This window comes from Solanum verrucosum, unplaced genomic scaffold (assembly GCF_900185275.1).
Source record: "Solanum verrucosum unplaced genomic scaffold, falcon-dt-bn FXZP01000108.1, whole genome shotgun sequence".
Classification (NCBI taxonomy): Eukaryota; Viridiplantae; Streptophyta; class Magnoliopsida; order Solanales; family Solanaceae; genus Solanum; species Solanum verrucosum.
Genome location: NW_026020274.1, coordinates 3,070,924 through 3,343,982, shown reverse-complemented (window position 1 = coordinate 3,343,982; position 273,059 = coordinate 3,070,924). Strand labels below are relative to the sequence as shown.

General features: G+C 33.7%; 13 protein-coding genes, 11 non-coding genes and 3 pseudogenes across 27 annotated transcripts; 21 read left to right on the top strand and 6 right to left on the bottom strand.

The window, feature by feature from the left end:
- Positions 1 to 7,804: 7,804 nt before the first annotated feature.
- LOC125833913 (uncharacterized protein At2g24330-like) lies at positions 7,805 to 15,526 on the top strand. Its single transcript, XM_049513072.1, has 6 exons — positions 7,805 to 7,915; positions 8,860 to 9,138; positions 10,611 to 10,755; positions 14,198 to 14,307; positions 14,544 to 14,961; positions 15,062 to 15,526. The coding sequence occupies exons 2-6, from the start codon at positions 8,863 to 8,865 to the stop codon at positions 15,328 to 15,330; spliced, it is 1,218 nt and encodes a 405-aa protein (XP_049369029.1). The 5' UTR covers positions 7,805 to 7,915; positions 8,860 to 8,862; the 3' UTR covers positions 15,331 to 15,526.
- Positions 15,527 to 18,281: 2,755 nt separating this feature from the next.
- LOC125833904 (vacuolar protein sorting-associated protein 45 homolog) lies at positions 18,282 to 40,879 on the top strand. The gene is made up of 13 exons (XM_049513057.1): positions 18,282 to 18,532; positions 24,331 to 24,532; positions 24,679 to 24,758; positions 25,341 to 25,568; positions 25,750 to 25,875; positions 26,002 to 26,082; positions 26,172 to 26,313; positions 26,426 to 26,604; positions 28,017 to 28,172; positions 28,755 to 28,862; positions 29,756 to 29,877; positions 40,288 to 40,419; positions 40,725 to 40,879. Exons 1-13 carry the CDS (start codon positions 18,443 to 18,445, stop codon positions 40,783 to 40,785), a joined length of 1,707 nt encoding a protein of 568 aa, XP_049369014.1. The 5' UTR covers positions 18,282 to 18,442; the 3' UTR covers positions 40,786 to 40,879.
- Positions 40,880 to 47,652: 6,773 nt separating this feature from the next.
- Positions 47,653 to 49,821, top strand: LOC125834143 (B3 domain-containing protein REM9-like). Its single transcript, XM_049513334.1, has 4 exons — positions 47,653 to 47,772; positions 47,936 to 48,257; positions 48,820 to 48,929; positions 49,060 to 49,821. Exons 1-4 carry the CDS (start codon positions 47,695 to 47,697, stop codon positions 49,315 to 49,317), a joined length of 768 nt encoding a protein of 255 aa, XP_049369291.1. The 5' UTR covers positions 47,653 to 47,694; the 3' UTR covers positions 49,318 to 49,821.
- Positions 49,822 to 50,032: 211 nt separating this feature from the next.
- Positions 50,033 to 56,944, top strand: LOC125833868 (receptor-like protein 53). Its single transcript, XM_049513024.1, has 6 exons — positions 50,033 to 50,094; positions 50,537 to 50,615; positions 54,111 to 54,632; positions 54,808 to 55,153; positions 56,101 to 56,365; positions 56,461 to 56,944. The coding sequence occupies exons 1-6, from the start codon at positions 50,033 to 50,035 to the stop codon at positions 56,942 to 56,944; spliced, it is 1,758 nt and encodes a 585-aa protein (XP_049368981.1).
- A 12,990-nt stretch (positions 56,945 to 69,934) lies between these two features.
- LOC125834141 (protein LAZ1 homolog 1) lies at positions 69,935 to 83,482 on the top strand. Its single transcript, XM_049513332.1, has 8 exons — positions 69,935 to 70,436; positions 70,657 to 70,713; positions 71,614 to 71,722; positions 72,036 to 72,220; positions 72,307 to 72,395; positions 72,579 to 72,834; positions 82,553 to 82,798; positions 82,899 to 83,482. The coding sequence occupies exons 1-8, from the start codon at positions 70,221 to 70,223 to the stop codon at positions 83,181 to 83,183; spliced, it is 1,443 nt and encodes a 480-aa protein (XP_049369289.1). The 5' UTR covers positions 69,935 to 70,220; the 3' UTR covers positions 83,184 to 83,482.
- A 9,948-nt stretch (positions 83,483 to 93,430) lies between these two features.
- LOC125833867 (NAC domain-containing protein 90-like) lies at positions 93,431 to 94,987 on the top strand (annotated as a pseudogene).
- Positions 94,988 to 96,797: 1,810 nt separating this feature from the next.
- LOC125834177 (small nucleolar RNA Z221/R21b) lies at positions 96,798 to 96,884 on the top strand. The gene has a single exon (XR_007443335.1). It is a non-coding gene; the product is annotated as a small nucleolar RNA Z221/R21b (small nucleolar RNA).
- Positions 96,885 to 97,635: 751 nt separating this feature from the next.
- Positions 97,636 to 97,758, top strand: LOC125834184 (small nucleolar RNA SNORD14). The gene has a single exon (XR_007443340.1). It is a non-coding gene; the product is annotated as a small nucleolar RNA SNORD14 (small nucleolar RNA).
- Positions 97,759 to 97,993: 235 nt separating this feature from the next.
- LOC125834182 (small nucleolar RNA snoR99) lies at positions 97,994 to 98,094 on the top strand. Its single transcript, XR_007443338.1, has one exon. It is a non-coding gene; the product is annotated as a small nucleolar RNA snoR99 (small nucleolar RNA).
- Positions 98,095 to 98,141: 47 nt separating this feature from the next.
- LOC125834172 (small nucleolar RNA SNORD14) lies at positions 98,142 to 98,265 on the top strand. The gene has a single exon (XR_007443330.1). It is a non-coding gene; the product is annotated as a small nucleolar RNA SNORD14 (small nucleolar RNA).
- Positions 98,266 to 98,388: 123 nt separating this feature from the next.
- On the top strand, positions 98,389 to 98,512 carry LOC125834170 (small nucleolar RNA SNORD14). The gene has a single exon (XR_007443328.1). It is a non-coding gene; the product is annotated as a small nucleolar RNA SNORD14 (small nucleolar RNA).
- Positions 98,513 to 103,067: 4,555 nt separating this feature from the next.
- On the bottom strand, positions 103,068 to 103,883 carry LOC125834163 (agamous-like MADS-box protein AGL62). Its single transcript, XM_049513361.1, has one exon. The coding sequence runs from the start codon at positions 103,881 to 103,883 to the stop codon at positions 103,197 to 103,199; it is 687 nt and encodes a 228-aa protein (XP_049369318.1). The 3' UTR covers positions 103,068 to 103,196.
- Positions 103,884 to 112,542: 8,659 nt separating this feature from the next.
- Positions 112,543 to 145,117, top strand: LOC125834166 (pathogen-related protein-like). The gene is made up of 4 exons (XM_049513363.1): positions 112,543 to 112,677; positions 143,935 to 144,067; positions 144,406 to 144,707; positions 144,794 to 145,117. Exons 1-4 carry the CDS (start codon positions 112,543 to 112,545, stop codon positions 144,941 to 144,943), a joined length of 720 nt encoding a protein of 239 aa, XP_049369320.1. The 3' UTR covers positions 144,944 to 145,117.
- Positions 125,553 to 125,644, top strand: LOC125834178 (small nucleolar RNA Z221/R21b). The gene has a single exon (XR_007443336.1). It is a non-coding gene; the product is annotated as a small nucleolar RNA Z221/R21b (small nucleolar RNA).
- On the top strand, positions 125,874 to 125,996 carry LOC125834183 (small nucleolar RNA SNORD14). The gene has a single exon (XR_007443339.1). It is a non-coding gene; the product is annotated as a small nucleolar RNA SNORD14 (small nucleolar RNA).
- Positions 126,232 to 126,332, top strand: LOC125834180 (small nucleolar RNA snoR99). The gene has a single exon (XR_007443337.1). It is a non-coding gene; the product is annotated as a small nucleolar RNA snoR99 (small nucleolar RNA).
- LOC125834171 (small nucleolar RNA SNORD14) lies at positions 126,380 to 126,503 on the top strand. The gene has a single exon (XR_007443329.1). It is a non-coding gene; the product is annotated as a small nucleolar RNA SNORD14 (small nucleolar RNA).
- Positions 126,627 to 126,750, top strand: LOC125834185 (small nucleolar RNA SNORD14). The gene has a single exon (XR_007443341.1). It is a non-coding gene; the product is annotated as a small nucleolar RNA SNORD14 (small nucleolar RNA).
- On the bottom strand, positions 131,306 to 132,121 carry LOC125834164 (agamous-like MADS-box protein AGL62). The gene has a single exon (XM_049513362.1). It carries the CDS (start codon positions 132,119 to 132,121, stop codon positions 131,435 to 131,437), a length of 687 nt encoding a protein of 228 aa, XP_049369319.1. The 3' UTR covers positions 131,306 to 131,434.
- Positions 144,188 to 144,291, bottom strand: LOC125834176 (U6 spliceosomal RNA). The gene has a single exon (XR_007443334.1). It is a non-coding gene; the product is annotated as a U6 spliceosomal RNA (small nuclear RNA).
- Positions 145,118 to 151,972: 6,855 nt separating the features above from the next.
- LOC125834162 (pathogen-related protein-like) lies at positions 151,973 to 154,121 on the top strand. The gene is made up of 4 exons (XM_049513360.1): positions 151,973 to 152,211; positions 152,522 to 152,654; positions 153,455 to 153,756; positions 153,858 to 154,121. Exons 1-4 carry the CDS (start codon positions 152,074 to 152,076, stop codon positions 153,975 to 153,977), a joined length of 693 nt encoding a protein of 230 aa, XP_049369317.1. The 5' UTR covers positions 151,973 to 152,073; the 3' UTR covers positions 153,978 to 154,121.
- A 1,401-nt stretch (positions 154,122 to 155,522) lies between these two features.
- On the top strand, positions 155,523 to 157,075 carry LOC125834167 (endoglucanase 9-like; annotated as a pseudogene).
- Positions 157,076 to 158,518: 1,443 nt separating this feature from the next.
- Positions 158,519 to 163,224, bottom strand: LOC125833866 (glycolipid transfer protein 3-like; annotated as a pseudogene).
- A 9,227-nt stretch (positions 163,225 to 172,451) lies between these two features.
- LOC125833865 (pathogen-related protein-like) lies at positions 172,452 to 268,289 on the top strand. Its single transcript, XM_049513023.1, has 5 exons — positions 172,452 to 172,542; positions 173,322 to 173,623; positions 173,723 to 173,812; positions 255,223 to 255,226; positions 267,982 to 268,289. The coding sequence occupies exons 1-5, from the start codon at positions 172,455 to 172,457 to the stop codon at positions 268,287 to 268,289; spliced, it is 792 nt and encodes a 263-aa protein (XP_049368980.1). The 5' UTR covers positions 172,452 to 172,454.
- LOC125834161 (glycolipid transfer protein 3-like) lies at positions 186,583 to 189,785 on the bottom strand. The gene is made up of 6 exons (XM_049513359.1): positions 189,509 to 189,785; positions 189,332 to 189,387; positions 188,121 to 188,257; positions 187,299 to 187,434; positions 186,751 to 186,894; positions 186,583 to 186,629 (listed from the first exon to the last, which is right to left on the bottom strand). Exons 1-6 carry the CDS (start codon positions 189,726 to 189,728, stop codon positions 186,594 to 186,596), a joined length of 729 nt encoding a protein of 242 aa, XP_049369316.1. The 5' UTR covers positions 189,729 to 189,785; the 3' UTR covers positions 186,583 to 186,593.
- LOC125834160 (uncharacterized) lies at positions 214,969 to 224,322 on the top strand. Of its 4 annotated transcripts, none has more exons than XR_007443327.1 (9): positions 214,969 to 215,257; positions 215,346 to 215,411; positions 221,337 to 221,417; positions 221,544 to 221,597; positions 221,681 to 221,749; positions 222,584 to 222,690; positions 223,359 to 223,441; positions 223,527 to 223,592; positions 223,703 to 224,322. XR_007443327.1 is itself a non-coding variant. In XM_049513356.1 (9 exons), the coding sequence occupies exons 1-9, from the start codon at positions 215,018 to 215,020 to the stop codon at positions 223,743 to 223,745; spliced, it is 765 nt and encodes a 254-aa protein (XP_049369313.1). In that variant the 5' UTR covers positions 214,969 to 215,017; the 3' UTR covers positions 223,746 to 224,322. The 4 variants fall into 4 exon arrangements, 3 of the variants coding, with proteins under 3 accessions (XP_049369313.1, XP_049369314.1, XP_049369315.1); XM_049513356.1 differs by having other exon boundaries at positions 222,628 to 222,690; XM_049513357.1 differs by having other exon boundaries at positions 222,628 to 222,690; positions 223,527 to 223,615.
- On the bottom strand, positions 227,885 to 231,574 carry LOC125834159 (LRR receptor-like serine/threonine-protein kinase RGI1). Its single transcript, XM_049513355.1, is given in 3 exon segments — positions 227,885 to 228,470; positions 228,697 to 230,262; positions 230,265 to 231,574. Coding segments are annotated over 3 exon segments (3,261 nt in total). The 5' UTR covers positions 231,520 to 231,574; the 3' UTR covers positions 227,885 to 228,030.
- Positions 268,290 to 273,059: the final 4,770 nt, after the last annotated feature.

Genomic DNA, 273,059 nt, shown 5'->3' with positions numbered 1-273,059 from the left:
ATTACTTGTCCACCTTTGAATTAGCACACCTATTAAGAAAATAATAATTGACATAGCGAATTTATCAGTTTACCCCTATTAAGTATGAAGTAGATGAATTAAAAACTTAAGACTTTCAAGAAGTTCTACCCTTTTCAAAGTAATTAATTGAAGGTATAATAGGTAGAAAAAATTGTTCTTTCTTAATTTGTCAAAATGAACAAGTAATTAGAGACAACTAAAAAAATATGGACAAGTAATTAGGGACAGAGGGAGTAATAAAATTTCAAACTAAACAATTAAACTAAAAGAACAATGCCAAAACATTAACTACAGATCTAGAATAGAGGTACAACTTTTTTTTAAAATGGTATACAATTGGAAAATGGTTTTAAAAAACAGTACCTCTTAGTTCTTATTATACAGAATACTTTAGTTCTTAATCAAGGTTAGAGTGATTAGGAATATTTTATAATATGATGGAATGAAGATCCGAGTGATGATAGTGAAATGAGATTCGGACCACTTTCATAATTTTGTATGAAAGATCAACTCTTAGACTAGTTTTATTTGTCATGGTAATGGATGAATTGACACGATATATTTAAAAGGATATATCATGATGTATGTTATTCACAGATAACATATATAGTATTGATTAACAAGACATACAACAAAGTTAGTGATAAATTGGAAATATGAAGACAAATTCTATAGTCGAAAGACTTTGAGTTGACCAGATTAAATTAAAATATATGGAGTGCAAGTTCAGCGTCACATCACATGAAATGAAGTGAGAAGTGATACACAAGTCATTCACAAGAGAAGAAACTTTAAGTATCTTGGGTATATATCCAAGGTAATGGTGACATCAACAAGGATGTTTTGATAATGCAAGTATCTTCTTAAATTGACTATGTTGTATGGGTGAAGTTGATCAGTCAAGAAATTTGCATGTTCAGAAGATAAAGATGGTAAAAATGAATATACTTTGATAAACGTGTGGACATATTAGAAGAGATAACACTACTAAAAATGCATTAAATTGACCTCACGAGGTCAGTTTTAGCAAAAATTGATCAAAAACTGACCTGGGAATGTTCTTTTTTGAAAAAAAAAATTGCAAAATAATAAAATGCATCATTTGGGTTCAACCCTCAATATTTTATGTGGTAGCTTGGTAGGATACATTTCTACGACTAGACAATTAATGCTTATTGATTAAAGATTATGTTGTTTTTCATTTATACTTTTTAAATTTATATTATCGTGAAAATGAATCAATCTCGGAGGGATTTTTTTCTAAGAAAAAGTTTTAAAAAATAAATAAAAATCGACCTCCCAATTATGTTTTATCTTATGCTTTGATTTCATTACTAAGTAATCTTATTTCTTTTCTTTTGATTATCCTCAATATTTGTATTGCTGTACTTTTTGTTCTTCAACATTTTTATCATAGTCTTTTTTTTTTTGCGTTTCTTTTAAAGTATTTTCTTGAATCGATATTAAAAACTGTCTTTTTATCTCATAAATATAAAAATAAACTATGTGTACAATCCAACATTTCTATACTTAAATATAAATAATGAATATGTCGTTATGATTATAAAGTATGTTAGACCTTATAATGTATGTTGGACCTTTCATATACACCCTTTAGCAAATTGTATCTTATTTATTCCATCACTAGGTATTAGGTGAAGATAATTACATTCTAATAGCCAAGTTTAATTTTAGTGTGTTAATTTGCTAGCAGAGACATAATCCATTTTAGAAAAATATTCAAATATAATATGATAGAGTTATTAATTAGGATCGTCTCTATTTGGCATCAAGATGAATCCTTGAAGATATATTACAAATAATTCTAACAAAATGTGCCCAAATTAATATATTCTTTCCTTAAATGGTTTGTCAGGTATGACAATAACTATTCCATTCTCATTATCCGTTGAACTTTCCTTGAACAATTCTCTTTTTGTCATATTATTATCGATGTAATCATAAAAAAATAATTCTTCCAATGATATAGAGACATGCTTCCTCAAAATATTTTCAATTCTTCCCTTAACTTTCTTTGAGAAAACTCAATTGACATATTTAGTTTGAAGAAAATAAAAAGCAGAAAATACACTAACAAATCATTGAGAACATATACAAAACCAAACTGTCTCTAGGTTTTAACTTTTAATTAAGGTCTAATTTTGAATTAATCAATCAATGATCCTAAATTCTTTTTGTATATATATAGACTCCACATTGTTTCAATTGATGCATTACTTACATGTCATTGTCTCTTAGAAAGTTTGGTTTGATCAGCCACCTAAATCATGGACTTGTTATGCAGGGTCCATTCTATTTTGGGTACTAGAATTGTTTTTTGTTTTCATAGAAACAATAAAGTTTCTTATAAAAAAAAAGAATCGTAAAGCGCTGAACAATCATTTCTCTCAATTGTTTGGTTAATAATATACACAGGGCAACATTAATCATGACTTTTATAGTCACATAAATGTATGATCGACATTTAGAATCACGAGTATCAAAAGTCTTATAACTATATATAATATGACATGTTTGAAACATAAATTTTAAAAATTCTATGAAATATTTTAAAATTTTGAATGCAAAGTCTATGAACTCGAATCTCCTCTAATTTAAATTTTGAATTGTTGAATTCTATTATTGAAACTATTGTATTTCATATTCATTGATGATTCTTGATTGATGGTTCTTGACTATCATGTGGACCTTTCAAAGCTAAAGTTATTTGAAAATCTTGTCATAGTATTTCATATGCATTATTTTTATCAGTAAAGTATATCACAATTTGTCAAGAAAGTATTTATTTTTTTTAGCTTCAAGTACACTATTTCAAGAAATAGTCCAAAAAAGTATATTTAGCTTCAAGTACATTATTTCAAGAAAAGATTAAAGAAAATTCTTTAGCTTCAAGTGCATTATTTTCGAAAGAAAAAAAAGTCATGTTTAAAGAAAGCATGTTCGATCAACTCTATAAAAAGCATATTTCAGTTTTAAGAAAGTATAGTTAGATTTTTAGAAAAATATAGTGGGTTTGTTCTAAAGAACTATCTGAAGCAAAGAAAGAGATTTTTCGATTTTCTTCTAAAGTGGGACATCTTTAAGACTATTAAGCATCAGTGCATGTTTTGAGAATGACATTGAACATTAAGTTAGATAATGATTAAAATAACTCAAATCTCACAACTACATCGCCAATGTATAATAGAATTGCGTTGTTGATTCGGACAACTCCTTAGAAAACCTCTAATGAGGGTTCAATGATTGAATCTATTAATTAGTTAAGTTCGTTCTTTACCTAACAAGGTATATGATGACTCTGCAACGTGGGCAAGCCGTTGTGTTATCATGAGCCTAATGTAATGGTTATTAGTTTGAGAAACTCACTAAGAAAAGTAAAGTTTTATTATTTTAATATTGAGAAAAGACATAAAGTCACTACTGAAGTTGTTTCAAATTTTCAAAAAGACACATTAATTTTGTGGGTGTTCTATTACCCACGAAACCATCTAAATCCACAATAAATATACCCTTTTGACAAATTTTAACACCACCCGTGTTGTCACGAAATATTGGTGCGTGAAGGACTTTTCACACAACTTTAGACCAACGTAAAATTGCCATGTGGCACTCCCAATTTGACTTATTTTGAATTTTTTTTAAGCTTTATTAGGAAAATCTTTTTTCTCATCTTCCCTACCATCATTAGCTTATCCATATTTCTTGGGCATCTATGTCTTCCTTCAAATATTTTTTTTCTTTTGCTCTTTTTCCTTTATGGTCATTATTTTTTTTTAAAACTAATGTTATTGTGTTCATTCTTATTCTCTTTTTTTTTGAAAAGCAAATTAGTTTAGTGATTTTATTCCTCCTACAAATCAAGTTTGAGATTTGGGAATAGTGAAACTATTGGAAACTCGATTTGGGAGTAAGAAGTTAGAGAAGGAGGTGATTTAAATGTCAGATTTTGACTTGGTGATATTTTGAGTATTTAGATTTTGATTATTTGACAATATTTATTTTCATAAATAAATTAATTGGTGGTAGTTTGACAAATAATTGATAGTGTTGTCGGGAAATTTCATCCCGCCACAGCGGGTTTGGTGACTGTTCATCACCATGAAAGGAATGGCAGAAGAACAGAGGTTGAGGTGAAGAAGAAAGAGAAAAGAAAAGAAAAGAAAAGCATAGAAATCAAATAAAAATAAATAAAAATTACTTTTAACACTTGTCAAGTGACTATTTGTGCGTGACTTACAAATATTTTTGTATAAGTGTATTGGGTGAAAAATGGGGTATACATACTATTGTAAAATTGTTCAATGGGGTAGTAGGACACCCGCAAAGTTAATGTGTCTTTTTGAAAATTCGAAACAATTTCAGTGATGACTTTATGTTTTTTCTCTTCAATATTTTCTATTGGTTCATATTTTTCAGTTGTAAAGTTCTATTATTAAAGTACGCACACATGCTTTGCTATACAGTTGACTTTGTATCAGTTAGGGGTGACAGAATGAGTAATTAATATGGGTACACACTCATATTTACCCATTTTAAATGGGTTTGGATATCCAACTCATTTTAAAATGGGTAAAAACGAATAATACTCATATTACCCATTTAAAAGTGGACAGTTAAATGGATAAAAGATATACAGTCACACAAAAAAAAAGTGATAAAGGGTGGGGTAGTAAGAAAGTTTTTTTTTTTAAAAAAAGAAAAAAATCTATAAAAAAAATGAAACTTTTTTTTACATTTTTTTTGGGATAGGGGGTGGGGGGCTGATAGGGGGTGGGTTGGTAAATTTTTTTTATTTTTTATTTTAAAAAAAAATTATTGAATTTTTTTTTAAATTTTGTTAATTTTTTTTTGATGGGGTGTGGAAGGGGGGGCTGGTAGGGGGTAGGGGTGTGGGGGTTGGTAGGAGGTGGGGTGGTAATTTATTTTTTTTAAAAAAATATTAATGCAAAAATTTTAATTTTGTTAATTTTTTTTTGGATGGGGTATGGAGGGAGGGGGTGGGGTGGTAATTTTTTTAAAAAAATAAATTAAAAAATTTAATGAAAAATTTTAAAATTTTGTTAATTTTTTTTTTGGGATGGGGTGTAGGGGGGTGGTAGGGGTAAGGGGTGGGGGGGGGGGCTGATAGGGGTGGGATGGTAATTTTTTAAATTTATTTTTTACATTTTTTTGGGATAGGGTAGTAGGGGGGATGGTAGGGGATAGAGCGAAGTGATAAAAAAAACTTTAATATTTTTTTGTTTTTAAAGCTTTTAACAAAATTTCTATTATAATATGGGTAAATATGGTTACCCATATTATTCATTGGGTAACTTGTTTTTACCCATTCAAAATGTGAGTCGAGTCGAGTAACTTATCCATTTTTATTTAACTCGTTTTTTGATCGTCTCGCTCGTTTGCCACTCCTAGTATCAGTCTACCTTCAAAATTATTCATTCAACTTCGTATTTTCAGTCTTTAGCCTATTGTTTCATTTAACTATTTTGCATATCGTACATTTCAATTTCAATGTATTGACGTTATTGTATATCGCTGCATTGTTGTATGATGCAGACTCAAATATTTAAAATTAAAAGTAATTTGTATTACTATGATCTAAATTTCATTTTGTTCTGGTGAAACCTCCATACTTTCAGAGGAGTACTCTAGTTTATTTAGAGTATTAACATTTATTAGATGTTATTAATATAATATTTAGATACTCTTTTGTCTTAGTGACCTATCTTCAGTACATTAGAACCTCATAAACGCGTCACATGTCAATTTAATTATAATTTTTAGCATTGTTTTACATACATGTATATATTATTAAGATTTTTAGATAAAGTTATTGAGCTTGTTTTTAAAATTTATCGTATGCTCGTTTTTTTTTTTAAAAAAAGCTTATGCACCTTCAATATGGTAGTAAGTCAGACCAATGATTCGTCTGTGACAAGCACCAATTTCGAATGTCGGTCACGTCCAGAATATAACTTCGAGATGTGATATCTATCTATTGGATAACTTATCACAATATTATAGTGTTATTTTTACCATATTAAGAATACTAAAATAACTAATTTTAAAATAATTAATCCCGAGATAAATTATTAATAAACTAGACGAAGCCTAAGTACATATTGTGAGACAAAGAGTACATAATTTCTTTTTGGGAAAAATGACAAATATACTCCCGAACTATAGTAATTGGTATGCATATACCCTCCGTTATACTTTTGGGACATTGGTGCCCCTGTCATAAAAAAACTAGAGCATATATGTCCTTCACTTTAACGGAAGACTAAATAGGGACACGTGGCGCAATCTTATCCGTGGATCTGATATTTAGTAAATGTTGGGTCATTGGATAAGATTATGATACGTGTATGTCCATTAATATAAAGGGTATATATGCTCTAGATTTTGAACGACAGGGGCACTAATGTTCCAAAAGTATGACGGATGATATTTGCATACCATTTACGGTAGTTCGGGGGTATATTTGTTCTTTTTCCCTTTCTTTTTTCAAATTTCTACTAGGGAAAAAGGACAAATATACCCCAAAACTATCGTAAATGGTATGCAGATATCCTCTATCATACTTTTGGGACATTGATGCCTCTGCCGTTCAAAAACTAAAGCATAATGCCCTTCACTCTAACAAAAGACTGAATAGGGACACGTGGCACAATCTTATCCGTCGATTCGATATTTAGTAAATGTCGGGTCGGTGGATAAGATTATGACATGTGTATGTTCGTTAGTATATATAAAGGGTATATATGCTCTAGTTTTTGGACGACAGGGACACCAATGTCCCAAAAGTATGACGGAAGGTATCTGCATATACCATTTACGGTAGTTCGGGGGTATATTTGTTCTTTTTCCCTTTCTTTTTTCAAATTTCTACTAGGGAAAATGGACAAATATACCCCAAAACTATCGTAAATGGTATGTAGATACCCTCCGTCATACTTTTGGGACATTGATGCCCCTGCTGTCCAAAACTAGAGCATATATGTCATTCACTCTAACGAAAGACTAAATAGGGACATGTGGCGCAATCTTATCCATTGATCTGATATTTAGTAAATGTCGGGTCGGTGGATAAGATTATGACACGTGTATGTCCGTTAGTATAAAGGGTATATATGCTCTAGTTTATAGACGACAGGGACACCAATGCCCCAAAAATATGGCGGAGGGTATCTGTAGTGGCAGAGCCACCTTACAATTAGGGGCTTCATCCAAACCCCTTCGGCGGAAAATTATATGATTTATACATGGTTAAATTTTTTTTTTAGGTATATATAGTAGATGTCAAACCTCCTTCGGCTACTTCGTGTGTTTATTTTTTCATATTTTGAACCCCTTGTTGAAAATCTTGGCTCTGCTACTAGGTATCTGCATACCATTTACGATAGTTCTGACATATATTTGTCATTTTTCCCTTTCTACTATCATGAAATGAAGGAAGTGTAGTATTATATGTTTTGGTCCGGAAATGGGTATGAAAATGTGCTAATTTCCATAATCATGAACCCTAGGTCCCTAACACACACCGCGTTGGAGACGTACAGGATCTCACGTCTTAAAATATAGGGAAAGGGGCCACCAGCTAAGCCATTATGGCCATCATTGATTTATTTCAATCCCAAACCACCCCCCTTAAATTCAATTCTTCCTTATTTCCATAAAAACAAATACAGGAAGTAGTACTATTTATTCTTACCTTCTTCTCGGGGACTCCCGATCTACTGTTTCTTTGCTTTCGGAAGCCTCCTCCTCTCATCATTTCACCTCTTTTTTTGAATTCCAATATTTCTACAAACCTCTATCTCATCGCCAATCGATCTGCTTTGGAGCATTCAGCAATCGATCGGCTCTAATCCAGGTATAAACTCCTACGTTGAATTTGGTTATTGATCGTTCGACTGATAATTTTTGTTGATTTTCGCTTGGAAATGATAAATTTGATCTTTTGAATTGAATTATTGATATTTATTTTGTTTTCCTGATTCATTTATTGTTCATCAAATTTGTTTGATGATTTTGGAATACGGAACTTCTAGTTGATCTTTGGAGTAGTTACATAGTATTGTTGGAACTAAAGTGATAGTCTCCTTATTGCTTCTGAAGTTGTTGAATTGGGTTTGGGATAGTGTTGTTTTGGAAATTTAGGCATTATATTGAGTCTTGAACTGTACGAAGAAGCGTAATTTTTAGGTATATTACTGTATTCAATGTTGTACTCCCTCTATTCCATATTAACTGAATTTCTGAGGCTTTTTTCATTATTCAAAAAAATTGAATTGTTCAAAGTTCAAGATGTATGTTTGAATTTTTTTTCATGCTTGCCCTTTCATTTATTGCAGTTTTATATTTTCTAGGAGATAAATTACCCTACTTACAAAGTTATATTTATGATTTCATGAAAGGCAATAGTGGAAATTATGCTTTAAATTATGTCCTTGAATGTTTTTCTGAATATGTGTGCATTGCCTCACAAATTCAGTTAATATGGCATAAAGGGAGTACCAAATAATAGAAGTCATTTTATGGCCGCAGAAAAAGTTTCAAATGAAGGAAGAGAGAACAAAGGTGTTATGGGATGATGCTTAAAAAGGCATTCTTTTATCTGTAAAGTCAAGTAGAAAGTGTATAGTAATGATAAATGCATAATTTGAATTTTACTGATGGTGTTTAATGTGAATAGTATGGATTTTAAATGGGCATTGTATTTGTATCATTAACTTCGATTACAGGGCTATTGCTTTTTCTCTCATTCGTTGCCTTTCTCCTTCAATCATTTGAATATATATGCGCTTTAACTTGTAGGAAATGGCTGCTGAGCCTACAAAAGAACATGTTGATGTTGCTGACACTGAACCTGTGGCATCATCTACTGATAATGAAGAAAAGACAAAAAAGAAGAAAAAGAAGGGAGTTTTTTCAATGATATGGAATAGTTTATTTAGGTCCAAAAAGGATGATTTTGAGAAGAGATTGCAGCATATTTCCAAGGAGGAGGCTGCTGTTATTGCCAGAATCAATAAGCGATCCCAAAATTGGAGAAGGATGACAAGGCATCTCATTGTACTTTCTGTACTTTTTGAGGTAATGTACTGGTTTCTAGTGTATGTTGTGATGTAGAAAATTAGAGCACAAATCTTTTATCCTTAAACAGATTTATCTTTTCTAAGCTTTTGAATTGGTTGTTTTTATCTGTATGTTCATGGTCATCTGGCTTTCGACATATTAAGTTTGTTCTGAATGCACTTCACCAAATAGTGAAGTGATTGAGTGGAGAGCCATGACAATTCTAAGTAGTTTGTGTGTGTTAAAAACTACAACATTTTTCTTCTAGTATTATTGCCAGAACATGGTCACACTATTTTTGTCTACTCCTTCTGCCTTATTACTTACCTTCTCAAATAGAAAAAATGTTTATTCCTACTAGCCTAGTATGTTATTAATCTCTTTATTTTTTTCTGCCTTCTGCCTTATGATGTTGCTGGATTCTTAATGGCAGTCGTGAAGAAATAGAATACATTCTAACTTCTAAATGCGCAAATCTAGTTGATGGTCTTTCCTGAATCTATTTAATTTTTTCCTAATTATATTGAGCATAGGTGAAAAACAATTTAGTTATCTGATGAGTTGTTTGATTATCATGTATAACACGATTATACAGTAACTACATCTGATAAAACATGAGAAAGACGCCAATCCAGTGCATTTGAGTGTTCTTCAACTTTTTTTAACTATTTGATGTGTAGCTGAAAGCTGTAAATGGTTACTGGATTTTACTATGCTTTTTTGAGCTAGAAATTTCTTTTATGTAGTTAAAGCACACTGTGAAGACAGGGCAGATCTAGTTGAAAGCACCCTTCTCCTCCAACCTTGAGGGAGATTTCAGTCAAAGGAGAAAAAAGTGGGGAAGTGTCATTTTTGACTTCGGGGGAAGGAGAGGTTTGGGGGGATGGTGAAAAACTATAGATCTAGGTTTTGTATAAATTGAAATGAGTATCAGCAAACATCTTTTTAGTTGAACGGGATTATTTCCTTTTGAATATCATTAGATGAATCTGACATGATACAAATACATCTTTTTACTTTGTTAGGCTACTTCCTCTTTGAATTTCAACAGTGAATTGACAACAATGTAACACTGACTATATCATTTATTCCATTTCAATTGTGAACAATGACAATTGCGTTAGGAACTAATAAACTCATATTTTAACCAATTTGAGATGTTAACCTCATATCAATATTGAGAAGACCAGATAATGTCATGGAAGATTCAAAAAATATTCATATGAAATTGTAATTTTTTAAATGGAACTGTTGCGAATACTATCTACAGATTTCATTTTTTCGGGCATCCTGGTGGTTTAAATTATATTAAGCCTGCACTTGTTGCAGATGTTACTTATGCAGGTTATTATGTAGCTAATTGATAATCAGTGTGTATCATTTATGTAATATGGAAATCTGACTGCTTGAGTTGCTTATTATATCATCACATGTACATTATATGCTTACTTATCTTATGGGTGTCGTATTGCGGCTATTTCAATTTTCAGGTTATTGCAGTGGGTTATGCTATCATGACAACACGATCCCTTGACCTGAACTGGAAAATGAGGGCATTGCGAGTTTTACCAATGTTTCTGTTGCCTGGCTTATCCTTCATTACATATTCAGCGATTGGAAGTTTTACAAGGATGTGTAAGTAATTAATGGTTTGTTAGCTAACCAAAGTTGTCATACTACTCATTTACCCCTTTTCCTTACTGTCTCTGCTTTTTGATGCTGAATGTGTTTAGGACTTTGATTTTTATGGCAAAATGGTAATTGCCTGAGAGATGACCAGGTTATTTGTGGGTGCTTTAACTTGGTTAAATAAATGTGGTATACATGATAGAGCCAGTGTCGTTCAAGTAACAAATTAAGCATGGATGATTAATTCCCTGTTGCTAACATGTCAATGCCTTGATTAAGTAACATAATTCGGGGGAGGGTGGGGTGTATGTAACATAAGTAGCGTGTGATAACAAAAAAGTAAGTCCAAGTCCGTATATCTTTTTCATTTACAACAACAATGTACCAGTGTGGTCCAACAAGTGGGGTTTGGGGAGGGTGGGGTGTATGTAAACCTTACCCCTACTTTTGTGGGGTTAGAGGTTGTTTCCAATAGACCTTCGGCTCAAGAAAAATCATTTTTCAGAATAGGTTTGAAATGATGCAAGACTAAATAAACTATGGTGGAATTATTGAAGAAAAAAAAGTACTACAACAACATACCCAGTATGATTCCACAGGTGGGGGTCTGGGGAAGAAAGAAAAATACTGACAACAAAAATAGTAAAAATAAATAATGCTAGCATAATAATGAAAATAATACTGGGTAAGAGAGCTGATTGCTTCTTTTCCAATTACTAAAATGGGACAAGGAGGTCAGCAGACATCAGTCTCTAGTGATGAACCAGGATATCTTTAAGAGTGGTAGTCACATCTTTCAACATCTGACAAGTTAGTCCATTATATCTGCAAAAGTTCAGATTGCTCATCATAAAGCAAGCCTATCACTTGATGAAAAGGGAGGAAGATCATGTATATAAACTGCAAACTAGCCAAGTCCTTTCAAGTTAAAGACTCCCGTACAGACTGGATGTGTTTCCTCCCATAAGAAAGAAAAGATTACTAAGAATTTCCTTTTATATTTTCCTTTTCTTACATTTTCTTTCTTGCATTCTCTCTTCTTTTTCTTCCTTTCCCATGCTACTATCTTCTCCACCAGCACCACCACCTTCCCTATTAATGCTAACCTTCCGTTAGCGCCACCAATTTCAAACCCTATTTATGATCAAAACTAAACCAATGAAGCAACCATTTTTAGTTTGGGAACGGAGGAGAGGAACTGGCTGGCGACCTCCATGGGATGGAGACAAGAAATTGCTGGTTAATTGTCAGGTTTCATTCAAGTATGTGGGGTTATTTTTCATTGGGAGTTCACACTAATTATTGTATTTGCTGGCTTGGAAGTTTTCTAGTAAAACAAGTTGGAAAAGTCTGTTGTTCATCTAATTTTGTTCAAGTTTTTCGTCCTTCTTATTGCTTGTGACTCTCTGTACAACTGAGCTTTGAGGTTAGTAAGTATCAAAGATTTTGTCAATTCTCAAAAAAAAAATAAAAAAAATTCTCGAATAAGTATCAAAGATTTTGTTGGTTCTACTCCCAAGTTTGTTTATTTCGCTTAACCAATTATTTAAATGATTGTTTCTGTTATCTACACATGCTACTGATGGGTATTCCAGTGGTGAAGTGGTGGTTAGGGTGGTAGAGAGTTGGAGGAAGAAAATGTAGGAAAGAAAGAAAGAACTGAAAAAAAGGGAGAAGAAGACTGATAGAAGGGCATAAGGTGAATAACGAGCCACAGAGAGAGGCTGCTAACAGCGGAAGAAAGAGGGAGGTTGCTGACAGCAGAAGTAAGGGAAAAAAAATAAAAAGAGAAAAAAATATAAACTAATAAAAACATAAACAAGAGGAAAAATGGAAATAGAAGGTTATGAAGTTGGCATGTGGAAAGCAAGGATTGGCATGAAAATCACTTGCTTTCTTAATACTGGGATTGGCCCAAAAATAGGGTAATATACCAGTTTGAAGTTGTTCCGGGGGCCATAGCTCCCCACAAAGTCAAGTGTCTTTTTGGACATCAGGGATTAGCTTAGAAAAGCTTTTTGTATTTTCCAAAAAAAAAAAAAAAGTGAGAGGGAAGGAGAACGAAGCAAACAATACACTAGAAGGAAAAGAAAGGAAAAGGGGATGAAAATTGAAAACAACAAGCAGACGCTAGAGTACATTTTTCAAAGCTGCTGTCGGGTTTGACTTATGGCTGATCTTTTTAAAGAAGTATAAAGTGGTCCAAGGCTAGTGCAAACCAAGAAAATACACCGATTGAATCAACTTTGTTTAGAGCAAGTGTATTTTCTTATTTGGGCCACAAATCAATTTATTTTTGCAACAAACATGGCTTATCTTTTAGTTTAACAAAGCAAAGAAAAATTCAATAAATTGGACTAACCTTGACCACTTAACACAAACTTAAAAGAAACAAGTTTATATTGAAAACACTTGAAGTAATTAAATTGATAGATACTAGCCACATCTAGCAAAAAATATTTAACTAATTCTAAGTATGTATGTGTATTTAACATTATGCAGCACACCTTCCTTTTATCCATATTCTTTTTCTCCACAACATATTGATATCTCCAAATCAGAAAATTTATGAGATGACGCATCCGACCTCTAGAACCATAGCCATATCGAATACTTTCACCTGTGCCCATGGCTCCATGCAATATAGGTCTCATGAATTCATTCGCTGTGATCCTTGTAGAATGCATGCTGTCATTTCCTTTTTTGCTTATGCTTGTGTGGTATTGGATTTTGCAGTTGTGTGCTAACCCTTCTTTCTAGCCTACAGAAAATTCTCTGATTGGACATTTATTTTTTTTGGGGGGGGGGGGGGTATGGACTACTATAGTTGAAGCAGACATTGTTGTGGGGGAAATTATGACGATGAAAAGGAACCATTAAGATACTGAATTGATTGGTAAATGGACTGTAGCAGAAAGCTAGTGGCAGTAGAAGCAGAGGAAACTCTGCTTTTTAAAGTTACTTCCAACCAAAAGAAAAGCTCATGTAAAATTCAAATGGAAACCTGATTATTTTGATGAAGCTATAATGACATATCGGAGCTCATAGTTTATCTTATGCTCTTTTGATCTCGAGTACTTTTTGATTTGCACATATTCAAATGGTTGAGAGTATATTTGATTTTGCTTTCTGATTAATGTCAGGCTCTCAAACAACATGAAATTGTCCATGACCTGCATTTTAAGATCACCTTGTATGATGTTATTGAAAAATACAACAACTTACCCAATCCAACAAGTGGGAAAAGGGCAGCCTGGTGCACAAAGCATCCAGCGTTAGCTGAGATGTTATTGAAAATATTGTACAAAAATTTTGATCTTACTTCATTCCATGGAAGTTTCCTTTTGGCTTTCACTGAATTTGACAGGTTGTCCTTGGTCATGAAGGCCTTAGAAGAATAGTGTTTCTTGTCTCACTTGTACCTTATCCTTTATGTGTGTTCGTGCAGGTGAACGCAAGGACCAGAAAACTCTAGAAAAACTACGAGCTGAAAGGCAAGCCAAGATTGAGGAACTCAAAGAGAAGACAAATTACTATATAACGCAACAGCTCATTCAGGTGATAGCCCATATGCAAGGTTTTGGGCTTATACAAGTTTCACATGTTATTAACCATGAATACTGTGATCAAAGAGTTTTTCTTGTGTTAAGAAATAAAAAACCATGAAATTGCACTCTGAGAGACTTATTTAGTATTACATTTCTCACTCTTTTGTCCTTGCCTCTATCATTGTGATTTTCCAAAAAACCTTTTTTTGACAAATTCCAAGCATCATTGTTGAATCTTTTGTGCAGAGATATGACCCCGACCCAGCAGCTAAGGCAGCTGCAGCCACTGTGCTTGCATCCAAGCTTGGTACAGATACTGGCTTGAAAGTGTATGTGGGAGATGACACTAAGAATAATGTCCCTACTGGGAAGAGCAACGATGTTGAAGTTGTGCAATCTACTGGGCTGAGAAATAGGAAGCAGGCAAGGTCTAGTAGTCCAGAGAGTGCTGTAATAGATCATCCTGGTGCGGAAATGCGTCAACAGGCACAGCTTGAAGGTTCTGATATGATGCAGCATCAGCAAACGGTTGTTGAGCATTACAATCCGACAGGTTCCAGCACACAAGATGGAGGATGGATTGCACGAATTGCAGCGTTGCTTGTGGGAGAGGATCCAACCCAGTCTTATGCACTCATCTGTGGCAATTGCCATATGCACAATGGTAAGAACTAAAGAATTCAATGATAATAAAACCCAATTAGTGGAGCAGATTCACTTAAAGAATGGTGAATAAGTAATGGCATTACTATCATCATTTGCAGGGTTGGCCAGGAAAGAGGACTTCCCCTACATAACCTACTATTGCCCTCATTGCCATGCCCTGAATAGGTCTAAGCAACTCGATGATCGTGTCTCTGGTACCAGTACCCCTAACCTTGGTTCCACAACTTCTTTGGCTGATGTTGATTCGGTCAAACAAGTCGGTGGATCTACTCCGGATAAGATACCCACATCAGCAAGTGGCAGTCCTGTAGCAGCTCCAGTGGAAACAGAAGGTGATAACATAGTGTCCAGTGCTTCTAACAGCTAGTAGATGGCGAGTTTTGAATAGAGTCGTGCAGGCGAGTGCTTTTTCTCCCTATATATGTGTAGCGGGGTTTTCTTTTTTTCTTTTTTCTGGGTAATGTGTAACTCTCTGTTGTATACATAGTAGAAAACACATTCAATGATTCATACGGTAGCTTCCCTGGAAACTTTTCTACAGGCGCAATATACCTCAATTTCCTCCAATTTGTTTTCTTTTGTTTGAGAAATATTAGGCCATCAGCAGAGCTTTGTGAGATTTTCTGACTGCAGTGTTTGCAGTTCCTCTCACCTTCTTGAATCATTTGTCATGTACATTCTCCTACATGTTTGAGTTTGTATATTATCCAAGTGAGCTTTCCTACTTCCTTTGTCACTTGCTTGGTTATTTGTTTTTGCCTCTTTTTTCTTATTGTTGTGAATAATCATTGCCCTTCCATCTGCCCGAAGACATCACACGAGCGAAACAAAATTGTCAAGAGCTACATTTCAGGTACGTGTATATGGCGCCATGATTGTTAAGGTGGTTTGACATTTGTGCAATGACACCAACGTATCCAGCGTAGTCCCACAAAATCGTCAAAAATTAAAGAGTCGGTCTTTTTGGAAACGCATCATGAAGTGTGCTGGTTGAAGTGAGATTGTCTCACCGGATTGTTTCGAACATAATGAATGAGTGTGTATTTGAATAAATTCAATTCATCAAGACTCTCATCAGATCTCGTTGGCATGCCTCACCAAATGAAAAGAAGTCGTAGGAGCAACCCCTTCGGGGTGGCCTAGTGGTTTGGGCGTTGGAGGTCTCAAGTTCGAAACCCCTTGCCAGTGAAAGCAAGGGGTTTGCCTTCTGGGTCAAGCTCGTCGCATCGGACTTGCCTAGTGCAGGTTACCTATTGCATAGGAGCGGGGGGTTTTACCCTGTGCTCACCCAAAGGATAGCGGCTGCAGATTTCCCTTGTCATAAAAAAAAAGTCGTAGGAGCAAGTTAAGAGTTAGCATTCTCTGACTTCATTCTTAGGCTATATATTAAAATGACTTAATATTTTCAGCTTTATTTAAAATTTGAGTTCTTTTTTTTTCATGAATATACATGTTCATGGAATTACATCAACTATTTAGAATAGTCCTTTTGCAACTCTATGAATTCAAGTTTTCTTAAGAAGTGATTGAGTTAATTTGCATTATACTAGAGTTTTATTAGATCAAAAGGAGTTAACCTTTCTTAAACAGTGATTTTTATGTGAAAAACAAGTCCTTTTCTATTTTGTTTCAAGTGAAAAATTGGAAACTGTTAAGAAATTTAAAGAAAAAGTGAATAAAATGCTCAGTTGGATTAAAGAAAGAAAAAAAAAGATACTCTCTCCGTCCCTATTTAGTTGTTCATATTTCCTCTTTTAGTTGTCCATTTTGACAAATCAAGAAAGGATAACAATTTTTTTCCTATTATACCCTTATTTAATAAGGTTGTCATAAATAAAGTAAATAAACTTATGAACTTTCTAGCATTAATTAGTTATCTTGAGTGAATTTATTTTGGAATTGTAAATTGTACTATAAGGGTAAAATTGTAACTTCACGATGCTAATTATTGTTGTCTTAATCTATGTGTCATTTCTAAAGTGAACAACTAAATAGGGACGGAGGGAGTACTATTATAGTGCAAAATGGAATATTGTTTCCAATATCATAAAAGTTCTCTATCAAGTTAATTATTTTTTTATTTTCCATCAATTGTCTGGTATCCATATTAAAGCTTGATTAGCCCACATTGGAGGGTAAAGTGCTTCCTAACAAAGACGACTCCGTACCCATGAGAATTCAAATCCGAGACCTTTATTAAGGATGAAAGAGTATTTACCACTCTATTACAACTTTTGTTGGTTTCTATCAAGTTAATTCACCAAATGAGTTTGTTAAATGAAAGAGTATTTACCACTCTATCATAACTCTTGTCGATTATTCTTATAAAATATCAGTCTCATATTATTTGAAATGATACCATATTTAATTGCTTCTTGACTAACCTTTCACGATTTCAAATACACCATCAAATTCATTGTTCATATGTATAGACTAGATCCATTAAATCAACGTTTCTAACAAAAACTTTTTCATAAAATAAAATAAATAATGAAAGGAGTATATTATAACAATAACAAAGATTGAAAATTATAATGAATCATGTAGGATTTTTTTCTCATAACTGAATGATTTTTTTTCTCACAATTGCATAATTAATATGGGTCACCAATATTCAACCGCCTATCCGCTTATTTGTCACTCATATATATAAAATAATTTTTTTTATATATATAAAACTCCACATAATTAACACACATAACTTATATAAATATATGCATTGTTTTATACATGATAAATTATGTAGAAGAATTATACATGTATTAACAATACTAAATTAAGCTAATTTTTTTATGTAGGTATTATAATTTCCATTTCATTCCCCATATAATCAATGTGACCACATATAAATATAACCTCTCCATAACTTGTCAATAAAATCAAACTATATCTTATTTCCTCTATCAATTTATATAGTAACATTTTATTATTTGAGAAGTAATCATCCTTATTTTGAGCAAGTTCTTTTGAAATATTTTCTAGTTAATCTCATTTTTTAGTTTTTTTTTTCCGTCATTTTTTAATGGACAAATTATACTTCATGAAAAAGTTAATACCAACATAAAAAAATCACACAAAAATATCATTTAGAGTCTATTGTCCCTTCAATTAATTGAAGTTCTCACCAGAATGTGGTGCGGATGCTGAATGGATCTGCCTTTCCCTTTACTCAAAAATCTCGATGTTGATTTAAATATAAAAATATTTTTTTAGATAGAAAATACTTTCATTGAATTAATTCGATTCAAATGAGGATATGATATCTAATGAAATTGGAATTTTTTCAATAGAAAACTTAACTGGGTCAGTTTACGACCAATCTTTCTTTTTTATCTTCCTCAAAACTCCCCAACGTTCTTTAATTCCCTACAAAGATTAGCTGAGATCTGAAACAATTTTTTCCACTGAATTCACCAGATCAATCCTCTGCATATTTTTGTATTGTGATTGCTGAAATCATACAAGGATTTAAAAAAAAAATGGTACTTGTAGCAGCGGTGAGGGACTATATCAATCGCATGTTGCAAGACATTTCTGGGATGAAAGTCCTCATTCTTGATTCCTCTACGGTTTGTTCTTTCTTTCCACAATTTAAAGAAACCCTTTTGTCTGCTTCTTTGTTTGTGCATATGTCTTGTAAATTATTGATTTTTGTGAAGATAGTTGAGGTTGATGAGGGTTGTTGTCTGATCTGACAATGGGTAAGTGTAGGTGATAATTCAAGTTCAGTGCAATAACTTCTTTAATGTCGCATTTTTGAGTAGTAAATCCTGTGATCTGATGCTTTTCTTGTTTGAGTTAATATGTAATTACCAAACAACAACAACAACAACAACAGACCTAGTAAAATTCCACTAAGTGGGTTTGGGGGTAGAGTGTATGTAGGCCTTACCACTAGCTTGAGGAGGCAGAAAGACTGTTTTTGAAAGACCCTCGGCTCAAGTGCATCAAACCCAATATGTAGTTACCAAAGAAAGAAAAAAAAGACTCTTGAGCTTCAATCAGTATATCAACCAGTCAACTACTTTTATATTAGTTGGGTTAGCTATGTGAATCATTTGTACCCATTCTGTATCTGTTGAGGTTTATTTCATTTTAATACTAAATATTTTGCTTTAATCCAACTTAGGAGTTCCTTAAAAACCAGAATTCTCTGAATAGTATCCCTACAAAGATATACAGGTCTAACCAAGAATTGTTAGCAGTGCGGTCAATGAAACACTAAAGGAATATGGAAGTGCTCATTGCTGAGGCTACATTAAGAATTTGATCATTGAGGATATGGGGGTAGATTTTGAGATGCAGACATGGCATTAATAATTCCTAACTTATCAGATATTTGCTTAATACATCTGAAAAAGGAGAAGAAAGCATGAAAGGTGTTATCATTAGTTGTGGTAGTGATGGAGTTGTCATGGAAGTGATTGTAGTAAAGCAAAGATGCGAAACCCTTTCTTGTTGGTGAAGTTATGTGGTTGGATGAGGTGACTAGACTCTAGGCAATGTTTGCACACTTTACCGTGCTAGTTTGTGTTTGATAAGCTGTTATTTATAAATTTGATATTGGAGCAGCCATTATACTTTCAAAGAGATGTAAGCTGCTGTTTATGAATTCTGAAGATAGAGGATCAAAATTTTGTTTCTTGCTGGAGTAGATTCAGGCATGATTTGGAACTTGGAAGATCTGAATGATGCCTAAGGCAGCATGAGACTCTATATAGCTGGAAGACATATCAGGAGCTTATCAAAACAGTCACAATTTTGCATTTTGGGAAGGGTGGATGGAGAAATGATAGATGTTTTACATGAAGAATGAATGAAGAAGAGAAACCTTTCAGTGTTTGAAGTCCGAATGCTTATCGTTTTTGGTTTTAGGTGTAATCTAGTTGTAAAATGATTTACATATTGTAATGATTTTGTTATTTCTCTACATAGGTTGGGGTGAGTAGATGTTTGGACTTTCTACAGATTTAGCTCCCATTTGGTGCTACTTACTTATGCGTTTGAGTGTGTATTCGATGAGCATTGTTTCAAGTGACATGACCATGATTGAAATATCACTGCACAACTAGTACAATTTAGAAGTTTTATGATTCACTAGTCGTGAATGCTCTCTACAACAACAAGCAAAATATGAGGCAGCAAGGGACTTGTCACACCCTAGGCAAATCCTGCATCAGGCAAACACATGCTGCGTATGTAAGGAAATAAGCATTAGACCCTACTGACACGCTTTGAAGCCGTGTGGTTTAGATCCAAAATGGACAATATCACCAGTGGGCTGGGCTAGTTGCCTAATAGATGAAAACCCTATAAATTCCTTCCCAATAGGGTTTCTTCTCAGTTCAAAAGCTTTGTCTCATATGTGTTGCCTACCATGTTGGCTTCTTGTCTAGCAAAAGCTGCCTGTTCCAGAAGATTTTATGCAACCAACTTATTAATGGCCTTAGTCTGTAAGAAGATGAATAGAATATGCTTTATTAGATAGGTTATGGAGACTAAACGAAGAAAAAAAGGAGACTTAAAAGGATATGATAAATGCTAAATATGGACAAGAGATAGGTGATTTTTGGTTGGCGGGTAATTATGGTGTATTTTTACCTTACCTTCTTAGGAAAAAAGTAATAGTAGTGCATTCTCTGTGCAAGTTGCTACAAAAGCAAGCTGAAAATTGGAAAGCTGAGTGGCCATGGGAAGTGATTTGGAAAACAAAAGCTCTTCCAAAGAGGCTTGTTTTTGGTTGGGTGGCTACAAAGAATGCTTGCCTAACGTTGGACACTTTACAAAGGAGTGGAATTTCATCGTGTAGCAAATGCTTTGTTTGTGAAATAGCATGGGAAACCACTGATTTTTCTACTGCATTTTGACTCAATCCGACAAGTTTGGACATTATTTCTGTATATTTTTTGGGTGTAGTACGTGATGCCAAAGGATGTCAAGAATCTAATGTCAAGCTGGCAGGAACAGAGCATCGGGAACAATCTCAAACGAATTTGTTGGACTTACCCATTATGTATCACGTGGAATATTTGGCTAGAAAGAGATAAGAGATGTTTTGAAGAGAAGAAGCTACATTTATCTCTAGTTGAATCTGAATGTATTCATAGTTTGTTCCTCTGGTGCATCGACACAGGATGGGGAACCTGGAACCAGATGTGGACCCACATGGAAGGGTGATGGATCATGGGACCCTGTTAACTTCGGAAAAGATCTTGTATATGTGTGTTATACCTTGATAAAGGATCATTTATCTTGTTAGGCACCCTGAGACACAAATGTTGATCAGGTGACTGGTCCAACTTGTTGCTTAGTCCCTCTGCACAAGTGTGATCACCAGTATTCAAATCTTCGTCGTTGCATTCTTCTTGCGAAGAGGACCTTAATATGTAAAGTGGGTTCACATCCATCAAACTGCACAATGAGCCACTGTTTTATTTTTTCTTGTTTAATATTTATCAATCTAAGTACATCAGGTTTTGTGTGTGTAAAATAAAATTTTCGACGAGGGGTGTTGCATGACACTGCTTCGACTAATATGCATCCGCCTCTGGTGGTGCCCCCGCCATGTTCAAATCCTGGGTCTGCCTGATCATCTTTTTGGTTTTTGATGGCAAAGATATAATGAAGTCATTGTGATTGTCTTTTTTGAACACTTTTGCAATATTTTCTTGGTACTAGCTTAAATAAAATCATCTTTACATTATTAATAAAAAAGAGTATATGTGTTGCATGTGCAACAACTTTGTTGGTGGAAGTTAGAGATCTACTGTAAGGGTGTATTAGGTGTGGATTCTGGATTCTGCAGGATGGTTTGCTTTATAATTCGAGCTCTTTCCTCTTCTAGTTAGATTTTGTCAATTGGATACATCAGTTGGTGTGGGATGGTTTTATGGAGGATAGTCTTCTTTGACATTTAAGCCTTTTTTTTTTTTGAAAACTCATTTCAGCCTTTTCTTTTTCTACCTATATGTACACTCTTTTTAGATAGGTTAAGTGTTAACCTTATTGAAATACCTGCATAAAGTGAATGCCAGGAGAGATTACAACCAAAAGGATGAGCTATTACAAGTTATTTAATGCACTTAGAAGTCAACAATGGCCAAGGTATCATTTACATCTGAAAGGGCCATGTTGTACTAAAGCCTAAGCAAAATATACAATTGCGCTAAGAATATAATCTTCATTTCTTCAAAAAAATTTGTGGTTGCTGAAGAATTGTGCACCAGAAAGGATAGGAGCACCACCTTATACCTAGAATGTTGAAGACCATATCCCAAAACTGAGAATTATACTTGCGGTGAAGAAAGAAGTGGTTAATGTTCTCTTCCTTTTTCTTGCAAAGACAACATCTGTTGCTCAACTGAAAATTGTTAGGAGTAAGATAAGCCTCTTTAATATCATCGAAATGATATTTCACTTTGTATGAAGCTTTACTCCACCAAATGGTTTTCCAGGGCCACAGAGGAATAGGTGCTGGTTTTTCCAACAGAGTGTAGCAGCTTCTAACGGTGAAGGCATCTTTGGGGGGTTCCTTTCCATTTGAGATGGTCCATGGTTGCATTAAGCTAAGGAGAGATGTCATGTTGTTACAATAGGCCAAGATAGCTATCAAGTTCCCAGTCATTGAGGTTCCTTCTAAAAAGGATATTCCAACCATGACCATCTCGAAAATTTGCAACAGTTGCCATTTGATTTGAGGAGAGACTAAACAGTATTGGCAAGGGTTCCTTGAGTCGAGAATGGCTGAGCCAAGTCCAGCCAAAATCTTATAGTTGCCCATTTCTTTCTGTGTTTGCCCCAAAAATTCCCACACATTCCGAATTTATTTCCAGACACCCAGCGTCATGGGGAAAGTGACGCCCAAGGATGCAGCATACCATATTATAGAAACAATAACATTCCTCCAGAGATCATTATGTTCATAATTAAACCTCTAAAGCCATTTACATAACTAACTTCTATTGTGGCTTTTTAAATCTTGAACACCTCACCCCTAGCTTCTTATCCATTGTTGCAGATCCACTTGGCCAAGTTGGAAGCACTTTTTTCCTTGTTGCGTTGTCATAAGAAAGCTCTCCGGTTTTCTTCAACCCTTTGGGCACCGCTACCTGCATTAAATAGTGACATAGTGTATCTAGACAATGGGTCTAGTACACTGTTAGAACCAGTCTTCCGTCCAAGAGAAAGATTTTACCTTTTCCAATCCGATGGTTTCTCTTCACGCCCTTTTTTTTTGGTAGTATTTCTTCCCAAATGGAAATAAAATTAGCTTTAGCCCCAAGAGGAAGTCCAAAATATATGGTCGTCAAATAATCAATATTACATCCGAAAGTTTCTTCTAGAAGGTTAATATTCTGAATCACATTCTCAGGAAAACGACTACTTTTGGAGTAGTCAATTGCTTATTGGTACATTCTTTTGGTAGTTAAGTTGGTAAAATATGTGTCAGGGTCAGGCAAGCTCTCCTAGTTACCAGAATTACATCATTTGTGGCCATATTTTACCAACTTTTGTCAGGGTCAGGCAAGCTCTCCTAGTTACCAGAATTACATCATTTGTGGCCATATTTTACCAACTTTTGTCACCTGACACATGATAAACTTCAAAAGAGGGGAAGAATTATTGCCTCAAGATGTTATCTTTGTAAAGAGACTCTAGAAACCAACAATCATCTGTTCCTCCACTGCAAAGTAACAACACAAGTATGGGCTCTATTCACCAATTTAGCTAGCCTAAATTGGATTATGCCAGAACATATAGCAGACCTACTAAGTTGTTGGGTCAGAAGGGGAGGTAGTAAGAGCCAGAGGAGGTGGTGGAGAACAGTACCTGCTTGTATCTGGTGGATCATTTGGAAGGAGAGAAATCAGAGAATTTTTGTAGGGAAAGAATGCACTATAGAGAAGATTAACTGGAAAGTAATTACCACTTTAGGTTTTTGGTGTAAGGAAATGAACATAGAAGAAGAAATTCAACTAGTGGATTTCATAGGAGCTTTGTAAGTAGTCCTGCTTTCTTTTTTTGTTGTTATTTCTATGTAACTAACACTTTTGGAGGTGGCCAGCTTAGCCCTTAATGCTGAGGAATTCAAAATTACCAGTTTCAAAAAAAAAAAAAAAAAGCTTTACCAGAATAATAATTAATTTTGTTGGATTCTTAAGATGTTAAGTGCTAGTTAAGTTTTAGTTGATTATATCTGCAAAATGTCTTACCGTGTTAATGCTATCCATTCATAAATCGTTGTTGCCAAATCAGGTGTAAAACTTAATAAACCTGAGGTCAATTATGGTATTGTTGAGTCTCACATCTCATAAATTCTGAGAAGTGCAATACAGAGTGGTGTTTACTTTTCACTCTTGATGAGCAGGTTAGTTCTGTTAGTGTTGTGTACTCTCAGTCAGAGCTTCTGAAGAAGGAGGTGTTCCTGGTGGAGCTGGTAGATTCTATTGCCATGTCCAAGGAATCCATGTCACATCTTAAAGCAGTTTATTTTTTGAGGCCAACATCAGAGAATATCCAGCATATGCGTCGTCAACTAGCTAAGCCACGATTTGGAGAATATCACCTTTGTAAGTATGTCCTCTTTAATTGGATGACATGAAAAATCTGCTAATATACGTCTGTGAACTGGTACTTTTCAGAAGAACTTAGTTTTGATGCTGTTGTCAGTGTTTCTCAAGAATGACACATTTCATATATCCTTTTTATTGCACAGTTTTCTCCAATATTTTGAAAGATACTCAACTTCATATGCTAGCCGATTCAGATGAGCATGAAGTTGTCCAGCAGTTGCAGGTATGGTTAGATTTATCATTTTCTGCTATTTTACTGGTTTTAGTTTCCTTGTAAAAAGAGCAAGGATTGTAGTTTGTTTTTTGTGTAAACATCTTTTGGTTTCCAGCACAATCTTTGTGCTGAAGATTCATATAGTATACCAATATGTTACCTTCTAAAAAAGGGGAAATCATTCGCAATCAAAAAGAATATTGTATAGTATTGAAAAATTTAAGAAATTATAGCTCTATCCACTATCCAGAAACTGAAGATGAAGTGCCTTGCCCTTTTCTATTGTTGGCATATAAACATGAATATATAGAAGACATAGAATCTTCTATTGATGTTCTAAGATCTCTGTAAGATGGTGATAGCTTAGTACATCTTCCTATATTCCCCTGTAAGTATGGACACGTGCAGTTTTTATGCAGCAAATAGTCATACAAAAAATGTTACCCTCTCAAAAAAATAATGATTAACAAATTGTTGCTGATACATATTTCTATTAGAGCTCTAAAAATTTGTTGTAGCCTGTAACTTGTTTAAATTTGTAATTGAAACTAGAAATTCGCTATGTTACATGATTATTGACGTGATTTGCAGGAATTTTATGCAGATTTTGTTGCATTGGACGCTTACCATTTCACGTTAAATATTGCCGCAAACCACATGTATATGCTCCCAGCAGTTGTAGATCCATCAGGATTGCAGCAGTTCTGTGATCGAATTGTTGATGGAATTTCTGCAGTTTTCCTGGCGTTAAAGCGAAGGCCTATTATTCGATATTCAAGGACATCTGATATTGCGAAAAGAATAGCACATGAAGCTTCTGTAAGCATGCCTGCCGTTTCTTTCTTTCCCCTCAACTTTAATTGTTCACGCTTTGTAGCCTAACAAGTTCTATTATTAGGTTTATTTCATTTACCCTGCTTAGGGTCGAAGGTATAGTTGGTTTTGGATATTTGAGATAGGAAAAGGAAAAAGTTGAACATGTGTTTCATTCATATTGCAGAAGCTGATGTACCAGCAGGAGAGTGGCCTTTTTGATTTCAGAAGAACAGAAGTGTCTCCATTGTTGCTAATAATTGATAGGAGGGATGACCCCGTGACTGCACTGCTTAATCAGTGGACTTATCAGGTATGGGTAGTCAGTAAGTTCTCCACGTTTGTTATTTCTAACAAATTGTGCCTCCCCCTCTTTTTCTTCTTCAAGTCACCTCGGAGTGTCACATAATGCTTCTCGTTTGTTTATGTACTTCTACAGGCAATGGTTCATGAGTTGATAGGTATTCAAGATAATAAGGTCAACCTGAAAAACGTTGGCAAGTTGCCAAAAGATCAACAGGTCAAAAAGCTCTTTCCTCTTGTATCTAAATACTACCTTGTTGTCTTTTCCACAGTGATTCATTTGCTGTTGATTTTTTATGCTTTTAGGAGGTTGTACTGTCATCTGAGCAAGATGCATTTTTCAAAGCAAATATGTATGAGAACTTCGGAGATATTGGAATGAATATTAAGAAAATGGTGGACGACTTCCAACAAGTGGCAAAAAGTAACCAGAATATCCAGACGATAGGTTTGTATTGTAGCTTGGGTTGTACAACTAGTGTTTCTGTTGCAACTCACTCAAACATGGTATTTTTCTACTATAAAAGAAGCTTCTGTTTATAATACTTGCATCTTTGCAGAGGACATGGCTAAATTTGTAGACAACTACCCAGAATACCGAAAAATGCAAGGGAATGTTTCTAAGCATGTGACACTGGTTACGGAAATGAGCAAAATAGTTGAAGAGCGAAAACTCATGTTGGTTTCACAGACAGAACAAGAATTGGCTTGCAATGGTGGACAAGGGGCAGCATTCGAGGTAGGTTGTTCCTCCAGGATTGAAGCATAATATTGTTATTGTTTATGGAATATGTGGAGAACTTGAGTAGAGAAATAAGGAAAATTTTGGTTTAGTCTTTTCTCTGTTTTCTACTTGTGGTGGTTATTTGAACCAAGTTTGATATGCTTAATTCCTTTTCTTTCTGATAAACTAGTTACTTGAGCCGAGGGTCCACCGGAAACAGCCTCTCTACCTCCACGAGGTAGTGGTAAGGTTGGCGTACACTTTACCCTCCCCAGACCCCACTTTGTGGGATTTCACTGGGTATGTTGTTGTTGTTGTCTGATAAACTAGTTCACATTCTAAGTTTCCTTTGATCACATTGAAGATGTAACTAAACCAAGGTAACTCTGCTCTTAAGCAACACTGATTTTCTTTAACTTCTACTTTGGAACTGTATTTGAAATTATTGTTTTAACGAACAATTACTTCTTATGTAAACTGAAAGTAAATGAGTTGTTTATGAGAGGGGAGGAGGGAGGAGGGGATGAAAGACTTAGGGCCTGTTTGGATGGGCTTATAAAATGTAACATATGAAATTATTAATATGTCAATGAGTTTACCCCCAAGGCCTAGCTCGAGTGGCAAAAGGTGGAGGATTTGTGGTTAGGTCACAGGTTCAAGCCCCACATCATGCAAAGCGAAGCCCAGCATTTAAGTGGAGAAGGGTAGAGGGGGGGGGGGCATTATCCACCGAGTTTCGAAGGCTGTGATTGGTCCATAGGGCGGGTCGCAGACGGATTTCTTGGTTATCAAAATAAAATAAAATATGTCAACGAGTTCGCAGGCCCTGAGCAATATTGTTGATTCTATAAATGATACAAGTTTTGCATCTCCTAAAAGAAAAGAAGAGGTGACAAATTTAGTTCAATCAAATACTAAGTTTTTTTTGATAAAAAAAAATTCTGCCTTTCTGTACTAAAATAATTCACCTTACATCATTGATATGTTTGACGCTATTGTTTTCTGATAATTTCATTGCAGTGGTAAATTAACTCTTTTTTTCCGGTGAGTTCTTAGCTTAAATCATGACTTGAGATTTATTGCAAAGTAGTCTGTTGCCATTACTATATATATGTTATTGGTACCCTGGTTGTAGAAACTCTTTAAACGCAAATTTCAAATCTTTGAAACATGTTACTCGTGTTCAGAATTCAGATATCTGCCAAGTGAACCTATACAGTGGAACGGCGACTCTGAAACTGAACCAATTCTCAAGTCAGATGCTCACAATGTTAAACTGAACCAACATGTATTGAGCGAATTTTTTTAATTAATATGCCATTGTTCCATTTGAGTTGTCTTTTACTTAAAACTAGTGACTTTAATTAATATGCTATTGTGCAGATCTTTTTGGGTATAATTTCTTTTCTATTCTGCTATGTCTACAGGCTGTGACAAATCTATTGAATAATGATAATATCTCTGATGTTGACCGCCTGCGCCTTGTCATGCTGTACGCCTTGCGCTATGAGAAGGAGAGTCCTGTTCAACTCATGCAGCTATTCAACAAATTAGCATCTCGGTCGCCCAAGTATAAGCCTGGGGTAAGGAGGAGTACTATGATTGTTGCCCCTTTTCAGTTTTTTTTTTGTGTTAGTCCTGCTATCTTGGTTCTGTTTTCTTTTATTACCTGTATCTTACAAGTTATTCTGCCTCTGCCCAATGTCTCTCCTTGTGAAAGAGTAAAAGAAGATAATTAGGACCTCACTCAGTGCCTTCTGTAAAGGCCATTTTTCTTTTAGCTAACAGTTAATGTGCTTTATTCGTTTTGTTGATTGATCTGATCTGTTTGTGGGTGCTAAAAAGTGATTGCTTTTGATGGTCTTCAAAGATATTTTGATGGCCTGGCCTTAAAGATTCTACTTTTCTGTTTATGCTATGAAGTTTGTACAAAAAGGGATAAAAAGAGGAATAAATATTCCATTCTCTGAAAGCTTGGTTGTTATGTTTAATTTAAGTAGGTGCAAAGTCAGTGGTCTTGTTTAGTCCATGCTGGTTGTTGGTTATAGTTTATATGTAGGTATTGGTATCAAAGTAGGTTTTCTTCTATTGTTAATCTGCACTTGATGTTACATTGGCAATTTTATCTGACAAATGAAATCATTTTTATTGGTTATGGTTTGAAGCTAGTGCAATTCCTTCTAAAGCAAGCAGGAGTTGATAAGAGAACTGGGGATCTGTACGGGAACAGAGATCTTCTGAACATTGCACGTAACATGGCTCGTGGGCTCAAGGTGTGTCTAGAACTAGAATACTTTCTTTCTGTCTCTGTAATATTAACAGAAACCAGAAGTTTAATGTAATATAGGATGGTAGAAACATCTCCTCAAGCACTTGTACTTGAGAAAAGAAAATGTCACATTATAGACAATTTATTGATCCCTTCGGCCATGGCTGTATTTTTTAGTTTAATGCATGTGCGATGCTTGCAGAGAACTTAAAAAGGTCAGTGATAGACCTATTTTTGTGTAACCAGAAGTATTTTTTAAGGTTACACCAAGTAGGGTTTTGGTACATTACATCCATATGTATTACAAGCACACGTTAAGCGTTCGAGCAATATACACAATCTTTTATACAAACAGGAATTTCCTGGTTATACAATGATATAACATAGACATAAGGCTTTTTTTTAATGAAGGTGACAAAATGCTGCTAATTTCCATAATATGCTTCTGTTTGTTTCTAATTCTTGTTTTGTCCACCAGCTTATTGACATGTCTGCCACACTTTTTGGGATAACCCATTGTATTTTCAAAACAGAAAACACCAATTTAACTCTTAAGGCAAGCGACAATGTAACAGCAGGTGATCAGTAACCTCTTCCCATTGTTTGCTGATACAGCAACTACTAATGATAATAAATCTTCTATTCCTTAAACCATTTCCCGTCAGAACAACATCACACACTGCACACCATGTAATAGAATCCACCTTTCTCGAAATGCTAGAACTCCAAATGGTTTGAGCAGAAGCATCTCACAGATGACTCTATTGAGTTAAAATATCCTCCTCCCTGCTGTGCAACTTATGGAAGATTATCGTCCTCCCTGAAATGATTCTTACTATACTTTCCAACACCTTCTAGATGTAGATATTAGTAGTTTACAGTTGTCTTTTGTCACAGGGGGTTGAGAATGTGTATACCCAGCATCAACCGCTTCTATTCCAAACTATGGAGAACATCACCAGGGGTCGATTGAGAGATGTGGACTACCCTTATGTAGGAAATCACTTTCAGCAAGCAAGGTCAGTCAGTTGAGCTGCAATGATATTTCAAATTTTACTATTTCCATACAGTTTTCAGCCTTTTCTCTAGTTTTAGTGCTCCAAGAGAATGAGTAAGTAGAACTCTAGCCAGTTGACTTGTTTTTATTTACAAGACTTTAGCAGTTTGACGCAGAAGTGCAACTACTTTCATAAATAATTTTGGCATTCATGAAATCTTTCTCATAGTAAGTATGTATCTCCGATACTAAAGCCACAATCTTTGTTGTGATTGAAATTTATAACCTAGCTATTGGAGCAATCAACAGCTTCTCAGGTGCTACTATCTTGATTTTATACGTCTTAAATAGGGGTCAATAGATTTCTTTTGTGGTTATGCTAATGCGTTGAATAATGTTGACTTTGTAAACCAACATCTAGTACCATTCTCTTTCTTATCACAAGTCAATCAATAGATTTCTTTTGTGGTTATGCTAATGCGTTGAATAATGTTAATTTTGTAAACCAACATCTAGTACCATTCTCTTTCTTATCACTAGTCAATTTCCCTTGTTAACACGGGTTGGGTAGAAGCTGTGAAAAGAAAACAGAGGCATCATTTGTTAACAGGGACTTCCTTTAGGATCTCTATGAAGCCAAACACAAAACACATGGCTCTTGATCTCTCTCTGATAGAGTTCCAGTGTATCATGTTAGACTTGCCTTCTATTATCTGGCAACTATTTATGAATTCTTGGTTGATTTAAAGTCAAGCAATCATCAAGTTAAGCAGATGTATGATTATACTATTATATAAGTGTATTAAGGAAAGGCAGTCCACGAATGGAGCCATTTATTATGGAAATTGGACAGAGATAGAGGATATTTTATAGTTATTCTTTTTCTTTTTCCTTTTGATAAGCAAGATTTTATCAATTAATGTTACGACCCAACCCACTAGGCCATGTGGGCACCTACTCTAACACTTGGATAGGAGAATCCTTCCACCCAATTTAAATTAGGCCATGCAGAAATAATCAAAATTAAACTAAACAACCTATTTATATATTGAAATACTCACAATTTGTCAAATGAAAATACCTTTGTAAAGAAAATACACCGATCCCTCCCCTCAAGGAACTAATCTAAATAGGTACAAGAGCTTCTAAAGAGTACAATCTATAAAAGAAATAAGACAACTCCCACCTTAAGGAAAGAAGAGAAGAATCTGTCGGAGATCACTTCGTCTTTGCTTATGAAACGTCACTGAATTCTACAACCAGACTATGCCAAGTGGCATAGCAGGAGTAGTATTAGTACAAACAACATGTACCTGTAGACATCATCGGCCAACCCAAATTCACCAAATAACATCATGTAATTAATCAGAAGAGACATGCAACTAGAAGCCAAATTAGAACCCCAACCCTTCAATCACCACTCTGATCACAAGCAGTATTCCTTGGAACCCATACGCTCTATCTTAAGTCACTCCAACTCCATCTGCTGCCAACTCCACCATCTAGGTCATTCCACACTTATATAAGATCATAACCTAACCCTTCTATTACATACAGGTCCCTCAAAAACCAGACTATTACTACTCTGTAACCAACCTACTAATCTCCCTGAAGTTCTCATGCCAACACCTTGGCCTTTGACCCATTGTAGTAAACCATATGCAAGACTCTTACTAAACCACCTTGACTCAAATCCCCCTTATCAAATATGTTCTAAACACAACCATAACCAGTCCCAACATTTAAACTATGCAACAAACCCCTGATCATCAATCTAACCTAGTAACCACAACTTAGCAAAACAAATAACATACAAGTATAATCACAAGTATGACATAGCCCGAACCCTCAGTCCTCACCTTGAGTTGATATGCACAATAAACATGAACAACCTCAACATAACAAGCCATACCTGATTCATTGCAACTTTCAATTAACTCGAACCATCAAAGATCCCTAAACATCATCCACAGTGCTTAACATGCAAACCTGCACTACCCAAGAACCATTTCAACATTTAAACACAAGCCCGACCACTCATGGACCAACATGTAACCATCCAGTTACAAGGAAGTAAACCCGGTTCTCTCATGGAACCCACATACAAACTGTTAGTGTACCGGTGTGGTACCCTAGCCAACCATTGTTAGTGTACCGACATGGTACCCGAGCCAACCATATAATATCCCGTATCAGGCGTGATACTCGAGCCAACCGTTAGTAATCCTGTACTGGCATGGTACCTGAGCCAACTAGCAATCACAAACAACATGCACAGTCAGAATCACAATGAACAACCACACGTGAAACGACATGTAAATTAAACAGGCACATTGCATGAGATTATCAAATTGAAGTCATTTCACATTCACCTTTTATTTCCTGAACATGCATTACACAAGCATTTCACATGGAAACGTCAACATGAACACACACACACATATATATCAATAGCCCAATATTGAACCCCTTTTTGAGTACACGTTCGTTCTTGGGAATTACCTCCATAATCCCATGAATTAATACTCGTCCCGCTTATTCTGTTCCCCTTGATAACCATAAGTCCCAGAAATGGCTATAATTCAACTGTTTAAGTGTGATCAGCTCATCTAAAAGCCTAAGCTGTTAGAGAGAACACACTTTTATTATTTTATTATATTCTCAAAACACCCCTAACGTACGGGCATGATTTTTTTTTCATGAGCCAAGAACGTGAAAAATCTTTTTGATTTGAGTGACGGTGAGATTTGATCTCAGAACCTTTGTCTTCTCTGATACCATGTGCGAAATATTGGAGAAGAATATTATTGAATTGTGTTGTGTCTACATTATTACACAAAGACCCTATTTATAGACACTATAATACAATATTTTACCAAGTAGGATACTAATCATATTCCTATTGCTATTCCTAAACTTATTCCTATCCAGAGTAGGATTGAATATACCTATTCCTATTCTAACAACCATGGGAGAACTATTGAAGAAGAATATTACTGAATTGTGTTGTGTCTACATTATTACACAAAAACTCTATTTATATACACTATAATACAATTCTTTACCAAGTAAGATATTATTCCTAATCCTATTCCTATTCCTATTTCTATTCCTATTCGAAGTAGGATTGTATATATCTATTTCTATTCTAACACTCCCCCTCAAGCTAGTGCATACAAATCATATGTACCTAGCTTGTTACAATGTAATTAATACGAAGACCGATGATGGGCTTGGTGAGATATCTGTAAGTTAATCACTCTACTTCACAAAATTGACAGTCAATTTCAATGTGCTTAGTCTTCTCATGAAGTATTGGATTTGATGCATAATGTCAGTCAATCTCAATGTACTTGATCTTCTCATGAAATACTAAATTTGATGCATAATGCCGATAAAACAGAGAGCGATAAAATTACAGTGTTGAATTTCCCAAACCAAGCTTGGAAAGACTGTTTCATACCATAAAATGACTTATGTAATCAACATACAAAGCTACTAAACTCCCCTTGAGCAACAAAATTAGGTGGTTGCTCCATATAGACTTCTTCACAATGTGGCGATAGGCGGAAATTGCTCAAAATCTAGTATAAAGTATATGGATCATCTTTGGAATCAATAGATGAGTTGATATTAAACAAGAAAGTCACTGAAAAACTGGACGGAACATGCTTATGCATGACCCTATTGTAAAAGAGAAATTATATAAGTAGGGTCGGAATGATGGCATGGCCCTACACAAATAAGAAAGTAGTCACCTAAAAGAAAGGGGCTATGTAAATTAGATATGAAGTAGTCACCAGAAAGCTGGCATGGTGCTACACAAATCGGATATGAGAAAGTAGTCATAGGAATGATGCACGTGCTACATAAATTAAATATGAAAAAAGTAGTCACCAAAAAGATGACACAGTGCTACACAAATTAAATATGACAAAGTAGTCATCAAAAAGATGACACGGTGCTACACAAATTAGATATGCAAAAGTAGTCATCGGAAAGATGACACAATGCTACACAAATTAGATATAAGAAAGTAGTTACTGTAATGATGACACGGTGCTACACAAATCTAATCAAATATGAGAAAGTAGTCATTGGAAAGAAGTCATGGTACTACATAAATTAAATATAAGAAAGTAGTCACCGGAATAATGGCACGATGCTACACAAACACTGAGGGATAAAAGGTTGACACAAAACAGCCCTAGAAAGTCGCCAGAAATTGATGCATGATGACCTCTTTGACTAAGTTTTCTTCCCTTAAATATGGGGTTCATGCATATATCATTGGTCCTACTTTTGTTAATGTAACCAATGGCCAGACGGACGACATATATAGGTCATAGCCGCCTGCCGGCAGTGCCAACTTTTTTTTTTCTACCAAGATCGTAGAAGCTATGATACCATGTTCAAGTCTGTGACCATCTCATCTAAAAGCTTAAGTTGTTAGAGGGACCACCCTTTTATTATTCAATTATATTTTGAACACCATTAATTTCATAACACGTAACCTTACAATTACTATCAAACCACTCCAACTAGAAAACTCTAGGTTAACAATCAAGAACTAAAAAATCCAACCCTTGGTCATTATCTTTTGCTACCTTAACAACAATAAACAACAGTGCACTCCAACAAGAAAACTCTAGGTTAACAATCAAGAACTAAAAAATCCAACCCTTAGTCATTATCTTTTCCTGCCTTAACAACAATAAACAACAACCTTTAGCCAACAAGACTTCGTGCCCAAAGGCCTATGCATGAAATCTTTTGTCCATCTACAAGGATATTATAAAATAAAATCTAGGTCTAACTATTCAGTTAAGAAAACCTAGCCTACCTGGGTGCTAAACAACTATTGTAGAATTCTAATCGTCAATGTTGACTCATTTTGTGAAACTTTAGCTTATTCTTGGTCTAAAATAACTACACAAGTACAAAATACATCACAATAGGCCTAAATATTCTCGGATTATATCCAAATCCCAAACCCTAGGCCACCCTCATATGATTATTCCACCCAAACTAGGAATTTTCCACCATTAATTCACCTAAAACTACCAATTTCATGGTTACATTAGTGAATTACGATAAATAAATCAAGAATAACCTTTCTTAAGAATAGCTCAAGGTTTTATGATTCTTCCCACATTAGGATGAATTCAAATTCTTCCTTGAGGCAACAATTATCTTCTCTAAGGCCTAGGAATCAAACTACAAAAGTAGGATATCAGATCACCTTTACGAAGAGATTCCTGTCGAAGAATTGCTGAAATTTACTCTAGGTCGCCCTTTCTCTTCTCCAGTCTTGGGATTTTTCCCACCTTAGATGAATCCAAACCCTCCCCTAGGGCCACAATCACCTTCTCTAAGGCCTAGGAATCAAACTACAAAAATAGGAGATCAGATTACTCACATTTTCGAAGATTCCTAATAAAGAACCGTTGAAATTTGTCCTAGGTCGACCATGAATACAAACCTTCTCCTATGCCACAACTACCTTCTCTAAGGCCTAGGAATCGAACTACAAAAGTAGGAGATATGATTGCTCACTTTTACGAAGATTCGTGATAAAGAACTTTCTCTAAGGCCTAGGAATCGAACGGATTGCTCACCTTTACGAAGATTCCTGATAAAAAACTTAGCGGATTGCTCACCTTTATAGGTGCTAGGGAATCAAGAATAGGTTTGACTTTGACACCATATTAAGAAAATTGACCATGGGCCTAACTCAACCCGAAAGAGTTGACTCATGAGGTAAGGATTGCCCAAAACCATATAAGAAGACCACAACACATTCCTTCAATCAATGTGGGACACTCTAAGAAGATCCGTGTAGCAACCTCGGATCCTATTTTGATCTCCTCTAAGTCTTGCACAATGTTTCCTTTTGGCAACCATCCTTTCTATGTGATTACATTTTCAATGTACACTGGCAATGTGGAAAACCTTATTGTCATGACTCAAATATGGCACTTAGGCCGCGACAGGGCATTTGGAGCTTTTACTACCCATTAGGTGAACTCTAAGCTAAACGTGTAGAAAAATAAAGGAAAAAGAAAGAATATACTAATAGTCTCAACATATGAAGATAAGTGCGAAAATGGAATCCAACTACTGAGTATGGCCAAAAATCCCATAAATGACTGAGTCATGAAGCTACTACTTTGAATACAAAATATGAGAAGTACTAAGTTTGCTTAAGAAGAAGAGGGCACCATGATCTAATGGTGCACACCTCGACTGAACTGGACTGAAGAAAGCTGAAATAATTTAGGTACCTGCTATGTGGTTGCCATCTGTAGCTCATGCACACGCCCAAACATCAAAAGCGTGAGTCTAAAGACCCTACAAGATCATCGGCACACCCTCTTAGCTTACCTGTGGGGCAAGTCTTAGATATCTCTTCTAATACAGAAAAACACATAAAACAGTACAAGTATAAGAATAATAATACGGATACTGAGCTAAGTGTCACGTCCCGCCACATCACAGTTAAATTTGGCGTCCGGATAGGGGCGGAAGGGCCTAGAGTTGTGGAGAGGTTTCCGGAAGACTCTAGAACCCTCTAGATTATTCAAGAAGGCTAGAGAATTCCCTAGAATTCTCTAGAATGACTTAGAAGGCAATGGAAGGTCTTAGAGTGTGTAGAAAGTTCTAGAGCTAGGACCAAAGTGTAAATAAGTTTAGGGACTTAGAAAGTAATTTAAAATTGTACTTTAGTCCCTAGGAGTTAGTATAAATAGGAGGTGCCCCTCATTTGCAAGGCACCATCCAACCAACCAAGACTCCAAGCAAGCAAGCAAGCAAGTTGTAAAGCATTCTCCAAGCAATATAAGCCTTCTTCCAAAATTCTCTAAGTCTTCCTTTTCATTCTCTTAGCGATCTTAGTCGTAAAGGCTTACTTGAGCTTACAAGATCGTGAAAGATTCGTGAGTAAGTTGTCAAGTGCCGCGCGGAGCTTTAGTAAGACTCTAAGTCCGTGACAAAGTGGTATCAGAGCGAAGGTTTGCACTAAGGGAATGGCAACCGAAGGGGACGTAAACGCCGCTAGCACCACCAACGTCCGTCCGGATGGTGGAAAAAAGGCCTGAAAGGGAAAGAAGCACCAAAAGAGTCATGAGGAAATGCTGCTGGATCCCACACCAAGCGAGGCGCTAACATCTCATCCACCTTCGACCACCGAAGCAAGTGACGATGAACGTGGCGAGGAGCCTATTGACGTCACCGCTGGAGAAGAATGGGTCGCAAGGGTTGAAGTGGCAAGGCAAGCCGTGGAGATATTAGGCCGGCGTTTGAACATGGCTGATGGCAAGTTCAAGACTCTTGAGGACTTCACCCTTGAAGAGACCGAAAACATCCGTAAGGAGTTGGAGGGACGTCAGCGGGCCGAGTTTGAGATGAAGGAGGCTATCACTTCCTTGGAGTGTCGGCTCATGGAGGCATTGAGCACGATTGAGACCATGAAGGCCGAGATGAAAGCACTCAAGGAAGGTGTGGCAGTTGGAGGATCATCATCGCTTGACCGAGATAGGGAGGTCAGGGTCGAGGCTCCCAAGCCACATATGTTCAAAGGCATCCGTGACGCGCAAGAGGTGGAGAATTTCCTTTGGCATTTGGAGAATTACTTCAAGTGCAACGGGCTGAAGAGCGACGAGAGTAAGATCAACACCGCTGTGTTGTATCTTTCGGAGATGGCCATGCTATGGTGGAGGCGCAAGGATGCCGAGATAGGGAAGGGGACGTGCACCATCAACACATGGGAGCAATTTCGGGAGGAGTTCAAGAAAGCCTTCTTCCCTAACAACGTCATCTATGAGGCGAAGCGCAAATTTAGGGAGCTGAAGCAAACGGGCAGCATCCGCGCATATGTGCAGGAGTTCACTACCCTCACACTTCAAATTCCTAACCTCACGGATGATGATATGTTGTTCCACTTCATGGATGGGCTGCAAAATTGGGCCAGGACGGAGTTGGAACGTCGGCAAGTCAGGACCATAGATGAAGCCATCACGCAGGCCGAAGCTTTAACAGACTTCAGGCAGGAGAAGCCCGACAGAGCCATAGGAGAAGAGATGAGAGGTAGTCATGACCATGGTGGGGGAGATCGTGGCAAAGGCGAGGAGCAGCGGCCACATCCCAAGAAGCATGACACCTATAAGTCCGATGGCAAGAAGTCTGGACATCATGGCAACACAGAGAGGAAGCTAGAGGTTGCCAACAAAGGTGGCTGCTACATATGCGGTGGGCCGCATGGTTATGCAAGGTGCCCTGAACTGAAGAGCCTTGGTGCTATCCTGCGAGAGCGGAAGGAGAAAGACGCACAGGAGCAAGGACAAGGCGCAGAGACGACGCAGTTGGGCTTGATAGGACTATGCGGAGCCATCACGAAGCAGCCAGAGAAGCCAAGAGGATACGGCGCGCAGTATGTCGACCTTAAGATCAATGGAAACCCCGCTTGTGCTTTGGTCGACACGGGTGCAGAGGTCAATCTTATGACCAAAAAGGCAGCAACGAGGTTGGGGTTGAGTTACAGTTCAAGCAACGCCCAACTCAGGACGGTCAATGCATCCCCGACTCCCGTGTGTGGAGTCGCGCATGGAGTGAGCATCACGCTAGGCGAGTGGCAAGGTAAGGCCAACTTCACTGTCGCTCCTTTAGATCTCTTTGACATAATTCTTGGGCAGGAGTTCTTCCAGCAGTGCCACGCGGTGATCGATCCCTACCTCCAACGACTTCTAGTCATGGAGCAAGGAGGATCATGTATGGTGCCCTTAGTCAAGGTGCCGAAGACGGAAGGACAAGTCCGCCTAACGGCTATGCAGCTCGAGAAAAACCCTAAGAAGAAGGAGTCGATGTCTAGAGCCACCATTGCAAGTTCGAAGAAGGACAATGGTGCAAGAAGGTCCTTGCCACCGTGCATGAAGAAGGTGCCAAAAGAGAACAATGCCGTGATGCCAAAGAAGCTGCCGAGGCGCGCACATCCTAAGAAGGAGATGAGCCATAAGTCCGAGTTAAGAGGGCTATGGAAGATGTTGAAGGAGTTGCGCAAGGGCCTTAATCGAGTTAATGGACTATTGGTCGCGCACGCACAAGGCTCGGATGACGATGTAGCGGCAATGCGACGCGGTCGTCGCATTAATAGGTGGGGGAGAGTGCCACGTCCCGCCACATCACAGTTAAATTTGGCGTCCGGATAGGGGCGGAAGGGCCTAGAGTTGTGGAGAGGTTTCCGGAAGACTCTAGAACCCTCTAGATTATTCAAGAAGGCTAGAGAATTCCCTAGAATTCTCTAGAATGACTTAGAAGGCAATGGAAGGTCCTAGAGTGTGTAGAAAGTTCTAGAGCTAGGACCAAAGTGTAAATAAGTTTAGGGACTTAGAAAGTAATTTAAAATTGTACTTTAGTCCCTAGGAGTTAGTATAAATAGGAGGTGCCCCTCATTTGCAAGGCACCATCCAACCAACCAAGACTCCAAGCAAGCAAGCAAGCAAGTTGTAAAGCATTCTCCAAGCAATATAAGCCTTCTTCCAAAATTCTCTAAGTCTTCCTTTTCATTCTCTTAGCGATCTTAGTCGTAAAGGCTTACTTGAGCTTACAAGATCGTGAAAGATTCGTGAGTAAGTTGTCAAGTGCCGCGCGGAGCTTTAGTAAGACTCTAAGTCTGTGACAAAAGTCTGAAATCATGTATACATACACGTAATGCACCCCTTCAAGCAGTGGTGTACACAGAATCTTTTGTAAGTGGTGTCAACATTTGAAGTAGTGAAACAAATTACTATATCAACATGAGAGATGCTAAAATAACTTCCTGTTAGTTGAATTATATTTTTATCACTCTGATTTTAAAGAAAAAGCGTTTTGGCACCTTGGTTAAATCCAATAAAATTTGCAAAAAAAAAATGCGCATGGAGCTAATTTCAAACACCCAGTGCGCTTCTGCAATTTCAAGCGTAAGACCATCAGACCACGCGGCATTGTCTGTCAAGCGGTGTCATTCAATATTTATATATCCGTATTTTCACATTGTTTATAGGTATATTCAGTTTAAAATATTCGATGAAGCGGTTTAGAATGACACTGCTTCGACTAACGTGCGTCTGTTCCTGCCTTCAAGATCTGTTTGATACAGATGCATGTTGTGTTCCTCCTCCATCCAAGGCAAAAGAAAAGCTTCTTTCCAGCGGCAGGTTATTCAACTTCGGAATGGTCGGAACCTTTAAAATATATACCAACTCCAGCTCCTGCTTCATCAGACCTTTAAAACTTTTTTCTCTTCTCTTTGTATTTATCCAAACTTTGTATTTGAAATGAGTTCAACTAAACTTCTTCACGTTTTTAGGGTTCAAGATGAGGTGGAACATGGACAAAACTATTATGGTGCTTAAACTATTCATGTGGCTAAAACAAAATTGTTCATCACATACAGGCCACAGGAAGTGGTGATTTTCGTTGTTGGTGGGACAACATATGAAGAGTCACGTTCGGTTGCTCTGCAGAATTCTACGAACTCTGGGATTCGTTTTATACTTGGTGGTTCTTCCCTTCTAAATTCTAAAAGGTATGCTCTCCCTTGTACGCCAACCATCATTTTAATCTGGTAGTTATGACTAACGTACAATAAAGACAGTGCATTTCATGTACTGCTTCCTTGATTTAGCTCCAAAAAAATCTATATTCGACGTTATTGGCTTAACTTTCACATATTGGGGTCCTGAAGCTTATTTCCATCAACTTCAGAACATGTTTTTTGATTGTTATTCCTCGTCGTATCCCAGTTACATTGAACTCTTCAGAAGGTTTATTTAGTTCTTAGCATTCAGTTAACTGAAATCTTTTTGTGTAATGTATCTGGTGGACCTGTAGATTCTTGAAGGACCTTGAAGAAGCTCAGAGAATCGCTCGTATAAGCACCAATATGCTTTGAATTTTGGACTCTACGGTACCTTGTGAAAATCTGAAAAATAGAATCACAGGTAAAATCTACATTCAGCTTGCTATCACTGTAATCATTGTACAACCCTTTCAGCAGCAGTGATATGATGACAATATCTTTCATTTTTAGTCTAAAGGGGGATACTTGGATTCTGCAGAAGTACATAAAGAGCTGAGTTTGCTGATGAAATTCCCATAAATACATTGTGTAGCCACTGTAATCATCTTCTTTCATAGCTTCCGCGTCCTGCCCAAGTGAGACGGTTTTGAGACCTCCTCATCTGTGTGCCACTTTTCATGTCTAGATTTGTTATGTACATGTAGTGTTCTCATATTCCTGATAGACTTCTCTGGACTTGTAGTCTTGTAGCATATCTGGGATCATGCCCTGACTGTTATTTGAAATCACAGAAAGCTTACATATGGTACAGTACATCTTACAGTAGTTTCTGTGAAGATAGTTATTAACTTTATGTTTTGTTTATTTTCCCCCTTTGATATATTCTAAGTAGGCGATTGAACATGCTATTTCATCTTGTGATTTGAAATCAAGAGATGAAATCTATGTTTGGACGTATGTAATTTCATCTTGTGAATAATTTCAAATTCTCCAAAAGCTTGATTTGGGAATTTTATATCACGATTTCACATTTTTCAAATACAAAAAATTGATCCACAAGTTCATATTTTGTAAAAAAAAAAAAAACCATCATTTATATCTACATAATTTTTTGCGAGAATATTAAAGGAGTGAGGAAATATTCATGGAGTATAAACATAATCATGTAGTTACTAATGATGTTGGCGAAACAAATTACTCAATAAATATGGTACACTATAACTCAGGTTCATGTTTACTTTTTTATTGGACCAAAGTTTAATCAATGAATGTTGTATTTTTCTCCTTAGAATAGCTTTTTTGATAGTATATTATACTTATGTTATGAATTTTTATTTATTTGGTAATATAAAGAAGAGTAAATTTTAGGTTTAGCAAACATAAAAATTATATATGTATGCTTTAGTTATAGTTTGTATAATTGCGCTTCATAGCAAACTTTATGTTTGCTATGGAACATCAGATTTATATAAATCGTTGGCAGCCTCTCATTTGTATAAATTGCTGGCAGCCTCTCGTTTGTATAAATCGTTGGCAGCCTCTCAATTCAATTGTATATATGTAATTACTATGTATATGTACCAATGATTGTGTTTGTATATCAGCATAAAATTTGAATTTATATACAATTGAATCGAAATAAAACATTTGTCTATCAAATCTCTCTCTCGCACGCGCTTTATACAACACAAATTATACATTGTAATTTGTATAATTTGTGTTTGTATAAAGCGAGAAAGAGAGAAAATGTAAAAGAGAACTGGTAGGGGAAGATCTGTATAATTATAAGTGTATATGACGAAAATATATGTATTTTAAAAAAACAGACTTGGGGAGAGATTTTAGGAGAAATTGAAAGAAACTGGAGAGAAAAGATAGCGAAGGGATTAGTATAAAAATAAATCTTCCGTTTTTTGAAGTGTGTGGGTCCCAATTGATTAAAAAAACGAAAATATATGTGTTTAAAAAAAACAGACTTGGGGAGAGATTTTAGGAGAAATTGAAAGAAACTAGAGAGAAAATATAGCGAAGGGATTAATATAAAAATAAATCTTCCGTTTTTTGAAATGTGTGGGTCCCAATTGATTAAAATAAAACTTATTTGGGGAGAGATTTTAGGAAATTGAAAGAAAATGGGAGAGAGAAATAGTGAAGGAATTTGTATAAAATAGATCTTCCGTTTTTTTAAAAATTTGTGGGTCCCAACTGAATGGCAAAAATGGTGTAACATTAGCTGTGAAATGCAAATATATGAAACAGTAGATATAAGATTTATTTTGATTTAAATGTTTGCTATTATGTATCATTTTCCCTGTAAAGAATTGGGGTAATTTTGATAGTTTCCCTGATCAAATAATTTTTTAGTTAATCTGAGGTTTACTTTTTACCTTCCAACATATTTTGATAACACTTTTTTTCTCTCCTGAACGTATTACTTATATATAAGTGTGGATAACCACACAGGTGGAGGTCAACATGCCTGCTTCACTTGTGTGGTTCCACACTTACATATATATTTGCTTACTTTTTTCTCCGTTTTAATTTGTTTGTCTTATTTTTTTAATTTTTAATATATTTAAAAATCGCATGAAAAATACTATAAAGTATGATAATTGACAACTAAAATTAATATATCCGTGTCACATAATCTACTACTTTTATATAAGTGTGGATAACACACAGGTGGAGGTCAACATGCTTGCTTCAGCTGTGTGGTTTCTTATTTTTTTAATTTTTAATATATTTAAAAATCGCATAAAAAATACTATAAATTATGATAATTGACAACTAAAATCAATATATATGTGTCACATAAAATGGGATAAAAGAAGTAACATGTATTATTTAGTTTGAAAACTACGTAAAAAGAATTGTAAATCTCAATAATTAACGACATATTGACTCTTGAAATTCTATTTGTGCTACATATATTAGGACAAGAAAAGTAACATATATTATTTAAAAATTACGTAAAAATTACAATAATTAACAATTTAAAATATTTATAAATCATATCAAAATTTAATTGACTCTTTAAATTTTATCTATGTCACATAAAGCGAGACAAAAAAATCTACTGCTTATATATAAGTGTGGATAACCACACATGTGGCGGTCTGCCTGCTTCACCTGTGTGGTTCCACACTTACATATATATTTGCCTACTTTTTTCTCCGTTTTAATTTTTTTGTCTTATTTTTTATTTTTTTTATATATTTAAAAATTGCATAAAAAATACTATAAATCATGATAATTGATAACTAAAATTAATATATTCGTGTCACATAAAATGGGACAAGAGAAGTAACATGTATTATTTAATTTGAAAACTACGTAAAAAATATTATAAATCTCAATAATTAACAACATATTGACTCTTGAAATTTTATTTGTGCTACATATATTGGGACAATGAAAGTAATATATATTATTTCAAAATTACAATAATTAACAACTTAGAATATTTAAAAATCATATCAAAATTTAATTGACTCTTTCAATTTTATTTATGTCACATAAAATAAGATAAAAAAATAACATATTGGGCGCATGTTAGCACGTACACTTATATCTAGTTTATGTATAAATGTCCAATTGAGTATGTGTAGGTTTGTTTCACTTGTACTAATCATATATTACTATAAGTGGGAACAAAAAAGTTAAAAGTTGATTTACGATTTTACCCCTACTATAAATTAGAAGAATATTAGGAAAAAGATAGATTACCATTTTACCTCTACATTAAATTAAAATGTTATAAGCTATTAATAAATTAAATATTAAATAATAATTATATCATACTATTATATTATTATACTAATGCTAATCAGTATATACCTGCTTGTTAATTTTATCAATTTTTGGCTTTTGATTTTCTTGCTAATCTAGATTACTCTCCCAATACCTATGAACATTCACTTATTGCTATAATAATTATATTAAAGAAGGTGAATGAAGAGTTGCACATTATTAATTATGAGAAATGTTCACTTATTGCTCCAACAATAATAATGATGAATAAGGAAAATGAAGACTTGGGGTAATTTCTATCCAAGTCAATATTATATTTGTGTAGCAAAGAGGTTTCCCAATGGTTATATAGCAAAAATGCATGATTGTGAAATAAACTTTTCATTTCACTCTAAATTCATTAGTTGATCACTCATCCCTTTCATTATATTCTTTTATTTTTTTACAGGAGAAAAATGTATGTGTACATTCTAAAACTTCATACGGAGCTTGCAATGTGATGGGAACGGATGTTTAAAATCTTGGCATAATACATATATTGGACCCTAAACTTGGCTTCAAATTTTAACTTTGACCTCCAACTTTCATAGTGCACAAACATACACTTTAATTATTCAACTTTTAAATAAATAAACATGCGATTTTTGCAGCCAAAGAGCGTGAAATGCAAACGCTCCAATGTGTATTAGTGAGCCACTCAATGGCTGCCAACTAATAAAATATTTTACATGTCGATTTTAGAAAAAAAAATTAATTTTAATTTATATACAAGAATCAAAATTAATTCCTCCTAATGATTTTTAGAGCTTGGAGCTCATTGTTTGACGGAGCTTATAGGTTTGTTGATGGCTGGCATCTTGGTTTAGGTGTTTGTGGTTGTTGGGTCTGTTTTCATGGGGTTTGGGGGGTCATTTGGTTGTTGTTTTGTGTCTGGTTCTCGCAGGAGATGGCGAATCTGATGGGTTTGGGGTCGGGTATTTGATGGGTTTGGCGAGCTTGAAGCTCATTTGCTTCATGGGTTGTGCTCTGGTGTGGAGGAAGAAGGAGAACGGTTGGGTTGGAGGTGTTTGGAGTTGGGAGCTGCTGGTTGTTTGAGGTTGAAGCCGGCTCGCTTGTGGTGGCGTGAGCGGAGGGAAGAAGAAGAAAATGAATGGAGGTTTTGGGTGGTTTCAAGTGGTGTTTGCTGGCCGGAAAAGGGAGGAGTAATGGATGTGTTTGTTCACTTGTTTGGGGGTCATTTGGTGGTGGCATTTTGCTTGAAAAAGAAGAAAATGAATGGGGTTTTGGGTTGCCGGAGATTGGCCGGAATCCGGGGTGGTAGAGTTGTCAAATTACTCCTAACTCGCGCAGAATACGTGCACATCACGCGTTTTGCCAAATAGGACTCGCGTGTTTATTTATTAAAAGGTTGAATAGTTAAAGTGCTTGTTTGTGCACTATGAAAGTTGGAGATCAAAGTTAAAATTTGAAGCCAAGTTTAGGGTCCAATATATGTATTATGCCTAAAATCTTTGTGGAGGTTGAAATTCATCTTTTTATAAAGATGGCCTTCTAACAAGCATAGTAAGTCACTACTATATTTTCATGTTTTGAAAACTTCTCTTTTAATATTTAATTTTTAGGCAATTATTGAAGGAATTCAGCAAGTTTTCACTGATTTACATACTTTGGGTAAGTGAGATGGAAACTCTCTTCTTCCTTTCTTTGTCATTTCACTTCATTATGTTATGTAAGTTGATCATCGAAAAGGTGCTACATTTATCATTCTTTCATTAAATTTATTCCCCTTATTTTATTAGTGCTTAGTTTTTCCTGTTTCATATCATACCAAGCTAGCTACAATCTTTGGAAGAAAATTATTATAGATAATAATGATGGTCATATCTAAGTATGTTGATTACCTAATTTTTTATTGCATCCATGTTAGTAATGTTTAGGTGCACTTCTTAAATTTAGAGCAAGAGTTCCTTGATATGTCATATATCATCATATGCTATATTATTTTAATTAGTTTTACATAATTCAACACATCTTATTTTCCAAAACAAATAACTAAAAGTTAAATGAAAAGAGTTAGTTGTCACCCTTGTATTTGCATAGAGAAACATATATTTAGATATTTTAGTCTAGAAGATTATATTTGAAATCCTTCTTTTCATTTATTTTTGGATGCAAAAGTAAGCTTTATATAGAAACATATTAATCAATACAAGATTTATCATATTTATAAAAATATAATGTGATAAATATTTATATCGACATGATATTAGACTTATATAAATTTTAGATCATAATAGAAGACAAACGTGCAGCGCACGTTTCTAGAACTAGTTCTTAAAATTTGATGATGATATTTATAATAGTAGTATATATAAAATTCAATGGGACATAATTGATAATTTTATGGCTGAAATATGTATCATAACTCTACCGTGATATAACCCCTAGTTAACATTATGAAAACAGTTCATGTATATTCCTCTAAAATAAACTATTTTCATAATGTTGACGAGGGATTATATCACTGTCTTTTCCTCTAAAACAATATCGATTAAGGGTGTATTTTGATTGGTTCGGTTCGATTTCATCTATTATCGATTTGATTTATCAATTTTTAAATATGCTAAATCAATATTCAACTAATGAAATATTTTTTTCAATTTTCAATTTATCAATTATTGGACATTAACAGTTTGATTTTCGATTTAATAAAAAAAAATCTCATAAAATAAATATATAACTTCTCCAACAATTAGGCGCAACATGACAATAATGTAACCTTATATAATGCTCATAAAATAGACGCAGTAGTGACTAACAGGAAAAAAACTATACAAGTACAATATAATAAAAGACCTTTAACAATAATGTGAATTAAAGGCTAAATGACAAAGATAATACTCTTTATGTCTCTAATTATTTGTCCACTTTTCCTTTTTTACTTGTCTATTTTGACAAATCGAGAAAGGATAATTTTTTTATCTATTATACCCTCAATTAATTACTTTGAAAAATGTAGAACTTTTAAAAAAATTTAAAATTTTAATTCATTCACTTTATAGTTAATAGAAGTAAAATAGTTTTTTTAATAATGTGTCAATTCAAAAGTGGACAAGTAATTAGAGATAAAGAGAGTAACTAATAAGATACCGATATTAAAATTTTGATATTTATATAAATGTATTACTCCAATCTTAATGAGTTATCAATATAACTACTAAGATACCAATATAAAAATTTAATAATATTTATATAGATGTACTATAATCTTAATGTGTTATCAGTTTAGTCGGTAATCTAATATACATGTTAACCCAAATATCAATAACTTAACAATAATAAATCAATTTTAAAAATCTCGATTTGATTTATTAGTCAATTCGATTTTTTTCACACCCCTAATTCCAACGGAACCCTTGCTATATTACGACTTTCCCCTCAAATAAATTCCGACGGAACTTGGCAAAATCTCTAATATAAAAGAAACAAACAAACTGTTTTGAGTATAGCAATACTCCGACGAATTTAACAATGCAATCTTCTTCGCCGGAACTTCCGATTAGCAGACGTTTCTTCAAGGTCATGGTGCCTGGTTTTCACTCTAAGCTTGTAAGATACTACTGCCATTTCTTTCTATTTTTTCCTAATTTTTTTTGGGTAGTATCAATTTTCTATATGAACGGAAGAGGAACTTCCAGAATTAATGGTGTTTTTGGTAGTATCAATTTTATTTTATTTTTCCAATTTTTGTTCAATTCACCTGGTATTGCAGACAATTCCACCAGCTTTTTTTCCGAAGCTAAAAGGGGATAAATCAGAAAAGGGGACAATAATAAAGGGCAAGGATACATGGAATGTTGAAATTAATCGATCCGAGAAGGGCATTATCTCATTTGATAAGGGTTGGGAAGAATTTGTGCAAAAGCATGACCTAAGAGTTGGAGATTTTGCTGTGTTTGAGCACTTGGGTAACATGAGTTTCAGTGTTACCCTTCTTGATTCAACTGGCTGTGATAAGAAGTTGTTGGAAAAGAGCGAAGTAGTACCTTCCCAGGAGAAAAAGAAAAAGGTGAAATCTGGTCAGTCCGGAATAGGTAATTTCCCTAAAATTGTTATTTTTCCTCTATTGGATGTATAAAGCTTACTAGTCATATTGATTCATTTATAGTAAGAAATTATATTCCAGCCTAAGATCAAGCTGACACCAACCAAACACCTTACCTTTTAAAGAAACACTCCAGATTCTTTTGTTTCACTTCCCTACAGTTGAATCTAATATTCCTAAGCTGAATTTAGATATAGACAAAGATTAAATTGTCGATTTTAATTTTAAAATGTGTATTATGAACAGATACGTTGTCTGATTTAGGGACATATCTGTTAAGGAAAACATGCTTGTAGTTGTACTATTGCGTATACTTTAACTTGGTATAATTGTTTTAGTACTATTATGGCAATCAATCTTGTCAAAAAAAGGAAGGTACTGTTATGGCAATCAATAAATTGATATGGAATAAGAAAAGTTTCATCTTTTGTAACATTGTTAAAGCCATGTCTATGATGAGTATTTCAGTGAAGTGGAAAGGAGGGTAATCTAGAGGAGTGGTCCAATGTACATTTCATTTGGGTTTGATGCTCTATTTCTTACTTCTGTAGAGAAAAGGAAACTTGAGGGAGATCAACCTCACTACCAATGCATGAAAGGAAGTTCTGAGTTTACGGCAAGAATAAAAGAATATAACGTGAGAAAACGTTCTCCTTATATGGTGAGCTTTTAACTCTTATTTTCTTTTATCCAAACCTTTGACAACACAGACAATGAACTTTTTATTGTAGTGCCTAAAAATATCCAATATGATCTTTTTCCTAAATTTCTTTAATGTGCTCTTATGACAGCATATACCCACAGAATTTTGTCAGTCGAATGCACTCTTTCAGAATACAACCATGACGTTAACAGGCCCGTCGGGTAAATCATGTCCTGTGAGTCTGAGAATTTGCAATGGTGGGAAGACTCTATATGCTTGTATTACAAGAGGCTGGCATGATTTCTTTTCAAGCAACAAGCTAAAAGTAGGAGATGTTTGCATCTTCCAACTTGATCGCTCAAAAAGCGACTCAAATTCCATTGCCATCGATGTTCGTGTTTTGTAGGCTGCAAACTGTTCTTTTATCTTTATTCTTTTGATTTTTTACTAGTTAGTGTTACCTTGTAAACTTATTTCACTAGGTATAGGTTCTTTTTATATACTTGATTGGCTGATCAACAAGAAGTTGTACTCTAGCTGCTGCAGAGTAATTAGGCAGTGTGTTATTTGTTGAGCAGCAAAAATGCTGATGAATAAGTTGCATCAAGAAAATAATCTTAGAGGCAACTCAAGCTAGAAGGAGAGATCGAAGCTCATTCCAACCTCTATTTAGTGGACAATATGGGGAATAAAGGAACAAAAGATGCTTTGACGATAAATCAAGTCATATCCAGAAGATGAAGTTGAAGTGTTTGGTATTTTTGTATTTTTGGTGTAAAGGAACATGTGTAGAAGATCTTGATTCAATTTTTGATGTTTTAAACTCCTAGATGATAGTGGAGCTGTAGGTTTGGTCTCTTTACAGTCCTGTAATTATGGATGATTATACAGTCTTTGTATAATCTTACTATTTGTACAAGATATGTTAGCTGTTTTAAAATAAATAAATTATGAGTACCATATTCTAACAACATATTCGTTTGCAAGCAGTTATTTAGTAAATGATGATGGTAGTTCAAAGCTATCCATAGTGTCTAGCTATCATCAATTTTCCTGCCCAATAATATCTTTTTGTCAATAGCTTTTTTCAAATTTGGAAAGATGACATTCAGCTGATCTTCATGCCTGAAGCAGTTCTTGCTGGAGTTCAAACTCTTACAGTGGTTGTTGACTCGTTATGCCTGTAAGTTCCAGACAGATTTAACACATGGCACCCTATCCTAACTGTTTGCTGTTTTATGAAGTCCGACTTAGATCTTGCTCTGATTCAATATGCTAATCTCTGAAGCGCATGTTGAGGTCAGTATTGTTTTACTTTTTCATGGAAACTTTCATTTAGTCTTCTTAATTTTGTTAAAAATATCCTGCATATTTTCCTAATTAGATCTTGTACTTCTCCTATTGGGTACCTGCAACTTACTGTAAAATATTTTGTCAAGACAGCCCGCAAGGCTTTGGGTTAGTAGAGCCGCTAGGGGAGTGGCTCTGGTATAGATAGGGTTAAATTTGCAGGGGTCATGCAAATACATAGGCCCCTTCTCTTTGGGATAAATGGGGTAGTTTAGAAGGCGCTTTCTGATCTACTTTTTTCTTACGTCGCTGTCATGTCTTGCCCCCCAATATAGTGACTGCTTCCATGTTTTCCCTGAATTTCATCAGTTCCAGGTTCAAGTGCCTGTTCATCCATCTTCATTCCAAACTAAGGTGAGCATCTCCAGTGAATGTAACTGCTATGCCGCGAGCTGGTTAGATGCGTGGAACAGAGGGCTTGTAGTACCTGCTAGCGCGGCTATGCAGTGGAAGGGAACGAGCCTAAATTGACCCCCTTCTTTTTTTCAAGTGTAGTGTGTGATATGTTGATTAGGTGCATATCATGAGTTTGGACATTGTTGTGGACGAAATTCTTGTATTTATGTGGAGAAAGGTAGAATGGCAGGCCCATTATCCACCATGTTTTGAACTATGTGGTAGCTTGCCTTCGGGGATTTCTCAGTTATAAAAAGAAATTGTCAAGACATTTGGAAATCGAGACATCTTTTTTTCACATAAAAACTTGCAACATTTTTGCCCAAGGTTTTTATTTCTTATATATTCTTGATGATTCTGAGAGTCGAATGTTGATATATATCAACTTGCAAGTCAGCACGCCATGACAGGTTTTTGACTTATGTTCCTTTTGTGATTTGTCTTTTCAGCAGGATTGTTGATCCTCTTGTATTTCTATACTTCCTTTTCTTGTTTAACTTGTCTTTATGTCAACCCAACCAAATAACAAATTCAAACACAACATTGGTGTTTAGGGGTAAATAATCAGAAACATCTTCTAATCCTTTATGGAATGTGCAAATCTTTGCTTCTATCACCTTACCGTTTGAGATAAATGTTTGTATTCGATGGGTGTTTTCTTGTTGTATTCTTTGAGTTGTTGAATCAGTAGGCTCTATAATAAGAGAGTGATGCTTCAATTGGTTGAGACAAGGTTGACCTTGGTTGGCGGCAGTTAAATGTTTTACGTGTTTGAATATCGATCAAATATGAAACCAATTTCTTTCCCCTATAAATGGAAGAATTATACTATGTAATGCTGGGAAAGCACTTGAAAGGTTTAGTGATATATTTGCTTTAGCAAGGTTTTCCACACTCCCGTGTATAGTTAATCTGGCTGTTGTAGACACAGCTTATTCCTAGTGTATCACTTACTCTTTCCATCAGTTTCTAGGGATTATCCATGGCATAATTTCTTAGTATCTTTCTTACTGTGTTTCTTAGCTATGGGTGTCCTAGTATATTATCTGCTCTCCACCTATTCTCTTGTCTTTTTACTACCAGTTGCATTCTTTTGTGTAGGTTATGAGGAAAACAACGTAGGGAGGAAAGAAAATCAGTTAGAAAGCATGTTTCTTACCTGTATCTACATGTATGGCGGTGGTAGGCATTGTTCATACACATGTATATGTGCAACTGGCGATAATAGGTAAGTATGCTTTTCCTTGCATCTTCCATTTGAAGCAACAATGCACTAAGACTTTAAAAATTGTGAAGTGTTGAGCGGATTTTAGATTTTGACTAATTTATGGGCATTAAATCATCTAGCTGGCAATGACATGTTAACTGCTATGTAACCTAAGAATAGCAGAATGAGAGCCTTGGGTCTCTATGTAATCTATATATGTGTATGATCTATTGAACCTAGAGACATGCCCGCTGCAGTGTTGTCTTGGAGAGCTGGAAGTACGTTCTCTAAGTGTCAGGACATAAGCTGAGTGGGTTCTTTCAGAAATACCTCCTTCCAGGTGACTAATGAGACTGACGCTCTAGTTCAAATTTCAGCTGATTTTAGTTCCCTAGTTGAAATACCTTCTGATAACCATGTTACATCGACTTCATAACGAGCGCGTAATTAATTGTGTACTATGGGCTGCTACCCTCAGAAACCTGGTAGTCCGTTGCTTATGGTGCTGGGCTACGGGTTAAACTTACCTACTGGTGGGGTGTATTAGGTGCCAGCATGACCTGAGAAATCGGATCATGACAGTTTATATATCTTTATGTGGATATTCTTTACCATCACTCTACTAACCATCATCAGTTGTAACCACCTATTGTCATAACCATCACTACCACAATTGTCAACCACCATTATTGTTGTCAATCGTCAACCACCACTTGAAACCACTATCACGGTCAATCACTACTATCAATCGCCACCATACTTACTATCTCCATAGTTACAATTAGCAACATCACCATTTGTCACTAACATATCATTAATCTATCACCACACAACCATCACCATTAACACAACCAATTATTAACATATATAACCAATTTTATCATCCCAACCACTTCACTATTACCGATTATGATTTGTGACTATCACATCAATCACTACAATAAAATTATCTCTACTATCATAACTATCGTCATCATCATCATTAGCCATTAACACTAATATAACTTTAAACATTTAAATATTCATTCAGATTCAAAATCTGCACAACTATCGTCATCATCATTATTAGCCATTAACACTAATATAACTTTAAATATTTAAATATTCATTCAGATTCAGAATCTTAATCTTAACAAAGATAAAATGAGGCCTAAATGTCCATGCATAGGGTAAAGATAGCATATGCATTGTGAAGCAAACCATTAATGGAAATATGCCTATGAATGAGCAAGTGAAAATGTTCAAACGCGTTTGACGAATTTTTACTGTTAGTACGAAAAACACATTTTAATCGTTTTAATTCATGTACTAGATATATTTAAAATAAAAGATATTGTTAATAATTTTTATGAGCCGATAGATTAACGGAGAATATATATAAGACAAATTTGGTCATCCAGGTGATTAAGTGCATGTATTTTAGTTTATCACAAGTTTAGTCATGTTCATTGTTGTCTTTTAGTTGTTCTAGATGGTTGATTAATTAAGTATAGTTCATACATCTAAGTCTAATAATCACTTGTGAACCTATAAATACCGCTCTTATATATAATGATTTATTAAGTAAAATTAGAATAGTTCATTATGTTATAATGTGTGAACGTGATGTAATCCATCTTTTTCATCCTTTTTGTGCATTATGATATGATAAAACCTATGTATATTTGAAATCGATATATATATTTTTTTGGTATATATCTTCTTTGATGTTTATTTGAATTCGAAGTACTCTGTTTGATTTCTTATATTAATAGTGCATTCAACTTACTATTTTATAATTTTAAGTTGTTTTTTCTGCCACAATTTAAGTACAACAAATTCTTCACATTAGCATTCTTGAATTTTTTTGAGGCTAGTGGACCATCTAGTTTTGAATGTTAAATTGATTTGGAATCATCTATAAATTAAAGTGCAATACAAATCCTAGCTCAAAGTTGAATTAGATGGAAACATCTATATAATTGCATTGGAAGAAAGCTTTTTCTATGGTTTTTAATTAGTGGCAATTTTTTAATTAAAAAGATAAACGCGTACACTTTTGAAAAAAAATAAATTGTATCAGTGGTAGTAAAGTTGTGTGACTAAATAAAGGTGGAAACTGACTTGAGTCAAAAACAATAATGCATTATTTATCACACTGTATGTATATAAAGATTGACTACAAGCTCCTAGCTAAATAAGATATGAAGTACCAACAATTGCTTATTGCTTTCTGCTTCTATTCATTTGTTATATTTTTTGTCCAGCAGTCTCAGCTCACATATGCTGGGCAACATCTCTGTGCCCGCGATGACGCTTTTTATTTGCTTCAATTTAAGAAAGGCCTCACAGTTGTTGATCAAAATATACATGACTGTGACAATGAGACCCGAGCCAAGACTTTGTCCTGGAATGTTACAGGAGATTGTTGTCAATGGGATGGTGTAACTTGCAATGGATTTACGGGTCATGTCATAGGCCTCGATCTTTCTTGCAGCATTCTTAACCAGACCATCAATGCTAACAGCAGCCTCACTAAACTTGGTCATCTCCAAAGACTCAACCTTGCCTTCAGCCAGTTTGATGACGACTTTCCACTTGGAATAAGTGAACTCAGTAGTTTGACACATCTCAATCTTTTGAATACTGGATTTAATGAAGGGGAGATACAGATTCCACCAGGATTATCCAAGTTGTCTAAGTTGGTTTCACTTGACCTCTCCTCGAATGACTTCCAAGTTGGCCGAACAACCTCCAGAAGTTTGCTTCAGAACTTAACCAATTTGGAGGTACTGTTGCTTGACAGCGTGGACGCACCATTTGAGTTACCTAAGAATTTTCCTTCTTCCCTTAGGTACTTAATTCTTCAAGACACCAACATGTGTGGGAACATAAGTGATTCTCAGCTTTTTCATCTACCAAACTTGCAAGTGCTGAGAATGGGATGAAATCCTTTATTAACAGGCACTTTGCCTAATTTCAATTGGAGTTGGTACAAGTATTTTAGAGTTGGACTTTTTCTATACTGATATTTTTGGTAAGGTACCTGATTCAATCGGCAACCTCCGTTCTCTTTGGTATTTAGATCTCTCTTTAAACCGTTTATCCGGCTTGATTCCAGTATCCATTGGCAACCTCAGCGGAATTAGAGTGTTGAGACTTTCAAGTAACAGCTTCACTGGTAATGTTCCCTCAACTATCTCAAAATTAAACAAACTCGTTGATTTAGATCTCTCTTTCAACGATTTTCAAGGCTCGATTCTAGAATCCATTGGTAACCTAACTGCAATCACAAAGTTGACACTTTCAGGTAACAACTTCACCGGAAATGTTCCCTCAACTATCAAAAAGCTGAAAACACTTAACTACTTAACTCTCTCTTTCAATAATTTTGAAAGCTCAATTCCAGACAACTTCGCCAACTTTTCAGAGCCATCTTTTTTATACTTGCAAACTAACAATTTCACTGGCCCACTTCCCTATTCGATTGCAACCTTGACTCGCCTTCAAGAATTAAACTTGCAAAACAATTTACTAACTGGTCCACTTCCCTCTAATTTAAGCAGACTTCAAGAGTTAGAAACACTTGATTTTTCCTTCAATTATTTCACTGTCACAATACCCCTTGGTTATTCCGTCTTCCATCCTTGGTTTCTTTATCTATTCAATACAATGAATTAACTGGGAAATTGCCAAATGAGCTCAAGAGCATTACGTTGGCAACGTTAGAATTGATCTTCGGAACAACAAGCTGCATGGAGAAATCCCTGATTGGATATTATCTATGAGCATGTATATCCTGGATCTCTCTCATAACTTGCTCACAGGCTTTGAAAAACAAGTATGACATTCAAAGAATTTGGTGTGGCTTAATTTGGAGAACAATTTTCTTCAAGGGACTTTGCATCAATCTATTTGTGACATGATTAACCTTGAAGTCCTCATTTTGTCTCGGAACAATTTCAGTGGTTCAATCCCAATCCCAGGATGTTTGGGTAACTCCATTCTTGTTTTAGACTTGCGTATGAACAATTTTTATGGAGAAATACCAAAATTCTTACCTATAGGGTTACAATATCTTGGTGTGTATGACAATCAGTTGGGGGGGGACAAGTCCCACGATCCTTGGTTAACTGTACAAGCTTGGAAGCTCTTGATTTGGGGAACAACAATATAAATGACACGTTCCCGTATGGCTGGACAAACTTCCAAACCTACAAGTTCTGATTCTGAAATCATATCTCTTTCACGGTTCAGTTGGTGATTTAGATTCCGAGTTTCCATTTCCTGAGTTACGGATCTTTGAGCTTTCCGTTAATGGGTTCACTGGAACTTTTCCATCTAATATTTTCAAAAGTTTCAGAGGTATGATGGATGTGGATGAAGGAAAAACAGGAATTACTCTAGCTATTAATAGGACTCACAGAGATTACCTTTACCATGTTAGTTTGGTGATAAAACTCAATGAGTTTGATATGAGAATCACGTCAATTATGACGAGTGTTGATTTATCAAGAAACAGGTTCGAAGGAGATATTCCAAATTCCATTGGAAGTCTGAGCTCACTTGTGTTACTCAACCTGTCTCGCAACAACTTCCGTGGTCATATTCCTGCAGAAATTGCAAAGTTGCAGCAGCTCGAAGCATTATAGATCTCTCGTGGAACAGACTCATTGGAGAAGTTCCTGGTCAATTGTCGAGTTTGACATTTCTTGAGGTCTTAAACCTTTCATACAATCATCTGGCTGGGCGCATTCGTATTGGGAAACAGTTCAATACATTTCCAGATGATTCATATTGTGGAAATCTTGATTTATGTGGATTTCCACTATCAAAGAAATGTGGAAACAATAATAGGCCAGATGAGTCAACACTTGAACAAGATGATGAAGATGCATTTTTTGCGAGCGGGTTCACATGGGAAGCTGTGGTAATAGGTTATGGTATGATATTTGGATTGTTGATGGGAGGCCTCATGTTCCTACTGGAAAAACCAAAATGGTTTGTCAACTTTGCTGAAGATATTTCTCAACAGATTGCTGCTAAGAAGCGAAGAAATCAAAAGAAGAGACGTCAAGGACGTGGTCTAAGAATGAATTAGCAATATACCAGGTATGCATCAAAACTTTTTGTTTTGTATCAGGAACAACACTATTTCTGTAGCTGTTCATTGTATAACTATATGTCAATTGTTTATTTTTTCCTAAATATTCAAAAACTCAGAAAAGTCATTAAGTCCTTTAATTCTCAATTTGTCTCTGCAGAAAGGTTGCTGGAGAGTTGGACACGTTTATTAACAAGTTAGTGTTGATGTTCTGGCAAAATATCAATGGATGCATCTGTTTTTCACTTTATGTAATTGGTTGTCAAATACATATGTTACAGTTGATTTCTGTAGTTTCGTGGAAAATAACTAATTAGCTTCAAAGATAGCAACCTCTATACTCTTATATGATGGTTGTGTCCTAATGTATCGTATTATTTTATATTGATGATTTTCCTTTAAATTGGGGGAATGTGATGTGCATCTCATTGGTGCACAAGCTGTACTTGTGAGCTAATAAGATTGTCTTTACTATTAACAAAAAAATGCATTACTAAGGTTTAATGATCAAAGTACAGACTTCAGTCTCTAGAGATCCCTTCACCTGACTGAAACCAAGTGTTAGGAAGCACGCTTCTGAACTTATGCAGCTAACTATGCTCATGATGCTGTCATTTCTGCTGAGGCGGAGCTTCATGGGGTTCGTGGGTTCGGACGAATTCACTAGCTTTTCTGTAGATTCTATATTTGTATTAAAAAATTAAATAAACATATATGTAAATTAGAGAAGGGTCAAAATTACCCTTGAACTATGTGAAATAGACGGCTTATACCCTCCATTATATTTTGGGTTCAAAAATACCCTACCGTTATCCCAAGAGACCACAAATACACTCAATGTTTAACTACCCAAAATTTTAGTGACATGGCAAGCCACATGGGACTAAACCCTCCACCTAAGTGTTGCCAACTAGGATTTACTTCAACAAAATTACACCTTTAGCTGCGACGACTGTTGCCACAAATTCCAAAAATATTGCCACTAAAGATTTTGAGTGATTTCAAGCGGCGACTAAGACTGCAATATCCATTCGCTAGTAAAACCTGTTATTTCAACAAGAAAATATGATAATTAATTTTCGGTTGCAACCTAATTTTCTAAAATAAATAACATGTACTATCAATATTAAAATCATCCAATATTATTACGAATATCATCAAAATTACTTCTCGACTCAAATCTCCTATTACATAATGCATTATTGTACATTTTATGCATCTACATATGACATTAATATAAAACATATGGTGTCTTCAAACTCCTCCTCGATCAATATCTTTTGTGATTTTTTAAAAATAATGAAGAAAAAAACACAAAATCATAATTTAATGCTAAAAATCAATGAAAATCTCTAGTGACGATATGTTGGGCTTTTGGCGACTATTGTCGCTGCTAAAGGTCTAAAATTTTTTTATGTAAATCCTAGTTGGCAACACTTAGGTGGAAGGATTAGTCCCACGAGGCTTGCCACACCACTAAAATTTTGGATTGTTAACTCTTGAGGGTATTTGTGGTCTCTTAAGATAACGATGGGGGTATTTTTTATCCCAAAATATAGAAAAGGATATAAGTGATCTATTTCGTATAATGCAGGAGTAATTTTCACCCTATTCCGTTTTCTTTAATTAGGGAAGTAGATTATTCTTATTCTTTAATTTTTGGAAAAAATTAAACCAATTGAACAAATGTGTAATATTATACTAGCGAATAAAATTTCATGTAATAACTCATTTGTAAGAGTATACTTCTTTTGTTCATTTTTATTTCATAATGAGTTTGCATGTCTTTAAAAAAATAATAAATGAAGTGCATATTTTACTATAACTCTAATATTAATGAAAAATAATCTTAAATTATGAGGAGTGATTTAGATAATTAATAATTAATATTAAATGTAAAATATATATTTATTTTTGTATATGCTTAAGTGAACTATTTTTAATATAATGAATAAATAAAAATGAATGAAGAAACATATAACCGTTATAAAATAGTATATTGTGGATGTCCACTACATCAAGAAGTTACTCCTTACTTTCCTCCATTATGAAGATAATCATAACCTCCATAACCTCCATATCCTCCATCTTTATAACCATTATTCTTGTAACCTTTCACTTCCATAACCTCCCCATTGTATTCATGTTAATGTCATGTTTATGACTAACCTTTTGTATGCCTCTATATTACACTATAAATAGAGGCATAAGGTTCATATTGTATACACTTGAAGATTTGGTGAACACTTGAAAGAAAGAAAGTTAGTTTATTGTTCCTCTTGTCTTATATTCTTCTTCTCTTCCTCTTTATATTGTTCTTTTGTTCTTAAGTTTTACAACACGTTATCAGCACGATTGTTCTACTATTGAAGGATTGAAGCAAAGTAAATATAAAGAAGTTTGTTTTGTGGTTATTTTAAAATGGTTAGTAAATTATGTTAATCCTTCGTAACAATATTGAGAAGGAATGTTAAAAGGTTTTAATTCATTTTAACTTGGGACTTTTACATGATTCCAACATGTTGTTCTAATTAATTGATTTGGTTCATTTTTCTTATGTTTTAAGTCAAATTCAGATTATATTTATGGTATTCAATATATTTTTTTTGGTAATGCATTTGGTTTATTAAGACATTGATTGAGGGTAAGACGGTGAATTCAAGTTTCACCGCACCAAATGGATAAGACATCGAGTAAAGTCTCGGTGTACCATGATAATAAGAAGTTGGGTTCAAGTCTCATTGATTTATGACCAAAGGCGTCTTTATATGAGTAAGACATTGGGTTTAAGTCCTAATGCACTATAGTGATGATATGATGATGACTAACATAAAGTTGTATACTTTTGACTGAAAGTCATGAAATTTGCCCAATTGATTTACTCCATTCTCTTATGTGAATGTGGTAGCAGGACATAATGTGTCTGAAAATGACCAGTGGTTAAATGTATGAATATGAGTATGGTAAAATATTGATGGTCATCATTGTGGTAATTAAAAGAAAGAACATTATGGGTTCTTAAGATGGTCCTTCAAATGTGAAGATAATTCTAATCCATCAAAGTGGTATGAAAAGTTATTGGGCCCATTTTTGTTGGTGCAACCCAAATTTGAAAAGTTTTGTAAATCCTCCATCAAAATAAAGGAATACAAAGTGTTAGTACATTTGGTACATTTAACCTCTTAAAGTGATGTTGAGGTGAGTCACATAAATTTGATAATGCCAAAGCATGACAATGAGTTTCTGATAAAAACTTATGGAGCATGTACAAATGGTTATGGTTCATTTCTTGAAGAGAATGTGACTTGTGTTCGTATGGGTAAGAACATGTTCATGTGTGGTTGGATAAATGTCATATCTCACCTCTACGGGAGGTTTGAGATATTGAAAAAAATAATATATTTTGACATAAATGGTCATTTTGATCATATACTTTGAGTACTACACAAATATTGTGGTATGTTTTATCATGAACTATTGGAGGGCAAAAGAAAGAAGTAATTCTTTTCTATAAAGGTTGTGGTCATGACCAAAATAAATATTATTGTGTGGCAACACAAATTTGTCATTGGTTATCAAGAAATAAGTCTTGCATGTAATAAATTTAACCATGACAATAATAATAATTTTCTCCTTGAATGAGATGGTCACCATAAGAATGGTGTTGTGAAATTTGTGATGGTACACAAAATTAATTGAGAGTTCTGAAAGGGCTAATTTGTTACTATCTGGAGGAATGAAATAGTTCATAATATTGGGGTTGTAGTAAGTCTCAAAAGAAACTTTTTAAGTTTCGAAGGAATTGAAATAAAATTTATTATATTGAGACTGTAAATTATTGAAAGATTAAATATCTTTAGATTACTACAATCAAAGCGGGTTATGACTATTTACATAAAAGGTTACCCGTCTTTCTCTTGTTTGTTAAGATATGGACATGATGAAGGAATCACATGCAAAAGTAAACTAGAAGTTTACTAGAATAAATATCAGTTGGCATAACCGGTTGACCATTTTGGTTCAGATGTGATGCAAAAGAAATTGAGAATTCATGTGACTATATGTTTGAAGAAATAAAAGATTCTTCAAGAATTCTCTTGTGTTTCTTGTTCTCATGATAAAATGATAATTGTATCAACTAAGGTGCGGAGGTATCCCTTGAAATTATTTGAAACATATAGAAAGTTGAATATGGGCCTGTTCACCTGCCATGTGGACCGCTTACTATTATGATTTAATAGATGCATCTATGGTATGGCCACATGTGCATTTGTATCAACTTACAAATTGATTTTTGTAAGGTTGTTTGCTCGAATTATTAAATTAAGAGCACATTTCCAAACTATAAAATTATGTTGATAATGTTGGTTGATTTAGCAGAAATTGTTTGCCTCCAATTATAGCTAGACCATTGATTATGAGAACAAATCTCTCGAATAAAATTTGATATGAGATGAGTTTGTTTAACGTGTATGCATCAAGCCAACAAGGTTCTCCCATCACAATTGGTTCAGGGTCAGGAACCAAATAATTTCCATCTAAAAATTTCATGTGTGCACATATGCTTTTATTGCTCCACCACACAAAGATGGATCCCCAAATGAGGTTGGGGGTAAATGTTAGATTCCTAACATTAGGGGAGATATGTTTAGCAGCTGAAAATTATGTGTGGGGTGAATTATCTAGATCTTCGTTAAAAAAAATATGAACTTGAAGTTCACGAGATAATTCATTTGCAAAATGTTGCAAATAATTTGCCAGATGTATTTGCTGACCCAATATTTTAATTAAGCTGCAAATGCTCCAATAAATAGTCCTTAAAGGACAGAGTCTATGGTACGCCAGAAGCGTGATAGACCAATTGATTCCAAATGTAAAACTCCTTGAGGAAGAAGAGGAGCAAATTATCAAAATGGTCATGATAATGAGGTAAGTGCTTTGAAAGAGCACTATGACATAACACTTCATAAAACCTTGGCAAAGGTTGAGGTACCTGAAAATGATGATAAATAAAGAGATCTCGATATGTTATGTCATATTGGAATCGATATCAAAATGATCGTCGATGGTATCTTTAATATGAAGTAGCACTCAATGCTATAAATGGTTACGAGGATCTTAAATTTGAATCTATCATATAGTGTTGACAGATAAATGATTGGCACTATTCAAGTATATTTTGTTTCACTTAGAAAAGTGATGTTTTTGATCTTATAGTTCATGGATCAAAATATAATGTCAATGTAGTATAAATGAATCATTGTGCGAAAGTATAACCGTAAGATATAAAGCGTGGTTTGTGACTCGGGGCATAAAGGGTTTCGCAAAAATCCTGACATTATTAAATGGAGATATATTCTTCAATGGTGGATGCAATGAGACTTGTTTCAGTCTAGCAATAGATGAAATACTTGAATATGCATAATGATTATTATGTCTAACTAGACGATGAAGTTATATGAAAATCCTTGAAGGATTTAAAATGCCTTAAAGCAATTCCATTGAGTACCCAATGGTTTTGAGTTTGCTTAACACAGAGAAAGAATCTTTTGATCTCATGAAAATGATTTAAAATGTCATGTATTAGTGCAATTGGTGCATGATAAGAGCTTATGCCTTTTGGTGTTTTGATGATCTCCTCACAAGTGCAGGGACTTGGTCCTTTGCAGAGTATGAATACTCATTCAGCTGTCAAAGTGCGGTATAGCTGTAAAAGCTGTCTGCGTCAGAAAGTTGGTGAAGCTGCAGAGTACTTCACCAATCAGAAACAAGGTGGTTGCTTGTACGTTTGGTAATAACTCTTTATGGTATATATCAAACAAGACACAACAATATTATTCATTCAAATAGAGAGTCTTTCAAGCTTCAAGAACAACAAGGGATTTGATCGATTGCTTCAAGAGCTTTTTGTACGAGCTGTTATTTTGTTTGCTTGTAATAGTTCTGATATTGTAAGATCTGTTTCACTTGTGAAAGAAACGTTTCAAACTTGTTTGAATCATTGTAAAAACTAGGTTAAGGGTAACTTAGGTTCTTACTCTAAAAAGTCTATATTAATCAGTTAGGATTAGTATAGTGAGCGGTGTTGTATCTGCTCTGGCTCATCTAAGTAATAGGAGGTATTGCTTAGAGTTGGGATTAGTAGGCTAATCTCGGTTTGTAAACTTGCTTTTGCTTTTGCTTGGAGAAGATTAGTGAAAGAAGTTTGAAAAGTCCTGGCAGGCCAGGTCATGGTTTTACTCCCTTGAGCAAGGAGGTTTCCACTTAAAGTTATTGTGCAATCTTTACTTTCAGCACTTTGTTTATTTTCTGTTATTGTAACTGTGCTGAGGACCTGGTCCCATAGAAAACGTGGACGTATACATTCCAACAGTGCACTTACAGATTGATGGTTATGCAAATGCTAGAAGATTATTTGATATACATATAAAAAGTTATGTGAGGGGATTGCCATATTATCATTCAAGTTATGCCAAGAAACTAACAAAGAAAGTGACTCAACACATAGAAGATGCGTGATTTTTTTTTTGAGAAGAAAAGACGAGCAACATATAAAATTGAAATGATCAATCTCTGAGTTAGAAATGATTTGATTATGTAGATGCAAAATATTTATTTGATCTGCATAAAGCTCAATCGCAAATGAGCTATTTGTTTACATATGGAGGCACAACGATATCTTGGCATTCAAAGAAACAAACATTGGTAACCACTTCTTCAAATCATACAGAAATAATATTGATCTATGAAGTAAGTCGGGAATGTGTATGGTTGGAATCATGATCTATCATATTCAGAAAATATGTGATTTTCCTTTGGCAAAGGATATTCTAACCACCATCTACGAAAATAATATATAGCTCAATTGAAGGGAGGATACAATCAAAGGAGGTCAGACAAAACATATTTCACCAAAAGTATTTTTCACACATGATCTTCAACAAAATGGTGAGATAGACGTTCAAAGACCCATTCAAGTGATATCTTGTAAACTTATTCACTAAGGATTGCCAACATCAATATTTGAGAAGTTGTGATATAATATTGGAATGCATCGTCTCCGAGATATCAAGTAAAGTTTTTATCAGGGGGGAGAAAAATACGTATTGTTCTCTTTTCCTTAACCATGGTTTTATCCCAATTGGGTTTTCCTGGTAAGGTTTTTAACGAGGCAACATTCAAAGCGTATTAAAAGATATGTGTACTCTTTTTCCTTCACTAGGATTTTTTTCCACGGGGTTTTTTCCTAGTAAGGTTTTAACGAGACATATTATTTATGGACATCCAAGGGGGAGTGTTATAAAATAATATATTGTGGATGCCCACTACATCAAGAAGTTACTCCATACTTTCCTCCATTATGAAGATAACCATAACCTCCATAACCTCCACATTTATAACTATTATTCTTGTAACCTTTCACTTCCATAACCTTCCCATTATATTCATGTTAATGTCATGTTTATGACTAACCTTTTGTATGCCTCTATATTACACTATAAATAGAGGCATAAGGGTTCATATTGTATACACTTGAAGGTTTGGTGAACACTTGAAAGAAAGAAAGTTAGTTTATTGTTCCTCTTGTCTTTTATTCTTCTTCTCTTCCTCTTTATATTGTTCTTTTGTTCTTAAGTTTTACAACAATAACATTTAATTGTCATAATTTGTATGAAAATAATATATTAAAACAAACACATTTGCAATATAGTTGATTAAATTAATCAATTCGCGCGGTGTAGAGGCATATTTAGAAGAAAAACGCTTTGTATCAAAGATTTTTTCATATTCAAGAGTGAAGATTCAAATTTGAGATCCCTAATTAATGAAGATGTTACTCATCAATCATCAACCACACCACATTCTTTGTTGATATGATATATTTAATTGGTTGTTCCAAAATTGAAGGTGTCCTAATTTTCTTTTTTTGTTTCTCACCCGGTGTTTGATACACACATTAAAATCTAATTAAATTCGGATTCATACCGAAAAGTCCATAAGGTCAATATCCTTAATAATTAAGTAATCAAACAAACACGTCACCTCACAATATAATCATGACGTGTAACCTTAAAAACTATCCTACGGCCATGTAATCACGCTTACGTGGACAGCTTATCGCACGTATCCCTATAAAAATTAAGCATTTGCAACGTGACTCTAAAGATACTGACCCTAGTTCACTATAAACCGTTCGATGAATCGTCCCCACAAATTGAACGGTTAGATACTTATCTGTAATACGAAAAAGTATACACCGGGCTGTCACTTTAATGTCATTGATTTCTTAAGTGTATTCTCGAATTTCAATTTTCGCCCAACCCAACTGCCGAAGCAAAGCTAAAAACGAGAAATAATATGCAAATGCAATACGCAACTCTTGAAGAACACCTGCCATTCAATTCAAAATTTCTGGAGAAAAATTGTTAGATCAATCTGTCTTTCTCCTTACGATTTCTGTTTTACAGCATTGTTTGTTGTTGTTGTTTTTCAATCTTCATTCAGGAAGAAGTTTGAAGAATTGTAAAGTATCGATTGTAACTTCCCTTTCGCGACACTCTTGCTACACTTTCTAGGGTTCGTTCTAACTTTTCCCTCTTTCTTTTTTTTTTTTGTATTTTTGCTTCATTTCTGGTTACAGTTTGCAGATGAACTGTCTTTTTTTTTGGAAAGTTTTATGTGAGAAATTCGAAGAAGGTTGTGGGATTAGCGATTACTTTGTATGGTAGTTTTGTGATTGATTAAAGCTGTTTGGTAGAAAATTAATTGGTGTTTTCTGGTGCTTTACTTGGCTATGTACCTGGAAACTCCTTTTTTGCCAATAGAAATGTTTGAATGCTCGTGTTTTGGCAATTCCACCTTTTCCTTTTAAAACTTAGTTTATATGTGATAGAAATCGAAAGAGGTGGAATTTACTTGTCTGCTGGTTTGTTAATTGTTGGAGTGGTTTCTTTTCTAGGTTTAATTTGAAGAAGGTGGGATTAGTTATTACTAATTTTGTGATTGATAAGAGCTGTTCGGTAGAAAAATTAATTGGTGTTTGTGGTGATTTACTTGGCTATGTACTTGGAAACTCCCTTTTTGCCAATAGATATGTTGGAATGCACGTGCTGTAGCAATTCCATCTTTTCCTTTTAAAACTTAGTTTATGTGAGAGAAATCGAAAGAGGTGGAATTTACTTGTCTGCTGGTTTGTTAATTGTTGGAGTGGTTTCTTTTTTAGGTTTAATTTATGTAAGAAACTTCAAAAGAGGTGGTGGGTTTTATATGTATGCTTATTTGGCTTTTTAATCTGCTGCTATTCTGGAGAAAGCCATGTTCCTTGTTTATTTTGTTTGGGTTATCTGGCAAGTATGGTCATTTGGGATAGTTTGGACTATGTTATACATTCTTTTTGATTATTTTGTTTGGGTTATCTGGCTCGTATGGTCATTTGGGATAGTTTGGACTATGTTATACATTCTTTTTGATCAGTAAAGACTATGTTTTAAACATAGTGAAGTGCATAATGAGTTCTTGAACTCATTTACTGGGAACTAAATGCATAGCTATTTAAAGGGTTTGTCTGTGACCGTCTATTATGGCTAGGGATGGCAATGGGGTGGGTGCAGGGCAAACCCGCAAAGATTTTGCCCAGCCCTGCATAGCAATGTATTTTTTTTTGCTTTTGTCCCCCCCCCCACCCCGCATAAATCCATTAAAGCACCACATATATCCCTGCACTTTGAGAAGGACACAGTAGCTGCGTGTTACTTTCTTCATATATAAAATAATTGTTTGTTAGTTTATGTACTGCACAACACAATCAATTCATTCTAAGCAGATAAAAGACTTTTTAAAAACTTTTAGTGATATAAATAGCATTTTTTTGGTGTTTTATCCCTCTTCATAATTACTTGGGATAAGATTGAATTTTGAGAATTAGTACTGTTGTATTCTTCAGCATTAGGACTGTTGGCCACTACCAAAAACATGTTACAGGGGAGTGAGATTCAAATCTGAACTTCACAAAGTACCTAGGAAATCAACCAACTCCTCTACTTCCTCTATACAGTTCTGTTTACACCAAAAAAATAAGGTTTCCAGGCACTTCTATTTCACATCATGAATGGACCTGATCTTATCTTCAAAGCACCTTCCATTTCTCTCTTTCCAAATTGTCCACCATATGCATGAGGGTATTATCCTCCACCATTTTTTCTGATTCTTGCTTCCGCCTCTTCTAATCCAACAGCTCATCAGATCAGCGGTATGCTCTGGCATTGTCCATGTTGTGTTGGGATAAGATTGAATTATGCAAGAATGTATAGAGTATTGCCTTATTTTTTGACTAGTGTGTTTATTAGCCAAACGGAATGTGAAAGTAGTTAAGTATTGCGAAATTCTTGGCTACCCTCATCCCCCCCCCCCCCCCGCAAAATATTTTTTCAAAAATATTTTGTACCCGCTCCGCAAAAGCTCTAACCCGCACTGCCATGCAAACACTATAAGCCACCCTGCCCCGCAACAGCTCTGTCCCATTGCCATCCCTAGTTATGGTTCGATATGGCTCGCTTGGTTTCCCTATAAATAAATAAAGGGAACACTATTTTCTTTTAAATTCATCGTCAGACCTGTCTTGGACTTATCATTTTCCTTTTTATCCGTTTGGGTCAGAAAGCATTTAGGTACTCAAGCACTGTTTGATTCTGGGTAATTTGTTTTTATGAAGTCCATAATATGAGAAGTCTTGAAGTTTAAATCATTGAAGATCATTGCGGTGTAGCAGTGGAGTTGTACATCTACCTGGATTTTGATTTTCATAGATCATGGACGACTCAAATAGTAAATTGTACTGTCAAGGAGAACTTCTAGAGGAGAGGAATAAGAATAATGATGTGTGTGCAGCTTAAGGAGCTTGGAATTTAAATAGAGAAAATTGGACATGATGCTCTCTGAAGCATAATAAAATCTAGTATAGCCTTGAGTATCATATACACCGTTTATATCTATTTTTCCTCTCTGTGAACTAAAGGAGACTTCTACATGTGGACAAATAATCTAATTTGTGACAAGATAGGTGAAACATTGGATTATTGATAGTTCTTGAGTGCTCATTTCACCTTGCCGATTGATGTGTGAATATTTGGTTTAACAGTGCTAGTTGGTACATTAAGTGATATCAATCGGGTTACTTGAAATAAAAACAAGAAAAATAATGCAACAAGAACAATAACAACAACATATCTAATGTAATCTCACAAGTGAGTGTGGGGTCTGGGAAGGGTAGGGTAGAGAGGTTGTTTCGAATTAGACAATAGGGAAATAATAAGGAAGCGAAAAATAAGAAAGATTAAAGACTACAAAAATAAGATAGACGAGATTCGAGAAATAAATTTCAGAATCTCCAAAGTAATGACTAAGAACACTAACTAATTGTGGTAAACCTAATTAGCGGATTAAGGATAATAATTAATATAAGGCTAAATGAAGAACACTAATTGATTGTAGTAAACCTAACTAGTAGATTTAATTCAAGAACTTAGATGAAGTGATCTAGATCCCTAATTGAATATTAAGGACAATAATTAATATAAGATTAATTACCTTCTTCAGTTAATCAAGTAAGAACCACAAATATCAAGTGAAGAAGTATCTTATCTCTTAAAAGAATCATTGTCGTATGGTTGTAAGATAAATCTTAAGTAACCAATACAGGAAGGTTTAAAGAAAAGAATACTCAATAATATTATGAATGTTGTTCCTTTATACTTTTGATGTAATTACTTCAGGAGAACACTATTGGTGTACTTCTCTTGTTTATAATACCGGTTAACCTTCTCAAAAAAATATTATGAATGTTGTTGTCTAAGAGAACAAAAGCCACCACCATATATAGGGAGGAATTGTCCAACTCTATCGCAAATAGCATGAGATTGGAATCCTACTTTTTATGGAAATAATAAGTAGTAAAACCTAACGAGAAAATTTTGAACTTGGAAACTTATAAATTAGGAAAGCATGTAAAATTAATATCATACTTTTTTCCAAAACTACCTAACAAAAAGTAAGGAAAGAAGTGCAAATTTTGCACCAAAAACTCACGCCTAGCACTCGAATTTGGGTATGAATTCCACCTTTTGGGCGTGATTCTCAGCCTACTGTGGACATCATTTTCAGCTCCCTTGGGGTCTGTGGGCCCCCAATCTTCCTCCTCTTGGGCTTGGACCATGAAATACGTGTAACACGTAGACCTCTCTTCCCCATAGTTTTCTTGGGCTCTTCTTCCACGATAAGCATCGTCTTGATCTTCCATTGAAGCTCAACAACATTGTTTTGCATCTCCTTAGCTTCTAACACTTCATCTAAGTCCTTTAATGGAGGTATGCGGTATGCCAACATGGAAGCTATAGTATGATTGGATTCTGCATGTATTTTTCGTATCTGCTTAAATAGTAACCTCAAACAAGGGATTTAGGGTTAGTCCTTTTTGTTTGTCACATCTTTATGAAGTAAAAGATTTTCCATAATCCAAATGCCTGGTCACGATCCTAGCAAGCAGAAACATGGGAAGAGCACAAGTACTGGCTTTTCTTGAACATGTCATGCTCAAAAGATATGCATTTGACTTTGCTTATTGATGTGTCAATATATGGCTAATAATGGTTGCTGTTACATTAGGGAAAATGAACTCCTGATGCATCTGTATTATCTGGTAAAATATTGACTTTAAACAGTGGATCTTGGGTTACACCTTTCTATTGGCCATGACTCTATGAGATAAGGGTATCTTCTGGAATCTGAAAGCTGATTACAATATTTAGCAAGCAGAGAAATTTAAAAATGAAGTTCCTGTCTCTCTAGTACATGTCATGCTCAAAATATTTACATTGCGATTGAGGATGTTATTCTTTCTTCTTTTCTATTATTTCCCCCATATCATCCTATTGATAATATCGGAGTAATAATGCATAAGTTTTCCGTCTTACATTCAAATGTTTGTGGCAGGGTTTGCGAAGGCAGGATATTGAGAATTTGATCCTCCTCATTCGGCATCAGTTTTTTATGGATATGAAGTATTATGTGGGATCCTTCTGATGCCCACATGTCTGGTTCATGGTTCTGTTGGAGAGAACTAATTGAAACTGAGGCAACCTGCCTTATATAAGTTCGTTTAGGAAGGAAGCTAAAGTGATTAATTCTATCTTCGGTGACATGGAAGCTTGTGCTTGAGTTTTGGATCATCCTGATTGTGGGCCATATTTCTAGAGATTCTGAGAAGCAGCATCTTGAAATGGGATGGAGGGGAATTTTAGTCTCGCTACTATGTTCCATCACTTTGGTTGAATCATCAAGCAATTCTAGAAAGATGTGGTCGCTGAACATAATTTCAGAATCATCTCCACTTTATAGTTGGGCTGTATACATTGCTGGTTTTTTTGTACTGGCGGCTGTTGTCCTGTCTATGTATCTAATTGTTGAGCATCTAGCTGCATACAAGCAGCCTGAGGTTTTTGCTTACACCTGCTCAATCTTCTTGAAGTTATTTTTTACTTGCATACATCATTTGATCCTATGGGCTGTTGATCTTTTCTTTTTGGATCAGTTTGTGGTGCTTGATTGAATACATGCTTGTATTGTTATTTTTGTACGGACACTTGGTCGTTGTGGCATTGCTTAGCTTAATTGTCTTAGAGAAACTGATAAGACTGAATTATTTTTTATCACAGGAGCAGAAGTTTTTGATTGGACTGATCTTGATGGTTCCCGTTTATGCAGTGGAATCGGTAAGAGAACCTTTAGCTTGTCTGCTAGCATTTTCTCCAGTTTATTTGGAAGTGGTCTTTAAAGTTTGTTATAAACATATTGAGACATTGACAGTTATTATTATTATTATTTGAAATAAATCTCTCTATGGACAACACCAAAAGGACCAGTTATGCTTACAAAGATGGTAAAAGAAGGGCTAAGATAAGAAAATGCAAGTCACTTTAGGTTTTTGTCAGTTCTGCATTTAGGTATTTTTTATATAAAAAAAAAAGATCAGTTGGTAACTTACTGTGACTTGGATAATGTCTCTGTATTTCATTTCCTATACTCCTACGGCGAACACTTGATATGTTTGTGGGTGAGGTTTGGATTTTGTGATGCCTCTGGAACAGAATTCATGGTTCCCTGTTTATTCTAGTGTCGGTTAATATTGTTTCTTGGTCCACAATAATTTCTGAGCAATTACCACATGATTCATTTCTCATGAAAAAAGAACTGATGAACGAAATATGTATTCTTTATTCAGCTAAATACAAATGAAAGCCTTAACAAATGGTTAAACTGCCAATTAAACAGGGGAAAACTTAGATAAAAGGAAACAGATAAAGTATATGAGGTGGTGCAGATGCTCTAGCATAGCATAAATTCCAAAAAAAAAAAATGTCATGAAAGAATGGATGAAAAGGGTTATCTGTATTTTCCTTATCATAAAAAAATTGAAGGAATGGATGTGAAGGGTAAAAATGTGGTACTTTAAGTTAAAATTGACTTGGGTGCATCTTCAACAACCTATATGTCTAATTTTACAGTATAGTCACACCCTAAATTTAAGAATATCATGTTGTCTTTCTTCATATTTATGATTCAGTAAGGGTTTTTGTTGAATGTTTGACCAGTTCTTTGCATTTACCTGACAGTTCTTATCTTTAATGGACTCAAATGCCGCATTCAACTGTGAGATCATACGCGATTGTTATGAGGCTTTTGCACTATATTGCTTCGAGAGATATCTGATAGCCTGCTTAGGTATGTCTTCAGGCGTAGGTTGTTGCCCTCTTCTCCTATTTTAAGTTGTCCCTTGGAAAAAGCCCACCTTGAAAAATTTAAGTGCTTCGGTTACCAGCTTGGAGTCTGTTAGTGTAATTATAATTGTGTTTATTATTCGCACAACCTTTTCCAAATGTTGCTCCATCCATGTTGCTTTTGCATCTTATGTCACAATGGAGTTGTATGGTTTTCTCAATTCTCAGTACTCTACTGGGATAAAATTATGCTAGCTTCTTTTCTTTTAGAAGTTTCTTTCTTTAAAGATGATTCTCATATGAGCTACATGACATAGGTGGAGAGAAAAACACCATCGAATTTATGGAAAGTCAAAGTGTTGTAAGTTCCAGCTTGCCTCTGCTGGATGATGCCTATGCATATGGAGTTGTTGAACATCCTTTCCCATTGAATTGCTTTATCAAGGAGTGGTATCTTGGTTCTGACTTCTATCAAGCAGTAAAAATTGGGATAGTGCAATATGTATGTGCCCCTCTAGTAATTTGCTGTGGATTTTGACAGTTCCGTCATGTTTCTATATACTGAATAACTAAGGATTCTCCTTCCAGATGATACTTAAGATGATATGTGCTTTACTGGCTGTGATTTTTCATCTTTTTGGCATCTATGGTGAAGGCAAATTTGAGTGGAGATATGCGTAAGTCAATCCAGGTTTTCCTTGATACTTCAAAGATATCAGTATTTTTTCTACCTATTTTGTGACTTTTCTACTGCAAATCTCTAGCCGAGCCTCTGGATTAATTGAATTTATGTCATATATTGGATATGTCATGAAAGCACAAGCTTTTCACAACGTTAATCCGAGTGTTAATTCTTGCAGCTATCCGTACTTGGCAGTTGTTCTTAATTTTAGCCAGACGTGGGCCTTATATTGCCTTGTGCAGTTTTATTCAGTCACTAAGAATAAATTAGCACCGATTAAGCCGTTGGCGAAGTTTCTGGTATTCAAGTCAATTGTATTCTTGACGTGGTGGCAAGGTATAGCTGTTGCCTTTCTCTTGTCATTTGGAACATTCAAAGGTTCTTTGGCGCAGCTGTTGAAGACACGGATCCAGGACTATATCATCTGTATTGAGGTCAGTTGTGTTTATTGAATCAGTTTCGTACACTCGTCATTGCTTGATCACTATTTCTTGTGCCAACAGAGGCTCATGATTAGAAATGTTTTATTTTGGCATGGGATATGTGCTAACTTTTGGTTTTGCATTGACGACCTGCTGGAATATTCTGGCTATGAACTTCAGTGTATTTAAGTGAAGGCATAGTGTTCTTAAATATTCTAGCTCTTTATGCCACTGCCGTTCTCGAAATTGAGTTGTTCTAGAATTAGCGAAGGGTGGGGGGAGCTGAGTGACAAAACTTAAAATTGATGACATTGAGAGCTAGATCACAAAACGTCCCTAAATATTGGACTTGTACATTTAAGTTGTTACATGGAACAGTTGTCCACATGATATATTTTGAGCTGCACTCTTAGGTGGTACTTGGCTGCTGAAGTTGACATTTAAAAGTATAACTTGTTTGTGATGCAGTACCAAAGATCTAGTGGAACAAAGATAGGAAGAAGAAAAGTTATAAAGTGAGTAAGTATCATTCAAGTTTTTAAAACTGTTTAAGATACGACACTTGGGCCTAAGTCAACTCCAAAAACTAGCATGAGGGTGGTTTGCCCAAGTCCATATAAACAGACCACCAGTCCATTTCCTAACCAATGTGGAACTCTAACTCACTCTAACATCCCCTCCATACCCAAACCAATGTGGAACTCTAACTCACTCTAACATCCCCTTCACACCAGACCCAAACTGGAGCGTGGACCGGGAGCTCAAACAGGGGTGGACTTGGCTATGATACCACGTTAAGATATGACACTTGGGCCCAACTCAACTCCAAAAGTTAGTTCATGACGGGAGGTTTTCCCCTATCTATATAAATAGGCCACCAGTCCACTCCCCAACCAATGTGGTACTCTAATCCACTTTAACATAAACATAGTACATGATGGGGATCTATGTTACATGTCAATTGATTAGAAATCGAGTTAGTCGTTAATTTTGTATTTGAGTCTGTTAAGTGGGACACATGACTGACACGTGAGTTGTAATAGTTGTAGAGGAAGTCGGTTACAAGTTGTTATAACTGATTTGTGGACAACTGTCCCTTCTTACATATACTCATTGATTTCATTGTAAAGGTATCAATTCAGATCAATAAGAAATTCTCTCTCTCTCTCAATCTCTTCTCTCTCATTTCATCTTCTTCCTTGGAAGAATCGAGTTCAATTGTTCAAGAGCAACTATCAATCTTCTTTGCTCTTTAGGCTTACTCAATTGACATTGTATCATTGGTATCAGAGCAAAGTATTCTCTGATTTGTGGCAATGGGAGATCACAACACTCAGATGCAGGAACTGCGCAAGGAGGTCGACAGTCTCAAAACACTCCATGGAAGGAGTAACCAGCTCCGTCACCGAGATTCGACAGTATGTGGATGCTAGTGTGGCTCAGGCCATGGACAAATTTCGAAGATTGTTGGCAACATCTACGAACACCCATGGTGGTGTTAGACCCCTAGCTGAAGGAATTCCTAGGGGTGAAAATAGACCTGGGAATTATCAATTACCTACTCGTAATTACCAGATAGATTTCCCTAAATTTGATGGACAGGGATTGAGGGAATGGCTTCACAGATGTGAACAATTTTTCGATTTAGACGAAACCCCAGAAGACTCAAAGGTTAAGCTGACATCTTGCAACTTCGAGGGCAAGGCACTCCAATGGCACCAATCTTATATGAAGCACAGGTTGTCAAGGGAATGGCCACGTTGGACTGAATATGTAGGAAGCCTCTATGCTAGGTTTGGGGCAGAACTATTTGACGATCCAATGGGCGACTTCAAGGACTTGAGACAGGTAAACTCTGTTCAAGACTATGTCGGTCTTTTTGATGAATTACTCACTAGGGTTGAACTATCAGAAGATTAGGTTGTTAGTTGGCTTACCTGTTAAAATGCTTGCACCAAGGTCACTAGATAAGGCAGTTAACTTAGCTAGAATATTGGAACAAACCTTAGTTATCCAGAAGCAAGTATTTTCTGGATCTTCAGTACTTTCCAACCCCAGAACTACTCCCACTTTTTCTTATGGATCCACCTACCAATCTGGTAGAAGTCATCCAAACCCTTCCAAAAATTCCACGACCTTCTAATAACCCCAAACCTAACCTGAAAAATGTCAAATTATTAACACCTGCTGAGATGGATGAAAGGAGGACAAAGGACTATGTTTTAATTGTGATGAAAAGTATGTTTATGGGCATGTTTGTAAGAAGTGACAATTATTTTCTATGGAAGTAGAGGAGGACAGTGAGGGTGTTGAGGAATTAGAGCAGGAAGTTGCAATAGACCCTGCAGAATTCTTGACTATGATAGGCCATTCCCTGGAGACTGATGATCAGGGGGCCATTCTGCCTCATGTGTCTGTTCATGCCATGCATGGACTGCATGACTTTAGGACTATGAGAGTTACATTATCTATTAAAGGCAAGGCTGTACAAGTCTTAATTGATACAGGGAGTACTCACAATTTTCTGGATTTAAACATTGCCAAAAGGTTAGGATGTGTTTTAACTGCTATCTCCCCTTTTCTTGTGTCTGTGGTTGATGGAAAGAAGATGCATTGCCAGTATATATGTAAGAAGATGGTTTGGAAAATGGAAGGGGTCTCATTCGATTCTGACATGTTAGTACTGCCTATTGGAGGGTGTAGCATGGTCCTTGGGGTCCAATGGTTAATTACCTTGGGGGATAAAATGTGGAATTTCAAACAACTTAGAATGGAGTTTAGTATCATGGGACACAAGGTGTCTCTGAGGGGTGTCAAACCTCCTGCAGCTAAGCTGGTACAACAGAGTGGCATGGATAAATTGTTAGCTAAACCAGCCGAACTATGCTTGATCTCTGTGGGTATGTATTTGGGGGAGGAGTACAGTGGGGAACCAGGTAGTTTCTTTTCTATAAACACTTGTGATGAAGTTGGTAAGGATAAAGCTGACATACAGGAGATGCTGCGAGATTTCAATGATTTGTTTGAGGTACCAACTGAATTACCACCATCAAGAGATCATGACCATAGAATCGTCTTGAAGGAAGGCACTTCTCCTATCAACATTAGACCCTACAGGTACCCTGCAATTCAGAAGGATGAGATTGAGAAGCTGGTCGATGAGATGATGGATTCAAGAGTGATAAGGCCTAGTACCAGTCCATATTCTTCACCCATAGTCATGGTTAAGAAGAAGGATGGTTCATGGCGAATGTGTGTCGATTACAGAGAACTGAATACTCGTACTATCAAGGATAAGTTTCCCATTTCATTGATTGAAGAATTGCTAGATGAACTACATGGAGCAAAGTATTTCTCTAAGTTGGATCTACGATCAGGTTATCATTAGATTAGGATGTTCGAGCCTGACATCCCAAAAATTGCTTTTCGAACCCATCAAGGTCATTATGAATTCATGGTCATGCCTTTTGGCCTAACCAATCCCCCCCTCCACATTTCAAAGCTTGATGAATCAGATTTTTCTTCCTTATCTCAGAAAATTCATTTTAGTATTCTTTGATAATATCCTTGTCTACAGCTCTACGTGGATTGATCATCTTTCTCACCTGAGGGAAACTTTCAAGATTCTTAGAGCAAATGTTTTGTATGTGAAGCAAAGTAAATGTGCATTTGGGGTTCAACAGATTGACTGTTTAGGTCATATCATCTCTCAAGAAGGGGTTGCTATGGATGGAAGCAAGTTAGATGTTGTGGTGAACTGGCCCCAACCTACAACTTTAAAAGGATTGAGAGGGTTTTTGGGACTTGCAGGGTACTACAGGAGGTTCATCCAAGGTTTTGGTATTATAGCAAGACCCTTGAATGACTTATTGAAGAAAGGAAATTTCAAATGGACTGAAGCTGCTTCTCAAGCTTTTGACAAGCTCAAATTGGCTGTTACTTCAGCACCTGTGTTAGCTTTACCAGATTTTTCCACAGAATTCATAGTGGAAACAGATGCCTCTGGAGGAGGTATTGGTGCTGTACTTGCACAAAATCACAGACCTATAACATTTTTCAGTCAAGGGTTGTCCGCAAAGAATCAAGCCCTATCAGTTTAGGAAAGGGAATTGTTAGCACTAGTGTCAGCTGTCCAGAAGTGGAGGCCGTATCTTTTGGGTCGGCAATTTGTAATTAAAACTGATCATCAACCCCTCAAATATTTGATGGAGCAAAGGATCACCACCCCTAGCCAACAAAAGTGGTTGGTCAAACTACTTGGTTATGACTACCTTATTTCATATAAAAAAGGCAAAGACAATGTTGTTGCAGATGCTCTTTCTAGAAAAGAGGAACCCATCCAGCTTTGTAGCATTTCTGGGGTTCAAACTCAACTACTTAAAGATGTTAAGAACTCGTGGTTGCAGGATCCTGTGCTACATAAACTAATCACTTCCATTCAGACTGCAGGTGTTACTAAGCCTTACTACAGTTATCATGTTGGGATCTTGAATAGAAAAGGTAAGATGATGGTAGTCTCTGTGGCTACAGTGAGAAAAGATCTGATAGCTTTATACCATAACAGTGCTAGTGGAGGTCATTCTGGTATAACAACCACCTTACAGAGGCTAAAACAGGATTTTTACTGGAAGAAAATGAAACAGGATGTCTATGCCTATGTTAGATGTTGTGATGTTTGTCAAAGGTGCAAGGGTGAAAATGTAGCATACCCTGGCCTTCTTCAACCTCTACCAATTCCAAACAAAGTGTGGCAAGATATTTCGATGGATTTTATAGAGGGTCTTCCTAAGGTCGTTGGACATGAGGTTATTTTTGTTGTAGTTGACAGATTGAGCAAAGCAGCTCACTTTATGGCACTCAAGCACCCTTATACTGCAGTGGAGGTGGCTCAGGCTTTCATGAATGGGGTATTCAAACTGCATGGAATACCAAAAACCATAGTCTCTGATAGAGATCCAGTATTTACAAGCAGGTTTTGGAAAGAATTGTTCAAATTGCAGAAGGTCACCTTGCTCACTTCCTCGGCATACCACCCTCAGACAGATGGGCAGACTGAAGTTGTTAATAGATGTCTTGAGTGTTATCTCAGGTGCATGACGTTTGAGAAACCTAGGGAATGGCCCCAATGGTTGGCCCTGGCCGAATGGTGGTACAACACTTCATTTCATTCTGCTATTAACATGACACCGTATGTTGTTGTTTATGGTCAAACACCTCCTCCGCTCCTTCCTTACATGCCTTTCGACTCCCAACTTGACATGGTCGATAGGAGTTTACAAGCCAGAGAGGCTACCTTGAGATGCCTAAAGTCTCATTTAGCTAGAGCCCAAAGTAGGATGAAGTCTCAAGCTGATAAAGGAAGGACTGATAGGTCTTATGTAGTCAGGGATTGGGTCTACATAAAGTTACATCCTTACAGACAAACATCATTGAAATCTCCTACTTTCCAAAAACTTTCAGCCAAGTTTTTTGGTCCTTTTCAAATTATAGCAAGGGTGGGTTCAGTTGCGTACACTCTCCAATTACCCCCTGCCTCTCGAATTCACCCTACTTTTCATATTTCTCAGCTCAAAAGGAAGTTAGGGTCCCATATTGTTTCGGCTACCCTCCCTGAGGTTCATGTTGACGCTGGTCACATCCTCTTAACACCAGAAGCATTGTTTCTTGATAGGAGGATTATCAAGAAGCATGGCAGACCTGCTACTCAGTTGTTAGTCAAATGGTTCAATGCGTCTGAAGATGATAGCACTTGGGAGGATTATCAGTTTTTCACCCAGCGGTTTCCACATTTTAATCCTTGAGGTCAAGGATCAGATGAAGAGGGGGAGTATTGTTACATGTCAATTGATTAGAAATCGAGTTAGTCGTTAATTTTGTATTTGAGTCTGTTAAGTGGGACGCATGACTGACACGTGAGTTGTAATAGTTGTAGAGGAAGTCGGTTACAAGTTGTTATAACTGATTTGTGGACAGCTGTCCCTTCTTACATAAACTCGTTGATTTCATTGTAAAGGTATCAATTCAGATCAATAAGAAATTCTCTTTCTCTCTCAATCTCTTCTCTCTCAATTCATCTTCTTCCTTGGAAGAATCGAGTTCAGCTGTTCAAGAACAACTATCAATCTTCTTTGCTCTTTAGACTTACTCAATTGACATTGTATCAATCTATTTGTAGAATATTAAATTCTAAACAAGTTAGCACTCTTAGAACTTCGTGAGAGTTCTTCTTGATGCCTCTCAATGATATCTCTATTCATTAAAAAAACTCTTAAAGGTTAAAACTAATAGAATTTCATCTGCAAGACTCCAACTACAGGATAAAACAAAGTTAAAACTGTTATTTCTGACAAAAAGATAATATTATGTCTAATAAGTAAACCCTTTATCTAACTGAAAGAAAACAGGATTTATACTTGATTTTTTAACTCCGGGATAAGATAAATAAAAATTAGGGATAATTACACTTTTGATCCCTCAGGTATTAGTAAATTCTGATTTTTTTCCCCTCATGTTATGCTATATCACTAAGCCTATATAGCCTTGAATTAATTAAACTGTGAGCTTTTGGTCCCCTAACATTGGAAATATGTATATTTAATTATCTTTAAAACTCTTATCAGCCTGAATGTAAAATAATGTTACAAATTTCAATATATAACACACGTGCAATAATATGATTTTAACAGTCAATAAATTTATTAAATTTGTGAAGACACATGCAGAAGGATAAAAGATGCACATTTCAATTAGCGAAGGTTAAATGTGCTCAAAACAGAGTCGCTAGGACCATAATGTGATCTGTTTTAATATTTCAGGGACTTAAATTACCAATATTTCAGGGACTAAAATTACTAATATCCCTAAAGATTAAGATGTTGATATAGCAATTTCTTGTGGAAACTGGAAACACGGGATAGAGTTACACTAATGGCAAATCAAATAGCTAACTCTTGTGATTGGGATTATGTAAGGAACTTGTTGTTTGTTGGGAAGGAAATCCTTGACAACTGATCAGAAAAATTGTCTTGATATACATGGATAGAAATAAGAAGAAACTTCAACGGTTGTACCAGTACTAGCTGCAACATTTTGCGATGGATCACAAGCATCATGTGTCTAGTCTCAGAAGGAAGGGGAAGAATCTGCATATGGATGAAACAAGAGCAACTTTTATGATTATTATGTTGCAACAATCTTTGTATTTTTAGTAAGAGAAAGAGCCAGACAATTTTCCAGGAGATTTACTTAACTGAGGTTGGTTGGAGTTAGCCAGGAAGATATAATTCCAGAATGAAGATAGAGATTAATCAACCAACATTGAATTTAAAGATTCCATTGATGTCAAATGAGAACAAACCTAGGGAAGAGTACTGCAAATATGTTTGCTGGCTTGGGTAGACATCAAAGAAGAGAGCAGAAGTAAGAAGATGGGTGCAGAGAATGTGGAGGGTTGCTTCTGGAAAAAAGAGATAATCACTAGCTATTACTTCAAAAGTCGTAGCTTAAGAAATTATCATGGGTGATATGTATCAGAATAATCATTAAGTGTCTCTAAGCTGGTGGTTGCGAACTTTTACAATTCACCAGTAAGATGAACACCCAAAACTTGTTGCAACACCCAAGCATGTTTAGATAAGGTTGGTAGACTTCACAATTCACCTTTGATCATAAAACATGTTTAGAGTAATTGGTGATAGATGCTGGGAATTTCTGCAGATTGATGCCATTACAAGACTTAAGAGTGCACCCTTTTCTTCTCAATACTTAATAGTGCACCTATAGTGGGATTGTATTAGTGTGTGGTGGTCTCTAAGTCTATCCATCAGATTGAAGCTGAGAGAGTAAGATTTACTATTCCAACCACAGTGGTGGAGATACCTTTCTTTAAAAAAAAAAAAAAAAAAGCTTTTGTAATCCTAGTTGAGGTTAGTGGAAAAGGTGGATCTGAATCATGTAGTAGAGACTTTTTATTGAATTAATTAATCCCTTCGGACTGAGGATCAATTGTAGCAAAGAATTGATATAAAGAATTTCAAAGACCAAAGTTCTTGCCCAAGATGTCATGACTTGTGTCAAAAAATGCCATATATCAAAATTTAAATTGCAGAAGAGACATCGGTCGCACGAGTAATTGGACGGAGATTTTTGGAAGATTTAATAGGTGGAAAAGAATTATTGAAGTCTCGGGTAAAGATTGCCAAAACATGGTGTTATTACTTGACCCCAAAATTATCGACAGTCCAGAACATTGGCCGAGAGAAGTCAATTTGGCGAGGCATCTAAACCCTAGGCGTAGGACTTCTGAAGTCCCCATGAATCAGAAGTGGTTACATGAAAATAAATGCAGTCCTGCATTAGACACATGCTTATGCACTGATGTATGGATTATGCGAGAGCTCTCTAGAGTCTAGACTGTTAAATCTGAAATTTTGAATTCCTAATTCCTCTTGAGAAGACTAGCCAAACTTAGGCAGCTAATATAGTAGCCACCTGGGCGGCAACAACTTTGAGTAAATGGAGACTAATAAAAGTGTAATTATGCCCAGAGATACTCTTCTTGGCTGAATAGTGCTTCCGCATTGGTAAGGAAGATACCCTTAGATTGGGTAGACAATGGGGTGCCCAATTTGAGATCTTCTATCAGGCACTTGTACTATGTGCGAAGGTCAAGCCAGGAGATTGGAGAGGAAAAATGAGATGTTGCTGAAGTACTTCAACTTTTAGACGGGAAGTGTTGAGGAGCTGAGAAAGCTAGAGTTAAATGAATGAGAGTAATGGGGAAGAAGAAAACAAAGATAGGAAACACCAATGCAGTGAAGATGAAGATATGTATAAATAGTTGGAATGTAAGGGACTGAGCAGCAGGGTAAACTTGTAAGCTTACAACATTGAAATGCCTTTTGAAAGGCTAGCTAAAAAGTAATTTATGATCTTGTGAAGCATAAAATTGGAAATTGTCTGCCCATAGTAATGGTTAGTGCATTTGTGCCTTTGTTCTTGCCAGTTGTCATCACTTGATGTGCTGGTAAGTGTAGGTTTTATGATTTAACAGATGATGTAAAGGGTGACGTTGCTGTAAGTAAAAACCGGATGATGTCATGATACGGTAGAAATCAAAATTGACTCCTACATAGGGCCTTTACCATGTCGCCACACATAATATGATATGTTTTAAGCTCAAAGTGGAATTATACAACCCTTTATCTGTCTATGGTTATGCTTGCCACATTGGGATACTTCAGTTTGGATTTCTGATAGAAAATATTAATAAAAAAGAGTTCATTATTTTATAAAATTCCATCAGATTTTGCAATAATGTAAGCCCTCAAAAAGTATTGAGCCTAGGAATAATCCTTGAACCCATTGAGCGACAAATTATGCTATAAGCTGCTGCAGAAGTTCTTCTCAAAGTTTTGAGTAGAGAAGACTGGTTAGTATGCAATGTGGAGTATCACTATGGTAGGAACATACTCTTCATGAGCATCATAATTATCTACTTTTCTGATGGAAATTTACTTAGGATTTACTTGGGTGGTTGAGAAATGCAAACCTAAGAAGGTGCAAGGTTTTACCAGATTTGCTTTTTAACCTGTTATTTCAAAATAGGGGAAAACCTTTTGCTCGATAACAGTTGCTGCATATGTTCCTCTGTGTGATGTTTTGAATTGTCTGGTGAGCAGAGGTTAGGCAATTGTTTATTACAGTTATCTAATGTTTTCTTGTAAAACAGATGGGCGTTGCTGCTGTGGTGCATCTTTATGTTTTCCCAGCAAAGCCTTATAAGCGTGGGGAAAGATGTGTTAGGAATGTAGCTGTGCTGTCAGACTATGCTGCTCTGGACACCCCACCAGATCCAGAGGAAGTTCGTGACTGTGAAAGGTCTACCCGTGCACACATTTCTCGGCCTGAAGAGAGAGAGAAGCGTCTAAAATTTCACCAGAGTGTTCGTGATGTAGTTGTTGGAAGTGGTGAAATAGTAAGATTTTCATTCCTTAACGTCTTCTTTTATTGTTTTAGGTATTCTTTTTTTTCTCCCACTGTGTAACTAATGTGTTTTCTGTTATCACATCTTTCAGATAATTGATGATATGAGGTTCACAGTATCTCATGTTGCCGAACCAGTTGAAAGGGGAATTGCTAAAATAAATAAGACTTTCCATCAGATATCAGAAAACGTAAAACGGTATGAAGAGAGGAGGAGGAACTCGAAGGATGACAGTTATGTTGTTCCGCTGAACTCATGGACGAATGAGTTCTCAGAAGTACATGATGATCTTGTTGAAGGGAGTATGAGTGACAGTGGGATGCATGGCAAGAGACCACATCATCAATCCAAAGGGATGTCATCCCTACGGAGATAGTAAACCTTTAATCTGACCATAGAAAAGTTTAGATTTCATCTTCTAACCATATTGTTCATTCAGTATCCACTGTGGAAGTTTTCCACAGTGAGATAATATGGTAAGCAACCTATATTAGTAGTGCATATGATCATTGAGAAGGCACCTGTCAGGGTTGAAGTAGTGGAAAGATTTGAATAGCTGATGATTTTCATATGTAAAGTTTGGAGGAAAATTCAGATAATGACATGGTTGGAGTAAACTGATTATATAGTTTGTAGCAGGAGGTGAAAGAAAATTTTCAGCTACTAAGTTCCGACCGATCTTCGAAAAGAGTACCAACTGTTAACTGTTACTTGTGAATGAATTCCAAATGCATATTATTTCATGTTGGTGAACTTCCCTACTTAGTTCTGCATTTTGTTAAGACTTGCAAGTATCTGCGTGTTCATACAATAGACATATAGTGTTATTGTCTACTCCTTATTTTAGCTCATCTGTTTCTGGCGTAGAAGGTTTAGCACCAATAGGTCGTTTAGTTGCTAGTTAGAGTTATGACGTGTTTAGTTATTTATAGGTTAAATCCATCGGCAGCCCCTTAAAGTTGGCACAAATTTTCACTTAGACACTAGGCTTTGTTCATTTTAAATACCCCAAGTAGGGGTCCGTTGTTTCATTTGGACACTTTTTTGACAATCAACTAAAATTATAATGTGTGTGTAATATACTTGTGGATGACATGATGACTAATTAAAAGTTGACATGTGGCATTTGAGTGTAAAATAAGTAATTTTAAAATAAATTATTAAAAAGCAACTAATTTTTCAGCAAAAATAAATAAATAAAATTACCTATTTTCTACCATCCCACCCCACCTTACATCACCCCACCCCTACGCCATCTGCCTTACGTCCCTTTTGCCTCCCCAACCCTACAGCCCTTTTAAGGTTCTTCTTCCATTTTTTTTTTTAAAAATCATTAGATTTTAGGTTTTTTTTCTTTTTTTTTGTTGTGAATTTGATTTTGAAAATCATAGATGACATTCTTCTTCTACTTTTTTGAAAGAAAAAAAGGTGTCTTGTTCTAAAAAAATCTTTTCAAAATTAGTGTGATGATTTTTTTAAAAAGTTCTCTTATAAACGTTTTTAAAATTAGTGATATTTTTTAATTTTATTTTTTCATATTTTCTAAGGTTTTTTATCATTGATTTTTCATGGCGGGAGGTGGAATAAGTGGTAGGGCTAAAAAGTGAAGAAGAAGACGGAATCTTTTTTTTAAAAATCCAAAAAAAAAAAAACTCACGCGCTCAAAATGGGTGCAGCACACACACTATGTCAAGTCAACAAAAAGTGTCAAAATGACACAGTGGGACTCAACATGAGGTGTCTAAAATGAACAAAGCCTAGTTGAGGTGTCTAAGTGAAAATTGATGCCAACTTTAGGGGGTTACCGATGAGTTCAACCTTATTTATATATAGTGCTAATTCATGTACTAGTTAATATATTTTTTTATTATATGGAGAAAATTATGTGGGAGCGCTATTTCTAATTGGGCCTTGCATTGGACGATTTGGATTTAGTCGGGGCTCCAATGCGCTATTTATACCTATTTTAATTATTGGAATCAGGCGTTTTATACAGTTTAGGGCGAGGCGTATGCCCAGAGACATTGGGCGTAAGTCTCATGGATCTACAGGAAGTAGTCTCATGTACATTCAATTTTATAATTTTATTACTAATAAAATAAGCAAAGGTAAACCTTTCAATGATTTATGATTTTTATTTGAGATAAGTATTAATAATCAATAATGAAGGAAAAAAGTATTATAATTACTATTTGAGAAATATCATTACACCAATAATAAAAATATGATGTAAAGCAAAAAAGGTTAAAAAAAATAAATTAAAACGCCCAGCGTAAGTTACGCCCAGGACTTACGTTTTTATGCTTGGGGCTTACGCCTCAAATTTTAAGACTTACGCCTTATGGATCTACGTCTGTCTTTAGTTTATATATTACTAGGGAAACAAGTGTGTACACCAATTATAGAGTTGTGTAATATTAAATTGCAATTGTCCTGTGAATTGGCTACAAAATCAATCCGTTGTAAAAGCATCATTATTTATATGTAAATCTCTTGGAAGTGTGCATCATTGCAGTTTCGCGCATGTATGTTGTGGACCAATGCTAGTCCATGTTTGGCCGTACGTCAATCATTCCATTTATGAATACATTATAACGTCTGAGTGAAGTTGGTTGTCTTTAATATAAGTCCTCACCTCATTAGTAATTGTATGATTAATACTTATCTATTTGTATTTATATTAAATAGATGTCGACATGTTGGTTCTTATTATCAAGTAATTCCATCCCTAACCAAAGATGTCATTAATTATAGGTCTTCCAAATTATAGAAAATCAAGTGCAGGTACTCTACATATTGTGTTGTTTGAAAATGTGTACATATGCAGACAGTAGATCGAAATGTTCCCTATTCTATGATCAGGGGCGGACCTACAGTGGGTTAAGTGGGCGTTGAAAAATAGCACCGTATATATATATTTAATCATTTTTTTAAAATTTATATGTATATATTAACTTTTGACCCCACTAACACAAGTGTGACCCTTGGCTGAGTGGTGAAATGTTCAATTTTCCCAGCCAACCCGAGTTCGAATCCCTGTTGCCACATTTTAGTTTTATTTTTTATAACTTGAACCCACTTCGTGAAAATCCTAGGTCCGCCACTGTCTATGATAGTACATGAGTCACGTAATAGTAACCACACTGATTTGTGCCACAAGTTGTAATAGCAAACGCCACCTTTTATATATACTCGATTGATTTTCTCACGATCATTGAAATTATCATACTCATCAACAATTTTCTCAAGATCATTGGAATTATCATACTCATAAACAATTTCCTCACGATCTTTAGAATTGTCTTTTTTTTGTGGTTCCACCATACTTATAATAAGGATATATGCTTAAATTTGTCGGTGGGTAGTTATAATATTTCTCTTCTATGAAATCTCAAGTATATATAAAAGAAAAAGTAAGTCCTAGTTGATTGAATTGAATAAGTGTCAAATCAAATATACAAGAAGACTCATATTAAAACACGACTTCTTTCATAATGATGAAAAAAAACAAGGATTATATATTAAAAGTCTTTAGAAATGTTATTTGAATCTTTTGACCTTTATTAATCATAGACAAAATAGTCATTTATTATTTTTTAATATTTTAATAATTTAAAAATTTAACCAAAATCAAATTTATTAAGACTTTAATATTAATACTTTAATTAACAAATACGAATTGCAAGGAATTTTAATCCTAATCGAGTTTCAATTTTAAGTCCCAATAATTCTTGAAGTTGACAACATATTCGTTTCACGTGAACTAAAAGCATTGAACCTATAGCTTATTTGTAGTTTATTTTAACATATGTAATGTTTTCTAATATAAATAAGTACAAATTAAAAGGAAGAACTAACCTAGTAAACCACGATCTCTGCTACAACCTAGAAGTCCTTTATCCCCTTTTTATCTCCAGGTTACTTAAAAAAAAGAAAAAAAATGTTTTGGAACCCTAGGATAACCCGCAGCAGCTACAATCTCTGCTACAGCCTCCGCCCTTCGGGTGAGCACTTTGTGTGCACTGGGTAAACCCCCCACTGTGTAATAGCCTGCAAACCACACATGGGATGTAAACCGCACTAGGCAAGCCCTATGCGACAGGCTCGACTCAGAAGGCATTGAGGGGGGATCAATCCCGGGTCATCTGTGTGGATAACCACCCTCCAAACCAACTGAGCCATCCTGAAGGACTTAAAAATTATTTTTAACACATAAAATTTATCAACTATTTATGATCAGTTAATTCTAGCCGAGGATTTTGAATTATTAGAATTCCAACATGTGCATACAACTACGAAAGTATTTTTATATTTGATCAAGAAAAAAAAAATATGTAACAATTATGGAAAATGATGATCGGTTCTAGTCATCTAGATAAGCACGAATTTAATTAATGGGAAATTAATTAGCACTAATTAATCTATTATATGTGTATATGGAGACCTCATAAAAATAGAATCCTTAATCATTTTTGTATTAGGGTGGGATTCATTAAATATTTTGATGTGGTTTGTTTCAAATCTATTTATGATCAACTACTCCCTTCATTTCATATTAATTGAATTGTTGAGACATTTTTTATTTTTCAAATTAACTTAATTGTTCAATTTTTAAGACTATTTTTAGAATGTTCTTTCAATTTTACCCTTCATTAGAACGTATTGGAATTAGTTATTAATTAATGTTTAGTCATTTTAATCATAAATTTAATAATAATTAATAAGGATAAAAATGAAAAATTATGCATAATTTATGTCTTAATCTTCTTTTCTTAAAGGGTGTGAAACACATCAACAATTCAATTAATTTGAAATGGAGGGAGTAATGTCTATTTTTCTTATTACCAATAATTAGTGTTTTATTTTTGGATGTTTAATTCTTAAATACCGTGTGAGAAATACTTTTCATTATCAAAATATTGAGACATTTGTACAACGAGCTTAGTTAAGAAATCTTAGAATAAAATAGTTCATAAATCATAACTTTAGCTCGTTTTAAACGTGTTGAATCGTCAATTATTATTACATTTTACATTCCTTGTTATAAGTTCAAATTAATAAGTTAAAATGACCAGCTTATAACTTTTGATTGATTTTAACTTATAACATTTTATTATTTACCTTATTCATAAATAAGCTAAAATTACTTTAAGTAATTTGACCAACTTATAAACTTAATCAAACACTCTCTTAATTCCCCCCTTTATACATATAAAATACTTCGAAATTTTTATTGAAGAGCTTTTTTTTCTCTACGAACAAATGATTTTTAGTAATTTTATTGGGTAATTTATAATTAGGCTTACTTGGACAGATAAATCAACGATATCTATTTTAATAAAGTTGCACATATTCCATCTGATGATTTTGTTAGAAAGATGGTGTTTTAAACTTGAAAATTAATATTCCACTGAGACTTATTTGATGAATGAATCAATGCATAAGTATAGAGTATGATTAGTTGTTCTTTAATTTAGAAGACTTGAACTTATCGCTATTTTCCAGCTTGGTTAGATATTATGATTTGATTGGTTATTATAAGTTCGTGTGTGTAGATCAATCAAGATATTTAAATTTTGGGTTATAACTAAATTAATTTTAATTGAGCATAAAAAAGTATAGGGGTGTACATGACCGGGTTGGTTCGGGTTTTTCAAATATCAAATCAAACTATTTGTGTAAAAATTTTAAATTTATAAATCAAACCAAACTAATAAAATTCGGATTTTTTTTAGGTTTTTCAACCTCGGGTTGGTTAGGGTTTCTCAAATACCAAACCAAACCATTGTGTCGGATTTTTAAATTTATAAATCAAACTAAACTAATAAACCTCATATTTTTTTCCGATTTTTGGATTTTTTCGGTAAAGTTTGCACACAAACATATAATTAACGTGTGCTCCAAATATTTCTTTAGTCCAACCAAAATACAATTATCTAAGATGTTTCTTAAGAAAATAACACAAAATATGAGATGAGTACTGATGACACTAAAATATTCAATAAAAAATAATAATGAAATCATCATATAAAATAAATATTGCAAAGTCATAATGAAAATGATCATAATTTAAAAGTATTAAATCATGCTAAAATAAGTTTAATAAGTATTAGTTACATTACTAAATATTTAAGGAACATTAAAATTAGATTATGTATTTTAATTGTCTAAACCAATGTAAAACTAAAGAACAAATATTCAATATTATTGGCATTCTTAGTGTTGAATTGATTTTCTTTTTTGCATTAGTATTAATTTGATTTTGATTTAAGTTTTATTATAATTATCAACATCTATGAACTATAATCTTTATTGGATCATTCCAAATTCTAAGTTTTAAACTTGAAATAAAATATTAAAAGATAAAATCTATGAAATAGTATAAGAAATATTTTAAAATTATATCAAAGTATCTATTTTTATGTATAAAATAAAATTTTAAAATTACATATATAAAGTCGGGTTGGTTTGGTCTCGAGTTGATTTTTTAAAATTAAAACCAAACCAACCCAAATATAGTCGATTTTTTTTTTTCCAATACCAAACCAAGTCAAACCAAACCACTAGTCGGATTTTTTTCCGATTTGACTCGATTTACGATTTGATTCGATTTTTTATTTGATTTTGTATACCCCTAAAAAAGTAACTAAAGTTACGAACTCCCTACACGACAAGTTATAAAACACTCGAATTATAGAATTATAATCAAGAAAAAGTGTAAATTAAGATAATTAAACTTTTATACTTTGTTTTTCAATATGGTAAACACTTCTCATCATTCTAGCTAAATAGGATATGTTGTCAATCGATTTCATGTCATTACATGTCTAAGCTTAATATATCTTTGATATCATATACATTTTGAAATATATATATAACAGAAAAACAAAATAATATATCGAGATACATGCGAATCACCATTTATACCGTGGAACAAATTATAGGTAAATGTCTTAAACGAGTACTCTCTCTGTTTAAAAAAGAATGACAAAGTTTTTTTTTTAGTCTATTTAAAAAAGAATGGCTCGTTTCCTTTTTTTACAACTTTTCCACGTGATATGTTTAAGACCACAATATTAAAAGGTCTATTGATATATTTGACATAACTTTAATTTAAAATCACAAAAATAAAAATTCTTATTTCTTTTCTTAAATTTCATTTCAAGTCAAACTAGACCACTCAAATTTGAAACGGAAGGAGTATGATATTATGTTGTTTGGTGAATGAATAAAATAATGAAATCCCACCGACCAACTACCCCTTTAAAGTTGTGGGTGGACAAAATGGTAATTGTAATAGATTAGGGTTTCAACCCCGTGTCTTGCTCCTCCCTCTTTTTTAGCTCTATATATTTGGGCAAAACCATTACAGCAACAACACACAGATCTCAACTTGTTTCTTACAGTCAGTTTTGAAATTTCTCATAGCTTCTGAGTTGTGAGCTGGGATCCATGGAAATATTGATGGCGTTGAAAGGGATGAGAGTATTGGGAAGTTGTTGGTTGTGGGTGGGGTGGAAAGATTTGATGATCTATTTTTTTCCAAATCAAAATGGAAAAAAATGGAAAAAAGATTAGATCTTTCCTACTCCTCCCATACCCATGACTTCCACTAGCTTCTCCCTTTCATCATTTGTCATCTCCTTGCTAAATTCATTTTTTGTTGATTATTTGATTGTTTAATTAGTATACATACCAGAACTTGGATCTATCATAGATGAAAGTTGAGAACTTCTCATTTGAAAATTTTAAGATCCAGATCTCTTTATTTTTAATCCAAACTAGTTAGTGTTTTGATTAGGTTTGTTACAGTTTAGTCTGATTCAGTGAGCTCAACTGAGTTTATTGTTTGGTTTCAAAAGAATGATATAGATGTTGCCAGGATAAACTTTCATTTGATATCCTTTGCTTTTTAATTATCAATTATCAATGGCATGTTGTTCTAGATCTCTCTGCTTGAATACCAAACTTGGTTTAAAAGATGATTAAAATTTGTGACTCTAGTGCCTTGGTCATTGAATGAAAGCATTATTTTTGTGAAAAAGATAACAATTCAGGTGTTACTTGATTCTGATCTGTTTCTCGAGAACTTAATTGTCAAAATAAACCCCTAAATTCGGATTCGCACTGGGGTATATCACATTGGGGGTGGGGTAAAACGCTTTCTAACAAAGGCAAGAAAGCTTGAACTCAAAGACCTCTTGGTTAAGGATGAAAAAGTATTTACCTTTCTACCACAACCCTCATTGGTCCCTAAATGAAGTCTTGTTTCTCAGTTTCTGCTATATTTTTCATGTTTTTGTTATTAGAAGCCTTGAGAAGTTGGATTGTACTGGTTCTTGTAGTGAAGTTTAGGGTGTTTGCTTCCATAGTAGAATGAAGATTAGATGCTGTTGAACTACTTTTTAATGAAGCTGATTCTTAGAGTAACAACAGAGACTCAGCCATGATTCTTTGAGTCAAAGCTCCCAAAGTTTCTTAAAGGAAACATGATTCATTTATTGAGTAAGCTTTTTGTATGATAGATAGCTGCTAATGTCTGAAGATCACTTTCAAGTTTTTGCAAGGATTGATTGTCCCTATTTCAGGGTGGTTCTTAATTTGTCTCTCGAATCGATCATCTTTAATTTTTGTTTTATTTGCTCGTTTAATGAAAACTTTTGAGTTAAAATACTTTTAATAATGATCTTGTTTTGCAAGGCATAAATTTAATAGTACTACTTGCTCTGTTTAACAATATTTGTTCATTATACTAAAAATAGATGTTTAATACTCCCTCCGTCCACAATTGTTTGGCAGGTATACTAAAAATAGATGTCTAAAATTAATTGTCAATTTAAACAATCAAGAAATAATTAGTCATTTTTTTCCAATTCTATCCTTAATGATAGTCTAGTTCAATTGAAAGGTTATGTGGACTTTTGATATTCTTGGTATAATAGGGTTATATTAGTCAAATTACACCTTGTATTAAATTTTCTTTGAGGGGTGTGCATGACCTTACCCTGACAAACAATTGTGGACGGAGGAAGTACTTTCTTTGTCTCTAATTATTTGTCTATTTTTCTTTTCAATTGTCTTTAATTGCTCGTCTATTTTGATAAATGGACAAAAAATTTTACTAATTATTTCCTCAATTAATTATTTTGAAAAAGATATTTTTTTGAAAATTCTAAATTTTTAATTCATCTATTTCATAATTAATAGAGGTAAAATGGTTAATTTACTATATCAATAATTATTTTTTTAATAAGTGTATCGATTAAAAAATGAACAAGTAATTAGGAACAGAGAGAGTAATAGTTGTCCATTTTATGAAATTCATAGATAATTTTATACTTAATTTCTAATTAATTCTTATCATTAATTACATTCATTTCCTAATTACATTTTTTAGGCTAGATGTGTTGTATGGGTCAAGAAATCACACATCCAAAAGATGCAGGTAACACAGGAACATAGATATTGGAGATAAAGTGGGAGTAACCTCTGTGGAGGCCAAGATGAGACTGAGATGGTTTGGATATGTGAAGAGGAAATGCACATTCACAAATGACTCTTACCTAATGAGAAGGTTTATGAGATGATAAAAGTTGGTTGTAATGGGTCTTAGGAGAGGTAGAGGTAGATCGAAAAAGTACTGATGAGAGATAATTAGACATGATATGACATGCAACTTATTGAGGACATGACCATAGATAAGAGAATATAGAAGTTACGAATTAGGGTAGAAGGTTAGTAAATAGTTGATCGTGGGACTAGTTTTCCATATCAGTATTATCATTAGTACTTGCCCAGCTTGTTATTCTTCGATTTTATTATTACATGTTGTTTTCATTACTTCAGCTATTGTATTATTTGTAATTGCTAATTGTTCTTTTCTCCATTATCCTAAAGGGTTTTGTCACTATGATATTTCCTTTTACTCACTAATTTTGACATGCTTTACTTGAACCGAGCATCTATCAGAAACAACATATCGAGTATTGACCTTCACAAGGTTAAGGTCAGACTATGTATACATCACCGTCACAAGGTGTGAATTACATTTGATACGTTATTGAACCACAATTTTCTTACTCAAAATTTGAAATAAAAAAATATGACGGATAACTTAGATAGTAGTATCAATAATTGGAAAAACAAAAGTACACAATAAATATATGAAAATTGTACTATTTTAAATTTGAAAAGTGAGAGTTTGAATTTTGAAAGAATCACATTGAAGAAAACTATGATTAACTATGTTTTATTTTCTAAATGATATTTCATTTTTTTTTGTCACAAACACGGAACACCATATACTTAAACATTAGTATTTCTATATTATTAAGAAAAATAAAGTTAAAACTGGAGTTCTCAACCTTCCAAATCCTAAGTTTCTATATGCTTGGTTATAGAGAAGGTGTAAATTCTTCTCTCTTTTTTTTGGTATGAAAATTTCCATAAAATATGCTACTACAAAAATTTCCAAATACGTATGTTTTTTTTTTTTCTGTTACAGAAAACGTGTAGAAGTATTAAAAAGTTTCCATAAAAAGTTCACATACAGAAGCTGTTACTTTCTTGTAAGTTTTGTAAGTTTTGAGAAGAAAAAAAAAAAGAAGAGAAATTGAGTGTATAATGGAGAATTTGAAAGAGGGTTTCCGATTCAGTCCGAGTGATGCAGAAGCTGTTACTTTCTTGTTGAGATTCATTGCTGGAAAATTCATGAATGATTCTGGATTCATCACTACTCATGTTGTTACTGTTGGGTATGTAGCAAGAGTTAATGGGAAATGGAGGGAGGATGAAAGAAGAACTTGAAAAAGTTGAGAACTTGAAAAGTCCTCTTATGCTTTATTAAAAAGACATTTGTCCCTCATCGGTGGTAGAAAGAAAAATAGGAGACTTTTAAATATAGAAACACTCTTATTAATTGTTAAAAGGGTTGGAAAGACGGACCCCCCTCGTGCCGTCGTCGCTCCGCTCGGCTTCGGTTTCGAATTTGGAAAAATCGATCGAGAGATTATTTTTTGGACAAAGTTTGTTTTAATTATTTTAGTTAATTGATTATTTAATTATTAAATGGCCAACGTTTTAATTAGTTAATTGACCCGACCCGACTCGGATCCACACGCGACCCGTTTTATTTAAATCTTTCCCGTTTTTATTTAAATTTCCCGCCGTTGAAAGTGACTGTTCTGAAAGGTTGCAACTTTCAGAAATAGCCATGACCGTTTGAAAGGTTGCAAACTTTCATGAATGATCGAGTGGATTCTGAAAGGATTGCAACCTTTCGAAACCAGTTCCTCTTGCCTATAAATACATTGATTCCTCATACTTATTCTTTACAAATTTTCTAATTTCTTCTTCTTCTTTTGCACAAATTTTCTTCGTGTACTCTACTGTTGTTGAGTGGTTCGCTGACACCAGAATTTTGGGTATCAATACACTGGTGATTGAGATCATTCTATCTTGGGAGGACATATTCCAAATCAAACCTCGGATACTAGAGGTGAATAATTTCCTTAAGGGGACACTGTGCATTCAGTGGGCTTGATCTTTTTCCTGATTCTGTTTTTCCAGATTGTGGTATGTTTTTTTTTACAGATTTTAGATTTGTCAATTAATTTCTGTTCATCTATTCTTACTGGTTTATTAAACTTTGGTTACTTCGTGTTTCTGCAAAGTTTATTGAAATAAGTAATTCTGGTTTTAAAAGACAGGTTATTAACAGATACTTACAGTAAACAAGAACCATGGGACATTTACACTCATGGAGTACCCTGCTGTAATGACGACGACTGTAGTCAGTATCGCTTCTTCATCACAAAGCTCAAGAAGAAAAGCAAGTCGAGATGTGGGAAATAAGGGCAGTTGGAAACAACAAGACAAGAGCAAACCTGTTCGAAAGAATGGAGGACCAGTGATTGGATACAAGAAGGCATGTGTTACATGAATAAAGGCTATAAACAGGAAAATAGTCATTGGTTAATGAAGGAATACGACCTCTGGTATATTCTTGACAAATTTGACAAGGATTGCAGAGATTATGTTCTTTGTGCTATTAAGAAGAGAACCCGTATCAAAACTCGCACAATGAAGTTGATGAATGTTGTTCCTGACCAAACCTCGGCGTCTGAATCAACAAGTTATGAGGACGCATTAGAGTTGCTGAACATAAAATCAGTCTTATAATTACCTTTTAAATGCTTCAACTAACTCAACCATGCAAGTTTCTATTTATTATATTCAAAGGGTTCTATTTATAATTTTTTAAGAATGTATCAAGTCAATAGTGGACAACTATTATTGAACATAAGGTAATTCACCAGACAAATCTATTAAAAACCTGTGCCTTGAGACAATGAGCATAACTTGTGCCTTTGAGACACAAATTTAGTAGTAAAAAATTATCAAAGGCATAAAATTTTAAAACTGAACTATTGGTTGAAAGGCATAATTTGTGTTTTAGAACATAATTCGAATAATGTGGAACTTTTTAAGATGAAACATGTTAAAACTACTTGTGACATAAGTTTAGTGGTATGAATTTTACCACGAGAAAATTCGCTAGATACGTAACTAGGCATAAGTTCAGTGTATGAAATGTTCTAAAATCTAAACTTATGTCTTACGAGACATTCACATCATTAAGTCTTAAAACTCTATTCATACTTAAGGTTGATGCTTATAATTTATAAGATTGATGTGTATAATTTAAGAAAATAGACATATTTTATGTGTTAACTTAACTATCTAATAGATAAATGAGAATATATGTAGCTTTTTCAAAATTTAAAGAGTTTAATTAAAATATTTTATTAGAAAGTTAGAAGTTCAATTGAAATATAACGAATTTGAGTGTCTAAATCAAATGTTTTCTATCCTAACAGGTTGAGGAATTGACTATTTATTAAACTTTTAAATTAAGTTCATACATATTATTTAGGGATGTTCGTGGTTTGGTTTGAATCAGTTATTGGTTAAAATAAAAATAAAATCAATATAGTTTGTTTTTTTAGTTTCTAAAATCAAACCAAACCAAACGAAAAAATAACTGTCGGTTTGGTTCAGTTTTTCTAGCTTTTTCGATTTGAAAAGTAATAATTTTTTAGAGGACATACGTATCTCGATAGATACAAACACCTAGTACATTAATAATCCACATGAAAGCTACTGCTGGTTCAATTAAGCAATACTATAATTATTATTATACGAACAAAGTGATTCAATTAAGAGAATGTGTGATTATCTTATGTGAGATAAGGTACGTAAAGATTAAAGTAATGAATTTTGATGGACTTGAACTCATGATTGTAATAGTTGGGCTTGAGAAAATGGTATAGTTAAAGACTTAAGTTAATTAAAATTTAACAAAATATTTATATTTTATTTATGAATAATACATAAATAATTATAAAATTTATATATCTAATTTATCGGTTCGATTATTTTTGTGGTTGTTATTTTAGTAAAACCAAAATCAAACCAAATAGTATCGGTTTTCAAAATTATAAAACAAACCAAACCAAATATTGATTTGATTAGAATTGCGGTTCGATTTAATTATTTAACCATAACCATGAACAACCCTAATATTATTCATATACTCCATCCGGTCCACTTCATTTGTCGTTCTTATTAAAAATAAATTATTCAAAATAATTGTCTTATTAGAAAAAATAAGATATAATTAACTAGAGTATTAGTTTCCATTTTGTCCTTGCTCAAAAAATGTAAAGAGAAATTAATGTGGTGAAAAATATGATTAATATTAAATTGAGAATAACGAATAAATAGAAGTAGAATCCTATCCCAATTGTTCTCTCAATTTGTTAGGCCCATGAGTAAAAAGCCCATATTCATCTTATTAGGGTTTCGCCGTCAACACATCTCAGCTATATATTCCCCATATCCACCATTATCAAACACATCTCAGCTCCTCAACAACTACTTCTTTCTCACTTTTTTTCACACACAACACATATTTATTCATCTTTAATTTGAGCAGTGATGATATCTAGAGAAAGTCATGCACCACTCTGATATTAGTGATGTGAAATTTCTCATACCCATAATTATTTCTGAGCTCTTTCCCTTGATTATTTTCGTTTTGTGTTAATTCTTCTTTTATATATATGAGCCATGTGATGCGATCTTTGTAAAGATCAAACCATGATGCGGACCGTACATAGCCATAAGCTTTTGGGGATGAACTTTGGTTACTGATGGCTTCTTTCTGCATTTTTTTGAACCTATTTTTTGGGTTTTCGTTTATTAGAAATTATATTCGTTTTTTTTATCTTTGCTATTTTACGATTTAGTTTTGAATATTTCTGAAATTGAGGGAGAGGGAATTAGTAGTTGTCAGTGAAAGATGTATGGGAATATGGGTGAAGGAGAGGTTATTGGAGTGGGAGGAATCGAAAGATATAAGGATTTTATTTATTTTTTCAATTTGATTGGAAAAATAGAAAAAAAAAGAATTATGTCTTTCCGATGCCTCCCATTCCCATGGCTTCCGTTCACTTCTCCCATTCCTCATCTTTCATTCTGTTTGGTGAAATTCATCATATCCTCTCTGTTCTGAAGATTATATTTGTTATAATTGCTAATTTACTAGTTTTCATTGCCGTATTTCGTTGTTGTATTTTGGGTTGATCTGAGAATTTTAAGGCTTGTTTCTCAAAACATTCGCAGTTGCCGTCTAAGGGCTTGAGAGATAATGCTGCTTTTATCCTTCCTTGGATTTTTTGTTCTTTAATTTGTGTTTTATGTTTGTATCAGTTTGGAATTGTGATAATTTTTGGTTAATTGATTGATTTGAATCTTAAATTACATGGTGTCTATGATGATAATTGTTAAGGCTTGTTTCTCAAACATTCGCAGTGGCCGACTAAGAGCTTTCGCCTTCGCCAGGCTTGAGAGTTAATGCTGCTTTTATCCTTCCTTGGATGTCTGAGACACCATTATCATGTTTTGCTATTTTGCTGATGAATCTATCTGGGGTTTTTCTCCATTTTGGGTTTAGCATGTAATTTTGCTATGTTGTGGTTTGTTTTTTTGATTTTGAGCTATCATTTATGTTAGCAAATTCAGATTTTTATTGCTAAAGATCATAGCTTTTATGAAAATAATCCATTAGCTTATGAAATTAGTGGATCTTGGACTGTTAAGTCTGCCTCTCTAGCAATGAAAGAGTTGTTTTAGGGATGAACAAGTCCCTGATAAATGAACCCATTCATCACTTTGTCAGCATCACAATGTTTATGTTTTGCTGATCATTATCGGATGGTACAATTTTGAATTGTTTTAAGAAGTTGCTGTGTTTTACTCAACTGTTTTGTTATGTCAATGATGATAGATCCTAAGGCTTGTTTCTCAAAACATTCGCAGTGGCCGCCTAAGTGCTTTCGCCTTCGCCAGGCTTGAGAGTATATGCTGCTTCTATCATTCCTTGGATGTCTGAGTCTTTTTAACTAAGTTTAAGTTTAAGCTATGTTAGATTTGGTTCTTGTTTGATGATGAATATCTGTGTAATCGTCTTAGAACTAGTGTTCAATTGCTTTTCTATCCTTCATGAACTTCTTGTCTTTTGCCTATGATGATAGATCCTAAGGCTTGTTTCTCAAAGCATTCGCAGTGGCCGACTAAGTGCTTTCGCCTTCGCCAGGCTTGAGAGTATATGCTGCTTTTATCCTTCCTTGGATGTCTGAGGCCTTTTTTGCTAGTATAGTGTAGTATTTCCCCTTTGCTTCTTTTTTTGATTGTTCATATATCTTTGAATTCAAATTGTATCCTATTTAAAGTAGGTGTTAGATACTGTCTTTTATGTTACCACACTAGTAATTGTACTTGTCACTTGGTGTTGCCTTTTAATTAGTTCCACTCAATTTTATTTTCTTTGATTGGCTTTGATGTTAACCTTATACTATATCATTGTCATAGATGGTTGGAATTAAGCTTTTATGAATATTTGATTTGTGTTCCTAGTAAAGTTTGAGCTTCCTATACATCCCATCTACTCTTCCCTACTCAGGTTCCTCACATGGTTTTAGCAATGGTGTTTCTCTATCAAGTTTGAGCTGTCCTGATCAATTTATTGTCCTTTTTGTGCATTTTATTGTTTTGTATATGGTATTAGCACATCTATGACTGTGTTATTGTTTCACAAAGATATAGAGACCAATAGTATTGCACACATATATGTGCAACTCCTAATACTAGTGTTTATAGAAGCTTTTGCATTGTCCTATGAGGATAGATCCCAAGGCTTGTTTCTCAAAACATTTGCTTTAAGAGCTTTCGCCTTCGCCTTGAGAGTTTATGCTGCTTTTATCCTTCCTTGGATGTCTGAGGCTTGCCTTTCAGTATGTTGCTTTCACCCCCCACCCAATTTGTTATATTGCAGCTATTGCCTTTTTCAGTCTTCACAACATTTCGTACTCTAAAATTACATAACATACCCGGTGAAATTGCACAAGTGGAGTTTGATGATGGATTGTATGCTGACCTTAGTGAAGTTGTTTCATCGGCTCAAGTGCATACTCATATTACATTGAGCTAAAATGCTGTTTTTTGGGCTATGATTTTAAAGAGAGAGGATAGAGTGATGAATATCTCATTTTTGAATGAGATTTGGTAGATAGATTTGCATAACAAAGGGTTTCTGATATAGTTGCCCTAGATGTTGGTGGCTTTATTATTAACTCTATTGTGCATTGTTCTATTCTTTTGAACATGAGTTTTCTTCACAATGAACCTTCTATAAAATACACTTGATATGAGCCCTTTACACTACAATAAAACCAAACTGTATTTGATAGTATTTTCAGACCAAAAAAATCAAGTAAATTTATTTTGTTGTTTACATATTATAATAACCTTAATCTAACATAGTACAATATTTTTGACTTCAGAATTTGTGTTTGTATTCTGATAATAGCTACTCTTTTTCATATATCAATTCAAATTTGTATTTTATTAGTCAATTTATTTTGCTGTTTATCTATGACTATTATAGCCTATAGTACTTTTCTTTTTGAATTTAAAATTTGTGTTTGTACGTAATTAATAGGTGTTCTCATATATCAATTGAAATTTGTATATGTATATATATATATATATTTTTATATATTCATGCTATATATCTATATAAAAAATAATTAAGTTTTTGAGATTTGCAAAGTAAGGGAATTACATGTAGAACATTTGAGGTAATGATATTCTTTTTTGAAATAATTGAGTAAAATAAGTATATATTTAAATTTATAATTATTAAAATTCTAGTTTTTAGTTACACAAACAAGAATGACAGATAAGTAATAATTTTTGTAAGATGAGTATGCGTACCTTTTTTTAGATGCATAATTCAAAAGGATAAATACTTTTTTTTACCAAATATAAATTAGTTCTGATGCTTCAATTTTTTTTTTATTTTATTATTTGAAATTTTAAATAATGATCTCAAATTGCATGTTTAAAAGGTTATTTAAAATTATGAATTCATATTGTATGTTCCATTTAAATACTAATTTAATTTGGGTATTGTAATAAAATACTTTTATCAATTATTGCTTTCTATGAAACAAATAAAATTTAAAGTGGACAAATAAAAATCAGATGAAGGACACTCTTCAAAAAAATGAACTATATATGCAGTATTTTAAAGGAAAATCTTATTCATTGTCCAGAATTTAGCCATTTAAAGAAACTTAATAAAAATTATTTACTGTAAATAATTAAAGAATTGTTATATACCAGATATCTTATTGATAATGAAATTAAATGATAATGGGTAAATATATATGATTCAATAAAAAATACTATGTCATGTATATCATATTAATAACATTATATTTGAGGGAGCATTACACGAGATATTAACTTTTTATGTGACATAATTTTTTTTTGATTTACTTAAAATCAAAACAATATATTTTCAAAATAAAAATTAACACTTGTTTTTTTACAACAAATCAATTTCTGATTTACACCTGGTCAAAGGGAAAAAGAGAAATGTCCTAATTGATTAAAACGGAAAGTAAAAAGAAAAAAGAAAAAAAAATTATTATATTAATGGAAAAAACTATATAATAAAAAAAGAGAAAGAAAACAAACCATCATCATTTGAACCACATAAGCGCCATTTGGCATTATCCCTTTTTTGGCGCATTTGAACCACATAATTAGGTTTTCATATCCAAGTATGATTAGGGATTGCGTTAAATTGGATTCTTGGTTGCTCGTTTTACTAAAAAAAAAAGCATATATTCTGCCACATTATCATACAATGTATATACTTATTCCACAAGCATATTTTGATGGTTATTAGTTCCATGCAAACATATAGTTGTTACAGTGGATAAAATATAGTAATGTGATTGCTAGAAAAATAGATTATATTTGTAATTTTTAATCAGCCACAAAAGAACTGTGGCTAAGTAAGTTTTCTTCTTTTGTCGGAAAAAATGCAGATCATCATTCACGCATACCTTGTAGGAAAAAATAGAGATCATTATTCAAATATTTTCTCTCTCCCTATTCACCTCCCCACATCCTTCTTCCCCATAAATTGAAGCGGAAATAGAAAGAAAAAAAAAGCAAATTTGAAATCAAAATAAACAAAGGAAGAACAAAACTTTTAAAAAATCACTATCAATTAAAATGGGAATAAGAAAGAAGGCATAAAGAAAAATAAAAATGATGAACAAGGGTGAGTGCTAGGGAAAGAGAAGAAAGGGAGAGGTTTGGGGTGGGCTTCGGTGGTGATGGAGTGAGTGTCGTATAATTTTTAGTTGAAAGTCTTTTCTTTTTAAATTTTAGGGAAAAGGGTTTGAAAAATACTTTAACTTTGGTCAAAATTGTTGTTACGTATCAAACTTTATGGAGGAACTTTTACCCCTGCACTATTTAATAGTGTATTTTAAAGGTATATATGTGCCCACGTGGACACATTACTATTTAAAATGATGCAATATTTATGATATCCACGTAGACACATATATACCTTTAAAATACACTATTAAATAGTACATGGGGTAAAAGGTCCTTTCCAAAGTTTGGTATCGTAACAACAATTTCGGCCAAACTTGGAATATTTTTCAGACCCTTTTCCCTAAATTTTAACTTGTTTATATTCAAAATTCATTTTTCTAATTATTTTAAATTAAAATGTTACATGTCTTCATTTGGTTTGTTATTTGGCCACATCTTATTCATGTTTCATGTATATTATACACATTCTCCCTTTTGATTAATGATGGTTAGGAAAATGTTCAATATGTATTATTTTCAATTTAAGAGCCACATATGACTTAAGCTTAACCAAAATATAAAGTCATCTAAGAAATATAGTAAAGGAAGAGGTCTGTTTGATCGGCAATTTATACACGAATGTAAAATAAATTTTTTTATTATATCGTAAAAGAAATTATGGATTTTATATAATCAAATAATTATATCCGAATTAGGAAAAAAGAATCTCCATCTTAGGGAGTGAAACCAAACACTTATAATCTTCTATAAAAACATAGTACAAAATAAGCTTACATGACTTTTGAAAACATTTATAGGTATTATTTAATGTTTTTGATTCATTTATCGATCATATACGAAAAATCAGGTGAGACATGATTATTTCTCCACTTTCACCAACATATATATAATGATAAAAATTTCATCTAGCAATCTTGTGAATATAAAAAATTCAAACTTATGTACCACGCCACTGTGACAAACACTCTATAGTCCCATGCAATTCAATTATATTGACTAAAGTCACATGCATGTAATATATATACATAGATCTTAAACACAATACTTAAAAATATGTATTGATTTAATCACAAAATTATTAAGTTCCATTCAATTTGACGCTTTCAGCCACTATGGTTCGGTTTGGATAAATCCAACAACCAAAATAAATTTTTTATTCAAATTCTTATTCAAGATGATACCAAAAAAAAAAAGTATCTTAAATAAGTTCTCCACATATTTTCGTATTACCATATTTATGATTTATGAAATTTAGAAATGAACATTTACCGCAATCATGTTCAATTTCAAATAATGCACATTAATTCCATGCAAACTTGGTTAAAGGGGAGAGATTTCTATCACCCTTCACCCTCTCTTGAGGGGAACCACGTTAGACAAAATGTGAGGCACTCGTAGAAAAAATATATTTAATTTTTTATACTTTTAACAAAAAAAATTATTCTTTTTTTGGTTGATACAACTCAAAGAAATTACTTGTTCCTCAAATATAGAGATGTTAATGCAAAAATCCATACTACTCAATTTTATTACAATTTGCAACAATAAAGAAAGAAGACGACATGTTAATTGTTTGATTAATTAATAACTAATCAGTAGTTTAAACCTAAGTAGTCCAATAAATGCTTCAGAATTGGGCATTTCCTGCTGGGTAATTGAAATCAAAAGGAACAATAGAAGCACAATAATCAATAGCTTGATTCATACTTGAAGTAGACGCCGCCGCCGCCATTGAAGAAGAACCATTTATCATACTCAATTCATCACATCTCATATTTACTTTCTTCTTCAATTCCTCCAATGCACACATAAATTTCTCAAGTTCTTCAATTCCCATATCATCAGTCGATTCATTCCACCAAAATCCTCCTCCTCCATTATTACTACCACCATTCACCATCTTCGATTCATCAATAACAATCTCCTCCTTTACCTTCTTCTCCGCTTCCAATTCTCTACAGATCTGAGAATAATATTCATTGCTCTGTTGCACATAGTTCAATTGATCATCGCCGGCGGATTTCACTCCTTCTTCTTCTGATTTTCCGGTGAGGTACCAGTCAATGACGGCGTCGGCGCTGGGATGACCAAAAGTGAATAAACGCTGTCGTTTTAGCGACTGAACCATGACAGCGATTTCAGCACCGGTTAAGATGCAAAGTTCACTAGCTTTTTTGAAGAGACCTAAACGCCGTTTGCTAAAGGTAACGTGCCTACTGTTTTGATTTGTTATTGGTTTAATTGCAATTTTCCTCCGCCCTTGAGTTTTCTTAACGGCGACGGCGGCGTTGTTATTATTATTATTAATATTCATGGTGGGAGAAAAAGAAAAAGGTTAATTATTATGGCTTGGCAAAATTGGGGATTTTATATTTTATAATTTATAGAGAGTATATAACGGGTAAATAATAATAACGTGTAAATCGAAGATTTTATTTTATAGAGAATCAATCGGAGAATATTTTATTTACTCGTTTTAAATTGTAGTTTTAGGAAGGAATTGGGTTACAAATTTGGAAACTATTACTGTAGGAGTAATAATAAGGAATTGTTTTTCCTAAATAGGAAAGAAAAAGAGTTATTGGGAGGAACTTTCCTATAATTTTGGGTACTAATCGAAAACTAGAATCTCTAATAGGAAAATAAAAATAAAATAAAATATACGCCTAGGATTTTTTTTCTTACCACATGTGCATTATATTAGACACACTTTTGATATGTAATAAATATAATCATCGTAGAATATCAAGTCTGAGAATTATTTAAAAATAAAAAATTCACAAACAAAAATTATATCGAATTTGAATCTCCTTTAGTGTTATTTTACGTTTTACCGCTTCTGAAATTTGAATAAATTATATCCAATTTGGTTCACATACAAGTTTTTGTGTAGCATTCAATTAATAGGAGTATTCTATGAATTTTCCTTAACCACATCATGAGGATCTCATATTTCAAACAATGGTTTATAGAATTCAGCCTCCATCTACTATTTAGCTATGAACTCGTTATATGAGACTTGCCTATTGGGACTTACATTTTTTATATGATTTGCGAGCTATCGCATACTGAGCACTTAGCAGGTTAACACAAAGTGTTTAGAGACATTGTGACATAGATTGTGGATTGCTATGAGGATTCCAAAAAAAAAAAAAAAAAACTAGGTTTAACAAAGTGTTATTCATATACAAGGATAATACATAACTTTTAACAATGTTTGAACTTATACTTATATATTTAAGTTGAAATATGCTATTTAATTTATATATATATATTATTTCAAATGGTAATAGTAGTAATTCTATTACCACATGTGCATTGAGGTGTTAATTAGACACACATTTGATATCTAAGTAAAAAAATTGTAGACAAATTTAAGGGATTATCGATAAGATAAAGGCTTAATTAGCCTTGTCTCTACACAAAGTCTTAGCCCATGTTTTAAGCAAGAATAAATGCAGGTACTGTCAATCTATTTGTTTATGAAGTCCCTGCATATTTTAAATTTGTCCAACGTTTTAAACATATGTATGCATAGATTCTAATATTCATCATAACATCTAAAATAGGATCACTCATAATTGATTTTAATATTTGGAAGGAAAAACTATGTGCATTATTGGAGATGACTTTTTTTGAAAGCTCAAGGCCTATTTTCAATTACAATAAAACAAAAAAGAATTAACTAATCGGAAAAAAAGAAAAGAAAACCATAACTCACCTCTATAAATTCATAGGAATATATTTCTAGTTAGATATCACCAAACAAGCTGAAGGTAAGAAAAGTAAAAATAAATAAATAATGGAGAGAAGTTCAAGTGCTAAGTTGGCTTTCCTGCTTTTTCTTTTTCTTGCTGCATCTTGTAAGTTCTTAACCTTCTTTTCTTTATTATATTATATAATTTAGGGGTGTGTATTCGGTTTTTTGGTTTGGTTTTGCACTATTTAGTTTGGATTTTTCGGTTTTGGGTTTTGTAAAAGTGTAACCCAATCCGATTCAAAATAAATTTGGTTTGGTTTGGTTTTCCTCTATTCGGTTCGGCTTTTTTCGGTTTGGTTATTCGGTTATGTCAATAATTAATAACATAACCAAAGTAATAATATTTAATCTCTTAAATATACTTTCTAATATAGATGAGAAAATGCATAAGTACCCCCTCAGCCTATACCCGAAATCCCAGAGACACACCTAACCTTTACTAAGGTCCTATTACCCCCCCGAACTTATTTTATATGTAATATTCTACCCCTTTTTGGCCTACGTGGCACTATCTTTGTGGGCCCAGTGCATGTTGACATTTTTTTCAAGATAGTGCCACGTAGGCAGAAAAGGGGTAGAATATTATAGATAAATTAAGTTCGGGGGGTAATAGGACCTTAGTAAAGGTTAGGTGTGTCTCTGGAATTTCGGGCATAGGCTGGGGGGGGGTACTTATGCATTTTCCTAAGTAAAACTTAAAACACAATACTTATAAGTATACCTATTATAAATGTAATTCAAACATAAAATATAAACGTAATCATCATGAAATGCAATAACTAAAAAGGGACAAAAGTGGTTAACTCCAACTTAATTCGGTTTTCGATTTTTATTTTTTAAAATCCGAAACCAAACCAAACAAAGTATTTTATTAATTCAAAACCCATTCGAAAAATCAAAAAACCAATCCAAATAAAAATCCGGTTTGATTTGGTTTGGTTATTTGGTTTAATTCGAATAGTGTACACCCCTATTATATATGCATAAATAACATATAAAGCAAATAAATTTACCATATAGGTGTGTCAAATGAGTGAGTTTGGATTAAATTTGGGCGAGCTAAAATGACAGAGTTTATAAATTGGTAAATTATTAATCTGTTAAAAAATTACTTGATTTGAAATGATTTGAGTCAAGATAGGCTAAACAAACAAAATTTACGAGATTTGCAAGTATGGTCTAGTTAATTTGTGGAGGCATATTGCCCATGTACTTGTATTTGGGTGTAAGGGTGTAAAATGGTCAGGTTAAAAGGTTTTTTTATCTAAGTTGGACTCTTACCAAGTTTAAATTTCACTATTTTTTTCCCTATAATTTATTTAATTACCAAATAAACTTTATTTTATTTTATTGTGGTTATATTTAACAATAATTTTAAAAATATTTTGACAAGATTTTCTCATGGTTCAATATATTATTGAACCTAATCAATCCAATTTTTAGATGATCTGAATTGTATTGATTAAAATGGACTAAGTTAATAAATGAAGGCGATTAATTAATAATGGAACGGTCATGGCCCACCCAAGTTTAAGTGGATTGGATGAGTCATGTTTTTATGGACTAATTATAAATGCAGTAACCTTGTATTAAATCAGTGGTGAATCTAGGATTTTAAGATTGTGGGTGCTCCTTTAGCTATCAATTACAAAATATAAGTATACAAATTTAACGCTTGTCTTAAGAAAGACAATTATATTTAAACATGATAACGAAAAAAATGTGAATTTTTATTGTTATAGTGATTGCATGTTCAAGTGGGGAAGAGCAGGATTTGAAAGAATTGGCAATATTAGGAAGGAAGGTGAATGGAGTATGTGCTTGTGGGCCGTTTGCTGGGAAATGTGGCGATGGCTGTGGCGATCAATGTATTCCCGTAACTTTATGGATGGGAATTTGTGTTTGATACACCCTATACCTAAATAAATATAGATGCTTGGATTTATTCCTTGTATCTTGAGTATTAAAAAATATATGTACTATTTCAAATCTCTATGCTTGGTGTGTTTAACATCATATGTTTGATGTATATGTAACTCTAAATAAATTGTGCTTCAAAATTGAATGGTGTTGGGCTCAGATTATGTTTTTTTGTTTTTATTCGGATACATCTCTATCTCCCTCTCGAACACATCCATCTCCTCTCTGATACATCCCGTCCCTCTCGGATACAATCCTCCCCTCTATGATACATCTCACCCCTATGTATCCGGATGTCCTATCCCCTCTATGATACATCCCTCCCTTACGTATCTAGATGTCTGTTGATGTATTCGAAAGTCCAGTGATGTATCCGGAAGTCTAGTGATGCATCCGAAATTCATAAATTTTAAATAATTCTTGTAATTTGAAAAATAGTAGAGAAATAATGTAATTATATCTTAATAGTATGAGATGTATGTAAATTACCTTAAATTTAACCGATTGACTAAATACATAACATAACCTTTAAAAGAAGAGAAAATTATCTAGTTAGATAAACATCTCTATCATACATGTTTGATCTCTTGATACTTTTAAATAATTACATTAACTCTAAACTAATTACACAATCACCTCTTTCTTTTCTCTAACCCTCGCTCTCTTTCTCACTCTCTTTCAACTCACTCCCCCTTCTTTCTGCACGGATACACTGATGAATGTATAAATGCATCTTTGAATACTAGATACATGTATGTATGTTGGTATAGATACATATTTTTGTGCACAAATACACTAAATATTTAATATTAGATACACTAATAAAATTGATATAGGATACACTAGATGTTATTGATTTTGGATACACATATACACGAAATTTGTGAAACTAAGATACATTCTGAAATAAAGATACTTAGGGAGAGACGCGAGTGAGAGAGTGAGTGTATCCCAGATACATGCGAATCAAATTTGAATACTATATATCATAAACGAATTATACCTAATTTGACCCGCATGTATACAATATACACATATAGATTAAAAAATTATTAAGTATCATTTACTTATTCAAGAATTATGAGGGCCAACAATGTTAAAAAAATTTTTTAACACATTATTTGGGTAAGATCTATTAGACGAGCCCCGAGGGTTAGGCGTTGAGCGTTCTTAGGGTGTACAGTCGGACGCTTAGGACGTATGTCTTACAGAACTAAGCCCCACACTTGAGTCTCAGAGCGTTTTGCTAGAGGTCTTGACCCTTAGTCTACACTTTGAGATAGCTAGTTTTTGAATACAAGCAGGGGCGGCTGGTAAGTTATAAAAAAAGTCCTTCGCCTTAGGCCCCCAATAAATTGAGGGCCCCAATTTTTAGTTAATTAGGTAGGTTTAAACTAAAAAAAATAATTTAGAACTAAGACAACAAATGCAAACGGTATTAATGAAGGGATGGTATGACAATTACTTTTTCCCTTTTCAATAAAAAGTTGTGTACTTTTTTTTTTAATGTACAAGTTATCCTTTTTTTTTTTTATCTTAATCTTTTTCTAATTTTATTTTTATATATTCTATCCTCCTCTCTTCTTCTCTTCTATTTCTTCCCTCTTTCTCTTTTCTAATCTTATATCTCTCTTATTCAAAACTTAAGAATTTACTTGTTCTATTGATAGTTTATATTTTAAATTTGGAGAAAAATATATTGCAGCAGCCCAATTCATTTTCGGAAATCAAGTCTTCATCATTCTTGAATTCGGTAATATCATTCTAATTTTTAATATTATTTTTGTTTTGTGTCTTATGTTTATTATATTTTTTATTTGATATTGTAAATAGTGTTTAAAATATTTGTTAGAATTTAATATGTCAACTAGAAAATATGAATCCGGTCATTCAAAACTTAAAAGAAAAAGAAAAGTCGATAACTTGATAAAATCTCAAAAAGGTGCTCTTGATAAATTTTAGAAGTGGTTTGGCTATATTTATCGATTGAAAAAGAATTATTAGGAAGAGATTGATTACACAAAAAATATTAACAACTTTGCATCTCAAAAAGCTAGAAAAATAGATTTAAAATAAAAATGTTTTTACTTTTTTTTTTTGAAGGCCTCTAGTTTGATTTTGGCCTTGGGCCACCAACGGGTTTGAGCCGCCCCTGAATACAAGTTACAAAGAAGCGCAACAAACAATGTTGAACCACTACACCAACTTAGTTTATGTGTTATAATGTGCACATTTAATTATATGACTTAAGTCATCCCATCCACATCCACTCAAAGTTGCCCGCATATTTCACTTAGACACCTCAATCTAATCTTATACCTATTGAACACCTATACCAACTCGAATTTGAACCATTTGAACACTTTTTTGACAAATAACTAAAAGTATATATAAGAGGTGTGTAATACACTCGCGATGATGTGGCAATTTGACTAATGAATAACGTACATATGGCACTTTGAGCCAAAATATTTATTAAAAATTACAAATAAAAAAAAAAGGAAAAAAGGTCTTTGTCTTGCCCAACCGTGGACCTTTAGCCTCTTTTGATCCACCATCACTCCTCTTTGTTCAAATTTTTCCTACTCCAGATTTGATTTTAAAGAAAAAAAAATTGAAATAGCAAACTACATATCCTTCTTCGATTTCTTCATTTTTATCCTTTTTTTAATCTTCTCAGTTTCTAAAGGAAGTTGAAAGAAACCATTAATGGTGAAATTGAGATGTTTCAGTGGAGAAAATTTTCTACTCTAAAAAAGGAATTCTGAAATTGTTTTGTTTGTTTGAAATCAACGCTTCTTCAATTTCTGTATTTTCATCCCTTTGCTCGTCTTTGTTGCGGAAAGAAATTAAACCGTTAATGAAGGAATTAAGTTATTTTTAGAAGAAAAAAATACTTATTTTTGAAAAAAGAAATTTCGAAATTAAGTTGTTTGTAGCTGAACCCACTTTCATTTGCTTCTTTTTATCTCATTTGTGGGCTTGGTGCAGGAGGAAACTCAATTTCAGGTTAAAATTTTTAATTCTTGAAAATGGTAGTGGTGCTTTCCAGATGAATATGGTAGTGGTGAGGGAGAGAGTGAGGTGGTTGACGATAAGAGAGAAATGAGAAGGGTGGATGGTGGCGGCAGTAGCGGTGGAAGTAATTATGTTTAATTAAGGAAGAAAAAAGAGATTTTTTCAAAAAATAAAATAAAATGATCTCTCACGCTCTGAATGTATGTGTACTGCACTTCCCATGCCACATCAGCGAAAAATGTTTAATAGGTACTAATTTTGAATAGTATAAGTGTTCAATAGGTATAGACTCTAGTAGAGGTGTTTAAGTGAAATATGCGGAAAACTTTGAGTTGCTGTGGATGACTTAAGCCTTATATAATCCTAAAATCTTATTTTAGGGATATATGTGTGCACGTGCACCCACTACCTCAAAGGTGGGTCCGCCTCTAATGGTTGTTGGTCGATGTATATATTGTGAATGTGTATAATAGTGTCATATACATTATAATAAATAGAGAAATCACATAATTACACGACTTAAGATAACATAATCTTTAAATTCCATTTTTCCTTCTTTGTCTCTTAACATTCTGATATATCACTCCAACTCTATCAGATACATTACAATTTGTTTGTGTACAATGTATTTGGTACAAATGTTATTGTTGATACATAACCTCAATTATTTCAAACCTAAATTAGTATAAATTTGTTTTATAGTTATGTATATGATATATAACTTATGTATCGTTTGCTATGTATCGGCCGAAGGAGCAATGTATCCGTGAGTTCTGAAAAATTAAAATAATTATAATTTAAAAAACTTTCGAGATAAGCTGTAATTAAAACCCAAATTGTTGGGATTTCTGTACTTTATAGTGATTATATTGTGCTGAAATTTTAATTGTGATTGACTATTTGCACCACACGATGGATAAGCCCGTCAAATTTGACATTTGTAATAATGGCACTTCCACTCCAACAAGTCGCAATTCGCAATTAATGTGAAAGAGGGAAAAGTTGCTTCTTTACTAATTGCTAAAATCTATTTGGAGTTCCTCATCAAACACATAAAATATCTTTTATTGATCAGGATGTGGGGTTGTTTTGCCACAAATATTTTCAAATATATTTGAGAAAAAAATTAAAAAATAGTGTTTGGTCATACGATTTGTTATTATTTGACAAATATATTTGGCAAACATTTCAAGTTCAAGCATTTGAATTTTTTTTAAAATTTAAAAATTACCCCAAACTTTTATATTTTATAAAAACACCCATCATTTATCAATCTCAACTAATATCTATTTGTCAATCAATATGTGAAACGTTTGAGTATGCGATTAATGTATTGCTTTTGTCAATATTGTTATTTATGTTATAAGATTATTTTTTAACAAAACATGTTTATTATAAAATGACAATACAAATTTATGGGTATATTTTTTAAATATATATATATATATATATATATATATATATATATATATATATATATATATTTCCAAAATTTATGATTAAACACATAGTAAAAAATGACTTACTAAAAATATTTGAAAATTTATGGTGAAACGCTAGCTTCGGTTAGCTTTTTGATCATATATAACCTATCCACAAGGTTTGTTCAGTTAGCATCAAGATGGCAAATTAAACGATGGACAAGTCAATATAGAAATTTCTTTGGAGGTCCCAATTAAATCCATAAACTATCCTATATAGTTTGAACTTTAGTACGCGTTGTTTCCACGATATTTCCATAAGAAAATGACTAGATTTTTTTTTTTTTTTTTACTAGGTTGAAGCAAATTAAGACTTTGGTCCTTCGCACGAAAAGTCCATATTATTGGGTGGTTTTTTATTTTTACCTTTAAGTTTATAGTTTAAAAATTTTTGTCCACAAGAAATTAAATGAAAATATCCTTGACATTGAAAAAAATTACAAGGCACTAATGAAAGACATAACTTAGTTCTTATAGAATTTATGCGGATAGAAGCATAAGTATATACAGTTTCAAAACTCATAAAGTTATGTCACGACTTATCACTTATTCCTAAAGAACTTTTGTCATAATTAGTTTAGACAAGATATAAGTTGTCTAAATTTATGTCTTGCGAATTAGATACTGTACCGAACAAGTTATTTTTGCCCACAAATTTTCATTATATGAAAAGCATTGACAAAAATTAAAGATCATTCAAATCAGTGCAAAAACTTGATTGGGACTTATTAGTATTAGGTTAACTTTTTTATCCTATAAAACCTCATCAGAAGGTTTGTTCAGTTAAAATCAAAATGGCAAGTTTAGTAGGAGGAGGAGACAAATACAGAGACTACTTGAGAGATGAAGAACTCAAAAACACCAAATGGAGAAATGGACCTCCTAGTTATGATGTTGTTGATAAGCTCTTTGAACAAGAAAGAACTCATGTATGTTTCTTTTTTTTGGATTAAAGATTTCAAAAATCTTCTCGTTGATACATATTTATCCCCATCTCAAATACATCCCTCTCCTCTCTGATATAAACCCCTCTCCCCTATGTATTTGAATGGCTTATCCCTTCTCTGATACATCCCTTCCCTTTCGGATATATCCCTTCTCTACGTAAAAATATTTATCTAAAACTGAATTGATTTGGTTTGGTTATTTGGTTTAATCCAAATAGTGCACACCTAAGTCTTTCATTACTCTAAGTCGTGCAATATTATTATGAGTTGCAGCAACTACACCCTTGTTCACCGAATCAAGGCTTCGGTAAAAATATTGCAGCAAAATGTTGCCAGGGAAGCCATAAGTTGGGCTTGCAACACCAACTTCTTGAATCGCAGCCAGGTCTGGTGAATTGGCTCACTTTCCAAACACTTGAAGCTTTGGATGCTGTCCTGAAGAGTCATCATCTTCGAAGGAGGGAAAAATCGCACTTGAAATGCGGTGACAAGCTCTTCCCACAAAGTGATTAATTCTCGTGGCAATTCAGTCAGCCACTTACATGCTTCTCCCATTAAAGAAAATGGGAACAACTTCAACTGGACCGACTCTTGGGATATGTTCTTGAAGGAGAACGGCCCGCAAACATCAACAAAGTTTCTAATATGCTCATGGGGATCCTCATGAGCCAGCCCACCAAACAACCTTTTTAATTGCAAGAGCTGCAACATAGTACTTGTAATATGGAACATATCGTTCCCTTTAGCCGGAGGCAAGCGAATGACACCAATTCCACCCATTAGATGAGGGTCATTAACATTAGGCTCATTGACATCGTTGAGGTTGCCAATGTCATCTTGGTAGCCCACTTGGCTACAATTGCTTCTGTTCATACTCATTTCCTCTATTCAAAACAGCAATACACAAACCAAAACTAAAAATAAGTAGATTCAACTATAAATAAAAGAGCAAAATTCAACTTAACCAAAGAATCTCAACCAACACCACTCCCCGGCAGCGATGCTATTTTGATTGAATAACGCTATCAAACTCAATTAATCCAATTCTAAGCGTCAACGATCGTTAGCCAGTATATAACCCAACTAAATGCGTTGTGGTCGAATCCCACATGGTGTGGTACGTGTTCAAGATTCAATAGAAAAGTATGAATATATTCAAATCAGCCAAAGGAATAGACATTTACGAATAAAAACATAATTCAAATTAGGGGGTGACATAAATGTCAAATAACAGAGGGTTTTGATTTGAAATTATAAGCTACAACAACAACAAATAACACAATAATAACAATAATGAGACGGGTTCTTAGGATGTGATTCGATTATAGGCTAATATAGACAAATGGGTAATTGCAATTGTTTGTAAATTGATGTAAATTAGTGAATAAGCTAGACTATAGAGGAAGTAAATTTTCTCTCCAACAATTTACTCAGAATCAAGTCAATTTCTCTCGAACATTGACAATCATGCAAAATAAGAACAACCTAAACCTTAGTCCATTCACTCTCTCGAGCTGAATGTGTGGAAAAGGGTTTAGGATTCACTCTCTCGAGCTGAACCCATGACAACCCAATACCCACAGACCATCAATAAATAATCTTGGTTTTAAAACCTCTCTCTTGAGCAAGCCAAAAACACGAAGGTAGAACTGGATTTGCAACTACAATTCTTTAAGTTAAACCACAATTAATGATTGAAATCACTTCTAAACAACATTTAAATGAACAATTAGCAATACCCATAAACTAAATCAGCCCATAATCGCATAATCACACCCCAAGAATTGGGGTTTTAACTAGACATCATAAAATGATAAAAAGTGTTACCAAATTGTGTTTCCATCAATTGGGTAAGATTAGTTTCGTCTTTACAAATGTCCAAATTGAAGAATCCCAAAGACCACTTCAAATTTCTCAAAAGTGAAAAACTTCAATTCTTCAAAGCTAAGTTAAACTTGTATCAATACTCAAAGTTCAAACTGAAAATTAATTCTAAAGATTGTTTAGAATAAAACTTCTTAAAAGATAATGTTTGAAAATGTATTTATAGTCGCCAAAAATATGCTGCAAAGGGCTATTCGGCTCAGTAAGTCGAGCTCGCTAACCAACTCGGTGATCCGCCCTTTGGTCAATTCCATCACCTTTTTGCCTAGGCCTTCAGCATCCTCCAAGTCTGTAACTTTGGGCGATCTAACTCTGCATCACAGAACCACTCGGCGATCCGCCGACTGGTCCTTTCTCTCGCCAACTTGATTTTTTTCCTTCAGGGCTTGGCACACTGCAACTTTAGGTGGTCAAATGGCCACTCGGCGATTCGCCAAATGGACTTGGCGATGACCATACTCTCTTTTCTTCCTTCTTTCAGCTTGCTTCGTTCCTTTTTACAAATTAGTGTCCATGCTTTGTTTCTCAATCTATATACCTGGAAATCAAGAGTTTTTATCAGTTATTGGCACAAAATAGGCATTTGAGGACACCAAATCATTTTAAATAAAGCTCTAAATGAGTCCAAATCTAGGACTCATCAATGGGAACAAGTCGTTACACTTTCATAATTAACCAAAGGTTTCGAATTCAAGTAATAGATATGGAAAACTTTTTGGGGGTCCATTTAAATCCCTTTAGGGGACCTACCTAACATGAATTTAAAGTGATCGGACAACTGAGTTTTGAATGCTGAAAATCTAAAAAAGGAGAGAGTTAAAAACTTGAATTCTGATACTGACATTATTGAGAACTACTTTGGAACCATTGTTACTTTGCAAACAAACTATCCTAATGCCAATAGTTGCAACCTCATAATTACTTCTTATTTTCAGCATTTCAAAATTAACTGGAGTATAAGAAGAAAATATTCCTTCTTTGGCATGAAATGATAAGTAGCACCAGAATCCACAAACCATCTAGACTCATCATAAATAAGATTAATGGCAATTTTACCGCAAGAAACAAGAAGATCATTCTTAGCAACACGATTTTCATTATCGCCATCTTTCTTTTGTTGTCTCATATCTCTCTTGTACCTGTAGAAATATTTCTTGATATGACCATTCTTGTGGCAATAGTCACATGTAACATTCTTGTATTTAGACTTTGACTTGGCTCTACTTTTATCTCTATTATTTTGACATCTGAACTTTCTTATCCCCCTTGTCTTCAGTAGCCAAAACATCTAAGTTTGAAACAGAAGAAGATGAGGCTTTAGATCATCATCTCATATATTCATTCAAGACCTTTTTCTTTGCATAGTAGAGAGTTACAACAACACTAGAAGCAAAATTTGTCAAAGAAACACCGGTAAATGCATCTTCTTGACAAATAGAAGATCTTTCATCTCATATTTCCAAGTATAATTCAAGTTGGAAGTGAGGTAATCACAGCCAACTTGTTCAGCATAGCAGTATGTTTGATTCCAGTTAAAGCTTTTGTGAGAATGTCGGCCAACTGATCATAAGTATTGATATGATGAAGTGAAATTAAGCCTTCTTGGAGCTTGGATCTGACAAAATGGCAATCCACTTCAATGTGTTTGGTCCTCTCGTGGAACACGGGGTTCTTGGCAATATGGAGAGCAACCTGGCTATCACAATACACAGGGGAAGGACCAATGGGAGGAACAGTTAACTCAGTAAACAATCGATGCAGCCAAACTAGTTCGCTAACCACTTTTTTTAGTGACCTGTACTCAGCTTCTACTGATGACAATGATATAGTGTCCTGTTTCTTGGATTTCCAGCTAATAGGACTGGTGCCCAGCAAAACAATATAGCCACTAACAGACCTCCTAAAATCAGGGCAAGAAGCTCAATCAGAGTCACAAAAAGCCTGTATACCAAAATCAGGAGAAGCAGGCATAAAAATACCCAAAGTAGGGTCTTTCTGAAGATATCTTAACATATGAAATGCAGCTTTGAGGTGAGGTTCCCTTGGGTCTTGCATGCATTGACTCAAGTGTTGTACCCCATAGGTGATATCAAGTCTAGTATGAGTAAGAAAATTTAACTTTCCAACCAATTTTCTATACAAAGTGGGATCAGGCAAATGTTCTCCTTCATGAGCTTCGAGTTTAATGGTAGGATCCACGGGAGATGTTACAGGAGTGAGACCACTAACATGAAATTCTTTAAGGAGGTCCTGAACAAATTTCCTTTGGGATATGAATATTCCATCATTCTTGTACATAATTTCTAATCCTAGAAAATAGTGCAGCTTACCAAGGGCCTTGATTTTGAACTGATCATTGAGGAAACTTTTGAGACTAGTGATTTCCTCAGTATCTATTCCTGTTATAAGAATGTCATCCACATAGACCCCCAGAAAAACAGTAGAGTGCCCTTTTTTTCTAAAAAGTAAAGAGTAATCATGTAGTGAATGAGTATAACCCCTTGAGTTGAGAGCTGCAGCCAATTTCTCATACCATTGTCGACTTGCTTGTTTCAATCCATAAAGTGACTTATTGAGCTTGCAAACCAATCCTATATGTGGCACATCAAGACCTGGAGGTACATCCATATAGACTTCCTCATTTAAATCTCCATGGAGAAAAGCATTATTCACATCAAGTTGGTATATGCTCTACTGTTTCTTAGTAGCAATAGCAATCAAAGCCCGTACAGTTGTCATCTTAACAACTGGAGATAATGTTTCTGTATAATCAATGCTATGATGTTGAATGTACCCTTTTACCACTAGCCTTGCCTTATACCTTTCTACACTTCCATCAGCCTTATGCTTAACTTTATAAACCCACCTACAACCAACAGACTTCTTACCAATAGGCAGAGGCATGAGAGACCAAGTGTTATTATCATGCAGGGCAGTAAACTCTTGGGTCATAGCTGTTTGCCAAGAAGGATCAAGAGCTGCCTCTTCATAACTGGATGGCTCACAATCATTAGTGATATTTAAAGCAAAAACCTGACTGTCAGGATCTAGATCTTCAGGAGATATGTGGTGATTTAGAGAAAAACAGGCAGTTAGGGAAGAAGGATTTAATGTGGATTGTTTTGTGTTAGGTGCAGTGCAAACATAATCAGATAGGTATGAAGGCAATTTATGTGCTCTATTAGATTTTCTGGTTTCAATATTGTGTTGTTGGACTGGTTGTGGAGGTGAAAATGTGGTAGGTTGAGAAGATGTGGGAGTGTCAATGAGAGAATGGGGAGATGAACATGGAGGTTCAGGAGACATTGGAGGATTTGTGTTACATGACATGCTTTGATCACACTGGACAGGAGAATTGGATAAGGAGTAAGAAACAGGGTCAACAAAGAATGGAGATTGAATAGGAGAAGAAGGAAAAGAAGTAAGATCTGCAGATAAAGCAAAAGGGAAAATTGTTTCATGAAAGGTCACATCTCTGGAGACATACAACTTCTTAGTGGCCAGACTCATTACCTTGTATCATTTTGTGCCAAAGGGGTATCCAACAAAAACATGTGGAGATGTCCTAGGGTCGAACTTAGATCTTTGTGATTTAGGGATGGTTGGGTAACATAGGTATCCAAAACTTCTCAGGTGTGAGTAAAAAGGCTTCTGGTTATATAACAACTCATAAGGGCATTTATTTTTAAGGGGTGTTGAAAGCAGTCGATTGATGATGTATGTAGCAGCTAATATACACTCACCCCAATATTTTGTTGGTAATTTGGACTGAAAAAGAAGTGCCCTGGCAGTTTCAAGTATGTATTTGTGTTTTCTTTCCACCACACCATTTTGTTGATGTGTGTATGGACAGGATTTTTGGTGATGAATGCCTTTGGATTGGAAGAATAGAATGGACTCAGTATTGGTGAACTCAAGACCATTGTCTGATCTGATTACCTTTATGGCGGTTTTGAATTGGTTCTCAACCATATTGGTGAAGACTTTAATAACATATAGAGCATTGCTTTTGTGACTGAGTAGGTGTGTCCAAGTTGACCTACTGTAGTCATCTACAAAGGGAATAAAGAATCTGAATTTATCAAGTGTGGGTATTTGGTATAGTCCCCACAAATCAACATGCACTAATTCAAATATAGTAGAGCTTCTGTGAATACTTGGCAGAAAAAGCAGTTTGGTTTGTCTTGCCATAGGACAAATGGGGCAAAAGAAAGGTTGTTTGGGAGAGAAGTCCATAGGGATTGATAGTATACCTTTCATTTTTACAAAAGGAACATGGCCGAGTCTATAATGCCACAAGAGGTCTGTACTGTCAGCCTTTAATAAACTAGAAGCAATACTCACATCAGCAGAAACAACATTGTTCTTATTATTAGATAAGAAGTTCAATACATTTTGATGGAGTGAACAAGAATGGGAATTACATTTGCATTTGCAACACATTTTATCATGTCTATGAAGGGAAAAACAAGAAACAGGATCCTTTGTTGAGGTAGGATGACTGCTCTTTTGGAGACAGTTGGAGCACAAGAGATACAAGCCATCATGCACTTTACCAACTTCCAGAGGCCTCTTCAGTGAAGGGGCCTGCAGAAGACAAGAGGTGTTAGTGAAAAAGACAATACACTTGAGGTGCACTGTTAGAGAGTTGACTGAAATCAAGTTATATTGGAAAGAATGGATGAACAAAACATTGTACAGTGTGATCTGTGGTGTCAGTTGCACATTTCCAACTTCTGTGACCTTAACCTTGTATCCATTAGGTAGTCTAACTAATAAGGGATATGGTAGTGTAAAAACATTGGTGAGGTGATGCTTGATAAAGGTCATATGGTATGATGCCCCTGAATCTATAATCCACACATCAGATTTTGTTTTATAACATTCACATGAGAGTTTGTCAAAAGTTACAGAAGAGGTACAAGCAGTGATACCTGCAAAGTTCATTGCTGAATTAGTCATATTGCCAGAGTTCTCTGTTGTATTGAGTGTTTGAAACTGATGGAGTAGATAGGCAAGTTGATCACACTGTTCCTTAGAGATGCCAATATTTGAGCTGTCTTGATTGTTGACTTGATTTTCAGATCCATTCCCCTGTTCCATATTGAGACCACAAGATAATCCTGCAGAGTTAGCTGCCACACTTTTACCTTTGTTGTTGTACCTGTAACCATTATTTGCTTGCCCATAATTTTGTTGCCTGTGGGATTGATTGTAATCTGGTTGTCCATAGTTCTGTGGTCTTTGAGATCTATTGTTCCCATTGTAGGAATTCTGTGGGTATCCATGTAGCTTATAACATTTTTCTTTGATGTGACCTGGTCTCTTACAGTGATCGCAGAAAGGTCTGCCTCTGTGAGAAGAAGAAGAAGAGTAATTGGGTTTGAAATCCTTACTTCTTGAAGTGTCTGAAGTATTAGCAGCAAAAATGCCTCCTGACGATGTTCCTGAAGTACTAGCATGAAGAGAACTGGATTCAGCAAACAATTGATTATTTGGCATAAACTCTCGTTCTTTCTCTTCCTTAATCAATAAGGCGAAAACTTGTGTCATTGATGGAGGAGGATTCATCATTAATATGTTTCCTCTGATTATTGTGTAAACTTCGTTTAATCCCAAGAGAAATTGAATTAACCTCTTATCCTGTTCGACTTTGTGCATAAGATCCTTTGCTCCACAAGTACATGCACATTTGCAGTGACTCTTTATGCATAAACTGCTCAATTCCTCCCAAAGTTTCTTCATCCTAGTGTAGTAAGTTGTGATATCCAAAACGCCTTGAACGAGATCATTGATTTCCTTTTGAACCTGATATAACTTGACACCATTAGTCTGATCATAACGATCTTCCAAATCATTCCATAGTTCCAAAACATTGCCTACGTATTCGACACTATCATCAATATCTCTGCTTAGGGAGTTAAGGATCCAAGACGTAACCATGTCATCACATCGTTCCCATTGCCTATACTCTGGATCATTAGAAGGTGGTTTCTTAGCTTCGCCATTTATGAACCCTAGCTTATTTTTTACAGATAATTATCTAAGTATGCCTCTTCTCCAGGATCGATATCCAATCCCATCGAAAGGAACTGGCACGAGAGAAGCACCTGGACTATCAGATGGATGTAGGTACAAAACACTACCTACTTCAATCGTTTTAGTAACCCCTAGATCAGTGACTTCCACCATTGTAGCAGATCAGAATTTTTTTTTGAAGAAGGCGACGAACAACAACAAGAGAGGAAAAAAATTTTGATGCGATCGGAGGAACCTGAAACAACTGGAGCAGCGATTCTTCAACAAAGAGATGAGAAAATCAGGGATGATCGATTCCTTGCTCTGATACCATGATAAAACTCAATATTGAGCATGAAGATCCACCATTAATGGTGGATTCTAGAACATACTGTATTCAGTCAGTTAGAGAGGATCAATTGAGAAGATAGACTTTTCTCATTTCTGAATGATAAAATCAACTGTAAACTGCATACAATGTGTCACATTTATACAACTTGATGGAATCTAGAAAGTTCCTAATCAAAGCATAAACGGAAATCTAACTAACTAACAAAATCTGTTAACTAACTAACTCTGTGAAACTTTACTGTTAATTAACTAACTCTGTGAAGTTAACTGTTAACTAACTAACATAATTATTCTCAATATTTTATTTTCTAAATGATATTTCATTTTTTTTTGTCACAAACACGGAACACCATATACTTAAACATTAGTATTTCTATAATAAAGAAAAATAAAGTTAAAACTGGAGTTCTCAACCTTCCAAATCCTAAGTTTCTATATGCTTGGTTCACATGAGATATTGATTTTGATTTCTTACCTGACTTTGATTGTCTAGGAAACATTACAGATTCATTATGTAGTGTTATTAGAATTCTTGAACAAGTAATTGTATAAATCTTTTTTAATGTATCCCTTCCTTTAAGTTGCTTCTTGATTAAATTTCTCTACTTTCAGTTGTTATTCATTTCCTTTCAATATAAAGCAGAAAATTCCCTCAACAATGTTAGCGCAATTCTGCTTCGTATATGAATCCATGATAATTTGATAGAATACAATCTTGTTCCAAGAATAGGAACTCGATAGGATAGAATGCATTCATTCAGAATCAAGGAAGACAAACATGATTTTAGGATGGTATTTCGAGCCCCCATAGTGTTGTGTTTTTATTCGAAATTAAATTAATCAACTCAGAAAAATGTGACAGTAAGTTGAAATAGACAACTAAATTTGAAAGATAACTTGAAAAGTTGTACAAATTAGTAAAATGTAACCAGAGACTTGCATCTCCAGCTTCCTTCCCATGCGGATTGTGTCGTTGAACAGAATTGGTTCTTGGTTCATTTGATGCCTTAGCCATTTTGAATGCATATTTTGACCCGAAGCAAAATTATAATATCGTTGTAAGAGTGAGATCACTGTAAACTTCCCACAACCATTTTCTCCGACTACACCAACTCTCTGTATGTATGTATGTAAGCAAATGTAAATGTTCATGGTTCACCAAATACACAAGTAACTTATTTATGGGAAAATGTGTTGCACGTTTATCCTTATTATTGTTATATAAATTTTTTAAATTTAAAATTGTGTTATCTAATTGAAAATGCTTAAATCAGCAATATTACTTAATTTTTGAAAACTCCATGAATGGATGTTGAATCTCAGCTCAACTTACAGAGCAATTTGAAGAGAAAGAAGAGATTGTATTGAATTATGAACCATCTTCAATGAATCTATACATGTATGCCCTTTTATACTAGTCGATCACTAAAGACTACAAAATATCTATACAGCTTTGTAACTAACTACTGCCACCTCATCAGTCTTATAACTACCTTTTAAATGCTTCAACTAACTCAACCATACAAATTTGTATTTATTATATTAAAATGGTGATATAATAAAATTATATTTCTATTTATAATTTTTTAAGAATGTATCAAGTCAATAGTAGACAATTATTATTGGATATAAGGTAAATAACTAGAAAAATCTATTAAAAACCCGTGCCTTGAGACAATGGGCATAACTTGTGCCTTGAGACACAAATTTAGTAAGTAGTAAAAAAAATTCAAAGGTATAACATTTTAAAACTGAACTATTGGTTGAAAGGCATAATTTGTGTTTTGGAACATAATTCGAATAATGTGGAACTTTTTAAGATGAAACATGTTAAAACTACTTGTGACATAAGTTTAGTGGTATGAATTTTATGACGAAAAAATTCGCTAGATACGTAACTAGGCATAAGTTCAGTGTATGAAATATTCTAAAATCTAAACTTGTGTCTTACGAGGCATTCTCATCATTAAGTCTTAAAACTCTATTCATAGTTAAGCTTGATGCTTATAATTTATAAGGTTGATGTGTATAATTTAAGGAAATAGACATATTTTATGTGTTAACTATCTAATAGATAAATGAGAATATCTGTAGCTTTTTCAAAATTTAAAGTGTTTAATTCAAATATTTTATTAGAAAATTAGAAGTTCAATTGAAATATAACTAAATCAAATGTTTTCTACCCTAACAGGTTGAAGAATTGACTGTATATTAAACTTTTAAATTAAGTTCATACATATTATTTAGGGATGTTCGTGGTTTGGTTTGAATCGGTTATTGGTTAAAATAAAAATAAAATCAATATAGTCTATTTTTTTAGTTTCTAAAATCAAACCAAATCAAATGAAAAATATAATTATCGGTTTGGTTCAATTTTTCTAGCTTTTTCGATTTGAAAAGTAATAATTTTTTAGAGGACATACGTTTCTCGATAGATACAAACACATAGTACATTAATAATCCACATGAAAGCTACTGCTGGTTCAATTAAGCAATACTAGAATTATTATTACACGAACAAAGTGATTCAACTAAGAGAATGTGTGATTATCTTATGTGAGATAGGGTACGTAAAGACTAAAGTAATGAATTTTGATGGACTTGAACTCATGATTGTAATAGTTGGGCTTGAGAAAATGGTAAAAGTTAAAGACTTAGAGCCCGTTTGGATTGACTTAAAAAAAGTAACTTTTTAAAGTGCTGGAACTTATTTTTAAAATAAGTAGTTATGTGTTTGGATAAAAGTGCTGCAGTTGAAAAAAAAGTTGTTGATGTGTTTGACAAATAAGTGCTGGTAAACACTTTTTTTTATCAAAATGTCTGAAATACCCTTTAAGCTGTTAATGATAAAAAGTTGATTAATTTAAGGTTTTTATACTTAAAAAAAAATTAAAACAAAATTAATTTATGTTTTACATCCATAAGTAATAATATTTTTCTATCATTCACATATTTCTTTACCACCTTATAAGAGGAATATAAATTCATATTTCAGAAATAATAATAATAATAATAATAAAAATAATAATAATAGTAATAGTAATAATAATAAAATAATAATAATAGTAATAGTAATAATAATAAAATAAAATAATAATAATAATAATAAAATAATAAAATAATAAAATAATAATAGTAATCGTAATAGTAATAGTAATAATAACAATAATAATAATAATATAATAATAATATTTATAATTATAGTAATAATAATTATTATAATTATAATTATTATAATAATAATAATAAAATAGTAATAATAATAATAGTAATAGTAATAATAATAATAATAATAATAATTATTATTATTATAATAATAATAATAATAGTAATAGTAATAATAATAATAATAATAATAATAGTAATAGTAATAATAATTATTATATTAATAATACACATAATAATAATAATATAATAATAATAATAATAATTATAATAATAATTATTAGAATAATAATAAACATAATAATAATAATAATTTAATAATAATAATAATAAAAATATAATATAATAATAATAATAATAGTAATAGTAATAATAATAATAATATAATAATAATAATAATAATAATAATAATAATAATAATAATAATAATAATAATAATAATATAATAATAATAATAATAATAATAATAATAATAATAATAATAATAATAATAATAATATAATAGTAATAATAATAATATAATAATAATAATAATAATTCAATATGAGCAATTTGGAAATTGTATAAAATAATTAAGGGCAAAAAGGTAATATACTTGGTCAACATAAAAGGGCTTTTAAGCTAAAAAAAGAAGAAGCTCCCCTCCCCTAGCTTTTAGCTTTTGGCTTAAAATAAGTCATTTTTTATTTAAAATAAGTCACTTTGATAATTGCCAAACACTCTAATAAGTCAAAAACTGGCTTTTAAGCCAGTTTGACCAGCTTAAAAGCCCATCCAAACAGGCTCTTAAGTTAATTAAAATTTAACAAAATATTTATATTTTATTTATGAATAATACATAAATAATTATAAAATTTATATATCTAATTTATCGGTTTGGTTATTTTTGTGGTTGTTATTTTAGTAAAACCAAAATCAAACCAAACAGTATCAGTTTTCAAAATTATAAACCAAACCAAACCAAACCAAATATCGATTTGATTAGAATTGCGGTTCGATTTTGTTTTTTAACCATAACCATGAACAAACCTAATATTATTCATATACTCCATCCGGTCCACTTCATTTGTCGTTCTTATTAAAAATAAATTATTCAAAATAATTGTCTTATTAGAAAAAATAAGATATAATTAACTAGAGTATTAGTTTCCATTTTGTCCTTGCTCAAAAAATGTAAAGAGAAATTAATGTGGTGAAAAATATGATTAATATTAAATTGAGAATAAAGAATAAATAGACCTAGAATCCTATCCCAATTGTTCTCTCAATTTGTTAGGCCCATGAGTAAAAAGCCCATATTCATCTTATTAGGGTTTCGCCGTCTACTTAACTTTATATATTCCCCATATCCACCATTATCAAACACATCTCAGCTACTCAACAACTACTACTTTCTCACTTTTTTTCACACACAACACATATTTATTCATCTTTAATTTGAGCAGTGATGATATCTAGAGAAAGTCATGCACCACTCTGATATTAGTGATGTGAAATTTCTCATACCCATAATTATTTGTTATAATTGCTAATTTACTAGTTTTCATTGCCGTATTTCGTTGTTGTATTTTGGGTTGATCTGAGAATTTTAAGGCTTGTTTCTCAAAACATTCGCAGTTGCCGTCTAAGGGCTTGAGAGATAATGCTGCTTTTATCCTTCCTTGGATTTTTTGTTCTTTAATTTGTGTTTTATGTTTGTATCAGTTTGGAATTGTGATAATTTTTGGTTAATTGATTGATTTGAATCTTAAATTACATGGTGTCTATGATGATAATTGTTAAGGCTTGTTTCTCAAACATTCGCAGTGGCCGACTAAGAGCTTTCGCCTTCGCCAGGCTTGAGAGTTAATGCTGCTTTTATCCTTCCTTGGATGTCTGAGACACCATTATCATGTTTTGCTATTTTGCTGATGAATCTATCTGGGGTTTTTCTCCATTTTGGGTTTAGCATGTAATTTTGCTATGTTGTGGTTTGTTTTTTTGATTTTGAGCTATCATTTATGTTAGCAAATTCAGATTTTTATTGCTAAAGATCATAGCTTTTATGAAAATAATCCATTAGCTTATGAAATTAGTGGATCTTGGACTGTTAAGTCTGCCTCTCTAGCAATGAAAGAGTTGTTTTAGGGATGAACAAGTCCCTGATAAATGAACCCATTCATCACTTTGTCAGCATCACAATGTTTATGTTTTGCTGATCATTATCGGATGGTACAATTTTGAATTGTTTTAAGAAGTTGCTGTGTTTTACTCAACTGTTTTGTTATGTCAATGATGATAGATCCTAAGGCTTGTTTCTCAAAACATTCGCAGTGGCCGCCTAAGTGCTTTCGCCTTCGCCAGGCTTGAGAGTATATGCTGCTTCTATCATTCCTTGGATGTCTGAGTCTTTTTAACTAAGTTTAAGTTTAAGCTATGTTAGATTTGGTTCTTGTTTGATGATGTATATCTGTGTAATCGTCTTAGAACTAGTGTTCAATTGCTTTTCTATCCTTCATGAACTTCTTGTCTTTTGCCTATGATGATAGATCCTAAGGCTTGTTTCTCAAAGCATTCGCAGTGGCCGACTAAGTGCTTTCGCCTTCGCCAGGCTTGAGAGTATATGCTGCTTTTATCCTTCCTTGGATGTCTGAGGCCTTTTTTGCTAGTATAGTGTAGTATTTCCCCTTTGCTTCTTTTTTTGATTGTTCATATATCTTTGAATTCAAATTGTATCCTATTTAAAGTAGGTGTTAGATACTGTCTTTTATGTTACCACACTAGTAATTGTACTTGTCACTTGGTGTTGCCTTTTAATTAGTTCCACTCAATTTTATTTTCTTTGATTGGCTTTGATGTTAACCTTATACTATATCATTGTCATAGATGGTTGGAATTAAGCTTTTATGAATATTTGATTTGTGTTCCTAGTAAAGTTTGAGCTTCCTATACATCCCATCTACTCTTCCCTACTCAGGTTCCTCACATGGTTTTAGCAATGGTGTTTCTCTATCAAGTTTGAGCTGTCCTGATCAATTTATTGTCCTTTTTGTGCATTTTATTGTTTTGTATATGGTATTAGCACATCTATGACTGTGTTATTGTTTCACAAAGATATAGAGACCAATAGTATTGCACACATATATGTGCAACTCCTAATACTAGTGTTTATAGAAGCTTTTGCATTGTCCTATGAGGATAGATCCCAAGGCTTGTTTCTCAAAACATTTGCTTTAAGAGCTTTCGCCTTCGCCTTGAGAGTTTATGCTGCTTTTATCCTTCCTTGGATGTCTGAGGCTTGCCTTTCAGTATGTTGCTTTCACCCCCCACCCAATTTGTTATATTGCAGCTATTGCCTTTTTCAGTCTTCACAACATTTCGTACTCTAAAATTACATAACATACCCGGTGAAATTGCACAAGTGGAGTTTGATGATGGATTGTATGCTGACCTTAGTGAAGTTGTTTCATCGGCTCAAGTGCATACTCATATTACATTGAGCTAAAATGCTGTTTTTTGGGCTATGATTTTAAAGAGAGAGGATAGAGTGATGAATATCTCATTTTTGAATGAGATTTGGTAGATAGATTTGCATAACAAAGGGTTTCTGATATAGTTGCCCTAGATGTTGGTGGCTTTATTATTAACTCTATTGTGCATTGTTCTATTCTTTTGAACATGAGTTTTCTTCACAATGAACCTTCTATAAAATACACTTGATATGAGCCCTTTACACTACAATAAAACCAAACTGTATTTGATAGTATTTTCAGACCAAAAAAATCAAGTAAATTTATTTTGTTGTTTACATATTATAATAACCTTAATCTAACATAGTACAATATTTTTGACTTCAGAATTTGTGTTTGTATTCTGATAATAGCTACTCTTTTTCATATATCAATTCAAATTTGTATTTTATTAGTCAATTTATTTTGCTGTTTATCTATGACTATTATAGCCTATAGTACTTTTCTTTTTGAATTTAAAATTTGTGTTTGTACGTAATTAATAGGTGTTCTCATATATCAATTGAAATTTGTATATGTATATATATATATATATTTTTATATATTCATGCTATATATCTATATAAAAAATAATTAAGTTTTTGAGATTTGCAAAGTAAGGGAATTACATGTAGAACATTTGAGGTAATGATATTCTTTTTTGAAATAATTGAGTAAAATAAGTATATATTTAAATTTATAATTATTAAAATTCTAGTTTTTAGTTACACAAACAAGAATGACAGATAAGTAATAATTTTTGTAAGATGAGTATGCGTACCTTTTTTTAGATGCATAATTCAAAAGGATAAATACTTTTTTTTACCAAATATAAATTAGTTCTGATGCTTCAATTTTTTTTTTATTTTATTATTTGAAATTTTAAATAATGATCTCAAATTGCATGTTTAAAAGGTTATTTAAAATTATGAATTCATATTGTATGTTCCATTTAAATACTAATTTAATTTGGGTATTGTAATAAAATACTTTTATCAATTATTGCTTTCTATGAAACAAATAAAATTTAAAGTGGACAAATAAAAATCAGATGAAGGACACTCTTCAAAAAAATGAACTATATATGCAGTATTTTAAAGGAAAATCTTATTCATTGTCCAGAATTTAGCCATTTAAAGAAACTTAATAAAAATTATTTACTGTAAATAATTAAAGAATTGTTATATACCAGATATCTTATTGATAATGAAATTAAATGATAATGGGTAAATATATATGATTCAATAAAAAATACTATGTCATGTATATCATATTAATAACATTATATTTGAGGGAGCATTACACGAGATATTAACTTTTTATGTGACATAATTTTTTTTTGATTTACTTAAAATCAAAACAATATATTTTCAAAATAAAAATTAACACTTGTTTTTTTACAACAAATCAATTTCTGATTTACACCTGGTCAAAGGGAAAAAGAGAAATGTCCTAATTGATTAAAACGGAAAGTAAAAAGAAAAAAGAAAAAAAAATTATTATATTAATGGAAAAAACTATATAATAAAAAAAGAGAAAGAAAACAAACCATCATCATTTGAACCACATAAGCGCCATTTGGCATTATCCCTTTTTTGGCGCATTTGAACCACATAATTAGGTTTTCATATCCAAGTATGATTAGGGATTGCGTTAAATTGGATTCTTGGTTGCTCGTTTTACTAAAAAAAAAAGCATATATTCTGCCACATTATCATACAATGTATATACTTATTCCACAAGCATATTTTGATGGTTATTAGTTCCATGCAAACATATAGTTGTTACAGTGGATAAAATATAGTAATGTGATTGCTAGAAAAATAGATTATATTTGTAATTTTTAATCAGCCACAAAAGAACTGTGGCTAAGTAAGTTTTCTTCTTTTGTCGGAAAAAATGCAGATCATCATTCACGCATACCTTGTAGGAAAAAATAGAGATCATTATTCAAATATTTTCTCTCTCCCTATTCACCTCCCCACATCCTTCTTCCCCATAAATTGAAGCGGAAATAGAAAGAAAAAAAAAGCAAATTTGAAATCAAAATAAACAAAGGAAGAACAAAACTTTTAAAAAATCACTATCAATTAAAATGGGAATAAGAAAGAAGGCATAAAGAAAAATAAAAATGATGAACAAGGGTGAGTGCTAGGGAAAGAGAAGAAAGGGAGAGGTTTGGGGTGGGCTTCGGTGGTGATGGAGTGAGTGTCGTATAATTTTTAGTTGAAAGTCTTTTCTTTTTAAATTTTAGGGAAAAGGGTTTGAAAAATACTTTAACTTTGGTCAAAATTGTTGTTACGTATCAAACTTTATGGAGGAACTTTTACCCCTGCACTATTTAATAGTGTATTTTAAAGGTATATATGTGCCCACGTGGACACATTACTATTTAAAATGATGCAATATTTATGATATCCACGTAGACACATATATACCTTTAAAATACACTATTAAATAGTACATGGGGTAAAAGGTCCTTTCCAAAGTTTGGTATCGTAACAACAATTTCGGCCAAACTTGGAATATTTTTCAGACCCTTTTCCCTAAATTTTAACTTGTTTATATTCAAAATTCATTTTTCTAATTATTTTAAATTAAAATGTTACATGTCTTCATTTGGTTTGTTATTTGGCCACATCTTATTCATGTTTCATGTATATTATACACATTCTCCCTTTTGATTAATGATGGTTAGGAAAATGTTCAATATGTATTATTTTCAATTTAAGAGCCACATATGACTTAAGCTTAACCAAAATATAAAGTCATCTAAGAAATATAGTAAAGGAAGAGGTCTGTTTGATCGGCAATTTATACACGAATGTAAAATAAATTTTTTTATTATATCGTAAAAGAAATTATGGATTTTATATAATCAAATAATTATATCCGAATTAGGAAAAAAGAATCTCCATCTTAGGGAGTGAAACCAAACACTTATAATCTTCTATAAAAACATAGTACAAAATAAGCTTACATGACTTTTGAAAACATTTATAGGTATTATTTAATGTTTTTGATTCATTTATCGATCATATACGAAAAATCAGGTGAGACATGATTATTTCTCCACTTTCACCAACATATATATAATGATAAAAATTTCATCTAGCAATCTTGTGAATATAAAAAATTCAAACTTATGTACCACGCCACTGTGACAAACACTCTATAGTCCCATGCAATTCAATTATATTGACTAAAGTCACATGCATGTAATATATATACATAGATCTTAAACACAATACTTAAAAATATGTATTGATTTAATCACAAAATTATTAAGTTCCATTCAATTTGACGCTTTCAGCCACTATGGTTCGGTTTGGATAAATCCAACAACCAAAATAAATTTTTTATTCAAATTCTTATTCAAGATGATACCAAAAAAAAAAAGTATCTTAAATAAGTTCTCCACATATTTTCGTATTACCATATTTATGATTTATGAAATTTAGAAATGAACATTTACCGCAATCATGTTCAATTTCAAATAATGCACATTAATTCCATGCAAACTTGGTTAAAGGGGAGAGATTTCTATCACCCTTCACCCTCTCTTGAGGGGAACCACGTTAGACAAAATGTGAGGCACTCGTAGAAAAAATATATTTAATTTTTTATACTTTTAACAAAAAAAATTATTCTTTTTTTGGTTGATACAACTCAAAGAAATTACTTGTTCCTCAAATATAGAGATGTTAATGCAAAAATCCATACTACTCAATTTTATTACAATTTGCAACAATAAAGAAAGAAGACGACATGTTAATTGTTTGATTAATTAATAACTAATCAGTAGTTTAAACCTAAGTAGTCCAATAAATGCTTCAGAATTGGGCATTTCCTGCTGGGTAATTGAAATCAAAAGGAACAATAGAAGCACAATAATCAATAGCTTGATTCATACTTGAAGTAGACGCCGCCGCCGCCATTGAAGAAGAACCATTTATCATACTCAATTCATCACATCTCATATTTACTTTCTTCTTCAATTCCTCCAATGCACACATAAATTTCTCAAGTTCTTCAATTCCCATATCATCAGTCGATTCATTCCACCAAAATCCTCCTCCTCCATTATTACTACCACCATTCACCATCTTCGATTCATCAATAACAATCTCCTCCTTTACCTTCTTCTCCGCTTCCAATTCTCTACAGATCTGAGAATAATATTCATTGCTCTGTTGCACATAGTTCAATTGATCATCGCCGGCGGATTTCACTCCTTCTTCTTCTGATTTTCCGGTGAGGTACCAGTCAATGACGGCGTCGGCGCTGGGATGACCAAAAGTGAATAAACGCTGTCGTTTTAGCGACTGAACCATGACAGCGATTTCAGCACCGGTTAAGATGCAAAGTTCACTAGCTTTTTTGAAGAGACCTAAACGCCGTTTGCTAAAGGTAACGTGCCTACTGTTTTGATTTGTTATTGGTTTAATTGCAATTTTCCTCCGCCCTTGAGTTTTCTTAACGGCGACGGCGGCGTTGTTATTATTATTATTAATATTCATGGTGGGAGAAAAATAAAAAGGTTAATTATTATGGCTTGGCAAAATTGGGGATTTTATATTTTATAATTTATAGAGAGTATATAACGGGTAAATAATAATAACGTGTAAATCGAAGATTTTATTTTATAGAGAATCAATCGGAGAATATTTTATTTACTCGTTTTAAATTGTAGTTTTAGGAAGGAATTGGGTTACAAATTTGGAAACTATTACTGTAGGAGTAATAATAAGGAATTGTTTTTCCTAAATAGGAAAGAAAAAGAGTTATTGGGAGGAACTTTCCTATAATTTTGGGTACTAATCGAAAACTAGAATCTCTAATAGGAAAATAAAAATAAAATAAAATATACGCCTAGGATTTTTTTTCTTACCACATGTGCATTATATTAGACACACTTTTGATATGTAATAAATATAATCATCGTAGAATATCAAGTCTGAGAATTATTTAAAAATAAAAAATTCACAAACAAAAATTATATCGAATTTGAATCTCCTTTAGTGTTATTTTACGTTTTACCGCTTCTGAAATTTGAATAAATTATATCCAATTTGGTTCACATACAAGTTTTTGTGTAGCATTCAATTAATAGGAGTATTCTATGAATTTTCCTTAACCACATCATGAGGATCTCATATTTCAAACAATGGTTTATAGAATTCAGCCTCCATCTACTATTTAGCTATGAACTCGTTATATGAGACTTGCCTATTGGGACTTACATTTTTTATATGATTTGCGAGCTATCGCATACTGAGCACTTAGCAGGTTAACACAAAGTGTTTAGAGACATTGTGACATAGATTGTGGATTGCTATGAGGATTCCAAAAAAAAAAAAAAAAAACTAGGTTTAACAAAGTGTTATTCATATACAAGGATAATACATAACTTTTAACAATGTTTGAACTTATACTTATATATTTAAGTTGAAATATGCTATTTAATTTATATATATATATTATTTCAAATGGTAATAGTAGTAATTCTATTACCACATGTGCATTGAGGTGTTAATTAGACACACATTTGATATCTAAGTAAAAAAATTGTAGACAAATTTAAGGGATTATCGATAAGATAAAGGCTTAATTAGCCTTGTCTCTACACAAAGTCTTAGCCCATGTTTTAAGCAAGAATAAATGCAGGTACTGTCAATCTATTTGTTTATGAAGTCCCTGCATATTTTAAATTTGTCCAACGTTTTAAACATATGTATGCATAGATTCTAATATTCATCATAACATCTAAAATAGGATCACTCTTAATTGATTTTAATATTTGGAAGGAAAAACTATGTGCATTATTGGAGATGACTTTTTTTGAAAGCTCAAGGCCTATTTTCAATTACAATAAAACAAAAAAGAATTAACTAATCGGAATAAAAGAAAAGAAAACCATAACTCACCTCTATAAATTCATAGGAATATATTTCTAGTTAGATATCACCAAACAAGCTGAAGGTAAGAAAAGTAAAAATAAATAAATAATGGAGAGAGGTTCAAGTGCTAAGTTGGCTTTCCTGCTTTTTCTTTTTCTTGCTACATCTTGTAAGTTCTTAACTTTCTTTTCTTTATTATATTATATAATTTAGGGGTGTGTATTCGGTTTTTTGGTTTGGTTTTGCACTATTTAGTTTGGATTTTTCGGTTTTTGGTTTTGTAAAAGTGTAACCCAATCCGATTCAAAATAAATTTGGTTTGGTTTGATTTTCCTCTATTCGGTTCGGCTTTTTTCGATTTGGTTATTCGGTTATGTCAATAATTAATAACTTAACCAAAGTAATAATATTTAATCTCTTAAATATACTTTCTAATATAAATCATAAGTAAAACTTAAAACACAATACTTATAAGTATACCTATTATAAATGTAATTCAAACATAAAATATAAACGTAATCATCATGAAAGGCAATAACTAAAAAGGGACAAAAGTGGTTAACTCCAATTTAATTCGGTTTTCGATTTTTATTTTTTAAAATCCGAAACCAAACCAAAAAACCAAACAAAGTATTTTATTAATTCAAAACCAATCCGAAAAACCAAAAAACCAATCCAAATAAAAATCCGGTTTGATTTGGTTTGGTTATTTGGTTTAATTCGAATAGTGCACACCCCTATTATATATGCATAAATAACATATAAAGCAAATAAATTTACCATATAGGTGTGTCAAATAAGTGAGTTTGGACTAAATTTGGGCGAGCTAAAATGATCGACTTTATAAATTGGTAAATTATTAATCTGTTAAAAAATTACTTGATTTGAAATGATTTGAGTCAAGATAGGCTAAACAAACAAAATTTACGAGATTTGCAAGTATGGTCTAGTTAATTTGTAGAGGCATATTACCCAAGTACTTGTATTTGGGTGTAAGGGTGTAAAATGGTCAGGTTAAAAGGTTTTTGAGCTAAGTTGGACTCTTACCAAGTTTAAATTTCACTATATTTTCCTTATAATTTATTTAATTACCAAATAAACTTTATTTTATTTTATTATGGTTATATTTAACAATAATTTTAAAAATATTTTGACAAGATTTTCTCATGGTTCAATATATTATTGAACCTAAATCAATCTAATTTTTAGATGATCTGAATTGTATTGATTAAAATGGACTAAGTTAATAAATGAAAGCGATTAATTAATAACGGAACGGTCATGGCCCACCCAAGTTTAAGTGGATTGGATGAGTCATATTTTCATGGACTAATTATAAATGCAGTAACCTTGTATTAAACCAGTGGTGAATCTAGGATTTTAAGATTGTGGGTGCTCCTTTAGCTATCAATTACAAAATATAAGTATACAAATTTAACACTTATCTTAAAAAAGACAATTATATTTAAACATAATAACGAAAAAAATGTGAATTTTTATTGTTATAGTGATTGCATGTTCAAGTGGGGAAGAGCAGGATTTGAAAGAATTGGCAATATTAGGAAGGAAGGTGAATGGAGTATGTGCTTGTGGGCCGTTTGCTGGGAAATGTGGCGATGGCTGTGGCGATCAATGTATTCCCGTAACTTTATGGATGGGAATTTGTGTTTGATACACCCTATACCTAAATAAATATAGATGCTTGGATTTATTCCTTGTATCTTGAGTATTAAAAAATATATGTACTATTTCAAATCTCTATTCTTGGTGTGTTTAACATCATATGTTTGATGTATATGTAACTCTAAATAAATTGTGCTTCAAAATTGAATGGTGTTGGGCTCGGATTATGTTTTTTTTGTTTTTATTCGGATACATCTCTATCTCCCTCTCGAATACATCCATCTCCTCTCTGATACATCCCGTCCTTCTCAGATACAATCCTCCCCTCTATTATACATTTCACCCCTATGTATCCGGATGTCCTATCCCCTCTATGATACATCCCTCCCTTATGTATCTAGATGTCTGCTGATGTATTCGAAAGTCCAGTGTTGTATACGAAAGTCTAGTGATGTATCCGGAATCCATAAATTTTAAGGGATTCTTGTAGTTTGAAAAATAGTAGGGAAATAATATAATTAGATCTTAATACTATGAGATTTATATAAATTACCTTAAATTTAACCGATTGACTAAATACATAACATAACCTTTAAAAGAAGAGAAAATTATCTAGTTAGATAAACATACATGTTTGATCTTTTGATACTTTTAAATAATTACACATACTCTAAACTAATTACACAATCACCTCTTTCTTTTCTCTAACCCTCGCTCTCTCTCACTCTCTTTCAACTCACTACCCCTTCTTTCTGCACGGATAGACTGATGAACGTATAAATGCATCTTTGAATACTAGATACATGTATGTATGTTGGTATCGATACATATTTTTGTGCACAAATACACTAAATATTTGATATCGGATACACTAATAAAATTGATATAGGATACACTAGATGTTATTGATTTTGGATACACATATACACGAAATTTGTGAAACTAAGATACATTCTGAAATAAAGATACTTAGGGAAAGATGCGGGTGTATCCCAGATACATGCGAATCAAATTTGAATACTATATATCGGAAACGAATTATACCTAATTTGACCCGCATGTATACAAGATACATATACCTGAACCCATTAGATATATGTATCTGGCGAACAAACACTGGTACAAAAGATAATTTGTTAAACTAGTGTGTCCGGATGTAATTACAACCTAAACTGATGTGATTTGTGTTGTTTCCTTAAAAAAATGCTTATGCCTTGAGACTAACAATTAGGTAGAGCTACTAAAACAATATGGTCCAATTCAATGTTTTAAAAGGCGGGGGCATGAGACGGGTCATTTTACTTAGTATAGGGTGAAACGTAAGCCTCGAGACGTGGGGCGTAAGCCCTATGGATCTTTAAATTTTTAATTTACAATATAGTATAATAATATAATAACACAAAATTATATAAAAAAAATATATATTAATACTTTGAAATAATTACAAACATGATTAAGGAAACTCATAGAAAATAAAACTTCTAATATGATTATACAAATATAAATAATCTAATATCTTAAATTTCTATTATTAAAAGAATCATTATCATTATTTCTAAATTTTTTTTTTTTTATCATACTATACACTTTACCCCCCTGAATTTTTTTAAAAATAAAACTTACTAGTATTATAATAAAAATATCACTCCATTATGAATAAAAATAAAATTACTTTCAAATAGCTAAATAAAATATGATAATTTTGAGACATATGACAAAATCATGAAAACCAATGATTAGTGAAAAGTATGATTTCGCTATGTATTTTTAAAAGAAATGTTACGTAATATATAATCACATTCATAGTGTTACCAAATAGTAAAGATTCGATACTACAAGTTGTTATTTGAGTTACTCTCAATCTTCGTATCTCTATAGATTAAAAAATTATTAAGTATCATTCACTTATTCAAGAATTATATGGGTCAACAATGTTAAAAAAAGATTTTAACACATTATTTGTGTAAGATCTATTAGACGAGCCCCGAGGGTTAGGCATTGGGCGTTTTTAGGGTGTACAGTCGGACACTCAGAGCATAAGTCTTACGGAACTAAGCCCCACACTTGAATCTCGAGAGTTTTGCTAGAGCCCCGCCCCAGAGCGAGTCCCAACAGAGTTTTTTAAAACACTGGTCCAATCCATTTGAGTTCAATCCCAGCAAAACTCAATCCAGCCCAACTCATCTTTTTAAAGAGTCTCCAAAATGCTAGTCCAATCCAACTTTAAGTGTAATGGTAGGTTGGACAGTGTTTTGTAAACTCATTCGTTACAGAAGGATCTTGAGATCTACAAATCGAAATGAAAAAGTTCCAAGTGGCCAACTGTTGGATCAATTACCTCTTCTTCTACATTTTTATATATTATTGAGATTAGGGTATTAAATTCAGAGACAAATCTAGAATTTGAAGAAGATGGGGCACTACTAAAAGCAGATACAAGTTAGTCGAAGTACGATACTTCATCGGAAAATATTGTCAAATTAGTATAAAATTATATATATAAATATAAATTAAATGAAATGTAACATAGTTCACTCTATGATTAGATGGTCTTGACCCTTAGTCTATTCTTTGATATTGCTAGTTTGAATACAAGTTACAAACAAGCGCAACAAACAATGTTGAACCACTACACCAACCTAGTTTATGTGTTTAATGTGCAAATTTAATTATATGATCCTTATTTAGGAATATACGTGTGCACGTGCACCCACTGCCTCAAAGGTGAATCCGCCTCTGATGGTGGCTGGTCGATGTATATATGGTGAATGTGTATAATAGTGTCATATACATTATAATAAATAGGAAAAAGCACGTAATTACATGACTTAAGATAACATGATCTTTAAAAAAAATTTACCATATGAATTAATTACAAAAACTCCAGTTTTCCTTATTTCTCTCTTAACATCCTGATATATATCACTTCACCTCTACCAGATACATTACAACTTTGTTTGTGTACAATGTATGTGGTACAAATGTTATTGTTGATACATAACCTCAATTATTTCAAACCTAAATCAATATAAATTTTCTTTTGTCACCCCCGAGCCTACACCCCGGACGTGACTGACACTCGAGAACCATTGCTGGTCCCAAGCGAACCCTTGGCCTGGCTTACTTACTCAGCGGAAGACTTAAAAGCATAAATACAAAGATTCAATGCACTTACTAAACTGTTCGATAAAGATAACTTAGAATGTTCAAAGGTCAAACATTCAACTTGGCCAAAATGGCAACTCAAGTCTTAACATATGGAATAGTAATGTAAAGACAACTGACTACTAACTGTCTATGAAGCCTTTAAAACAAAGAGGGATGTCGGGACAGGACTCCCGATCATTCTAACAACTGAAATCCTAGAAAGCAAGTAAAAGGAGTCCTTCGTAAAGCAAGAAGGCTCACCAACTGACTCTGAATGCTCAAACTGGATCAACGAGGAGCTGGATGCTGATCCTGGTTACCTGCGTCTGCATCATACCAAGATGCAGGCCAACTGGCATCAGTACATTGAATGTACGAGTATGCAAGTTGGAATGCTAAACATAACATAGGCTTAAAAAGATTTTGAAGGAAACACTTACGTTGGCTCTTCTCAACTCATGAATAACTCAACTCATAATAAAGCAATGAAACACATGCAATATATGAAAAACTTTATAAAACAGTAAACGCAACTTAGTTCGTTAAAGAAAATGCAATAACAAACTCAACTTTACTCATACAACAAAGTAATATAGTTTCTGTGGGACATTCTCTAACCAAGAACTACCATTATGAGCCTAATTGATGGTACAACGTTTTACCTCACGCTGCCAAGGACCGTCTTATACCTTGACATGGGTATAGAACCTAACTCACTAAGTGGATCGACTAGTCTATGCTAAAAGCATCTTAAGGAGTCATTTAAAATGCATGATCCTTTACTACCCATGATGGCTACATGATTTATGGAGACTTGACTTCATATGAACTCGCATCCCCATATCAGTGCTCAATACTACTCCCAAAATACACTTAGCTCATATGATTTAAAATCAAAACTTCTTTCTTTTGTTTGAGATAATTACTCAAAACTTAGCTTAAAAGCTCTCTTGAAATCGATGTATCCTTTTCTTGCTCAAATGTGAAAACATTTATAAACTCTTTGGGAATACTTAGTTCCCTTATAGCTTTTTGAGAAATAAACTCAACTCTTTACTCTTTGCTTTGACTTGCTTCTTAACTTCTAGACTTGAGTCTTAACTTTGATCCTAACTTTCCTTGAATTTAATTATGGATTCAAGGTTCATGATCTCATGTTTATGGATGATTTCATGATGTTTAGATATACCTTAGAGTGTTGAAATCAACTAGAAAACATAGGTACGCTAAGGAACAAGTACGAAAATGTGGGGAATGAATGGGGAGAACTGACTTCCTTGGCGCTCTGAGAGGCGCGAGGTACTAGCCCTCAACATTCAAGGACTGGTCTGGGGCGCGCTGGCTGGCGTGGCCCCCAAGGGTGAAGATTCAGAGGCCCTTTTGGGGCGCTGGCTGGCGCGACGCCCCACCCTTATCCCTAGGTGTTTGACGACTTTTCTTCTCCGTTTTTCATCTCTAAACCCTCTAAACTTTCATGGTTCCTTCCCCAAACACTTAGAATCATTTATACCCTCAATATATGATAGATTCAAATCGAAATTACACCTGAAAACATGAATCAAATTGCAAGAAACTTCAATCAACACAACCCACAAGAATTCAAGAAAAACCTTCAACAATGTCCATCAAGAACTCAATTTTTAAACCTTCAAAGACTTAAATTCGCTAAATTAAATCATGATTGGCGCGTGGGCGAACTAACCCAACGCTATGTGATCTCACATACCTTTTTAGGGATCACCCCTGACGAAATCCACAAGCTATCCTTGACGAAATCGACGGATCTTGAACGTTCTTCTCCTTTCTCCTCTTTTCTCCTCTTCTCCAAGCCCTAGCGTATTTTGGTAAAAGCGTAAACTGATCTAATTCTGTTTAGATCCTAACTTAATTACCAAAAACGAAATAAAATAATTGGGCAAGGAAAAGACCAAGCTACCCTTTCAAAATCCGGATTTGGACTTTCCTTATTCCAACAGACCAACTTCCAAAGGGCATAACTCACTCATACGAACTCGAAATTGCGCAAAATTAGTGGCGTTGGAAATATTATTCCAAGAGATTTTTAACCATATCTGGAAGTACACCTAACTCATCTTGAGCTAGGAGTTATGTCTGTTTGAAGTTGGCCAAAACTCAACTTATTCTAACTTAACAAAATTTTCAGATTTTCATTCTTTCCAAAAATGACTATTTTCAATTATTGGCTTCTTCCTAGTTATTCCAAATTGCGAGATGTTACAACTTTATAGTTATGAATCTGATATATAATTTATATATCTAATACATAACTTATGAATTATTTGCTATGTGTCGGGAAAAGGAGCAATGTATCTGCGAGTTCTGAAAAATCAAAATTATTATAATTTAGAAAACTTTCGAGATAAAATGTAATTAACACCCAAATTATATTGTTGGGGTTATTTCTGTACTTTATAGTGATTATATAATGTGTGTTGTGCTGAAATTTTGATTGTGATTGACTATTTGCCAGGGGCGGCTCAACAGATTTCATGGCCTAAGGCAAAATCATATTAAGAGGCCCTTAAATTTATTTTATAAAATTTATACACTAACAAGAAAATTTATTTTCTACACAATAGATTAATTATTTAAGACAAAAAATAACAAATTTCACACACAAAAAAAAGGAAGAAGAGTAAAAAAAATAAAGTGATGGATTATCGATGTTAAGCTTCAAACCTCAAATTGAAATTTTAATTTGGCTATCATCAAATAAGAAAAATAAAAAAACCACTACATCAAAAATGATCTTTAGCAGCAATTAATTAACGACAATAGCTCAATTGCCGCTAAATATGTATTTTTAGCGGCAATTAACACTCTTTGTATATGTCCCTAAAGCCTTTAGCGACATTGAATCTAATGACACTTAACTAATGCCGGTAAAAACTTTAGCATTCTTTAGTAATGTGTCTATTTATCGCCGCTAAAAGTTGTTTTAGTTGTAGTGAACATTAACTTAATAGTTAAGGTTTTGAGTATGGATAGTAAGAAAAATATATAAACCTTCTTATCAAATTTATGATCAATTTAAATGATATAATTCATTCCATTAAGTAGCACTCATTGGTGAATATCTAAAATAAATTATAAACTTTCATCTAATGTATTAAATTAAAGTTAATAGTTAAGGTTTTGAGTATGGATAGTAATAACAAAAATATATACACCTCCTTATCAAGTTTCTGATCAATTTAAATGATATAATTCATTCCATTAAGTAGCACTTATTGGTGAATATCTAAAATAAATTATAAAACTTTCACATAATATATTAAATTAAAATGAAAAGAAAACTTGTGCATGAATGTTTTTGTGTTCACGCAGTTTAAGAAAAGATTGAAACAAAAATTCATTATGTTATCACATATATAACTTTGTTCTTATATAAAAAGGATAAAATTTAAAATCGGAAGTTAAAACAAAGATATCAAATAATGAAGTGAAAAGATTATGAGATTTTATGAATTTATTGATAAAAAATACTCTCAAATAAATAATAATAATAAATATACCATAAAAAATTTATTTATATAAATTATATTAACATATAATAAAATCAATAACAATAATTTAAATAATTTGGGGCCTTCAAATTTTTGAGGCCTAAGGCAATGGCCTCACTGGCCATGCCTTAGAGCCGCCCCTGCTATTTGCTCCACACGATGGATAAGCCCATCATATTTGACATTTATAATAATGGCACTTCAACTCCAACAAGTCACAATTCAAGTTCAAATTTGCTTCCATTAAAAAAAATGTGAAAGAGGGAAGAGTAGTATAGGATCATGGAAGAACATCAAAACAAAAGATGAAAAAGTTGCTTCTTTACTAATTGCCAAATTTTATTTGGAGGTACTCATCAACACATAAAATATCTTTTATTGATCAGTGGTGTTGTTTTGCCACAAATATTTTCAAATACATTTGATTTTTAAAAAAAAAAAAAGTATTTGGCCATACGATTTGTTATTATTTGACAAATATATTTGGCAAACATCCCATGTTCAAGTATTTGAGTTTTTTTAAAAATTTAAAAACTACCCCAATTTTTTATATTTTATAAAAACACCTTATCAATCTCAACTAATATCTATTTGTCAATCAATATATGATACATTTGAGTATGCGATTAAAGTATTGCTTTTGTCAATATTGTTGTTTTTGTTGTTGATGTTATAAGACTATTTTTTAACAAAACATGTTTATTATAAAATGACAATACAAATTTATGGGTATACTTTTTTTAATTATTTATTTTTTCAAAATTTATGATTAAACACATAGTTAAACTTCATCAAAAAAACGACTTACCAAAAATATTTAAGAATTTATGGTGAAACACTAGCTTCGGTTAGATTTTTTATCATATATAACCTATCCACAAGGTTTGTTCAGTTAGCATCAAGATGGCAAATTAAACGATGGACAAGTCAATATAGAAATTTCTTTGGAGGTCCCAATTAAATCCATAAACTATCCTATATAGTTTGAACTTTAGTACGCGTTGTTTCCACGATATTTCCATAAGAAAATGACTAGATTTTTTATTTTTTTTTACTAGCTTGAAATAAATTAAGACTTTGGTCCTTGGCACGAAAAGTTCATATTATTGGGTGGTTTTTTATTTTTACCTTTAAGTTTATAGTTTAAAAATTTTTTGTCCACAAGAAAGTAAATGAAAATATCCTTGACATTGAAAAAAATTACAAGGCTCTAATGAAAGACATAACTTAGTTCTTATGGAACTTATGCAGATAGAAGCATAAGTATATACAGTTTCAAAACTCATAAAGTTATGTCACGACTTATCACTTATTCATAAAGAACTTTTGTCATAATTAGTTTAGACAAAATAAAAGTTGTCTAAAATTATGTCTTGCGAATTAGATACTGTACCGAACAAGTTACTTTTGCCCACAAATTTTCATTATATGAAAAGCATTGACAAAAATTAAAGATCATTCCAAAATCGGGACAATCAGTGCAAAAACTTGATTGGGACTTCTTAGTATTAGGTTAACTTTTTTATCCTATAAAACCTCATCAGAAGGTTTGTTCAGTTAAAATCAAAATGGCAAGTTTAGTAGGAGGAGGAGACAAATACAGAGACTACTTGAGTGATGAAGAACTCAAAAACACCAAATGGAGAAATGGACCCCTAGTTATGATGTTGTTGATAAGCTCTTTGAACAAGAAAGAACTCATGTATGTTTCTTTTTTTTTGGATTAAAGATTTCAAAAATCTTCTCTTTGATACATCACTCCCCTCTCGTTGATACATATTTATCCCCATCTCAGATACATCCCTCCCCTCTCTGATATAAACCCCTCTCCCCTATGTATCTGAATGGCTTATCCCTTCTCTGATACATCCCTTTTCTTTCGGATATATCCCTTCCCTATGTATCTGGATGTCTGCAGATGTATCCGATAGTCCAGTGGTGTATCCAAAATTCATAAATTTTAAGGGATTTTTGTTATTTGTAAAAGAGTGGGAAAATAATGTAATTAGCTCTTAACACTATAGGATTTATGTAAATTATCCTCTCTTTTATATCATCGTTTATACTAATAGTTACCTTTATAGAAGTTCAATGTTATACTAATAGATACTGGATTTGCCTCTTATTCATTTTTAGGTATGGGCTGAAGGATCAGTTGAAGATAAAGTACAAAGGCTATTGAAGACTTGGGAAATGGAATTAGTTCACAAAATAGATCCTAATGACATGAAATCTGTTGATCCAACAAAGTTCAAGAAGAGTGTCAATGGTACTCTTTTGTTACATTTTGTCTATTTATAATTTGCCTTCATTATAATACAGGGAAAAAAAGAGAGTAACTAACCTAAATGTAAGTGTTACTCTTATTAAAAAGGAAAGTTTGCTATATACATATTTTGGTGTTGTCATAGGTTTGTGTATGTTATCCTTGCGTAGGGATCATGCTGATCTTCTCTGTATCGTTCAAATTTAATTGAATGTCCTCGAAGGGATGATAAATTCTATAATAGGTAGTTTTAATTCATTTGGAATTGAGACGTAATTGTTGTTATTGTTATTGTTTGTTCTTTGATCATTTGAGAGAATTTTCTCTGATAATTTTTATAGGAAGGAAAGGGCTAACACCGGAAGAAGCTATAAAGCTTGGTGGTGGCTATAACACATTCCTACAAACTTCATTGCCAGAAAATCTAAGAGTCTACAATCCTGACGATGAAACATTTGAATCATCACAAAATGTTTTTAGATCCATATTTATACGAGGATTCGCGATCGAAGTCCTTCATGTTTATTCAGGACCACCAGAAATTGTGTACAAGTTTAGGCATTGGGGTTACATGGATGGTCCATTTAAAGGATATGTTGCAACTGGACAACTTGTTGAGCTCTTTGGGATTGGCATTTTTGAAGTACTTACCAAAAAACCATCTTTTCTTTTTTTTAAAAAAATAAATTATATTTTTGAATTAATTGAATTATGTTGTGTTTGAAACAGTTGGAGAAAGAGAGTAACAAGATTGTTAAGGCAGAGTTCTTTTTTGATAGAGGAGAATTGCTTGGGCCACTTATGAAAGGAGGAAAAAATGGCGAATCCACAAGTGAGATGGCATTATTGGAGGCTTCAAAATGCCCATTCATGAAATAAAATAATCTACAAGCAACAACTTTTAAGATTTGAATAAGCTAGTTTTTATTGCTACCATACATGATACATTTGAATGTGTGTAAAAGTCTATGGTTATGTTTAAGTTTTTAATAGAAATAGGTGCAAAAGTGTAATTTCCCTTTGAAGTTTATTAATGTTTCTTCAACCGTCAAACCTTTGTTAGAGAATGTTTTACTCTTCAATGTAAAATCAACAAGGTTGTGGTGGAGTCACTATATCAAAAATAAACTTTAGCAGTAATTAATTAACGGTAATTATACTCTTTATAATGTTCATGAAGCTTATAGCGAAATTGGATCTAATGATAATTAATTAATGTCGGTAAAAGCTTTAACACTCTTTGTTAATGTGTATATATTTTGTCGTTGAATGTTGTTTTTGCTATAGTGAGTGATAAGTATTTCTTCATCTTCAATCAAAACTCTTGGGTTCAAATTCCCTTGGTTATGAAGTCACCTTTGTTAGGGAGCTTTTTTAAAATAAAAAAGCTATGTTAAGAAGCATTTTACCCCCAATATAAGACTTTTCAGCGTGAATTTCAATTTAGTCAGGACTCAATCCAATACGAATATCGAAAATGAGAAACCAAAAAAGAAATCCATTATGTTTTGAAAGAGTCAAAGAATGTCTTCTTTAATTGAGATTATTTATACAATTCAAAATTACTACAATTATAAAAAATAATTATTGGTAACACTTTTCATCATTTCATTTATTCTTGTGTTTAAAATTCAATTGTACAACAAAAGAAACGAAGTAAGAAAAGTTTAGATTAGCATGAAGTTTCTAATGATTTGACCATCTTACTAACTTTGAACCTCACTATTGCATTTGAAATAAGATTAACTTCACTACTTTAGTTGTAAAATATACTATAATACATAAATTAACTCCCACCTATTTCATAACCCAAGACTATTCAAACTTGCATACATTAATATATATCCAATTGCATTATTCAAATTAAGGATCCACAACCCTAATACCTTTTCCCATACATATTTACAACTTTAGATATTACTTCATATGTTCTGTTTTAAAATACCAACATGTATATCTTATATTTTTAGAACATATTTGACGGAATAATTCTCCTCCGAGCACTCTGAAACGAGGATGCACACAACTTTAAATAGAAAGCGCAATTCATATGTAATGATCTGGAAGGTTACTTTTAGAATTTTTCGTAAAATTATGATTTTATCCTTTTCGATAATTGCTCCGAGTCTTTTTTGATTGGTTTGTAAAGTTGATTTTGAAAGTTCAGTAAAAAGTTGAGATTCTTAGAAGATTTTTGTTTTGGTAGGCTTAAAGTTGTTAAAAGTGGTTTCCGGAGTCAATCGGAGTTTCGAATCTCAGAATGGATTTCCGTTAGTTCCATCTACTCTGGAATGCAGAATTTGGTCTAGGAGAGTAGTTGGTTTCAAATTTTGAGTGATTTCGTGGATTTGAGGTCTTAAGTTGGAAATTGATGAGATTTTAGTCTTTGGGTTGAATTCGTCAACATTCGAGGTTCGGATGCTCGGATCAATTTTTTGTCAGTCTCGTAGGATTAGGGGGATTATTTTAGGCATAGGGAAGGTCTTGGTTGAATTTTCTGAGGTTCCGAGCTTTGTTTGGTCTTTTTAGGCATTATATTAGTTTATTGAGACTTTTACGGGTTTCGGATCAAGAAAACCTCAAATTCTTGTTTTGATGGTTTCATTGTGTCGGAATGTCGATTTTAGTTGCATTGGTTTGTGTGTACGGGGTTTCGAAAGAATTTCGAGGGTCCATTCGGAAACTTGTGTGTTGGCTGATTTTCTGATGTCTGATATCTGTTGTGCCTGGCGTTCGCGAAGGGTTGACCTCTCTTGCGACCTTCACGTTAGCGAAGATCTGATCGCATTGTTAGGGTTTTGCCCGGATTTTCTTACCTTATTTGAAGTTTATTTTTCCTAAAAGAAAAAACAAAACATTATCATAAGTGTTTTTACTTTTTATGAAAAGAAAATATATTTTTCTCAATATTTGGTTTATTCTTTCCTTAGGTGAAAAGTTAGGAGATCTATAAATTGAAGACCCCTCTTCTCATATCAAAGAACACAATAGAATACACAATGTAGTCGTTTAGAAAGTCTTGTTTATGGAGAAATTTTCTCTTAAACATATTTATATATTTTTTTCAATATTATATTAGTTTTATAATATGTAGGTCGTTTGGCCAAACTATATTAATAATATGTTTTTAGTATACTTTTATTTGTCATCTGATTTATCATCATATGATTTGCAATTGTAAGTTTCCGCATGACGTCCTAATCACCTTCATAACCCAACAAGTGGTATCAGAGCACATGGTCTAATGATTCATGATCCGATGGTCCTATGGTTCAATGAGGTTGAAGATAAGCTCAAGATGGTTTCAAATCAATTTGAAGATAATGAAGATTTTTGTCAAGCTACATGTGGAGAAGAAGTTTCAATCATATTTTCAATATTTCTGTTGCTGCAATTTTTAAAAATAAAAATGAAATATTTTTAAACCATTTTTAACCTATATATTTTAAATCTTATTATTAACCATGGCAAGCAATAGTAATGAAGATTTTGTGAAGAACAAGATTATCAAGCATAGAAAAAGGCGGATCAAGTTTTGTCAAGAAAATTCAGCCAAAATGGGAGATTTGTTAGGGTTTTGCCCGAATTTTCTTACCTTATTTGAAATTTATTATTTCCTAAAAGAAAAGACAAAACATTACCATAAATGTTGTTACTTTTCATGAAAGGAAAATATATTTTTCTCCATATTTGGTTTACTCTTTCCTTAGATGAAAAGTTATGAGATCTATATATTGTAGACCCCTCTTCTCATATCAAAGAACACAATAGAATCCACAATGTAGTCGTTTAGAAAGTCTTGTTTATGAGGAGATTTTCTCCTAAACATATTTATGTTTTTTTTCTCAATATTATATTAGTTTTATAATATGTAGGTCGTTTGACCAAACTATATTAATAATATATTATTAGTATATTTTTATTTGTCATCTGATTTATCGTCATATGATTTGCAATTGTAAGTTTCAGCATGACGCCCTAATCACCTTCATAACCCAACACGCATTTGCGAGGGGTCGAGATTTCCGACCCTTGAGTTAGTGAAGGTCGGCTCACTTTGGCGACCTTCGCCTTCGCGATAGACTCATCGCATTCGCAAAATGTCATCTTATTCGGGGGTTGGATTCGTGATTAGGTTTAACCTTTAATTTCGGAATCAATTTTTTGGGTCGATTTGACCTTGTTTTCTAAATTGCTTGATATAGGTGTTGTAAATTTCGAAATCTTATTGTGAATACTTGCTTGAATAGATTGTGTTGATTCGGATACTATTCGGAAGAAAAAAGCTCTAGTGTCGGAGTGAGTATTTAGTTGTCAAGGCAAGTGAAATATTAGATCTTTATTAAAGCTAGTAGAATCTCTTATTTTCCTTGTTGTATGTGTTGGAGAGTAATGTGAATTAATGATGAGTTGAATTGTTCATATCAATTAATCTTAATGATAATAAGGGGAATAATGAAAAATGCAATTTGTTGGTAATTGTTGTGTGGTATATGATGAATGACTTGAGTGGTAATATTGGTCCGTTAATTGAGAAACACTATGATTGTATTGTTGTGATTGTAAATTGCTATGGAATTGGCATTTCTTCATTATGGTGTGAACATGCCTAAATGAATTAGCTCTGAAACACTGTGATGAAATCTATTGTGATTATGCTGATGAAAAATTATTTCGGCGGGTGATAGTGATGACGATGGAAAATTGTTCTAGCGAGTGATATTAATGTCGAGGTTTTGTTTCAGAAAGTATATGGACCTTGTGTGTTTCCAATGGGTTCCGGTCTGAAATTCACCGGATGTGTATCACAGGATGTACATGCATCACTCTATATGACATTGCGCATCATTGCATCGCACTTTATGGATTATAATTATTGATTCTATGTTGTTAAGACTTTTGATTGTGGAATACTGTGATGATAGACTATTTGTGTTGAGATGCGACTTGAGTTATTCTTTATATGCTTTGTTATGAGGAGTGGGAACGGTTGAAAACTTTGATTGATGAACTTGATATTGTGGTTGATCTGTAATTGTTGAGGCGTTGGTAATTAACTATGTATTACTTGCAATTGTGAACTTTTAGGTTGGACTCATCTCTGTGCATGTATGTTATAATTTGTGGAGGTTCGATTGGGATGAATGGAGTACTCGTATTCTATTTGCTTTACCTTTTGTTTAGTGGTTCGCTTGTTGAGTATTGTATTGTTTGGTACTCACATCTAGCTTCTACACTTGTGTAGGCTACGAGCTCGGATCTACATGTTCAATCTTCTTCTCTACTTCGTTCAAGGCTTTTATGTGGAGACTTGAGAGGTAGTTGCTTGACACCTCTGTAGACCTTCTTGTTCCTTATTTATGTTCTTGTTCTTTCTCTAGAAACAAAGACATTGAGACTTGTATTTCTTTCAATTCAGTTGTAATACATTAGTGGTTTATACACGTGACAACAAGATTTTAAGGGTATTTATAAGATTGACTAGAGCCTGTTTGGATGGGCTTTTAAGCTGGTCAAACTGGCTTAAAAGCCAGTTTTTGACTTATTAGAGTGTTTGGCAATATCAAAGTGACTTATTTTAAGCCAAAAGCTAAAAGCTAGGGGAGGGGAGCTTTTTTTTTTTAAACTTAAAAGCCCTTTTATGTTGACCAAGTATATTACCTTTTTGCCCTTAATTCTTTTATACAATTTCCAAATTGCCCATATTGAATTATTATTATTATTATTATTATTATTATTATTATTATATTATTATTATTATTATTATTAAATTATTATTATTATTATTATTATTATTATAATTATAATAATAATAATAATTATAGTAATAATAATAATAATTATTATTATTATTACTATTACTATTACTATTATTATTATTATTTTATTATTATTATGTTTATTATTATTTTATTATTATTATTATTACTATTACTATTACTATTATTTTTATTATTATTTTATTTTTATTTTTATTATTATATTATTATTATTATGTTTATTATTACTATAATAATAATAATAATTATTATTATTATAATTAAATATTATTATTATTATTATTACTACTATTATTACTATTACTATTATTATTTTATTATTTTATTATTATTACTATTACTATTATTATTATTATTATTATTATTTTATTATTATTATTATTATTTCTGAAATATGAATTTATATTCCTCTTATAAGGTGGTAAAGAAATATGTGAATGATAGAAAAATATTATTACTTATGGATGTAAAACATAAATTAATTTTGTTTTAATTTTTTTTAAGTATAAAAACCTTAAATTAATCAACTTTTTATCATGTTAACAGCTTAAAGGGTATTTCAGACATTTTGATAAAAAAAAGTGTTTACCAACACTTATTTGCCAAATACATCAACAACTTTTTTTTCAACTGCAACACGTTTATCCAAACACATAACTACTTATTTTAAAAATAAGTTCCAGCACTTTAAAAAGTTACTTTTTAAAAGTTACTTTTTTTAAGTCAATCCAAACGGGCTCTAAGTTATCCGCATTTATGCTATTGATAGTTTATCTTTCGCATTTCCATCGTATTGTTTGGGTTTTAGACTGACTTGTCATGGTGGGATGAGACAAGTGTCATAACATCCATTTTTGAATCGTTATATCATCAAATCAAACATCGTATGAATTTATACATAAATTATTTATTTTCTAATTACTTACCAAACGTTAAATAACTTATATAGAAATTGATACATGAATATGTTACAATACCCTAGTATATTCAATCCAAATAAATGGAGATTAAAATAAAATAAAAATGGAACATTTATCAAAATACGTGCAGACATACTTCAGGGCAAGATTGGATTATCCCAATTTCAAAACTAGGTTCAATGAACCTTCCTTTATTCAAATATTTTTGGATTACCAATGACGTTTATTTTAACCAAAATTATTGGAGCTTGTCTCACTTGCTCTTCTATGAAATGGGTGGTTGAACTGCTCAAACATGAAAAAAAAAAACCATATATTTTGCATATGATTTTTTTCCCGCATTAACAACTATTAGAAATATAAAAGAAAATCACTGCGATTTCATATGAAAATTTTGCTATAAAACATGATTTTTGTACTCATTTTTTACTGAACCAGCCCACTGGTAAAACGCATGATGGAAAATAGATTTTCATAAAAATATTAAGAATCTTTCTAATTTTTGTGCATGAAAACACTCCCTCTTTAGTCAGTCCCAAAAAGAATAACGTATTTCTATATTAAGTAACAATTTAACTATAAAATGTCTATTTTAGCATTAATGAAATGATTTACAGCCACACAAATTTCTATCATTCATTTTTTATCACAAGTTTTAAAAGTCTTTCTTTCTTTCTTAAATTTCGTGTCAAATCAAACTACCTCACATAAAATGGAATAGAAAGAGTACTATTTTTCAATTATAACCGATTCAATTAAAATATTTGTGAAAAATTACCATTAATCATTTTTTAGTGGAAAAATTTCAGTAGAGAAATATGGAGTTTCATTGTAAGAAGACATCTCCTAAAAACTTAGATATATGTTAAAACATCAACGATGGAATAGTCAATAAAATATCCTATTTTGAATTTCAGTACATGTTATTTCCACGACACTTCCATAAAATATGTTTTTCTATTTGACTACCTTAAAGCCAAGAATGGGCGGCTTTGGTAGATAGATTCAATTAAACTCAATAAATTTTGTTCAAATAATATATTTACTTTAAATAATTTATTACAATGAGTATACGTATTAAATTAAATCTAGAACCCAATTTTTAGCACTTAAAGGTTAAACCCAATTTTTAGCACTTAAAGGTTAAAGCCACCGTTCTAATAATTCAGAATTCATAAAATTTTAATTTTAATTTTGCCTCTATTATTTTAGTCAAAGTCTAAGACGTGATAATTAGTATTACCGTTAGGTTTCTGATCTATAAAAGCTCCTTTGAAGGCTTCATTTAGTTATCATCAAATTAATCAAAATGGCAAGTTCAATAGTAGGAGGGGGAAATAAATTCAGAGATTACTTGAGTGATGAAGAGCTCAAAAACACCAAATGGAGAAATGGTCCTCCTAGTTATGATGTTGTTGATAAGCTCTTTGAACAAGAAAGAACTAATGTATGTTCTCTTCTTCTTTTTTTAGTCATCTTTTTTTTTTCCTGGTTTTCCACTCGATGTTTGGAGCCTGGAGCTCCGACAAAATCCTGATTGCCCACTGCAGGGCTTGAATGATTTTTTTTCCATGTCCAGGGTTCGAACACGAAACCTTTGATTATGGGTGAAGCAGTTCCACAATTACGAACCTTATTAATTACTTCATGTGTTTTGTTTTACCCTCTTTAAAGAAAAATCAGATCAATTATTAGTACCAAAATTTAGAATTTTTAACATTATAATATATAGTGGATTTACTGTTTTAAATGTTTAGGTATGGGCTGAAGGATCAGTTGAAGAGAAAGTGCAAAGGCTATTGAAGACTTGGGAAATGGAAATAGTCCATAAGGCAGATCCAAATGAGCTCAAAACTATGGATCCAAACAAGTTCACAATTAGTGTTAATGGTACACTTTTCTCACAATCTCTCTTACTCTTTCCTAAGGGTGTATTCAGTACGGAGAAAAATATATTGTTACAATTTTTTCACGTTTGGTAAATTTTTGGAAATCATTTTCTTTAGGGATTTTTTTCGTAAAAAGATGAGGAAAATGACTTTAGAAAAGAAATTTCATAAATGAAGTTAGAGGTAGAGTGAAAATTTTATTTTTATGGATTCTGAATTTGAGAATGACGAGTAAAGAAATGTTCCATTTTATTTTTCTTCAATAAACAAACACAACATGTGAACCACCAATTCAATTAAGTTGGATGGTCCATATCCATGTGGGAATATAATATTGTATATATGTAATTAAATAATCTTTTTTAGTGACTATAACTTAATTTGAATCTAATATTTGTATATTTTTAAATAAATAAACTTCTTGATACAAGTATGAACTATGAGTTCAACCGAACCTATAATTGGACTTCTAGCTCCGCACTCCTACCATTCTCCAGCACACTCACCCCATCGGCACTCTTCTCACATTATTTGTTTAGATTATGAAGAAAAAGCTTTTTTAAACAATATTTTTTCTGCTTATTTATCAAACACCAAAAATACCAAAAACACCCTAAATCTATTATTTTATTTCTTGTTAAAAAAGAAAGCTATTCTCATGGATGAAACATTAATCTTTTTCTTTTTCTCATTTTCCCTTTATTACTGCTTTCAAAGCCATGACCAATTAGGAAAATATATTCTCCCTATAATACATTTTGAATTTAATTTATATACGCTGACAGTATAAAAATTTTACAGGCCGAAAGGGCTTGACACCAGCAGAATCTGCAAAGCTTGGTGGTAGCTACAATATATTCCTACAAACTTCATTACCAGAAAATGTTCGACTCTACAATCCTGACGATGAAACATTTGAATCGTCACAAAATCTTTTCAGATCGATATTTTTACGGGGATTCGCGATCGAAATCCTCCATGTTTATTCAGGACCACCAGGAATTGTTTACAAATTTAGGCATTGGGGTTACATGGATGCTCCATTTAAAGGACATGCTCCAACTGGACAACTTATTGAGCTCTTTGGAATTGGCACATTTGAAGTAATTAACAAAAAACCATCTACATTTCTTTATTTTTATTTTTTTAAAATTTTATTTACATTTTGTGAAATATATAATTAAATGTTAATTTGTTGAAACAGTTGGATAAAGAGAGTAACAAGATTATAAAGGCAGAGATGTTTTTTGATAGAGGAGAATTGCTTGGAGGACTTGTGAAAGGAGAAAGCAATGTTGCTTCAACATGTCCTTTTATGAAATAAGAAGAAATTATTACTAGCAAAATGTTGCTTATTTACAAGATGTATGTGGTTATGTTTTATTATTTTACAAAAAATGTGTAGCTTACCTTTGAAGCACATGGTTTGTTTAATATTTCAAATAAAAAGTACTCATGTTCTATGATATTTTTTTCTCTTTGACTACAAGTTTTATACATTTAATTATCTTTTATACTTGTGAAAGATTATTAGTACTTGTAGTACTGTTTATGCAATTTAGTATTTAAATTAAAGAAGAGGAGCTCTTTAGGTCTCATTTATGTTGATAAAAATTTTAATCTTATAATTTTGATTGCAATCATTAAATTCATTTGATTTTAAGATCTTAATCTTAATTATTAAATTTGTTTTTTGACAACCCCTAAATGGATCTAATAAATGTTTAAGGTCTCATTGATTACTCTTAATGAATGTCTTAATTTTAATCAAATCATTTAGGTCTAGTTTTTAATAATTCAAATTTTAACCATCGAGTGCATTTGATTTTTTGATGTTACAACCATTTAATGGTTATTAATGATTAAAATATGTAACAAAGTCTTAAACTCTAATTTGAGATGTCTATTCAAATATTTCTAGAGATGGTAGTTCATTAATTCCATCAATCCACTGTTATTGTCATCGCTTATCACTATCAATTATCACGATCATTGCACATTGTTATCAACTATCATCATTCATAACCCACGATGATCATCATCCTCATTCATATCAACCATTGTTGTCAATAGCTACAATCAGTTATCACCATCACTATCCACCATTTACAATTATCACCACAAAACCATCATTAACAGAACGTGCAATCACTACAGATAATCATCACCACCAGTTACCATTATATAATGTAAACCACTGACACCATTCACCACGATCATTATCATCCACCACAACCATTTGTTACCGACACCAATTTCCACCATCAACCACTACTAGCAGCAACCATCACCATTCTATCCACAACAACACTATCAACCAACACCATCTCCAATTGACACTCGTAACCATAATCATCACCATCGCCATCCACCGCTATATAATTTTTAAAAATATTATACTAATATAGTAGTAGATAAATTTTATATTTATTAAATATTTTGAAAAGATAAATTTTATACATTTCAAATATTAAAAAACAAACCGTCTTAATTATTTATTTGATCTTAATACAACATCATAATTTTCCCTGTTTGTTTGTTCCTAGCCCTCTACTCCAATTCTGCAGGCCTCAACTATTTCTTAGTACTTGTTTTTATTAACAAAGATCTTTGGCATGAAATTTTCTTTTTTCATTTCTTCTTGTATTTTTTTTCAGCCTTGACTTTCCAATTAGTTCAAAAATAACTAACTATACAATGAAGATGCCAAAGCCAGCACTAACAGAAAAAGAATACCTGCAAAAATACAAACACATAATTAAGGTTGTAATATACAACTATATACTTTCCAGTTACATCATACATAGGGAATGTAAAACATCATGTTCATTTCATTTTTCAAATGCAACATTTTCTTTCATAAACTTAACAAAAACTAAACTATGTCAAACTCAGAAAAGTTCAATTCTGTTCAATATGTTCATACAATATCTGAGGCTGGTCGCCTTCTTCCTTCTGCCAATCGTTGGAACTCGATAGAATTGGACTTCAATCTCCTCCCTAAATCATCTTTAAATGAAAATTTCGAGTCTTTACAATCAAGATTTTCAAAATCTATTGATTTTAACCTGTTTGTTAAAAATAAAATCCATTTTAAACGATTCGTTGTTGTAGCAGCCTTGATAATCCTCATTATACCTTCTCTTATTCTTCTTAAGCATTTTTATCATCCAAGAAAACATCATAATGACTCTTCCCACAACATCACTCTTGCTCTTAACAAAGCTCTTCTCTTCTTTGATGCTCAAAAGTGTATAGTATATACTGCTTTCTTTTGTGTTTAAAAATGCATTTCCCGTTTCTTTTTTTGGTGGTTGGTTAAATGATCTTTTTTTATTCATGCAGCGGGGCGATTTGTGGAGAATAGTTTGATAAGGTTTAGAGGGGATTCAGGGATGAATGATGGGAAGAGCAATGAGAAGAATTTAGATCTTGTTGGTGGTTTTTATGATGCTGGAAATAATATAAAGTTTAGTTTCACTATCGCTTATACTGTTAGGCTTTTGAGCTGGACAGTGATTGAATATCATGAGAAGTATGAAGATCTTGGAGAAATTGATCATGTTAAAGATATAATCAAATGGGGTAGTTTATATTTGCTTAAACTCTTTGTTCCTCCAAATAATTCTTCTACTACTACTTCAGCTAGAATCTACTCTCAGGTACTAATCAAGAATCTGAATTCAAGACTATTTTGAGTTAATCGTCGAAAACATACATGAACTATCACTTTTTCATGAGTTTCACATCTCAACTGTCAATTGTTCTCTTTTCCTATCTGATTTATCACCCATATGTGTATTAAAACACACCGCGAAGCTGACTAGGCCAAATCAGTTGTTCCCTTTTCCGACCTTAACTGTCACCATATATTCAACTAGGCTTATTTTAGTACATAGATGGTGATAGTTCAGGTAGAAAAAAGGAATCGCTGTTAGTTGGAGTGTGAAACTCGTGAAAAAGTGATAGTTCGGATGTGTTTTGGACATAATATTTTCGGATTAAAATTTCAATCTTTTGTTGATTTCAGGTTGGAAGGAATAATTCAAATGCTGAGAATGATCTAACTTGTTGGCAAAGGCCAGAATACATGAATTACCCAAGGCTTGTTTCGGTTTGTGATATTATACTGCTTCAGACTTAGCAGGGGAAATGGTAGCAGCAATGTCAGCTGCATCATTAGTATTGAAAGAAGATAAGGACATTTCAGAGGAATTGGTGAAAACAGCAGAGGAATTGTTCATTCTTGCGAATAGAACAGCAAAGAAAGGAAAGTACACGACGAATGATGAGTGTGGAGGACAAGCTAGACAATTTAATAACTCAACTAGTTATAAAGATGAATTGGATTGGGGTTGTTTTTTGTTACAGGAAACAAAACTTACCTTAAGTATGCAACAGAAAACTTTGCCTCAGCTGTAAAGGAACAGGTAGCTTCTGATGAAGACGTCTTCGATTGGAACAACAAGATTACTGCTATATCGGTAACTTGGCACAAAATCTTGATGAGAAATAATGTTTTGTTGTTGTATGCTTTTCATCTTAAGGCTGAAACTTACTACTGTTATATAGATACTGCTAACAAGGATTAGGTACTTTCGGGATCTTGGTTATCCATATGAGTCTTCGTTTATATCATCAACGAACAATATTGATTTGCTCATGTGTTCGTATACTTCTGATACAAAGTACAGCAAAACAGCAGGTGATGTCTCAATGTTCATATTTTTTTGCTATTCATAGCATAAAGACATTAAAAATTGATGCATTTTCAGTTGGACTAATCCTTTTAAAGCCAAGTACTGATGCAGCACTACTCCAGTATGCTGCAACATCTTCTTTTCTTAGCAAATTGTATAGTGACTATCTTCAGCTTTTGCGTACACCAAGCAGAAGGTTTCTGATTCTGTCTTTTCCTTGGAAAGTTTAAAACAATTCTCACTATCACAGGTGATAGTTCTTATTAAGGAGTACCCCTCAAAAGTACCAATTTTCGCGTATCTTTATGAGGCTACCTACACCTTCTTATAATTAGAATGCATACAACACTATTCCTGACGTTTTTTCGGACAAAAGAAGTAAACCATTGTTCACAGAGCCAAATATAGCAAGTAATGTTGGGCTTGTAGCAGCACTGGCTGCTCTTCATGATCCTCCTACTGGATCTTCTTTAGGTAATTTAGGAATAGACAAGCATGGTATGTTTGAAAATGTAAAAGAAGTTTCTTGAGTAGAAAGGAAGTAACTAGTTACTCTTACTCCCTCTATTTCAATTTATTTTTCTAACTTTCCCTAAATAGTCCGTTTTCAAAAAGAATAGTACCTTTTTCTTGTTTAGAGAACTCTTTAATTCCAACTTTTCACCTGACACGTTTGAAATCTCAAGTGTCATGAACTGCATTTTGGTATATATTCTATATATCTTTAGTATGAAACCACAACATTCAAAAGTCATTTTTAAGAATTTCATGTCAAGTAAAAAAAACAAACAAATTAAAACAAAGGAAATAGTAGTTACTTGACATTGTTTAGATAATTAATTAAGGTTCATAAGGACAAATAGTTGCATCAATTTTTATTCTATAATTAAGCAGTAAAAAAGTTTATATATGCAAGACACATGTCTTATATTAAATCGTTTGATGCAAACACCGGATGCATTACTTACATGCACCTGGTGTTTACATCAAACCACACAATCTAATCTTAAAATCGCGAATTAGAATAAAAGGTACACATAGATATGTACCAAATGAAGTGTACGTTCACATAACTGAATTTGGGATGTATATTTTACATAACAAGCAAAAAAAAAGGATAATGGTTAGAAAACTTTTTAAAAAAGTTATATTTACAACTAGCTTGTCACATTTTCTTGGACATGCATGCACTTTCATCTTCAAGCAGATTTGAACCTAACAATACCATATATACAGCCTACAAAATAAAGGTTAAATAAACAATTATCAGAAATTAAGAAGAAAATAATTGTTATTGGATCATTAATTAGTGTAGAGTTAAATATAATTATAAAATAAATTATATTGAGATCAATCTTACCAAAACTTCATGAATTTCTTCTAACAAAGGTGCCAATAGTGAAATGAAGGTTCGCAATTCCTTCTTAAAATCATCGTTATTTTTATCTTTTCCCTTCAGAATTGTGATTAACCCCTTGCTATCTGGCAGTAGCTTTAGTGTTACCTGCAGAATAATTGTTTAATTTTCAGATAAAATAACTTAATAACATATTTTTACACTATATAGTGGCCCCATCAAAATAATAGCCGGATTTTTTGTGTGTATACTAGTGTGTGTGTATATATATATATATATATATATTATACATAAGTAGTGTATATTTTTGGGATAATTATGATCCTAAACAGTTCGGCCAACTAGTTTATAAAATATGTACAGTATGTATATATTGTGTATATTTATACTAAATAAATATACACATCCATTCACAATGTATACACTATTAATGTATATTTTAACCATATTGATAAACTAGTTGGCCGAACTATACACTTATCTGTGACATTCCCTATACTCCTTATTCATGTGAATAGTAAAAATTGAATATAAAAAAAAGAAAAGAAAATGACCTTGAAGACAGCTGAAGAGATCCATCCATGCCAGGGTTAAGGGTGTTAGTGTAAGATTCTTGAACAGCTTGCTCCATGTTCCTCTCTAAATCATCAGCCAGTAGTTGTAACAATCCTAAGGTGAAATCCAAGGATCTGCAAGTATATATCCAATATTCTAAACTACTAACTTCAATTCAAACCAATTTTTACATCGTCAATAAAAACAATTTCTTATATTATCGAGTCATTCAAAGGATATCTAAAATAAAACATGTTACTTATCATAACAGGTAATGATGATATGATGAAGTAAAAGTTATATACACTGACAGTGCATATTATTTAAACTCTTTAAAGTAAACTCATAATTCTGTGGATCAAGTGAAAACATCATGAAGGAAAGCATTATTACCCTTGAGACACTATGATCTACATGAACATATAACACTAGTATTCCATCCTAATTTGCAGAAATACATACATTCACGTAAATATAAATCAGAGAGACAGATCGAGAATTTTAAATTTGATGAGTTCAAATTATCTTTAAGCTTGTATACGTACAACTGATTTCATTATCTAGGATTTATAGGTTCAAAACATAACACTTTATAAGTTGTTTTTACTAATTTTCTACATCCATTTATGTTTTGTGTCTATAATATTTTGATTAAATTTTATTAGTTCTCCTTAATTACAAGAACCTTCTCTAAATACTTGGTGTCTGGTGAATAGAAAGAAAGTGACCACCGAAAGATGTGGTGTAGTGGATGAGGTTGTTCCTTCCTTAATCAGAGGTTTCATATTCGAGCCCTAAGTATGAAATAATTTTTGATAGAAAACGCTACCTCGAATGGGTCCTCCCCAAAGCAAAAATATATAAAGAAAGTGAAAATATGCAAAGTGTTAATTTACCTGGTGAGCCAAAGAAAAGCTTTGCAACAGGTTCTTTTGTCTGAATGAAATATCTCTTTCTTTAATATCTCAACCATATTTGAGTAGAGAGGAGGGTATAAATCATGCGCCTTTTCCAAATTCTATACATTTGATATACACAAATAAACTATATATATAAGTATATGTTAAAAATAAGAAATTAAAATTAATGTGTACAATGACGTATTAGAAACAAACAAAGAAGGGCAAAAATATGCATGTAATGGTGTAATGTAAGGTAACGATCGATAAAGTGGATAAAAATCATAAGGATTTTAATTTGATATTTATATTAGTGGAAAAGTATTTACGAAACTAAAATAGTCAAGTGTAGTAGTACTTAAAACATCAATTTATCCATAAAAGTCAAGATGAAGAAATTTTGGCAGCATCAGGCTTCATGAATAATGTACGTTGGGGACCCAGAATTAAAATCCAAATCGTCTGTTTTACACATACTATATGAAAATACCTTACAACTTTATCCACATAGTACAAAAATAATAATTATTACTCCATACGACAAACATTATAAATCACTCTATTAATATTATAAGAGATTTTTTTATTAACTAAAAGTTGAAATCAAAGAAGAAAAGATGATTTTTAAAATAATAATTATTACGATAAGCGATAACTATCTGAAAAAAATTAGGATAACTCCATCTTATCATTGATTTGCATGTTGAAGTCTCTATTTACAAAAGTATTTCTCTCAATCTTCATTTAAGTGTTTTAGTTTATGTGAATATAAAATTTTAAAAAATAAATAGGAAATTTTAAAAAATTTATAATATTAATTAAAACTATATGTAATATTATAAACCTCATAATTTTAAATTTGTGATATCAAAATTAAAATTGAGGCAAATCAAAATGAAAAGCATAAATTGAGACGGAGAGTATATATTCCGTGATGATGCACAAACGCATAAATTGTTTTGCTTTTCCTTTCCCTCCCTCGCTTACAGTTACTTTCAATTCCAACCAATTTCTAGTTAATGCACCCTAAGAACCCGACAATCCCCCATATGGAGCCACCGTCGTTTCGAAGAAAACAAAAAGGCAGGTTTATGGTGAGCACATGTACGACAGAAGAGGAAGCTGGAGGAGAAGCGCTACGAAGAACAAGAAGTTCTGAAGTTTAAGGATTAATTTCTACCAGGTGATCGTACTTACCTGGATGTTCTGAAATATGACTTGTCTCAACACAGCCATTGTCGGCCCTATCTTATCTTCAAATCATCATCATTTCACAACAGAACAACAATTAATAACAAACCAAATCCACAATAATTATCCAAGAATCATTAGAATTAAAAAAAGAGGAAAAGAATATTGTAGTACTAACCAAGAACTTGAAGGACCAAATTGGAGATAGAGAGAAAAGGCATAGTAGGAATATGATAACTATAATCTCTACTATCATCATGATTAGCAGCAGATAGTCGTTGTTGATCATATTTAATTAATTTGTCTTTGATGAGCTTCATCTTAGATAGTTCTTCATTACCAATTGTTATTTCTGTTGACTCTACTTCCATATCTCTTCTTCTCTTCAATTCATCAAATTATACACTTTCTTCTCTGACCACTTCATCTTAAATATATATATAGTGACAAAACTTGTTAAATATTAATAACCAAATTTAAAAAATATGTTCACCAGCTGTTTTGGTCATTGTTATCGTCACATGACTAAAATATTATACTAACAATATTATTTTTTTGGTCATAAAGTTACAATTTTGACTTAGTCAATTTTTGTCCTTTTAAAAAAGTCAAACAATATGAATTTTGATTAATATTTTGCCATGTATTTTTTTATCATATTGATATGAAAAAATTGTAATTTATAATTTTTTAAAATATTTTTTTAATATCTAAATTTTTATTTTAAAATATTAAATTAATGTAATCTAATTATTTCAACAATGTGATTAATTCAAAAAAGTTGGTATTATGTGAACTTTTTGTATTGTTATATATAACTTTATATTTCTTCATCTTTTTTGTATGTGAAATGTACTCCTCTGTCCTCGTTATCGCTCACGACTATCACATTATATAATTGTTGACACCCAATTTTGGACCTCCACAATATAAATTAATCATCGAACTTCCTAACTTTTAAATGATTTGAAATAATTGGTTTTATAAAATTCAAAATAATTTTCAAATCATTTTAAGTAGTTCTGTCATTTTTATAAATTTCAAAATAATAAATATGATAGTTTCTATAATTATGTGTCTAATTAGTATATTTTGTGAGTGTTCGAAAATTGTGTCAAAAGGATTTTAGTTTTATTTAAATATTTGGTTATTTAGTTTAAATTAATTAATAGCTTATATTTTAAGTTAATTAGTTTATAATTAAGTTAATTATTATATAATTATGTATAATTAGTATATATTATGAATATTGAAAAATCATCTCAAAGATTTTATTTCTTACTTAAATATTTTTATTAAATTAGTTTAGTTTAAATTATGGTTTTAACTTTGAGTAATTTAGTTTAGTTAAATTTATTATCTTATTCAATTGAAATTAGGAAGTTCATTAATTGATTATATTAGTTCATCTCATTTAAATTTTAGCCAAATTCTTTACATAACGTTCTTAATACACTTGGCTATTGTATTTATAAATATACCCATTTCTATAATCCTAATTTCAACTCTTAAAATGTCAAATTTTGGGGCCCATTTACAAATTGCAGCAGCCATTTTTTCCCCCCCTTTTCTCAATTCAAACAGCAGCCCACCCTTTTAATTCCCCAAACTCACAATACATATAACAACAAAACAACGTACACCAACCGACCCCAACCCCTTTTCCCTTCAAATTCAACGCATACATCAGCAACAGTGGCCAAACGACCTCACATGTGTTCTCTTCTTCTTCAGCAGTCCAAAATGTCAACAGCAGCCTGCTGCCTCGGATTTTCTGGGATTTTGGAGGAATTTTCGTACCAAACCATTTGCTCCCTGTTTCTTGAAAAGGATTTTGAAAATTTGAATTGGAAAAAGGGGGAATTCCATTTTTGCCTTGCTTCTATCTGATTTCCCCCTCAAAGCGTAAACCTTAATATTTTTTCCTATATATACGTCCTCTTTATTATTTGTGGAGGGGGGGAGAAATTTTGAGAATTAAAAAAAAGTTGGGAAATTTTTAGTTGGATTTCACTTAGCAAGAGAATACAAAGAGAGTTTGGGCTCGCAGTGGTGTGGAAATCGCTACCTTTAAGCTCGTCGTTCCCGTTCACTGCCCCGCAACCGCACTATCGAGTTGAACTCATCATTTCGAGAAATTGGAAGCTGAAACAGGTCTCAGAAAGCTGAAAAATGGGCTGTATACATCCGATATACACCGATATACATCAGCTGTATACCAAAAACGGGTTTTGGTTAAACCCCAAAAATACCAACGAAATTGGCCCAAGAAGGGGGCCCGAATTCAATTTCTCCCTTACTCTTTAATTATTTAATTGTGATTATTTATTGTTTGTTGTTTAACTCTAACTTTATAATTATTAAATTAACTTAGTTGAATTCTCCAAGAGACGAACTATTTCTCTATGTTGTTGTATTTCTAACAAATCTCATTTTATCAACTCTTGTATTTTCATTTATAATCTTTAGTCAAACTTTTTTATTTTTTTTTATTTTTATTAGTTTAAAATAGTTTTTCATAAACCAAAAATGACTCAAAATAAAAACCAATTAATTTAGTTTCGTTAAAATTCTAATTATTTATCTCTAATTCAAATGTTTCAATTAAGGTCCCCTTTTTTAAAAAAAATAATAATAATAATAAAAATCGCTCTTTGTTAAAATATTTTCTCAAAGTTAATCTAATAATGTAAATTATTATTATATATATATACTTAGTTTTTTTCTCAAAAAGGTTAGTCAATTAATTTAAAATGATTTTCATGCTTTAATTTATTAAATTGGTTTAAATCATTATTTCAAAATGAATTAAATAAATTCTAATTAATCTATTTTTATTAATATTCTAATCACTTGTATTTCGAGTCAAATATTTCATTTTGGATCCCTTTTTCTAAAAACAATAAAAGTGTCATTTATTTAGCTATTTTTCTCCAATTTAACCAAATATCGTAAATTATTATTCTTATGTTAAATTACTTTTTTTTCTAAAAAAGCCAAAAATATATTTTAGTCAAGTCGCAGGTCAACCGCATGTTAGCGGGCACTTCGAATGCTTAAATCCTTCTCGAAGTGTAAATTGAACCCCGAACCCTCTTTCATATTTTAAAATGATTTTTTCTGTTTAAATCTTTGAAAATTACAAGTTTTCTTAATTTCTTTAAAAAATTAAGTGGCGACTCTTTCTAAGTGTTTCTCAAATTGTTTTTATACTTAGAACATTTCAAAAAGTGATTTTTCTAAAAGGTTAGGAAAATTACGGCACAACAATAATATGCCTCATCTATTAAGATATCAACTTCGATAATATATGTATCTATCGGTGATAATGTCCATTTTAAACTTACGTCTATAAAACTTTAAAATACATTCTAAAGATCTAAAACTTGTTTTTCTTAATATGCCTAGCAAATCTTATATGGTTCAATGGGCTAATTCATCCATGTTTTAGAATAAGGTCACTTGTCAAACTAATCATCAGAGAGAGATTCAATATTTAAACGCTATGAATATCTCTCTGGTTATAACGAACAGAAGAAAAGTTTTAGAGACGAAGAACATATAGCTAGGCCATTATGTTGAAGAGTTTTTGATTGTGAAATTTCAATTCCTCATATAGCTTACACAATTTTCTTACATCTCATACCTTAAATAATTAACACTGATGTAAATTTGTAAATAAAATGAAGGAAAAAATAATTTTTTTTACTGTAAAATTAAATATTTAGGTGTACTCTTATACTATATATATATATATAAAAAAATACAGTAAATGCATCTTTATTATTTAAAGAGCAATAATTAAAGACAGTTTGATAATTATGGATTAAATAATATATATTTTGAAGATTGAAGAATGTATAGACACTTTACTGTCCTCATTCATAAGATATATATGAGGAATTAACAATATAATGCTGCTATTATTGCAGGAAGCATATCATGTGAATTTCTTCTAATATGTCCAACAAAATGTCTAAAACAAAATTATTTTTAGATTTTAAAAATAGGAAAAAGAGCAAATCTCATAATTGAAAAACACAATTAGTTCATCAATTATTATTAAGGTTTGATGTTTCCCAACAGCAACGTAAATGGATAAGGTCAAACAAATCAAGATTAAAGAGTTTTTAGGAGTTCTCTACTTTTTTTCTTTTTTCTTTTTTCAATTAAACTATCATAATAGTTGTACTCCCTCCACTTTTACACTCTTTTTGTTTCAAATTATCTATCGTATTTTATCTTTTACATGTCTTTTAAAAAGATATTACTATCTTCGTTCAAAATAAATGATTTTTTGAGATGTGAGACCCCTCTTTAAAAATTAATTAAAGATATTAAATTAAAGAATTATTTAATTTAGTCATTAAATATATGGTAATTTATATAATTTGCTTCTTCTTAGACTTTTCTTAAAAAGAGATATAGTCATTAAAGATATGGGTAATCTTTCTTTTCTTTTTTTTTGGGGGGGGGGAGGGGGGTTGGGTTTCAATTAATCCATTTGTTTTATATTAGTTGTCTTATTTTTCTCTTTATAAGCTCCTTCAAAAAATCATAAATAAGAAAGATAGATTTACTAATTTATAACTCCGTAAAATACATTTTAAAACTTTAAAAACTTAGTTACACTTTCAAATATAATTAATTTAAAGTGTAAATGATTTTTTTTTTAATTCTATCTTAAATTTGTATTGACAAATAATTTAAATTAATTCTTTTTATATATATAGACAACTAATTATATGAGACGGAGTTGAGACGTGAAAGGGGGGAGTAATACATTTTTGAATTTTGAAACATTTATTGATTTTGTACCATAAAGAAAAGTGCTAGAAATTCATTCATTGGAATGGATGAAGTAATTAGGGGGGATTTTTTTACCTCTTCACCTCTCCATCAATATATGAAAGACAAATATTGCATAGGTCAAAGTAGCTCTTGCTTAGTAAATTCAAATTCGACCAAGAACTTTTGGAAAATATTTATTTAATCGTAAGTGATCAATTTACTTTCAAAAACATATAATGCAAGTGGTAAAATTGAAAAAACAAATTATCCTGATATTTAAAAAGATGACTAGTTTTTAGTTGAGAAAATGACAATTAAATGCGAAGGGGTATCATTTATGCCAATAAAACCATATAAACTCGACAATACCTTTTTTAAAAATAAAAATAGGTCCATATATCTGGAACAAAGAAATACTGGGTTTTGATAGATCCATTGAGTCTGGAACGTTGAGCTTAGTTTGGTAGCATATTTGATTTGTGTGTACGAGGTTCCAAACAAATCCCAAAGGTTTATTCAGAGACTTGTTTATTGGCTAATTTTCTAATGTCTCATATCTGATGTGCCTCTCGTTCGCGAAGGGTTGACTTTTTTTGCGACCTTCACGTTAGCGAAGATCTGATCGTGTTCATGAGGGGTCGAGTTTTTTGACTCTCGCATTAGCGAGGGTCAGCTCTCTTTCGCGATAGAGTAGCCCCATCGCGTTCGTGAAGGGTCATTTTATCCGGGGGTTGCATTCGCGATTAGGTCGTCGCATTCACAAACCTAAGATTGCGCTCGCGAGACCCCTGACAGTTTGTTTTCAAAATTGAGGTTTCAATCCCATTATCCATTTTCAAACTTTGATAGCTCTATTTTGACAATTTTAATGAGTTTTTTCAAGATACATTACGATTTCTAATTCCCTAACTCTTTTACCCATTATTTAGTTCATGATTTTGATGATTAAACATGAGTTTTGATCCCAACTTGAAAGATTTTCAAAGAATTTGATGATATTGGATTGATTTCAACTTCGTTTTCAAAATGATTTTCACCATTAGTTTCCAAATGTTTTGGGTAACGCATTTGTCACAAATATCAGATTTAACCTTCAATTTCGAAATCAAGTTTTTGGGTCCATTTGACCATGTTTTCTAAATTACTTGATACAATTGTTAGTTTCAAAATCTTATAGTGAATACTTGCTTGAATATATTGTGTTGATTCAGATACTGTTCGAAAGGGAAAAGCTGAAGTGTCAGATTGAGTATTGAGTTGTTGAGGCAAGTGAACTTTTAGACCTTTAATTTGTTAAAGCTTAGTAGAATCTTGTATTTTTCTTATTGTATGTATTGGAGAGTAATGAAAATTGGTGATGGGTTGAGTTGTTCACATCAATTGATCTTAATGATAATAAGGGGAATAAGGCAATGTGTTGGTAATTTTGTGTGGTATACGATGAATGACTTGAGTGGTAGTATTGGTCCATTATTGTTGAAACACTATAATTGTATTGTTGTGATTGGGAATGATATGGAATTGTCACTTCTTCATTATGGTGTAAACATGCCTATTTGCATTAGATCTGAAACATTGTGACAAGATCTATTGTGATTTTGCCGATGGAAAATGATTTCGACGAGTGATATTGATGGCGATGGAAAATGATTCTGGCAAGTGATATTGATGTCCATGTTTTGTTCCGACGGGTACATATATCTTGTGTTTCCCCATGAATTTCGATATGAAATTCAGTGGATGTGTATCGTAAGACAGACATGCATCATTCCACATGACATTGCACATCATTGCATCACATTTCATGAATTATGATTATTGATTCTATATTGTTGAGACTATTGATTGTGGACTATTGTTATAATAGACTATTTGTGTTGAGATGCGATTTGAGTTATTTCTTATATGTTTTGTTATGAGGTGTGGGAATTGTTGGAAACTTTGATTGATGAACTTGATAATTGATTGTGGTTGATCTGTAATTGTTGAGGCATTGCTATTGAACTATGTGTTACTTGCAATTGTGAACTTTTAAGTTGGGCTGAACTCTGTGCAAATTGAAGTTTGTGGAGGTTCGATTGGGATGAAAGGAGTACTCGTATTCTATTTGCTTTACATTGTGTTTAGTGGTTAGCTTGTTGAATATTGTATTGTTTAGTACTCACACCTTGCTTCTAGTGTAGGTTACGAGTTCAGATCTACGTGATCATTCTTCTTCTCTACTTCGAGCGAGGGTGGAGACTTGAGAGGTAATTGTTTGTCACCTCAGCAGACCTTCTTGTTCCTTATTTATGTTCTTGTTCTTACTTTAGAAACAAAGACATTGAGACTTGTATTTCTTTCAATTCATTTGTAATACATAAGTGACTTATACACATGACAGCCAAGTTTTAAGGGTATTTATAGATTGACTAAGTTATCCGCATTTGTGTTATTGATAGTTTATCTTCTGTATTTCCACCGTATTGTTTGGGTTTTAGGCTGACTTGTCCTGGTGGGATGAGATGAGTGTCATCACGTACATTTTCGAATCGTGACATTATCAAATCAAACATCATATTAATTTTATACATAAATTATTTCTTTTATAATTAATTACCAAACCTTAAATAACTTATATACAAAGTAATACATGAATATGTTACTACTCCCTCCGTCTCATTTTATATGTCATCCCTTTCTATAAATAGGTGGACCACAATACTTGTCATTTTATAAAATTTATGTATAAATTTCCATATTTTGCATATTATACCCTTGATAGAATAGTTAATTAATCTTGTCATTTATTAATAAAGTTGACTTAAGAAAACATTAAATAAGGGTAGAAAGATAAAATTACATAATTTCTTAATGCGAGTGCAAAGTAAAAATGTGACATATAAAATGGGACGGGAGAGTATTACCTAGTATATTCAATCCAACTAATTGGAGATTAAAATAAAATAAAAATGGAACATTTATCATAGTACGTGCAGACGTACTGCAGGGCTAGATACCATTAGATCATAAGCATAATTTTTTTTAACGGAAAATATATTTGGCAGGACACATTTTTGGTAGGAATTGGCACGAGCAGTTAATTTCAGGTAATGTTGTAATTTCTGAGAAATGGGAAGGGTGATTGGGTAAATTCATTTATTTCTTGTACCCAAAGTACCCTCCAAAATAAAACTACTAAAAGAAAAGTCTTAAACCATTAGATGGTTTCAAGAAATTATACTGCCCAAAAAAAATTTCCTTCTCAATAAAAAACACTACCCAAGAAGCATTTATTATAGTTTATTCTTCCAATTATTTTTATCTTTCATTGTTCTTCCTTTTTAATATCACTTGTTTTTAAGGGGGGAAATAAGGTATATTCATTAAATTTTAAAAATATTCTTTAAAGTAATATTTATTAATTTATTGATTAATTAATACCTCTACAAAATAATAATAATAGTTTACAATTTCAATAATTATATTCCATGTTGAGAATAACATTACTAATTTTCATGAAATTCAAAATATTTAATAAATCCATTATTTTATAGTTAAATTATTATTTTTATAATTTTCCTTAAGAGTATTAATTGTAGGGATAAAGTGAGAAAAAAATTTAACTAATTTTATTTTAATTTAATGAATAAACAAGTAATTTAATATATATATATATAAACTAACTAACACAACTAATATGAGATGGAGAAAGTATTGAATTGCGATGTAAAAGAAAATATAAACCTCACTCCTAATGAAATGTCATGCCATGTTATTATTATTTTTAACAATAGAATAAAAACATTTACCTCGCTCTTGAATTTTATAAAAAGTAACAAAATTTAAAATTAACTAATATTTATTATTTATATGTAAATATTTTAAAAAGTTATTATCTTATTTAGTCAAGTACGTTAATTTAATATTGTTAGTACAATTTTTTTGTTCTAATATATATATAAAAGATGATGTGACACCTCTCTAAGGCCACCATTCATATTTATCTTTTTTTCTCCTTTATTTTTGATATTTTTCTTTATTTTCCCCTATTTTCTTAATTAAAGTAGAATGATTGAATGTAATTAAGACTTCTCAATTCTTCATTAATAAATATAATAATTAATATAATAACTTATACACAATAAATTGGTATGATTGTTAAAAAAATTCCAATTTCATTAATTTTTTTATTCAAATTTTTGACTTTTTTTTTTCTATTTGTATAAATTATTAGAAAATCTAAAACTATTTCTTGAGATTCATTTAAACAACAAAGATTGATATCAATTTTCATGAAATAGTTCCCACGTAACTATAAACGTTAAGCACTATTTTCTCTCTTCTTTATTCCATATTCACTCTTAATAATATTCATAACTTATACTTTTCATATTCATAACTCCTAAATATTTAATTTAAAATTTAAAACACCTTATGGTATTCCATCATTTTATCTTTGTAAATATGATCATTCTATTATTTCATATTTGAAGTAGTAATATATATATATATATATATATATATATATATATATATATATATATATATATAAATTTTAAATCTTGAAGAATAAAATTATATTATATTTATGTTTTAATTTTGAAGAATAAAATTCTTCAATGAAGACCGGCTTGTGAAATGAATACCGATAACAATAAGGGTTCGAAGAATCGATGAATCGATGAATCGATTTATTGAATTCATATTATTTTTTATAATGGACGTTGTAAAAATGATGCTTGTATTTATTACTTTCTCTTTTATTTATTATATATTTTCTTGATATCTTTTAGCTTGATTTTTACATTATTCATGTAATTGTTGTTATTAAGAGCATGTATAAGGTAGTTAAATTTATGCTCAAGTTATTTGACATTTTTTTCGTCGAGATTTTCTTTGTGCCCTTTTTCTTATTATAAAATGACAAATATAACTTCTAATATTTTAAGTTTTTCTAATTTAATATATTTATAAATAATAACTACTCATACCCTTTAATTTTAGTCTTGATAATTTCATAACTTACGAGTATAGTTGTAACTCCTGAGTGGTATAAAAAAAAATACGAGAATCTAAATCGCACCACGGAGGTCGTTGTGAAAACCCTATTCTATGTTAATTGGAAGACGCTGGACATCGGTCCTAAGAAGTCTCTGCCCGCCAGCATCAGAGGGGGTTTCAATTCCCCTTATATGCAGTTTATGCTTGTAGCTACCCCCGGGGGAATACGTGTAATAGCCCCGCGGGGAACCCCAGCCCGGAGGCGGGAATCTCTTTTAATTTGTATCTGCGATTGGTCTTTCCTGCAGCTGGACCGCATCGAGGATGTTCAACCGATCTCTTACAAGGGTGTAGAGCAGTCTAGTATGGGATTTGCATAACACTTTCATCTTGAAAATTCCATAACATCTTGGAAGATTCACAAGAAGATCAAGACATCGACTACATCATTTTTCTCAAAGTACTCTAGCAAGGGTGAATTGATCAAGATAAGTATTATTTTCCCTTATTTTATATAATTATTTTTTTATTTGACATGATGGGAGTATAAATATCATACATAAAACAGTACCATATTAACAATTGTTTATATTTTTTGTGTTTTATATTATTTTAATTAAATAATTTATTTTGAATTGATGAGTTGATTTATTGAATTCATATTTATTTAATAATGGAAATTGTAAAAGTGATGCTTGTATTGTATTACTTTCTCCTTTATTTATTTATTTATTGTATGTTTTCTTGAAGGAAGACTTAGAAGAATATTTTTTGAAGCATAGTTAGGAATTACTTTTACTAGAGATGTTTTCTTTACTTTGACTTGTAATATATAGTAACTTAATTAAGTAACACATACGGACAACATTACTCATTTAGTCCTCTATGATCCTACTTTTTATTGTAAAACATAATTAATATAACTATCTTATTTCAATCAAAAGAATTATGAGAATAAGTTATATTTTATTTTTCTCTTAAAGAAAATTAAAGATGAAATAAATTATTATATGACATCATTGCTTATTCTTATGCATATGTAACAATTTGTTTTTGTCGCTATTCTTTTCTTGGTTGAAGTGTATTTAGAAGTTTTCTTTTCATTTTTTATTACTTTTGTGAATATAATAATGTAGATTATTATTTTTTATGTCTTAGCTACATAATTATAAAAATCTATGCCTATATATTATTTTCCTTAATACTAAACAATTCATTTTGTTACTACATAAAATTTTTGACATTATAATATATAGTGGATTACTGTTTTAAATGTTTAGGTATGGTCTGAAGGATCAGTTGAAGAGAAAGTGCAACGGCTATTGATGACTTGGGAAATGGAAATAGTCCATAAGGCAGATCCAAATGAGCTCAAAACTATGGATCCAAACAAGTTCACAATTAGTGTTAATGGTACACTTCTCTCACAGTTTCTCTTACTCTTTACCTAAGGGTGTATTTGATACGGACAAAAATATATTGTTACAATTTTTTTATGTTTGGTAATTTTTTGGAAAATCATTTTCTCTAGGTATATTTTTTTCTTAAAAAGATGAGGAAAATGACTTTAGAAAAGAAATTTCATAAGTGAAGTTAGAGGTAGAGTAAAATTTTATTTTATGAGTTCTGAATTTGAGAATGACGAGTATAAGAAATCTTACATTTTATTTTTCTTCAATAAACAAACACAACACGTGAATCACCAATTCAATTCAGTTGGATGGTCCATATCCATGTGGGAATATAATATGGTATATATATAAATAATTATTTTTAAGTGATTATGACTGAGTTCTAAATCAAATATTTGTATATTTTTAAATAAATAAACTTCTTGATACAACTATGAGTTAGACCGAACCTATAATTGGACTTCTAGCTCCGCACTCATACCCATTCTCCAGCACACCCACCCCATCGCCATTCTTCTCACATTATTTGTTTAGATTATGAAGAAAAAGCTTTTTTAAACTATTTTTTCTGCTTATTTATCAAATACCAAAAACACCCTAAATCTATGATTTTATTTCTTATTAAAAAAGAAAGCTATTCTCATGCATGAAACATTAATCTTTTTCTCCTTTTCCCTTTATTACTGCTTTCAAAGCCATGACCAATTAGGAAAATATATTCTCCCTACAATACATTTTGAATTTAATTTATATAGATCGACAGAATAAAGAATTTTACAGGCCGAAAGGGCTTGACACCAGTAGAATCCGCAAAGCTTGGTGGTAGCTACAATATATTCCTACAAACTTCATTACCAGAAAATGTTCGACTCTACAATCCTGACGATGAAACATTTGAATCATCACAAAATCTTTTCAGATCGATATTTTTACGAGGATTCGCGATCGAAATCCTCCATGTTTATTCAGGACCACCAGGAATTGTGTACAAATTTAGGCATTGGGGTTACATGGATGCTCCATTTAAAGGACATGCTCCAACTGGACAACTTGTTGAGCTCTTTGGAATTGGCACATTTGAAGTAATTAACAAAAAACCATCTACATTTCTTTACTTTTTTTTAATTTATTTTTTTTATATATTTTGTGAAATATAATTAAATGTTAATTTGTTGAAACAGTTGGATAAAGAGAGTAACAAGATTATAAAGGCAGATATGTTTTTTGATAGAGGAGAATTGCTTGGAGGACTTGTGAAAGGAGAAAGCAATGTTGCTTCAACATGTCCTTTTATGAAATAAGAATAAATTATTACTTGCAAAATGTTACTTATATTTACAAGATGTATGTGGTTATGTTTTATTATTTTACTAAAAATGTGTAGCTTACCTTTGAAGCACAAGGTTTGTTTAATATTTCAAATAAAAAGTACTCCTGTTCTATGATATTTTTGTTCTCTTGACTACAATTTTTATACATTTGATTATCTTTAATTATACTTATGAAAGATTGTTAGTACTTGTAGTCCTGTTTATGCAATTTAGTATTTAATGTAAAAAGATTTAGGTCTCATTTATTTGTATTTAATAAATGTCACGATCCAAAAATGGACGTGATGACACTCGTCTTATCCCATCAAAACAAGTCAGCCTAAACCCAACTAATACAGTGAATGCGGAAGTAAAACGTGAATAAAAGTCTAATACTATAAAATACTGTGGAAAACAAGGTCAACTTAATTAAAACCCCAAAACCTGGTTGTCACGTGTACAAGCCTCTAAAGTATTACAATTGATTCAAAAGAAAAACACAAGTTTCAAATGACATTGTTTCTAGAATAGAGCAAGATCATAAATAGGAGTAAGAAGGTCCATTGAAATGACCAGCAGCTACCTCACAAACCTCCATAAGAAGCCTCAGATAAGGAGAGGAGAAAATATCACAAAGGTCCAAGCTAGTAACCTACAAAAATGTAGAAGCAAGGGGTGAGTACCAAACCACACGGTACTCAGCAAGTAAACTTCTAAACACAAGCTAAGGGAATAAAATACGGGTACTCCTTACACACCAACTAAACCTCCACAACTACAACCTGCATAAAACCAGCCCAATCTAACAGTTCACAATGTACATAGCACCCAGCTCAACAACAATCACTTTAACCAATTACATATCCTCAACAACAAACTCAATATTCATCAATCAAAACTTTCACAAAAAGGGCACTCACAATATCAGCAACACACAAGATCAAGTTCATCAAATATTGGTAATCAAATATCAAGTACTTTCCAACCACCAAATAAACACAAATCATCAAGAATGAATGATGTCATGGGATGCAATGCAATATGACACCATGAAATGAATGCCTCAGAATACTAAGTACTCTCTCAACCGTATATACATAATACTCCTCGGAAATACATCAAGAGTTCATGATCCATGGGGAACTCGCGAGGTCCATATACCGACACGGACGATCTCCACGTGTCTGTGCGGACGGTCTCAACGCACTATCATAAAATCAAATAATTCCCAGCACGGACGATCTCCACGTGCCCAACTTATAATCATAATCAATTCCTCGCACAGACAATCTCCACGTGCCCAAATTATAATCATACTCGATCTCAACACGGACGATCTCCACGTGTTAGACCTTTACTCATACCCAATCTCATGTCAATGCATGTGCACAATATGATATCAATTAAAGGGAATGATGCAACATCTCAATAAATCAAATGTCGCTATGACATATAATCACCTCAATTATCACAATTATACGGCTTCTGTAAAGAACACAATCACACATAATAAATCAAGTCAATAATATATCAGCTAATGCTCATATGCTTTGGCATTCTCGAATTAAAATCCGCATTCTATAGTAATAAACTTTTCCTTTATAACACCGGTACTCATACCATTCTCAACACATCACACACAAACAATTAAGCACATTGCCTTTTATTACGCATTTTCATCATTAGAATTAATCAAGGTGGACAAGTCAACCCTTCACCAAGTCCCATTACTCCAAAACACATACCACAAGGAAATACACGAATTTCATACACTTAACAAGAGTTTAGAAATACACTTGTCTTAATTAATTGAACAATCACTCCGGGTCTCGAGTCTTCCCATCTCGTTGAACTTCCAACTCAAAGCAATCTATTCAAATAAGTAACCACGATAAGATTCTGAATACTAACAACACTCATATTACTATATATGTGTTTAGCCTTGACCCAATAATTCACCCAAGTTTATAATCAAGTTCCAAAAATTCACCCAAGTTTATAATCAAGTTCCAAAAATCTTGATGTCAACTAACATTCCAATTATCATATTTTTCAAGTTTCAAACCTAGGGTTAAGTCATAATTTCTCCATACACTTCAACCCTAATAGGTTTCATATAATATAATACATCTTATATTTAATTAGCCATCCCAATATGTCAGAACTTGAATTATAATGCAATAACTATAAAAAAATTCAAAAATCAAATCCAAGTTACGGACCCAGTAACTTCAACTACAGAAAAGTGCAAAAGACTAACTTTAATTTTTCAGAAAATCTGTCAATAGCATACATCAATTTTCTACAAATTTTATAATGATAGGATTATAAAACTCATTTAAAAAGGAAAAGAAGAAACAGTACGCTAAAAGTATAACCCTAAAATCAATCTAATTCTCAAACATTATTATTATAATATATATATATATATATATATGATGTGCAATTAATGCAGGCATTGCAAGAGCAATTAATGCAACCATAGCAAATCTGTAAATTTAACTTGAAATTGCCTTACAGGAGAGGAGCAGTTCGTCCTTTGTGTTCACGTTGCGTCCGCGCACAGGTTAATTTCCTTTCTTCTCTTTATTTTCTTTTCTAAATTAATTATGTATTAAAAGTAATAGTTTCTACTAACCTATTTTAATATTTCAGATTTGACCCATTATTAGTAATAATAAATAAATTACCCATAAATTAATTAACTATTGTTAAATGACTATTCAAAATTATCAAAAAATGACCTTTCAGGTCCGGGTCATTACAATTAAACTTTAAATCTTATAATTTTGATAGCAATCATTAAATTCATTTGATTTTAAGATTGGAATAAGATATCATTGTTTATGCTTAATGAAAGTCTTAATTTTAATCATAATCATTGAGATCTCAGTCACTAAATTTATTTAATTTTTAGGTCTAGTTCTTAATAATTCGGTTTTTAACCATCAAGTGCATTTGATTTTTTGATGTTACAACTATTTAATGGTTATTAATGATTAAAATATGTAAAGGTGTCTATCAAAAATAAAATTAAAGATGGTAGTTCATGTGGGGTCCATCCCATGAGTTTTTGGGTCAACAATTGCGGCTGCAATTGTTGTAAAGAAAATGCAGCTGAATTTGTTTGTCAACAATAGCTGCAAACCTTTTCTTTTGTCAACAAAGTTTGCAGCAATGCAAATTTTCGGTGGCATGATTTTTGAATAGTGCAATGCAATTGCATCTATAAAAGGAACTCTTCAGCTCCTCATTTGATACACCAATTCACAGAGAGAGTAAAATATTTAGAGAGCTGTGAGATTTCCATAGACTATATAAGAAAATAGTTTGTGAAGAAAAATAGAGTGTGAGCGAGATATTTTAGTAAGGTGGAAATCAAAAGTGTGTTATTCTTTTTGAGTGTGTTGTAGTCACTTTGAGTATTGTATTCGTGACTACACAGTGTAAAATTCCTTACTATAGTGATATCAGTTGCTCCTCTTGGCCCGTGGTTTTTCCCTTATTTAGAAGGGTTTCCACGTAAAATTCTTGGTGTCATTATTTTCCCATTTTATTTTCATTACTTTTACCATATATATTTTTGTATTTGTCCGCGTTTTTCCAACAGTTCACTAATTCCATCAATCCACCGCTATTGTCATCGCTTATCATTATCAATTATCATAATCATTGCACATTTTCTTTCATAAACTTAAGAGAAAATGGTCTAAACCCCCCCACCCCCCAACCTATACCCGAAATCCCAACTACACACTCCAACTTTATGGGTGTCCTATTACCCACCTGAACTTTATAATTCTCTATTTTATACACAACTAAGTGCTGACCTGTCATGTGAGGTGTTCTTACATTCTCTAGGCGCGTTAGAAGGTGAATTTTGATGAAAATTTCTGAGAAAATAGTCATCTTCCCCAATTAATCAATGAAAGGATTCAATCTCAATTGACCTCCATTAATGGCATTGCTAGTGCTTTCGTTTGTTCTCCCTCTTTTGCTGCTCGACCATCAGCCACCACTGTCGCCGCCTCCGGCGAAATCCAAACCACCAACAAAACCTCGCTCTCCTCTTATCTCTCTCTCATTCTGAGACAACAACCATAAAGACCTACATCTGTTCTCACAACAAGGTCGACAACAACAACAACAACAACAAAACCTTGCGGCTGCACTGCTCCAACCAGCGAGCTCCGGCGAAGCAAGTAAAACAGATCCTTTTAGATTATTTTTCAATGTTCTCCGACAAGCAAAACTCGAATATCGCTTGACAAGCTCCCGCTATCAATATTCATCTTTGTTCCTCACAATTCCATAGGAATTTGAAAGAATTGGGGGAAGAAATTACCTTAGAGATTTTAAGAAATTGGGAGAGTATAGGAAAAAGTGGAAAGGAATTATAAAAAAATTGAAAAAAAATAATAAATTAATTGAATTTTCACCTGTAAAATGCGTGAAGTTCACAGGCCAACACAGATCTGGTTATGGTGTTTTAGGGGCGTAATTATTACAGTTTTAAATAATTTAGGTGGGTGATAGGACTCCCGTAAAGTTGGAGTGTGTAGTTGGGATTTCAGATATAAGTTGGGGGGTTTTAGACCATTTTCTCTAAACTTAACAAAAACTAAACTATGTCAAACTCAGAAAAGTTCAATTCTTTTCAATATGTTCATACAATATCTTAGGCCGGTCGCCTTCTTCCTTCTACCAATCGTTGGAACTCGATAGAATTGGACTTCAATTTCCTCCCTGAATCTTCTTTAAATGAAAATTTTGAGTTTTTACAATCAAGATTTTCAAAATCTATTGATTTTAACCTATTTGTTAAAAATAAAATCCATTTTAAGCGATTCGTCGTTGTATCAGCCTTGATAATCCTCATTATACCTTCTCTTATTCTTCTTAAGCATTTTTATCATCCAAGAAAACATCATCATGACTTTTCCCCACAATATCACTCTTGCTCTTAACAAAGCTCTTCTCATCTTTGATGCTCAAAAATGTATAGTACATACAACTTTCTTTTGTGTTTAAAAATGCATTTCCCTTGTTTCTTGTTGGTGGTTTTTATGATGCTGGAAATAATATAAAGTTTAGTTTCACTATAGCTTATACTGTTAGTCTTTTGAGCTGGACAGTGATTGAATATCATGAGTGTTGAAATAATAAAAGAATAGTGGATCTTGTACAACTGTCAAATTCTGTTTTAACAGAATTGATAACAGGAATATTAGTTAGTTAGTAAACTAATCTGTATCAGCTATAAATAGAGGTAGTTAGCTAGATATTTTCCTAATTCATTCAGTTGTAAAGGATCAGCAATTATCAATACAAAGCAATCAGTTTATTTACTCTCAAAACTCCATCCTAGATTTTAAGGTTCATAAAAAATGGTGGAATTCAACATGGTATCAGAGCTCGGCTAGAAGATTAGGAGCTAGTAAATCACTGATGACGAGCTTGTAATTAAAGGTGCTGGTTCAATCACTTCTTCCTTCTGTAGATTTTTTTTTTTATGATTTGAATATGAGGATTAGCAATGGCGACACTGGATGTTAGTGATCCTCGACATCCTCTCCATTTGCAACCATCAGATAACCCTGGAAATGTGATAATTTCGATCCAGCTTAACGGATCTGAAAATTACTCAGTCTGGAGCAGAGCAATGAAAATTGCACTACGAGCTAAGCGTAAAATGGGATTCATCAATGGAACGTGCACTAAGGATCTGCACAAAGATGATCTAGAAGAAGAATGGGAGCACGTCAATGCTACGATTCTCACCTGGATCATGAATACGATGTCGAAGGAGTTAGTAAATGGCATCGTGTATGCAGATGATGCGCCTGCAGTATGGGTGGATCTTCAGGAGCGTTTTAACAAAGTCAATGGATCAAGGATCTACAATCTCCATAGGGAAATAGCCACAATTTCACAAGGTACATTTGATATCTCTTCCTATCATTCACGATTACGTTTACTGTGGGATGAATATCAGTCCTTGATTCCTGCGTTATGTGGATGTGTCACATCGAGAGATTTTGTAGTACATCTAGAACAACAGAAATTGTTTCAATTTATGATGGGATTAAATGAATCGTATAATGCAATTAGGAGTCAAATTTTACTGATGACACCATCTCTTTCTGTTAGTCAAGCTCATGCTATGCTTGTTCATGAGGAGAGTCAAAGGAAGATTTGTGAGACGAGTTCACAAGGAGGTATAGTCAGTGACTTGCATAAAAGTACAGTGTTGATGAGTCTACATAATAATCAGCACAGGCAAAAGGGATTCAATTCATATAATAATTCAGGATACAGTAGTTATAATAGCAATTTTTTTGTGATCTCTGTAAGAAGAAAGGTTACACACAGAACATATGCTACAGGTTGATAGGCTACCCACTTGGGTACAAAGGGAAGAATAAACCTCTGTTTAATCAAGGGAATAACAACATAGGAGAAAATGTTTGGGATAGACAAGCTAATATGGTCACGCAAGATACTGTAAATGATATGGGAGATGCTGGTCACAGAGGTAATAGTGCTGGAAACATTGAAAATGGTCAAAGATAGTATAATCAGAGGATTAACATGGTTCATGCTGCTGGGGGAGGTGAGATAACACAAAGGTCACAGTCATAGGCTTCTCATCAGCCAAATCCTGACATTTGCAACAAGTCAGGATCAAGGGGACCAAACTATTTTACTGATCAACAGTATAGTCAAATAATGAGCATGTTAGACCAGGCAGGTAATATTGTTTCTCATTCATTGCAGAATTGTACAGATGCTTGGATAATTGATACTGGAGCCACAGACCACATGACCAATAATTTGCACTTATTGACTAATGTGACCAACACATATGACACAATGAGAAGTAATGTGTATCTTCCAAATGGTAAGATAGTGCTAGTTGATTACCAAGGAACATGTCAAATTGCAGGTGGCTATGCCATGGGAAATGTCTTATATGTGACTGATTTCAAGTATAACTTGTTATCAGTATCAAAACTAACAAAAGAATTATCTTGCTCAATGATATTCTTTCCACACTTTTGTGTCTTCTAGGACCTTTATACTGGGAAAGTGAAGGGGATTGTTAAGGAAGAAGGTGGCCTTTATCTCTTACAGCCAAAAAATTCTGAGAAGATTTGCAGTAGAACAAGCAGCAGCAGCTTTGCAGAAAAGGTCATAGATGATGTTCAAACATGGCATAAAAGACTTGGACACATCCCAGCTGGTGTTATGCAGAAGTTGTCTTTCCTACAAAATAAAGTGTCAGTCTGCAGTTTTGACAATTGCATTGTATGTCCTGTTGCTAGACAAACTAGGAAACCATTTCCTCATAGTGTTACTAGATCAGCAGAACTTTTTCAGTTGCTTCATATAGACATTTGGGGACCCTACAAGGTTCCTACTACTGCTGGTTATAGATACTTTCTCACTATTGTGGAGTATCATTCTAAGATGATATGGATTTTTCTGACGAAATTGAAAAGTGATGCTATTGTTTCGCTTAAATCATTTATTAAAATGACAACTGTTCAGTTTGATAGGCATGTTAAGATGATAAGAACAGATAATGGTGCAGAATTTTTTAGTAAAGAGTGTACAGATTTCCTACTCCAAAGTGGAATTGGGCATCAAAGTAGTTTCCCACATACTCCACAACAAAATGGAGTAGTGGAGAGAAAACATAGACACAATTTAGAAATGGCACGAGCTCTATGGTTTCAAGGGCATCTACCACTCCATTTCTGGGGATATTGTGTTCTGACAGCAGTCTACTTAATCAATAGGCTACCATCTACTGTATTAGCTGGAAAATCACCATATGAAGTTTTTCACAAATCTGAGCCTTCACTTTCCCATCTCAAAGTTACTAGTTGCTTGTGTTTTGCAACTGTTACTGAGAAAATAGATAAATTTTCTCCTAGAGCTATTGTTGCAGTACACATGGGCTACTCTGCTACACAAAAGGCTTACAGACTTTATGATTTTAAGTCCAAGAGATACTTTGTGAGCAGGGATATATCCTTCAGGGAACATATATTTCCTTTTCTCCAGTTGAAGCATAGTGATAACAACAGACTTTTCCCAGAATTAGAGACTACGTCTGATGATTGCTATCCACCTCCTGTTGCATCTGAGGTTGTTCATTCCCCTGATGAGCCTATTTCTGCAGAGTCCTCAGTTCCTGCTGAGACCACTGTTGGTCCTCCTCCACCTGCAAGAAAGTCTTGTCGACCTTCCAGACCTCCTATTTGGATGACAGATTTTGTTTGCCCTTCCAAAGGAAACAAATCTTGCTATTATCCCCTCTCCAATTATGTTAGTTATGCCTCTCTTAATCCACTTTGCCAATCCTACCTGGCTTCCATTTCTTTTGAAGTTGAGCCTTCTTCTTATGCTGAGGCTATCACAGATCCCAGATGGCTTGCTGCTATGCAAACTGAGATCACAACCCTTGTTAACAACAAGACTTGGGAGGTGGTTGATATTCCTAAAGGGAAGATTCCTATTGGTTGTAAATGGGTCTATAAGATCAAGTATCATTCCAATGGGGACATTGAAAGGTTTAAAGCTAGGTTGGTTGCTAAAGGGTACAGCCAACTTGAAGGTCTAGATTACCAGGAAACTTTTTCCCCTGTTGTCAAGATGGTTACAGTCAGGGCTGTCATTGCTTTGGCTTCCATGCACAACTGGAACTTATACCAAATGGATGTCTATAATGCCTTCTTGCAAGGTGATCTTGAAGAAGAGGTTTATATGCAGTTTCCTCCTGGATTTGGTAGCCAAGGGGGGCAGAATCAGGGTTGCAGGCTTCTCAAATCCTTATATGGTCTCAAACAGGCATCCAGACAATGGAACCTTAAACTTACTAATGCCCTATTAGCAGCACATTTCAGTCAGAGTCAACATGATCATTCATTATTCATCTTAAGAAGGCATGGCAAGCAGGTGATTATATTGGTCTATGTAGATGACTTATTGATTACAGGAGATGATGAGGGACTAATTCAGGAGGCTAATGATGTGTTACATAAAGCTTTTAAGATCAAAGATCTAGGGTCTTTGAAATACTTCTTAGGAATTGAAGTTTGCAGGTCCAAGAAGGGGATTCTATTGTGCCAGAGAAAGTATGCACTGGCACTAATTGCTGATCTAGGACTAGCAGGATCCAAAACTACAATGATACCACTTGAACAAAATCAAAAGCTCACAAGTCAGGAGTATGACCAACATTATGGCCTGCATGATGATGCACTGCTGAGTGATATCAAAGGTTATCAAAGACTGATAGGAAAATTGCTATACTTGACACTAACCAGACCAGACATTGCATATAGTGTTCAGACCTTGAGTCAGTTTATGCAAAATCCTAAAAAGTCTCACCTAGAAGCAGCACACAGAGTTATAAGATACATAAAGAATGAACCAGGTATGGGAATCTTACTAAGTGCAGAAGGAAGTGCTTCTCTCACAGCATATTGTGATGCTGATTGGGCAAGTTGTCCAAATTCAAGAAAGTCAGTGACTGGCTATATTGTGAAATTTGGACAATCCTTAATCTCTTAGAAGTCAAAGAAACAAAACACTGTGGCAAGGAGCTCAACTGAGTCAGAATACATGAGCATGGCACTGACAGTATCAGAATTAATTTGGCTGCTGGGGTTGTTTAAGTTTTTGGGAGTGGAGATAACTACACCAGTTCGACTACTTACAGATAGCAAAACAGCAATGCAGATAGCAAGCAATCCTGTGTTTCATGAGAGGACAAAGCACATAGAAATAGACTGTCATTTCATAAGGGAAAAGGTTCAGCAAGGGTTAATACATCCAGAGTATGTTTCAACAAATGAGCAGGAGGCAGACCTATTGACAAAGGGACTTGGAGGAGTTCAGCATTATCATTTGATGTCCTAGCTAGGCGTCTTAAACATTTTTCACCACCTAGCTTGGGCAATCCTCCTCCCTTTGAGCTAGTTTTTGAGGTGTGAGTTAGGCCTAAGACCTAATTTAACATGGTATCAGAGCAGGGCCCGTCTCACCAGATGTTGGGGCCCCCAAAAATCAAAATTGCCCACGCACAGATGCTAAGCACTGGGCGTGAGGTGGGGTGTTAAAGAATGACAAAAGTCCCACATCGGTGGTTAATGAGATGGGTGGACTCCTTATAAGGCTTGGGCAATCCTCCTCCCTTTGAGCTAGCTTTTGGGGTGTGAGTTAGGCCTAAGACCTAATTTAACAATGAGAAGTATGAAGACGTTGGAGAAATTGATCATGTTAAAGATATAATCAAATGGGGTAGTTTATATTTGCTTAAACTCTTTGTTCCTCCAAATAATTCTTCAGCAAGAATCTACTCTCAGGTACTAATCAAGAATCTGAATTCAAGACTATTTTGAGTTAATCATCGAAAACATACATGAACTATCACTTTTTCATGAGTTTCACATCTCAACTGTCAATTGTTCTCTTTTCCTATCTGATTTATCACCCATATGTGTATTAAAACACACCGCGAAGCTGACTAGGCCAAATCAGTTGTTCCCTTTTCCTACCTTAATTGTCACCGTATATTCAACTAGGCTTATTTTAGTACATAGATGGTAATAGTTCAGGTAAGAAAAGGGAATCGCTGATAGTTGGAGTGTGAAACTCGCGAAAAATGATAGTTCAGTTGTGTTTTGGACCATTATCTCTAATATTTTCGGATAAAAGTTTCAATCTTTTGTTGATTTCTCATTTCAGGTTGGAGGGAATAATTCAAATGCTGAGAATGATCTAACTTGTTGGCAAAGGCTAGAAGATATGAATTACCCAAGGCTTGTTTCGGTTTGTGACATTAGTACTGCTTCAGACTTAGCAGGGGAAATGGTAGCAGCATTGCCAGCTGCATCATTAGTATTGAAAGAAGATAAGGACATTTCAGCGGAATTGTTCATTCTTGCAAATAGAACAGCGAAGAAAGGAAAGTACACGATGAATGATGAGTGTGGAGGACATGCTAGGCAATTTTATAACTCAACTAGTTATAAAGATGAATTGGTTTGGGTGGACTTTGGTTGTTTTTTGCTACAGGTAACAAAACTTACCTCAAGTATGCAACAGAAAACTTTGCCTCAGCTGTAAAGGAACAGATAGCTTCTGATGAAGGCGTTTTCGATTGGAACAACAAAATTACTGCTATATCGGTAACTTGGCGCGAAAACTTGATGAGAAATTATGTTTTTGTTGTATGCATTTCATCTTAAGACTGAAACTTACTACTGTTATATAGATACTGCTAACAAGGATTAGGTACTTTCGGGATCTTGGTTATCCATATGAGTCTTCGTTTATATCATCAACGAACAATATTGATTTGCTCATGTGTTCGTATACTTCTGATAAAAAGTACAGCAAAACAGCAAGTGATGTCTCAATGTTCATATTTTTTGCTATTCATAACTTAAGATATTAAAAAAACTGATGCATTTTCAGGTGGACTAATCTTTTTAAAGCCAAGTACTGATGCAGCATTACTCCAATATGCTGCAACATCTTCTTTTCTTAGCAAATTGTATAGTAACACCTATCCTTTTCAAGTTCATCATCGAGCTGCATCGATCCCTTGGGATGGTGAATGACGTGATTGTTCAGAAGGGAGTCAATGGCTCAATTCAATAAGGGAGAATCCAAATACCATATTGGGAGCAATGGTTGCAGGACCAAATATGGATGACATCTTTTCGGACAAAAGAAGTAAACCATGGTTCACAGAGCCAAGTATAGCAAGCAATGCTGGGCTTGTAGCAGCACTGGTTGCACTTCATGATCCTCCTACTGCATCTTCTTTAGGTAATTTAGGAATAGACAAGCATGGTATGTTTGAAAATGTAAAAGAAGTGTCTTGAGTAGAAAGGCAGTAACTAGTTACTCTTACTCCCTCTGTTTCAATTTGTTTTTCTAACTTTCCCTAAAATAATCCGTTTTAAAAAAGAATACATTTTTCTTGTTTAGAGAACTCTTTAATTGGCAATTCTCAGACGAGGGAATCATTCCTCTCTAAAAAAAAAAAGAAGCTAGAATCTTTCTATTGATAGAGCTTTCACGTCTGCGCATAGAATCCTTTTTTGCCCTTCCATTCTGTTCTTACGGTATTTGGGTCGAAATTCGTGTGATGGTTCAAAAGTCATTTCAAATATTCTTCGCACCAACTTTTCACATGACACGTTTGAAATCTTAGTGTAAATGACATTTTGGTATATTCTATATATCTTTAGTTTGAAACCACAACATTCAAAAGTCATTTTTACTTTCTTAAATTTCGTGTCAAGTAAAAAACAGACTAACAAATTGAAACGAAGAAAATAGTAGTTTCTTGACATTGTTTAGATAATTAATTAAAAGGTTCATAAGCACAAATAGTTACATCAATTCTATAACTAAGCAGTAAAAAAGTTTATATATGCAAGACACGTCTTATATTAAATCGTTTGATGCAAACACCGGGTGCATTAGTACCTGGTGTTTACATCAAACCACACAATCTAATCTTATAATCGCGAATTAGAATAAGAGGTACACATCCCATTTTGGTGCTTACAAGTACGTAGATATGTACCAAATGAAGTGTACGTTCACATAACTGAACTTGGGATGTATATTTTACATAACAAGCAAAAAAAGGATAATGGTTAGAAAACTTTTTAAAAAAAGTTATATTTACAGCTAGCTTGTCACATTTTCATCTTCAAGTAGATTTTAACCTATCAAGATCATATGCACCCTACAAAATAAAGGTTAAATAAACAATTAGCAGAATTAAAAAGAAAATAATTATTATTGGAACATTATTAGTGTAGAGTTAAATATAATTATAAAATAAATTATATTGAGATCGATCTTACCAAAACGTCATGAATTTCTTTTAACAAAGGTGTCAATAGTGAAATGAAGGTACGCAATTCCTTCTTAAAATCATCGTTATTTTTATCTTTGCCCTTCAGAATTGTGATTAACCCCTTGCTCTCTGGCACTAGCTTTAGTGCTACCTGCAGAATAATTTTTTGTTTAATTTTCACATAAAATAACTTAATAACATATTTTTACACTAAATAGCGGCCATCAAAATAATAGCCTGAACTTTTTTTGAGTATACTAATGTGTGTGTATATATAAACACACACATATAATACACATATTTTATACATAAGTAGTGTATATTTTTGGGATAGTTACGATCCTAAATAGTTCGGCCAACTAGTTTATAAAATATGTACAGTATGTATACGTTGTGTATATACATATCTATTCACAATGTATACACTATCAATGTATATTTTAACCATGTTGGTAAACTAGTTGGCCGAACTATACACATATTCGTGACTTTCCCTATACTCATAATTCATGTGAATAGTAAAAATTGAATATAGAAAAAAAAGAAGAAAATGACCTTGAAGGCAGCTGAAGAGATCCATCCATGCCATGGCTTAAGGGTGTTAGTGTAAGATTCTTGAACAGCTTGCACCATGTTCCTCTCTAAATCATCCGCCAGTAGTTGTAACAATGCTAAGGTGAAATCCAAGGATCTGCAAGTATATATCCAATATTCTAAAATACTAACTTCAAACCAATTTTTACATCGTCAATATAAACATTTTTTTTACATTATCGAGTCATTCAAAGGATATCTGAAATAAAACATGTTACTTATCATAACAGGTACTGATGATATGATGAAGTAAAAGTTATATACACGGGTAGTGCATATTATTTACGCTCTTTAAAGTAAACTCATGAACTAACACTAGTATTCCATCCTAATTTTTAGAAATACACACACTCACGTAAATATAAATCAGAAAGACGGATCAAGAATTTTAAATTTGATGAGTTCAAATTATGTTTAAGCTTGTATACGTACAACTGATTTCATTATCTAAGATTTATAGGTTCAAAACATAATACTTTATAAGTTGTTTTTTACTAATTTTCTACATCCATTTATGTTTAGTGTCTATAATAATTGATTAAATTTTATTAGTTCTCCTTAATTATAAGAAGCTTCTCTAAATACTTGGTGAATAGAAAGAAAGTGACCACCGAAAGATGTGGTGTACGTAGTGGATGAGGTTGTTCTTTCCTTAATCAGATGTTTCATATTCGAGCCCTAAATATGAAATAATTTTTGATAGAAAAACGCTGCCTCGAATGGGTCCTACCCAAAGCAAAAAAATATATAAAGAAAGTGAAAATATGCAAAGTGTTAATTTACCTGGTGAGCCAAAGAAGAGCTTTGCAACAAGTTTTAGAACACTTTGTTCCGTTGCCTTCACTAATTATCTCTTTCTTTAATATCTCAACCATATTTGAGTAGAGAGCAGGGTCTGAATCATGCACCTTTTCCAATTTCTATACATTTGATATACAAAAATAAACTATATAAGTAAATGTTAAAAACAAGAAACTAAAATTAATATGTACAATGACGTATTAGAAACAAACAAAGAAGGGCAAAATTATGCACGTAATGGTGTAATGTAATATAATGTAACGATCGAATAAAGTGGATAAAAATCATAAGAGCTTTAGAATTTTAATTTCTCATAAAGAAACTAAAAAACACTACTATGTGACTATTATTGTTCCTATACGTGTTTAAACTTTAGTAAGTTAAAAGCTATTATTCGATATTTATATTAGTGGAAAAGTATTTACGAAACTAAAATAGTCAAAGTGTAGTAGTACTTAAAACATCAATTTATCCATAAAAAGTCAAGATGAAGAAATTTTGGCAGCATCAGGCTTCATGACCAGTAATAATGTACGTTGGGGGCCCAGAATTAAAATCCAAATCGTGTGTTTTACACATACCATATGAAAATACCTTACAACTTTATCCACATAGTACAAAAAAAATAAAAATTACTCCATACAACAAACATTATAAATCACTCTATTAATATTATAAGAGATATTTTAATCGAAATTGCTGTAACAATATTGAACAATATATATTTTTAAAATATATTATTAAATAGTGCAGGGGTAAAAAGTCCTCCATAAAATTTGGTCTCTTAACATCAATTTCGACCAAAATTAAAGTATTTTTCAGACTATTTTGCCTTTTATTAAAAAAAAGTTAAAATCAAGAAGAAAAGATGATTTTTGGAATAATAATTATTAGGATAAGTGATAACTATGTGAAAAACTTAACTCGATCATATCATTGGTTTGCATGCTCAAAAAGTCTTCTTTTACAAAAGTATTACTCTCTTCGTTTTCGTTTCAATTTAAGTGTTTTAGTTTGTTGAATATAAATTTTTTAAAAATTTTATTATATTAAATTAAAAATATATATAACATAATAAATTTCATAATTTTAAATTTGTGATATCAAAATTAAAATTGAGATTGAGATAAATCAAAATAAAAAAAATATGACGGATAAATTGAGACGAAGAAAGTATGTATGATTGTACTTACCTGGATATTTTGAAATATGTCTTGTCTCAACACAGCCATTGTCGGCCCTATCTTATCTTCAAATCATATAATCGTTTCACAACAAAACAACAATTAATAACAAACCAAATCCACAATAATTATCCAAGAATCATTAGAATTAAAAAAAAAAAAAAAGAAGAATATTATAGTACTAACCAAGAACTTGAAGGACTAAATTGGAGATAGAGAGAAAAGGCATAGTAGGAATATGATAATTATAATCTTTATCAATATCATGATTAGCAACAAGATTAGCAGCAGTTTGTTGTTGATCATGTTTAATTAATTTGACTTTGATGAGCTTCATCATAGATAGTTCTTCAATACCAATTGTTATTTCTGTTGACTCTACTTCCATATCTCTTCTTCTCTTCATTTCATCAAACTCTACACTTTCTTCTCTGACCACTTCATCTTTTATATATATATAGTGACAAAACTTGTTAAATATTAATTACCAAATTTAAAAAATAGGTTCACCAGCTGTTTTGGTCATTGTTATCGTCACATGACTAAAATATTTTACTAACAATATTATTTTTTTGCTCTAAGAAATATTCTTTTCAACGGTTCTCAAAGTGTTGGGAGCATTTGAAATCGTTCTATAAAATTTCGAGCTCATAAAGTTACAATTCTGACTTAGACAATTTCTGTCCTTATAATACATACTATTTTTTCTTTTTTTTTTTAAAGTCAAACAATATGAATTTTGATTAATATTTTATAATATATTTTTTTCATCATATTGATATGAAAAAATTATAACTTATAATTCTTTTTATTTAATTTTTTAATATCTAAATTTTTATTTTAAAATATTAAATTAATATAATCTAATTTAACTTTAAAAGTTACTCAAATTAATTTTTTTTAAAATACAATATAACAAGTAAAAAGGGAATGGAGGAAGTATGTGTTTTCTCTTGCCTTACATATGAATTTAATTATATTGTAATTTAAGATTCAAAATGAATATCGAAAGAGATGAAAAGAAAAATGATACTCTCTCCATTTAGGACAGGTGATTTCTTTCATTAATTGACCTTGAAGTTGTCATTTATCGTATCAGTATAAAGTATAATTTAATCAATTATTATTATTGTTTCGTGTTATCCCTTTGAGTATTGGGTTAGAACTACTCAATAAAAACGAAAATTTCCAAATTAAATAATACTCTCATTTATTGAACTTCTATTTAAAAATAAAATAAATAAATGATAATGGCACGAGATTCTAGGGTAGAACCATCTGTTGGAAACTTGAAATGGGATAACTCACAGTATTTTGTATGGAAAAATGGGAAATATTTGGTTATATTGACTTATGATATCCTAGATTTATAAAATTTGTAACTTGTATTGGTGGTATGGATAACAATCTTTATACTAATATGAAGTTTCTCGGTCTCAAAATAATTATCGCTTTAGCTAAAAAACAAAATATACTTCTTATGTCTTTTTTCATTTTTCTTTTTGTATTTAATAACAAATTTTTAAATATTTATTTTATCTTACTAAAATAATTTATAGTCACTCATACAATTTTTTCTTAATAATATTCAATTTTTATTAGGCATAAAATAAGTTAAAGTGATATTAATTTTAAAAATAGAAGGAATAATGCTTTTTAAGATACTCTATATATTTGGATGACAAAGAGATAATTGGCTGATTCGTTGAATTAGATTCAAGATTCAAGTATTATCATTGGAGGTATGATTTTTTACTATAATTTAAATAGTATTTTCTGATTTATTTTAAATAATCTTATAATTATTTTTCGTCCACTAAAATATCGACACGTTCTTATATAGAATAGTTAAGATACATTATTATTATTATTATAAGAAATTTTTACCTAATCAGATTATCCTAGTCAATATATTACGGATAAACTTTCCTAAAAATCATTAAAGACATATATTATTATAATTATCACTGTACATGAAAAAGACCGTTAAATGAAGAGAAGGTGACGATGGGGTTGTGGGGAGGGGTTCTAAGATAATTAGCATTACTTTTTATTATTTTTTTAGCACGATCTCACCCCTGAGAATTATAATATTTAAATAAAATGGTTATTGAAACTTATAACATGAGTAATTTATTTAAGTTTTTGACTTTTCACCCAACGTTGTAATTAATTTGTTAATCAGAGGAGGATCACGGAAATTAATGTTAACTCCACCACATGATAATCTTCAAACTTTTGACACTAGTCATGTTCCAAGCCCACAACACGTATTGTTATAATTGATTTAGAAAATCTCAAATTTATTATTTCAACGATGTGATTAATTCAAAAAAGTTGGTATTATGTGAACTTTTTGTATTGTTATATATAACTTTATATTTCTTTGTCTTTTTTGTATGTGAAATACACATAAAATATCACATGTACTCCTTTCATGTTCTCATTATCGTTCACGACTATCACATTATATAATATGCCCCATCTATTAGGATATCAACTTCGATAAATTTCAAGAAATTAAAAAATTAAAAGTGGACGGAGGTAGTATATAATTTCAAGATTGAAGAATGTATCGACACTTTACTGTCCTCATTCATAGGATATATATATGAGGAATTAACAATGCTGCTATTATTGCAGGAAGCATATCATGTGAATTTGTTCTAATATGTCCAACAAAATGTCTAAAACAAAAATAATTTTAATTTTAAAAATAGGAAAAAGAGCAAATCTCATAATTGAAAAACACAATTAGTTCATCAATTATTATTAAGGTTTGATGTTTCCCAACAGCAACGTAAATGGATAAGGTCAAACACATGAAGGTTAAAGAGTTTCCAGGAGTTCTCTACTTTTATTTTGTTTTTCCTTTTTCAATTAAATTATCATATTTTTATTTATATTCTTTTCGTTTCAAATTATCTATTATATTCATCTTTTATTTAAGAAAATATTACTTCTTGTGTCCAGATTTTTTATTTTTTTTTTGAGATGTAAGACACCTCTTCAAAAAATTAATTAAAGATATTAAATTAAGGAACAATTTATTAATATTACACTTTTTATTCTTTTCAGACTTTTCTTAAAACTAGAGATAGTCATTAAAAATATGGGTAATTTTGGGGGTAAATCGATTAATCCATCTGTTTCATATTAGTTGTCTTTTTTCCTCTTTACATACCCCTTAAGAAATCATACATAAAAAAGATAATTTTACTAATTTATAACTCCTTAAAATACTTTTTTAACGAACTTATTTACACTTTCAAAAATAAATAGTTGACAGTCATGTAGATGATTTTTTTTTAATTCTATCTTGAATTTTTATTGATTCATTGGAATGGTTGAAGTAATTAGAAGGGATTTTTGACCTCTTCACCTCTCCATCAATATATGAAAGACAAATATTGCATAGGTCAAAGTAGCTCTTGCTTAGTAAATTCAAATTTGACCAAGAGCTTTCGAAAAATATTTATTTAATGGCAAGTGATTAATTTACTTTCAAAAACAAATAATGATAGTGGTAAAATTATAAAATAAATAAATTATCCTGATATTTAAAAAAGATAACTAGTTTTTAGTTGAAAAATGACAATTAAGTGTGAAGGAGTACCATTTATGCCAATAAAACCATATAAACTCGACAATACCTTTTTTTTTAAAAATATATAATAAAAATTAGGTCCATATACCTCGTAATTTGCAGGACAATTAATTGAGCTTTGCATTTCAAATTTGAAGATTATATTATAAGGCCCTCCGTTTTATTTTACTTAGTTTTATACGAAAAATAATTTTCTTTTTACTCGTTTACTTTAGTAAATGAAGGAAAAAGTATTACTGTATTTTCTTTCAATACTTTCCTATCATTAAATAATTATCTAAAATACTTATCTAATTTAAAAATTTAAGAGATAATTTATCATTTGTTTTAAATTTTCCCTTATATAAACTATAGTCATTTTCAAATCATTAAATTTGTTAGAATCAAAATTTGATAGAGTAAAATTATCATTCTATTTATTATTTTTAAAGATATGTCAACTTAATACTGAACAAGTAAAAATGAACATAAAAACCAAGTTTAAGTTTTCAAAACATATTTAACAAAGTTAATTTAGTATAATAAATTTCCAATAAATACTTTTATAAAGATAAAATCAAATTAATATGAGCCGTATAAAATGAATCGGAGTGTCAAGGTGATGAGACCCACCGCCCAAATTTAAGATTCCTCGATATGCTTTGCTGTTAATTTCAGATGAAAAAATATAACAAAAAATATATATTCCTCTTTCGTACGTCCACTAACAAATATTATTAAGAAAAAATTAGACCTCTTTGCTTGGATTCATGAATCTAAAGAATATATCTTTGTTTATTTTTGACTATTTTAATTTGTTAATTTTAAATATTCATAATAATTGCTGTTTAATTAACGTATTAATTTATATTATATATGTTCTTGATCAGATAAGAGAGTGATCTAACACTAAATATTGCATATATAGCTGTAATTGTTCCCCTTGGGTTGACCTATACCAAATTCAAATCCACTTATCAATTAGCAATAATAACAGTAATTAGGTCCTAATTACCTGATTTAATTTGTTAATTACGTGACTAAAATTCTGAACAGGCATTTAGACAAAAAAAACCTTGATCCATTAATTAAAGAAATTATAAACATGCAATGATTGATTAGCTAGGAAGTGAGCCGTTTAATTTCATGCCAAACACGAACTATATATAAGCTGACTAAAAACACATTTATTCTTATATTTTTAAATATATAGCTGACTTAAAAAACATATAATAAAATCATATTTCATAAATAGCTGACTTAAAGCATATCTGTACTCATATTTTTAAAGGAGTAATAATGCATTAATTTGATTGTGAGAAAGTAAAGGGCCTGTCACTTAGGTAGGAAAAATTTAATCTAAATTAAGGAAATTAATTAGATGATGAATTATGGACCAAAATATAAGTAGATTAATGATGAATTTGCAAACACAATTTTGAATTTATTTGATGCAACAAATGTGCACCCCATCTAGACACACAAGATGTATTGCAAAATTAAAGAAACAAAAATTTAATCTAGGTTGACTAGTAGAACAACTTTTTATTTGTCAATTTTATCATAAATTTTGTTTAATAATTACTATTTTAGGAAATTAAGAAGAATTCATTTATTTTATTTTTATTAATACATTGTTCAAATATATGATTCATACCATTTTCTAAAGAAATCTTACCAATTATAAATTTGACAAATGAGCGATTTCATGAAATAATCATTTTTTTTAAAAAAATTCACCTGATGTTCTATATATCTGCATTGGAGTTTGACTAACACTCTTAGAAAGTTCTACGTTAAGGATAAAACGCTTCTTAACAAAAATGACTTCATATTTGAGAAGACTTTGAACCCGAGGAGATGTACTTATCCACATTCCACTGATCCACCACAACCTCAATTGAAATAATTGTTTATATTAATGCTACTAGTAGTATATAGTTTAATTAAGCAACCAATAAGAGGGAACACATTTTATGAGTTTAGTACAGTGACAGTACATGCTAAGTACTTAGTGAGGTTGTTATGTTGTTATCAATGGATAATTAAAAAATGTGAGTAGGCCCCACATCAGATACAAACTTCCCCTAATAAGAACTGGACGAGGTGGCTAACACCTAAATGGCAAGGTGTTAACTGTTAACTAGTAAAACTATTACTCTATATTTTATATAAATTTATAGTTTAACTTTTAAAAAATTAGTATGACTTGGGAAAAATAACTTTAAAAATGTAAGGGCCCGTTTGGCCATGCGATATGGAATCATGATATGGTATCATGATATGGAATCATGAGATGAAATTGAAGGTTTGTTTGGACATGCGATATAGAATTTTTGTGTTGTATATTTTCTCATAAACATAAAAATCTCATAAGTTGTAAAACTATTAAAATAGCCCCAATTGTTTATTCAATCTTATCAAATAAACAAAAATTATAAAATCGCATAATAAATTATTACAAAGTTATTTGTTCTTCAGTTAAATAATTGTTTCATCTAACTTTAATTTAATTAAAAAAATTGAACATAAATTGTACTTGATATGCTCATATCTCTCAACTACTCTTACAAATAACCTATAAAGTAGAAAAAAAACATACATTAGTGAGTAAATATTAACTTAGAAGTTAAATGCACTAAGATAAAAATTAACAAACATCACTAACTTCTAACTATTTACAAGAAAAATCAATAGTTAAATATTATTGAATAACGAAATTTTAAAAAGTTACCACAAGTTTGAGTCAAAAACACTTCTAATAAAATTTAATCAAAAAAATTATAACTAGTCCACTTGACTAAATATTAATAACTAATTGATCAAATTTTCCCAAGTCATCAATCAATTGGACTTGATATCCTTCAGTCATGTGAACGAACATTTTGCAAATACTAAGATTAAGGAAGTGCGGCACCGTCAATGAAAATTGTCTTTTATCAATATTATGTTTAGTCATAAGATTAAGACGTTTTTTTTATTATGAAAAATCAAAAAAGTATTACTCCCTTCGTTCCCATTTATATTCACCAAATGAATTTCTACTTTATCATTTATATTCACCAAATTTAAAGTGATAATAAATTTTATATTGGTGAGAATAATAAATTTTAAAAAGTAATGATGTGATTATAAATTTTATTTACATATGAAACAAATGGTTAATAGATATAAATGTGGGGTTGTTTTAACAAAATATAAACTCATGGATCAATTATTGTATTAAAATATCTCAAATCATGATATGGAATCACATGGTGATTTCATATCATGGTTTTTGGAGAATATGGTATCATCTCTCATGATATGGAATCATGAGATGGAATCAGCGTAAAATCGCATGTCCAAACGCTGATTCCATCTCACGACACCATATCGTGATATGATATCACATGGCCAAACGCCTACTTAGTATTCACATGGTATCTTTTCTCTTCAGTTTGTACAATTTGTTGCTTCATTTAATTTGCTTTGTCGTCTTACTATTTTGTCATAATTAGTTTCCTTTCAATCCTAATACTTTGATTGCACTTCTTTTTAGCTGAGTGTTTATATGAAATAACTTCTCTATCTTATAAAGATAAATATAAGATTTGTATACATTTTATTTTTATTAATTTTATTTATATAATTACATTAATATATTATTGTTATTGTTGGATCAAAATCAATCGGATTAAAATTTTATATACCAATATAATTAAATATCTTATAGCAATGTCATTTATTTCGATAATATTTCTTATTATTATAGTGAATATTACTATAAATAACATATAATATAGTATAACATGATTATTGTAATAATTTTTTCTTATAAAAGATGATTGTTATAGAGCGACTTGACTATAGTTAGATTTAAAAGTTCCTCCTCATTTTCTCTTAATGGTGAATTAATTAGTCCCTTTTGATGCTTTTGAAGTCAAATAATTATTATATTGATAATTTGTGTTAGTTCCAAATGTTTTTTTAGAACATAATTGTGCATCGCATCATCCTATTGCCATCAAGAATTTCAATATCCATTGACCTTCTTAATAATTACGAAATCGTGCAATGTGAATATAATCGAATCTCTGTTTTGTAAAAGAATTATTTATTAGCATTTGAGAACTGACATTCATTATTTCCTTAGCCATATTATTAGGAAAGTGCTGAGCCTGTTTCAATGAATTTATAAAAAGTAACTTATAAATCACAAGTAGTAGATGACATCCTATTTTTAACTTATTTTTAATCTAAAAATGGATGCCTAAAAGCACTTTATAACCTTTCCAAGACACCTCTCGTTCCCCTCTCGTTCTGCTCTGTCCCCCTCACCCTCTCTATACATGAATATACAGATGAATGTGTCAATAAATTTTTTGACACTAGATACATGTATTTTTGTTATCAAATACATTCTGAAATACATATACATATGGAGAGAGCCTGAGAGAGGGAGAGAGACAAGCGAGACAGTCACAAGTATCTTTGATATCAGATACATTCTGAAAACAGATACATATAGGGATAGAAGTGAGCTAGAGAGGGAGATAGGTGAGCCAGCTAGAGAGGAGAGAGACGAGCGAGAGAGTCAGTGTATCCCATATACATGCAGATCACGCTTGTATACAATGCATCTTATGCAAATTACACCTAATTTGATCTTCAAGTATCCGACATACATGTATCTGAGTACGCTAGAGATATATAAAAAATGGTACGAAAGATAATTTGCAAAATTGAAGTGGGGGCACATAATTAGAAGTTAAACTAGCTAAAATTTTCCTGTTTATGAATATTTCAAGTAATTAAAAATTAAATATTACAAGAATTAAATTAGAATTTACCTATAAATTTAAGAGAACAAGGAGTTGTTATCCTTTTTATAACTACAAGAAAACTAATATCTGTCAATCCACTTATCTTATCCTATTTTGTATTTTCTATTGAGCTCAAATCTCAAGGTTCTTCCTCAGTCGAAGGAACATTAATATATACACTCTGTTTTTAAAAAAATGATGTATATTTTTTTAGTATGTTTCAAAAAAGAATATTTTTTCGTAATATTATAGTTTCATCTTTTCATATGACATGTTTAAGGCTATAAGATTAAAGAGTATTTTGATATATTTGACATGACTTTAATTTAAGATCACAAGATTGAATTTTTTATTTATTTTCTTAAACTCTATGTCAAATCAAACTAAGTCAAACAAAGGGAGTATACATTATTTAATTTGACACAAAAAAGATTAACATTTTTTTTTGTAATCCAAAATAATTTTTAGATGTTTGTGTGATAATAAATTATTTTACTAAAAATAAAAAGAAAAAAAATAATTTTTAAGTATAGAAAAATGATTATTTAAATCAATAAAAAAAATTAATATCATATTAATTGAAACAGAGAGGATAACGATATTCCTTTGTATATTACATGGTGATGGATGAAGAACTCGTTAAGATAGTTATGTTTATTCTTATAAAAACACAAGTAGTCCCCCACACTTAAGATATGAGCTTCCCCTAATAACATCCAATTATATACAACACGGTATTACTGGTGAAGGAACCAATAATTTATTAAGTTAATTCAAATTTGAGATCTAAAGCAAATTTTAATATGTGATTTATAGACTAAAATATATAAATGTGCCTTTTAATTTGATTTCAGTTAGCACCAATGTCCTTCAATTTTCAAAAAGTTGAACTAGTAGCTAATGAGTCTTACATAAAATTAAACAAATAGACACACGATAATGAACAAAGTAATAGTAAATAGGGGTGTACAAGTCAAATCCTAAAGTCAAACCAAACCGACAAATCAAATCAAATCGAAAAAAAACCGATTTGTGGCTTGGTTTGATTGGTTTGGCGGTTGAAAAAAAACCCGACCACTCTTGGTTTGATTTGATATTAAAAGAAAAAAAGTCAAATCGAACCCAAACTAAACCGACATAATATATATATATATATATATATATATATATATATAATTTTATTTTATTTATAGATAAAAAATATTATTTATAATCTACTTTGTTAATATATTTTTAGTTAGTTTATAGTTTTCAATGTTTATATATTTTATTTCAAATTTTGACATGTAAAATTTGTAATTTGTATTAAGATCCGAAGTTACAATTATATTGTTATAGTTTTTCAAATTCGAAGTTAACAATTTTCTTTGTAAATATTTTGTTTTGTATTCAGTTTGCCTGTCGCCTTTAATCTTATTAATTTAACATAATGAACGTTGATATTTCAAAAAAAATAATTGTAATCATGTGAATTTTACCGTCTTTGCGAAAATTTCTATTCATTTAACATTTTTGAAGTTTAGTTTATAACACAAGTAAGTAGGGGTGTGCATCGGTCGGTTCGGTTCGGTTTATCGGTTTTCAGTTTTTAAATATGTTAAACCAATAACCAAACCAATAAGATATTTTTTTATCGGTTTTGGTCCTTAACGGTTTGGTTTTCGGTTTAACCAATAAGAAAATATTTATAAAACAAATATATGACTTTTCTAATAAATTTGATGCGAAAACACAATAATGTAACTTTACAAATGCTCATAAAATAGAAACAATAATAACAAAGATGAAAAGAACTATACAAGCGTAACACAAAGAGAAATTAAGAGGAATATGGTTCTTACTTTAGATTTTAACGTTTTTTATAATGTGAAATTGTGAACTCAAAGCCATTGTGAAGTGTGAATTTGTAATGACCCGAAAGGTCATTTTGGTAATTTTTCGTGGAAATGACTATTTTGCCCTTTCGGTAGTTGCCCCGAGTCCCATGTTTTGTGGTTGTAAAGTTGGTTTGAGGAAAAGTTGGTAAAAAGTTGAGTTTTTATGAGTTAAAGTTGGTTAAAAAATTGCTTTGTCGAGTCATTTGGAGTTTCGGGACTCGGATCGGATTTCCGTCGATTCCGGCAGTTCTAGAATGTCGAAACGGGTCTGTGTGAAGTTACGGAGTCGAATTTGGAGTTGAAACGAAGAATTGAGGTCCTAAGTTGCTAAAGTTGTGAAATTTTGATAAAGAGTTGACTTTGGTCAACATATGAGGTTCCGAGGCTCAGATTGAAATTCCGAGAGTACCATTGGTTTCGGGAGGCGATTCTAAGTCTAGAATGAGTCTTGGTTGAATTTTTAGACGCTCCGTTTGAGTTTTGAATTTTTTTGGCGTTAAACTAGTTTCTTGGCATCTTATTGAATTTCGGGTCAAGGAGTCCTCGAATTCAAATTCTGACTGTTCCATTGAGTCCGGAACGTCGAATTTAGTGGGGGTACATATTTAGTTTGTGTGCACGAGATTCTGAATGAATTCCGAGGGTCCAACGGGGACTTAAACTTTGGTATTATTGTTGTGTTTCAGCTGCAATAGCAGTCCTTTTTAAGTAAAAAAACAGTAGCCATTTTCCCCCAACTTGAAAAATACCCATTTCTCCATTTTTAGACTTTGAGAGCTCGAAAATAGGTGATTTCAAGTGGGTTTTCGCAAGGAATTCATTGGGTAAGTTATTTCCAACTTATATCTTTGATTTCCATCAATTATTTATGGATTTTAACATCAAAATTTGAGATCTCAACTGTAAAATTTGGGGGTTTTTGCCTAATCCGAATTTAATAGAAAATTTGAGTTTGTGAACTCATTTCAACTCCTTTTTCGAAACGGTTTTCACTATTGGATTCTAAATTTCTTGGGGAACATTTTTCACTAAAAATTTCCAAATTTCGAGAATATTTTCCGGAACGAGATTTTTTTGACCATTTTACCCTTTTCTCCAAATTTCACGATATTGTTGTTGTTAGATTCGTATTGATTGTAAGATTCCATTTATGAATAGATTGTGGTGATTTGGAGCGTGCTCGGAAGGGTAAAACTCAAATTTGAGTTACTAGTTGAAGTGTTTTGAGGAAAGTGACTTCTAAACTTTGTTAAACTCTTAGACTACACATGACTACTTTCCTAATTGTGTTGGGGAGTAATGGGGATTGAGGATGAGCTTTATTTGTTGATTGAAATTGTTGTAATTGAAAGATGGGGAATAAAACGAGCTAAATGTGTTATATGTGACTTGAATTTGTTGAATAAGTAATGTGATAACTGATATTGAGGGGATAGAAAATCATGAGTAGGCTATGATTGATACAGACAATGATGCTGAGACAGATGATGTGTAATACTATGATGTGGTCGTGATATGGTTGTGATTGAGACAGACGATGTGTAATACTATGATGTGGTCGTGATATGGTTGTGATTGAGACAGATGATGTGTAATACTATGATGTGATCGTGATATGGTTGTGATTGAGACAGATGATGTGTAATACTATGATGTGATCGTGATATGATTGTGATTGATGACATGTGCATATTCATTATTCATCCCATGTGTGAACTATCTGTTGCATGAGTTCTGAGACACTGATATGAGGATGGATGGATATGAGACACAGTTGAGACTAGCTCCGGCTAGAGATATATGAGATGGACTAGCTCCGGCTAGCGATTTGGATGCCGATGGGATCTGGTTCCGGCGGTGATACATGGTCCATGTGTGGCCCCCATGGGTTCTGATTTGAGTATTCAGCGCGGTCTGATTACGTCAACAGATGTGTATCTTAGGACAGACATGCATCACGACTACATGACATCATTATTGCATTTGCATCGCATTTGACTTCATCTTTGTCTGTGGTGTGTGGATTTTTCCTATTTGCCCCTCTTCATGTGATATATGATCTATTTGCTCTTACATGAGGATATGAGGTTGATGTTGAGACACTGTTGGATATATCTGTTGATTATGAATTGTGTAGTATAGGTTGTTGGTTCGCTGTTAGAATGAAGTTTCGGTGGTTCGGTTGGGATTGAAATGAGTTGTTTGTAGCTGCTAGTTTAGCTTAGTTTAGTGTTACTTGCGAGTACCTGTTGCTTTTGGTACTCACCCTTGTTTCTACACAGTTGTGTAGGTTGACAACTCTATCAGATCCGGCTTATTACTCATCTTCAGATTATAGCTTCCAGACTTACTTGAGAGGTAACGGTTCATTCTAGACGTGCCCTCAAGTTATCTATATTTACTGTTCTGTTCTATTCTAGAACTTTACTATGAGACTTGTATATTTTATTCAGATTCTGTATTAGAGGTTTGTACATGTGACAACCAATTCTGGGGTTATATTGAGTTTATTTAAAGACTTCCGCTTATCTTTCTATCTTATTCTTGTTTTATAAATTCTGTATCGTCGGGTTTTTGGGTGTTAGGCTGACGTGTCCGGTGGGGTTTGGGCACGTGCCATCACATCTGGTTTTGGGGTGTGACAGAATTGAAGGCTAAAGGATAACGATAGTAACTACTAAGGTATTAAGATTAATATATAATATTTATGTACAAGTAAAAGTAGTAAATTACTAGTTTTAATGGGTTATCGGTTTACCCAATAACCCACTATTAAAAACCAATGCCGAACCGATAACCCAATAATTTTTTTTAATAAAACCATTAAAAAATTGTTAACCCAATAACCCAATAACAATAAACCAATAACACTTTTATCGGTTCGGTTTATCGGTCGGTTCGGTTTTTGCACACCCCTACAAGTAAGTGGAAATATATTTGATCTCTTTTTTAAATACTGTATAGTTGTAAAAAACCGAAAAAAAACAGAAAGAATCGACTAAAGCTGAAATCGAAAAAACCGACTTTATGTGGTTTGATTTGGTTTTTAGATTTAATAAACCGACATAATTGATTTAAGTTTTTTTTTAATGAAAAACCAAACCAAACCGACCTATGTACACCCCTAATAGTCAAATGTCATCATATTTATATGAATTGTTAAATGCAAAAACATATTCGAAGAATTCACCTTCTGTAGTGTATATATAGCACGGCATCCCAAATGTAAGGTACTACTAATTATACATAGTTTTATAATTTTATAATACTTGTTTGAAATGGAGGAACAAATAGAGATGGAAAATAAATTGAGTTGCAGAAATGTTGGGCCAGTTGGCCACATATATATCAATTCATTAAATTGGATATAATCTGGTAAATTTTTTAATTCATGTTGCATGATTAATAAATTTCATTCTACATAATCCGTCCACATCTAGTATAGTGATTAATAAATTTTAGTAATTATGACTCAATATTAAAATCTTAGCCTCCTCAGCCTCTAGGAAATTAAAAGTTAATCCATCCCCATCATCTCAAGTTCAAACAAAATAGAAGCAAAAACAAATAAAACAGAATATAATTAAGAGTGACACATGGTGTGAATAGTAAAGATTCTTGAGAATCAAGATGATTTTATACTAAAAATTAGTCTTATGCTAATTAATTAAAATTAAGGTTTAGGTTTTAATTACTGGTGTTAAAGTTTCATTAGTTTTTAATGAGTCCACTTGGGGAATCTCTTCCTCTCCCTTTCACCAATCAAAATGTACAACTATAAATAGAACCTATTATGACCTAATGAAAGAAAATCTAGTTAGCTCGATTTCATAATGCACACTTTGTTTTCTTCATCCAGGGTTCGATAATCGCATTAGAATCTGACTATTTTAGATTTGTGTTGCATAAGGCCTTATTAAGAGGGAAATGCTTTCTACTAAGAAATTTTTCATACTTAGAACTCAAATTCAAAACCTCTGGTTAAGGATGGTGCAACCTGTCCAGTACTTCACCATCCTCTTGGTGGTCATAATGCACATCATGCTTATGTTTGATCACTAATTAAAATATCTTGAATAAATAAATAAATCTAGCCCCAATGGATTAAATTTCCCCCAACTACTTAAAAATAGTTTCTTTTTTGAAAAAGCAAACTACAAGAATGTCTAATCTTAGGAGGAAACTTTTTTTTTCTTCTTGTGGCAAGACTCTTGCCTTGTGTTGTATATATTGTAAGGAAAAATCCTTGACCAGAATTTGGCCAGAATGGTATTTTACCTATGTTATTTTACCTTTTAAAACATTTTTACCCTTTTAATTTTAATACTTTTTAACTAAAAAATGGAAAAAGATCAGTTTATTTTAAAATAAAAAAGATATTATAGTTTTTTTAAATTTCTGGCCAAATTCTGGCCAAATTTTCTGGCCAAATTTTCTGGCCATTTAGCATTACCGTCGTAGTAAAGGGGTCAACTTGGGAATCTCTAAACTAGTTGCTAGGGATTACTAGAGGATTGAAAGTAAACTGTCACATTTTCCAATATTAATATATTCTTGGATGAGTTCTTTCTTTGCTTCAAGAATTCAGTATTCAAATTCTACTGATTCAATCAATGAATATTCACAATCCTGAATTGAAAATTTTATCATTTCTAGGAATCAAGCTCGAATTTTTTTATCAAAAGGTGCATCATCAATTTAGGAAAAAAATGATAGTAGGTTTGTTTAACTTTCTTAATGGAATATCAAATGCGATATGCATATGATAATATTGTGTGTTATTTTCGACAAACATTCATCAAGCGTATTGTTATGAATCTAGCCACGACGGAGGATGCAATTAATATACAATCAAATTATATTTGGGACCTGGTTAAAAGAATGAGCATGTGCACTAAAGATGCTTATATATATGATGAAGGTTATACTACGAGTTATGTTATTTTCTTTTAATTATCTATTTTGTAATAAGGTTACACCTACCTTGAAAAGTAACTGAAAAAACTACTTTAAATATCTCATTTTTCTACAACGGATTTATCAATCTTCTTTAAAACTTAAATATGTCATTTCCCTATGAGAGATTTATCAATTTCTTTTCAAACTTTAGTGCGGACAAAGTGATACATTTCAGAACTTCATGATTTGTGATATTGTTCAAGAGTGGATTGATGTTGACATTTATTTGCTAAGGATTACTGGTGTTAGCCATTTAGTCAATTTTCTTTTTAACTTTTCAGCTTCCCAAAGACGAGATTTGTTACCAAAATATAATTAGAATCAAATAATACTACAGATGCCCTTAGATCCATCATGGGCGTCAAACTGTTTACCCTAAAAAGGTACTTTTGAATTCGTAAAGTGATTTAAAAAACACATAAATTGAGTTGATAATGATAATAGTAATAATTAATGAGAAGACAAACAGAAATATATCAACAAATTAAATGTAATTTAGCAATAATATAGTAGATGAAAATAATCTGTTTATCCTAATTTTAAAGATACCCTTGATGAACATAAAGAAAGACAGAAAAAAAATTCTTGAACTGTAAAATAATTGAAAGACGAAATTGGGAAATTTTCTGATGATCTTATTGCCTTCACTGCTCCTCTATCTATGCAAGTTTAGGATTACAAAAGATAAAACAAAAAGAATATTTTCCTATACAGGTGTCTAAAGGCTATTGCTTAGGAAAATAACAACCTAACGTAATTGTACTATTTCTAATCCTATATATACAACTGTAAGGAAATTTAATTAGATGGCCAAGATATTCTTTGTTTCCTACTTAACTCACATGTGTCCAAATAATTTGATTTTGGAGGCAAATTATTTGTGCCATTTTGAATTGTTTCTGTCATGTCCTTCACTCTTTCAAGTGACATAATTTCTTGAGAAACACCATTTTCAACACCCCCTTTCAAGTTGGAGGGGATTGTAGAGAGGCCCAACTTGCTAATAATGGTGTGATGCGAGGGCCCGGAGAGAGGTTTGGTAAAAAGATCGGTTAGTTGAGAAGGAGCCGGAATGTATGATAAAGAAATGAGACCGGCAAGAAATTGTTGTCGGACAAAGTGGCAATCAAGCTCCACATGTTTGGTTCTCTCATGAAAAATCGGATTTCGAGCTATGTGAATATCTGCTTGGCTATTTGAATGAACCGGAATTGGAAGGTCCGGCGGAGAACCCAAATCAACAAGAAGGTGATTAAGTCAGGTTAATTCAGCAACGACCCGACGCATAGATCGATACTTAACTTCTGTTGAATAGAGGGAAACAGAGGTTTGTTTCTTTGATTTTCAGGAAATCAGAGAACCACCATCGCAAAAAGTAGTCAAATTAAGCGAAGGACCAGCTCGCAAATATAGGTCTTGATCGGGATTAACTCGAATATATCGAACAACTCTTAGAGCAGCTGAATAATGAGGTAATCTCGGTTTTTGCATAAATTGTGACGAGTGCTGCACCGAATATGAAATATCAGGACTATTGTGATTAAGGTAATTTAGCTTACCTATGAGCCTTCAATAGCAAGTAGGATCTATTAATAAATATCCTATATCAGCCCCTAATTTATGTGAAGGGTCAAGAAGAGATGATGCAAGAGGGAGATTAGAACAATCGTATTCTGATAAAAGCTCCAAAGTGTATTTGCGTTGAGTGATGATCATCCCATGTGATTCTCTCAAAATTTCCAATCCTAGAAAAATATGTAAGTCTCCCTAAATCTTTGATTTTGAATTCATCATCAAGAAATGATTTAACTTGATTCCAAATCCGAGGCATTATTTCATGTAAGAATTATGTCGTCAACATACATTGCGACAATCGAAATAGAATTTCCATCCTTCTTAAAAAATAATGAGTAGTCATTAAGATAGGAAATGAACCCTTTATAGTTGAGGGCAGTGGTGAGCTTAGCATACCATTGTCGAGAAGCTTGTCGAAGTCCATAAAGTGACTTATTGAGCTTGCAAACATGAGCTGCACTAGGAGAGAAGGCATACCAGGGGAAACTTCATGTAAACTCCCTCTTGAAGATCACCATGCAAAAATGCATTATTAACATCTAATTGAGAGATTGCCCAACCTTTTTTTTACTGCAATGGCTAAAATGCACCTAATGGTAGTCATCTAAACTACAGGAGAAAAAGTTTCATTAAAATCCACTCCTCTTTGGATGTCACCCCTAACAACCAATCTTGCCTTTAGCCGTTCAAGACTCCCATCAAATTGACTTTATAAACCCACTTGCAAGGAAGGGCTTTCATCCCTTTTGGCAACAACACCACATCCTAAGTTTCGTTAGCTTCGAAAGCTTCAAATTCAGATGCTATAGCTTGTTGTCAGCCTGGGTGCTGAGTAGCTTGTGCAAAGCTATTAGGTTCACAAATGGTATAAAAATAGAGTTGACAATTTGTTGATTTGTGGAGGATAAAGCTGAAAAGGGATAAATGACAGGACTAATATGGAAAGTAAAACAATAAGTTGTAAGATCAGTTAAAAACATTGCATTGCACATATAGTCATTCAAATAAGAAGGCTTCTTGTGATCCCTTGTGAATCTTCTTGGATAAGGTATTAAATGAGGTGAAATATTATCATGAATAAATGTAGAACCATCAGGAATCTGATAAGCAAATTGTGGTTCGATGTAGTCAAGAGGGACTGTACTAACTTCTTTCAATTCTGTAGGAAAATATTGGTTAGAAAAATCAGATGAAATAACTGGGCTAGGTGTTGGGAAAATAGCAGAAGTATGTTGAGAATCAGGATTAGAAAATATAGGTGATGAATTAGGAAACTCAAGAGGAGTAACAAAAGGAAACACAGACTCACAAAAATGAACATTCCTTGAAACCATAATCTTTTTGGAAAGTAAATTGAGAAGTTTAAACTTTTTTTACCATAAGTATATCCTATAAAAATACAAACATCAACTCTTGGGTCAAATTTGAATCTATGATGTGATAGAGTGGAGACATAGAAAAGACAACTAAAACTTTTTAGAGAATGATAAGAATGTGAATGTCCAAATAGAAGATCAAAAGGAGTTTTACCTTGTAAAACTCTAGAAGGAAATTTGTTGATGAGAAAGGTGGCAGTTAAAAGACATTCACCTCAAAAAGTAATAGGAAGACCTGATTGAAATAAAAGAGCTTGGGAGGTCTCTAAAAGATGTTGATGTTTTCTCTCAACTATCCCATTTTGTTGGGGGGTAGCTACACAAGAAGTTTGGTGAATAATCCCTTTAGAATTGAGAAATACAGTTGCAACATCACTTTTTCCTAACTCAAGAGCATTATCCGACCTTATTGTTTTCACAGAGGTGTTGAATTATTTTTCTGTCATAGCTAAAAATTATTGTGACATAGGAAATGCATTGCTCTTAGTTTTCAGAAGATAGGAGTCATCCACTATTGTCAAGAAATATTTATATCCATTGTAAGTAGTGGATTTGTAAGGAACCTAGGTATCTATGTGAATTAAATAAAAAATAGCTTTTGTTTTGATATTACTAATGGAAAAAGGAAGTTTTGATTGTCTTGCCAATGGACACTCATCACAAGAATATTCAGGGAAAAATTTAAAACTGAAATAGTTGATATTTTTCATTGCAGAAACGAGCTAATGCCCTAGATGATTGTGCCAAAGCTTTACATCAGATTCATTCTTGATGAACATAGAACTAGAAACAAAACTACAAACATGAATTATAGTAGAAGATAGTGCACTAGTTGCACTATTCTTGAAAGTTTTCTTGGAAGGGAAAATTTGCAGATTCAAGCTGGTATAATCCATCTCTAACTTCACCACGAACTAGTCGATTCTTCACTGAAGGGCCCTGTAAAATACATTTAGTAGAAGGAAAAATTAAGAGACATTTTAGTTGTGTACACAACTTGTGAACAAATAATAAATTAATCCTAAAAGAAGCGACATAGAGGACATTATGAATAACTAAATCAGGAAAGAGATGAGCACTCTCTGTATGGGGGGATTTGACCCTAGTAGAATTGGATAAATTGATATTGATAGGAACATGTAATGGTCTAAGATTGATGAACATAGAAATTTCAAAAGAAAGATGTTCAGTAGCCCCTAAATCTAAGATCCAGTGAGTAGAATTAAGGGCTATAAGGCAGGAGATGGGTTGATGTGAACCTTTACCTGCACAATTAGCAGTAACATCTAAAGCTGAAGTCTCTGGTTGGCTACTTTTCAGTTGGTTAAGGAGATGAACCAATTGGGAGAACTGATCCTGAGATAGTTGATTAATTCCAGAGCTAGTTGGTATAGTAGAATGGTTATCCCCCCCCCCTCCCCTCCATTTTCTGCAGAGGTAAAAGTAATGTTGCTCCTTACAGTCCATGTCCCCTTCTTGTTTTAGTGAATTTAAAATCAGTTGGGAAGTTAATGACTCTGTAGCATTTGTCCATTGTATGACCAAGCTTCTTACAGAATGAACAAACTGTGGTGTTTTTCTTTCCCTTACCTTCATACTGTGCTAGACTGCTAAGACCAGAAACCAAGAAAGAGGCTGAGTTTCCAGGGAACCGAGAGTTGATAGAAGCTTCCCTTTGTTGCTTATCTTACATAAGAAGAAAATAAGCAAGGCTAACATAGGGAAGGGGATTAATCATCATCCTAGCAGGGGAATAGATGTCATTCAGACCCATTAAAAACTGTATCAACCTTTCATCTTAGAGGGACTTAGCAGACTTGGATTTACCCTCACAAGTGCAGATACAAGAGCAATAATTTTTTACATTCAAAATGTCAAGTTCATCCCACAAACTCTTAATCTTTGTATAATATGTTGCTATTTCATTAAACCCCTGTACTAAGTCACATAATTCCTTTTGTAGGTGATATAACTTGGCCCCATTGGGCTGAACAAACCTATCCTCAAGATCCTGTCATAAATCTTGAGTAGATTTCGAGTAGATGACAAACTCATCTATCTCTTTAGAAAGAGAATTCAGTAACCATGAGGTTACCATATCCTTACATCTGTTCCAACGAGGATAGTTGAGAGAAGTTGAAGAAGGAGCTTTGCAACCTCCATCAATAAAGCCTAACTTATTCTTGGCTCAAAAAGCAATTAGTATGGATCGGACCTTTTCCAACCAGCATAACCTCTACCCTCAAATTTGAAATTCACAAATGACATTCTAGAAGAATCTAAAGGGTGAAGGTAGAAAGGGTTGTTGGGATCCATAGAAGAGGATCCAGCCCCATGAAGTGATGGAGCAACACCAGTGTTGTCTATAGAAGAAGAATCTTCTTGCTCTGATACCATAAAGAAAGACAAAAAAAATTCTTAAACTATAAAATAATTGAAAGATGAAATTGGAAAATTTTCTGATGATCTTATTGCCTTCACTGCTCCTCTATTTATACAAGTCTAGGATTACAAAGGATAAAAGAAAAAGAACATTTTCCTATACAAGTGTCTAAAGGCTACTGCTTAGGAAAATAACAACCTAACGTAATTGTACTATTTCTAATCCTATCTATACAGCTGTAAGGGAATTTAATCAGATGGCCAAGATATTTCTAGCACATTGTTCTCTTAACTCACACATGTACAAATAATTTAGTTTTGGAGGCAAATTATTTGTGCCATTTTGAATTGTTTCTGTCATCTCCTTCACTCATTCAGGTGACATAATTTTATGAGAAACACCATTTTCAACAGAACACAACACAAGAATAGACAAGAAAGTAAATGAATGCATGCATTGATGATTTTGTTAATAACATTTGAATCCAGCGTTAAGTAGAAAACAAATGTCCTTTAACATAAAGGTCAACTCTTTTTATATGGGTCAATTTTCACAATTTAATGTCCAAGAATCATTCTCTCTTAATTTACATTAAATGACATTAATTGTAAATGAGTAAATTCTAGCATTGTCTTCGAAAACTATCTGTCTTAGGTATAAGTTTGGAGTTATGCCCTCAGACATAAGTTCTATGACATAAGTTATGTCTTAGGTATAAGTTGAGTGAAATAAGTTTTGTTCCTCCTCTTGTCTTCCCGTCCTTGTAAGGACTCTGGAATCTAAAGCAGTCTTGCAGAAGTGGTAATCCCTAAAGTAAGACTCTTCGGCATCGCAGTCATTTGAATGCAAGAGAAATTAAGTTCAAGATACAAGTTTAGTGACCCAAATTATGCCTCAAGACATAAGTTTAGTGACACAAATTATTCCACGAGGCATAGTTTAAAGGAAAAACTACAGAATATGGTAAACATCCCTGTATATTCAAGAAAAATAGCTACGTTTTATTTTTTCATGATATATGGATATAACTACACAATAAATAGCAAAGTTAATTATATACGAATAAATATCTTTTTATATAAATATTAAATAGGAAAGTTATTATTGAATGCCTAATTAATTATGGCAGACACATTTTACGTGATCTTTTCCCAATGTTTACCATCATCAACTTTTTCTCTTTCATCAATATTCATGTATCATATATTTTCTGATTTTTGTCCCCAAATTTATTCAAATTCAAGATTCTTTTACATCATTCTAGGAGCGATTTTTGTGATTTGTATCCATCAGGTATCTTCTAATTGCATCTTTATCTCGTTATTATGAATATTATATATCTACACATCTATATTTTCATCTATTTTCATAGGATTTTGATTCAAAAATTTGTTTATCCATTTCAATGGCTAAAATTGCTACAAGTAGGGTTACAAGAAGTATACATTTATTTGACAAATTTTTGGATGAACTACCTTCTTTTGATTTGTGTATTACTCCACAATAAGCCAAAATTTCAGGCTCTGTTGTTGCAATGGAGAACAAAAGAAGAAAAAAGAAGGTTAATGACCCTATACGCTTAAATCTGCTTGAAGAATCGAACATGCAAAATTAGTAAAGAGGAAAGATGATTCAGAACCTTTAGAAGTGAAAACTAATCTTGAAAAAGGGAGAAAAGTCAACAATCTTGATTCAAGTGGATGTGAAAAAAGAGCAGTCGAGCAGGAACAAGAGTAAAATGAGATTGAGGTTTGTATATATGCTTTATTTTTTTAGTTTAATGTCATTTACCTATATACCTCAAACACATGTATTGTGTGACATTGTTATTATGGATTGTCCTCTTATATTGAAATTGTTAAACAGATTGATTTCACATGTATATAGTTGTTAAAAAATGAGTACAAGAAGAACATGAACAAAAAAGATATTGAGGGTTCTCTAATTGTTACTTTTGTATATAGTAGAATACTTATATACATTGACATTTGTATTATTATATAAGCACAAGTTGAAATGTTGATCTATTGAATACCCGAATACATAAGTACTCTATCAAATTTAAAAAGTTGATTAGGTAATTCAAGTATAGTTGGATACATTAATATTATAATTTTATAATAAAATGCTTGAGTTAACACAAAACCTCAAGTATTACAGGAAAAAAATTGATCGAAAAATGATTGACGTTTGTTGGCATTTTCAAATTTTTATATAGAAGAATTCTTATACAGTTTGATACCCACAAATTGTATCTTGTTTCTCGTTTGTCTAATGTATCCATCATTTTGTTTAACTACAGTGTTGAAATGTATCCATCTTTATGTACATAGATACTTATATTGTTATATAAGCTCAAGTTGAAATGTTGATTTACGAATACAGTTATATCTGGATACATAAGTTCTCTATCCAATATAAAAACTTGATTAGGGAATGCAAGTATAGTTGAATACACTAAAATTGCATTTCTATAATAAAATTCGTGAGTTAACACCAAACCTTAAGTATTACCGAAAAAAATTGACCTGAATACTTATACAGTTTGATACCCACACCTTGTTTATATATCTAGTTTAATTTGTCCAACATATTCATTTTTGTGTTTAACAGCAGTGTATTCACTGTATTCTATATTGGTGTATTCATTTTTGTTTAACAACTAGTGTATTCATTTTTCAAATTTTCGCGATCTTATCCTAAATTTATATACTTACATTGTTTGATATATTGATACATTAAGTTTTAATAAATGAATATATTAATACTTTGAGTTTTATATGCTAACTGTACACTAATACATTTTTCATTTGTAGGATATTGATTTATCACAACATATCAATGTGGTTCTCTATTACTTGCGTAAAAAAAGCAAGTACAACGTTAACAACTTATACAAATAGACAATTGTTGATTGTTTGTTCAAGACAAAGATTACTAACATTTATGTCGCGTAAGTTAACGTTGAAAATAAAATTTGTGTTGCAAACATTGAAAACGACATACGTGAATACATAAATGGTTACAGATTGTTGGTTGTTATTCCATGGAATACAGTCGACAACGTGCTCATACCAGTTAATGTGAAGCAGATGAACCATTGGGTATTGATTGTTCTGTCATTAGTTGAACGACACATTCATGTATATGACTCATACAGAGAGCAGCGGGATATGATTCTTTTGTTATGGATAAAATTCAAAAGCTTACTCATGGCTTATGTCGATGTATTTGTCCATGCATTATGACGATAACATGGACGATACGCAAGATCTGAACATTTCATTCGATGTGACATACGTGTAAGATATACCTTAGCAACGATATGGTACAATGTATGTTAACAAAATTTTGTCATCATTCTATAAATTGATATAGCTCTACGAAATCAATTATTTAACAAATTATATATATGTGTACAGGCATTTGCGGAGTACTTGAAGGATGAAGAAGGCATTTCTGTTGAAATCGTTGATGCTTACTTACTTCATATTAAATACAGTGCACTCTTTGGGAATATGCTGCAAAGAAAATTGAAGATTGAGCTGTTAGCGATAATAAGGCATTGCCTAAGTTGAACATGATGCCATGCTCAGAAATGGACAGTAGTGAAATTGTCATGATCAACTAGTAGCCTATTTAAGTTTTTTATTTTAAGATGTTTCGAAACTACTATTTTGTTTTGGATATTATGTCTAGTCGTTTTTGTCTTAAAGTATTTTAATTAATCAAAAAGTGAATTTCTTTCTGGGCAATTAAGAATCGTTGACAGGTTCATTTTTGTATGCATATTCTTTGTATCTTATTTAACTATATTTATGTATATTAGTATTTAACTATATTTTTGTATGCATATTCGTGGTATCTTATTTAACTATATTTATTTATATTAGTATTTAACTATATTTTTGTATGCATATCCGTTGTATCTTATTTAACTATATTTATGTATATTAGTATTGCTAAATAGTAATTGCTCAAACGGTTTAGTCTTGTTTAGTCATTTTATCAAGAAATATCGGTAACATAACTTTATTCAGGATGAACTTATAATAGAATTTACTGTGGTTCCTAAATATCACATTGGTTATAACATGTTCATGTTTAAAGTTAAATCGAATAAAAAAACAGTTGCACGCAAATAAAATCACTTTTATTTAATTATTATATATTTACTTACTCAAAAGGTATATTCTAAATATATGGGTATGCATTCCTGTGTATTTTTAGTTAAATGTATTTTAGTTTTTACATTCATTGATTTTTTAGTTGACGTTTTTTCTAAGTTTTATTCAGTATTATGACATATCAATACCACATCTTTATTGACAACAAGAGAATAGAGTATGATGTATCACAATTTTTATTAAATTGATAAGAATATGATCGGATATGTCTTTAAATTAAATAAGCAATTATTATTTCAAAAGTTAATAATGGGAAGTTGCTCATTGTATGGATGTAAATAAGGACAGTGATTTATATTTAGAGTCAATTCCTTATTTAGTTTATTGTACTTAAAGATGTATTAGTGTATAAATAGAAAAATAAAAAATGTATACAAAATACAGCGAAAAAAAGATATAAAATGTAGTCATTTATTGTAGGGCAAATCACAGAAATCACATACTTTTAAGGTAAAATTACAATCTATCCCTTAAAAGTTTATAATTACAGAAATTCCTCAAACGGATACAATAATATAAGTGCTGATACATTAATATGATGCGCGAGATACATTAATTGTTAAGTAAGATACATTACATTTTATACATGATACACTAATCTGATGCGCGATACACAATAATATAAGCATTGATACATTAATCTGATGCGCGAGATACACTAATCTGATGCGCGAAAATGGGGATTTTGGAGATTTGTAAAACTTATAAGGGATAATGGTAATAAGTAAACTAAAAGGTGAATTTCTGTAATTTTTCCTTTATTGTAATTAACATACTTGTAGCTATTGAACTTCAATAACTCTATAAATATAGTCATTTTTGTAAGTTGCTCTAGTTTAAATCCGAGGCCCAAATAAAGTGAACTGGCCCAAAAGAATTTGAGCAACCAATATTGTACCTCTGGATAACGGTTTCTATCAAACTTCGTGTGAAGCAGAGAGTTTCCGATGGTGGTTATCCCAACGGTCACCGGATTATCAACCGGCGCACGCTTACTATCGGTGCCGCGCACGATAGCCACAGCTGCTAGAGCTTCGCCTTCTTCTCTTCCCTCGCTCTGTTACTTGAAGAAGAGCTATTACTCTCCGCAACGCCGGAGTGTTCTGCCGGCAAGGAAGCTTGTGATACGAGCTGCAAGAACAGAGTCCAAAGGCGTCTCTCTTGGTTTCAGAGCTCCCAATTTTGAGGTCTTCCTTTTACTTTCTTAAGTAATGTTTGAAAACGAAGAATTTTGTTAGTAGTAATTTGAGATTTTTAATGGGAGAAATGTTTCAGCTTACGGAGCCGCTCACTGGTAAAGTTTGGAACCTTGATGATTTTGAAGCATATCCTGCATTGCTGGTAAATAGAACAATACTATTTTCTTTACTACTCCCGTTTACCCACCTTAGGTGGATTAATTTGATTTTACTGATAACATTTTGAATTTCTGAAGTGATATTTGACCTCAATCTTCCATGTTCAAGATGTTAGGATCGGGAACCGACTAGTACGGAATGTTGCTTAAGAGAGTTATAATGACAATAATAAAGACAATGCAAGTTGATCATAACGGTATGTAAAGCAAATAAAGTTTACAAATTTAACATTGTGATCTTTATTGTCATTATAACACTCCTTGGCTAAATTCCACACTAACCTGGTTCCCGATCCTAATTAAATCCAAAAGTATGGTTGAATGCAATTACTCATGTTTAGAATGGTTGGCATACATGAGTAATGAGTATTTTTTGTTTACAGAAATGGGAAGGATGTGTTGGATTTTGAATTTTGAATTTAATTTTGTAAGTGAGAGAATTTCTTTTTGAAACGTAAAGGGCAATTTTATTCACAAAGCTGCAGCACCAAGGAGGTGCTGTGTGTGTTCAAAGGAATTTGCTATACTTAAAAAATTCCTTATGTATGTATGTATGTATGGAATGAGTTCAAGAAATCTGGCTATATCCATGTAGTCACAAAGCAAAACTTGCACCAAAATTTTCAAGCTTTGCATGCATCTGAAGTTATCAATAGTAAATACGTTTTCCCTTCAAAACACCAGTCATTTCGTTCTATCCATATTATTCAAAGTATACAAAGAGGAACAGTCTTCTAGAGTTTTTTCTGCTTTCTCCTTAGCTTCTGCACTGCCAACTAGGCACAACTTGTGTCAGGTTCCCTTGGTGTACCTAATTCATACAATACATACTCAAAAATACCCACCATATCAGCCAAATGTATTTATAGTGTAGTAAAATGTATCCAACTGATTCTGCGTCTTCCTTTAAGGAAAAAGGAAGGTGCATGCTACGTATAAGTCAGATTGTCCATCCAATGCATGCCACTGTAGTTGAGGATTTCGTTCTCAAGATCATCTTCCGTTGCCAATCTACAGTCTCTCCTTGTCCCTTCTCACAATAAGTAGTGACAACCTGACTTCACATAGTATTTTCCATCCTTCTTCACTGTCCATACGAGAGAAACTTTTTGAGCTTCATCCGAGTTAACTCCTAGTATCCCCAATAATGAGCCTCCAGGTTTTCGTGTGGGATATATGTGCTACACATTTATTTATTTTTTTGATGACAAGGGAAACCCGCAGCCGCTACCCTTTGGGTGCGCGCATAGGGTAAAACCCCCGCTCCTATGCAATAGCTCTCAAACCACATAGGAGAGGTAACCCGCACTAGGCAAGCTTGGTGCGACGAGCTCGACCTAGAAGGCAAACCTCTTGCTTTCGCTGGCAAAGGGTTTCGAACTTGAGACCTCCAACATGGAAGTCCCAAGCTCAAACCATTGGGCCACCCGAAGGGTTACGTGCTACACATTTTTTGATGGATACTTCACTAACTTTGGTGTGATGAATTTATTGGGGGTTCTTAAATTACTACAACAACAACAACATACCCAATGTAGTCCCATGACTGGGTCTGGGGAGGATAGAGTGTACACAGACCTTACCCCTACTTTGGGATGTAGATCTGTTTCTGATAGACCCTTAGCCCAAGAAAAAACATATCATTGCAAGTCAGAAAAGGAAATAATGGAAGTGAAGAAACCATGTCAAGATACTATAGAAAACAGAATAGAGTCATCTGTAAAAAGGACATGAAACAACGTTCAGAAAAAAAAAAAGGACATGAAACAACATAACAAAATTGAAGGGCAAGAAACTATAGGAGAAATACTATGATTACTAGTATAGAAGGATAAGCGAGAAAACACTCAACTACCCACTAAATTTCTACCCTAATTCGTATCCTCTACAACATTCTATCTAAGGTTATGTTCTCGGTAAGTTGCAACTGTTTCATGTCCTGTGTAATCACCTCTCTTCAATACTTCTTCAGTCTACCTCTACCTCTCCTGTTCTACCCTAATTCGTATCCTCTACAACATTCTATCTAAGGTTATGTTCTCGGTAAGTTGCAACTGTTTCATGTCCTGTGTAATCACCTCTCTTCAATACTTCTTCAGTCTACCTCTACCTCTCCTGAAGCAATCTATAACCAACCTCTCACATCTCCGTAATAAGCATCCACTTCATCTCCTCTTTACATGTATGAATCATTTCAGTCTCGCTTCTCACATCTTGTCCTTGATCGTGGTCACTCCCACCTTGTCCCAGATATGTTCATTTCTAATTCTATCTCTCCTAGTATGCCCACACATCCACCACAACATCCTTATTTCCGCAATTTTCATCTTCTAAAAGTGAGAGGTCTTGACTAGCCAACACTCCGCCCATACAACATAGTTGGTCTAACCACTTTGTAGAATTTACATTTAAGTTTTCGTGGCACTAATACGCCCAAATTACACTTCACTTAAGAAGTATAAGCGATCGTTGTCAAATAAAGAACCGTTAGGGTCGATCCCACGAGGAATATGGTCTAGACTTAGGCCAATTTACTGTTGATTGTAATTTTAGTCAGATTTTCTCCGTAAAAAGGGGGGTTTTGTAACATAAAAAGATTAATTGATTGATTTGAATAACAAGTAACCAAGTAAACATGATTCGCAGTTTTGTAAGATCAATATAAGATGAAACTAGGGTATATGATGTGTTCCCCACCAGTTCTTAACGCAGTAAAACCTATAACAGTAACCCTTATCTAATATTTGACATGCAGAGTCGGTAAGTTAGGTATCTCCTAAGTGATTGGTCATCCAAGTAGGGAATTTCACCACGCAACTTGGTTGGTCTACGGGCTTTACTAACCCTTATCCTTGACCCTAGATTAGCCCTCACATCTTTAGGTTAGGCTATTAGATAGCAGATTATCAACGCTAAATCTCCGTTGTTTAATCTCTTTTCCCATTCATTACTTCCTTGGTCGGGCAAGTTGGAATAAGGCGAGTTCTAATGTTGCGCACCGTTAAAAAACATTCAAAACGAAGAGATCAACAATACATGCATAAACACTATTCAAGGATTACTTAACTATTAGGTCTACTTTGTTAATTACTCATGGTTCCCACAACCTTAGTTGTGGATTTAGCTACTCATGCTTGTGTCATCACAATTCATAATATGTTTGATAAAATAAATTATGAACTTACAATTAGAGTAGATGAAGTCCGGAATCTTGAATTGACGAACAAAAAGCAATACTATAAACCAATAGTTCAAGAATTAAATGTACAAAACGTTTGCAAGTTAATTCTCAAAGCCAAAAGTAAAAGTATCATATTGTCTGACAACCCAAATACAAAAATTACAACTAATACGTATAGACATCAAATCCTAAATAAAGTAGGAAAAGAAAATCTAGAAAAATCGGTTTAGGCAGTCATTCCTATGGTTCATTCACGACTCATAGGAAGTCCTACGGTTCATAGGAACCATCCGTCAAACAACAACTTTAACTTCTCTTCTGAAGTTTTCTAGGTTTATGTTCTACGACCTGTAGAACTTAGCATGAACCGTCCTGTCATGTCGTCAACCAAGTATTGGAGCTTAACTCCTCTGAACTTTTCCACGACTCAATTGTACGGCTCGTAGAAGTTACTACAACTCGTCATCAGCTTCCGTCATTTTACACTTAGCCCTAATATGTTCTGCTTCATTCTACGGTACAATCTTACAGCTCGTAGCAAGGTCTACGGCTCGTAGGATGACTCGTCAAACACCAAACTGCTGTTTCTTCAACTCTTCTTATCCCCACTGCTCCAAAACCTATTTCCCTGCAAAATATAATCAAAAGACCATCAAATCTACTATCAAATGCTTAAGACACACGCAAAACTCCAAGTTTAAAGCATTAAAAGTACCGTAAATCCGCGGTACATCAGGCACCTTCTTATTACACATGACTCTGGACGCGATCCTCTATTTCATTTATCCTACACTAATACAATGTGTGACATCCTCGTCAATCTCCCTATTTTCTTGGATAATAAACCAAAGATACTTTGAAATTTTTCCTCATTTAGATGACCTGTGTATCAAGGATCACTTCTATGCTAGCTTCATGCGTCATGTCATTGAACTACACTCTAAGGGCTCGTTTGGTGTGAGGGATAATACCAAATAGTCCCGGGATTAAATTATAGTACTGCTTATTTTGTTGTTTGGTTGACAAGTTCGGGATAACTTATCCCGGGATTAATAATTAGTACCGGGATAAGTTATCCCTCTCCTTGGGTGGTATAGTAATCCCGAGATAACTTATCCCGGGATAAAATAGGTAAATGACAAAAATGTCTCTTTCAACCCTTTTGTTATATCACTTTTTACATTAATGAAGGGCATTTTTGTAAACAAATAAATTGTTCTTAAAATTTATTATTTTGAATACAACAAACCAAACACTCAATAAAAAATAATCCCAACACAACTTATCCCATCATAACTAATCCCAACATAACTTATCCCATCATAACTCATTTTCAAACCAAACGACCCCTAAGTATTTAGTCTTGGTCTTGCTCAACCTGAATCTTTTAGACTCCAGGGTCTTTCTCCAAACCTCCAGCTTAGGGTTAACTCCACCACAGGTTTTGTCAATTAGAACTATGTCATCCATAAATAACATACACCATAACACCTCACCTTGGATGTATCGCGTTATTACACACCAAGTCAAATAATAACAAGCTGAAAACTGATCCCTGGAAAAAACCTGTCACACCTGGGAAGTGCTCCAAGTCTCCACCCACTGTCCTTACCTGGGTCTTGACTCCATCATATATGTCCTTGATTTCCCTAGTGTACGCAACAGGTAGGCTAACAACTCCATACAACCTCTCTAGGAACTTTGTCATAGGTTTTTTCTAGATCGATGAACACTATGTGGATGTTCTTCTTGCTCTCCCTATACCGCTCCACTAACCTCCTCACAAGACGAATGCCTTTTGTTGTTGAATGTCCCAGCATGAATCTGAACTAGTTTTCTAAAATAGACACCCCTCTTCTCACCCTCTTCTCCACTACCCTCTTCCAAGCTTTCATAATTGCTTAGCAACTTGATATCCCTATAGTTGTTGCAATTTTGAATAGTCACTCTTGTTCTTGTACTACAGAATCATTGTACTCCACTTCCATTCTTCGGGCATTTTCATCATCTTGAAAGCAACATTAAACAGTCTAGTCAGCCAATCCATTCCTGTCCTACCTGCATTCTTCCAAAATTTCACTGGGATCTCGTCTAGCTTCCAAAGTTCCACCTGGATCTCGTTTGTCCCAGTTTCTCTTCCCCTGTGCATCCTATGAATAACACTCTTAACCTCCTCAACCTTTATACACCAACTATTCCCAAAATCATAACTCTTCTCTGTGTGCTCCAAATCCCCCAACTCAATGCCTATCCCCCCTCTTTGTTCAAGAATCTATGAAAGTATGACTGACTTCTCCGTATAATGAGTGCCTCCTCCACCAGAATTTTGTTGTCCTTGTCCTTGATGCACTTCACTTGATCTAGGTCACGAGACCTCCTCTCTCTCGCCTTGGCTAGTCTGTACAACTTCTTATCCCCGCCTTTGCCTTTTAGTTCTACATACAACTTACAAGCATTCAAAAGCTTGTATTATTAAGGGGGGAGTTTGTTTCTTGATCTTTGTCCAGAGGCAGATGTACAGTTCTGGCTATGGGTTCGTCCGAACCCAATAGCTTTGACCTAAACCCTGTGTTTGTCTTATGCCTGCACAATGTTTAACTAAAAATTAGAAACTTTATTATGTTGAGCCAAAAGTTGAAAAAAGAACTAAAGAATCATGGATTTTCTGTCCCTCTTCTTTATTAACGTGTGTTTACTGTGATTCATCTCTGATTATTTTAATTTGTAGGTTATGTTCATCTGCAACCATTGTCCATTTGTCATACATTTGAAGAAGGATATTGTTAAACTCTCAAATTTCTACATGAAGGTAAGTAGAAAGCTGATTTCATTTTCCTTCTTTTCTGATTTCACGCATTACATGCTCTCTCTGCTTGCTGTCAGCTCAGTTGTTGAAAAGAACAGAATAACATCAAGAAGTTCATCTTTGCTGCAGAAAGGGCTTGCTGTGGTAGCAATATCTTCAAACTCTGTAGTTACACATCCACAGGTTGAGATACTTTATAACTTATGATCTCTTGATTTTGTGAGACTATTATGTGATTTTGTTGTGAGTTTCTCTATTTTTCACAGGATGGACCTGAATTCATGGCTGAAGATGCTAAGTTCTTCAAATATCCTTTCCCTTATCTTTATGATGAGGTTTGCTTTTATACCGAGTTCTTGATGATAGTTTTCAATTAAATTGCTTGTGTTTTATTACTCCGATATGCTCTTGCACTATGTTGTCACCTGTGGTATCTTTTCTGGTGGATTTTTCCATTTGTGATGCTGTTTTCTCTTAGCTTAGTCTTTGTATATATCACATTCACTTTCTTCCCATTTACTTTTTCATTTTCTATTGAAATTTTTGGTTGCACAAGAGTCTGGCTAGACTCAGATGTTCACCAGTCCACTATTAACCCTTATTTCTCCCCTATATCTTTCTACAAGATTGGTCCAGTTCCATTGAGAAAATGGACTAATCTAGCTTACTTTCATACTGTTTTTACCTCCTCTGCCAAATTGCTTTTAACTACACATTCCTGAAGTTTAGTTAGGTCAACCGTGACAAGAACAGGATGCTAATAAGTCAATGAATAAGGTAAAAAGTAATCATACCCAAAGGCGAATCCAGGGATTGATTTTGATGGTTTCAGCTTCTAGGTTCTTAACATTGAATCCTTGCACATATAAATTTTAGTGATTTTCTTACATATATATTCTGTGCTCCATGTGAAAATGTTAGATTCAGTTAAACCAAGTAGTTGTATGCTACATGCGCCTTTTCCTCTTCCTCCTTGAGGCTGCAATTATGTAAACTATGCCGTAGAAGTACAATTGTGGAGTTGTTATGGTTGGTAAAAAATCTTCCAAATTGCATTTTATTTTGTAATCATGAACTGTTGTACAAAGATGAGGTGTTCAATACACTACATGACATGTATGCAGTAGTTATATTGTCTGTTTCTTATGTTTTTATTTGAAATATTATAGAATCTGTTTCGTATCGAACTTCTTCAGCTTCGTTTTTCTTGTAGTCACAAGAAGTGGCAAGAGATTTTGGGGCTGTGTGTACACCAGAATTTTTCCTATTCAAAAAGGTAATACTACATGAGTTATATCTGAAAGCTTCAAGGTCAGCACTCAACATGACACACTGCGCCCCTGCTTTGCGATTTGCATGCTTTTCTGCCCCTTGTTTCTTTCCCTACATTATACGTTATCCACCTTATGGATGTAATTACCCCCTTGTTTGCTATCTGTTCAGCCACAATTTGTCGCTGTGTATCTCAGTTCTTACTGGGAGTGATTTGGGTTCCTCTTATTTCTTTCATCCCAAGTTAATACTCCCTCCGTCCCTTTTTAGTTGTCCACTTTAGAAATGGCACACAGATTAAGGCAACAATGATTAGCACAGTGAAGTTACAATTTTACCCTTATGACAACTTTTCACTTCAAAATTACAACCACTTATTTGAATTCAAGTGAAATAAATTGGAGGGAAACAACATACACTTTTACAATTTTCAAGAAGTGTAAATAAGGGTATAATAGGAAAAAATTTGTTGTCCTTTCTTGATTTGTCAAAATGGACAACTAAATAGGGACAACTAAAAAAGGAAATATGGACAAGTAAATAGGGACGGAGGGAGTAATACTTAACATATTCTCGAAGCCTCTATAAAAATATTCTCAAAAGAGTTGTAAGCAATCTTGCTTTTTATTATTGTGGAATTATTTACAGATTTGATATTTCATCTTATGTCAGGATGGCAGAAGGCCCTTTGAGCTAGTGTATCATGGACAATTTGATGATTCAAGGCCAAGTAACAATGTGCCTGTCACGGGAAGGTTAATTACATTGTCTGCTCAATTTTCCCTCAAGAATCGATTGTATTGTGAATTCCTAATGTAGTTGTTATGATACATCCTATAGGGACTTAAGTCTAGCGATAGATTGTGTACTTAGTGGCCAGCCAGTTTCATCAACTCAAAAACCCAGGTATTCTTATTTCCATTTGAAAAGTATTTCTGGTTTTCTTCCTTGAAAAGCCTTAATGGAAATGGGTGGGTAAAGTTGTGCACTAAATTTATTTTTGTACTTTCTACTAGCATTGGTTGCAGTATAAAATGGAATCCAGGGGGGAAGCAGTAAGCATCATCTCTCAGCTGTCTATGAGTTTTTTCCAGCCACACATGTAAGTGCATCAGATTATCCACGTAGCGGCTGATGACTGTTGGAGTACTGGCACATTTGCGTTATTTTTGCTATGCCTCTTCTAGCATTGTGAATTGAGCTTTGATCTCAAAGCTATAATTAGAAGAACTAAGATTCTTTGATATGCCAATCACCACACTTCATGTATATGTTACTTATGTTGTATTTCCTTGCAAAACCCAGGGTTTTACATTGTATGTGCTGTCCTTACTTATGCAAGGGTTGAACTACTAATTTTGTAAGATTTAATGCTGGATCGTGGAATATGTTCCGAAAGGAGCCAAAAATAAAAGAAATTGTTGCCAAATGGAGCAATATGCTACCACACACTTGTAGCCGATTGCAAAAGTATGAGCCAATTACTAATTTTGGTTCTCTTTGATATTGGAAATTGACTTCTGTTCCTCCTAGAGATTTGTAAATACATTGTAATTTCATTCCTTCACACTTAACACTTTCTTAGCTTGTAATTCTCTAGTTTTTCTGGTAATCAAAGTAGATTCTTCTTTCTGCACGCCTTTTGCCTTTATCGTTTGTGCATATATGTCTGTGCCTACCCCCGCTGTACACTTGTCTGGGGGCTTGTGTAAAGCAAGCTCTCTTAGAGTGACTACTCTTCTGTGTAACTTTTCTTTTCTTCTTTTCGTTGTTGAAGCCAAGTGTATAGTCAACTTTCCTTCAACTTTTAACACGATATGAAGGGACACTTGATTGTTAGCTATCTGTCATGGAAACTCGACAGAGACCACAAAAGTCACACGGAATTCCATGTTATGTCATGTGACTAAATACTCGTTTTATACCCACTTATGTGCTATGTTTACTTCGGATATTCAAACGAGTGAGTATGAAAAAGTTATGATATATGTAAACGGTCACTTCCATTGCAGGAGTTACTTGTCCATCAAATTCGCCCTTACTTTTTTCTTCTGTGGGTTAACCAAACACCAATTATTGTTGAAACCTTATTTCACAAAAATTCTTACCAGGTTTGCTTATACCTTCTGTACTTACCACTGATAGAGGAAGGGCTTACCTCAGACCCTTCTCCACTTAAGATTGCTCTTAAATTGAACATGACACCCGTCACCCATCACCCGTCACTATACATAGGTAATAGCATGTCCCAATGCTATCTTCCTCGAAGTTACTGCTCAATATGATCTTGTTTTTTGGGATGACTTATCTTATTGTTGTTCAATCTGTATTGTGGGACGTTTATCTTTTTGCACTAACTTTTACATCTAAAACACATGGCTTTTAGTGATCAATATAGATCCTTGTATCTGCGTTCTTTTGTCCTTTACTCTTTGAGCACATGTCGGTTGTGTGACTTGTGTCTATCTTGCCTTGTATGTGTCTGTCTAGAGAATGAATGCCAAGTTGGATCAAGCACCCTCCCACTTTTACTATGATAAGATGGATAACAATGCTAGGATAGATGATTCATTGATTATATATAAAGAAACCAATATATAGCTTTAATACTTTTTTTATCACAAGTCATGTTTAAAGCAGATTTTCTATAAAGTTATGGTTTATATCATCCAAATGTACATTCTACGCTGATGCAGCAGTATCATGGATAAAACATAAACCTAAATGTTTCTTTAGTACTTATGGTGCTGATTGTCATGATGTTTACATATCTTTTAAACTTGTCATTACAATCATCCACAAGTTCAATTTATTGTGATGTGCCTTTATCTTGACCAAGTAAATCATATATATGGTACTGTTTTCATTGGATAGAGTGGTGTTCTCTTTTAGATGCTTATCAATATACAAGATTCTTACCTACCTATTAGGTATTTGCAACAGATTTTTAGTATTTAATTTAGCAATAGAAGTTGTAAGTAGTTTTTGTTATTTTTTTGGAATCAGTGCTAGTAACCCACAAATACCAATTATTACTTAAAACTTTATTTAATACTAGAAAAATTCTCACTAAGTAAAGAAAAAACAAGAAAACAGGCTCCAATTTAGTGATTAAATTATTCATTTTGCATTCCTTCATTCTTTGCACCTCTTCTACATCTAGCTAACACACTTGTTTTTTAGTGATCACTATATATCTTTGTATCTGCCAACCTTTGTCCTTTCCTCTTTCTGCACATGTCCATTGGTGTCTATATGTCTTGCCTTGTATGTGCCAGTCTGGGGTTGAAAGCCAAGTATTTTTTTTTTGATCAACTACACTCCAAATTTTACTATGATATAAGATGGATAACAAAATAAGGGAGATGATGCTTTACTGATTATACACAAAATAAAACACAAATTAAAGTATGAAATTTAGCTTTACTTAATACTTTATGTTGATAGCTAGTCATGTTTAAAGTGGATTTTGTTAAAGTTGATGGTTTAATTATGTCATCCAAATTTATATTCTATGTTGATGCATCAAGCACAAACTTAAATGTTACTTTGTGCTGATTGTCATGTACTCATGTTTACATATCTTTGCAACTTGTCATTACAATCATCCACAAGTTTCATTTTTGGGGACGTAACTTAATCTTGACTAAAGTACTCATATGGTACTTGTTTTCATTGGATAAAGTGGTGTTCTGTTTTAGTGGATGCTTATCAATATACAAGATTTTTACCTACCTATTAGTTAGTTATGTTGCTCGGACTCTTCAAAATCTTTGCCATATCCATGTCACGTACTGGATGTGGTATGTACCTTGGGTGCTTTGAGTACATATATATAAAGTATGAATATGATTTGCTATTACATATCTTATGAATATAAGTTTTAGGCGTTTATTAAGAATTAAATTTTATTAGATTTAGTTTAATAAATTTAATATATCAAAATATATACTGTATATTCCATAATATACAATTATTGGTTGTATCCCAGCATCCCTAGGAACCATACCCCTGAATACTAAAAATAATGTAATGAAGAATCCAACCTCTGGATCCGTAGCCATATTGGATACCGACACCAGAGTTCGAGCAATATAGCCTATTAGTATCCACTCCATTCTATTTGAATCTATTCATTGGATTACTCAATAACATCTTTTAAGTCAGGATTATTTTCAATTGTTGCTAATAAGTGATGGTAGAAAAATTATTCAAAAAAGAATTATTTTCATATTAGCAATGAGTAGTTATTAATCAAATGCTTGGAATAAGAAGAACCATTTGATTAATACCTTATATTCTCATAGAGGTTATAGAAAGTATCAACTTACATAATGCATACTTTGAAAATTGATGTATTACTGTAACCTACTTGTGGGCCTAAAAAAGGTTTGATATCACATGGCCTAAAATGCAATGTACCTTTCAAGAACATGGTGAGCTGATTCTTTTTCATCTTTTGTGAAAATGATTTGTAAAGAAATTGGTAGGGAATGATGGTCCCTTCCTTTCCCCATACTACATGATTCAGTTTACATAGTTCCAACAAAGATCTTGTCACAACCTTGCCTTTTTATCATCACCCCACAAGCTAGAGTTCAAGACAGATCTAAGATTTAAATTTAATGAGTTCAATTTTTTTTAAGATTCTCAATGTCGAACTCATTGTACTGTTAAAATTAGGGTGTCACATCTAATATTTGTTGAGAGTCTTGAAATTTTAGTTGATTTTTACATACGTATTTATATATTGCGTGTTGAAAGTTACGGATTTAGTTGAACCTGTAACCAAAAGGCTACATACACCCCTGGCAATCAGAGGCCCCAGTTTGGACTCTGAGACTGCTATTGCTGCTATACTTTCTATGGTTGATATTTGGTTCCTAATCTTTAATCATCACATATTTATGCTTCTCATTTAATCAATCATCACATAATAATATTGGTTTACTGTCATTTTAATGAGGACAATTGTTCTTGTACTTTTACTCTCTTAATTTTTACTTCATCATTATAAGCTAAATTAGCTGTTTTTTGGAAATGTTAAGTCTAATGATCTGGGAGATATTGCCCTCTTTTCTTGCATTTGTTTAATTGAATAGTTGTAGGGATCACTTTTTGACATTTCTTCTAGGGTAGTTGCACAAATTGGAAGGAAAAATAAAATGATCCTTCTTCATTTATACTACAATAACGAATTTAGTTTGTCAAAACGACTTATAGTCGGGACTAGAAAGAGTAATGTTCTTATTTTGTGAAATGAATATTGATAATCTATACATCCTTATTAGTTACTTGAAAGAATCAACTAGTTAGAACTAGAGAGAGGCTAAGTTAACTAGAGTTACTGAGGAGGGGATCTGATGAGAGGTTGAGATGAACCAGAGAAACTAGGACAACTAATTGCTTCTTTAGGATTCGGTACCACTCCTCGATTAGGCTTCTCAAGATCTTCATTTTCGTGCCTGATTTCCATTAGCATTGCTGCTACATCCTTCATTGTTGGTCTTTCATTCGCGCATGGGTTAACACAAAGTAGTGCCACCCCAAGAACTTGAAGCATCTCCTGAGTTTGTGTACCAGACCTTAAAAGTAATTGCTGATCAAGAATTGTTGTGAATTCCTTATGTTTTACTCTTAGCTCCTGATTGACCCAAGTGACAATGTGGGTGCCTTCTGGTATCCGGGAATCAGTTGGTTCCATCCCCGTTAGGACCTCGAGAAGCACAATGCCATAGCTATAGACATCACTCTTCTCAGTTATTCTTAGACTATATCCATATTCTGCAATGTAGGACCAAAACATTTAGAATGCTGTCCAAACATAGTATATATACCTACTATATGTCTTGCACAGCGAATTTCACGGGGTACAAGACTAATATAGTGAACTTCAAGTGTTTTTTTAAAGCTAATATTCAATAGTACTAGCATAATCATGTTATCAAAATGTTGAGCACTTAATAAATATTTGAATATATAGGGCGGAAATTTGAGGAAATGTACTCACCCGGAGCTATATACCCATAGGAACCAGCTATTATGGTGGAAGCTCTTGAAGTATCTGATGATGTGTTTAATAGCTTTGCAAGTCCAAAATCTGCAAGAAAAGCTTCAAACTGTGGACCTACCAAAATGTTATTGGTTTTGATATCGCGATGGACTATAGGAGGACTACAGTCATGGTGAAGATAAGCTAAGCCCTGAGCTGCTCCTAATATGATATTAAACCTAGCATCCCAATCCAGAAATACCCTCTTCTCATGGAGAAGTCCCGATAAACTCCCGTTACTAATGTAATCAAACAACAACAATCTTGTTTTGCCATTATTACAACATCCAAGAAGCCTCACTATGTTTTTATGCCTGATTGATCCCAGTGTTCTAACTTCTGCAGAAAAAAAGTCCCTCTGAGGAACCTCACCGATTTTCTTAGCCAATAGTTTCTTCACTGCGATCACCTGTCCTGATGGAGTCTCAACGCGATAAACAAAGCTTGAGCAGCCCTTTCCAACAATGTTAGATTCACTAAGTCTTGGCACTACATCAGTTACAGAGAAGCTAAGCTTTCGGAATGGGGTGAATTCCCACTGCAAACCATTTTCTTCGTCGTCCTTCTGACATATCTCTCCCTGTGTTCGGATAAAGATGGCAATAGAAGCTGTCACAATTAGCATGGTCATGAAAATGCTGAGTACAATAGCAATGGTGATCTTCTTTATGGATTTTAATCCATGGTGATCACCACTTAAGTGGCATGCAGCTCTGTCAGTGCAGAGCTCTTGATTACCAATAAAAGTGCTAGGAGGGAGACTTTGAAAGAATTTTGTGTTAGGAAGAACACCAGAAAAGTTATTGTATGAAACATTCAGAGAAACAAGGTTATCAAGGTTACTGAGTACTCTAAGACTTCCAGTCAACATGTTATGAGAAATATCCATGTTGGCTAGCTTGGAGAGGTTAGAGAAGCTTTCAGGAATCTGTCCGGTCAGAAAATTACGACTTACATTGAACAGAATATCTAGTCCTTGAAGGTTACCAATCTCTTCAGGGATTAAGCCCGCGAGTCTGTTGCTGCTTAAATCCAACAACTGCAAATCCTGGCAGAGTTCAAGTGATTTAGGAACTGTTCCGTCTATGTTGTTTCCATTCAGTATGAGTTTGTTCAGTAATATGAGTTTCCCTATATCTTCTGGAATGTTACCTGATATTCTGTTCATGGATAGGTCTAATATATTAAGACCAGTGAGGGACACAAAAGAGGAAGGAACTGTTCCTTGAAGATTGTTTCCATGAAGATCAACCATTTCTAGCTGCGGACAGTTGCCAATAGCTGGAGGGATTGATCCAGTGAATTGATTTTCCGACAGTTCAAGATAACTCAAACTCGGTAGACTCCCTATTTCTGGAGGAATTGGACCATCTAACCTGTTTGATCCAAGGCGTAATCTGGATAAGCTGGTGCAATTTCCAATATCAGGTGGAATTCCACCGGACAGAACATTTGATATCAGCAGCAGCTTAGTCAAGTTCCTGAGATTGAATAAAGTGTTTGGGATGGACCCTGTAAGGAATTGTGAGAAAGATCCAAAGACTGAAGTTTCCGACAATCTGCTAGCTCAGTCGGTATGCTCCCGTGAAGTTGATTCTGCCAAGCGAAAAACAGATTTAGCTCCTTTAGTTTCCCAATGGTAGGTGGAATCACACCTGAAATGTTGTTGTTGTCCAATTCAAGCTGCTTCAAGCTGGAAAAGTTGCCAATATAGTATGGGATTTCTCCAGAAATGCTGTTTTCTGATAATAGAAGCTCCTCCAATGTGCCTAAATTCTCGAAAGATGGAGGGATTTCACCATATAGATAGTTCACAGAGAAATCAATCACTTTCAAACTTGAACAGTTTCCAAGATTTCCTGGAATTTCCCCCGTCAGATTGTTCTTCCAAAGCAAAACCTTCTTAAGATTCTTCAAGAGACCGAGTTCACTTGGAATTTCTCCTGTAATTTGATTCTCATAGACAAACAATTCTTCTAAAGAAGTGCAATTCCCAATTTCTGGAGGGATTTCACCAGTCAAATTAGCTGTGTAAACAGCAAGAGTCTGCAGCTTCTTGAGTTCACCTATACTATGTGGAATCTGACCCGTAACACCGGTATCTGCAAGACCCAAAATGATCAACTCTTTGCAGCTTGATATCTGCATTGGGATTTCTCCTTGAATTCCCACGTTCCCACCAGCACGAAAGATTTCAAGACTCGTTAACTGACCGATCTCTTCAGGTATCTTTCCAGAAAACTGATTGTCAAAGAGCTCAAGCTGCTGCAATTCAGAACATCTTCCTATCTCCTTTGGTATCTGACCTTCAAAGAAATTAGAACTCAACAAAAGTTGCTTCAGCTGTGATAATCTTCCTATTTCAGGTGGAATACTTCCTGTTAGAGCATTGAAACTGAGATCCAAAATCCTCAGAGACGATGACAAGTTTCCAATAAAAGCAGGAATTTCACCAGTGAGGTTACAATTTGATAAAATTAGCACTTCCAGAAAGTGAAAAGAAAGAACTTGACTTGGGAATATCGCGGGAAGATTGATCGACCTGATCTTGATATCTGAAACAAATCCATTACTGGTGCATTGGATATAATCCCATTTGCATGGATTTTCATGACTTGGATTCCATGAAGAGAAAGGTGCAACAGAAGCAGAAGAGTTAATAGTGGAAAGCCATGACATTAAAGAAACCCCTTCTTGATTTAAACCAGAAATGGATGTTGGGAATAAAAAAGATATGTTGAAAAACAAGAAGAATAAGATGACTGTTAGTTTGCCTGACATGATTATGATGACAATGAGGGTGTGTATGTACTCTCTGATCTACTGTACTTCTATTTCAGTTGCACCAAATATAGTCATAAGAGGTTATCTGCAATGATTTCTTTATCATGGTTTACTGGTGTTGGAAATGCACAACAGAGAATTTTATGTAAAAGAAAGGAAACAAATGGAATTTTCAGAAATCTTGATTTTCCTCCAAATATATCTGTCTTCAATTAGATTCATTGTCAAGATTGACACTTGACACAGTGTTGTAGGACAGGGTTGGCCATAGGGGGTATTATTGCTGTGATGGTTTGGAAGATTTTGTTTGTACTAATATGCCTTCTGGCTGGTTCTATGTCTATATGTAGGGGCCGAGGCAGAGGGGTCCAATTGAACGCCTTTGTTGAAATAGTATACTATATAAATAGGATAAAAATGATTTTATATGTATATATATAAAAGGGTCAAAATTGCCCCTGAACTATGCGAAATAGACCACATATACCCTCCATTACATTTTGGGATAAAAAATACCCCGTCGTTATCCCAGGAGACCACAATTACCCTCAAGAGTTAACACTCCAAATTTTTAGTGACGTGGCAAGCCACATGAGACTAATCCCTCCACCCAAGCGTTGCCAACTAAAATTCACTACAAAAGAACTTGACCTTTGTCGCCACAAATTCCCAAAATATTGCCACTAAAGGTTATGAATGATTTTTAGTGGCGACTAAGGCTCCAACAACCATTCGCTAGTAAAACCTATTTTTTCAACAAAAATATATGATAATTAATTATCAATTGCAACCTAATTTTCTAAATAAATGACTTGCAATATCAATATTAAAAAAATGCAATATTATTACGAAAAATCATCAAAATTACTTCTCAATTCAAATCTCCTATTATATAATGCATCATTGTACATTTTATACATTTACATATGACATAAAAATAAAACATACAGTGTCTTCAAACTCCTACTTAATCGATATCATTTTTTGTTTTTTAAAAACAATGAAGAAAAAAACACAAAATTAAAATTTAATATTATAAACTTTTAGTGACGATTTTCTGGGCTTTTGTGGCGATTGTTGTTGCCGGTAAATGTCTAGTTCTTTTGTAGTGAATCCTAGTTGGCAACACTAGGTGGAAGGATTAGTCCCACGTGGCTTGCCACGTCAATAAAAATTTGGGGTGTTAACTCTTGAGGGTATTTGTGGTCTCTTAGGATAACAACAGGGGCATTTTTTATCCCAAAATGTAACGAAGGATATAAATGGTCTATTTCACATAATTCAGGGGCAATTTTGACCCTTTTCCGTATTTATAAATCCTTTAGCACAAGATTTAATTTTTTTGAGCTCTCTTGTTTGAATTTCTAACTCCGCCACCTATGTGATAAAGTTCTTTTGTCTCAACACATGGCTACTTTTGTCATTACACCCTTCATTTCTTCTTTTTTGTTGGCCCCCACCCCACGCTTCTGATTTCTTCTCTAAGAAATATCTAATCTCCTTATATAAAAGAGTGTTATGGAAACTTTTTAACTTTTGTCTCAATTTCATGTTGGTAAATTGTATGTTGTTGTGTACAAGATTACTTCCTTCAGTATAAAAAATATAAGATGACTTTGACAAACTGAAGTTGTTTGCAAAAATATTTAAGATTTAGAAAAATAGATTAAGATGTTACTTAAAGACATGATAACTTGAAATGGAAAGGTGTCACCATCGTACTAGGGTGTTATGTGATAAATTTAAATGAAATAATATGATCATTGAAATAATAATAATTACGATAAAAGAGAGACAGTGATATACTTATACGTAAAATTGAAAATCATATACTTTTTGCCAACTACAGCAAAGACGTATTTGTCAGTACCGAAGGCCACAATTTAGAAAATAATTTGCTTGATTTTTTGATACTTTACTTTTTTGTGTCTTTTTCCTTAAGGCCCCCACTTCGGTGAGACAAGTGCTTAAGCACAACTAATCCTTTATTAAGGGGTTGAAAAGCCAAAAATCAGGATTATATCTTGAGTTGAAGTGTCTAATTACAATTACTAATGAGAAGGACAAGTCACCTCCATGAAGAGGTGCATTTTAGGGCATACCAATATTCTTGAGTTAAAATATATTGTAACCGAGCGGTTAAATATGTTATATACTCTCAATTTTTACGCTATATAACCATTCATCAAATATTATATTTTTTCTAAGAGGGTGTAATTATTTTTCAATCATTACAAGTAGTGTGTCTGTTGTGAAATTATTATCTTAAAGCATACTCCCTCTATCCTCTTTTTAATTGTCATGTTACCCTTTTCGAAAGTCAATTTGACTAATTTCAAAGTTAAATTAGATTACATTAATTCGATATTTAAACAAAAAAAATTAAATATTCAAAAACTATACGAAAAGTATTATAAATTCTAATTTTTTGTATATCAATATAATGAAAAAATATATCGTAAAATATTAGTAAGAGTTATCATAATTTGACTCTAAAAATTAGTGAAATTCCTTGTTGCATAAGTAACAATCTGCACGAATGGTGTAATGACTGCCCTGCTGTCTCCGACATGAATCCGGTGAAATTGAATTCTCTGTGATGATGCAGAGTATCAACGGTTAGACGGTAAGACTATGACGATTAAAAATGGACAGAGGTAGTATTATTTATAGGAAGTTGAAATGAAAGATACACCCGGATAACCATTCATTGCAAAATTTGCCCTTATCAAAATCAGTGCTCATTCAATTTAGAACCAAATAATATACAAAATCGGAGCTATAATTTCATATTCACATTTAGATTTAATCTACAAAAAGTCGATCATTGCATTGCATGCTTTATAGTTATGTAATCTCCATCTATCTTCTTATTAATTTTTATATTTCTTACTTTTAGTAGTTAGTAGTTTCCTTCTAATTTTCTTTGTGTATCGATTTTTTTCGAGAAATTTAACTTGAATCAAGTAATTTTAATTTTTTAGGGTAGTTCAAATTATTTTAGTAACAACTAGCAAAAATAAGAATGAAGAGTGAATTGCAATCATAAGGATCTTTTGACTTGTTTGATATCAACGTATTTAGATTTATGCTTAAAAAAAGAACCTTCATGTGTGTTTGAATGTTGAAATACAAGTGCAAATCTTCCGGAATGTTAACTCATGATAGTAATTCTATACATTCTCACATTTTGTAGTTCATGAATCACGATAACCTTTCTTGTCTTAGAGTAGAATGTATATAATTATAAGTACTTGGAGAAAATGCCTAAAATATATCATTCTTTTTATTGTGTTTGGACGTGAAAATACAGTTCAATTTTTTGTGAAATGAACTTCATGAAGCTTTTTTTTTTCCAGATGTGGCTAGTTTAATAACAAAAACTAATTCAAAATAATCTCCAACTATAATTTTAAATTTTTGAAACAAAACCTTACACACCATCTTCTTTGAATCTAGCTAACTCGTGAGATTTTACCGAATATATTATTGTTTCAATACTTGCTCATAATTTAACTTTAATAAATTTCATTTTCTAACTTTAAATTTAAACATTGCTTTCAAATTCAATTAAATTCAATTTAAATATACTAAACCTAGTAGAAGGTCACATATTTCATTCCTTATAACAAAATTTTTATTTCTATTAATATAATCTGTCAATTACCATATAATTACTACTTATAATTTGAATTTATCTTTTCCAAAAAATAGAAAGTAAAAACAAAGGGGAAGCGCGAGCTTTTTTCTGGGTGCACCAAAGTCAAGAACGAATCCCTTCAAAATTGTAATTCAAAAAAATGTTGATCCTTCCGTTGTCAGCTCCCAACGGATAGTCAATTCAAATCACCCCTCTTTTCCCGCATTTACTTGAAGATAACAACTTTCTTCTTCGTTTTCTTGAAGACGTTTTATATTAGAAGGAGGAGAAGACGACTACCCAGAAAAGGCGTTCCTCTGTGGCGAAGAGACAAGCAATGGCGGCTAAGAAACGGAAAATTGAATGCTGGAGCGGCTAAGAAACGACCGGTACTTTCTAATATCTCCAATCACACAACTGTCTCTACTCGATTTCTCATTCCTCCAAACTTGTGAGTCTTTCTATGTTTTTGATTACTGGTTTGATGATTCACTTTTTTGTTTGTTAGTTATGGGGTTTCTTGCGTTAATTTGTGTACGGAAGGAAAATGTAGGTGGATTTTGTGATTTTTTTTTTCTGGGGTTTTCTTTCTTGGATTAAATAAGTAAAATGGTTAATGTTAAGTGGGGTTTCGTGAAAAAATGATTGAGAAATCAAATAAGGGGTTTTGATATGCAAGGATTTGCGGGATTTCTTTTTTTTTTTGGGTCGAGATTGTGATATTTGGTAGTTGAATTCTTTGATTATTGACTTCCCCTGTATAAACAAGTTCACTGTTTTATCCTTTTAAAAAATATGTTTGGGTTAAGTATTCTTTTAATGGTTAAGAAGTATTATGAATGGAAAATTTGAAACATCTTCCCCCAATTCATTTTTGATGCACCATCTCATCTTGTCATTGATTCTGCATCATAACAAACCTATTCTTGGAGGCCTACCAATTGTGTCTATCATTTGAAGTGTAATCTACCAAGCTTCTTTCGATTGTTTTAGAAGTTCAGATTTTCATACCGTCTGCTTCTTTTGACAAAGCGAGTTAGGAGACTATTCCTCATTCTATTCAAATTGGAACGTGGTGGATGCATCCTAAATAAATACGTCACAAATTAGAGATTATTCCCCAAATCTATAAAACTGTTCCCTATCCTACAAACCTTTCTTGATTCTCTTTTTATACAATTTCCATGAGTGCTAGTGGAACGTTCAATACCTTTCTTCTTAACTATCTTGTAAAGGTCCAGTTGGGATAACCTTATATTAAACAAAAGAACTCCTCGAAATTTGGCAATGTGAGTGAATCGGTTACCTACTTGGCAGGTCATAATGACTTCTTACAACGGACATCATAGCGAGCAATTTCTCCTATGTTTGGATAAAATGGTCTTAAAAGATGAGACAAGTAGTACATACAATAGCGAATCGTAAGGCATCTTTCTCCGATTTGGTAGAGAAATGAGCTAGCGACTGTGATTAGGTAAAGGGCAGCTTTTTTGTTTCTTTTGTTTATCTGTCCACTTTGCTTTTTGAACATTTGAAGAAAGTTCTAGTGTTAATAGGCTGAAGAAAATTCTGCTTTACAAATGCACATAGTAGCTTAATTTTCATGTTTTGGGATCATTTAAGCTTACATTTGTATGTCGTGGCTTCGGGTTTAAATTTCTGTCCTAAGTACTAACCATTTAATTTTCTCTAAAAAATAATAACCTAACAGTGAGCTCTAGCTTTGTTTTGAGTCTTTAATCTGCCATATTGTCTATTTTTGAGCATCGAGAAATCATTTATGGATATCGGCTGCTTATGTACTTGAGCTTTTTACCTAATTCATGTCGATGTAAATTTTGTGCAGCCTAACTGCCATTGAATTTCCTGTTCTAATATTTTGATTTAAAAATGATCAAATTTATCTATGTAACTAAGTTTGTTTGTCCTCGTCTTGATAATAAGTTGTCCCGAAAGTTCGTCTAGAATCAGTGTTTCCAAGTGTATTCATTAAACGATTTTTCTGCAGTTAATAGTTGGCTCTTTTCTGAGAGCATGAATATATATTTCTCCTTCTTCTTTTAAATACATTTTGATCAAGTTTGTGTTTGTTTCTTCCTTCTCTTAGAGACTGTCAAATGAGTTTGTGTTAGTTTCCCCTCTCATTATATGAATTCTGAAGTGCATTATAAATGATATACTGTAAATCTTTCCACTTCGTCTAGCATCTGGCAAGCCTGTTTAGAAATAGGGTTGGTTTGTAATGATTTACATGTTCCAATGCTTCCCTGTTTGTGGCCTGACGCGATCTGAAATACTTTTACAGGAGTCGAAATCATTTTAGCAACAGTTTGTGTTTAGAAATTTCTAAATCAGTGTGATTGGATTGCATTTCTCATTTCAAGTATTTCGATAAAAGTCAGTCAATTTGTAGAAAGTCCTTCTTGGCTGTCAATTTAAACAACAGTTTGTGTTTAAAAATTTCTAAATCATGAAGTGGACAACTGGCATTCTAGATCATTACTGTGGATCAGTGGACCAATTCCTGTTTTTTGTCTCCTTAAATGATTTTATTAGTGTTCTTAATTTGTTAGGGACAAAATTTATAAGAAACTTTTGATAATTTTTATTTTTCACAGTTTGATGAACCTTTGATTTAATTAGCTGTTTTGCAATGTGAGTAAATTGAAAAAGATTGTTTCTTGTATCTGAAGTAGTGACAAACTTTGGAATCATTTTTGGCTTTGGATTAAGAACATTTCTTAATGCATTACTTGCACCAGTAATGCAGGTTTGCTGTTCTGCCAGCATCCTCCTCTGTCGGACCAAGCAACAAACCTGTTTCTATTCAAAGAAGTGATGCAGTTGTGCCTAACATCACTACCATCTATGTCAACTTCTGACACAGTGAGAAGTCTTTGATCTTTTCAGCAGAGAGTAGTCCTTGTTCTAGAATTTCATTATAACTATAACATCTATTTATACAATTTATCTATTTTTAATTCCTGCAGCAGATATATGATGTACTTGTGGACATGGAATCAGGGGATAAGATTGTCAACATTGATACAAACAATTGCGAGCCTCTGAGGTATAAAACTGTTTACCCTCTATCTTTATTTCAGCTCTTTGAATTGCATGTTGTTGTTATCAAACATGAATTGCAGTTTTGCTAAGATTTTGTCATCAAACATGTTGTAATGTTAACTTTAATCATTGTACTAGGCAAAGAAAAGGACTTCCACAGATTTCATGGCGAAAGTACAGAAAGACATCAATTGGGCATGCGCGCTATATGAGTTGATTGGCTTGTTGAGGTAAACTTCTAATATCTTTCTTCTCTAAAGCTGATGAAATGTCAGTGCACACAAAAATAGGGGGTGTGGGGCTCGGGGAACGGCGCCTCAAGGCGGGGGCGAAGGCGCCTTGAGGCAGGGTGGGGAGGGGACGACTTCGGAGCAAGATGCCTTGAGGCAGGGGGTAGGAGGTAGGGTGAGGGAGGTTGTAGGGAGGCCTCGGAGCAAGGCGTCTCGAGGCGAAGGGGGGTAGGGGGCCTCGGGGGAGGACACCTCAAGGCGCGGGAGGTGGGGCCTCGGGGAAGGACGCCTCGAGGTCGGGGGTGGGGGGGAGGGAAGGGGGGCCTCAGGGAAGGATGCCTCGAGGCCGAGGGTGGGGGGGTGGCTTCGGGGCTGGATGCCTTGAGGTCGGGGTGGGGAACGGGGATGGGGCGGGGGGGACCTCAGGGCAGGACGCCATGAGTTCGGGGTGGGCTCGAGGCAGGACTCCTCGAGGTCGGCAGTGGGAAAGGGTGGCCTTGAGGCAAGACGCCTCGAGGTCGCGGTGGGAGGGGGAACGGGGGGGACCTCGGGGGAGGGTGCCTCGAGGCAGGACTCCTCGAGGTCGGGGGTGGGGGGTGGCCTCGGGGCAGGATGCCTCAAGGTTGGGGGTGGGGGGGTGGCCTCGGGGCAGGATGCCTCGAGGCCGAGGGTGGGGAGAGGGGTGGCCTCGGGGTAAGACGCCTTGAGGCCGGGGGTGGGGTGGTGGTGGCCTCGGGGCAGCACGCCTCGAGGTCGGGGGTGGGAGGGGGGTGGCCTCGAGGCAAGACGCCTCGAGGTCGGGGGTGGAAAAGGGGATGGCCTCAGGGCAGGATCCCTCGAGGCCGAGGGTGGGGAGGTGGGTGGCCTCGGGGTAAGACCTTGAGGTCGGGGGTGGGGAAAGGGGTGGCCTCGGGGCAGGATGCCTCGAGGCTGAAGGTGGGGAGGAGGGTGGCCTCGGGGCAAGAAGCCTCGGGGGTGGGGTGGTGGTGGCCTCGGGGCAGCACTCCTCGAGTCCGGGGGTGGGAAGGGGTGGCCTCGAGGCAGGACGCCTCGAGGTCGGGGGTGGGAAGGGGGATGGCCTCGGGGCAGGATGCCTCGAGGCCGAGGGTGGGGAGAGGGCTGGCCTCGGGGCAAGACGCCTCGAGGTCGGGGGTGGGATGGTGGTGGCCTTGGGGCAGGACGCCTCGAGGCCGTGGGTGGGAGCGGGGTGGCCTCGGGCAGGATGCCTTGAGGTCGGGGGTGGAAAGGACGGGGGGTGGCCTCGGGGCAGGATACCTCGAGGTCATGGTTGGAAAGGGTTAGGGCTTGCCTCGGGGCAGGACGCCTGTAGGCCGAGGGTGGGAAGGGGGTGGCCTCGGGGCAGGACGCCTCAAGGCCGAGGGTGGGGTGGCCTCGGGGAAGGATGCCTCGAGGCCGGGGGTGGGGATGGGCAGGACACCTCGAGGCCGATGGTGGGTAGGGGGTGGCCTCTGGGCAGGGCGCCTCGAGGCCTCAGGTGTGGTGGGGGACTGCCTCGGGGCAGGGCGCCTTGAGGCCGCGGGTTGGGTGGGGGGCGGCCTCGGGGCAGGGCGCCTCGAGGCTTTGGGTGGGGTGGTGGGCGGCCTCGTGGCAAGGCGCCTCGAGGCTGGGGTGGGGTAGGGGTGGGAGCGGCCTCGGGGCAGGACGCCTCAAGGCCGGGTGTGGGGGTGGGGTTCGGCCTCGGGGATGAGGGGTGGTGGGCTGCCTTGGGGCAGGGCGCCTCGAGTTTGCGGGTGGGGTGGGGGGCGGCCTCGTGGAAAGGCGCCTTGAGTCTGGGGTGGGGGTGGGGCCGGCCTCGGGGTAGGACGCCTCGAGGCCGGGGGTTGGGGTGGGGTGGCCTCGGGGAAGGACGCCTCGAGGCCGGGGGTGGGGTGGGGGGTGGCCTTTGGGCAGGACGCCTCGAGGCCGCGGGTTGGGGTTGCCTCTGGTTGAACAAGTTTGTTAGTTGATATCTATATAATTGGAAAGGATCATGTTATATACAAGTTAATTTCTTTTTTTATCTTCTGCTTACTCCTTGACCTAGGACCTACAAGCTATTAGATTATCTAGTCGTAATTCTTCATTCCTTTTTCCTTAAGACAATCTGTTAACACGTTTTCATCTACAACAAGGCTTCCATGTTGACCTTTAATATAAGAGTACTTGTTTAAAAAAAATGTTGCTTAATTTGGTCAATGCTAGCAAAGAACTACTACATTTATCTAAATTTTGAATCTTATAGTTTTAGGTTGAGATTTGATGGATGCTGGTCTTAAAATTAACCTGACAAATTATAAGTTCTAGTTTAGTTCTGAAATTTTGTTTGCTTCTCTAGTCTCTACATTACAATCTTATTTGTGCTAGAAAGAAGAAGACATAGTTTTCAGGTTGGTAAATTAATGTCGAATTGTTTTGACAGTTCTACATTGTGAGAAATCTTCATTCATTTGTCTTGTCTCGGTGATTTATGTTTTGGTTTCCGTTGTATTTCAGAGTAAACAGCAAATCAAGAAACCGAAGTATGTGCAAATTTCTGTTGAATCTTATTCACATTTGACTGGTGCACTGAAGGACTGCATGAGGAACCATTTGACTGGTGCACTGAAGAAGCAAAGGTATCCAGGGAACAGCTCCTGATGGAAGTGGAATCAATGAAAAATTAGATGATTTTTCGGCCACTTATGTTGAGGTAATAAGCAACAGGTTGAGTATGGTAAATTTTGTCCTTGATCTATCTCATGTACTGAGTATGTTATCACATTGTTCTTCGTCCTATCAAATGGATTTTACTTTAGTGTGGAGGTAGCTACTGATATCTCAAATACTTGAAGTTTTTGTGTATCAGTGAATTTTGCTCCAACCCCCTAATCTTTGGGTGAAAAGAGTCAAGTGTTTTCTTTGACCATGATTGTCTTATATTTTGAATTATTAACTTTTAGTACTCATTGTACTTTTTATGTAGTTTCTTAAAATTTTATTTCAGACTTGAAGATTCTATGTCAGAATTTGCGTAGAAAATAAAGTTGTGTGACTCTCATACTCCGGACCCACCCACAAAATGTAACAGAGGGGGTAACACCGAAGGAAAAGGAAAAAAATATGTTTCTATGTGATTTCAATAATTTATAGCTGATCCGATGTCAGGGTCTCTTGTGAGTTTTCACCCTGATTAAGGTTCTTCATTTACCTGGGGTTTGCTGTTAGATAAATCTTTCGGGAACAGAACCTCTCATGAGGTAAGGGTAAGGTCTGCATACACTCTACCCTCCCTAGACCCCCACTTGTGGCATTACACTGGGTATGTTGTTATTTGTTGTCTATATAATCTGTGTAGGACTAGACTGCTCTTTACCCACTGCTCTGTTCTCCAGCATTGCTTGCAACTGACATGTCGATTTAAGATTACGTTTAGTGGCACTTAAACTGTATTTAATTTAATTTCCCGTTTGAATCAGGATGGAGACTGCTGCTGATCTTGATTCCAAGACCAACCAGGTAGCTTTCTTGCACCCTAATAAGTGATTAATCCATTCCGTTGTAGTTGTGTATTTGATGCAGTAGTTTACAGTACTAAATTTACTCTGAAAAACATTGTGCTTCTTGTTGGTTGTCAAGACTTTTGATCTAATTTCACATTAACTCAATAAAAGACAATAGATTTCAGTGATAGTGATGCTATGCAACTGAACTTTGAAATAAAATTTGCCTCTATTATATTGGTGTTTTATTGTTGCTAGCAAATAGATTTTTTTGTTTTGCTCCATCTCTCTAAGTTTGTTTCAGTGATAGAAGTTCCAATGCATATGAAAAGATTTGCAAATTAAACATTTATAATATATGAGCAAATGTCACAAAATAATGATATCTGGATGACTTTTAAGTCTCACTATGCGTTCAGAACTCAATAAATCATGTGTAACCTTGCATTGAAAGACTACTGTTAAATCAATTACTTGATCTTGTTTTCTGGTGAGGGCCATAATTTAAATAGTAAAAGAACAATTTTCTTTTATCAATGAATTGTCTAATTAGTGGACCTTGAGTTAGATTGAAGACCACAATAAGAAATTGATATAGATTTTAGTAAACATGGAGTTCGTAATGTGGTGTTCAATTGAATCCGAAGTTCCTAATTTCTCTGGTTTGCAATCTTTTGATTTGGTGTTAAGATCCTTTTGATAACTTAATGACTGTCCGTTTCTATCTAAAGTGAGTGTCTAAAGAAGACAATCTGTTTTTTATTCTCCAGGAGAAAGATTTAACAGCTGCAGCAGAGAAGCTAGCTGAGTGTCAAGAAACCATATTTCTTCTCGGGAAACAGTTGTACTCTTTGCGTCCTCAGACGAAGTTTATGGGGTCTTCGTACATCGATAGAAGTTCAAAAGGGGAGGGCTTTCGGGAAGAATCGACCGACAACCACTAGCATAAACATCCATGACAATGATAGCTGAGATGGACAACGCCAGTTCCGTAAAAGCAACTTGTGAGTCCCCTGTGGATATATATATATATATATATATAATGTGTCATACAGTCCCTCAGACACTGAAGTAAACAATCCATTGAGATCACCAATCAGCTCAAAGTCTCCTAAACACTGGCCTACTAAGTCTGGCTCTTCGTCCTCTGCTGGCCCTACACCTGAAAAACAAGAGATGGATTTCGTTTATTCGATTATTCTTCCGCTAAAAAGAGTGATGGGGTTTGGAATAGAAGGATCAAAACATCTACTTGTTAGAAATTACAGAATAGAGCAGATTACATGAAAGATGCAAGTTGTATTTGGTGGTGGTGGGGTTGAGGAGTATTGCCTATGGTAGTTCTGATCTCCAACATGTGAACGTAGCCAAAACAAAGCCTTTATGATATGAAATTCTTTTCCCCGATTTTTAATTGCCTTAGTTTTAGATTATTAAGGCTTCTGTTGCATGGTTTTCCCTGCTTAGATTTTGTTTATATATTTTAGTTTTTGTTGTTATCTTCACGGACTAAAGTACTTCTTGTGATCTTGAGAAAGAAAGGGGTTCATCAACAAGTAGGGAGAAGGAGAGGGAGAAAGGACTAACATGTATTATTTAATTTGAAAACTACGTAAAAAATATTGTAAATCTCAATAATTAACAACATATTGACTCATGAAATCCTATTTGTGCTACATATATTGGGACAAGGGAAGTAACATATATTTATTTAAAAATTACGAAAAAGTACTATAAACTATAATAATTAACAACTTAAAATATTTAAAAATCATAATATATTTAATCTAAATTTTATCTATGTCACATAAAACGAAAAAAAATAAAATAGATTTTAGTCCCATGCTAGCATGAGCACTTGTGTCTAGTATATATTTATATAAAAACTCTATGGAGTATTAAGATAAGATATAAAACTCCAAAAATTTGGACAAAATTTGAAAATACTTGATTTCGAAATGCAAATCAAATATTTAAAAATATTAGGATTTTGATTTTGTCTAAACTATATCAACTCTTAATTTAAATGTCTATTTTAAACCTATCTTAAAAATAAGAGATTATCTGTCATTTGTTCGTCTATGCAACAAGTATCCCTAATTTTACACATACATTACTTTCACAATTTTAATGTTGTTGATTTTAACTTAACACGAAATTTAAAAAAATTTAATTTTTTTTAATTCTTACGATCAAACTAAAAATACGTAGAATATGTCAAAATGTCCTTAATTTTTTTTATCTCAAAATATGTCACGTGAAAAACTAGAATTAAAGAATTGTAAAAAAAAACATATTGAAATAAACTAAAACACAAATTTCTCGGTTTTTCGTTTGTAATTAGCTCATGGATCTGGACCTTGCAAGACCAAAATTTTTTATATGAAAAGACTTTATGAGGACCGTTGTAATGATTTGGGGAACCATCACGTATACTCACACCATTTTTAACGCATATTTTGGTATACACATGCCCATTTTAGGAATTACACAAATTTCTTGATTTTTCGTGTGTATTAGCTCATGGATCTAGTGCCTTGAAGCACCCAATTTTTTTTCTAAATTTTTTTTATGAGGACCTCCATAATGAGTTGGGGAACCATCATGTATACTCACCATTTTTAATGCATATTTTCGCATTTACATGCTATTTTTAAGACCTACACAATTTCTTTGGTTTTTCGTGTGTATTAGCTCATGGATCTGGTGCCTCAGAGCATCCAAATTTTTTTCTGAAAAAACACTTTATGAGAACCTTCATAATGAGTTGACAAACCATCAAGTATACTCACACCATTTTTTTACTACATATTTTCACATTTACAAGTCATTTTTTAGGAATTACCCAAATTCCTCAATTTTCCCTGTGTTATAGCCCATGGATCTGGTGTCTCGGAGCACCCAATTTTTTTCTCAAAAAATGTTATGAGGACCTCCGTAATGAGTTGGAGAACCACCACGTATACTCATACTATTTTTTACGCCCTTTTCCGCATTCACATGCCATTTTTTAGGAATTACCAAATTCCTCTATTTTTCATGTGTTATATAGCCAATGGATCTGGCGCACAGAGCACCCAATTTTTTTTCCTCAAAAATATTATGAGGACCTCCATAATAAGTTGGGGAACCACCACGTATACTCACACCATTTTTTTCATGCCCATTTCCGCATTTACATGCCATTGTTTAGGAATTACCCAAATTCCTCTATTTTTTGTGTGTATAACCCATGGATCTAGCGCCTCGGAGTGCCCAAAATTTTTTTCTCAAAAATATTTATGAGGACCTTCGTAATGAGTTGCGGAACCACCACATAAACTCATACCACTTTTTCACGCGCATTTTCGCATGTACATGCCCTTTTTTAGGAATTATTCAAATTCCACTATTTTTCGTGTGTTAACCCATGGATATGGCGCCCCGGAGCACCCAATATTTTTTTTCTCACAGAACTTTATGAGAACCTCCCTAATGAGTTGGGAAACTACCATGTATACTCACACCATTTTTTTCACGTCCATTTTCGCATTAACAAGCTTTTTTAGGAATCACCCAATTCTCTATTTTTCGTGTATTAAACCCATGAATTTGGCGCCCCAGAGCACCCATAATATTTTTCTCAAAAATCTTTATGAGGACTTCTATAATGAGTTGTTGAACCACTACGTATACTCACACCATTTTTTTCACGTTCATTTCTGCATTTACAAGCTCTGTTTTAGGAATAACCCAAATTCCTCTATTTTTCGTGAGGTATAGCCCATGGATCTGGCAGCCGTAGCACCCAATATTTTTTTAATAATTTTTTTTATGAGGACCTCCGTAATGAGTTGGGGAAAAACCACATATACTCAGACCATTTTCCACGCCCATTACCGCATTTATAAGCCATTTTTCAGGAATTACCCAAATTTCTCAATTTTTTCGTGTGTTATAACCAATGGATCTGGTGCCCTAGAGCACCATAAATTTTTTTCTCAAAAAGCTTTATGTGGACCTTTGTAATGAGTTGGGGAACCACCACGTATTCTCACACCATTTCTGCATTTATATATCCTTTTTTAGAAATTACCCAAATTCCTCTATTTTTCATTTGGTACAGCCCATGGTTCTGGCGCCCTGGAGCACCCAATATTATTTCTCAAAAAATATTATGCGGACATCTGTAATGAGTTGGAGAACTACCATATATAATCACTCTATTTTTTTAAGGCTGATTTTTGCATTTACTTGCCTTCTTTTAGGAATAACTCAAATTCTTCTATTTTTCGTGAGGTATGGCCTATGGATCTAGCACCCCGGAGCACCTAATATTTTTTTCTTAAAAATCTTTAAGAGGACCTCCATAATGATTTGGGGAACTACCACATATACTCATACCATTTTTTCATGCTCATGTCTGCATTTACAAGCCTTTTTTTAAGAATTACCCAAATCCTCAATATTTTCGTGTGTTATGCCCATGGATTTGGTGCCCAGAGCACCCTAAATTTTTTTCTCAAAAAAATTAATGAGGACCTCCGTAATGAGTTGGGGAACTACCATGTATACTCACACCATTTCCACATTTATACGTCCTTTTTTTTATGAATTATCCAAATTCCTCTATTTGTCGTGTGGAATAGCCCATGGTTTTGGCGCCCCAAAACACCCAAATTTTTTTTCTCAAAATACTTTACGAGGACCCCGTAATGAGTTGGGAACCACCACGTATACTCACACCATATTTTTTTCGCGCATTTCCGTATTTACTGGTTTTTTTAGGAATTACCCATATTCCTCGTTTTATCATGCGTTTTAGCAGATGGATCTAGCGCCCCGGAGAACCCAAATTTTTTTCTCAAAAAACTTTATGAGGACCTCAGTAACTAGTTAGGGAACCACGACGTATACTCACACTATTTTTTCACGCCCACTTTCGCATTTAAAGGCTTCTTTTTAGGAATTACTCGAATTTTTATATTTTTCATGTGTTATAGCCCATGGATCTGGGGGTCCAAATCACTCAAATAATTTTTCATAACAAACTTTATAGAGGACCTCCGTAATGAATTGGAGAACCACCACGTATACCCACACCATTTTTTACGCTCATTTCCGCATTTACATTCCATTTTCTAGATATTACCCAAATTCCTCTAGTTTTCGTGTGTTATAGACCATGGATCTAGTGCCTCGCAGCGCCAAAATGTTTTTCTCAAAAATATTTATGAGGACCTCCGTAATGAGTTGGGGAACCACCACATATACTCACACTATTTTTTTCACGCAGATTTTCGCATTTACATGCTCTTTTTTTAGGAATTACCCGAATTCCTCCATTTTTCGTGTGTTATAGCCCATGGATTTGGCGCTCCGAAGCACTCAATTTTGTTTTCTCAAAAAACTTTATAGAGGACCTCCGTAATGAGTCGGAGAACCACCAAGTATACTAACATTATTTTTTTCATGCTCATTTGCCCATTTAAAGGCCTTTTTAGGAATTACCCAAATTCCTCATTTTTTCGTGCGTTAGCACAAGGATCTAGCGCCCTAGAGCACTCAAAATTTTATTCTCAAAAAACTTTATGAGGACCTCTGTTATGAGTTGGGTAACCATCACGTATACTCAAACCATTATTTTCACGCCATTTTTGCATTTACAAGCCCTTTTTAGGAATTACCCAAATTCCTTGATTTTTCGTGTGTTATTGCCCATGGATCTGGCGCCCTGGAGCACCCAATTTTTTTTAAAAAGAACTTTATACGGATCTCCGTAATGAGTAAGGTAACCACCAAGTAAACGCACACCATTTTTTTCACTCCTATTTTTGCATTTATAGGCCCTTTTTTAGGAATTACCCAAATTTCTCTATATTTTTTTTTGTTTTATAGCCCATGGATCTGGCGCTCCGAAGCACTCAAAATTTTTTTCTCAAAAAACTTTATAGAGGACCTCCGTAATGAGTCGGGGAACCACCAAGTATACTCACATAATTTTTTTCACGCTCATTTGCCCATTTAAAGGCCTTTTTAGGAATTACCCAAATTCCTCATTTTTTCGTGCGTTAGCACAAGGATCTGGCGCTCTGAAGCACCCAAAGATTTTTTCTCACAAAATTTATGAGGACCTCCGTAATGAGTTGAGGAACCACCATATATACTCAAATCATTTTTTTCACGTCTATTCCTTATTTACATGCTTTTTTTTAGGAATTATTCAAATTCCTTAATATTTCGTGTGTTATAGCAATGGATCTGGCACCCCAGAACACCCTAAATTTTATTCTCAAAAAACATTAAATAGGACCTCCGTAATGAGTTGGGGACCATCACGTATACTCACACCATTGTTTTCACGCCCATTTCTGCATTTACAGACCCGTTTTTAGAAATTACCAAATTAAATTCTATTATTTTTTGTGTGTTATAGCCCATGGATCTAGCGCTCCTGAGCACCCAATTTTTTTTCTCAAAAAACTTTATGACGACCTTCGTAATGAGTTGGGGAACCACCACGCACACTAACACCATTTTTTCACGCCAATTTCCGCATTTACAGACTTTTCTTTTAGAAATTACCTAAATTCTTTGATTTTTCGTTTGTTATAGCTCATGGATTTGGCTCCCCGAAGAACCCAAATTTATTTTTCTCAAAAAACTTTATAAGGACCTCCGTAATGAGTTGGGGAACCACCGCGTGTACTCACACCATTTTTCACGCTTATTTCCGCATTTACAGGCATTTTTTAGGAATTATCCAAATTCCTCATTTTTTCGTGCATTTTTGTCCATGCATCTAGCGCCCCGGAGCACCCAAAATATTTTTTCAAAACACTTTATGAGTACCTCCATAATAAGTTGGGGAACCACCACATATACTCACACTATTTTTTTCATGCCCATTTCCACATTTAAAGGCCCCTTTTAGGAATTATCCAAATTCCACTATTTTTCGTGTGTTATAACCCATGGATCTGGCGCCCCAGAGCACCCAAAATTTTATCTCAAAAAACTTTATGAGGACATTTGTAATGAATTGGGGAATCGCCACGTATACTCACACTAATTGTTTCCCGCCCATTTTCGCATTTATAAGCCATTTTTTAGGAATTACCCAAATTTCTCAATTTTTCGTGTGTTATAGCCCATTGATCTGACGCCCTAGAGCACCCAATTTGTTTCTTCTCAAAAACATTTATGAGGACTTCCGTAATAAGTTGGGGGAACCACCACGTATACTAACATCATTTTTTTCACGCCTATTTCCGCATTTAGAGGCCCTTTTCTAGGAATTATTCAAATTCCTCGATTTTTCGTCTGTTATAGCCAATGGATCTGGCACCCCGTAGCACCCAATTTTTTTTTCTCAAAAACGTTTATAGAAGACCTCCGTAATGAGTTAGGTAACCACCACGTATACTCACACCATTTTTTTTTCACGCCCATATGCGCATTTACAAGCTTTTTTTTAGAAATTACCCAAATTAATCTATTTTTTCGTGTGTTATAGCTCATATATCTGGCGCTCCGTAGCACCCAAGTTTTTATTCTCAAAAAACTTGATGAGGACCTAAGTAATGGGTTGGGGAACCGCCACGTATACTCACACCATTTTTTCACGCCCATTTCCGCATTTACATGCCTTTTTTAGGAATTTCCAAAATTCCTTGATTTTTCCTGTGTTATATCCCATTGATCTGGCGCCCCGGAGCACTCAATATTTTTTTTCTCAAAAACCCTTATGAGAACCTCCATAATGAGTTGAGGAACCACCACGTATACTCACACAATTATTTCATGCTCATTTTCACATTTACAGGCCTGTTTTTAGGAATTATCCAAATTCGTCTATTTTCGTGTGATATAGCCCAATGATCTGGCCCCCCGGAGCACCCAAATTTTTTACTCTAAAAACTTTATGATCATCTCCATAATGAGTTGGGGAACAACCACGTACACTCTTACCATTTTTTTCACGCACATTTCTGCATTTACAGACCCTTTTTTAGTAATTACCCAAATTCCTCTATTTTTCGTGTGGTATAGCTCATGCATCTAGCGCTACGGAGCACTTACAAATTTTTTCCCAAAAACCTTTATGAGGACCTCCGTAATTATTTGGAGAACCACCACATATAGTCACATCATTTTTTCAGGCCTATTTAAGCATTTACATGCCTTTTTTTTGAAATTACCCAAATTCCTCTATTTTTTCGTGTGTTATAACCCATGGATCTGGCGCCCTTGAGCACCCAAATTATTTTTCTTAAAAAAATTTATGAGGACCTCCGTAATGAGTTGGGAAACCACCTCGTATACTCATACCATTTTTTTCATGCCCATTTTCGGATATACAAGCCCTTTTTTAGGAAGTACCCAAATTCCTCTATATTTTTGTGTGTTATAGCCCTTGGATCTGGCAGCTTAGAACACCCGATTTTTTTCTCAAAAAACTTTATGAGGACCTCCGTAATGAGTTGGAGAACCATCACATATTCTCACACAATTTTTTTCACGGCCATTTCCACATTTATAGGTCATTTTTAGGAATTACCCAAATTTCTCTTTTTTTCATGTGTTATAGCTCGTGGATTTGGTGGTCCAGAGCACCCAACATTTTTTCTCGAAAAACATAATGAGGATCTCCGTAATGAGTTGGGGAATCACCACGTATACTCACGCCATTTTTTCACACCAATGTAATTCCTTGGAATTTTTTTTAAGCTAAGACTCGAACCGTTCTTCGTAGTGAGTGAGATTTTACCCATGAATTAAAAATTTATTTAGTGTTAATGTCACTAGATGTAGCACCTTGAGTTCCAAGAAGAACTACATAAAGTTCATTCAAGTCATTCCTATTAGGTCAATTTCAAATGACCAAGGATGATTTAAGAGACCCATAAGATATTAAATTAAAGCCCTTCGAGTCCTATTTACATCGCCACCGAATTTTCTAAGTTTCAAGTTCAGATGAGTGAGATATGCCCTTTTGAAGTCAGACTGTCCAAATAAGGAAAGTTACCTGAAAATATGAAGGGGTATTTTGGTTTTTTTCTTACCCAAACAGATTTAATTCGTTTTTAGTAAGGTTTTAGGGGTCTAGTCTGATTAGGTTCAGTTTTTATAATCCTAATATACGCCTAGAGTTTTTGTTGAGAGTTTAAGAAGACAAAAAAAGAGAAATGAAGAGAAAAAAGGAGAAAAGAGGAGAGGATCAAATCGTTCATCGAGAGTCTTGCGTTCTCTTGTGGATTTTTGCCATGGGTTTGATCCCTAAGAGGTATGTAATCTTCCATAGTGTTGGGTTTGTTCACCCACACGCCAATCATGTTAATTTCAGCGCGTTAAATTCATTCTAGAAAGATGAAGGTTTAATGTTCTTGAATTGTGTTCTTGCAATTGGCTTTCGTTTTTGAGTTAAGATGAAATTGATGAGTTCTTGAGGAAATCGAGTTGATTTTACAGTTGTGTTTGATTAGATTCTTGGGTACATGTATTGGGTATCTGAATCTAAAGAGAAATTGAGAAAAAGGATCGAATTTAGGCAAATTGGGTTTAGAAAACTAGGAAGAAAAAGTCGGAAAAGGAACAAGTAGCAAGTCCGCGACGCGGACATGTTCCTTCGATGTGAAAATTTTCTCTCAGCATCGCGGAGAGGTCGCGGACTCCAATGTTTCAAAAATTATTTCGACCAAACATTTTAATTCATCTCCGCGTTATAGACTTGCTCCTCAGACAGTGTTTTTCAACCCTTTCTCATGTTTAACTATCTAAAAACACTCTTAAACATCCCAAGATCTTTCCGATCACAAATCACAACCTTGAATTCATAAATTAAATTCAAGGTAGAGGTGAGAGTTCTTTCAAACATTTTTGAGAAAGTCCCTTTGAGTCTTTTTGAGGAGTCTCCTACAATTTCTAATAACTTGTTTCAAGACTCGAGCAAGTGAGTATGAGAGTGAGGAGAATGCATTCATGAGTCTATTTTGTCATCATGATATCCTTCATATCATGAACCATAACTCTTGAATTCATAATTCACATTCAAGAGAGAGTTAAGTGTAAAGTTCAAGGAATCCTTTGAGTTCAATTGTGAATCCTTTGAGATCCATCATCGATTTGAGTTTAGTATTGAAGAAGTAAGTATGAGAATGAGAAGAGTCGTATACTTGAGTTCCATAATTTTCTTTAGACCCTTAAGTCGAGTCGTTCATGCTCATAAATTCTGCATGAACTCTATTAATTGAGTATCTTTGGGAGGAGTAGTATCTTAAACTTTTAAGTCTTGAGTATCGAGTTCCTAATCCCCTTTGAGATTATATTTCTAATCACGGGACTATTACATGTTACCCATGAAGTCCTTGAGTTGAATTGTTCATGCCCATAATTCTGCATGAACCCTATAAGTCGAACAATCTTGAGATGAAAAGTATCTTTGAGTCCTTGGGTTGAGTAGTTCATGCTCATAATTCCGCATGAACCCTATAAGTCGAACAATCTTGAGATGAAAAGTATCTTTGAGTCCTTGGGTTGAGTAGTTCATGCTCATAATTCCGCATGAACCCTCTGAGTTGAGCATTCTTGAAATGAGTAGTATCATTGAAGTTCTTGAGTTCCAAGTATTGAGTTCTATCTATGGTTATTGAAAACCTTGCATTGAGTCGTTCACGTCCATAATTCGGAATGAACCATATTTTAAATAGTCTTTTACAAACGTTTTAACTTTGTTTTAAGACTTAAGCTTTGAGTTGAGTAAAGAGTAAGAGTAAAGTTCATTTCTTAAAATAATATATGAAAACTAAGTATTCCCAAGAGTAAATATTTTCACATTTAAAAGAGGAGGAAACTGAGATTTCCAAAAGAGTTTTGAGCAGTTTGAGTAACATCTCTTTTTAGAGAAATTTTTTGAGTAATAATCTTAAACCACAGAAAGAGTTATGTTTTTAAACATATGAGCTGAGTATTTTGGGAGTAGTATCGAACACCGATATGGGGACGAGTTTAGGTTCAGATAACTCACGTCTCCATAAACCATGTAGCCGTTATGGGTAGAAAGGATCATACTTTTTAGATGACTCCTTAGTGCTTTTTAGCATAAACTAGTGGATCCACTTAGTTAAGGCGTTCTATACGACGACAAAGTATAGGACAGTTCTGGCAGCGTGGAAAAGAAGTTGTATCATCACTTAGGCTCATAGTGGTGGTTGTCAGTTAGAGAACTCCCACAGAGTTATATTGTATTTTTATATACACATTGAATATTATTGTATTTTTCAATACATTTAGTTGCTATCTACAGTTTTACAACTTTCCATTTATATTGCATCTTTTACTATTGCTTTATCCTTGAGTATCATGAGTTGAGTATCTTGAGTTGAGTACCTTCGAGTTGAGTATCTTAAGTTGAACTGTGCTTTATTGAGTCGAGTACCTTATTGTTGAGTTGAGCCCTATTTCACTAAGTTTAGAACCTTATTGTTGAGTTGAGTATCTTATCCTTGAGTACTTCTGAGTTGAGTAAGTTTGAGTAGTTTTGAGTATCCTTGAGTATTCCTTGAGTTGAGTAAGTTTTGAGAAGAGGTAAGTATGTTTCCCTTTTTTTTTATCAAGTTTCAAGCTTATGTTATGCTTTAGAATTCCCTTTACATTCTCGTACATTTCATGTACTGAGCCATTTGGACTGCATCCTTTCATGATGCAGATTCAGGTATTCACGATCATCAACAGGAACTTCGTTGATACTACATGGAGTTCGAGTTAGCTATGGTGAGCCTCTTTGCTTCCGGAGGATTTCATTTACTTTTCAGTTATATCAGTTGTTTGGATGTCGTGGGTCTTGTCCCGACTTTCATCTTTGTCAGTTAGAGGCTTCATAGATAGATAATAGAGTTTGAGAAGTCTGTTTCATTTATCTTACTAAATGTATTAAAGACTTGAGTTGCCTAAGGTTGGCTAGTCGAATATTCTATTTTTATTCAGAGTTATTCATTTGAGTTAAAGATTTGTAAGTTTTATGAATTTTATTCTGTTTTAAGCTTTGTATACTTAAGTTAGTCTTCCGCTTGAAGTCAGCCAGGATGAAGGTTCGCTTGGGGACCAACAATGGTTCTCGAGTGCCGGCCACGTCCAGGGTGTAGGCTCGAGTCGTGACAGCCAGTTCCCACATTTACAGGCTTTTTTTAGGAATTACCCAAATTCCTTTATTTTGTGTGTTATAGCCCATAGATTTGGCGCCCCTGTCATGACCCAGACCATCGTGATTGGCACCCACACTAACCCTCCGGTGGGAGAACCATTACTACAACTCAACTAACAACTTAACTAAAAACTAAGGCATTTAAAGATACGGAAGCATGTTGAATGACAATAAAAATGGAGTCCCCATAAGTTCCAAAGGTTTAAACAATTAACTAACCAAACTAATGTGGAAATTCAACCCCTAGAACCTGAAAGTCATTGTACCAAAACTCTACGAACGACAAGTCTAAGAACAAGAGGTACAACCCCGAAACTAAACAAACACCTTTAACAAATAGTATGAGTCCGAAGAGAGTGGACTTAAACAAGAAAGATCCATGGCAGCCTGAAAGAACTGGCTCACCATTGAATCCGGTCATGCTCAATAGTCACCTAGATGAGGTCTATCAATAGCCGCCTGAAGATACCCTGTACTCAACAAAGAACAAACAAGTGCATTATCAGTACACAACCACAGTGTACTGGTAGGATCACACAGCTATCCCAATAAGTGAAACACATGCAAGTAACCACAACATTATAAAACAGACATATACCAAACATATACAATATTAGTCATATTTTCAAGATCAATGTAGCATTCCATGTTCTTAGTAATACACATTGGTTATCATTTTAGAACAACAAACAATCTTTCAACCTCAATCACCATTAGATATGAACGTAATCAACACAAGTAGATACACAACACAATTTAATAATCCTCACACGGAACCCAATTCAGTGGTTCTTTCATGGAACCCAAACCCAAATTGTTAGTGTACCGGTTCGTGTTACCCGATCCAATATTTATGCCGAAACGTGGAAACTGATGCAATATTAATGCCAAAATGTGGCAACCGATCCAATGTTTATGCCGGAACATGGCAACCGATCCCATATTTATGCCGAAAGTGGCAACCGATCCAAGTTAGTGGGTCGGAACGTAACACCTGATCCATTCAACAAACCACAATCACAATCACAATGTATATTCTCACAATCATACAACAAGAAGTGATTCATGGCATATAATTATTCAATTATCCTCATTTACGATTAGGGTGATCAATAATGCAACATTCACATACATACATGCACTATAATGAAGCAAGTACAAACATATATCACACCAACATGAAATCACAACCAACACCTACCTCGAATCCAAGCTTAAATCCCCAAGGCACTTGAATCTTTCCTTTCCGAATTCTTTCCGTTTGTTCTAGGTCTACAAATAATTAATATACGCAAAGATCAACAATTAAATGTCTAATTATCCGAATTATAACAAACCCAATAACCCTAGACCAATCCAAGATCCTAATACCTAGATTAGGGCTTTTTCAACCATAATTTCCAGATCAAAACCCTCTCCCATTGATAATCACCCACGAATTTACAATCTACAGATCAAAAAATGGATTCGGGGAGTTCAAATCTTACCTTTAGCCTCAAGAATGGTGGAAAACTGTCAAGAAAGCACCTGGGGTCGTCTCCTAGCTCTCAAAGTCAAAACTTGTAGAATAAAACGATTTTGGGGTTTATTTCTGACTTAAATCGCGATTGTCCCGCTATGGCGACCCCAGCCCATCACAGCGGCCCCGCCCTGGCGGGAATAATCCCGCCACAGTGGCTTGCACGAAAAAAAATGTAGAATTAAGAGCTCCAAACCCCCATTTCACAACACACCTTCATCCCACGACACTTAGAAAACACTCTTTCACGCTAAGATCAATTTCGGGAGTTCTTCTTGCCCGAATTCAATTCTGTAAAGTCGTACCGGTTCCTTAACTTCTAGCTATCCACTCACGCAATCAATTTCATTATTACACTTCTCATTCATTACGAGATATCCCTAGATTAGCTTGACTCTGATTTCGTCAAAATCTGGACTAGGCTAGGAAATTTCAAGTTACTACTCAAAAGTTTTTCTGGTCCAATTCTTTCCCCATTGGCTTTTCCGTAACGACGAAATCAGGTCGTTACAATAGATACCAATTTACCCATCACTCGTCCTCGAGTGATCAACTAGGAAAGACTGGATAAAGTAAGAGTATAGTAATATTTGAATCATTGAACCATTGGGGATACTTATCATGCATACTTTCTCTATCGACTCTGGGTTGCTAGAAGCTTAGCTTGGATACTTCTCACCTTGTCCTAATCATCCTTGACCAAATCAACTCCCAAAGGTTTTACTTCTTCAGCCCCAAACCACCCTATGGGTGATCTACACATCCTCCCATACAATACCTCAATGAAGTCATCACAATACTCGAGTGATAATTATTGTTCTATGTAAACTTAACTACAACAAACGTTTTTCTCAATAACCACTAAAGTTGATCGTACTCACGTCTGCCACATGTTATCAAGGTCCTTGACACAATCATCAGGACTAATCCTTTCTCACATAAGCATGATACAATTCTAAATCAATACTCGCTACAATTAGAGGTGGACCTGAACCAACCAACACACACTCATAATACTCAACCAATCATAGTTCTTATCAATATCTCTTTCTTACAACATAAATTTCCTTGAGCTTAAATTACATTATTTTATCTTTAGACATCAGATACTCATCAAGGGATATGTCCAAGCATACAACCCTCTATTTATACCATCGAATGCTAGATTTAGCAATTATGATTGTAGATTACCCTTAAGAACAGTAGAATTGGACCCAATGATCCCCACATTCATCCACACGCAAATAATACATGACCTCGACGACTAGACGAATATTAAGATTGTCGGACAACCATGATCACACATGGTAGCTCTTCTATGAATTCTCATAAGCAAGTGGTACATGTCGAAACACTAAAATACTTTAACAACTCCAAGACAACACCAATTATGTCATTCGAAATAACCAAATCTTCCCAATCTTCCCACTCAACCAAGAGAACATCGTAGGATTTGGTACCCCTGATCCACCACTAGGGATCCACCCACAAGAGTGAAAACACACTAGAGCATAGCTAGTGAATCATACTCACAACACTAACAACCATCATAAGCACTCCGACCATTTACCTTATTATAAACCAACACTTTTTAAATGAAACATTTCTTAGGTACTTAACAATCAATAATACTCAACTTTACGACTAAACCCAAGTGTAAGTCCTTTGAAATGCTCAATACCTGATACAATTGATCATTTCTCGCCTTGCAATTTCATACCTTGACAAAATATATCACCACGAATGTAGACTTACAAATGAAAAATATGAATTGTAAATTCAACCGTATAACACAATCCCCTTATCGATCAACATTAGCTTGTACATTAAAGATTTTTATGAATTCATGGATATTCGCTTATCATTGATCGCATCCCCATCGATCTTACAATATCCTTTGCTAAAATTTCAATCATACTTATTACTAAACTCAAAAACAAGAACCAAGCACTTATCATCACACTCGAGCTAATGTCTGTACACTCCTTTCTTATGAATTTTTCAATAGTTGCCAACCAATCTTATAATATAGTTGCATTCCATCACAAACTCTTATTATCCTTATGCTCAGTCAGCCCTGACTATCACTACAAAGTCAAACTTTTCATCAACACGACACCTCAAACTCAGGTATACCCATCAAATTCGAAGGACTAACCCAATTTTTATGCGCACTTTCTTACTAAAATACTTCAAATGCCTTCACCAGAGTATACTCAATGGGACTTTCTTTATCCATAAGCTTTTCATCCCGGTATTAATCCACCCCTTTATGACGGAAGATAAAAATCAACAGTACTCATACTACCTTCTTAAATCTTAACAAACAAGACCGGAATACCCTACGGGAAAGCACTAAGAGGGATGAAACCTTACTCAAGAAGCTCCTGGATTTGAGCTTTAAGCTCTCTCAATTTTCACACCACAGGAATAAACTCAATAGAGAGGGATTCAACCTCGACATCCCGAATATGAGCCAATCACGCCAAACAATCCCGCCTCACCATTTTTCTATCCCGCACGACAGATATGACCTTAACTGACTTAGGCTTGTACCCCCTTCCCACTCTAACCTTTCCCTACCCAGGATCTCTAGAGTTACTAACTTAGCATTACCATTAAGCATAACATAATAGGGGGACAACCAAGTCATACCTAAGATTATACCAAGTCAGTCATATCCAGCATAACTAAATCAACCAAAATCTGAAAATCACTGAACACAACAGGACAAGACGATATACATGGGTGACTATGACTGACTCTTCAACTAGAGTAGAAACATGGATAGGGGCATCAAGTATATCACAATTCATATCAAATTCAGAGGCAAATCGCACGGACACATAAGAATAAGTAGAACCCAGATCAAACAACACACTAGCCATCTGGTCACAAATAATAATAGTTATTGTGATCACTGCATCAGACCTTCAGCCTCGGTCTTTCCCAAAAGGCATAAAATTGAGTCCTGTCATCTTGACGGGCAAACCTCCTTGCCTGGATGCACTACTCCTCTACCCGCATTACCATTTCCCTGGCCTCCACATCCTTACTGATTTCCTCATCATATGCCGAGGTTCTCCACAATTGTAACACGCTTAATAACTTAACCAAGTAAACCTCGTTGTTATTGGAGCAGTTGTATCTTGACCTCTTCTTGATATACAAACAATCCATGAAATCGTAGTATAACTTCTAACCTCAAATGACATAATTAATTTCATCATTCGCTAAACAACCCATACATGTTATGACAACAATACTAAATGCATTTTCCAAAGTAATAGTGTTTATTATCTAACTGTCCCTCACCAAAACTTCTTGATGATGTCACCCATAAACTTGAATCTACAAATTTGTCCTTAATCCCTTCACAAGCGACGATAGTAGCTAGCGAACCCCACAAAACTCTTAATTTCAGTCACAGAACTAAGTCAGACCCAATTCCTGACTGCTTCAATCTTTGGGGATCTACCATTACCCCTTTCCTTGAAACTATATTTCCCAAAAAGGCAACTGAAGTCAACTAAAATTCACACTTACAAAATTTCAGACACCCCTTTTGTTTTTGTTATCACATGGATGTCAGTTTTTTTGTTGTTTTTGACAGCATTCGATTTATTATGAGGTTTTATAGTCTATCCTCGATTGCTGAACACTGATTGGATTGCAGGGGTTAGTTCGGATTCGATTCGATTTCTATAAGGAGACTTGGGAAAAACAGAGGAGGCATGACTGAGGTTCTGTCTCGCCCTGTCCCGCTCTGGCGACCTCGCGCTGGCTGAAAGATCCCTCCCCAGCGGCTCAGAAGGAAACAGTACCAAGCAATAAATTTTTCTGGGGTTTTTCTCTTTTCTAAATCCCCCAACGGGTTTCAGCTTTACTGAGCAATTTAGGATAATCCTTTGAACTCGGATAATCGTTGTCTACTCCGAGTCAATCCAACGATACACAAACCAACTCATTCTCATTAATTCAACACCATAACCCACACATTCCCAAGATACACCCAGACACTCACATGGTTATTAGTCAAGCGCAAGACACATCTAGATCTTTCTTACGAATCACCTCGTATATTATCTAGACCCTTGCATCAAACTTAGTCATGACCTTTTTTCACAACAAGTTTTACGATACTCATGAGTTACAACTTGCATAGTTTCAATCAATTCAGCCAGCATATTGCACATATCAAAATTTAGACCCACACTTATTGTGCACATGATCATATCATCACATCCAAGCAAATACAATTTCCACATTCAAAGTTAATTCAGGCAACAAGGAACACATATTCACAGTTTTCAAGTTACAACTCACAATCATGCCCGATTTCTAAATTAGTTTGTTCTATAGATGACCATTATCGGTCTCCCAGTACAAGAGCAAAATGTAAATTGATGCACTCTGCAACTGGTCAAAAGATCATTTATTCGAGGCAGTGGATACTTGTTCCGAGTGGTGACCCTATTCAACTATCGGTAGTCTATACACATCCTCTCTTGCTAGTAATTGTGTTACCATTGTTGTTGCTTTAGTTCGAACCATAGAGTGAAAGAGGATAGATACCAATTTGTATCACGCAGATATCAATTGGATTCAAGTCATAGCATGAAGGAGTAGAAAGAAATGAGTTTTTCCTAAAGTCCTATAGACTCTCGAAGAAAAGTATGGACCTCTTCGTACCCTTCCGCATGACTCTACTAGACTCATTTTGGTACAATGAGATCAACGAACCTAGGCTCTGATACCAACTTTTTCACGACCCAGACCGTCGTGATTGACACCCATATTAACCCTTCGGTGGGAGAATCATTAGTACCACCCAACTAAAAACTAAGGCATTTAAAGATACAGAAACATGTTTAAATGAAAATAAAAATGGAGTCCCCATAAACTCCAAAGGTTTAAGCAATTAACTAACCAAACTAATGCGGAAATTCAACCCCTAGAACCTGAAAGTCATTGTACCAAGACTCTACGAACGACAAGTCTAAGAACAAGGGGTACAACCCTGAAACTAAACAAACACCTTTAACAAATAATCTGAGTCCGAAGAGAGTGGACTTAAACAAGAAGATCCATGGCAGCCTGAAAGAACTGGCTCACTGTTGAATCTGATCACACTCAATAGTCACCTAGCTGAGGTCTATTAATAGCCGCCTGAAGATGCCCTATACTCAACAAAGAGTAAGCAAGTGCAGTATCAGTACACAATCATATTGTACTGGTAGGATCACACGACTATCCAAATAAGTGAAACACATGCAAGTAACCACAACATTATAAAATAGACATATACAATATTAGTCATTTTTTCAGGATCAATGTAGCATTCCACGTTCTCAATAATACACATTGATTATCATTTTAGAACAACAAACAATCTTTCAAACTAAATCACCATTATATATGAATGTAATCAACAAAAGTAGATACACAACACAATTCAATGGTCTTCTCACGGAACCCAATTCAGTGGTCCTCTCACGGAACCCAAACACAAACTGTTAGTGTATCGGTTTGTGGTACCCGATCCAATGTTTATGCCGGAACGTGGTAACTGATCCAATATTTATGCCAGAACATGGAAATTGATCCCATATTTATATCGAAATGTGGCAACCGATCCAAGTTAGTGTGTCAGAACGTAACACCCGATCCATTCAACAAACCACAATCACAATCACAATATATATTTTCACAATCATACAATAAGAGGTGATTCATAGAATTTAATTATTCAATTATCCTCATTTACGATAAGGTTGATCAATATTCCAATATTCGCATACATACATGCATTATAATGAATGAAGTACAAACATATATCACACCAACATGAAATCACAATCATCAACTACCTCGAATCCAAGCTTGATTCCCCTAAGGCACTTTAATCTTTCCTTTCTAGATTCTTTCCGCTTTTTCTAGGTCTACAAATAATTAATATACACAAGGATCAACAATCAAATGTCTAATTATCCGGATTATAACAAACCCAATAACCCTAGACCAACCCAAGATCCTAATACTCAGATTATGGCTTTTTCCACTATAATTTTCAGATCAAAACCATCTCCCATCGATAATCACCCATAAATTTACATTTTACGGATAAAAAAAATGAATTCGGAGAGTTAAAACCTTACCTTTAGCCTCAAGAATGGTGGAAAACTGTCAAGAAAGCACCTGGGTCGTCTCCTAGCTCTCAAAGTCGAAACTTGCAGAACAAAATGATTTTGGGGTTTGTTTTCGACTTAAGTCGCGACTGTCCCGCTATGGCGGCACCTGCCTACCACAGCGGCCCCGCCCTGGCGGGTATAATCCCGTCACAACGCCTTGCACGAAAACAGAATGTCGAATTAAGAGCTCCAAACCCCCATTTCACAACACACCTTCATTCCACAACACTCAGAAAACCCCTGTTCACGCAAAGATTAATTTCGGGAGTTCTATTCGCCCGAATTCTATTCCGTAAAGTCGTATGGGTTCCTTAACGTCTTAGATATCCACTCACACAATCAATTTCAAAATTACACTTCTCATTCATTATTAGATTTTTCTAGACTTGCCTGACCCGGATTTCGTCCAAATCTGGATTAGGCTATGAAATTTCAAGTTACTACTCAAAAGTTTTTCTGGTCCAATTCTTTCCCATTTGGATTTTCCCTAACGATGGAATCAATTCGTTACAGCCCCAGAGCACCAAATTTTGTTTTCTCAAAAAACTATATAATGACTTCCTTAATGAGTTAGGGAACTACCACATATACTCACACTAGTTTTTTCACGCCAATTTCCATATTTACAGACCCTTTTTAGGAATTACCCAAATTCCTCGATTTTTTTGTGTATTATAGCCCATGGATCTCGTGCCCCAAAGCACCCAAAATATTCACGTATTTTGAGTATACGTAGTGGTTCTCCAACTCATTAGGGAGTTCCTCATAAAGTTTTTTGACAATAATATTTTGGGTGCTTTGGGGCACGAGATCCATGGGCTATAATACACAAAAAAATCGAGGAATTTGGGTAGTTCCTAAAATATGGCCTGTAAATGTGGAAATAAGAGTGAAAAAAAAGGTGTGAGTATATGTGGTTGTTCCTCAACTCATTACAGAGGTCATTATAACGTTTTTTGACGAAAATATTTTAGGTGCTCCGGGGCGCCAGACCCATGGGTTGTAACACACGAAAAATCAAGGAATTTGGATAGTCTTTAAAAAGGGACTGTAAATGCAGAAATTGGTGTGAAAATAATGGTGTGAGTATGGGTGGTGGTTCCCCAATTCATTACGGAGGTCCTCATAAAGCTTTTTTGAGAAAAAAATGTTGGGTGCTCTGGGTGCCAGATCAATGGACTATAACACACGAAAAATAGAGGAATTTTGGTAATTCCTAAAAATTGCCTATAAATGTGGAAATGGGCATGAAAAATGATGTGAGTATATGTGGTGGTTCTCTAACTCATTACGAAAATTCTCATAAAGTTTTCTGAGGCGCTAGATCATTGGGCTATAACACACAATAAATAGAGGAATTTGGGTAATTCCTAAAGAAGGGTCTATAAATGCAGTAATGTGCGTGAAAAAAATATTGTGAGTATACTAGGTGGTCCCCCAACTCATTACGGATGTTCTCATTAAAATAATTAAGAAAAAAAAATTGGTGCTCCGAGGCGCCAGATCCATGGGCTATAACACATGAAAAATAGAGGAATTTTCCTAAAATGGGCATGGAAATGCTGAAATGGGGGTGAAAAAAATTATGTGAGTATATGTGGTGGTTCCGCAACTCATTACGGAGGTCCTCATAAACTTTTTTGGGAAAAAAATTACTAAGTGCTCTGGGGCGCCAGATGAATGTGCTATAACACAAAAAAATAGAGGAATATGGGTAATTCCTAAAAAAGGGCCTTTAAATACGGAAATGTGCGTGAAAAAAATGGTTGGAGTATACATGGTTGTTCCCTAACTCATTATGGAAGTCCTCATAAAGTTTTTAGAATAAAACTTTTTGGGTGATTTGGGACCTAGATCCATTGGCTATAACAGACGAAAAATTGATGAATTTGGGTAATTTCTAAAAAAGAGCATGTAAATGGGGAAATGTGCATTTAAAAAATGACGTGAGTATATGTGGCAGTTTCCCAACTCATCACGCAAGTCCTCATAATATTTTTGAGAAGAAAATAATCGGTGCTCCAGTGCGCCATATCATTCGGCAATATCACACAAAAAATAGACGAATTTGGATAATTCCTAAACAAGGGCCTGTGAATGCAAAAAAAGCGTGAAAAAATGATAAGAGTATACATGGTGGTTCATCAACTCATTAATGAGGTCCTCATTATGTTTTTTGAGAAAACAAAATGATGGGTGCTCTGGAGCGCCAGGTCCTTAGGTATAACACACAAAAATAGAGAAATTTGGCTAATTCTTAAAAATGACATGTATATGTGGAAATGGGCGTGAAAAAAATGGTGTGAGTATATATGGTGGTTCTCCAACTCATTACATAATTCCTCAAGAAGTTTTTTGAGAAAAAATATTTGGGTGCAGTGAGGCGCCAGATCCATGGGCTATAACACACACACAAAAAATAGAGGAATTTTGGTAATTCCTAAAAACGGGCATGAAAATGCGGAAATGTGTGTGATAAAAATGGTAGGAGTATACGTGGTTGCTCCCCAACTCATTACGAAGGTCCTCATAGAGTTTTTTGAAAAAAAAATTGGGTGCTTCGGGGTGCCAGGTCCATTGTCTATAACACATGAAAAATCGATGAATTTTGGTAGTTTTGAAAAAGGGCCTGTAAATACGGAAATAAGCATAAAAAAAGGTGTGAGTATACGTGACAATTTCCCAACTCATTACGGAAGTCCTCATAAAGTTATTTGAGGAAAAAAATATTGGGTGCTCAAGGACGCTAGATCATTGAGCTATATCACATGAAAAATAGACGAATTTGGATAATTCCTAAAAAAGGCCTGTAAATGCGGAAATAAGCGTGAAAAAAATAGCGTGAGTATACGTGGTGGTTCATCAACTCATTGCAGAGGTCCTCATAAAAATTTTTGAGAAAAAAAAAGTTGAGTACTCCGAGGCTTCAGATCCATGGGCAATAAGACACGAAAATAAAGGAATTTGGGTAATTCCCAAAAAAATGGCTTGTAAATGCGGAAAAGGGCATAAAAATGGTGGTAGATACGTGGCGGTTCCCCAACTCATTACGGAAGTCCTCAAAAAGTTTTTGAGAAAAAAAACTTTGCATGCTCCGGAGCACTTGATATATGGGCTACAACACACGAACACTAGAGGAATTTAAGCAATTCCTAAAAAAAGGCATCTAAAAGCGCAAATGGGAGTGAAAAAAATGGTGTGAGTATACGTGGTGGTTCCCTAACACATTATGAAGGTCCAATATAAAGCTATTTGAGAAAAAAATTGGGTGCTCTAAGGCGCCAGATCCATAGGCCATAACACACAAAAAATCGAGGAATTTGAATAATTCCTTAAAAGGGCCTGTAATGTGGAAATGGGTGTGAAAAAGATGACGTTAGTATGTGGTCGTTTCTCAACTCATTACGGAGGTCCTCATAAGGTTTTTTAAGAAAAAAAAAATTTGGGTGCTCCAGTATGCCAGATGCATGGGCTATAACGCACGAAAAATCGAGGAATTTGGATCATTTCTAAAGAAGGCATGTAAATGCAGAAATGAGTGTGAAATAAATTGTGTGAGTATACGTGAAAGTTCTCTAACTTATTGCGGAGGTCCACATAGAGTTTTTTGAGAAAAAATAAATTTGGATGCTCCGAGGTGCCAAATCCATTGGCTATAACACACGAAAAATAGAGGTATTTGGGCAATTCCAAAAAAAGTGCATGTAAATGCAGAAATGGGCGTGAATAAATGGTGTGATTATGCATGATGGTTCCCTAACTTATTACGGAGGTCCACTATAAAGTTTTTTTAGAAAAAAATATTGGGTGCTCTAAGGAGCCATATCCATGGGCTATAACACACGAAAAATCGAGAAATTGGTCCAATTCCAATTCTTGGGGTATGATTTTGTGAATATGGGTTAGATTATCTGTTGGATTTTGCTTGTTGATGGTTTATTTGTTATGTAAATGTGATTTCGTTTAGTAGTTGTGAGGGAACTTAGTGAAATTGTAGTTGCAAATACGATTTCACCTTTGTGTTTTCGGCTTGCTCGAGAGAGAGAGAGGTCGTAAAACTAAGACTACTAAATTGATGGCCGATGGGATTTGGTCGACATGAGGTTCAACTAAGAGAGTGAACCCTAGTCCTTCTCCCACACACTCAGCTCGAGAGAGTGAGTGGGCTAAGGCGGAGGTTGTTCTTCATGTGGCAACTGGGTGTCTGAGAGGAACCATTTGGTTTGGGGTAAGTTGTTTGAGAGAGAATTTACCCCAACTATAGTCTAGCCTAGTCACAAATATTAAACGGATTTATTATCAAAATCATGTACCCAATAGTTTAGTTTATGCAGTATTCCTATCACATCCCAAGAATCCCGTCTCCTTGATTAGTACTATTTGCATTCTTTGTTGTTTTTGCTTATTTGTCACAAACCTCCATTGATAATTGACGCTTGCGTCACCCCTTAGATTTAACATGTTTACATTCGATAATGTTTTTAGTTATGACTAATTAGAACTTAATTTTTTTTCCTATTAATTCTCAAGCCCACTCCCTTGGGACTCGACCCCAACCCTTGGTTAGGTTACTTTACTATTGTATGATCGTAGACACTTGCATTGAAAGTTATGTCTTGATTACGCAAACATCAAAATGCCGCCTCTACCGAGGAGTGGTGTTATTTGAGAATTCTTATATTAGTAGAATTTTTGTTCTTCTTAGTTGTAGTTTACTCACTTAATCTTTAGTTTAGTTTTGTTTTCTTATGTGACTATTTCAGAAAGCATAAGTGTTAACGGTAGCTAGTGGGCCACCAAGACGATATCATAAATCTCAACAATGTCCATGAGCCCAACATCAATGGTCCCCATCTCATGGGAGGTATTGGAGCTATTCGGTTACCTATAGCTGAAGGAAATGCAGTGTTCCACATAACGAGTACTATGTTGCAACGAAAGGGACTTTTCAGCGGGTTGGCTCACGAGGATCCTCAAGAGCATCTTCAGAACTTCGTGGATGTATGCAGACCGTTCTCGTTCAAAAACATATCTCAGGAGTCAATCCGATTAAGATTATTCTTTTTCTCATTGATGGAGAGTTGTGCAAATAGCTAGCCGAGTTGCCGCGTGAATCCATCACTTCCTAGGAGGAATTGGTAACCGTATTTCAACTGCTATTTTTCCCTCCCTCGGAAATGATGACCCTTCGGGATAGCATTCAGAGCTTTAAGCATCTAGAAGGAGAACCTCTGCACGAAACTTGGTTACGGTTCAAAAAGTTGGTGCTTCAATGCCCAACCCATGGTTTGCCTGATAATGTGTTGCTTCAGTACTTTTATCGGAGTTTAGACTCGGTAAACAAAGGGGTCACTGTTCAACTTTCGCCTAGAGGCTTAATGCAACAGCCATATGTAGTAGCAGCCCAACTTTTAGATGGCATGACAACCATCAACAGAGCGTGGTACAGTCGCGAGGATCAAGTCTCTCCTCTCACCTTCAAACTATCTAAGGAGCAGATTGAAAAAGATCATGAGAGAGACCAAAATATGGCCAAGAGGAGGTAAATTTTCTAGCCTGAGGAGATGAAGTTTGAAGCCTTGTATAACGAGGAGGTAAATTTTCTAGCCAACCAAGGCGGTGGCTATCGTTCAAACTACCCAAGGTAGGGTGGTAACCAAGGATGGGCTAGAGACGAAGGCTGGAAGGATCGAGATCATTAATGGAGGGACCGTAATTCGACTTGGAAGGATGGGGAGAAAGATAAATATGTGCCTCCCCATGAGCGCCAAAAGCCCAAGGACTTGGAAGGTGGTAGGTTTGAGGATATACTCTCACGTATTCTCAACAAAGCTGAAGGGTCATACCTTGATTGTACTAGTGCACACTTTGATTTTGTCTTCAGGGGTTACATGGTTGAATTCAAAAAGATGGGTTGAAAATAGGTACGTTGAGCCGTTTGGAGAGCTGGGTCGAGCTCGCCAAACAACTTGGCGGTTCACCTAACATCCCCATCTCGCCTTTAATTTAATGATAAATGTGCTGTTAATTTTGTAACTTTCGGCGGACTACCTCTAGATCACCGAATGATATCGACGACTCGCCGAAAGAGTCGGCGAAGTTTATCAGTGCTTTTGTCAAAATTTTCTCCAACTTCTTTTCGAGATTTTGCAGATATGACTAAACCTAAAGTTACTGAAAGAATAACGCCAGCCCAAGAGAAGTCCAGAGGAATTGCGATAAAGGAAGATGCGGTTACATCGAAAAGAAAAGCTTTGAAACTACCCACAACTATTGGGAAAGGCAAGGGCAAGAGGCCCACTCCTGCCAGGAAAAATATCACTCTAGATCCTAATACTCCTCCATGGGCAAGGGGATTTTGCAGAGCGGTGTATGTCTTTCTGGAAGACTCACAATCAACAGACCTTGGTAAAGCTGGCACTGCTGTTCCTTCTAGGGTTACTCCGGGCACTGAAGCCTAGACAGATGAAGAGACTGCATAGACAGGATTTCTCTTTACCTCCCTCTCTGTCTTTTTTTATTTTACATTTCAGATTTTGTGTCATTTGCATTTGAGGACAAATACTTTTTATCTGTTGTGGGGTGAGGCTCACCTTTTGTGTGCTATTTGTGCCTTGTGTTTTTATGTATATATTTGGGTTGTTTTGTTTAAATTATGTTTACACTGTTTTCTATGGATGTTTGAGCTTGTGACTCCTTTTATTTTAAATTGCAAAATGATTTTGACCCGTCCGAAAATTTTTGCCACCTCTCGTGTATTGAATCTGGCTGTTCTTTTGCAAAATTTAAGTATCGGTTCCGATCAATACGGATGACTTAAATAGTGCTCTCAATTGAACGAATATGAATGCGCGGCTACGATGAGGCCAAATGAAGTCACATAGACAATATGTGAACTCGTTGTATCTCGTTATGACTAGCCTATTATCAAATTGAGTCTCTTGTGATAATCATTGCACACTAGTAAAAGTGTGAAGTCTTGTTTGACTTATAGTGTCAATGCCTAGTGTGATGAGCTTACCTGTGAACTTGTATGATGGATCCTAGAATTTGACCCGTTGGTCCGGTCAACTAAGTGATGTTATCTCTTGATATGATCTTAGACAACTTCTAAGAGTGTGAGCTAATTTGACATATACCTCTTTTGTGATCTACTTTGTGAGTGTGTAAACCACTTTTGAACACCCCTTGAGCCTTACCTTTCTTTGGAAGAAACTTGATGAAAACTAAACCTCTCTTAATCCGCTATCTATAATCCTCTTGATTTGTGGTTGATTGAATGGCCAAAGAGAAAGAAAAAGAAAAAGAATGAAAAAGAAAGTTGTGGAATAAATTACAAAAAGAAATGGGGTTTCCAAATAATTCATGGAAAGTGAATAATAGGATGACTTATGAGCACTAAAGAAAATGATGAAGGAAGAGGAAATGAAGTGTTGTGAGTACCACATTTCCTGAGGATGAAAGTCACTGAGCCTAAATGACTATACCTTTGCACTCAGCCCCATTACAAGTCTTGAAAAGACCTTCTTGATCTTGAGTGAGCTGAAGCAAGTGTTGATCGGAAAATACGGGCAACCCTATGGGTGAAAGTATGCATTGTGTTCTTCCTTGTGAGAGTGAGCGCTGCATTTGATTCCAGGACTTTAAATGATTAAACCATTGTGTGTGAATATGGAATCATTCCTTGTATGAAGGCATTTGAACACTTTGGTTGAGCTTGAACTTGCATTTGAAGCAAGTATTGTGAGCATGAGATTTTTTGATATTGGTGAGTCACAAATTGAATCTTTGAGTGCACATTTGATATTTGCATAAGTAAATTGAGTCTTGTTGTGTGCATTCATGATTGAATCTTGTGTAGCACTGTTCGAGATACCTTTTTTGAACAGCTGAACTTTAGTTTGCTTGAGGACAAGTAAAAGTTTAAGTTGGGGGTGTTGATGAGTCCACAAATTGGACTCATTTAGGGCTATATTTTGATAGAATTAGTGTCCTCAAATGCATATTTTATCTCAATATCTGATAAAAACCATTAAGTTTCAGGTATTTGGAGTTTGAGGGAAAGTATGGACACTACTTAGCAACAAAAGGAACAAAGGCAGCTGAAAGAATGAAGAAATGAAGATCTGAGAATCATCGAACCCATTCGACGAATCGCCAAAAGGTCTTATCCTCGCCTTTTGTTCTAGTGTGCTGAGCCCTGAAAGAGAGGATCAAATCGGCGGTGAAAAGGAGCAGTCGGCGTGTCGCCGAGCAGTTTCGTGAAGCAATACTAGGTCACCCAATGATCTAAAATACGATGATGCTGAAGGATAGAGCAAGACGGCAATGAAACCTACCAAAGGGTGGATCGCCAACTTGATTGGCGATCTCGACTAATGACGCCGAATGATCCGCTACATCACAGATTATTGAAAACTATAAATACTCGTTGAGAGTTGTAGCTTAATATCAGATTTTTAATATAGAATTTTTAACATAGACTTTTGAGTTCTAAGTTGGAGAGGGTTTTGAAGAACTTGAAGATTCAAAGGGTTTCAACTCTAAGAATTTGGACTTGGGTCTTGTGGATTCTTCATTCTTTGCTTGTTTTGAGACTTAAATCTTCATACCCATTTGAATGCAAACTCATTTTGGTATAAATTTCAATCTCTTTTGCATGCCTAACTAAAACCCTAATTCTTGGGGTGTGATTTTGTAAATATGAGTTAGATTATCTGTTGGGTCTTGCTTGTTGATGGTTTATTTGTTGTGTAAATGTGATTTCGTTTAGTAGTTGTGGTGGAACTTAATGAAATTGTAGTTGCAAATACGATTTCACCTTTGTGCTTTCGGCTTGCTCAAGAGAGAGGTCGTACAACTAAGACTACTAAATTGATGGCCGGTGGGATTGGGTCGACATGATGTTCAGCTCGAGAGAGTGAACCCTAGTCCTTCTCCCACACACTCAGCTTGAGAGAGTGAGTGGGCTAAGGCGGAGGTTGTTCTTCATACAACAAGTGGGTGTCCGAAAGGAACCCATTTGATTCTAGGTAAGTTGCTCGAGAGAGAATTTACCCCCACTATAGTCTATCCTAGTCACAAATATTCGACAGATTTATTATCAAAAGCATGTACCCAATAGTTTAGTTTATCCCATATTACTCTCACATCCAACGAATATCGTCTCCTTGATTAGTACTCTTTGCATTTTTTGTTGTTTTTGCTTATTTGTCACAAACCCCCATTGATAATTGACGCTTGCATCACCCCTCAGATTTAACATGCTTACATTCGATAATGTTTTTAGCTATGACTAATTATAACTAAATTTTATTTTTCTATTAATTCTCAAGCCCACTCCCTTGAGACTCGATCCCAACCCTTGGTTAGGTTACTTTACTATTGTACGATCGTAGACACTTGCATTGAAAGTTGTGTCTTGATCACGTAAACATCACTCATTACGAAGGTCTTATATAATGTTTATTGAGTAAAAAAAATTGGTGCTCCAGGGCACTAGATCCATGTGCTATAACACACGAAAAAATTGAGGAATTTGGGTAATTTCTAGAAAAAAAAAGACCTATAAATGTGGAAATGAGCATGAAAAAATGGTGTGAGTATACGTGGGGTTCTCCAACTCATTACAGAGGTCCTTATAAATTTTTTTGAGAAAATTTTTTTGGGTGCTCCAAGGCGCCAGATCCATGGCTATAATACATGAAATATTGTGGAATTTGGATAATTCCTAAAAAAAAGGCCTTTAAATGCAGAAATGAGCGTGAAAAAAATAGTGTGAGAAGACGTAGGGGTTCCCCAACTCATTACGAAGGTCCTCGTAAAGTTTTTTAAGAAAAGATTTTGGGTGCTCCGGGGCGCCAGATCAATGGGTTAAAACACACGAAAAAAATGAGGAATTTGGGTAATTCCTAAAAAAGACTTGTAAATACGGAAATGTGCCTAAAAATAGTATGAGTATACGTTGTGGTTTCCCAACTCATTACGAAAATCCACATAAAGTTTATTTTTTTGGGTGCTCAGAGCGACAGATCCATGGGATTTACCACACGAAAAATAGAGGAATTTGTGTAAACCCTAAAAATGGTCAGAAAATGTGGAAATGGGCGTGAAACAAATGGTGTGAGTATATGTGATGGTTATCCAACTCATTACGAAGGTCCTAATAAAGTTTTTTGAAAAAAAAATTTAGGTGCTCTGAGGTGCTAGATTCATAGGCTATAACATACAAAAAATAGAGGAATTTAGGTAATTCTAAATAAAGGGCATGTAAATGCGGAAACAAGCGTGAAAAAATGGTATGAGTATACGTGGTGGTTCCCCAACTCATTACAGAGATCCTCATAAAGTTTTTTGAGAAAGAAAAAATTGGTGCTTCGGGGAGCCAGATCTATGGGCTATACACGAAAAAATCAAGGAGTTTGGGTAAATCTTAAACAAGGGTCTGTAAATGCGGAAATAGGCGTGAAAAAAATGGTTTGAGTATACGTGTTGGTTCCCCAACTCATTACGAAAGTCCTCATAAAGTTTTTTGAGAAAAAAAAATTGGGTGCTTGGGAGCGCCAGATCAATAGGCTATATAACACAGATAAATAGAGAAATTTGGGTAATTTAAAAAAAGGTCTATAAATGCGGTAATGGTCGTGAAAAAAATGTTGTGAGTATACGTGGTGGTTCCCCAACTCATAACATAGGTCCTCATAATGTGTTTTGAGAAAAAAAATTGGGTACTCCGGGGAGCCAGATCCATGGGATAACACACGAAAAATAGACAAATTTGGGCAATTCCTAAAAAGGGCTTGTAAATGCGAAATTATTCATGAAAAAATAGTGTGAGTATACTTGATGGTTCCCCAACTCATTACAGAGGTCCTCAAAACGTTTTTTGAGAAACAAAAAATTGGGTGCTTGGGAGCGCCAGATCCATAGGCCATAACACACAAAAAATTGAGAAATTTTAAATAATTTCTAAAAAGGAGCCTGTAAAGAAGGAAATGGACATGAAAAAAATGATGTGAGTATACATGGTGGTTCCCCAACTCATTAAGGAGGTCCTCATAGAGTTTTGTGAGAGAAAAAATTGGGTGCTCCGAGGCACCTGATCCATGGGCTGTAAAACATGAAAAACTGAAGAATTTGGGTATTCCTAAAAAATGGCATGTAAATGCGGAAATGGGCGTGAAAAAAATGGTGTGCCTTTACGTGGTTGTTCCTTCACTTATTACGGAGGT

Coding starts and splice junctions, on each gene's coding strand:
- LOC125833868 (XM_049513024.1), top strand. CDS start 50,033: ATGCCTGAAGCAGTTCTTGCTGGAGTTCAAACTCTTACAGTGGTTGTT. Junction 50,095..50,536: donor GTTGTTGACTCGTTATGCCT/GTAAGTTCCAGA, acceptor CCCCCAATATAG/TGACTGCTTCCATGTTTTCC. Junction 54,633..54,807: donor AGAACTTAACCAATTTGGAG/GTACTGTTGCTT, acceptor CTTTATTAACAG/GCACTTTGCCTAATTTCAAT.
- LOC125834160 (XM_049513356.1), top strand. CDS start 215,018: ATGGTGGTTATCCCAACGGTCACCGGATTATCAACCGGCGCACGCTTA. Junction 223,442..223,526: donor AATGTGCCTGTCACGGGAAG/GTTAATTACATT, acceptor TACATCCTATAG/GGACTTAAGTCTAGCGATAG. Junction 223,593..223,702: donor TCATCAACTCAAAAACCCAG/GTATTCTTATTT, acceptor ACTTTCTACTAG/CATTGGTTGCAGTATAAAAT.
- LOC125834143 (XM_049513334.1), top strand. CDS start 47,695: ATGCAATCTTCTTCGCCGGAACTTCCGATTAGCAGACGTTTCTTCAAG. Junction 48,258..48,819: donor ATCTGGTCAGTCCGGAATAG/GTAATTTCCCTA, acceptor TTACTTCTGTAG/AGAAAAGGAAACTTGAGGGA. Junction 48,930..49,059: donor GAAAACGTTCTCCTTATATG/GTGAGCTTTTAA, acceptor CTCTTATGACAG/CATATACCCACAGAATTTTG.
- LOC125833904 (XM_049513057.1), top strand. CDS start 18,443: ATGGTACTTGTAGCAGCGGTGAGGGACTATATCAATCGCATGTTGCAA. Junction 26,605..28,016: donor GACAAGGGGCAGCATTCGAG/GTAGGTTGTTCC, acceptor CTATGTCTACAG/GCTGTGACAAATCTATTGAA. Junction 28,863..29,755: donor ACATGGCTCGTGGGCTCAAG/GTGTGTCTAGAA, acceptor CTTTTGTCACAG/GGGGTTGAGAATGTGTATAC.
- LOC125833913 (XM_049513072.1), top strand. CDS start 8,863: ATGGCTGCTGAGCCTACAAAAGAACATGTTGATGTTGCTGACACTGAA. Junction 9,139..10,610: donor TACTTTCTGTACTTTTTGAG/GTAATGTACTGG, acceptor TTCAATTTTCAG/GTTATTGCAGTGGGTTATGC. Junction 10,756..14,197: donor TGGAAGTTTTACAAGGATGT/GTAAGTAATTAA, acceptor GTGTTCGTGCAG/GTGAACGCAAGGACCAGAAA.
- LOC125834163 (XM_049513361.1), bottom strand. CDS start 103,883: ATGAATATTAATAATAATAATAACAACGCCGCCGTCGCCGTTAAGAAA.
- LOC125834161 (XM_049513359.1), bottom strand. CDS start 189,728: ATGAAGAGAAGAAGAGATATGGAAGTAGAGTCAACAGAAATAACAATT. Junction 188,258..189,331: donor ACATATTTCAAAATATCCAG/GTAAGTACAATC, acceptor TCAAATGTATAG/AAATTGGAAAAGGTGCATGA. Junction 187,435..188,120: donor GCTCTTCTTTGGCTCACCAG/GTAAATTAACAC, acceptor ATATACTTGCAG/ATCCTTGGATTTCACCTTAG.
- LOC125834141 (XM_049513332.1), top strand. CDS start 70,221: ATGGGATGGAGGGGAATTTTAGTCTCGCTACTATGTTCCATCACTTTG. Junction 70,714..71,613: donor CCGTTTATGCAGTGGAATCG/GTAAGAGAACCT, acceptor TTTACCTGACAG/TTCTTATCTTTAATGGACTC. Junction 72,835..82,552: donor ACTATATCATCTGTATTGAG/GTCAGTTGTGTT, acceptor CTTGTAAAACAG/ATGGGCGTTGCTGCTGTGGT.
- LOC125834162 (XM_049513360.1), top strand. CDS start 152,074: ATGGCAAGTTCAATAGTAGGAGGGGGAAATAAATTCAGAGATTACTTG. Junction 152,655..153,454: donor GTTCACAATTAGTGTTAATG/GTACACTTTTCT, acceptor AAAATTTTACAG/GCCGAAAGGGCTTGACACCA. Junction 153,757..153,857: donor TTGGAATTGGCACATTTGAA/GTAATTAACAAA, acceptor TTGTTGAAACAG/TTGGATAAAGAGAGTAACAA.
- LOC125834164 (XM_049513362.1), bottom strand. CDS start 132,121: ATGAATATTAATAATAATAATAACAACGCCGCCGTCGCCGTTAAGAAA.
- LOC125834166 (XM_049513363.1), top strand. CDS start 112,543: ATGGCAAGTTTAGTAGGAGGAGGAGACAAATACAGAGACTACTTGAGA. Junction 112,678..143,934: donor TTGAACAAGAAAGAACTCAT/GTATGTTTCTTT, acceptor ATTCATTTTTAG/GTATGGGCTGAAGGATCAGT. Junction 144,068..144,405: donor GTTCAAGAAGAGTGTCAATG/GTACTCTTTTGT, acceptor TAATTTTTATAG/GAAGGAAAGGGCTAACACCG.
- LOC125833865 (XM_049513023.1), top strand. CDS start 172,455: ATGACTTGGGAAATGGAAATAGTCCATAAGGCAGATCCAAATGAGCTC. Junction 172,543..173,321: donor GTTCACAATTAGTGTTAATG/GTACACTTCTCT, acceptor AGAATTTTACAG/GCCGAAAGGGCTTGACACCA. Junction 173,624..173,722: donor TTGGAATTGGCACATTTGAA/GTAATTAACAAA, acceptor TTGTTGAAACAG/TTGGATAAAGAGAGTAACAA.